Source organism: Xiphophorus maculatus, chromosome 10 (assembly GCF_002775205.1).
Source record: "Xiphophorus maculatus strain JP 163 A chromosome 10, X_maculatus-5.0-male, whole genome shotgun sequence".
Classification (NCBI taxonomy): domain Eukaryota; kingdom Metazoa; phylum Chordata; class Actinopteri; order Cyprinodontiformes; family Poeciliidae; genus Xiphophorus; species Xiphophorus maculatus.
The window spans coordinates 20560405-20848762 of record NC_036452.1 but is presented as its reverse complement, the minus strand read 5'-3'; the positions used below and the strand labels follow the sequence as shown (position 1 = coordinate 20848762).

The window sequence follows — 288358 nt, the reverse complement described above, 5'->3', positions numbered from 1 at the left end:
TTCATGTATTCGAAAGAAAACAACAAAAAAAGAGAAGTTATGTGGTCGAGCTCAGCTCTGCAGTCCTCACAAATAAAGCCGCTGCAATGACTCTGCTGACAAGCACCAGTGAACTTCGGAGCATTTCTGGCAGCTGCGAGAAACGCATGCAAGGAAATGTAGTTTCACGACGTCAGTGTCTGAAACCGCGTTGGGCAGTTCCGCTCTTTATCATCTACTGGGGAGAAAATGTGACTTTTATCTCTGGTCTTAATTTGTATTTTTTCAGTTTTCTTTTATGAACCTTGAATGAATGAACGAACAAACGAACTCAAAATTTATAATTCACAAGAATTATAAGCCAATTATAAGACATTGAGTGGGCTTGGTCAGCACAGTGTATTTTTCTCTCCCCAAAACATTACTAGTGAGCACTGATCATAACATTTCTCTCTTAAGCCGTTGACCTTTTACTTTTTTTTTCAAAGCCCCGTGTTTCTTTACCATCTGCATTTTTACAACTTACACTGTTTTGCTTACATTTCACACTTCATTTTCATTAAATTTCCACATAAGTGAGTTTTTAGTGAAGGAGCACTTAATTGAACTCTTTTTTTAATCCAAAAACAGTCTAATTTACCAACAACTTCTTAAACGACACTTTTAAAGTGATTGGATTATGTCATAATCGTCAACTTTCATTACAATTTAATTGCAATTTTAATTGCAATTTCATTCACATTTACAATTTCTATTGAAATTCAGTCAAAAAGTAATATTCATCCAAAATATATCTGTTGTTAAATTTTCTATTCCCAAATCCTTTTTTTATTAAATTCCACAATTATGTTTGAAAAGGCAATTTTCCAACAAGAGGCCATTGCAGAACTGGGACGGTGGACTGCTTCTGTGGTAGCGCCAAGATGTTTTCTGTGCCTGTGTATGTGCTGTTTGAACTATTAAAATAGCTCATTGTAAACATTTTAGAGGAGGTCTTGAGTATTTGCGGATTTTAACTATTCATGGACGGCTGTGGTTCCTAACCTACAGGAACACAGACGGCCTTCTGTACTGTAAGTCTTCCTCGGTAGCCGACTATCAGTTGGATTTGGTTAATCCAGTAAGTAAACCAGGACAGAAGCTCAGGACAGAAAACTTCAGTCTTCACAGTTTGTGACTTTGTGGTTCAATATTATGGAACCAATTATTTATTTGTGTTTTTGTTCTGTTTCATATTGGTTGACAATGTTTTGTCCAATATTTTGTCTAATATGATTAGACAAAATATTAATAGAGACGCATCAAAATTGACAGGATAAAATCAAACAATCCCCAACTTAAGAAGTTAGTTGGGTTTGTTCCTCGTCGAGTAACATCGACTAGGAACAAACCATACCAGGTGTCCAATTGAGATTTTCTCAGGCTGCTTCACCGCTGCAGCTGGTCGGACCGAACGGAAACTGTGTAGCTGCAAATGATCAAAAGGTGTTAGTTTCCTCCTGAGATGCACTAATTTAGTTCCGCTTTGTGGGATCACAAGAAGATCTTAGCATGCTGAAAACAACAGGTGCAGTCGGGCTGATGATCACTTTAAAGAAGTTCAGAGGCTTTTTACTTGATGTGCAGAGACCCATTTTAAAACACAACAGAGCTGACATCAATTATATTTTTGTTCTTTTTAAAAATACCCAATGCAAATGAGTCTTTAAATGCCAACTACTACATACAAATGAACTTCAGGGTTTGCCAGTAAATTAGTCAGTTTTCTGACGGTTTCCCACTCATACTGACCTCCTAAACTGACTTTTTGGGGTTACACTTCAGTAATCTAAACTTGACGTCGCTGTGCAAAAGCAGACGGCGCTGATGTGCAGCTGCTGTCGTAAAACAGAAATTGTTTATGTCTAAGTGCGTTGAATTATTCTCAGAGGCTTCACTGCTGCAGCTGCACAGGTACACCACAGGGTCGTGTTCTTGGCCCGCTTCTTTTCAGTTTTTACATGACTGGCATTGCAAAAACTTTTATACCTTTTCACATCTAATCGCTTCACAATTACAACCTTACATTTATTACACTGGGATTTATGTGACAGCTGTACCATACGAGGTAGAATTAGGTGTGAAGTGAAGGAAAAGAGCACAAACTTTTCAAGAGATATTTTATGAATAAAAATGAGAAAAGTGTGTCATGTACTCTGATTAAAAAAAAAAAAAAAATCTAATTACTGCTATTTGTTTTCCAATGTTATTTTTTGTCCACTTGTGTGGGATTTCAATTCAGCCGAGTATAAACAAAAGGAAAGTTGGTATAAAACAATCCCCCCAAACTTTGAATGTCTCATGGAGAGTGGTGCAAAACCATATTTCAAAACTTAAAAAGAGTATGTAGCATGGCTACAAACCTGCAAAACATGGCCACAAACCAAAAACTGTCATCCTGTGCAGGGAGAACATTAATTAGAAAAACCACCTAAAGGCCCATAGTAATTCTGAAGGAGCTGCTGCAGAGCCCCACAGGGAAGCCGAATCTCCTGGCATGAAAAGTACCATTAATCCTCTCCGCAGAAACGTAAGCCGCACATTTTAAAGCATTTACTAAAACGTGTCCTGGTTTAGTAAATGTAACTACTTTATTATTCTTACTGTAAAGAGTATTAATTCTATTCTAAATGAGAATTACTGTATTAAAAAAAAAACAATTTTGAATAAGTTGTCTCTTTAAAGAGCTGATCAACAATACAAAATGGCTGTCCTGTTTGTGCTGTGAAACGTGCTGCAAGTCAAACGTCTTGGTGGTTGGTGTAGAACCTGAAGAATCGGAAGGTGTTTATTTCGATCACACCTTCAACCAACCAAGCATCCACAGAGACTTGTGCTAACCCAGATTAGACGCAGCAGATGGCTACTCCAACTCTGAGAAAGGAAGAGGAACCCGCACTCATGAAACCAGAGAACAACGTTTAGTTGCAATTTCAGCTGTTTGAATTTCTTGTCTTCATTTATTTCTTTTTGTCATTTCTTTAGAAATTTGGTTGCTACAAGTTGTATTTAAAAAAAAAAAAAGTATGTTTCATAAAGGCATTTTTATTGCAGTCCTGAATATGGCCACTAGATGGTGATGGAGTGCAGTGTAAAATTAAGTCAAATTAGGTAGCGGAGTCAACAACACCTTCAGTACTCTAGTCATAGATTGAATTGATTTACATTTTGCTCTTCATAAATCTCTTAATCTTACAGGAATATTCTGCAGACCCTGCAGTATAGATGAAGAACAGGTTTTCCTAATACCAGCTGTGACACCTGAGAATATTGAAGTTAAAGGTGTCAGTGTGAGGTGAATAAGAAGTGCTTTATTAAGAGTTCATGTTGACAACTATACGCCCATATCCAAAGGATGTGAGTGTGCGTAGAATGTATCAGTAACTGCTGGGCGAGATTTCCACCCACAAAGAGAACGTTGCCCTTCAGGACTGTGGACGTCTAAAGTCTGGTAGTTTATGTTCTTGTTCAGTAAGACTACTACCCAATGGTAAACCTTCCACATGTGAACACATGTGGGTAAATGTACCACATATGACATATTTTCCCACAGACGACTCCCTAATTGAACTTTTTCTGTCATTTTGTGAAACACTAATAGATAATATGCCTTAGGATAAAGTTCCCCAATTTCCCAACGTTTGTTGTTAATACAGACTACAGCCTGCGCACGTGGAACATGACAGAAAGTCAAACCTCAGATGTGGAGCATCTTTCCGTATTTGTGTTATGTGGTTTGAAACATAATAGCACAAATAGTTATGTTTTCCAAGAACTGTTGAAATACCATAAACAGGTTAACTCAGCTCAGTGACATATCAGTACAACAAAATGGTTACTGTTTGAAGAGTCAATTTTCCTATGAATGTTTATGTATACTAAAAAAAAGTATTAACATCACACTTAAAGTTCGTTAAAGGCTTATCCTAATTTTTTTTTCATAATTTTTTTTGGTTGGGGCGTTGCATGTTTGGATGTTTATTCCCTCTGCTTTTTAATGCTGTGCAGGTGAAAGGATTTTTTAATTTTTTTGTAAACTTTTGAACCGTTACTATGATGCTTAACTTTGGCAACAACATTATTTTTGCAACCGGGAAACTGCTGTTTGCACACGGTGGCATTTAGGACGAGGTTACCAACATATTAGCATATTACACATAACCAGAAAGTGATATGACACTTATCAGTTATAGCAGTATTCATTATGAGTGTACAAACTTAAACAGCAGAGTGGCCCACTGAATAAAGTAATCCAAATACCTCTTGGACTAATGCTAACGTTGTCCTTGCTAATTCAGGTGTTATATCTGACTAAAACTGACTCTGAAAAATGTCCTCTGAGAGTCTAATGAATAAATATGTGTATGAATCTTTTAAAACACCTTACTAATATTGAATATGAAACTTTTTCTACATGGCTAGCTGTTTGGTGAAGCAGTTGAAAAAAAAAAAGTAATCTGTTAACCTATGACCCCTCAAAAATGACTCAAACTTAGTTTGAGGAACGTTTAAATTAAGGAATGTGCCTTGGTGCGAATGTATTTATTTTTGAATTAATTTCAACACCTTCAGGTTTCAAATGCCTCATATTTTTCACATTACGTTGAGTAGCTGTCTGCACAGACGGGCACATCATACATCACAAGCCCATCTCAAAAGATTTTTTTTCGACGAGCTTTGATTGGTCATTTTTCCATTTGCTTTTTGAAAAGGTCACACTCGGAGGCTTAACCATATCTCTCTGAAGCTTCGGAACTGGCTCCAACCCGAAATAACGAAACTGTTGGACCATGGGCGGAGTCAGCTGACATTTTTACATTGACATTCAAAAAGAAGAGAACCGCATAAAAACTCTGTCTGGAACCTTCTATTTTAAAAAAAAAAAATTTTTCCTTTGTGCATTTTCATCCCGGTATCTGTCCTCTCCCCTGCCAACACGACAATAAAACTCTCCCCAGCACGACGTTCATTACAGAATACAATGTTTTCACAGTGGAAGTGAATCCTCCGATTGGCACGGCACTTAGAGTCGTGAGTCATACGGAGGCGACTGGGGCGGGAGAGCAAATGAGAAGTGATATGAGCGAATGCTGTCGCAAGTAGGCTCTCTCAAGTGTGGAAGGTTTTAAACGGAGCGTACAGAGTCAGATTAACCTTAAAAAAGAAATTCACAATGAACAAAACGGAAACATGCTTTGGATTTTTGTGGAGAGGGAAACTGTAATTACAGATGGGGAAATATTATTCATTTAAAGTACAGTCAGGACAAAACATATTCGCAGCCGAGGCAGATTTACATTTAGAAATTTCATTTAAACAAGAAATGCATCTTTCTCAAAAAAAGAAAAACAATCCAAAAATACAATGCATCAAATTTAAGCATCTGCCATTTGTCGTCACCCCAGTCTGACTTGCTGTCTAAGTCAACTAGTGGGATGAATAATTTTAGACTTAACTGTAATGAGAGGTCATAAATATCACAGACATGTGAGACAAAAGAATTGATGCATTTGTTTTTACTTATTTACTAAAATAAGGCCATTTCTGTCGTGTACTTGAAAGAATCCACGGCAAAATCCAAACATTAAATAAAATCCATTACATATGTATGTATGTATGTATGTATGTATGTATGAATGTATGAATGTATGAATGTATGTTGGATGTCATTTTTGAGATGCACAATATTCTCTTAGTCACTCTAAAGATAAGACATTTAAAGAGACTTTTGACATAATTAAGAAAAAAAAATGAATATTGAGCATTTTTAAGTAGTTATGTTTCTTTGCTGTATAAATTTGTTTAAGTTATCTTGAATGAAGTGAACTGAAAACGTGCTAAACACTGACTTTTAAAACCTGGATATTCATACATACTGAACCTTGAAGCTAACAACATACACCGAATATTTTTCAAGAGTACATTTTTGTCAAATTCACACTTAAAAATATTTCACAACTTTTCAAAATAATGGCATGCTTTATTACAAAACATCGTTTGCAGGTAAGCTATTTAGCGCCGCTTTTGAAAAGAAATAAAGCTATTCCTTTACCGTGCCAACCAACTATTTTAGGCATTTTAAGATACTAAAATAAAAAAACAAAAGCTTAGCTAAGACTGATTCAGTTTTCTCTCTCTTTAAAAAAAAGATCTCCCTTCCTGTTCTCATTATAACAGGGATATTCAAGGGAGCTAGAGAACATCGAGTCCTCAGAGTTAGCAACAGGGTGTTAGCGGGCAGAATATTAGGGGGAAAAAAACACCTGAGTGAAAGGATGTAAATGAGTTTGAAGTGAACTGTGATGACTAGAGGATTGGGTCAGAGGATGACCATAACTGCTGCTGCTGGGTGCAGGAGTGGTAAGTGGCCATAAAAAAAAAGGTTCCTGGAATTAGCAATAGTGAGAGGATACCGCATTGTGTGGTCCAGGTTAACAGAGGACCTACTGCAGCTGAAGTTGTGGAATTAATTACTTGGGTAACTTTGCACTTTTTTGTAGTCACTATCTGTAATATTACCCAGAACTCTGGCAGAAATATCCTACATCACCATCAGCTTGCTAAAAAGCTAGCGGCTCCTTTGTGTTAACCTGAAACTAAATCTGCTGCAGCATTTTGAATATGTGACGAGCCTCTGTGTACACAGTTCACTGACCTCTCTGCTGAAAGAACCCAGCTCTGTCCAGCTCTGAGTTTTTTCCCCTTTCAGTGTTTTCCCTCCATTCCATTTGTGGATTTTCTTTAGATCATGTCAATCTTTGGAGCCCCTTGAGGAATTCCCGGCCCTCACCCGGTCCCACATCGGGTGGGGGAGGTTATCTGCTTAATGTTTTTATTTGTTCAAGAGGAAACTTAAAATTCCACCAGGGACTTTATTCCCAGAGGGCCCCTCAAGCCACTGTTGCTGAAACATTCTAAGAAAAGCCAAAGTAATCACAAAAAACAACATTTATCCACACAGATGCACAAACACGCTAGCTAGACCATGGGCTGCGTTTTAATTGCAGAGACAAGAACATTGACCCGTCCGTTACAATCGTTGATCACATTATAATATACCATATGGGACAATAAAGAGTCACAAATAAACATCGGCTTTTTGACAAACATAAGTGTAAGCTGGGTATATAATATTAACAAAAGGAGATATCCGTTCTCTGTTACGGTTACATTGCCAACCTGTCTGTAGAGTACAAAGACCTTTGGTCGGTTAGATTTTTTTGAGGAAAAGTCCGCTCTGCAATGCCGTCATCACATGAGTTTTAGACAGTATGAAGTGTCAAGGCACATAGAAAAAAAAGTAACAGCACGATTAAAAAAGTACATATCCACAGCTGTACACCACTGGAAACAAACACTCTGGAGCCACTCGCCTGATGCTGAAGGTTGTTGTTTTAAAAGCTACAAGATTGTACCAGTTCTAAAATGCGAGGCAATGGCTCAAGTGACAGGTCAGGACGTTTGAGGTGGAGTTGTGTTTAAAAGGTAAAATCCATTAACATCTTTCCTGCAGTTAAAAAAAAACCAAACAAACAAAAAACTTGAGTCTTCATTTAGTACAAATCCAAATTCTGTGGTTCCAGAGGCTGAAGGTAAAAGAATATAATTCTACCTTCTCCGATCTCGAAAACAACAACAAATATCGTTCCTGTGAACACTATGTTTCGTGAATTGTGATGTTCGCCATGGAAAGTTGTTGGGTTTCCCTTCCATTCCAACTTTGTCAGCAGCAACTGACAAAGTTTATTTTCTTGGAAAATGGAGCTTGGAGGATGTCCACCTCCGAAGCCCTTCCAGTGTGAAACACTTAAAACATGTAAATCATTCAGTCCAGTCTGATACAAAAATAAAGCCAAAAAAAAAAGTATTACTGTTAATATAATAATGTAATTAAAAGCTGTTTGTTTTGACCTGAAACACTTGGAATGGTCCGCTCACGCTTTCAGTACTTGTTTCAGACAGGCGGATTATTGGTGGCGCACAGCAGCCAACCTCCATTTCCTGTGGTAAAAATCAGCTTCTATGTAAATAGAATTTGCCCCTACCGCTATGGCCTTGTTTTACACTGGACTAGCCGTTAGCTTTAGCCTCTGCAATCAACTAATCTGGGCTTACATGAAGGAGCCAAGAAATTCTGTTCTATTACAGGAAAGATTTTAAGAGTTCAAATGTCCTGAACTTTTACAGAACTCCACACTTTCTGAGAGAGAATCCCTGTTGAAAGGTAATGTGTGTAACTCCGCTCTCAATTGGAGAGTTGAAACGGACGGTAGCGGTAACCAGCCTTCCTCCATGCAAGGTCAAGCAGATGATAGGACAAATACACAGTTTATACTGAACGATGCATCCTCTGGAGTGCATGGAATAGCCCTTCACAAATTAACTTATGTTCACCTGGGAAAAACCTCCTCTCATCTGTACAATATACATTTGCAGGACATAAACCTGGACAAATCTTTTTTTTTAGTCTTTTTTTTTTTTTACATTTGGTGATTGTGTATCCATCTCACTCAAAACGTTTGGTGAATCCTAACCTACCTGATCCTAATAGTGTTTCTACAGAACATAATGTTGAGGGTGGAAAACAAAAGTTTTGGTTTCACAACATGATAAAGAAAGCAGCTAGTAAAGACTTCCCCATTGCAGCCATTGGTGCTTTTAGCGCTACATTTGCGCTGGCTTTGGCACAAACTCTCTTTTATCAACATCTGTTAAACAGCTAAAGGCTCCATTTTTATACATCATCTACATGGCGGGTGGAGATGTATGAATCGCATCCTTTGTTTTCTCACCTGTATGATTAATATTTCACACAGTGAATAGTGTATAAGGTCACCTTATCAGTTGTACTTACAAATGAAAGAAGAAGCCAAGTACATGATGGAGAATTCTGCACTGTAACACTGAGGAAGCTAAAATACTGACTATAAGAGAAACTGAAAGAAACCCAGAGTTCATCAGTGCAGAAAAATCAAAAAAAAAAAGAAAAAGATATGTTTAATTACTGATTGTGGGTTTTTATAAACTTTCTATCACGTTCACTGGGATACACAGAAAAACACAAAACCTTCACACGGAAAAATGTTATGACTTAAAACCTGAATTGTGATGTGAATTTCTATTCAGCCCCCTTCACTCTGTTACCGCCGAAGAAAAGCCAGGGTAAATTTATAAACTGTGGGATGTTCAAACATCCCACATCCCACTCTTTGCACCCTACAGTTCAAACAGTCGGATGTTCAAAACTGAACATCCCACAGATTTATGTTCAAAAATGGAAAGAGCCAACCTTCAACAATGTGGCTTTTTTCCACATGGAGTGGAAGAAAAGCCACAAATTCATTCAGGAATTAATTCATTAAGGAATTTCCATTCCTCCATAAATGCCATGCTTGCCTGAATTTACTTACAGTTATATAAAAAATACATTACCACTGTTTTTGCTGCCAACCAGATGCTGCATTTAGTGGAAATTGTTTGAATATACCATGTATAACTGAAAGAAATATAGGTATTTGGTATGTAATTTAGGGAAATTAGGCATAATTAGATGGCAGGAGAGGAATTGTGTAAAATTTGCGTCATTAGGCATTAGTGCACCACACTAGACAAAAGAAAACCTGAAGCGGTTTGAAACAAATTTGGGGTTACAGTTTGCCCCAAGCCTCGTATGGAACATTACAAAAATGTGTATTCTGGTCAGATGAGGTCAAAATGTAACTTCCTGAGTGACATGCCAGCATCATGATGTGGTGAGATTCTTTTTAGTTGATAGAAAGATTGATGGTAAAAGACTTGAGACAGGTACAAAGGTACAAACCAACATTCAGAGATACTTTGGACTGGTTTAGGTCATTCATATTAATGTATTAGAACAGTCAAGTCAAAGCCCATAGCTGAATTTAAGTCAAAATCCTAAATTTTGACTTAAAATTTAAGTCTTAAATTTTAAGCAAATGTTCAGCCTTTGCAAATGTTCAGCCTTTGCTTTACATTTGATTTGACTGAGCTAGAGCTGTTCCTCAAATAATGGTTGGGAAACTTTGAGATTGGAGCTGCAAATCCAGAAAAGGTGGTTCTGCTCAGTACCTCTACAAAGGAGGGTTGAATAAAAATGCACACCACACTTTTCAGATGTTTATTTGTGAAAACAAAAAAAGAAAATCAACATTTTCCTTCCATTTTACATCTATGTGCTATTTCTGTTGGCTTATCACAGAAATCCCCATTCAGCTTATTAGGTTTGTTGGTGTAATGTAAAAGAAATAGAGAGAATTAATGAATATAAATGCAGAAAGAAACGTATCTGTGCTTCTTATCTGTTCTGATCACACAGGTCGATGGTTTCTGAGAGGATTTATTTGCGAAGCATATGGTTAACGACTTTGTTGCTGCTGGCGTCTGAGACATCTGACAAATCTCTCAGCCACCCAGCTGTGACACCATCATTGAGGTGCTTTTGGGAAGCGTCTCCACCCCAACGATTGGAAAAAGAAAGAAAAAAAATCACCCTGTATGTGTATGCTTGGTTCGTGGACTCATTCTGTCAACATGAATGAAGCGTTAAACAACAAAGAATTTCAATTATTTTTTTAATCTTTTGATGAATCTTCCCCTGCTGAGCAGATATAATTTTCCAGCTACAATTGTGGCTCAATTAAAACTTGATTATTTTAGGGAAAGGTCTAACAACTGCTACGGATGTAGACCAAATTAACTATTAAGAGGATTGCTCGCGGTAAAAAGCAACTAAAAAAAAATCCGGAAAAAGGTTCCGCTCCCTGTTATGTAATCTCAGCCCAGTTCTGTATAATGTATGCTGTGCACAGAATACCAAAAAAAAAAAACCTGTGTACCTTTATACACATCTTTTTCTGTAAGGTTGTAATCACGTAGTAATCCAGAATTATTTTTAACTCAAATTAAAAATGTGCCGAATTTAAGCAGCCGTGAGTCAAGATTTATGGATGAAACATCTCGACTTCAAAATGAAAATGGGAATAAATATGAGGCGTAGGAGATAGTGGTATAGTGTAAAATTTTAGCTTAGCTGTAAACCTAACCAGGCTAAGAAGTTGTCTAATTTTTGTTCTGAGCTCACTGCTAACACTCATAAATGCACTAGCATTCTTTAGCATATATGTTAAGTCTAATACATAAACCCTAGGATGTCTCAAACATTCTAATAATTGCCTCTAACTTATTATACTCTGCAGAATGAGATGCATAGGAAATAAAACTAAGGCAAATGTCAAAAGGGCAAACTGAATTTTGTTTTCTCGGCTTACATGTAGGCCAGCTGAATGCCGGTATGTCATAGGACTCCTTCAGCCTTTTTAATCAAAAGTCAATTTAAATTAAACTATCAGTAGGGGTTCAACTATATGGACCACATAGGACTCATATAGCAGTGAGTTTGTAAAAATGCTGATAAATCCCCAGAGAGAAGGAAGGCTAATGGTTAGTCAAATGGGTTTCCCAATTTAAAAACAAGTCTAGACACTGAAAATGTCTACATTTATGGAATACAAATCTGTAGAGCAGATTAATAATCTAGACTTTCACAATTATGCAGTTAAGTTTGTCGCTGTTTTGTCAGCTAAGTGAGTTTTGTGGAACTATAGTTAGCGTAGTAGCACAAACGTTTCATAACTCTGCCTCATTAGCTGCGATTCGTCAGTCCTCCAAGAGTAAAGTGACTTTTATTCCAAGTTTTGTAGCAGGCTTATATCTTCAATTCCAGTTGTTTGAAGTAGCTACAATCTGCTAAGACAGGTGGTCCGTTTGGCTAGCTGTTAACATTATTAGCTGGTGGTCTGACGATTTTTATAGAACCGTAATGTTTTGTGTTGCTCAAGTAGCATTTTTGTCAAGTCAACCTGACACATGACCTCAGTTGTTCTTCGTTTCTTTTCTCTCTTTTTTTTAAGGGAGATTATCGCCCAACCCCAGATAGACAAATAGAGCAAATGGATCAAGTTCACTGCTGAATTTAGTATGTAAAAGTGAAGAAATAATTGATATGCTAACAATAAACTAGTTGTAATTATACAAGAATATATTAGCTTTTTAAACTGTTTGGCAGTGGCAGCAGATGTTGGTGTGGATTAGGCCATGTTAGCTTTTTGTAGTGGCCAAAGTACCAACATCTGACTGACAGAATCTGTGGACAGAGCTAAAGATCAGGGTGATTTCAAGGAGGCCTTCCAGCCTCAAGGACTTGGTGCTCAACACTAAATAAATAAACCAAGAAAAAAAATACCACTGAGGACATAAAAAGAAAAACAGTTACAAGAAGGGTTTGACTGCACTAATGCAATTAAAATGTTTTATATTTGTTCAGAAGTAATAATTATTTTATCGTTTGAGAAAGGCCTGTGTCATTTCTTGTCAAACAAACTTGGTTGAATTAATAAATAAAAAGCAGTATAAACAATTTTGGAATAAACTGTAACTCTACACAACCATTGGTTCCCTCTGGAACCAATGACCCAATTCCAGCTAAGACTGGCGGATTATTCAATTCTAACAACAAGTATGTACAAAACAAACCTTGGCTTGGGGGCACTTGTGTAATGATAGCTAATCTCATGTTCTAATGAGAATGCATACTGTAGAATCAACCGGAACCACCATGACTAAAATCAGCTGATGTAGAGAGAACTACCTTCTGTTTTAAAGGCGTCTTTGATAGTTGATACCGTGACAAACTTCTACAATAGAAACCATTTATGTCTTGATTTTTAGTACAAGACACTGATATTGAATTTGTTGGCGAAGAGTGAAGATATAACTGACATCCTATGGAAACAGCTGAAACTTTTGCATCTGCTTTTCTTGCTTCGGATCAAGTGGCATATCATTTTTATGTGTACATATTGTTTTCCACTATATTAACTCTATTCACATTTCTTTCTGCTCATTTCCAGTTGGGCATCCAACCACGCTCAGGATTGCACACTCATGTTTGAGTGCGACACGGATTTTGTAGGATCAATCCTTCTCATCGTCACCTTGAACCTTCCAGGATTACAGTTCGGTTCTGCTCACCTCCGGCCATCTTGGATGACTCATTCCAATTGTGTAGAAATCCTCTCATTCGCACTCTTTCTTTTGTTGAGGGTCACGTTTACCCCAAGGGTAATGTATGCAAATATTTTCTGGGTTTTGTGACAAATGAAAAACAGAATACCGAGACTAATGAGGTGCAATAGAGGAAACGGCGTATGGAGGCAATGCTAATCACCAGACAGGCAGCACCCAGAATGTACAGGGACAATTGAATGATTCCGAATACTAAAATGTTAATGCCAATTTAAGAAAGTCAAATACATTACATTAAACTCAGAGTGCTAAAAAAACCTCAAGTCAAGTTTGATTCTGTTAATTTTGTTGATTATGGTTTACACCTGATGAAAACTCGATATGAAAATATCAAGTTATGAAAGCAAGAAAATGATCTTTAGCAAAATAATGTGGCGCAAACGCCTTCACTATCGTGCGAGAGACTGCTGACTTGACTGATGTGAAGCTGAAAGTCATCGATGCCCTTTACAGGGAGCCTCAAAAGGTAAACAACCTGGCAGAGTATTCTAAACAAGCATGTCAACGGCGTTTTGAGTGGAGAGGAAATCTGTGAAAGACAGATGTACACACTGCCTTTAGGGGACTGTAAAGCAAAGCTTAAAGACATTTGTGGATGGATTCAGAGCTTCAGGAGCTGACACATAAGGATGTACCTAGGATATGGAGTACAAGTCATATCTCTCATGTCAAATCATTCCTGAACCACACAAATCAGATGGCTCTAGGAGAACTACTGCAAATAGAGCCTACCTTCCATCAGGTGTGAAAACACCCGTAAGGCGGCCTTGCCTTTCTTAAGATCTAAAAGGAGCCATTACTTCCATACCATGCCATACTGATAGATTCATTCATTCAGGGGAGCCCCTTTCCCTAAAGTACTTATGGTTTTATATAATATGTCTCATATTTATTTTTTGAACAACAAAATCTGGGGTTTTCTTTAGCTGTAAGCCATAAATTATCAAAATTGATCAATTTATATATGGATTTGTCTTTTGACTTTGGAATAAATTAACTTTCCAATAATATTCTAACGTATTGAAATGAATGTATGTATGTATGTATGTGTGTATGTATGTATGTATGTATGTATGTATGTATGTGTTACATAATGCTTGTTCTTCACGCTTATTCAAGAGCTAGCAGCTCTGTTTTTTATCCAGCCTTACTCACTCACCCACATATTCAAGGACCTTACTTTCTGCTATTCTCTTTGATTCATACATCCCACCACAGCCTTTTTAAACTTTATCTTCATCACGCACGTATTCCTCCCTTTGTCCTACTCTGCGTGTGTTTCATTGTTTCTCTCCCCCTTGTTCAAACGCGTGACGCATTTTTCTGCCTTCTGGGATATTTGGCCACCCTCTCATACATAGGCTGACCAAACCAAACGGGAGTCAGAGGGTCACGTTTTACCACAAAGCAGCGAGCTTGTCAAAACACAACACTGTACAAATAGATGTAGGACCCTTTGCAGCGGTGCAAGTGATGACTCCGGTAAAAGTCAGGATCAAGTAGACCTGTACTGTACATATCACCGACTTCGGTTGGCAAGAATATGTAGAAGTTTGCCTTGCCATCAAAATCCATTAAATTCTTGACACACATGAAGCAATCCCTTTGTTGCAAAGTTTCCTCGAAATCTGTTTGCTATGTACAAAGTCAAGTTGTTTTGGAGAAGCAAGGTTAGACTGTGATTTCCCATCCTTGATCATTAATCCGAGATGTTGAATTGGTGCTTATGGGTCGCCGCTACTCCTTCCGTGAAGATAAAAGCCAGACAAACGAGAACAGAATCCATCAGTAGATAAAAGGATACCTCTTTGTTCCCCCTTTCGGTTATAAGCAACCAAACTAATAAGCTGACGTGAATAAAATATACAGTTACACTTGTTGTCTGTGGCGGCGGTTTCAGTCTCTTGCAACTAAAAGGCTACAGAAAATATGAGTATTCCTTTGTTGTTTCTGTCTTTGCGAAGGTGATTCAATAGAGGTTGTCGATCTAATTCGGACTACTCTCCAGCCGATACAGGGCAATGTTGCTCTTGTATTTCTTCACTCCATGTCCGCAGCGGTCTATCTCATCTTACCGCTTGCTTGGATCTTTGAAGAGTGAAACTGACAGGCACCACAAGCACTCATTTCAACCAAAATAAATCTCTCATACTCTCGGTCAATTTGAAGGTAAACAGGTTCCCTCATTTACCCCATCGTCAGGAGTCTATAAATGGAGCCAGTGCACTTTCTGTGAACTCTACGAACCCCTCAAGAAACTGTTTATTTTTCTCTCAGACTTTGCTCATGGGTCCATGAGCTGCCGTTGCATCATTGTCATGGCCTTGCGATCTGAACGGGCAGCAGCCCCATTGCTTTCTTCGCCTCCTTGGACGTCGTCACCGCTCCCTCGCCAATCAGATGCTCGTCTGCAGCTCGCCGTTGAGCAGGGCGGAGTTATGGGTCTCCAGGTTGGCGTTGACGAGCATGGCTTCGTTAACCATCCGGCTCCGGTCCGCCCGGCTGTCGCTGCGCTCTATCTCGTCCAGGCCTGCCACCTTCTTCAGGCACAGAACATTCTGAAAGCTCTTCTTGAAGTTGTCGGACAGGAAGGCGTACAGGATGGGGTTGGCGCAGCTGTTGGCGTAGCCCAGCGCCACCACGAAGTCGAACGAAGTCTTCACTGCTGAGGTGGGCGTTATGGAGCTGGTGACGGAGGTGACGTTGAAAATGTAGAAAGGCAGCCAGCAGAGGACGAACACCACGACCACAATGGACACCATCCGCGTCACCTTGCGCTCGGAACGCTTCCGCTTGGAGGAACACACTCGTATTCCGGACGATTTCACCTGGTGAAGAGACCGGAAAGTGGTTTAAGGCATCCAAAATACAAAGCGAATCCACCGACGGAAACATTAATTCAATTCAAAAATACTTAATCGATCCCAAAGAGAAATTAAGTGTTGCTGTTGCTCATATTAATTCCACATTCTTCTTTAAAGAGTTATTGTAGCTGGTAAAGTTAGGATATTGTGTAAAATGGCAACAAATACGGTGTCTTACAAAAAAAGTTCTATGTATTTTTGTGGGATGGTAATGTTTATTTGGGTTTTTATAAAACATATTTCTCCTACTTTGCAATTATCAGCTGCATTTGCATTGGTCTAAATCCCTATGAAAAACTTTATGGTCAGGTGTGTGACAATATCAAAAAAATTTTCAATGGGTTTGAATACTTTGAGAAACTTCTGTATAAAAAGGAATTAAATTATTCATTTAAGACCTAAAGCAAATTAAAACTGCTACAAAGACAGCACAGTAATGCACTTTCTAATACAGCGCCTAATTCTGAAATACAAAGGTTAGGATTTCTAGTCATTCATTCATCAGAGTTAGATTTACTTTTATGGCACCAATTTATAGATAAAGTTATCTTAGGGGCACTCACAATCCAAAAAACCCAAACACTGCCAGTTTAAATCCTCCTCAAACATCCAGTCCAATACAGTCCCTCTGAGTTCTACTCAATCAGTCCTATTGTCTGGCTCAACTAAAGTAGTCCGAAAAAAACATTTTGTGGGAATATAATTTTAAAATGCTGAAAAGAAAACTCCACTAGTAAAGATAGTTTTTTTTCTCTTTTTCTAAAGCACTGGACACAGCTTTTTCACAATCTCAATCTTCGTTCAAGGATATGTTCTACAATTACAAAATGTACTGAAAGAACCAATGAGCAATATGAAAACAAAGATTTCCCTTCTTAAATTGTTTCCTATCCTGCTTGATCAGAAAGGAACTGCAAACATCTAATATGTTAGCTAGCTAATATCCAATGAAGTTGTGAAATTGATTGGTTTTGAGTAAACCAATCAAGCACAAGTAAACATTTACTGTTCAGACAAACAAGATCCGATTCCCAATCATATAGGGCTCTGGACTGTTTCCAGTTGATTGATTCTCAGAAAACCACTGATAACAGCTAGTTGTTTAATAACCAGTGGTCATGATCATTTTGATTTCACTCCCTTTATGTTATGTCATTTTCATTATTGAAATATTTTTGCACAGTTACCTGTCCTGAAAAGAAATTAAGACAACTGAAAATTGAGTTAGCAGCTAAATATAGTCTTAAAAAACTACATGAACTGGATGGTTGAAACATCACAATGTTCTAGTTCGAAGTTTTCCATTGTAGAAAACTTTTGGTATAGTTCTTTGTCCAGTTTGAGTAGAACTTCGCTAATTTACCAAGCTAATTCCATATGAACTGGTTTCAAAAAGAAATGTTGATAAAAACATTTTTGCGCCGTTTTTGTCCAGCTTGTTTCGTCCAGAACAAAAACAAATTAAATCTTGCACTTGCACTGTCAGTGCCTCACCTTGATTATTATGAGCAGGTAGCACAGACATATCACTGCTAGTGGCATGAAAAATCCAATGGAGAAGGTATAGAAAATGAAGATCTTGTAGTAGAGGTCCTGGGGCTCGGGCCACACTATCCCGCACACCGGCAATTGGTTCAGGCCGCTGAAGATCATAGTTGGTAGGTTGACTATCAGTGAGATGCCCCACACTGTGACGTTGATTAGTTTGGCAATACGGGGCTTCCGCCATTTGGTGGACCGAATGGGGTGAACCACGGCCAGGTAGCGATCAATGCTCATCACCATGAGACAGAAGATGCTGGTGAACTGATTGAGAGAATCTGGTGGAGGAACGAGAAGAGGCTCATCAGAGGAAAATTAGATGTCCCAAAGAAGGTAATAAAAAAGATCTGTAAAATTAAAATTGATATCTATCTCAACCATAGGACTATCCTATATTATGAATTTAGGATAGTTATTACAATTATCCTAAAGCCATTTTATAGCTCATTTTTAGATCTATTATCTCTTATCTTAGCTATTTATCCTCCAGTTTTCCATTGTTATGAAATAGTTTTTCCTTGACCTTGAAAACTGAGGTATTTGATAGTAAACTGAACTTGTAAAGACAAGATACTAATGCCTTGAAAGGACTGTAAGAATAGAGAAATTAACTTATTCTTAGTGGGTAATGATGCTAAAGTTAGCGTCTGCTTGGTAGATTCTGGTTGGTGGTAAATTAGGGTTCACTTTTAAAGTCCTCTTTCAAAGTTTTGTAAGAGTCTGGACAGCGTTTAATCCTGTCCTAAAAATGTGACGGTCTAATTCTACATTAAACAGGAGAAATGAAAGGATTTCTCAAATATGCATGAAAGAATCAAGGTAACACTGAGGCTATATTTTTGATGAGGGAATAACATAACATAATGAAAAGCTAAAACAAATGCATTTTAAATAATACTGCCCCTTTAAATAATTCATTCAAGATATTGGAAACTTGTATTTAACATTTTCTAGAAGAGTCAGTATGAAAAGCTGCTATAGACAAGGGCCTATGATTAAATTGTCAACACCTGCGTTGCTCAAACAATAGAACTTTTTCATAACTCGTAGAACAACACTCTCCAACAGATTCTGCAATACAGAGACATAATTGTTAGCTCTGGCTAAATGGATTGACAGTTTGTTTTATAGTGACTATGCCAGATAACGACTCGGGGATAATTTCTCAGTTGGGAAACCTAAAAGTCCTCCTTCATCTATTAAAAGCTGCTGCCGCTGTCCACAATGACTCATCAGCCTTCTGCTTTCCACCCACCTACGGTCATGATCACCCGGCACAGAGCCTCTCCAAAGGGCCAGCGGACCAGCGCCAGCTGCAGGGCGATGAACGGCAGGCTCATCATGCACAGGACGTCCGCCACCGCCAGGTTCAGGATGTAGATGTTGGTCACCGTCTTCATCTTGGCGTAGCGCAGGATCACGTAGATCACCAAGGTGTTGCCGCATAACCCCACGGCGCACACCATAAAGTGGATGAAGGTGAGGACGACCGAGCTGGTCTTGTCCTGATGGAGCACTCTGGTGTCTGAGAAGTTGCCGCTCGGGTCCGAGTCATTCTCTTGGTTGTAGGCGTCGTACAGGAGGGGCTCGGGGATGGTGATGTTGGGGGACGGTGGGATGTAGGGCCACACATCCAAGGCCATGACTCAAAGACTTGAATCAGAAGGGTCTTATGGGTTTAAGATGAAGTTGGTATGAAAGACTGGAGTCATAAAAGGAGAATGGTAATGGGTTTTACTTCACTGCCTCAAAGCACTGATTTCACTGAATAATAATAAGGTTAAAAGGATTCATTAAGGTTTTAAACTGGGGTAAAGAAACAGCAGCCAAGGCTAGAGGCAAGTGGAAACTTTGTAGTCTAAGAGTTTGGGGATCTGGGGACTGGGGTGACCAGGGTCTTTTATGTTCAAGGAGCCACAATGATCACATTCCAGCGGTACAGTGGAAGTAAAGCAGATCAAAGTCAATCTATGGAGAGAGAAAAGCAATAAAAAAAACATTAAGAGTATACATCCTTTGACCAGTAATAATGACACTTCAGCAATAACCATGGCAACAGTTACAGCGTGACTTTACGAAACCGGCTGTGCATGTTCACCCTCGGTAACGTTTAATATGCCCTTTCTCGATATTGTGCCTCTATATGTTCAGTTTGTTTTCTTCCATCATCTGTAATCGCAGCGTTGTTGCGACTCCCAGCAAGCTTTTGGCAGACAGTCGCATCAACAAGGCGACGGACCATTCCGGTTTTCATAAGACATGCAGTAAAAATAACTTTTGGCCATTTTCTTCTGCATTTGAGAGATAGTGGGGGAGTGCAAACATGAGGGGTGGTGGTAAGCACTTCGGGGTTTGTAACAGAACAGCCACAAGGACACAGACTGAACAACATCCTGAATAAGCACACAGGATTGTTTTGTTTTTTTTCTTTTAGTGGCACGTACACATTTTTTGCTCAGTCCCCAATGGGCTTTCTATTTTCCTCTCACTTTCTAGCACAGAACTCATATCGAGTATTCCGCCAAGTTTGTGTGTATATGTTTTCGATCGTGTGGGGTGTGTGTGTGTTCTGCCTCCTGCGCAGATGCATACATTCATACATTCGCCTGAGCAAAAGAGAACGATGAGGGCACCGCGCTGCCAGAGTCGAATGTTTATTCAATTGATCTCTGGGACAAACAGCTCTGACACTGTGGCAGGATCACTCACTACCCGCCCCCCCTGCGGTGACTGCGACTGTCTCGACGGGGACAGACTCCATGAGCTCAGCTCTCAGAGTTGATTTTTGGAGTAATGGTTTTTGTGTCTGAAACGATCTGAGTGAAGATTAAAAACAAACTGAGGATTTAACCAAAAAAAAACCCAAACTTTTTCTTTAAAGGCTCTTATTCATCCGTTAAAAGTCTGAAAACTGCCAGAAAACTGCCCCTTCTTTTTCCATTTTGGACATATTAGGACAGATAAATGTAATCACGAAGCAAGAAATTCAGTCGTTTTTATTCCAATTCCCACTTTACTAAACCCGTATGGTTGTCAGATGGCAACGTGACGTCATTGCTTTGATTTTAAACAGAAACACGACAATTGATCCTGCTGCTACCGAAATAATCAAATTATTATAATGTAAGAATTGTCATATTACAATTATGATAATCCTAACACTATTAAGAATAACAGTAAACATCATAAATGTGGCAGTTTTTTCATACTTATTGCGAAAAATCCTTTTTACCATTTTGCTTTTACAGTGTAACGCTGTGAATGTAACAAGCTAATATTGGCTTAGCAACTAGCCTGCAGTCAACTGCGTTACAGAGAAACCACCGATAGGTAGACCAGAATAATTTTAAAATAGCATTTTAATAAGAGTTAGGGGTGCACCGATGAATCGGCCCCGATTTCCTTAATTTTGGAGGCTCTGTGATTGGCCCATACTTTCATGTGAAGCTGATCTTATCTACCTTGTCAATGCTCTAAAAATCAAACACTGTCCTCTTTTGCTCTGCGGTGACAGAGGTTTGACCACGTCTGCACGTTCACGGTTAACAATAGTCACCCCGCTGTTACCGGGTCAGCAACTTTCTTGCGACATTTCAGGCAAAAACATCAGTATCAGACAAAATCTCCGTCAGCAGGTCAGGGTGTTTAGAAATCGGTAACCAATGATCGGCCAGAAAACTGCAATCGCTGCACCCCTAGCTCCAAAGCATAGTTTAATATTGAACAAGGGACAACCATCTGTCATATAAAGGCTTTAAAACATAAGTCGTTGTTTGGTTAATCTATATGAAGTGTTTTATGTATATTTCCACTCAGCCAGGTTTGAACTGAACAGTGTGCAGCAACAGGTGGGGAAGGGGGGTTGCGTTACTCTGTTTTCCATACAGCCAGAGAAACCTGCTGTCAGCGCAGCACTCGGTCCGTCGTCTCATTCAAAGGATTTTGAGCAGCTTTAAAAACACACTTACTGAAACCTCGCCGGGCCGCAACCAAACCGCTGCTTCACAACCAAGTTTAACAACATCAGCTGTAGATTTAACTGCTCAAAGCAAAGATTCAGAGCAGAATTTAAACGGCACCAGCAGCATTAGAATGCAAAGGTCCACGCTATTTTCTCAATTAAAAACTCAAAAGAAGGGTGAAGCTAAGATGAATTATTTTTTTTCCTCTGAAAATCTCCCTGCCAATTGACTGTGACATCTGTGAATGCTGCGGGGGGAAAAAGCAGCGGGGGGCCAGAAATGATTCAGTCAGTGAGAACACCAAGAAAAGAAGTTGGGAGGGGGGAATAGTTTCTGAATTCAAATGTAATATTTTACTATTATATCTTACTCTTTTTGAAAGCCGCTGTGGTTAAGTTTCATGTAAGGAATTGCATTCGTTTCCCTACAGATACCGGAGAGCTCGGCATGACGGATGTCTGGGAGGATGAAGGAGTGAGTCAGAGGCAGGACAGGTTTAGGATTTCTGGAAAGGTGTGATGATTACTTTCCTAGGGGTTAAAGTCAATTTGGCGTAATATGTTTCCTGTCATTACAAAGGACAAGTTATTATTTTGTTCTGGCTGCAAATAGAAGGTCTAATAATGAGCTTGCTCTGCACTCTGTGCGTGAAACGATGAGGATGAGGAGGAAGCAGCAGCATTCGCAGCTCGGCTTGTTACAGCCTCACAGTTAACCTGCAGGCTGCAGGAAGCAAAAGAACGTCCAGCTCAACGGGACATTTGGTCATCCTTCACTTTCAGCTGTCGAGATAGCAGCAATACAATCTTTAATTTCAAAGTAGTCCTTTAAATAGCATGAAACTTGTATTTGGAGTAAACAAAAAATCCTGCATCTGTTAGTTTTTCTTCATTTTTTTTTGAAGGTTACACTTGTTGCCATTGTTTTCTTACCAAAAAAAAAAAAAAAATGAAGAAGCAAAACTTCACATGTAAATCTTTAACATTGAAATTCCAGTATTCACGTGAGTTCAAGAAACTGAATGAGTGATCACGATTGTTGTTTAATGAGTTGACTAGAGCCTAAATGGATCAAGAGCGCAGCGTCCAAAATATCAGTCCCCCCCACCCCACCCCCACCTTTTTTTTGACTTACGTTTAAACCAGAAAGCTTCATCGTCACTGTATCGCGTCCGGGTTGTCCCGCGGTAGAGCTCGCCGAGTCCCGCCGCTCCCAAACGGGGCTCCGACCCGCCGGAAAGCCGCATCCCGCCAGCCTCTCCATCCACCTGCTTCCCCGCACTGTTACGCACGGCGCGTTCAGCAGCTTCTCCCAGAGCCGCCGTTTACGTTACATCTCTCAAGTCATTTTTGTTTTATTTATTTGCTTTTGTTTTATTTATACATTGATCTTCCCCCCCCCCACCCCACCCCCCCAACAACAACAACAAAAAAAAAGAAAAAGTCCCAATCTTGGAGATTGAAATTGTGAAGCAACGCCGGTTGTGTGGTGAGGGGGAAAAAAATAGAAGGGAACCGTGCGCTCGGTGTCCTGGCACCGGAACCTCCGCGAAGAGTGAGGAGTAGCGGCGGGACGCAGAGAGATAGGAGGAGAGGAGAGGAGAGGAGGGCGGTTGATGATGGTCGGAGACAGATTACTAGGAACACCGAACGCGTCACCGTTTTTGCGTTGGTGTGTGCGGTACTTTGCTGATTTGAGTCATGAATTGCCCCCCTCCCCACTCACCCCCCAGCCGCCTATGGCTTCTTTGAAGCTACTGGCTCTGCACGTTTAAAGTGGTTTCCTGCACCAATATCCTAAACACAGATTTTTAAAATTATTATTATTATTATTTTAAAAAAAGAAAAAAAAGACAGAGATAGCAGAATTTCAATGAATCAAAAAATGTTTTGTTTTTTTTACCCAAACAATTTTTTCAATTAAAAAAAAAGTTCTTCCGACTAGGTGAAACATTTTTGATTATGGTTACTTACAGCTGATGAAAATGTACAAATAAGCCACACACACACACACACACACACACACACACACACACGCACGCACGCACACACACACACACACACACACACACACACACACACACGCACACACACACACACACACACACGCACACACACACACACACACACACACACACACACACACGATCAACTGGAATTTATATGGACCAATAGAAATACTTCTTTTTTTTTGCCACAGAAATGTTATTCTATGACATTTCATACTTTCATGGTGAAGACTGCTGCAGAGTGCATATTATTATAAATTGGAAAGTTAAGTGGAGGGAGAAACGTTACTGCAATATAAATCACAATACGCACACCTATTCTTATATGTATTGTTCAATATTTTGATTAGTAGATGGTGTCAGTGAGTTATTTTACTGTAACTGTATCATATTAGGAAAACTTAAAACGACAACAAAGTTGTAGAGTAATGCGGTAACATTGATTAAACCATAACTCCACAATCACTGTTCTAATCGGCAATTAATTTATAAACTGGTCAAATATTGAATCCAAGCAAAATTGCGATATGACATATTGACATATTGTGCAGATATGTTGTATACCTGTTTAAGCTGCAGTTTGGAGCCCCACTGTGCATCTGATCAATCAACAAATGATGTCTTTAACACACATTGAATGTGTCTAAAAGGTAAAAAGACAATAAAGATAAAGTTCCGAAAGGACTGATTGTTGAATAAAAATAGTAGAGTTTTTAACATTTTCTGGCAGAAGGTAAGGTCATTTTATTTATATAGTGCGTTTTCAGCAACAAGGCAATTCAAAGTGCTGACAGAACTGGATCCTGGACGGCTCTGCCAAAGGTACCAATACCTGCTGACTGACTGAGCAGCGAGAGCTAAACTTTACAGAGAACATATATTTTAACGTCAAGCTACAGATCTGAGACGTTCAAACCAACAATGCAGGTGAAATGTTGTCAAAGCCAACATGGCTTCTGGAACTGCTCACCCCCAAACCGGCTGATCACCTCTGTGCCACACCGCATCTGTGAATTAATTCTTTCTAAAGGAATTCTGACTAAATATTGAGAATACATACTGCATAATACATTGACATACTTTACAATAGGCCTGGATTTCTATCGTAAAACCCCCCTTTTTAATCTTCTGTACTATTTTCATTTCCTGAGCAAGTACATTTTGGGTTTTCATTAGCTGTGAGCCGTAATGGTCAAATTGAACAGAAACAAACCCTTGGAATATACATATAAACATCATTTCTTGTCTTGAATTATTGGAACGTTTTAGCAATGTTCTAATTTGCTGAGATATACCTGAAAAAGTCAATTTAGTGCATACTGTACCTGGACTCTAGGGGCCCAAATGCTTCTCTTTTAGATTCTTGAGATATTTCCGTTAGCTGATTCTTGCCGAGTCGACCGCAAGATGCAGCATCGAACCGATGCAAACAGAGCGTATCTTCACATTCATCCTGCTTCCCCTGAAATTATCCTAAAGTGCCATTCAGGCCTTGCACGTGCTGAACACGACGGCGCGGACCGCTGTCGGCCAACAGCACTGGCACTCGGATGGAGGGCTTTAGAAAAAAGCCTCTTCTCCCCTGTCTTTATACGAAGGAGGCCTTTTCGAGCGGAGAGCGGTTGACGGGTATATCTCACCGTGACCTCTCTCAGAGGAGAACTTCATGGGAAAATGTCCTGCACTCATCTCAACTTAGCAACACAAAAGTGCAGCTATTATTACCAGCAGCTGTTGTCTTATCAAAGATTTATAGTCCTATTTGTGCCCAAAATGATAGGGAGTATCGGCGATACTCAGAGAGGGGAAAAGGGACGCGAGAAGTTAATAGAACGGGATACTGAAGGTCTTCTGTCTTCCGTCAGGGCGAGGATCGCCGTCATGAACGAGCAGAGGTCTCAAGCGCCGGATGGTTCAGAAAATTCTCATTGACACCTTAGTCAGGGATCTGTTATAAGAGGCATATCATTACTTTGAAAAGATTAGTAATATAGGTCTCTTTCTTCTTTATTTCACCCCTTTCTCTACGGTGTTCATTGACTAAAGAATGGTGTGTAAAAATACAAGTGTCACTCACTCTCTTTGGCCATCGTCGGTCACCTGAATTAGGTCAAGGTTTCCTCATGTTAAGATTGTCTTCCCCTCATGTCCTTGTGCTACAGAATATCTACAGTACCTAGAGCAACTCAGGTCACTAGCTTCCCATAGTAATACCCTTGAAGTGATTCATTTGGAGGAACCTTTGACAAGGCTTCAGCCTTACCCCACTGTTCAAGATTCACCTTATCTAGTGCCTCAGTGTGTTTCTAGAGTATCCATACTCATTGTGCTCTTTGACATGGCCTTTCTAAAATGAGTAATGTTTTTGTTTTCATCCCCCTTCACTCCCCTCACCTAGCAACCACAGCAAAGTCCAGCCCGTCACCTAGCAACCCAGCGTGTTTGGTCATCTGGTTTTACCGCGTTTGCGTTGTACAATGGCTGCTGGAAAAAGACAAGGGTTTCGTTGTTGACTTGCCATCCAGAAACCGTTGGCTGCATTCTTGTTGGTTGTGCAGCGGGTTCGACTTCTGCTTTTCAAACTTGTGCAGTTGTATAATTGCGCTTTTGTTTTGCAGCCATTTTCATGAGCGAGTGTAAATGTTGAAATGGGGGGGGCGTGGCCAGCAGCAGCTTATTTGGATTTAAAGTGACAAGAGGCCCTAGAAGAGCCCATTCTGAAAGGAGCTCAAAATAGGCAGAACTCAGGAGACTATAATCTCTGTTTTTATCTATATGTTTGCAAAAAATGCAATGAACAGGTTTTGTATAGCCCATAGACTATCATAACCTGATCAAAGAAGCAAAATGGCTCACCTTTAAATATACAGTCAGACTTAGAATGGCATTGGCCTTGCATCAAAAGTTTCAATCTCTGGAAGTCCAAAGCTGAAGAGACGTGCAGCTTTACTTCCAGAAACATGAAAGCCACACGTTTCAGGATTTTCATTTGTAAACAGATTTGAAAACCAAGCATCATTTTTCTTACATTTCACAATCATGCAGTACTTTATAGTCAGTGGCAGTGTGTGGTTATAATGACACGAGGGTTCTAAATATCACACTATTGTAAATAACAGTCATTAGGTAATTTGTATTTCAATTCAGAAGTTTATCTCCACTTTCCAAGCCTCTTCCTCCCGAGTCAATTAATTTCCCCGTTCGTATGAACTTTTCTAATATGCAGAATTGTTTGCAGACATTACAGGGGGAAGTCCGCTCCGACGTGTCCGACGAGTTTATATTAAATTGGGAGAGGAAATGAGACGTGGCCTCAGGGTTTGTGGTCTCAGGGACAGGCCGTGTCAGGCTTGCTCAGGATGCAGCAGCGCATCGCTCCAGCAGACCGAGTATAAATGTGGATAAATCTCAAGCAGCGCTCCGAATGAATTACTTCTGACTGCCAGCGCATAACTGAGGTGAAGTGGTATAGCGTTGGCTGCTAAGGTCAACATCTCACCTTCACTTCAGTCTCTTAAAAAACCCAGAAGAATCTAATATGTAAGAAGTTGGTGGTTTAGCCATGAGAAGAAGGAAAAAATGATTTAAAAAAATGTCCCAAAAGCTTTCAAAAGACGGCACAGCCTGAGAATTAGAACTTTGTCTAAGCTGAGAGTTAAAGTGAAATCAAAGATGTTTGCTGCAGGAAGATCTACAGAGAGAATTAACAATGAATTTCTGACCACCAGGTCAGCTGCAAGCCTTATTCTTGTGACGCATTTCTGAAAGAAACTTAAACTATAGATATGAATTAAGTGTAGTGCTATATTCTGAGTGTCAGAGGGAAAGGAAATGGCTGCTAGTGTTGAAACACTAGCAGCTAAAAACAAATCGAACGTGCTGGCTGTCTGAGTTACTAAACTAGATCAGATTTAGATTAAATGTTTAAGCAGCAAGCAAAATGTTTAATTCCCTGTCATATAAGTCTGATCTAAATATTTCGTTTTGAAAACGAAATATTTAGCTACAAATGAAATATTTATTTCGCTAACTAAATATTTAGTTGCAAACTAAATATTTATATTCCAAGCTAAATATTTAGCCTGCTAACAAAAAATTAGCGACCAAAATATTTAGTTAACCAGGTAAATACTTTAAGTAGCAATCCAAATATTAGGTTTTGCTAAATACTTTATTTGAAAAATATGTAGTTTGAAAATTAAATATGTAGTTGGCAAATTAAATATTTAATTTCAATCAGACTTAAATGTTTAAGTTTGACCTAAATATTTAATTTTCAAAATAAATATTTAGCTCCATATTAAATATTTAGTTTTGCCAACTTAATGTTTAGCTTCCTAACTAAATATTTGGTTTGGAAGTCTTTATTTATAAATGTAGCAAAAATATGACTTAGAAAAATCAACACTCACATTTTTCTCTTATTTTTTTTGCAAATGGCATCCCATACCAAACATCCTTCATAGATAATGTGATTGTTTTTTCTCCGTTTCCTCCAATGGTTGACAATTAAACCCAATCAAAGTCTGATGGACGATAGCGTGACATCCTGTCATGCATTCATGCTACGATAATAAGAATATAAACGCTTTTCCCCTCAGAAGTCCTGAAGATCTTCGCAGTTGCAGACGGTGCTTAGCATCTGCTCTGCTTAATTCACCAATTAAAATGCTGAAAGCAGTTTGATCACAAACCTGATCTTATTTGAAATGTATTTATTGATGCAAAAAAAAAAAAAAAAATTTATTTGACGCTGATACTTTTGCACTTCGGAAGCAAATTAGCATTCTGTGCCTGTGATCGACAAAGAAGAACAACTTTAAAAAAAAAAAAAAACGGAACGATTTTGCTGCTCATTACCTCGGCCGACGTAGCGCTTTGCAATTAGAGGCGGTTCAAAGGGAATCACTGGAATAAAAGAAATGATTTAATCTTTTTTTATTTTTTTAAGTTCTCCTTGTTCTGTATGTGCTTTGGTGCTTAAAACACGTCTGACTTTTCTGTGCTTCCCACACAAACACATCCACACGACCTCTGGACTTTGATTAAGTCAACAGTTTCCCGACTTGGCCTTAAACTCTTACACACAGGCGAGTCAACATGATGCCTGGTTTGAAGTCCGCTTGCGATAAGGCAAAAAGATCAAACGCTCGAGGTCAGACGCTCTCCCGCTCACCGCTCTCCCCTCTGACTCGTCACTATGCAGATGGGAGAATCCACCCGTCTCCTCCACACCGCCACAAACAATATGAAAGGTCAAACGTCTTATTCCTTCCACAGAGCCTTGATTGAGGAAGCACACAAACGTGGAGATTTTTTTATTTTCCCCCTTTGAACACAAACTCCTTGAACTGTGATAGCTACAAATACTGCCGGTGGTACTTGGGTTGCCTTCGAGGAAATGTTGGTTTTTAACCGTTTAGGGAGTTCAATTCAAAATGGGATTCAGCCACTTTCTTACTGATTGATTTATTTTTTTTTAACAATCATGCACTGCAACTAGTTTAACTTTTTTCAATGGAAAAACTGATAAAGTCCTAGTGTCAGGATGGATGTATCAGTATTTTCTGAGTTGGTATTAGGTATGGGTCGGTTTTATGATGAACCTTGAGTAAAAATATGATGGGTCACCAAGGCAAGGTAACAATTATTCCTACTGCTGCTAAAAAAAAAATACAACATACAGATCATTAAAGTGATAGTATAGCTGTCGGTGTTATTATTTTGACTTCGTATCTTGTCGATTTGAATTTTTTTGCACACTTTTCGTTTCTAGTATAGAACCAAATCTTTTTAGCCACTCTTTAACACCAATAATGGGAAACAAGTTGCAGTTCATCACCAAGTGAGACACAGAACCGGCTTAAGGGGAAGGACGCAACAGAGTACAACGCTGTTCTTATTTGACATGCAAATATCACTTTTATGCTATCTGAGCTGTTCAAACTAATTTCACCTGCGTGCCTAGTTGGTATTGGTCTAAGAGGAATTTGGGACAATCTTAGTTTCCTAGATAAAATGAGCTAACCCTGTCTGGCTTATTAAAACTAAAATATTGTTTACATATAAATGAATTTGTCTGTTCAAACGTTTTAAATTCCATATGTAGTTTCAACACCATGACTGTCAGAAATATTTCCTGTAAGCTAAATTTATTTTTCATGAAAATGATAGAAAAGTGTGACTTTAGCGTTAGCCCCTGTTCAGCTAGCTGTGATATTTAGCTATTAGTCAGCTATGAAACGATAGACTGTTAATATCTTTTAGAATAGCCATGTATCCGAGCGATATGAACATCTTTGGTTTGGTTTCTTTTAAGCCTCTGAAGTGAACAAAAACGGAAGGTCTATGTCGAACTAGCTGTTAAGCTTTGCACCTGTCTGATGTTTTATTTCAATTTTTATTAAGCTAATGGTATTTTGGCATCTTTCTGAGACAGATAGGGAGCTGTTACGAATAAAACCTTCACAGAACGCCATTTCCAGAAACCCAAACTAACCCTTCAGAACTCCTCATAGCTAGACTAAAAACTCTGGTGACTCTAATTAGTCGCGTTTCCATTACAAATGCAGTCAAATCTTTCTCTATGTTCTGCTAATGTGGGAAAAAAAAGCACAATTTTGCAACTGCATTGTTTCCATTAAATAAGAAACAAAATTAAAATCGCGGTACTTAGCTTGTTCGCACAATAAGTCATTCAAATTATGGATGTAAACAGTTACATGAGATATGTTCATAATTCAGCCAAGGCGCTGGTGCTAATCATCCATGAGGGGAGACGTCGGCGTCTTATACAGGCACTGGAGTGACAAGCCGCTTATACTTGGGAGCGGCTACGTATGCGGCGATTTGGTGGAAAATGTAGTTGACAATTTTCCGGAAGAGCTGTGGATTCAACGTGTTCCCATGACACACAATGTTTTATGAACTGTGCGAAGCCGTGAGAGTTCTGGTGGAGCCAGATGCACATCGTTTGAAAAAACTAAAAACAAACCTTCATTCTCCAACACTTTCCTGTCATCTTCTTCGTAGTTTTCGCCAGTAGTAATATCCGATTGTTGATCACGTGACTAGCGTGATGTGAAAAACCACCTCATCCTATCGCAAAAACTTTACACTGAAAAACATGATTTTTTGTCCTGAAATTGCACCGTTTCCATTAAGCAAATTTATTTGAGTAATTTCAATTCGTGCAATTTCACGGTTAATGGCAAAGCAGCTACTTTCTCTGATATTTTACTAAACAGCTTTGAACTGCAGGACCAGTGGTTCAAAACTTTTAATGTTTATGCACTCGTACGTTTTAAAAACTTTAATTTAGCTGCTACAAGACTCGGTGGTTGTTGAGTTAAAAGTTTTAGAACTACTGCTTTAAACATTTTAAGGACAGACACTGATAGAAGACTTCGGCTTTTCCTGTTGTTCTAACCACATTGTTTTTATTTGGACAAGGTGCTACTGGAAAAAGCAACTAAATAAGTACAAAAATAGAGGTGTCAAAACCCATTTTCAGCTCTGTCTCTCTGCACCCCAGCTGCTTTTGCCCGTTGTCCAGTTCACAAACTATCATTGCGCCTTCTCCTGGGCCAGCTCCACGTACGTTTCATGACTTCCGGCACGCGAAGCACACAAATACATTTTCGGAGTGACTGATTAAGTCGCCGAGGACCCAAAAGGTGGAACATTGACACCACATTGGCAGGCAGAAGTCGACAGCGGGGGGAGAGAGAAGTAGGCATTCCTCCTGACATGATTTATCTGCTTTTAACAGCCTTGACTCTTGGTGACAGCGCGCCGCTGTGGCACATAATATCGCGCTCCTCGTGTGATTCAGCCATCGCCGAGGGCGAGTGCCAAGGTGCTGCTCGTCAACCGGATCGTCCGACTTGGACAAGCAGAAGCGCGCTGGACCCTCAAAGTCAAATACATTAGGGGGCGGTTTTGAAGGTTCTTCTGCTGGTTTTCCTTCGGTCCGCCGCGACAGCAACGTTTAAACCCCCCCCCCAAAAAACGGACATTGTGAAACAACAGGGTAGCTCAATGATTCATGCTAGGTGTGTTTCGTGGACAGTTTTTTTTGGCCCTTGCATAAATGTTTTCAGTGTTTTCATGTTTTGACTAGATGGAGTCTTACTTGGACAGAGCAGACGGATGGACAGACATCCTGACGTAGTCATTTTTGTGACTGTCGTTTTTGGGGCGGATTTTCTTCTCTCATTCGACATTTTTGCATGTCCTTGTAGTCATTTTGCGACTGAGGTCACTTTGCATCTCTGTACGTGGGATGTGTCCTCTTTGTTAGTCACCTAGTTTCTCTTTCATTTTTTTTATTGCATCTGGTTAATTTGTGACAGATTTAGCATTTGCATATTGTCAGTTTTTGTGTCGGTTTGAACTCAGAAATGACCTTTTTCAACATTTAGGGCCTGGAGGCCTTCAAAAGGTGCAATATTTATGAAGTATTGCGATGAAAACGGTTTACTCGAAAGCCTGTGATAGCACATCAAAGTGTTTCCGGAAGTGAATGAAGTTTATCTGCCTGTTTAGAATTCAGTAAACTGGTTAATTCAAGATCAGTTTTAATCTTTAAACCGGAGAGCACAGGGGTTTTCTTTCTTTGTCTTGTTAGAGAATGTGGGTAGCCATGAGAATTCAGCTGCTTCCTGCCAGAAAAATATTTTAGTCTATAGTGATTTTCAAGTTCCAGCAAATTTTGTTTTCCTCCACATGCCTTTGGTGGAGACAAAATCTGTCGTTTTTACTAAGTTTACTGCTTGAACTGTTACAAGTTTGGTTAACTAGCGTTGGTTTGGTTAGTCATAAAGGTGTGAATACTAACAGGTTAATCTTTAATTCTGCTGGTGATTTTCAGTTGACGTTTCAATACTATAATTTTCTAATTTTTTTTATGATGTACAAAACTCTTTTCATATTAACTGGGAACAGAGACAATTTACCCTTCCAACAGATTTATAACAAGATAGTTGACATTTATACATTTTCATACAAAAACATACAGAAATGTAACAAAGCTTTTACTATCTTCTACCGTTTCTTGTTGCCGTTTTATTTCCGTCACTGCATTTGACCTCGCTGATTTTTGTCCCTCTTTGTCAGTAATTTTACGTAGTCAAACTGGTGAGTTTTGAAAACCTTTCTTACAAAGCTGCAGCAGAGCTGTGCTGTTCCGAAACTAAAGTTGAATTCCCTCGTGTAGTCGATAGTAGAGGAGAAACAGAGGCTGACTTTTCTCCAAAATATTCTGCCACGGCTGATCCATTGTACGAGAAAAGAAGTGTAGGACCCGAAGGAGGACCCTCACTCAGAGGTAGCTTGGTTTGTTACAGACTTGCGGTAAATTATTCAAGAGGCTGGCTAGAGGTGGGAGCTAGGAGGTTGAGGAGTTGTAGAAACGGGAAGTACAGCAAACCGAGGTTTGCCAAAAGCCTCCCCGAGGTGGAGCTGGTACCGAAGTCAAAAGTCAGACAAAAGAGGTTGAAGGTGAACTCCATGGTGGGCTTGCCCTTAAACACAGACAGGAGGCAATAAAAAAAATCTCTAAGTGGGTGGATGATAGAACAATCTAGCAAACAGATTTATTAAACACAGTCTGATTCCTGGGAATGCATCAAATAGTTGGTGAAACAGGCAACAAGAAACATATCAAAAGGTCAAAATTTCTCTGCAAGCTTAAATTGTTCCTTGCTAATTATAAGTGTACCTGGATGAGGGTAAACCAAGTTTTTGTAGAGGTTATGGCTTCAAAACGACACATTTTCCCGTCATTGCTATGGTTTAAAGTTCTATATGTTGCCAGGCTTCCTCACACAGTCCAAAAACATGACTGTCAGGTCAATTGGTTTCTCTAAATTCTCCCTAGGTGTGAGTGTGTGTGTGCATGGTTGTTTGTCCTGTATGTCTCTGTGTTGCCCTGCGACAGACTGGCGACCTGTCCAGGGTGTACCCCGCCTCTCGCCCGGAACGTAGCTGGAGATGGGCACCAGCAACCCTCCCGACCCCATTAGGGACAAGGGTGAACAGAAAAAAATGGATGGAAATGGATATGTTGCCAGAGAAAGTATCGGAAGGACCGGAGTTTTCTCAGCTGTATGGAGCAACACACATTTACCACTGGCTAAAAGAAGACTGCTCCAATATTTCAATTCAACATATTTCCATTAGGAAAAAATCCAACCTAACACTCGCATAAAAGTGAGATTGTTTTAAATATTTAGTTGGAAAGCCATGAGCTACATTTGTTAAGATGTTGACTCCATGCTAGCTGCCAAAGAAGCTAGCATGACGTAACTAGCTAACGTAGTTTGTTTTGCGTTTTCGGGTTGAGGTGTTGCATGTTTTTGTACAATTATTTCCTCCAGTTTTGGATGCTGTGCAGATGGAAGGGTTTTTGCTGTTAGCTTTTAAAAAATTTTGGACTATGATGCATAGCTATGTCAACAAGGGATTAATTTTACAACTGGAAGCAGCTCATTAGCAGAAAAGCTCACATAATACCTAAACTATGACCCCAAAACCCAGAGGAGTTGAAAAGGAGGGTTGGGATAAACAGTGTTTCTGAGTTGAATTAAATTGAACCAAAATTCGACAAATCAACAAACAAAAACGTACATTAAATTCATTTCCTTAAGCACTTTGTATTGCCTTGTTGCTGAAAATGAGCTACATATATAATATTACCTTTACCTTCCTGTCTTTTGTAGAAGCCCAATACTCAGTGGTGGCTAAAGAATATACTAGCTTAAATTATATTAGCAGAGATGCTAAAAAATTGTTAGCCGCAGCACTGTTACCAAAGAAGACAGAAATATGTACAATTCAGATGAAGCTTAATTTTTTTCATTTGATGTCTTTGGTTTTGTAGAAGCTAGTGTTAGCTGCTACACACAGCTAGCTACATAGAGCTAGCTGCGACGGGACATCAGTAGAGAAGCACTTCTGAAATTGTGGGGATTTTTAGCATTAGCGTATTGCTTTTAGTGTGTTGAGTATTTTTCACTATAACAGTTGGCACTGCTAAGAACCATGGTAGACAGCACAATAAAGTTCCTACTTCATGCTATCTTGTCCATAGCTTAACTAGCTCATAAAAGTTTAAAGCAAAAGTACACGGCTAGAATCAAACATAGCATCAAACAAGTGACGTCTACAGTCCAGACTTGCTAACATTGCCCTCAAAAAAAGTGTTTTCAAGGTTTTATGTTGCAAAGCCTTTTAAAATCTTTGAACAAAACATAAATATAGCAGCTTTAGAGGTGTCGCACACACACACAAACACACCTACGTGTTTGTGTGTGTGAGAAATGACGAAGCCTTTGACGCTCACTTCCTTGTACCTGCCGGGAGTCAGGTCAGCTGTATTATGAGTACCTCTCAGTGTTGAGGTGTGAGACTCCTTTCTTTTATAAGGGCACTTCTGACACCGAGGCCCTTTGCCTTTCATCTGGCAGAGACGGGCAGGTGTCAGAGTTGAAATGGAAATTTAGAGGTGACTGTCATACGCGTGTCTCACTATCTTGTGTTGCTTTTGTTCCGTTTGTCCTCCTCCCCGCACCCCTCCTTGTAGAAAACAGGGACGGCTGAAACTAGCATCTGTTAATGCACAAGGCATATTCAGATGCTGGTAGAATGCTAATTAGACGTTAGCTTGTGTGGGCATGAGTGTGGTCCTTTTTTAATGTGCTTGTGTGCTGAGAAAACATATTCTGCTCTGAAAATGTGAGGTTTGTGCCTCTTGTAGGTCAGTATCAGGGAGTCTGCATGCTTCCTTTAAGTTTGGATGTTGTCCTGTTTCCACATGGCCGAGATGGAGGTTAGCCTTCATCAGTGACTGAAGGGTCCTTTGAGTTAGAGGGAGGTTAGTCATCAAGAACCTGAGTATTGCCTCAAAGTGTAGGGTTTGGGCATGGTGGTTGGAGCAGCTCTCATCTCTATGTTATAGTAATAATGCAAGTAAACAGACTTTGTTTCCCCACCCCAAGTCCTTAGACTCAAATTAATCAAGAACATCTCGAATCAGAGAGTAGAGAACAAACGTCATTTGCTACGTCTTTCCCAAACCAAAATATTTGGTTTTGCCATTTCACCACTGATTACAGGTTTGAATCAGCGCGAGTCCCTTTCAAGCTGAGCCTCAGCAAAATTTCACAGGAACAAACTTTTAAATTTCACTCTTAATACTGGATCTCAAAAGTCCCTAACATGTTTTTAATGTAAAAATTTTAAAAATCCACTTTCAACATGACATCTTCTTGAAACAGATATTTACACACATTGCCCACCTTTCCTTTAATAGATTTAATTAGGTTTATTTTCAAAAGATACTTTTAATCGGACACACAACACTCATCGGGACATTGAAAATGATTGGGTTTTCAATGAAAAAAAGGGGCCCTTTTTTCTACTTGAGCACCTGCCCCACAAAATACCTGTGCACGCCACTGCTCTGAAAGCCAAACTGGACTAATCACACTCACAAATAATCCTAAAACTGCGACTATATCCAACAAGACAATCCCAGTCTGTTTAGTTGCTTTATTTTCTAAAGCTTTCAGTTGTCCTTAGTTGACGAGTTAACGGATATTCAATAAACATTAAAGTTGAAACATTCAACTTTAATGAAACATCATGAAACATTTGATAGCTCACAATTATGGATTTACTTTCTTGTTTGCGTATAACCCAAACAATTTATTAGATTCTTGTGAAATTGGAAATAGTTGTGAAAATCCAACTTTCACCAGGACGTTGTGTTCTCACCATCAGGTCGCTCATAACGCGGATTGAACCAAACTCCAGATCTGATGTGCTGCGCTTGAGTTCTCGATTTCTTCAGACGACAAAGAGTTATGTAAACACAATCACACTGTTCTATTTTATATTTAGTGTGTTTATTTCCACTCTCCTGGGAGCAGCGTTCCAGCAGCGTACCGTAAGTCAAGGCAGCAAATCTAAATTTAATCGGAGTCGCCGAGGCAACGCGTGAAAAAGAACGTGAGGTGACTTAAAGTAAATGGGAAAAGAAACAAACGACGACAAGCAGTGTATTCTGAGTGTGAAATGGATGATAATTTCTCTAGTAGAGTTAACCAAAGACATGTTCAATGAATGAACATGTAGGACAATGAAACAGTAAAATGTGGCAACATTTTACGCCCATACTAAAGGATCTGAAAGTGGAAAGAACCGCCATGATCTGCTGTAAATACAGGAAAACCAAAGGTGGATGTAAAAATTCCCAGTTGATAACTGCTCAACTTATTTAAACTTAAATACAGTCACTACAGTCTCATTTTGCCTTCCGGTTTTTCAAAATCTCCTTTTTATTGTCCATTTTCTGCTGAGTTGTACATCAGGTTGGCTTTTTTAACTGAGGCAGAAACCCAAAAGTCATTCTCTCTTTTTGCCTCCAGGACATAGAATGAGAAGTGAACAGTTTATATATATATATATATATATATATATATATATATATCAGTCTCTTTCCTATTTCTCCCTAGAGTCTCTGAAGATAGGAGGCACATTTATGCTGCTTCATGCTGCAGCAAACAGGAAGGTGATGGCTTCACCTAAAATCTGGATTTCAGGTGTGCTGTGGGTAAAATGCTCATAGTTCAGTTCCCACATCATAAAGCCTGGCTATGAAGAAAATCTCGTCAAAATCATCTCTTTAACATGTAAAATAAGTTTGTTTGTTTTTTTACCATGATTTAAATCCAGTTTTAGATCTACAAAATACATCACAGAGTGAATTTGATACTGGACCATATATATTGTGCCAAACGCATAACAAGGAAACAAAATGAGTTAAAATAAAAATAACAATCTTTCAACCAAATTACTTCACTGCTTTTTACGGAATAGGATTAGGGCCACCGAAAAAAAACAAAAAAAAATCTCAGGATCCTGAGATTAAAGTCAGAATTTTATTTTTATTTTTTTCAGTGGCCCTGATCCTCTTCTGTAGCTTTCGGAGTTGACGTGAAAGTCACATTTCCGACAAAAATCTAACGACAGGAGGGAATTAAACAACTTTTCCTTTGACTTGCTTGCAGCAGCGCCCGTTTCCCACCAAAGAAAAACAAACTAACAAAAAATCTTGGTTTTCGTTAACAATTCAAAATCTTTGAGCTGAATTTGCCTTAAGTCTAGAAATTCGTGGATTATGCAAGATTCTCAAACATGTAAGCCTAATTTCCCCTCCAGTGTCGCTGCTGTTGACCTTTTTTTTTTTTTATGAAGAGGTGCTTGCTGCAGTATGGGTCACTCCCAGCATGGTTCCTGGAACATGACGGGGACTTTGATTCATCTCTTAACCCTTTCACTTCCAGGAGGAAAGCGAATGTCTGCTTGAGCTTAGTGGTGAGAGACCTTGCTTCGAAGGATTAGAAGAAGTTTATTAAGCGACTATATGATGCCTACTCACTATTGATCATGTAACACAATTGCACACTGTAGCACCTTTAAATCACAGCTGGGCTCCGTGAAACTACTTAGAGTCCGTCTATTCAGACAGACCGGTTTGGTTCTTCTTATCCTGTATGCAGTGCTTTCCCCTCCTCCCTTCTCCCTGATCATTCTCACATTTTGCACATCGACTTGCTCTCAAAAAGCAGCGTGTGACGGAGAGCCTGGACGGACGTTTCACACCTGGAGGGGCTGGAGAAGATGTCCTGCGCCTCATATGGGTGCACAGCGTGTCTGACACCGCGAGACGGCAAATAAAAGCCCTGAGAAATAAAGGATGAAACAGAGGAAACTAAAAAAAAACAGAGAAAATGTGTTAAGCAGACAAAAAAAAATAAATAAAAAAAATGCGCCTCTTGCCAAAAATCTTGCTGCTCCTCTGAAAAAAGATGCATTTTTCATTCTTTTTAGGGGCATTTATGTACATTTAAAAATAAAGCTATTTTATTCAAAAGGTTTTGCTTATAAATTCAGGATTTGCTAGCAAATATGCACTATTTGCTTGTCCACTGTTACATATATAAATTTAAGTTTTGGTATCGTTCCGATACCAAGAAAATACAGGGCTGATATCACCGATACCGATACCAATACTTTAAATAAAAATTGGGATTTAATAGTTTTGCGATTCGACTTGAGTTAGTTGATTATAATTATGACATGTGCTTTTTATTATCCAACTACAGTAGAAAACAATGTAGGTGTAGCTGTATAGAAATACAAAATAATTCCTGAGTCTGCAACTTAAGTAGGAATACTATTATTCCATTCAATAGTTAACATTCAGCTACATTCATATATAGGGTTAGAGGTTTAAATCTTAAAGTAAATATCTATATATGGAGTAAGATTTATTTATCTATTCAATTGCCTGAATAGATAAATAAAGCTACAGTTATGGGGGATTTAAACAGGTTATATTTGAAAGAAAGGAGACATTCTGAACATAAACATTGAAGTCATGCTCTCAAATTGAAAATGTAAGCTCTTGATATTTGATATTTCAGTATTTGCTCTGGATTGAACTCTGGACATTTTCATAATTGACTGGACATGTGGAAGAGAAATTGCAAAAGTATTGAAAGTATCACGCTCTTATCGATTCGATGCCATTACAGATTTTTTTATTGATAGTATTGATATTTAGCTCGATTATGCCCTGCCCTAACATCCCACTCTTAATCCTGGAATATGTCGTTGGTTTAGCCATCATTGCTATAAAGCTTTAGCTGTTCTGGGAAGGTTTATGGGGAAATCTTCCAGAAGCATATTTGCGAGGTCAGACATTGATGCTGGACAGTAAGGCCTGATATAACTCATCTTAAATGTGTTCAATAAGGACTCTTGTTTAGGCTAGTTAAATTCTACCACTCTGAACTTGGTGAACCATTTCTTTATGGTTTCTGCTTTTCCCAGCTTGTGAAAATCAGCCTCGCACTATAACACCATCCACACCAAAAACCTTTACTCTTTTTACAGTGCAGACAGGCCATGATAAATCTGCTATCTCTCTACATTCCAGAGATAACTTCACAGCTCCAGGCCTGATCCCTCAAGGCCAGATGAAGTTTGGAGGTCTGCGGGTATTAGCACTTCCGAAACTTGCACAAACTCTATAGTTTTATTTGTATATTCCGCTCCAAATCCCCAATAACTTATTCTTGTCACAATGCCACTGACAGTCGACTGTTGAATATTTAGTAGTGAGAAAATGTCACGAGTGTAATTCATTGAGCTACGGAAAGAGATTCCCATTCTTTCACAAATGAATGTAGCTGCAGCATGCATGCCTGTGAGCTGGATTTCATATAGCTGTGCCTGAGCGGACACTTCTGGGAATATGTTTGAAAGTGGACTGCAGTGGCTGTTCATTTCAAACCATGAGTTTAAAAACCTAACAGTGATCTTTGGTGACAAATCCTGCTTACATATTTTGATTAGAATTGAACTGGATCCTCCAGCAGAAAGTGGTTAAGTTAAGAACTGCTGTCAGACCTGTGGCGTTGTGAATGTTTCTGAAGAAGGTTTCTTTGTCAATACTCTGCTGATGTAAAAACAGTTTCACAATTGCGGTTTCTCCGTTAAATAAAAAACACAATTAAAATCAAATGTTTGTTCACACTGTAAGTCATTCAAAAACATGCTGCATCACGATCATCCAACTGCTTCCTGTGGTCGTCTTCTTCGTGGTTTCCGGCAGTAGCAACATGCGGTTGTTGATCATGTGACACGCGTGATGCAGAAAAGTCTTTCCGCTGCAGTTTTGCAAAAATAAATTAACTTCGATACAGCTAAAAAAGAAAAGAAAACCACCTGTTCATCAAACTTTTTTTTGATCAAAAACGAGTTTTTTTCCAAAATTGGATCATTTCCGTTATTTTCAAAATGTCAAATTGAGCAACTGTATGGTCGATTGAAACTTAGCTCATGACGTCATTTATGTGAAGAATCCACCTGATATTTCTAACCGCAAAAGTCGAGGAAATCATCAGATCAATCAGAGAAAGAGAGAGAGCGAGACTGTGCTTTGTTTACTTTCTAAAACACGCCACAATAAAGAAATGATGAGACAGTTTGATCAATTTTCCCTGACAAATCAATTCTCCTTGATGTTAAAAAGTTCTTTGAGGGGACATCACCTACAAAAGTTTTGGAATTCTGTCACAGAGACAAATATCTCCTAATGCCTCCTCTCTGTATTTTCTTTTTTTTTTTTTTATTTGACTTAGCTTTTTTGTGTGTGATCATGTAGGTGTGTCTTTGACGTCAAACCACAGAAGTCCCCCGTTTGGACTGACTGGTTCATGTCAAACCTGCCCTAAACTTGACATGACCTTGTTGCTTTGATAAGGGCAAACAGAGGCAGATACTGGAAATGCTGATACAGTTTAATCGATACTTTAAGATGTAAAGTGCCCAGTAAACATTTAGATGTTACTATGACTACTGCAACCGTCTGAACACGTGCCAGCTGTGTCATCTTGTGTTTTTTTCTATGTTGTTTCCACGTTAAATTTTTTTGAAAAGCCAAAGAATGTTTTTTTCTTTTTGCTTCCAAAGTTAACATCTTTGTATTTCCTCACTGTTATGCTATTGATGAGACTAAAACCTAAAGCAGAAAGAAAATCAGAGGAAGCTGATTTGACTAATGTCGATAGAAATATGGGGCCCTTTAGTTTCTTTTGTTGGTTAGAAGTGGCTTTGTTTCCATTAGAAATGTGCACAAACATTTGTTGCTATTTTGATAATGTCGAAAAAACACAATTTCACCATTGTGGAAATTGCATTTCCTATTTTCACACATGAATAAGTTTGTTCACACAACAAGTCATTAAAAACATGGTGCGCCATGATCTGCCTACCACTTCCTGTCATCTTCTTCGTCATTTCCGGCAGTAGTAACATCCGATTTGCAAAATACGCAAACTCCGATACAGCCAAAAAATATTGTATTAAATTTTATTTTATTTTTTCAGTACTCAATACCTTTATCAATCCAATATGAAGGTCTGGATGTCTATTTTTAAGTTTCACAGTTTTTGTGAACTCTGAGAAAAATAAAATCAAACTCTGGGACACAAGTTGTCTGTAAAGATCAGCTTCCACTGACAACAGAACATTTTGTACTCCTCACCTACCCGTGTGTGTAATATTGTTGAAAAATTGATCCATGCACGGAGTGTTGACAGAAGTAATGCCATTTTAATCATTTATCACTCTTCTTTTTTCATTCAGGAGCCAGCAGGCTACATGCCATGACAGACAGGACTGGCGAGGTGAACGGGAATCGTAAAGCCCAAGAGGCCTGGAAGAGCTGCAAAAAAAACGCCCACAATTTAAATCAGAATCCTACGGTAAGGCAAAAATGAATCATGAAATAAAGAATTGCGACCTTTTGTGGAAGAGTTGCAAGAGAAAAGCCATTACTGAAAGCAGAGGAAGAGGAGGATTTGACCGATGTTGAACTTTTAGGTCACGGTTGCGCCGACAGTTGAGAATCTTTGCCAAAAGTTAAAGATTTCAATTCCTTGTACTAGAATTTGAGTTGCTATTAAATAAAATCCAAATGTTATAAAATGGGTTTTGCTGTAACACAATAAAATGGCAAAAAAAAGCAAAGGGAATCAACGTTTTTTCCAGTCATGGTACCTATATGTCACATCGTTTTGCAGTATCATAAAGAATAATAATTATTACAAAAACTATACCAACATTTGTGCTGGAAGTCATTTATCTCTGTTATTTCCTTTTTTTTGTCTCTCCTTTTTTTCATTTGTGGTCTTTAACTTGACTTTGACTACACCAAAACGATCTTGGTGTGAAATTTGCTAGCATAAAGTAATAAAATTTGAGACAAAGTACACTTTATTTGATCAGGATGGAACTAGAGGTTAGGTCTGAAATTCACAACAAGTCCTACTTTCTTTTATATGTTCTGTTTGTTTTCAGGCATACACAAAACTGCCTTCCACTTACCTCTTATGTTTTAGGTATTTGAATAGGCTTTTAGCGAGACATGCACATTATGTCTCTTTCAGTGGAGCTGCCCCTGATTGAACTCATAATACCGTCCTCGCGACCCTTAAATCTCCAGTCAGCTGCTCAAGATGCATCTGCTTCTGCTTCTGATAAATAACCTCACAAGTGACTTAATTGTAACACGAGGCAATCCAAGACCGTTGATTAGAATAAAACAACTAAAGATCCTCAGAGAATATGAATCACTGAGGCCCTGTGGTGCTTTCAATGTCTACATCAGCTTCATTTGATTGTAACGCTAAAAAAAAACAAAAATTAAGCTATTGTTGCACTTATGAATGAAAAGCGAAATCTGCGTCTCAAGCATCTAATCACTACTGAAAAGATAGAATAATATGTCCTTAAAAAGTAATAATAATAGTACTGTTAAAAAAAAATAAAGTTTAATAAATAAAAATAAATGTAAAGTTTAATAAATAAATTCCAGTGAGGAATAATTAGCTCGTTAATGTCAAGGTGACACAAGTTGAACAAATTTTCAACTTGTGTCGTCGTCGCTATGGTTTCACCTTTCACTGTCGTTGCCGCTCCCTGTGTGTTATACAGATATTATACTGTGTTATACATACAGTATATTATACTGTCAGGCCATAATGTTAATTTTAACAAAAGTATCCAACTTTTTTTTATCATTGTATACTTTAAGTGTGGAGGATGCTGTAAATTCACCAAACAAAACTTTCAGTCTGACGGAACTTATTGCCGTTTAACAACCAATATGTTTTAAAAACAACACAGGTATTGTGGACATCCGTAAGGGACAGACATATTGTCCCTATTTATTGGTCAACAGTTTACATATCTTATGTTTAATTTTCCAAAGATGGACAACAGAATTGTCAATTTGGTTTCATCAAGAAATGAAGAAACTTTGTGGAACAGGGCGATGGGATGGGCGAGTAAAACCAGCGTAATCTCTGTTTTTGTTGTCAGGGGGCCGTTCCCCTTGACGACCTGGATGTTGCTCCTGGAAACACTGTCAGATTAGGTTATTTATGTCTTGGCAAAAACAAACCGGCCTCTAACCCTGCATGCTTCGCAGTGGGGTACAACTCATTCCCTTCTGTTTGATCACCTTTAATTGGTCACGCAGCCACATTTCCAATACCTGCCCCTGTTTGCCGTTTCAAGCCAATTAAATTAGGCTGCTGCTTATGCCGTAATTAGTGGCAACTTCCTGTTGGAGTACATCTTTGTTTTTATCTCTATCTCTGCATGTGTACAAGTTGATCTCGATTCAAAAAGCAAAATGTGGTTTAATTGCTTCATTATACACACAGTGATGTATCTGACGCACTAATCTCAGATATTGTTGAGCATTTATCACAGCTAATGGAACTTATGGTGACACTTGACTTTCTCTGTCATATCCACTGTCATGCTGCTTCAAGCGGTGTATATCAATTATGCAAAATTGCCACACCGGGTCTGTGTCCATATAATCAAGCCTCTTGTGCATAGCGACCAACATGCATTGGAATTCTCTAAGATTTGGGAGAAAGCGCACACCTCCAAATTGCGCATACCTGCTGGTTTCTGAGAGACTTGTGGACATTTTGAGGGTTTCAGGCGGAAGTTGAAACTCAGTGTTTCTTTGTTATCCCATCGAAGAGAAAATGTTGAAACACTCCATATTTTAGCTTCCCAAGCTGTTTTTTTCCTCATTTATTTGTTTATTTTTATCTGAATAATCAGATATGCTCTATGAAAAAAACAAAAACAATCTATGATTAATAACAAGTTGGACTTGCATTCGAGAAAAAAAATGATGAGATGCAGAAACCCTGCATCTGAAAAGACGAGGCTGTGTTTTGCATAGAAGCGATTTCTGAGAACGGGATCCTATGGAGGATCTCAGAAGCAGTTAGTTTGCTGCATTATCTTCCGCTTCCATGCGTCTCCCACCTTATCACTGTGGGAGTCGGACTCTCATCACATCCCCAGTAACCTAAAAACAGCCCATCGATAAACCTCTTCTGGGCTTCTCCACTGACCTTTTCGTGTTCCCAGGATCATTTACAGTGGGAATCTAGATGATGTTAGTTCCCTCCTGACCAGAACGCGAGCACAATTGAGACGGATGTGTTCTGTCGCAGAGACAAGGAGGGAAAGTATGTCTTTAGATGATGGAAACGGAAAATAAAATAAAATAAAATAAAGATAGACCATCCAGGCAAGAACGAGGTGGCTTTTGAAACAGACGCAACAAAAGATTAAAGAGGAATCAATACTCGATGGAACAAGTTATAAAAACTTTGCGAACAATGTTTTGTTTTTCTTGTTTTTTTTTTGTTCAGTGTGAAGTTTGTTTGTCTGGGTATCTTCTATCTTCAACACATTGTACATCAATGGGAATTCATTATCCTTGCGGACGAGTCTGAGAACATATGTTTTTCTACGAAAACACAGCAGGTCAGATTCATGTCTCACACCCGCAGAAAGGGGTTGAGAGAGGAAGATTGTTTCTAACCGTCTTGAAATGCGTCTGCCGGAGTAGCAGAGGAAAAAAACACTAAATGTCTTTGATTAGCAAGGAAAGGTCACTGGAAACTTCAACTGAAGGCAAAATGAAGACCGGCATGTTCCCGTTTTGAAGAGCTGCTAAAAGAAGTTCTCTGTTCAGTTTCATACAAAAGCCCCAGGGAAACAGGACGGCATGGATTACTAAATATAAATTTAGTAATCTGATTATCTTACAAAATAAAGCATAGATTTACTTTTTATGTAGGACTTTATAAGGGTGCCAATAACTGTTTGAAAACAATTTCTACAATACGGGGATATTTCCCCTATGGAATAAATGCACTCAAAATAAAGGTTGTCCATGTCAGATTATGGTGCAAATAATATGCAAATAAAAAATGTGAACCACTTACCAATAAAATGATGCATTGATGTCACTGTATAGTAACATCACAGCCCACTATGGATATATAAACATTTTAACTGAATGTTAATCTACCAGCCACTGCATTGATGAATCTAATTTTAGCTCTGGAATCCCAAGATGGCGGGTTTAGATCATCTTAACCTCTCCCAAGATGGCGGCTAAATGGACACACAAAAGTGTTTTGGCACTATTTTAGTAAATTCTTCAGTAGTTACCGTAGCCTAGCTAGCATTTAGCTTTTACCCATAAGCATAAGGATAATACCATGTTTAAGGACTATTTATGTAGATTGTGAGATGGAAGGAAATTAAAGTAGACAAGTTCATGTTACTGGACTATCAGTGATCAAACCACTCATTGGAATAAAGTCTGTCGTATCTAAAACTGTTTCAAACAGAGTTAGCCTTAGACCAGCCCAGAGAGAAGGCCAAGTAGAGAATCAGAGAAGATTCCAGAACATTGGTGGATCTTCAGAGAGCCTAGAAAACAATAGACTAGTTAAAAGTTTGCATGAAAGAGTGACTGAAAGGTGCTGCATGTTCATTTTCCCTTCAACAAATAACCTGACTTTTATGACAGTATGGAGACAGCAAAAAAAACAAACAAAAAAAGAAAACCCAAAACAAAAAATACAACAAAAAATTGGAAATAAAAAGAAACACACAGACTGTTTCAAATTCTTTCATAGATGCCGTATCTTTGTTTTTTGTTCATTAATTTCCACAAGAGTGAAACATAAAACCGATTGGTTTTCAGTCTGGAGTCACGTAAATTTTCATGAGAATGTGTTGTGCCCAAGCATGAAAAGTAGGAATCAAGTAATCCAGGTTAGAAGGGAGAGGGGGGGGAAACACACATATGTTTCCTCAAAGATATTTTAAACGTGCATTCTGGGTTTTTGTGAAGATGGGGTTTTTGGGTTTTAATATTTGGAAAATTACTTGTAGCAGATTTAAGTTTTCTAATAAGTGATTTTGCCGAAATTGAGAAATTCTCATTCCGGATGAAAGACAACAGTTGGTTAGCCAGAATACATAATAGGAGGGCAGGGAGCGTCTGAGGCGATTCTGGCGTGGTGACTCGGAAAATTAACTTGGTGGGAGAAGTATCTGACTGGAAGCTACATTTCAGTCCGTGTCGTTCTCAGGACCCGCCACCGTCCGGCCATTTCCGCTTCAGACGTTCAACAAATGATTCATTCTCAGGCTCCAACTCGAACCTCCAACCCAAACCTTTCGCATACGTTAATTTTACAAGGCAATTAAATAATACATCCCTTGATATCTAAAACATAGTCCTAAGCCAGAAAAGAACTTAGACTTCTATGTTTGTTTTTCTGATCATTCACTCCAGTGGATGAACTTGTAGAAACCCTTTGAGTAACAATACAAATACTGAACCAAACGTTTGAAGCTCTTTTGTAGTCATCTACTCGGGCAAAAGCTAAAGAGATTTTCTGACGAAGACGGCCATCTTAGACGAATTGTACCTTCTTTTTTTTTTTTTTTGATTTCAGCGGGGAATCAGGATACAGTCTGTGCACGGTCAGTTTAAGCCTCTAACTCGTGTCGTGTGGAAACTTGTGTTTATTAGAAGACTTTTGCTGGGCGTGGGGGGAAGCCAGGACAAGACACAGGAAGACCGTAGACGTTTACTAATGAAACTACAGGACAGGCTGGAGATCAGCGGTTCTAGAGCACGAAGAAAGTATGAGCAACTTGAGATCAATGGAAGCATATCAAAAGAAAACCATTTCAGGTTGAAGTTGGACAATCTGGCGATGGGTATGGGGCCCTGCTGGTTCCTTTAAACTCTGACCCTAGGGGCTGACGGCTCACAGGAGACGAGCAGCGCCATCAGGTTAGCATCGCCTCACAGGAGAGGCTGGAGAAAGATGATTTATGACAGATAAGGGAGTTGCTGCTGATGATAACAATAACAAAACAAAACAAAAAAATCATAACCTACTGTGACAATGTTTCCAAGTGGGAAAAATAGCACACCAGTTCTCTTAAAGAGCAAAATTCTCCTTTTTTTTCTTTTTTTTTTTTTGCTCTTGCTCAGTTACAGCAAAGTTAATCAGCTGAGTTGCTTCCTGTCTCTGATGTGCATTCCTTATGTGTAGTCAATAGCTCCAGGGTCAGAGTTAACCAACGGGGGACACTGCTATGACTCAGACACATTTTACTGCCTCAAGTTTCCACAAGAGAGAAATAAATCAAAATTAAAATCAATAGTCTTTACGGAACTTACTACAGAAAAAACAAACAAAAACAAAAAACCAATTATGAATGAAATGGTCACTTGCACTTTGGGGATTTTAGGTTAATCTTTTAAGTTTATTAAACTTTCCCACCAGCAGTTTTAATGCAGTCGACGACGTTGCATGTGCACGTTGAGGCTCTCTGGCTATGTCCGCTGCAGTAGAGGAATGGAAAAAAAAAAAAAAAAAGCTGAAATCAAAGATCCAATGTTAGGCGGAAGGGATGGGACTGACATAAAAAGGAGCGGGAAAATAATAAAGAACAAACCCACAGGAAAGAAAACATAGACAAACACATTAAACGTGTTAAGGAAATGCCCAGACAGCGTGTCGGGTACGCAAACTGCCAAACTGACCTTTATTGATCCGAAACTCTAATCATGTCATGAACAAACACACACGCACGCCTACACACACACATCTACTCTCTCGGAGGTCCCATCAATATCCTTTATTGAGAAACCTCTCTGGCAGTTTGCATCTGGTCTTAATTACACATAAGAGTTGAAGGCTGGATCAGTCAGAGCAGGATGGGAGACCTGGTGAAAATACAGGCAGCCTGCTTGTGCTTTAATTAGGACCAACACACAATTCACGCCCACGCGATCCCTTCGAGCCCGCCAATCAATTAACATGACCTTTAGGAAGACAAAAACGAAGGTCAGTGTAAATTATAATTCACTTTATGGAAACGACGGCAGATCGCACGAGTCTCCACACGCTTGGCTTCCTTTTTAAAAAAAAAAAGATCTATTGTGGGCATTCCCACACTTGGAAACAGTCGCAGAGTTGATAATAGAAGAGAAACATTCTTCTGATCGCGACGATTGCTCGAAGCGATGCGAGACAATATGATGATTCCATTCAAAGCACAAACCTATACAACCCAGCAGACGCAAGACGGAAACCACGGGAGCGCACAGCTTGCACATAAAAAAGATTTCAAGCTGTGATGTTCCACAGGCAGGCTTCCATGTCTGCTTTGTTGTTTCCAAACTGAGATATTTGATCCACTAAAATCTGTTAAATTCCTTTGAGCTCAGTACTCCTGAAGGCTTTAGGGGAGAACCTGTTTGCATCAGATCTACATTATTCATGACAAACTGCCCCTGACGGAGAGTGACAGCATTCCACCATGTTCTTACTGAGACAATCAGTGAGAACTGAGACAATCAGTCTCAGTCAGTCTTGATTGACAAGATGTTTCACATTTTTTTCACGCTGCATTTTTAAGTTTCAGTTTAAGGGTCTTGTCTCAGTTTGAGGTTTTGTGCCAGCTCAGATTGGAATTGTGAGGAAGATGCTGATCCAAAGTAACAATCATAATAAGGATGCAAAGATAAATTCGTCGGACGGTAACTTGGCAACGATTTTCTGAATTTTGGGTGGTGGGCTGATACTTGCACGAGAAATTGATCTACTGCGCTGATCCGCAAAGGTCTGGAAATGAGCCACTGTCCACTTATTCTTTGACATGAGCCGGCCAAAAAGGTCGCGTCTGAACGTACGCGGGTAATAGTCACCCCACTGTAGCTGACTCAGCAACTTTGTCGCTGCCTTTTCGCAACTTTTCAGGCAAATATTTTGGTATCTGCCAAAATCTGAATCAACAGATCAGGCTTTTTTAAAGACTGGTTAACAGCCAGAAATCTGGAATCGGTGAACTCCTTAATCTTTAGCGACGTAACTGTTGTCTCACTATAGAAAAGTATGTGATGACTCGGGCACATTGAAAACTGATTTCATTAAAACCCACTTTTAAACTCAGTTGGAGTCAGTGTTTATAAATTAGAAAAAGACTGGTCAAAATGAGACACTAGGGGACATTTTCAAAGCCAAGACCAAAAAGAACTCAAATCTCCCATCGCACATTTGCAACAAACATCTTAAGGATGTAAGAAACCTTTGGGTAAGTATGGACTGGTGAGACAAATGTGGAACTTTTTTTGATGGTTTGTTACATCTGGACATCTGCATGGACCTGGATAACTTCTTGTTGTTGCAGTTTTTGGAATGGCCTACTCAAGGTCCAGACATAAAACTGATTGACCCTAAGTAGTCTGTGCTAGAAAACCCTCTGCTGTGGCAAATTCAAAACAACTCTGCAAGGACTGGGCCAAGACTCCTCCCATTGTGATGTAATCAATCAATCAAATGTTATTTGTATAGCACATTTCAGCAGGAAGGCATTTCAAAGTGCTTTACATCATTACAAACACAGAAACACAATGCAACATAGAATCAACAATCAAAACAGGACATTAAGTCAAGTTCCATCAATAAATTTGTAATTGATTACGTTTAAAATACAATTCTAAACAGGTGGGTTTTCAGTTGAGATTTAAAAGAAGTCAGTGTTTCAGCTGTTTTACAGTTTTCTGGAAGTTTGTTCCAAATTTGTGGTGCATAGATGCTGAAAGCTGCTTCTCCTCGTTTGGTTCTGGGGATGCAGAGCAGAACCAGATCCAGAAGACCTGAGAGGTTCTGGAAGGTTGATACATTAAAAGCAGATCTTTAATGTATTGTGGTGCTAAGTCGTTCAGTGATTTATAAACTAACAACAGTATTTTAAAGTCTATTCTTTGAGCTACAGGGAGCCAGTGTAGGGACTTTAAAACTGGTGTTATGTGCTCTATCTTCCTGGTTTTAGTCAGAACGCGAGCAGCAGCATTCTGGATCAGCTGCAGCTGTTTGATTGATTTGTTGGACAGACCTGTGAAGACGCTGTTGCAATAATCAATACGACTGAAGATGAACGCATGGATGAGTTTATCTAGATCTGGCTGAGACATTAGTCCTTTAATCCTGGAAATGTTCTTCAGGTGATAGAAGGCCGACTTTGTAACTGTCTTTATGTGGCTCTGGAGGTTCAGGTCAGAGTCCATCTCTACTCCCAGGTTTCGGGCTGATCGCTGAATTTTAGTTGTAATAACTGAAGCTGTGCATTGACTCTAGATCTATAACTCTAGATCTATAACTCTAGATCGTTCCTCTTTAGGTCCAAAAATAATAACTTCAGTTTTGTTTCTGTTCAGCTGGAGAAAGTTTTGGCACATCCACACATTTATCTGTTCTAAGCATCTGTTCAGTGATTGGATGGGCTCTGAGTCACCTGGTGACATCGTGATGTAGAGCTGTGTGTCACCAGTAATCACCAGTTATTACAAATATTTGACTGCTGCCAGGTGTAGCACCACTAGTTTGTAGCATTCACTGTTTTTTCTACATTTATTTGGCAAAATCTTTCCTCAATAACTGAAATCACAACTTGAAACTCGCATCATCTTTGTCCTGATAGCGACACGTGTTTGAACAGAAACAGATCAAATTTAAAGATAGCGAAAAATAGTTAATAGGGGGGGTTTTGTCAACGGGGGTCACAAGTTGTCCAAAAACCCCGACTTAGTAAAATGCGAGTTATGGTGAAAATATTAACTTAAAGCAAGTGTGAAATGTTTTCATGCTCAGTAGTAAAAGTGCAGAAACTCCCAGTTCAGCTCCAGAGTCTCACAGATGATTCGGCGCTTTCCTTATCCTCTCATCGCTGCCTGCTGTAACCTCCAACACATCAGCCTCCCACTCACAGACAGATGACATGCAGCGACAGTCGATGACCTCCTGCCTCCCCCTCAGGCACCAACTGCAGCTTAAAATCAATAACACCAGCTGAAAACAATAATTGGGATTTCTTATGCGCTACGCTTCCTTTTATTAGCATTCTGACTTTAAATTAATTTCTCTGAAGACAAAAATCTACATTTTGACGCACATTTGCAGTGAATTATACATCAAAACCGCCTCGGTTCACGTTCAGCGTGTGGTTCTGATGGGCGGCTACCTCCTGTACGTCACGAGTCGCCGGTTCTCCATTTGTATTCTGCTCGTCTTTACATTTTTTGGCAGAGGTCTATAAGCTATCTTTACACTGAGCCTCAAACAGCCAGTGGATCCCAGCCAGGCTTGACATTTAGAGTCTTTCCAGTTCACAGGATGCCCTCTGGGGGGAAATATCAGAGCAGACAGCCATGACGAGACACTTAGTTTGCTTCATCTCACCGAGGGTACGCACAGTGTCTCAGAGATTTATGATTTTGAGTGTAAATTACTGTTCAAATCAAAAAAGAAAAAAAAACAAAACAGGGGGAACGAATAGCAAACCTCCACCAAAGAAAGCAGAATTGTCCTATTTCATGTGTGGAAATCCCACTAAGGCAACTGTAAACACATTTACCTCAGCAATGTGATGCGTGTGCAGCACGAGGTTACCGTAGCAATCCGGAAAGGATAAGAAAAATAAACGGTGCTTTCTGGACGCACAACTTGAAAGTTTAAATATGGAGCTTTTGCAAAAACTATTCACACCAGGAGAAGTTCCACATGTCTCAGGTTGTTTTATTGGGGGTTTTCATGTGAAAGCGTTTTACATTTTTGAAAAAGATCGCTAAAAGTCTGGCCTACTTTCATCTTCACTCGAGTGTTCGCTCATTAATGTTATGTTACAAAACCTGTGGAAGATTAATTACAACACACAGTATTGCACGATTTAGGCAACTACTAAAAATAGGATTTTATTCAAGGATATGCAAACAGATTCACGTCACACTTTTCTGATTTATATTTGTTAAGTTATTTGTTCTTCTTACAGTTGCTGATTGGTCACATGAAATGGTAATAAAAAAACACATTGAAGTTTATTATAATAATATTGATGGGGATATTCATATTTTTACAGGGTGTTGTTCTGATAAACATGCTCCACACGAGCAACATTTTTTATGCAAAAATATTTCTATCACTTTCAATTTAAATCGCCTTTTGGCATGTGGATACTGTAATGTTGCGTTTTAATATTACATGACCTTGCATATGAGTCTACTGTATGCCTACCCTGCAGCTATAATTTCCATGAATCATGAATTAAGTAAATAAATCAGTTGATAAGAGTTATATGGGATATGATTGTTGTAATCGATGCTACGTGCTGCACTGAGCTGGGTAAACATCAATATGTTTTATTTACTGTATACTGTGGGATAGATTATTCTGTGTGTTAATCTATACATTGCAAACACACTCATTAAGAAGTAGTGCTTCAGTAAAATCTTCAGCAAAGATATTTCAGTTTTTTGGTTTCCGGAGCTGTGATCTAGTTATGCAATATGTATATATACAGTATATATACAGTACAGACCAAAAGTTTGGACACACCTTCTAATTCAATGGGTTTTCTTTATTTTCATGACTATATATAAGGCAAGAAATCCCACTTATTAACCTGACAGGACACACCTATGAAGTGAAAACCATTTCAGGTGACAACCTCTTGAAGCTCATCAAGAAAATGCAGAGTGTGTGCAAAGCAGTAATCACAGCAAAAGGTTGCTACTTTGAAGAAACTAGAATATAAGGGCTATTTTCAGTTGTTTTACACTTTTTTGCTTAGTGCATATTTCCACATGTGTTATTCATAGTTTTGATGCCTTCAGTGTGAATCTACAATGTCAATAATCATGAAAATAAAGGAAACTCATTGAATTAAAAGGTGTGTCCAAACTTTTGGACACACCTATATACTGTATGTATATATATACATATACAGTACAGACCAAAAGTTTGGACACACTTTCTCATTGAATTCAATGAGAAGGTGTGTCCAAACTTTTGGTCTGTACTGTATATACATATATATGTATATACAGTACATATATATATATACAGGGGTTGGACAATGAAACTGAAACACCTGTATATATATATACAGTATATATATATATATATATCTATATATATATCTATATAGATATATATATCTATCTATATATATATCTATATAGATATATATATAGATAGATATATATATACTGTATATATATATACAGTATATATATATATATATATATATATATATATATATATATAGATATATATATATATATCTATATATATATATCTATATATATCTATATATATATCTATATAGATAGATATATATATATATCTATATAGATATATATAGATATATATATAGATATATATATATCTATATATATAGATATATATATAGATAGATATATATATACTGTATATATATATATATATACAGGTGTTTCAGTTTCATTGTCCAACCCCTATATATATATCTATATAGATATATATATATAGATATAGATATCTAGCTATATATATATAGATAGATATATATATACTGTATATGGGTGACATACCAGAGTTCATCTATATATATATATCTATATAGAGATATATATATACAGTACAGACCAAACGTTTGGACAGAATACCCTGTCAACTTTGGGAGTTTTCAGTGTGAAACTGTTTGTACTTGAAGCACACACACCGCCAGAAAAGAGCAAACACACTCCTCTGCTGCCCTCCCTCTGTACACTTGACCACTGAGACACAAGCCAGCTGAGGGAGACGTGCCGACGCGATTGGCTCAGTTGGGACTTGTTTATGTGTGGCCACGCTGGCGTTAACCCAAAGGTGGATGACCCCTTTTTATTCTGTTTACACTCAAGCTGTTTTCAGTTTTATTTTACTTTTTTTTGTGCCACATTTTGTCAGACCTGCTGGAAAGGCTCATAACGCCAAACATATTGGAGCACATGTTGAGTTGTAAAATAATAATAATAATAATTCCATAGACAAAGGAAGTGGTACATTTTTACTTTACAAAGACATGGTATTCATACACAAAGACTGCTGAGGAAAATGATCAAAGCATAATTCAATTGGATTATTAGGTAAAACTTTTTTTTTTTTTACATTTTTATGTGGGGAAAAAAATCTTTGGAAGAGATTTTCTCATTTTAACCACACATGAATAATCTTCAGCTGTACAGCAACATTCACAAACAGTACAGAGGAGAGATTAACAGATTCTTGACCAAACACTTTCTCTTCAAATGTAGATGAACAGAATTCATTGCTTGTGAAAATACAGTCCAATGCAAAACCCCAGGCAGACAATAAAATCAAGCAACAACAAACTCATAAAATATATACAGACTCACTCTAAAACAATAATTATGTGCCTTTCATGCTTTAAACAGGATGTAAACAAAATCTCAGTTCGTCAAGACTCTCAACTCGTAACAAGAGCAATCATATTGCTGGATTTATGTACAGAAGTTCAAAAGTATTGTTCAGTGCTTGAGAAATGAAGCATCAGCACTTGGTTCTCAGGCCAGAAGAGTGACATCCCGTACGCTGGTGTCATTTTGGTCGTACTGTTCAACGCTGCACTGCACACCAGGGCAGGATTTTATTCCAGGGCAGAGCAAGGTACGGAAGTGCCTCCTGAAGGTGTCGGACAGACAGGCGTAGAGGATGGGGTTGGCACAGCTCCATGAATACGACAGTAAGACTGCAAATTCAAAAGCCCTGACGAAGGACGGGAAGAAGCTGTTATAATGCAATGAAAGGAAGTTGAAGATGTAAAATGGGAGCCAACACATGCCAAACACTACCACCACCGCCACGACCATTTTGGTTAGCTGTTGCTCAAGCCTGCGTCCCTCGTGGTTTGGCGCAGAGAAGAGCTTCTGCCGGCATCGCAGAGAGATCAACATAGCCGCGTAGGAGACCATCATCACCATAAAGGGTATGGCAAAACCAATGATGAAGGTGTAAGAGAGGACTCCAAGCCACAAGGTGTCCGTAGCGAAGTCCGGACTGCAAAAGCCGTGATCTGCGGTGAAATGGAAGGCCATCGGGAGAATGGTGAGGAGAGAGAAGAACCACAGGGACGCTGAGATGACCTTGGCGCAGCGTGGAGTTCTCCAGCAGGCAAACCGAAGTGGCTCAGCAAGGGCCATGTAGCGGTCGATGCTCATCGCCGTGAGGCAGAAGACGCTGGTGAACTGGTTGATGCCGTCCAGGACCATGACAACTTTGCACGCCGTGTTCCCAAACACCCACCGGTTCTTAAAGTTCTGGCTTGCGATAAACGGCAGGCCGACCATGAACAGTCCGTCGGCCAAAGCCAGGTTGAATATGTACACCGTGGTGGAGGATGACATTTTGTCCAGTTTCAAAATGGCAATGATGACGAGGCAGTTCCCAGCCAGTCCCACAATGCAGACCATGAGGTAGAGGAAAGCCATAGTGATGCCAAAGCCGTCGATGTTGTCCTCAAAGTATAAATGCTCCTCCACATACGACTGATTGTTGTCCACATAAAAAACATAAGATGCTTCCATTGTGTCTCAACTCCTTGTCTAGAGAGGTAAAGGAAACAATATAAATAGCAATGAAAACTCAGTGACAGTTGCGCTTTCAGCAGGGAGGGAACTACAAAACTTTTCTTCAAGTGGATTTTCCTCTTGGAGGGAAAAAGTTCTCAGTGGGAGATAAGTAAACACCTCAAGTGGAAAATCTGAAAATCAAGCGGGTTTCTTGGTTCAGATTCTTCAACTCATCTATTCGAATCCAGCCTGTCACACTTCCTTTGATCCACTGACAAGAAAAAGTGTTTCATCTGATAGCGGCGTGAGTTTCTTCACAAACACTCTCAGAAGCAGGGTGGGGAAGACTCGGACGCTTGCCTGAACACTCGTTTTCCTTGAGAGCCCCTTTATATCTCTTTCCCCCCTCTCGGTGTGTGAGGAGCGTGTCTGCTGCTCCATGTGTGGGAGACACTCCCATGTACCTCCCTCCTCTTGTTCATCAGCCTCCAATGACTGTGATGAACTCCGTGGCTCTCTGTCGTGGCATTTCCAAGATAAACCCTTCAAAACATCTTCCGTAGAGCTTTTTTCATAACTTTTCTCTACTATCTTTTCCCATCAACATTCGTTTCTGTTTACCCTCTCTTTCCTCCATCAGTTGTGCCTTCCCACCCTCCACCTCTGGCTCCTGCTTCTTTTCTGCCTCACAGTTCAGCGGTGGGTTATGCAATGGAACCCAAACAGATAATAACACTGTATCGTTGCTCTGACCACCCACCTCTATGGCCTACGAGTTGAGCAAATCTGCAGATGGGAAGGAGAAGTCTTCTTTGCGGTTTTGTTTTTTTGACATTTGACATAGGAAGCTGCTGTATTCTCCTCCGACTCCGTCCATCATTCTCGTACCCTCCTACCTTATTTGTCTTGTAAGCTGGAGAAAGAATGTAAAGTTTTAGTGAGAGATGAAGTGGAGGTAAGGGAGGCAGGGCATATTAAATGCTGGATGAGGGATGGCCACACATCCTGTTATTGCGTCGACATGCATAGCCGGAATACCCAATTTTTGCCAAACAATCCTCCAGCACACTCTTACATCATCTCTGCTTACAGCGATTCTGCATTATATCAATTCAGCACTAACATTTCTCACCATGTGGTGCCTCTCAAAGGTATTCACATCCCTTATTCACATTTTGGCAAGGCTGTTTTCCATATGTAGAGAATCAGCTTTCATTTAGTCAGATTGGATGGAGAGCATCATCCAGTGGAAATGCATTTTTCTCAAGTCTTAGACTTTGACTCGTCAAACACACAATCATGTTTTCATGTGCAATATTTCAATGTAGGTCCTATGCCATTATGCTAATTAGAATGGTTACACTCGATTGTATTTAGTGGGTATCAGAATTAATATTTGTACTGAAATCTGAAAACCCATGTGGGATATCCATTTCATTTTACAATTATGTGACAGGCCTACTTTAAGTTCTGTGATAGAAACATTCCATCTAATGTTTGTTGCTATTACATGACCATGTGGAAAAGTCCAGCTTGAGAAGCTCATGTGAATTTCCTCACACATTTCTCAAGACTTGTCATCCGCGTCTTGTTAAACTGGTTCCAATTAAGTGGAGAAAAACACCTTTGTAGTCTGCATTTGTAATTGGCTTGTTGCTTAACCTACTGACAGGAACTGACATCTCCGATTCCCAACAATGCCCTTCCCCCTGTGTAAAAGCACAACTAGAAAGATTTTGTTTTGCGGAGCTAAATTTGAAGGTTTTTCCATAGCGTCATATTTCACGGCCACTATTTCACTGTGGTGTTTCAGCAGACACACTGGCAGTCATGTCCACAGCACGGGGCCATTCAAAGTCCTCTGATAAGCTCCCAACTTCATAATTCTGCAAACGTAACGTTGAGCTGGACAAGGTACGGGATGACTGTTACTGTTAGACATGTAAAAAATCTGATTTCCTTTGTAAAGAGAAAGGCAAAACTGATTGTGGTGTATTTATTCCCATACCAAAACGATTACACATTTTACCCCCTGCCTGGGCTGGCGGCTGTTTACTGCCCCTCTGAAAGTCCAAGCGGCTATAAACACTTCTACTCCAAAAACAACCATGGTGGCAATGATGTAAACCTTAACGAGACATGAAAAATTCAAAGGAAGGACATCATGAGAATTTAAAAACCAGCGTAGGGCTAATGAGTCTGTCTAATACAGTTGTAGTGTGTTGTTTTCTTGCTTGGAGAAATATTAAGTTTAACAGAAACAGAATAAGGACAAAGCAAATCAGAAGAAGAAAAATCCCATAAAACGGTACCAAAGTTGTGGGAGGGCGGAGGGTTTTCTGCAGAACACATGTATGTAGTATGCATGGAATTAGTCGCATCATGTAAAAATTTGTTTGCCAACTCTAAACAAATTCACTAAGAGTTTTGAAAAGAATCTCGCCTTTCGAGTTCCATACGAAAAACAATGCAATAAACAATCACTCGTTGTCTTCCACTAATCTGAAACCGGGTTGCTAGGGTAACAGGTCCAGGAAGGAAAACAAACAATTCTCTAACTCATTCTACAAGATCCTAAGGTGTTATCAGGCAAGTTTTCTTGGTCTAATTTGGGGTCTCGTACTAGTGGGACCTCTGAAACGGAGGTTCACAATCAGAGCACCGGAACTAATGTCTATCAATGTGGAAGAGCAAAACTCTCTTTCCTCTGGATAGGAGACCGCCTTAAGGCTCCCACGGTCTTAAGAGACAAGGTCGCTATGATTGTAGCTAACATTAACTACTGATATGACTGACTGATCTGATCTGCTTAAAAGCAGTTTTCACGTGTACAAACTAAACAGGATTATATGCAAAAATATTTTCCTAACATTGATTTATTCAGCATAAGTTTGACCTCATAATTTGATTCGAAACTGTTTTATTAATTCCAAAATATGACATGGCCTGCTACATCATATGAAAGTCAGTCACTTAAAAATAACACTTGCTTCTTTTCATCCAGACCTTGTGCTCAAAATACACATGACTCAGCAGCAGTTTGTCAAAGTGACTCTAATTTTAAAATGTCAACAACTAAAAGTGCTAGAGCAAATCAGGGGGTCAACCGAAGATTTCTCCCCTGGGAAACTTTAATATCACTTTTACAAGTCTGGTGGATGTCAAACTAAATTTGTGACTAAGAATTTTGTCCCTTTTTTTAAGCCTTTGGGGACAAATCCAACGCTCCAAAGTCATTCAAAATATTCGTCAGCTGACCTAATTATCTGAGGTGACCAAACCAACACCTCAAGATCTTGGTTTTAAAGTCATGGTGGACCCTTCAATTGTTTTTTTTGTTTTTGTTGTTTTTATTAGGGGTTTAGGGTCAGTAACCACAGGGCTAAACCAACCTTTAGCAGAGTCATGTAAGTTTCTAAAAAAAGAGCTCCAATGAAAGACAGAGGCCATCTGCAACTCACATGTAGTGATGTAATTATTGAAGCAAAGCCTGAGTCACCTCTGACATAACTGTTTCATCAGATCGCTTCATGGTCAACACACATTTAAGGAATTGCAAACTGCATTTTTCAACACTTAGCAGTCTAGAAATTCCACTTTCTAATTGCATTGTTTGCCTTTATGGGAATCAGGTTTATTTTCAGCCCGCTTATTGCTTCTCAGAAACAATCAGCGGGGACCCGGGGAGACTAATTGGTGACAGAAGCACACAGTTCCAGTTGGGATTTGGAAATCATGGGCATTTAAAGGGGAAACTGTTTCAATTTGAAGCTTGCACGTGGTACTTCATAGTTTCAGATTTCGACATAACTTTCATGTAGGTGGATGATAAGAACAAAAACTCAAACACGGTTGAGTATCCACCTTTGACTGTAAGACTTGCGGTCTACACTCAGCGGATGCTCTTGAACTTTGTTCCATTGATTTTATTATGGCGTTCAGCGTTGAATTTACCTGCCAATCTCTTCTGCTGTTTCAGGCTCATCACTGGACTGCTTGTGTTATGGAGCAGTGGTAGACCATATGGTCTCCATTGCTCTCTGAGGCTGAGGGCCTCCTCTGTTGCTGTGATCATTAGTCTCTTTGGGGTGTCGACGGATCCAGCTTCCGTTAGCCATTCGTCGGTTCTTCTTTAGATCCGTCACTTCTCTAGATCTGTCACTTCTCCAGTCTACAGGTAGATCATATCATGCGGAGACTTATCTTTCTGCAATTGTTTTTTGTAGTTCCACTCTTTGGCACTGGGCTCAGCTATTACTTTAGCTTTCTAAATTTCAAGAAAGCAGCAAAAGTGTGGACGTGTGTATCTAAAGTCTATGAAAAATCCATTTACTTAAAACTGACAGAGAGCCAGTTGCTGTTAGTAGCTGCCCTTAGTTTATGCCAACTGGACAACAACTTAATCTTTTATCAGTCTGCAAAAGAACAATATCCAGTGAATCCATTTGGTAAATGCCAACATCAGTAGATGAGTTTCCATTAACCACAGAATTGCGCAAATCAAAATTAAGAAAATAAATTTGTTTAATGGAAACACAGCAATTTTGAAAAAACTCATGTTGAATAAATAGTTTTTGTGCTAGGATGCAGTGGTTTGCTAGTAGATGTATTTGGCAGAACTGTAATGAAAACATGTCCTTTGCACCAGTCATGTGATCAAGAGATGGATGTTACTACTGGCGAAAACCACAAAGAAGACAGGAAGTAGTCGTCTTCGTGGTTTGTAGTTTGTTTTTGTGTTTTTTCGGACAATGTGCAGCTCCACCAGAGCTCTCACAACATCACACAATTAATAAAAAGTTGTGTGTCATTGAATCGTGTTGAACCATGTATAGGTTCTTCAGTGAAATCACCAACTACAATTTCCCCAAATCGCCAACTTCTCCTCCGATTGGCTGATAGATGAGCGCTAGTGCCATGGCTGAATTATATGTCATATATCTGTTAACATCTGTCACAGCCATTATTTTTAATTATTTATTGTGTGAACAACTTATTCACACGTGATTTTAATTTTATTTAATACAAATGAGGCTTTGGTGGAAATGCTGTATTTGCAAAATTGCGTTTTGACAATTAGCAGAATACAGACAAAAATGTTCTCACATTTGTAACAGAAACCCAATGATAGTACAGTATTGAGCATTTCTGAATATAAGACACACCCACTAAAAAAAGTCCATATATAGGCCAGATTTTACACAAAAAAATCTATATAACTTTTTTTTTGTCCTTTTGTGGGCTCTCCTGTCCCTTATATGAAAGTAGGCTGACAGGAAAGGGGGAAGACATGTGGCAAATGTCACCGGGTCCGGGAATTGAACCCGCGACGGCCACGTAGAGGACTCACGGCCTCCAAACGTGGGTCGCGCTATTCCCTATGCCACCACAGCACACCCCTAGATCTATTTAACTTTTAATGAACACAAATATCACATGCTTTTTCCCCAACGTTGCCTGTAACACAGCTGCTTTAAAGAAATAAAAAATACAGTAGACTGCCAGGAAAGGTCATTGATTGCAATTAGCAAATTAATCTAATTAGGGAAATTAGCTTTTGCGCTTGTGCTGTTCTCTTCTCCACACAGCAGTCCAGCCTTTCTATACTTATTGGTAAAAACATACATACTAGCCGCATCGTTTGGTACTGATTTGGTACAATCATGACTATTTCATGATAAGAGTTCTTTCAAATAAGAGTTCAGAAATTAATTTATGAAATGTTTTTTTCCTTTCCCTCCATTTGAATCGCACTGTGATGTCAGGAGTCACTGTGACGGAACAGGAACTCAACAGATTTTTGGAGGAGAAATGGAATTTTCCACTACCATTTCTGTTCAATCCTTTCTGGCGAACAAACTATGGTTTTTCGACTAACTGAGAAAAAATTTGCTCGTCTTTGACGAGAAACCTCTCTTATGCCATTTCCCTTGGAACATCTATCAATGTCACATGACTTTGACAACCGTACGGTGAGTTCCCCTTTATCAAGGCTGAAATCAGAAATCAAAGTTTATGAGTTTATTTGCTGATTTGTTTGTTGTGTTTCTCTTGATGGATTTTAATGACATTACATGGATTTATGGGACGGATGGATGCTATTATTCAAGAGTAATTGATTTCAGCTTATTAAATATTTATTTGATTAATACTATATGTTAAAGCTATCTGTAAATAAATAGCTAGCTTTATTTTGGTTCAGCTTACATTTACTATATTTACTGATGAACTTCTCTGTAAGCCTATATCTGATAAACAGGATTTATTGTTCATCATATTCCTTCTGTTCTGCTTTTCTCTCACAAATCCTCCAATTTCAGCTGACACCTTTAAAGCCTTTGAGCTTTTCAGACATTTGAAGATGGGGATTGGTATTTCATCTCCATCCTCGGACTACGAGATGGAGCATTACCTGGGCAGTGGCGCCTACGGAGCTGTCGTCCAGAGCAAGAAACTGACCACCAATGAGACGGTGGCTTTAAAAGTCATCAAGAACGAGAGATACATGGAAGTAGCAAAGAAAGAGGTGAAAGAAAAAGCTTCAGACTGAGTCTAACCCTAACCCTTTTGAATTTGACCAATATAATTGGTTTTGCAATTTGCTTTTAGGTTACTTGGCTAGATTTCAATCTATATTTATGAGCTAGTAATTAGGGGAATTTTACTCAAATTTACAATGTATTCATTCTAAATTAGTTACATTCTAGATTACTTTTTATGAGTACGGTGGCGTTCTTGCAGTATAAAGTCGGGCCATCTCATTATAGGATCATTTTGTTTGTCTGGTTCGTCTCCTAATGTATGCAAATGATTGCTTTGTGATTAATTAATTAACTAATTAGATCCGGTCAAATTGACCTTGAGCTTTATGTTTTCTTTTAAATTAACTCAACAAAATCGTAACGTTCCGTATCCCTGACAACCGTAGCTATGCGAGTCACAGTCACTCTCAGTTAGGAAGCTGAAGCCTTGTCCGAATCCCGGTGCTGCGTCCTTCGAGGTGCAGATTTGTGAGCCGGTTACATCATAGCGCCGCGACAAGGACTGTCCGAATTCGAACAATTCTCCAAATGTGTCCTACTTTCCACCAGACTTGAAGGATGGGTCAGGCGTATCCTTCGTGGCCCACGCTGTCCCATGATAGTCATTGCAGGTCCAAACCAGATGTTCAGGCAAATGGGGGTGAAGAGCAGCAAAGTATTTTGCTATGTTATACTGTAAGTGACACGACATGAACTGTTACAATATTTTTAAGTGAGAATATAGCTGTGTAAATCTCAAATATCTGATTAGTTTATCAATACATCACTTACCTGCAGCATTGCTCTGACTACCGCTGCATTAACAGCCAGCTGCCATCACCAGCCCCTGAATTTGGACATATTGACTGTCTGCAAGTCAGTTTGACGATAGCGTTTGTGCTGCTGCTAAGCTAGCTAAAGCTGGCTACAAGCTTCTTCTTTTTTTAAGTAATCGCCGATCACGATCATTCAGGATTTTTTTTGCGACCACATTTCTTCCTGGAAGACGATGGTTCCCCACCATCCTTCCAGTTTTTAATGATGCGTTGGACAGTTCTTAACCCAATTCTAGTAGTTTCTGCAATCTCCTTAGATGTTTTCTCTGCTTGATGCATGCCAATGATTTGACCCTTCTTAAACAGACTAACGTCTTTTCCACGACCACAGGGTGTGTCTTTTGCCATGGTTGTTTAAGAAATGAGGAGTTACTCATTGCATCAGCTGGGGTTAAATAACTTGCTGCCAGCTGAAAGATAATCGCCTATGCAGTACTTATCCAATAGGAGGCTTGTACCTATTTGCTTAGTTAAATCCAGGTGGCGACTCTTTTTTGGGCCAGGCAGTGTATGTCCTGTGTCATATTAGTTCCATCATATTAGGACCAAAGCCTGGTCCTAATATGATGGACTCATTGCTATGAGTCAGGGGTAACGTTTAGAGGTAAGATGTGAATTAAGTTTTAGATAGGGTTAGGATTAGGGAAAATGTCTGTGTTAAGCAAAATCACAGCAACTAAAATGAAGGGAAATGAATGCAAAGTTTTAATATGGGTCGAAATGGTTTTGATAAATCTGTATAGCATTTTGTTTTCTAAATCATTCTATAAATAATGATGATATACTGTTAGGTTGTATTTCTGCCAATTGCATAGCTGCAGTACATTAGTAGTCTAATGTGTTGAATGTGCTGAGACACATTCAACGCATTAGAAACCAATCAGAACCAAAAGTTTGTTGTTTTGGTTCTGATTGGTTGTTTCTGGACAGCAGCAGAGTCAGAGGAATTTTCAGATTCTCAGTTTCATATTTTACTGTCAGACACTTTTAACAAATATTCATCCATCATCATCTAACACATTTATCCTTGCACACACACATTCACACCTTATGACAGTGTTTCTCAATTCCAGTCCTCACGCCCTCCCTGCCTGCATGTTTTAGGTGTTTCCCTTCTGCCACACGCATGGATTGAATAATGGGTGATTAACAGGCTTCTGCAGTACTTGATGGTCATGCAATCATTTGAATCAGCTGTTCTGGTATAGAGGCACATCTAAAACATGCAGAGCAGGGAGGCCTGAGGACTGGAATTGAGAAGCGCTGCCTTAGGACAATTTAGAGAGACCAATTAATTTTTTTGAAATTCTACCAGCTGCAGTTTTTATATATAGGAAAGTTTTAATAATGTTATTTTGGTGTTTTTTACTCTGAAATTGATCTTGTGTTTCATCCATTGACTTTGGAGTTAGCAATATTATTTGCCTGTGTCTGTTTTGATTTCCTAAATTTGTGTAAAGCATATAATTTTCATAATACCCAGTGTTGGCAAAACCTGGGATTGGATAGTTATCCAGGTTAGTACCACTTGGGTGTTGGTCGGCGTAAAGGTCGAGCTGGGCTTAGACTGGCCTTCAGGCCAACGCCAACATGAAGCCCCTCCATGCAACCAGTAGAGGTTGGTCGCATGGACCTCGATGTTTGATTGGAGGTCCATCTTTCCTCGGATGTCCCTGTTGGATTGGAGGTCCATCTTTCCTCGGACCTCCCCAGTTGATTGGAGGTCTGCTTCTCCTCGGACCTCCCTGGTTGATTGGAGGTCCGTCTTTCCTCGGACCTCACTGTTGGATTGGAGGTCCATCTTTCCTCAGACCTCCCTGTTGGATTGGAGGTCCATCTTTCCTCAGACCTCCCTGTTGGATTGGAGGTCCATCTTTCCTTGGACCTCCCCTGTTGATTGGAGGTCCATCTTTCCTCGGACCTTCCCGGTTGATTGGAGGTCCATCTTTCCTCGGACCTCCCTGTTTGATTGGAGGTCCATCTTTCCTCGGACCTCCCGGTTTGATTGGAGGTCCATCTTTCCTCGGACCTCCCGGTTTGATTGGAGGTCCATCTTTCCTCAGACCTCCCCGGTTGATTGGAGGTCCATCTTTCCTCGGACCTTCCCGGTTGATTGGAGGTCCATCTTTCCTCGGACCTCCCTGTTTGATTGGAGGTCCATCTTTCCTCGGACCTCCCCGGTTGATTGGAGGTCTGCTTCTCCTCGGACCTCCCCGGTTGATAGGAGGTCTGCTTCTCCTCGGACCTCCCCGTTTGATTGGAGGTCCATCTTTCCTCTGACCTCCCTGTTTGATTGGAGGTCCATCTTTCCTCGGACCTCCCTGATGGATTAGAGGTCCGTCTTTCCTCGGACCTCCCCGGTTGATTGGAGGTCTGCTTCTCCTCGGACCTCCCTGGTAGATTGGAGGTCCATCTTTCCTCGGACCTCCCTGATGGATTGGAGGTCCATCTTTCCTCGGACCTCCCTGATTGATTGGAGGTCCATCTTTCCTCGGACCTCCCTGATGGATTGGAGGTCTGTCTTTCCTTGGTCTCTTCTGTTTTCAGGGAGTCTTCTTTTTGCAGGGGGACCTCTGGTTGGGTGGAGACTCTCGGATGGTTGTTTTCCAGAGCAAGTTTCAACTTTATCTTCAGGTCTGCAACCTGACCCTGCAATGATTTCACTTTTTCCTCCTGTTCTTTGATTTTGGAAGCTTGCTCAGTGTGAGTTTTGATCTGTTCCTCAAATTTAAGTCTCTCTTTGTATCCTTCAATCATTACTTCAATCAGACCTTTATTGCGGGATTCATATTTTTCTGCCTCCCTCTTGAAGTGATCCAGCTGTTGAAGAATGCTCTTGTCAGTTGTAGTTTTGGAAGAGCAAGAAACCTTTGATTCACCTTCACGTTTCACTTGCAGATGACGTTCTCTTTCCAACATTTTTTGGAGCTTTTGAATCTCCTCCTGCTGTGATTTCACTTCAGCCTGACATGCAATCCTTTTGTCTCTTTCCTCACGGAGTTCAAAAATCTTACTCTGCAGTTCTTCTTTAAGATCGTCTACCTGCTTTGTGAGATTGATGACGTGTTGGCTAGTCTCTTCCTCATCTTCCACTAAGGGGGTGATCTGGAAGCCAGCAGAAGGAGTTGTTTTCTGCTCGACTTCCAATGATCTTGGGCTCTCAAAGTCGCCGGACGGACTTGGTTCACCCTGGATCTCCGATGATTCATCTTCCGGCTCGCTGTCGTCGTCAAAAACAAGGATTTCGTCGTAGTCGACTTGGATGTTTTGCTCCATCATTTCGATCCATGAAAGCTCAGCTGGAAAAGCTTCATGTTCACAAGTATTCTGTTGTTGCTTCATATCTATATTCTGGTAAATTATTTCTTCTCTGAAAGGATTAATTTCGAAAGTGCTCTGAAGAGTGATCTGTCGCGATAGAACTGTGGAACAGGTCTGAGAAAACACTGTCTGTGAGCTACAGTCAAGAGAGAGATTCCTTTGTGATATCATAGAGTTATGACATCACTGCGGATGTCATTGTTACCAATGGAACTGAATATTCTAATGATGCATTAATATCAAACTCCTATAGAGGGTCAGGTGAGTCCAGTTTACATTCAAAGTCTATGTGGAGTGTGGGACGCCATGGACTCGTTTGATGTCAAACGCTCCCAACGGCCGCTAGGTGCTCCAAACGCGCCTCCACATAGATGTTGAATGTAAATCTGATGCGCCTGACTCTCAAAACGTGTTTGGTGTGAACGCACCATTATATGTCCAGTGTCATATTAGTTCTATCATATTAGGACCAAAGCCTGGTCCTAATATGATGGACTCATTGCTTTGAGTCAGGGGTAACATTTAGAGGTAAAATGTGAATTAAGTTTTAGATAGGGTTAGGATTAGGGAAAATGTCTGTGTTAAGCAAAATCACAGCAACTAAAATGAAGGGAAATGAATGCAAAGTTCTAATATGGGTCGAAATAGTTTTGATAAATCTGTATAGCATTTTGTTTTCTAAATCATTCTATAAATAATGATGATATAATGTTAGGTTGTATTTCTGCCAATTGCATAGCTGCAGTACATTAGTAGTCTAATGTGTTGAATGTGCTGAGACACATTCAACGCATTAGAAACCAATCAGAACCAAAAGTTTGTCTTTTGGTTCTGATTGGTTGTTTCTGGACAGCAGCAGAGTCAGAGGAATTTTCAGATTCTCAGTTTCATATTTTACTGTCAGACACTTAACAAATATTCATCTAACACACTTATCCTTGCGCACACACATTCACACTTAGGACAATTTAGAGAGACCAATAGTTTTTTTAGAAATTGTACCTGCTGCAGTTTTTATATATATAGGAAAGTTTTAATAATGTTTATTTTGGTGTTTTTAACTCTGAAATTGATCTTGTGTTTTTTCCATTGACTTTGGAGTTATGAATATTATTTGCCTGTGTCTGTTTTGATTTCCTAAATTTGTGTAAAGGATATAAATACACTGCTGTTTAAACAAAACAGCGGTGTATTCATTTGGCACTTGTACATATCAGCCCAACAAGGCCATACTGGATATTTTGGAGACCAATACTTGTGCTGTTACGCCATTTTTGGTCGGAAGGTTGCTGGGAACTCTTCGAAACACATTTTTAAATCAAGATCTTTTGAACTATGCAACAAAAGAATGATAGTGATCCAAAATAAAGTCAACATTCCTCCTATTGAACACCTGAGCTGAAGAGAGGACAGAATGAGAGACGACACAAGAGTCTAGACAATCTATAAAGAATAGGCAAGGTCTCAATCTGAATGTGATCGAGAAAGATTTTCACCAATCCACTACAGAGCAACAAATGACAAACAAGAGGAACCTTTATAAACGTCCACTTAGAGTTTAAAGTAGTTTACAACCTCTAGTTAACTAAACATCGCTCCACCAATGCATAGAAATTATGCAAGGTCCAGACTGAAAAGCTCCAACCAGGAATTGATCACAGTACCTTGTTGCTCCAGAACCATCCATTTGACATTAAGCTGGCTACAAACTTCAACACATAATCTTTCTGCGGAGCTTATCATATGAGCTACTTCTCAATCCCAATAACAGTTGTGAATAGCATAATGAAAAGGTGTTGTGATCAGGTGATTTTGCTGTCTTTGCTGTTTTAAGCGCTGCAAACAGCAGAGACCGCATCGACCGAGAAAACTGAATGGAGCTGAACCAGCATCTTTAGTCAAATTATAATGTGAGATTTGATTTTTGTTAGTTTAGAAGTTATTGGATGTTACATTTACAAATCAATATGATAAACATTTAAATAACTTTATTTGACAATATTTTTTTATGTCCACCAAAATTACTTAATAGTTGAACACCAACATTTTTTACTCAGCCGAAATTAAACCTGACCAAATTCACTCATCAGGTGGAGATACTTCAGTACTTGAAGGGACTTGGCTCAGACAAGTTCAACATCGTCATGTTGAACGACTCCTTCACCCATGTGGGATGTTACTATATGGAGTTTGAGAAACTGGATATAAATCTAACGGACTTCTTGCGGAAGAAGCCACGTCGCTCCCTGGAACAAAAGGAAATTTGTGCCATCGTGCATCAGGTTGGTCGTTTATGCAGGGTTGTGGGCTGGTTGGTGGAGAGGGGAGAGGATAAGGTGCCTATTTGCACCGGTAACTGGGTGAGAGGCAGGGTACACCCTGGACAGGTTGATTGTCCACAACAAGGCAACACAGAAACGCACACGCTCTCACCAAAAGGTAAATTAGAAATTTTCCAAGCATTTAGTGATTGTTGATCAGGTTGCAAAAACAGGCCGGTTTTTTCACGCCTTCATCATTTTGTAGTTAATGCCTGAAACACTTTTGGGTACGAAAGGCAGCCGTCTGCTTCAGGAGATTTTGTACAGGTTACGTTTTAAATTTTAGATAAGAGGATGATTCACCCAATTTGAAGCCTGCAGTTCTCTAGTAATTGCTTACATTCTACTCATAGACGACTGCCTGCAAGAAAATGTGTTTGTGTGACTACAATGAGTAATACTTAGGGTTATTTTGGTTTGATGCAAACCAAAATACATGGAAATTGTGTAATAAAAATCCTCGAAAAATTATACAAAATTTCTGAAAAAAAAAAAAAAGTAGATATCCAATGGTAGAGTTTTACACCATTTTCTGGTAAATAATGTTGCCACTGTTTAAAAGTCAGATATATAGACATTTTCTTTCAAAGGAAAACTGTGGCTTTTATTAAAAAGGACAATCACTGTATCACAACTGTTTTACCTTTTGTGACATCCATTAGTAGGCTATTTGAATATATTAATGAAGTTCAGTTCTTTTTCTAAACTAATCAAATTAATTCATGTTTGTACTTGCCCGCAGCTGGCCACAACTCTGGACTTTCTTCAAAGTGTGGGGATTGTTCATGCAGACCTAAAGCCAGAAAATATTATGATTGTGGATGAAGGACAAAAACCTGTGAGGGTCAAAATCATTGACTTTGGTTTGGCCCTAAAAAATCCAGAGGAACACAGAGGAGCAGTTCTTCAGACCCTTTGGTACAGGTACCAAACTTCTAACTCCTCTGTAACTTTGGACAGCCGAGAATATTAGGAGGAAACTACGAGGAGTCGTACTTACTAGCTAGCTTACATTGATTTCTCTGACTTGCTACAAATCACAGCAGTTAGTGATCACAGATTACCTTAAGTGAAGTTCTGCTAAAAGGTAGCATAAATGAATATGTTAACATTAGATAAGTGTCCTGAATGGTGTTTTCATTTTGTACAAATCAAAATTAGGTGGTTTTTTTAGGCTAACGCCAAGTCTAATGCTAATGCTAACTAAGCTAATGGATAGTCTGTCGGGAACCAAGACCAAATCAGATTTAAAAGTAGATAATGATTGTTGTTCATGGTACATGTTCCATTCCAGTGTGGAACATGTACTGATGACACAACACATAATTAGTTAACAGTAACTACCCAATAGAAAAATAAGGCTGTGCAAAAATTGACAAAACTGTATCGTGCTAGCAGCTGTAAAATCGTATTTTTATTTTTGCTTTCTTTGTAAATAAAGGCCCAATTAAATATAAAGATATTTTAAAAGTTGATAAATTGGCACTAGCATAAACCACAAATGTTATTGAGACCAGATTTGTTTCACGATTGTATTTTAGCCCATCTGTTAACTGAATCCTCTGGAATAAACTAATGTGGATTTCTTTGGTTAGCTGTTGGGTTTTTTTGTTGTTGTTTTTTGTTTTTACATTTTTGCAGAACCTTTCTTCAAAAATTAGTAAGATCTCTCCCATCAGTCTCAGAAGGAAACAACCAGGTGTTTAATATTCATTACATTAGAATTTATATATTTGTCTTCTCATAGATGTCCAGAGGTCCTGCTGGGAGCTGCCTTTAGTGGAGCGATAGATGTTTGGTCTTTGGGTTGCATTGTTGTGGAAATGTTTACCGGTTCTGCTCTGTTCCCTGGAGAGAATGAAAACGAAATGGTTAGTATTACATTCTAAGGGGATCCACACAAAAGACTTGACATCATTGTTTTGGCTCAAATACGCAACGAATCTTATATTTCAAAGCTCCACTTCCAATTGCGGATTGAAAGAAAAATTAAATAAATAATAAAAAAGAAGAGGTTTGACTTAATCCCTTTTGATTCATCTGGTGTGAATCAAATCTGTATTGTACCCTCAGATGAAACACATTGTTCTCGCCTTTGGAAATCCACCAGAATATCTGCTAAATTCAGGGCTGAATACCATGCAATTCTTCAACAAAAATGATGGAGAAGAGGAACCATGTGGCCCGTGGACATTGAGGGTAATCTTTGGGTGGCCGTTCCTGACTATCATTGCTTCATTTCGCCACCTTGCATTTCGAACATATCTCACTAAGCCATCAATTTTACAGAGAGACACTCAAATAGAAAATGTAAGCTTCATTCCACAGAGGACTCTGGATTTCCTCAACATGGTGGGACATTTAAGGAAATCAAGCTCGATTTGATGATGTTTCCATTTCCTCACAATTTCTGTTTCATCCCACATCAGTTGCGTGAAAACGTGTCCGATGAAAATGGAGGTGAAAGCAAGCGAGATAGTTTTGTCGAGCTGGTAGCAGACATGCTGAAGGTGGATTCAGCTAAAAGGATCTCGCCGAGCGAAATTCTTCTGCATCCGTTTGTCGCCAAGAGCCATCTAGCGGACAATAGCATCCAGTAAGTGTTTCTGTCTTTAGAGACCATTTGGAACATAGTCTGCAGTGGACAGATAAGGACTAACATTGTCTGTTTGCAGTGAGAAGTCCTCCAGCAATGCTGGAAGTAAAACAAAAATAGACCAAAATGATAACGCAGAATCTGGAAACAGGTCAGTTGATTTATTTCTTTTGTTACGGAGAAACTAGGAGAAACGCTCAAATTGTGAAAGTAGTAGAACTAAAAGGATCTGAACAGTCGTTTGGTTAACTTGCCGTAGAAGCCCAGACGCCATCCCAGCTAAAAGGAGAAAGGACTGTGAAGATGTGGAGATGACATGTGCACAGACGAGCCCATCAATGCCACCTTCACAGAAATGACAAAGAGATGATGTTGTGATATAGATATGATCGGATGAAACCGCAAACCTCAGCAAAGAAGAGGAGAATAAACCGTAACAGTAAGATTCATGTGTAACACAAATGGTTAAACTTTTAACATTTAATGTTATCGGTCCATGTGGTTCATTAAACCTCCCGTGGTCTTAAGAGATGGGGGCCCTTGGATCCCACAAGTTTTTTACCCTGTGCGCAGTACGGCGAGGTCGCACTGACCTCGCGTGCGCTTTTACAAAAAAAAATTTTGTTTAATGAACCAAAGTAAGAAATAATTATAATGGGTCTGAAAACGAGTTGTAGATATTTGCGTAAAGGAAGGCGACCATTTCCTAGCATTTTGGATTGAATGTGTGTGATGTGGTTGGTCTAGAAAGTGTTTTTAGTTTTTAGAAAAGGAGACCCTTGATGTAGTTGAAGTCAAATAAATGTCTGTTTTGAGTAAAAAGTTGGTTGATGTTTAGGCCCTACTTAGTATGATATTAAAATGGAAGCAAAAACATGACTAATCAGAGAAAATTACTTTCTGTTCTGAACTTTTTCCATTTAAGAATATATGATTTTGCTGGAAAACATCCCATTCTCAATTTTTTAAAAAGGGACCATCTGCATCATTTGTGAAATGTGATCAGGATCACAAAGTTACTGTGATCTGCAAATGGCAACAGTTTGGAAACCCTTGCTTTAAAAATATGAAGATAAAATTAATTACGGCAGGGCTCAGCTGTTCTGTTATAGAGCTTTCAGCCTCTGTGTGTTATGGAACATGATGGATTTGAGTTTGTTAGTGGAAACCATTGTTTACAGTTAGTGATGCTAACTGTGCTAATGGCTAATATGCTAATAGAACACGTTTTGGCTTTGCTTTACAGCAGTGACCAAAGAGAGCAAAACTTGGTCTGCCTCATCATTTACAGTAGGATGTCGATGTCAGGAAGAGGAGGATGGACGATGAAGAGGCTTCAGAATCAGACAAAGCCTCCCCTTATAAGAAAAGTAAGAGAAGATGTCTCTATAACTTTGGGGGAAAAAACTATTTTTGTCGTCAGTAGTTGCCTTACCGCTTTCAGATGGCCAAGTAAGAAACATAAACCCTTTTCCAGCTAGCTCCTATCCTTACTCAGACGTTTGACAAGTCTCTCGAACTGTGTGTGTGGCTTCTTCCTGTTTCAAATGATCCAGTCATCCTGATGCCCAAGAAACCCGCCATCAGGCCCATTGCCCTTATCAGGAAATAACTTGAATGACCGATCTGAAGTACTTTCTAGGCCCCTTGTTGAACCTTTTGTTGAAGAAGCAGTCAACATGGAACGGTACTTTGTCCTGCATTTCCTACGGCAACATAAGAAGTCCAGCCTGCCTCAGGGGCCGAGGGTCATCGAACAATCCGATATGGATTGAAGATTGGTGTCACTGGCCCTTCCTTCCTGCCAGCAGGACTTGTACCGGGCAGCTAACACCTCTCCTGTCTACCCACATCCCTGACATGATGTGTCCGGCAAGACGGTACAAACCTCTACATGCAAAAAGCCATGCACCACAGATGACTGTTACTGTGAACTAGAACGAATAAAATTAACTGGAATAACCTTTGCAGGTGCATCTTTTTTCCCCCCTCTATCTTAAACGCCCACTTTTCTTACAACACAAAACGATCCACTCGCTGAAATGCCAACACCTAATACAGACCTGACAGAAATACAACAGAAGTGACAAAATGCTAATATTTGTATAAACAACTAAAATGTTCAGGTTATTTAAGGTATTTCCTTTAACATTTATGAAGAGCGAACTGGAAAATGGGCAGCGTCATTTCAATTGAACTGCAGAATCTTTGAGAGCTTAACATGTTGCATAACTTTTTAATCTGTCAGTGAAGCTAATAATGTTAGTCTGCACTCCTTAGCTGATGTTAAGTATAAGAAAGACGAGACGATATGGCTACATCCACATATTGTATTATATATCAGATGCACTTGGAGCAGAAATGCTCCTTTAATAGGCTGAACATCTTATATGATTGCACACAGCTTTGTGGAGTTTGTTTTCCCTTTAACCCCCAGCAGCTTCGTTAACTATGAAATGAGGACTATGAAGCATTTTAGGAATGTTTGTAAAAAAAATGTTTTCCCAGAAAACCATAAGACATCTTTTTTCAGAAGCTTTTCCCAGAAATGTTTAAAATTCCTTTTAAGTAACTGTGTCTTTTATTAAAAAAAAACCAAAACAAATTGTTCTGGAGACTGTCCTTGTTAATTGGCTGGTATGTTGCATAAAACCCATCCAGACCAATGAGTCAGCCATAAAAGTAACTGAAATCAGATGTGGTGTAAGATCTGAACTTTGGCGCTTGGAGGAGATTCCGCGCTTTAGAAACAGGAAATTCTGAACGACAACACAAAAAAGCTCAAAATGTGTTCAATCGGCCTGCAGGTCAAAGTTCAAGATAGCCCAGATTTCCCTGTGAGATAAATGGCAAAAGCATTTCAAGAAGCTTCCAGCTTTAAGGGGGGAGGAGGGAAAGGAATCTGTTTTGGATCACTGCTGTGCAAAATATCTAAAAATAAACAAACATGCCCAAAGTAGAAGTAAAGATCTCAGGTCCTTTTTATATTTTAAAGTCATAAAATTCTTTAGGAGAAACAGGAAATGTAAATAAGTGATCACTGAAGATCATTTAATGCTCTGTGACATTTTATTATTGTAAAAACTGATTTGATCTACAATAGTCTTGTTTTCTTACAACACCATCAGTATGTGAGGTGTTAGAGACCATACTTCTAATGACTCGATTTCATTAGCAGCATTCAGATGATAACAGACTGATAATTTGGTATAAACAGGGTGAATGCTTTTAATGAGTCAGGCCTTTACTGACTCGCCTGATCAAAATGTCATTTATCTTGAATCTACTTATTTTGAAATATGTTTGTGCCATACGTGTACACAATTTTTCTCTCTCTGTTGGTGAACCAAGAAAAACCTATTTTAAAAAATGGATAAAAAATACGTTTTGAAACCCCCCCCCCCCCCAAAAAAAAACTGACAAAGCGCATTAAAGGACGGACCAGTTCTGGCAGCAAACACTACTGCAAATGGTTTCTTGAACATGAAAATGAGTTTCTGTTCTCCAACAACTGCGTACTTTTACATTAATGTCAACCCAAACGTCTGAGAAATGTTTCTGATACCTTATTTAATCCAAGCCACAAAGCGCTAAGGTTCCTTTGAAATGGAAAATAAAATCCAGTTCTAGTAAGATCTACCTAATAAAGTGACCGATGAGTGTGTATTTCCTTTTTAAAAGTAATTGCTCCCATGTTCATGTTCCTTGTTTTTGTTTATTTTAATTGCGTATTTTCTCCAGTGTTTATTGCTCAAGTAACATGCAAAAAGACCTCAAAGCTGTTAAAACGGGATTTAATTTAATTTAATTTAATTGCCCGGTATATTTTCAAATTGAACAGTATAGTTTATTTAAATTCATTTATTTATTAAGTTTCGCTTAATTATATCAGCGTTTAATATATTTTATTATTAATGTAATTCTAAATTCGCCTTATGGGATTAAAAATGTTTTTGTTACAATTTTATTCATCGAGTTTCGATCAAGAGTTAAAAACTCCCGCCGTCAAAGAACTGGCCAATCGGCTGCGAGTGGGGGCGGAGCGTCAGCTGTCATAAACACGTGCTCTAGGAAGTAGGAAGTAAATACAGAGGAGTCCACAGAGCCACAGGTAGAAAGTGAGTACTCTCGACTTTATTGTTGAAAAACTTCCAATTACGTTTATAGTTTCGGAAAATAAATTCAGACGAATTAAGACACATTACTCCCTGTTATTAAAAATAGTGGTTGTGTACGAAATGCCACCAGTATTGTCTTGCAAGAGTAAGAATTGTAAGGTTGTTCGGTTGCTCCTCATTTATCCTGCTTTGGTAATAAAAAAAGAATCCATTGGCCTCTACTTTCTCCTTTAGGACTCGAAACACACGAAGGCAAACTTGACGTGTTTTAAAGGAGTATGTTGAATTTATTTCGCCACAGCAAAGCTGTCCTAAGAGCGCCTTTAGACAATGAATGAATGAATAAAAATGCCTTTGAACTTTTAAATTGAAAATAACAGCCTGCACTTTATTCCACTAAACCGAAGCCTCATTATGTTAGCAACGACACACAGCTGTTAGCATCTGTCATTATAAAATTAGCCGTTACAACAACTGCAAGGTAAATACATTTATTGTTCTTATTGTTGGGTTAAAATCTGGATTGAAGAATGTGGCTTCTGATATTTAAAGGTAATTAATTTACTTTTATTCTACATATTTAGTGGTTAAAAAAACACACCAAGAAATTTACCTTTAATTTCAGACACCATTAAGTCCGATATAAACACGTTTGCAAGTCCAAGGTTTCAAATATATGCAGTTGAAACTAGGCTACCAAATACTGAGGAAATTATGTTTAGCAAATAGAAATAATTTGGTTAATAGTAACTGACTTAAAACATGAGAATTTTGCTATGATTTAACTTCAGACAGTGGAAAAATAAAGGTGTTTGTCTTTTTAATTGGAGTATATAAACTTTTGGTTTCAAATGTATCATCTTAATATAGTGGGATTAATAGCATCACAACAAAAAATTAAATATAGTAATTATTACTAAATGTGGGATGAGCTTTATCAACCGAATGAAGCATTTAGATTTCTGCAGATTGACATTTGAAATTCTAATTGGTGCTTCGTCATTCTGTTAAACTTTCTTTTTTCTTCAGAATTTTTGAGAAAAATGCAAAAATAATTAAAGGGGACAACAATTATTCAAAGGTTTTTGATGTAAAAGTTGGAACTTCTTGACCAAACTGCAAGTGTTTTTGCTGTGGATGTTTTCTTACTTCATATTTGATTCAATTAAGGCAGGATGATGCATCGGTTTTTATAAATTATTAAAAATTTTCTGTTTATGAAGATTAAATTTTTGGAAAATCTGGATTGTTTTCCCCCCTTGCCAATTAACTCCTTGGTTGATATCACCCACAACCACAAAACCACATTTAAAACAACTAAAAAAAATAAAAAAGTATCCTATTAAGATAAGGGAGTGAAACAGTCTAGTCAGTCTGGCAAATGATTTGGCCATGATTCAACCTGCAATGTGACGTGTCAGTGGATTTCTACAAAGCTGGAAGTCAGTCCACTGTGGGTGTGGTCACAGAGAAGCAAATAAAGGAGGGCAGGATATTGTAATCCACAGCAAACAGGATTTTCATGCTTGTTTACATCTTAATTTGGTGAGACAGTCTTAGAGGACGATTCCTGGATCAGTAAACGGATAAGTTTGAGGACACACATGTTGATGTTGGAGTTGTCAGTCAAATTTTCTGTTCGAAGTCTCCTTTTGCTGTTTGCCATGAACCACGACTAGAGGTGCAAATCTTTCAGTGTCTTTTGATTCAAATCAGATTTTTAGGGTCACAATTAACGATTCAGGAACAATTTTTGATTCATAAACCAATTTTTCTATTCAAATGGTCTGGATATTATATTGAAATTATGGAAGAGACAACGTGAACAAATTTATTTAAAATGATATGGTTCCACACTGTATCAAATTCCATCAGTTTATATTTAAACAAAAATGTCTTTGTGCATAAAATTCTGTAACTTAAATTACCAGTATTAGGTTGGCTTAGTTTTTTTGTTTCTGCACCTCTACGGTGGACCCAGCAAACAAATGGAAGAAGGTGGTCAGAATAGATGAAACCAAAACTGAGCTTACTGACCTCAAGCCATACCATGACTCTAAACCAAGGGTCTCAAACTCCAGTCCTCAAGGGCCGCAGTCCTGCAACTTTTAGATGTGCCTCTGCTGCACCACACCTGACTAGAATAATTAGGTCATTAAGGTTCTGGAGAACTGATCTACACAAGGAGGAGGTCATTAAGCCATTTCATTCCAGTGTTTTGTACCTGTGGCACATCTAAAAACTGCAGGACTGTGGCCTTTGAGGACTGGAGTTTGAGACCCCTGCTAAACATTCAAACAGATCTGTAATGGAATCATTTAGATTAAAGCATGTTCATTTATTAGAATGGCCCAGTCAAAGTTCAAATCTAAATCCAGTTAGATTTAAGAATCGCTGTTCAAAGATTTGAACATAACTAATCTCTGCTTGAGCTATTTTTGATTTTGTGAAACCAGTAGTCATTGTTCATTAGTGGCACTACAGTCGACCATCTGCCTATTTGCGGTTCAATATTCACTACTTTTTTTTTTTTGCACTGGTTTGGAAAATCTGTTCCCTGTTGGTGGATTATTTTGCAGAACATATCTAATAATAATTTTTTTAAAAACAGCTTGGGAAGCTGGGATGCCTCAATGCTTAACACGCTACTGACTTTCCTTTGCAAAACAGCCAATCCAGGCGTTGCTATTTATTTGCCTGGCATTGATTGGATAGATTGGAAAGACTGTAGATGTTGTCCACTGTGGATATCAATTAATATCAAGACATATTTGGTGTTTGAACAATTAAAGTAGCCAGTTCTAAGTGGTTTTAGGTATTCGCAGATGTTAGTATTTCATAGACAATGGTGGATCCTTACCCTTACAAATACTAGGAGTCCACTCTATAGCTTCTGTATGTGCTGCACCTGCTTTACTATTGAGCTAAACAACTACCCTGTTGAGTTGTTTTTCAAAGAACAGACAAAAAAGCCAGTCTGTAAATTTATAAGGACTTGCACCTGTAACTGTAGCAAAAAAAGTTCTAGAAAGCATTCGATTGGGTGAACACAAATGCATAAAGAATTTGAGCATCACATATAATTTTCCTTCCACAATTGTGCACCACTTTGTGTTTGATCACTAAAATACCTTGACATTTGAAGCCTTATTGTGACAAAATGGCAAAGGTTTCAGTAGGTTAGCAAGATAATGTCTTTTAGCCTTAGAGGAGAACTTATCGGCACTGTAATCTTCTCAGTTGGTAAAGCAACTACAGAATAATGGTGGTTTGGTTAGAGACTGACTTTGTGTCCTGCTTTGCCAGGTGTGGCACCATGCTGGAAGGCTACAGCCCTGTGATCCAGGCCCTGCTGGGCACTCTGTTTACCTGGGGTCTGACCGCCGCGGGGGCCGCCCTCGTCTTCATCTTCTCCAGCCGACAGGTACACACTGACAGCTTCGCACGTTCTATTTTTGGTTGATAGAGTTTGAAAATGTTTAGGTTATTAGTCATGCATATATGCAAAGCTGGAGGTTGGAACAAGCTAGCTTATGGCTTAATGTAAAGACAGAATGCAAAGCAAATGCAGTCTGTGACTCTACCCACAAAATCCTCCAGCTAGCAGCTTCAAAGCTCCCTGATTAGCATGTTAGACCTCAGCTATGCAAGCCAAATAATAGCTGAATCGTTTCTATGTGATCAGAGATCTCAACAACTCTTCAAACTTTTCTCCTGAATCTGCACGGCTTGCATGTTCCAGCCCAACTTTACATACACAGCCAGTTCATACAGCCAAATGGAGGTTTCTTATCCTTTCAGCTGTTCTTTTTTAGTTTTCCTAAATTGGATTGCTTTAATAACTTTACTGTGCATGCCAAGCTCAATAACAAAGCAAAAGCAGGTTTTTTGAGGGGTCTTTTGATTAGAAAGCTTGAAATACATCATGTAGACACTTACCTGAACTTGAGTGCATGCTTCTTTCTCATGTCCTTCTGTAAATTGACTGGATGATAAAATACCTCAGTTGGGCTGGCAGGTAATAACCCAGTGATCAAAAACCAGAGTTCCTTTAGGGAGTTGCCTCTGGAGAACCTCAAATACATTGATGGAGCCCGCCATCAATCAATCCTCTATGACAGAATGGTCAAACAGAATCTGAACTCATGACAATGAAAATTTGATCAAACCAGCAAGTCTTCAATTTAAACCCTCTGATCTGATCAGTCAAGGGTCCTTCCTGTTTTCACCGTTTCTGCCACCATTTAAGGGTTATTTGCTTTTCATGTGAACGCTTGTTGATTCTTCAAATTACTTGTGTATAACAAACGCATGTCTCAGTTGTGCAGGAAGAAAAAAAGCATATGCAGTGCCTTGACAAAGTATTATCCCTTGAACTTTTTTCAATGGGATTTTATGTGATAATCAAACGCAAGATAGCATGAAACAAAAAAAATAAGTGTAACAGCCATGTGTTCAGCTCCGTTTACTCATATCCCCCAGAGCATATTCATAAGTTAGAATGGCCTATCCAAAGTTCAGACTTAAATCCAATCTGGCAAACTCTGGCAAGACTTGAACATTAATCTTTACAGAAGCTCTACGTCCATTGTGAATGAGTTTAAGCTACTTCAAAAAAGTAATATCAAATCTAAAAAAAAAGAACATCTTTGAATTCTCAATTGAAATATGTTTTGAAGTGGAGAGGGCTGGTAATAGATACCAGCTCTGAAGCATTATAAAAAAAGAAGCAAAAAGCAATCCCATATGGTCAAGAGGTTAAACCACGCAAATAAATACCAGCACAACTGAAGGTTGCAGTTTAAAAAAGAAATAAAAAAATCCCGATGAGCCAATTTTATATGGTTAATTAGTTAGCTAGCCTGCACTCTGCTGCTTAACACACACGCTGAAAAAAAATATTTTCTAATAATGTTATAAACCCAATTTTTTCTACTCAATAAGCCTGAACAAAGCTATATGCAAAAGATATCTAACTTGAAATACTACTGAAAAAAAAAAATGTTATGACATTTTAAATTCAGTTGTCTGGACTCTCAAAAGTCAAACTCTGAGAAAGGAGCCATTTTCCAAAACAAATAGCTGGAAAGCGATTCTTCGAAAAGCTCCATGACCTTCACTCATCCTGCTCTTACCTGTGAAAGGAAAAGACATGTATATACTTGGTCAATGTTTTCTGCTTTTAGGCTCTTCGGATCTCAAATTACACACTTTTTAAGCTACTGTCGCTAGCTCCTCTTTTGATTTGTTGACATTGTGTTGCTGCATCACGTGAGAAATCCATCTGCTGACTGAGTGGTTTTGCTTCTAAAGTTGTTGCCTTTTCACAGTCTAACATTTGACTCGGTAGACATCGAAGCAATTTTTGACAGGTTGTTTCCATTAAAAGGTTAACCGAACTGTTGCTTTTACGTTGTCAAGGTTTCAACACATCGATTTATCTGACTTGCACTCATTATTTTTTCTTATCTGCCCTGTTCAGAAGCAGATCTTGGATGGAAGTTTGGGTTTTGCAGCCGGGGTGAGTTTATTGTCCTCTGAACTCTACAGTTCACACACCGACACATACACACACTGCAGAGCCTAGTATGTTTCACCATAGCATGCAGAGTTCCCCCCAAGACCTCATATAAACTCTGACACTTTCTGATGCCACATCTAATTTAATTAAATGTGAGGTAAGTATTCCCCCGAAGCAGGACTTAGTCTTATCATATGGAAGGTTTTATGCTGCAAATGGAAAAGATCATCAAATCCCTATCAGTCTTTTTCTTTCAATTACATTTTTTTTCGATTTCTTGCAGGAAAAATCGGTTCATTGGCAAATGTAATTATCTTGCCGGTTAGAAAGCTAAGCTGGCACTGAATCCTGATGTTCTACACGGCTGTCTAAATCACATTGAAGTCATACAAAAAATAATGTGAAAGCTTGTTCAGGCCTATGAATCTATGAAAGACTTCCTAGAGATTTTACCACCTATGATAAACCAGTCAATATATCAACATTTTTAAACTCAATTAATGCAAATGAAACAAATGAAAAGCATTGGACACTGTATACAGATTAGCTTGTTTTTACAACATCAATAAATCATGTTGGCAACAAATTACACGTTTCCAGAACATTGTTAGGTTTCAGACTTTTAAGTTCTGTGGTCTGCAATGTGCTTAGATAGAGGTGCTCTAGCACCTCCTAGGCCCTTTTACCTTTAGACTAAAAAGTGTCTTTCTGAAATCTTTTTTTTTTTACGCTATATAGCTATTAATTTCTAAACAGTACTTATGCATAATGTTCAAGCTGTGCCTCTTTAAAAAAAAAAGATTTCAGAAGGACACTTGTTTGTGCTGAGGGAAAAAGGCAGGTTCTCACACTGGTAGCAGATGGTTACGTGTGCCGCACAAGGTGCCCTTTTTTCCACTTGAGCACCCGTTCCCCAAAATGTCTGTTTATGGTGAAATCTTAACAGGCGAAAATACATACTAGCACAATTTGATTGTTATCAAAAGGTAGTTTTAGTTGATTTATCCTCGAGAACCTGTGTGCTCGCTTCAAGTTTAACGACCCCTCAAAGTAAATGACAATGTAATAAACCTTTTAACAAATGTAATTGATGACACTTATTTTTTTCTTCTAGTAAAACTGAAAGTCTTTTCCTCTGTAAAATAAGTCATGTTTTAATTAAAGACTACGATAGGGAGGGGTGGAAATTAGCACCCGCCACTGGCCAAATGTGGGTAAAAGTATGAAGTGGCGTGTAAATTAAAGCAACGCACCTGCCACTGTGGCGGGTTGACAATTTGAACAGGAAAAAAAAGCTCTATTCAGTTTGTACTCTGTCCAGGGGAGGACTGACCGTCTGGGATACAGATATACATACTGTATATGGGGAGGACCTAGGCTGTCATAATCTAACAAAAAAGAACATGAAATATAATTTTTTATATATATATATATATACAGTACATATATATAAATATTTTAAACCCCTCCAGGGGTCTTTTGTGGGCTCTAGTGTCCATTATATAAAAGTAGGCTGACAGGAAAAGGGGAAGGAGAGAGGGGAAGACATGCGGCAAATATCGTCGGGTCTGGGAGTCGAACCCACAATGGCCGCGTCGAGGACTCAAGGGTCGCGCTATCCCCTACGCCACCACGGTACGCCCCGAAATATAATTTTTATCGACCGCGACAGCCCATTGGTTGATTTTACTGACTGATTTTGGGCTTATCCAATGAAATCCCTCAGTCCTCCTTTTCCCGCCCCTCCCTTCTAAGTTTATAAATAGCGTCATTTCAGCTAACTGGAGTCCGAGCAAAGTGAGCGGATAAGAGACTGGGCGGGTCACAAAAACTACGATAACGAATGCTAAAAAGTGCATAAACCCATTCAGAAAGAATTGTCAAACTAACCGATAAGTTTACCACCATTTTTTCACCATTTGATATTATTCTGGGTGTGTTCTGTCAGTATGATCACAAAAGTCTGCCCTGTTCTACTAGCACCTAGCAGTGAACCACAACTTGACTTTGCATAATTTGGATGGTCTTCCATGACAGTTGAGTAACAGCTCTACTGGGTGAGGTTGTCGTCAATGTAATCTGTTCGGTACACAAACACAACATTATGTGCTCTGTGGTCTTGTAATTAAAAACTCCAAATCTACTCCCTGTAGAGATTTTTTACAAACAACGAGTTGGATTATTATAAGGGAGTCTTGTGGCATTGTAGATTGTCCTGCAATCGATGGGTCGCTGGTTTGAGCTTCCGCCTCATCCGTGTCTGTCATTGTGTCCTTGAGGAAGACATTTCACCCAACTTGCCTGCTGGTGATTGTCAGAACAGCCGATAGCACAATATACAATCCAGTAGCTTGCCATCATCATCGGGTGAAAGTGTGCATGAGGATTTTATGTAAATAGTCTTTAAGTGTCCTGAAAAGTGCAATACAAGTCTGATATTTCATTCCATAACCATGTTGAGCTGCATTACAGGCAATAAATCGATGGCTAACAAAAATATGTTTTTAATATGGGATAATTAATAGTGGTAACGCATGTGGGAAGAATTTACGCTAACACTCCTTTGTGCACCTAAAATATGGAATTTGTTACTGAAAGAGCTTTCTCTAATTCTGCAACAGCTTCATTCATCGGGTGGTAGATGCTGAACTAGAGGCTTCTGGCCTTAGCTCTAGACACACAACAAAATGATTCATAAATTCATTTAAAGTTTTACTCCACCATAGGTCACGTTCTTAGGTCACCACATCCCCTCATTTGACCTTGTACCAAAACAAAAGTTGAGTTTGTTTTTTTAATCTGTTATAGCAAATGTTTTTACATTCAGTTAGCAATTATTATGAACACATCTAGCCTGAAGCAAATGGATAAGGCAAAGTAATAAAAACAGGAAAAAGGACAAACACTCGGGAGGTCAGGAATGTGTTTACGAATGAAAACGTCTTGGTGAAGAGTGAAAGATTTACATTGAACATAAACTCAGTGCTCTCTGTTCAGTTCTGGAAACTCCTACCACATGCATATGTCCATGTTCATGCTGCCGTACTTGCATTGCCTTACTAAAGTATTCATACCCCAGATTATTTTCACATTCCATCACATGACATCCACAAATTTTGAGCTATTTTTTTGGGTGTTATAAGTTAGAAAAATACAGAATAGTGCCAGAGTGAGCAGGAGAAAATTAATGCATGGTTTAAAACAGAGCTTTAAAAATGGAGATCTGAAAAGTGTGGTGTGCATTAGCATTCAGCCTCACTGAGTCAAATCTTTGTTGAGTTATGTTTCTTTGCACTTTGAGATGAAAGTCTTTTTGAATGTCTTTAGAAATTGCATTTTCCCCTCATTTCTCATTATTTTTGAAAAAAGCTTGAACGTTTTTCACTCATTTTCAATTAGATTTACATTTGGACTTTGACTATTCCCTGTGATTTTTTTGTTTTTTCCCTGTGGAATGTAACTTGATTTGTTTTTTTTTTCACAACTATTCTATTATTTGATTAATAATTGATTGATCATTAAGTGATTAACTGGGTTAAAATATTGGCTGATTTTGCTGTTATTTAACGACTTGAATCGTTTTATTCAATAATAGAAATACATTAAAATAAAGAAATAAAATGCAAAAGAAATGATTCAATTTCAATTTTAGAATAAAAAATTTGTTGTGCCTAAAACACAATAAAACAACTTTTTGTTTTTGGCTTAATTACTGCTCTGAGTGTTGGGTTCTTTTAAGAAATTGCCATTTTTTGAGTTTCTAGATGCCAGTTAAGGATTAATTGATTACTAAATTAGTTGACAATTATTTAATTAATCATGATTAATAGCGTTCTGAGTCCTTGAGCAGAAATGAGGAACACTATGAATATTAGCTACTGCGGTAGTGCCAACACTGCTGCAATAGCAATAGTCTTAGCAATACTTATGTAGCAATACGTTGTGCATATTGATATGTTTGGAGCTAGATTTGGTGTTTGAACAATTAAAACAAGCAGTTTCAAGTGTTTTTAGAGGGAGTCTAATGTGTTTCTTGACAGTTGTGGTCCCTAACCCACGTGAATATCAGGGATCCTCTGTGTGGGACATGTCAGTGAATGCATGGTGATCTGCAAGTATTATCTGCATGATTCAGATCCTCCTCCAACTTGCATTCCCAGAGTCCATGCCATGCGCGCACACACACGCACTCATGCCGTCACTAACAGATTTGGATACAGATGGGCACTCATGCTCACAGAACTAAGGAAAAAAAACAAAACAGCCTTTGTCACTACATAATATGGCGTCATGAAGTGTCAGTGCGCAGCGTCCCTCAGCTGTGATTGTTGAGGAAGAAGCCTAATGACCTATCATTAATTTGTGCATACATAATTTCCTCTCCTCCTTTACTCAAATCTCCAGCTTTTCTTTTCCCCCCTTTATATGGATGTTAAACTCCTGACGACCTCTTGTTAGACAGAGGTGATGAAGCCGGCGTCTCCAAGTGATGTTAATCACTTTTTCTTTCGTTTTTTCTCCATACCAAGAACACGGAGTGCTGCCAAAATATTGTTTGGCATGCTGCAAATTGATGAGAAGCAGCAATCTGAGACCCTGAAGCTTGGATCCACTCACCACAGTTTTCTCTCTGGGGGGGCAAGTTTTTGAGAGTGGCCCGTTACTACTACTTCGAAAGGGGAGTTATGAGATTTGGCTCTAAATGAATGGCTTTCTGCTGCGTGCCATGCTCTAAATTTGCATTTTATTGATGGTTTCGTCTTTTTCCGCCATCACAAGCAAGTTTTTAGATCTAACTTTTTTCTTGCGTCTCTCACACTGGAGATGTGAGACACCCAGACAGGCAGGAGACAGCGAAGGACACCATTCAGCTGAATTGCTATGTAATCAAACTGCACTTTCTAGCAGCCTGCCTTACAGTTACCATCCATCCATCCATCTTCTTCCGCTTATCCGAGGTCGGGTCGCGGGGGTAGCAGCTTCAGAAGGGAGGCCCAGACTTCCCTCTCCCCAGCCACTTCTTCTAGCTCCTCCGGGGGAATCCCGAGGCGTTCCCAGGCCAGCCGAGAGACATAGTCCCTCCAGCGTGTCCTGGGTCTTCCCCGAGGCCTCCTCCCGGTGGGACGTGCCCGGAACACCTCACCAGGGAGGCGTCCAGGAGGCATCCTGACCAGATGCCCGAGCCACCTCAACTGGCTCCTCTCGATGTGAAGGAGCAGCGGCTCTACTCTGAGTCCCTCCCGGATGACTGAGCTTCTCACCCTATCTCTAAGGGAGAGCCCAGCCACCCTACGGAGAAAACCCATTTCGGCCGCTTGTATCCGCGATCTCGTTCTTTCGGTCATGACCCAAAGCTCATGACCATAGATGAGGGTGGGAACGTAGATCGACCGGTAAATCGAGAGCTTCGCTTTTTGGCTCAGCTCTCTCTTCACCACGACGGACCGGTACAGCGCCCGCTTGACAGCAGACGCTGCGCCAATCCGCCTGTCGATCTCCCGCTCCCTTCTTCCCCCATTCGTGAACAAGATCCCGAGATACTTAAACTCCTCCACTTGGGGCAGGACACCCCCCCTGACCCGGAGAAGGCACTCTACCCTTTTCCGGCTCAAGACCATGGCCTCGGATTTGGAGGCACTGATCCCCATCCCGGCCGCTTCACACTCGGCTGCGAACCGCTCCAGTGAGAGCTGCAGATCACGATCTGATGAAGCCAAAAGGACCACATCGTCTGCGAAAAGCAGAGATGAGATCCTAAGGCCACCAAATCGGATCCCCTCAACACCTTGGCTGCGCCTAGAAATTCTGTCCATGAAAGTGATGAACAGAATCGGTGACAAAGGGCAGCCCTGGCGGAGTCCAACTCTCACCGGAAACGAGCCCGACTTACTGCCGGCAATGCGGACCAGACTCTGACACCGGTCATACAGGGACCTGACAGCCCGTATCAAAGGGCCCGGTACCCCATACTCCCGGAGAACCCCCCACAGGGCTCCCCGAGGGACACGGTCGAACGCCTTCTCCAAGTCCACAAAACACATGTAGACTGGTTGGGCGAACTCCCATGCACCCTCCAGGACCCTGCTGAGGGTGTAGAGCTGGTCCAGTGTTCCACGACCAGGACGAAAACCACACTGCTCTTCCTGAATCCGAGGTTCGACTATCCGACGGACCCTCCTCTCCAGGACCCCTGAATAGACCTTGCCAGGGAGGCTTAAGAGTGTGACCCCTCTATAATTGGAGCACACCCTCCGGTCCCCCTTTTTGAACAGGGGGACCACCACCCCAGTCTGCCAATCCAGGGGAACTGCCCCCGATGTCCATGCGACATTGCAGAGTCGCGTCAACCAACACAACCCCACAACATCCAGAGCCTTAAGGAACTCCGGGCGGATCTCATCCACCCCCGGGGCCCTGCCACCGAGGAGCTTTTTAACCACCTCGGTGACCTCGTCCCCAGAGATTGGAGAGCCCAACCCAGAGTCCCCAGGCTCCGCTTCCTCAGTGGAAGGCATGTTGGTGGGATTGAGGAGGTCTTCGAAGTACTCTGCCCACCGGCCCACAACGTCCCGAGTAGAAGTCAGCAGCACACCATCCCCACTATAGACAGTGTTGGTGCTGCACCGCTTCCCCCCCCTGAGACGCCGGATGGTGGACCAGAATCGCCTCGAAGCCGTACGGAAGTCTTTCTCCATGGCCTCTCCAAACTCCTCCCACGCCCGAGTTTTTGCCTCAGCAACCGCCCGAGCCGCATGCCGCTTCGCCCGCCGGTACCCATCAGCTGCTTCCGGAGTCCCACAGGCCAAAAAGGCCCGATAGGACTCCTTCTTCAGCCTGACGGCATCCCTCACCGAAGGTGTCCACCAGCGGGTTCGAGGGTTGCCGCCGCGACAGGCACCGACAACCTTGCGGCCACAGCTCCGATCGGCCGCCTCGACAATGGAGGCACGGAACACGGTCCACTCAGACTCCATGTCCCCCACCTCCCCCGGGACGTGTTCGAAGTTTTGCCGGAGATGGGAGTTAAAGCTCCGTCTCACAGGGGATTCCGCCAGACGTTCCCAGCAGACCCTCACAACACGTTTGGGCCTGACAGGTCTGACCGGCTTTCGCCCCCACCACCGGAGCCAACTCACCACCAGGTAGTGGTCAGTGGACAGCTCCGCACCTCTCTTCACCCGAGTGTCCAAGACATACGGCCGCAGATCCGATGAAACGATGACAAAGTCGATCATCGAACTGCGGCCTAGGGTGTCCTGGTGCCAAGTGCACATATGGACACCCTTATGCTTGAACATGGTGTTCGTTATGGACAATCCATGGCGAGCACAGAAGTCCAGCAACAGAACACCGCTCGAGTTCAGGTCGGGCGGGCCGTTCCTCCCAACCACGCCCCTCCAGGTCTCATTGTCATTGCCCACGTGAGCGTTGAAGTCCCCCAGCAGAACAAGGGAGTCCCCAGGAGGAGCACTCTCCAGTACCCCCTCTAAGGACTCCAAAAAGGGTGGGTAATCTGAACTGTCGTTCGGCCCGTAAGCACAAACGACAGTCAGAACCCGTCCCCCCACCCGTAGGCGGAGGGATGCTACCCTCTCGTTCACCGGGGTAAACCCCAACGTACAGGCGCCGAGATGGGGAGCAACAAGTATGCCCACTCCTGCCCGACGCCTCTCACCTTGGGCAACTCCAGAGTGGAAGTATGTCCAGCCCCTCTCAAGGAGACTGGTTCCAGAACCAGAGCCATGCGTCGAGGTGAGACCGACTATTTCTAGCCGGAACCTCTCAACCTCACGCACTAGCTCCGGCTCCTTCCCCACCAGAGAGGTGACATTCCACGTCCCAAGAGCCAGTTTCTGCAACCGAGGATCGGACCGCCAGGGTCCCCTCCCTCTGCTGCCACCCATCCCACACTGCACCCGACCCCTTTGGCCCCTCCCACGGGTGGTGGGCCCATGGGAGGGGGGGCCCATGTTTCCTCTTCGGGCTAAGCCCGGCCGGGCTCCATGGGTAAAAGCCCGGCCACCAGACGCTCGCCATCGTGCCCCCCCTCCAGGCCTGGCTCCAGAGTGGGGCCCCGGTGACCCGCGTCCGGGCGAGGGAACACCAAGTCCAAAGTTCTTGTCCATCATAAGGGGTCTTCGGGCTGCTCTTTGTCTGGTCCCTCACCTAGGACCTGTCTGCCTTGGGTGACCCTACCAGGGGCATGAAGCCCCAGACAGCATAGCTCCTAGGATCATTGGGACACTCAAACCCCTCCACCACGATAAGGTGGCAGCCCATGGAGGAGAGTTACAGTTTTATTTATTTATTTTCTCTAAAACATTAAAACTTGTTTTTATTGATTCCCCAAATGATTAAAAATAGCTTTAAACTTTATTTGAAAACCCGTATTTGTGTACAGTAAGCTAGTTCTGATTTGAGAAGTCTAAAAGTAAAAAATTAAACGATCTGTGTTGAAATAATTTTCATTTGTACATCAAATTTCAAACAGAACCCAAAGCACATTAAACACTTGTTTATGAGAAATGCATGTGGGTTAGGGGGGGAAAGGCAGGGCAATAGTCATGCATTAAATAACCATTTACGACTGTGCCGAATAAGAAGGTAAATTCAGCATTGTCTTTTTTTCATGATTTATTGCATAATATATATCCCTACTAATTAAATTCATTTCGGTTTAAATAACAGTACCAGGTCTGTACTCAGATTTGCGGAACATTATGAGAAGTACTTGAAAATATGGAAGAATCCTGTATTTAATAGTTTTAAAAACAGTTTATTGGAGAGTGGAGGTAGAAGTCTGCCTTGTCTTTGGAATCTACAGTCTATTAAATTTGAAGACTAACTCCAGATATATTTGTTCCAGGCGTACGCGCCACATCAGAATCACAAAAGCTGAAGCCGTAGGCAGCTGGAAGTGACAGTGAAATCTGCTGTGTGTTTTATTTGAACGGACCTCTGCTGTGTTGCTGCATGTCAAATTGCAGTGAACACAGCGTAGTTCAAACACTGACATTAATCTGACAAAACAGTGGTGTTCAAGATATATCCGCACATGTCAAGTGCCGTGATATTATAAAATCGATGGATTACATGAAGTGACCAGCAATAGGCGGCCAGTTCTGTATTTCTTTTTCCGAGACACTGAATAAGGGGAAAAACATATAAATGACTGTTCTTTTCAGAGACGAGGGTCGGAGAAAGTTGGTGTATCTTGGTTTTCATCTCGAAGAGTTTGTTGCCTAGTCATAAATCATGAATTCTGCACTTAAGATATAATCATTATGAGAGGCTTCTTCAGAACACCAGTGACATTTAAATGGCACTAAATTGCACTATATTTAATTATATTTTTGAATGATATTCATTTATACTCCTACGGGACCGTAGCAAACATTTAATTTCAGACAATACAGTTTCGAAGGTCTTTAAACATACCGATTGAATTTCTCTTTACAATGAATGAAAATTCTTAGAATTTTTTTCACCACAACAATAAATAATGATGAATTACTTACTTACTTACTTACAAACTATGTGTACTGTTTCAGCCATTTTTGCTTGCTTTAAATGCTTAAATTTAAACTCTGATGACCTTACAGTAGTCTGAATAGATTATATATAATTGTTTTAACTTGTGCGTCATCAATAAAAGTATGAAACATCCTTATGGACTGTTGGAATTGGGCTGTACAAAATGTTCTGAGGAATAATTTTGAAGTGAAAAAGTTCAGTCTGAAGGAGTGAAATGGCAACTTGTTCTTTTATTTTTCATTTGCAGATATGTCATCCATTTGCATTATGTCAGACTCATAATGCTTTTCTGCTAGATGGTTTAGCTAGCAATTCTTAAGGCAGTTTCCTTGAAGAATTGCATTTGAGGCACATCTATCAATCTGTCTGAAGAACTTGGCCAACAACCAGCAGTTTTGTACCTTCATTTAGAGGAAATTACATCTGTAAAACATGTTCTTTCAGTCTGATGCTGGATAAAGGAAACTCTGATTGCATATAGCTTTTGAAGGAGTTGATGGAACAAATTCTGTTTAGGCTTTACTGTGGATGATTACTTGGTATACGTTCATGGGGAATAGAAAGTTCCCCCTCTGTGATGTTTAATACTATGTTGATGGATCTGTAGTGGCAGTCATTTAAAGTTTCCCATTATTGAATGACTTTATCTACCTCTCCTGTATTTTGGGGGAGTTATTGCAGAAAGTTCTTTAGTTCATAGAGGTTTGTAGATAGTTTTTGTTTTATTGTAGCATTCCTGATGAGCTTGGAATCATTGTTCTGTTTCATATGAACTATAGCTATTGAACAAATGGCCTCGCGTTTACTCGAGTACTCTGGTATACAGAGGCGTTCTCGTTTGACTTGATGAATGCAAGACCTCGTCCAGTAGCTGCTAAACAATTCAAAATCAGTAATGTCCTGCCATCTTTTTTTTCTTTTTTTTTTTTTTGAAAGAAAAACTTTTGTGCTTTTGTAACCTTTCTAAACAATTTGTAGGTGTTCAGCAATGAACATTAAAATTGAATATGCTAATGAAACCCTGCTATGTCTCAGTATTGCCGTGTCTTACCTTGTGGTGAATTAGTTGGGATGATCACTTTTTAGACGATTGAATGCCATCTTAAATTATTTTGTATCATAATTCTAGTAGTGTGGTAGGTTATAGCTGGGTTACTGAACTTGGAGGATGACTTTGGGGATATTAAAAGACCATCAAATATTTTGAGAGTACATAACTAAGCTCAAACAACAACTGGGGTGTAAAATGTTGAGTGCCATTGTTATTATTATTAATAGTAACAATCTAACAAATTGGCATGATTGGCTCAGAAACTCAAAAGACAGATCTTTTCCTAGTCCCTCAATTCATCATACCTAAACACTATAAAAGCCTAATTTGTCCTAGTAACAACGACCATCTCCTGTGTGAAAATGAAAATGGAGGACTTGGAAAGGAAGCTGTATTTTCTATGACGTATCCAGGAATGTTTATGCTTCAAGACAAAGCCAATCTTTCAACAAATAACAGGAAGATTGAATATTACTACCAAGTTCATCTATTTTTTTTCCCCTTTGAGTCTGCCTTTTGTTTAAAAATGCTTAAACTGTTGAACCTTTTAGAAATATTTTCCGGGAAGTTTGAAATTCTAAAATCTGTTAAAAAAATGAACTTGTATGGTTTTTGTTTGATCTAATATAGAAAAGCTATTGGGAAAACTCTAAATATACTAAAGTCAGACATAAATGATTGCATCTACAATGTAAGCTGGTTTCCCTATCTGTTTAATATTTCAGTTAGACTGCGGTTGAATGTTTTATTTCCGCAATGCTACATAAGGACATTGTTATCCCGTAAAGATTTTTCTATTACTGTTTATTTTAATGCTAAATTTAAAAAAAACCATGCCAATAATGTCTTTTGTTTTCTAGTTTAAGGTTATGGAAAGATGTCATTGCTCAAAACGCATCCATTTGCCATGCTTCAGAAAGAAGTGTTTCAACTTAACACCAAGTGTTTGATCACAGAGAAGAGCATTGAAGTGCTGAATGTGAGATTGAGCTCTCAGAGCAAACTAGAACACTTGCAGCACCACTCCAGACCCTGATACACAAATCCTTCCTCAAGGTGTTGCTTTTGTTTTTCGGAGATTTGATTTGCCAGTCCCGTATTCACACAAGTGCATCTCTCTTTTTCAACGCATTCGTGCTGTTTACGCCACGATTTGACCTCCATCCTTCCTGCTTACATCATTTTCTGTTTCATTGCAAACAGACAGCTCTTTGGCTGCTTGCTTTTTACTCGCCGTCTTTCTGGGAGTTATTTCAGCCATCGGGGTGCTTGTTGGCTTTGCGGCCCACGTAGCTGCTGGACTGTTGGAATATTTCATTTATAAACCTTTTAAATTTGCAGATGGTCTCTTACAACGCCTGTGAGAAACATGGTGGTTTCCCCTGCAGCTATTGACCCCTGCCAGGCCCACTACCAAGAAGAAACACTACGGGGTAAACGACAAAAAACCCCAAAACATAGCCAGATACTTAAGCTACTTAAACACTGCTACTGTAGTCTAATTGGTATATGCTAGAAAAAAAAATTTAAGCTTTTCTGAACTTTTTCCATCTTCAGTTTGCTTTTAAAACAGTGTGAAACCACCAAAAAGACCCGTTCACCGTAAGACCCGTTCACCTGTTCCAGTTTGGTCCTTGGAACATCAAATTAAAGCTGGCTGGATGACTTTAAGGACCTGCTACACACACAAAGTTCAGATTAATAAAAAGCAAAGCCCTTAAGAGATATAAATACGCACAGGAAGCCAGTGTAAAGAATATAATACGGAGATGATGTTGGAAGCTGTTACTAGTGGAGTTGTTGTTTTAAAGCTAACAAATCTGTCTCTGTTCAGTTGGGGACCAAAATTGCAACTCGACATGCCTCGAATCAATATTAATATCTGAATCGGTTTCAATATTGAAAAAAATAAAAATAATAATCCAGATTGCTTATGGTGACAATGTACCAATTCATAAAGACAGATCTATTTAGTCCAATTCTGTCTTCTGCTCTGAGCAACTTCATGCTTTAACTATATATTTTACATTATTTTTTAGAATTCCTAATCATACTTTCTGAACCAGTGTAAGGTTTGTTTCTGAACAAACTTGCTTTCTGAAAGGAAAGCAGGTTTCGTTTTAGACTACATGTTTGACCCAGGTAGTCGACCTGTTGTTTTTTGTCAGTTTCAGTTTCTTTATTTATTTTACGTTGGCTATCATACTGATAATTACACTGACTGAACTAATTAAAATTCTGTGGTTTTCACGTGTTTGGCCAAGCTTGTGAAGCTACTGGTGTATTTCAGTGTGCTGTACTGGTGCAGAGTTATTGAGTAAATTTGTAACTCAGTACATCTTTGTCTGCGTTGGGGGGGAAAAGGACAAACCTTTTTAAGTCAGGTCAGCGCTGTTTTTCTGTATTGGATTGGTATCAGCCAGTGCTATACCTCAGATACCTGTATTTGTCTCGGAAGTGAGTAAAGTTTATTGGTGCATACTGGTTGTAATATTTGCTCCATTTTCAGCTGGTCCCGTCCCCTTTCACATTTTACTGTCAAACAAGCTGAACCATTAAAAAAACCCTTTTACCTCCTCGCCTCTGGGGGCACTGCAACAACAATCAGTGAAGAAATGACACAAAAACCTTTGAAGAAACTTGACTTCTATTTAAAAAAAAATGGAGTGGCATCAGATTTTAGCGGTGCCACTAAGCGGTTGTGGGTTTTCTCCTTTGACGTTAGCAGAAGCCCACGAGCCATACTTGGAACAATTTTGGTTGTTGTGTGGTTAGCTGTAAAAAGTTCTAGCTCTCTGAATACTTTTGCTAGCCCATCAATGATGTTACTGGATTTAACACAAAATTATAAAGTTTTCAATCAACTCTGTTCACTTTGGACTGCCAGTAGCTGCCAAGAATAACCTGAAATTAAAGCAGCAAGTGAGAAAGTGTTTCCTCAGCTTGTAGCAAAGCAATTCCTTTCACAGTTCTGCTCTGCCAACCGAAGCTGCCAGTAAAAATACAATAAATTAAGCCATAGCAGAAGCAGTGGGAAGAAGGAAAGCTGAACATGGCACTCTATGAAGGCTTATAATGTGTCATTTACTGGCCCCGTGTGGTCGAATGCTCTCCCATACAGATGACTTTCATATTCTGTTGGCCGTATTTCATCCGCTGAAACACTTTGAATGTGTTTTTAAGCTTGTAAGTGTTTTTTGCGTTTCCATCCCAGATTTTCTTATTTTTTAATAACTCTTGTTTAATGGTAACTGTGCAGAAAAATTGATAGTTGAAGCAATGAGAGAAATCTTAATGAAAGTTCTATTGCCTCCTAAGAGCCTGATGGATGTAGTGTTCGGTTAAAAATGTACTTTCTGGCTTGTAAACTGAACAAATTTGGCAATAATGTTGTGCTGTTTACTATCCAACATTTAACTGTGGATCAAATCATATCGACAGTACTAACCTGCCTGCAAATAAACGCATGAGCAAGTAGGAGCTGTGCTTCAAATGAGAACCAACAAAGACAAAAGACTTTGAAGCCTATCGATGCAAAGATCGTGTCAGATCCTGCAAACAAGGTTACTGAGAGCAAATGTGTTGCTTTCACCTAATTTTGTGGCAATTGATGTAGTTTATCACAAGTGACTAGGGAAAAAATGGGATAAAATATCTGAAGTGTACTGTACAAAATAGGTTCCACATACCCATTTCTTTGAGCGAACCTGGCTTGACGACCAACGAACAGAAATCATGCTAACTAATGTCTGGGAAATTTATGACCCATGTTCATTCTGATGATATTTTTGGAGGGCAATTTTATTTACAGAAACACCATAATCCATTTTTATTTATGGTTTTAGTTTTGTGGTTTTTATTTTAATCCTTTGATGTTTTTAGTTTAGATATTTAAAATGTCTTCCAGTTTCAGTGTGGTGTGTTTTGTACAAATTAAAGTTTTAGTCTTTGAAAGGTCAAACTCTCATTATGCCATAATCATCATATTGGTTGAAAAAGGAATGAAAATGAAGTATAATCTGGACTCGCTTCTGTATTGAAACAGCAATATTCTATTCTTAAGGACACACCCATGGTAGATGTGTCGCCTCATTGCAACTGGAGTGTTTGGATGTTACACATCAGCTTAGTACTCACAGATAGGAACTTCATGCTTTGCTTCCATTTCATTTTCAACCAAGAGCCGTGTCTGTGAAGAGCAGTATAATGTGGCTTCCAGAGACTGCTGGGGCTGTTTGATCTGTCCTCTACTCCCCATCACATTTGGTGGCTCATCTGTATTCATTTTTATCTTTTTTTTTTTTTTTTTTTTTACCAGTTTCCCTCCCTAATGCATCCCTGAAAGTGCTCCTTCAGGATTCCAGTTCTTTGTTGAACCAATACTGTTTTAATGCCAGGTGGGCTGTACAGTACAATCTTTAAAGGATATATGAAGCTATATTAAAATCAGGCTTTAGCCTCTTTTAAAGACTTCAAAATGGCAAAGGTTTTACATAAAGTATTTTGCAAATGCATTCATTCCCATTGTTTAAGTTTTGTGACCTTACATTTATTTGATCTATTTATAGAATTCTGCAGAACGTCTACATGTTAAGATTGTCAAAGTCAAGCTAGCATAAGTGACCTACTTCCCTCCCCCTCACTATTTTTTTTTTTTAAATTAAAACTTTTTCCTGACCTTATGTAGCAATTATAGTGTCGACTATTAGTAGCAAAGCACGGAGTCCTTTTATCTTCTATATATCCTTGTGGAAAACCTGCCCTACTCACTAATTTTCTCAAAAGCATTTCTAAAAATATTTGAAAGAAAATTCAACTAGAAATACCTAGACACAGCACTACAGGTTTATAACGGCGATAAATGATTAAAGATGTATGATTTTACATGAGTTTCATAATTACCATTTTGTGTTGGTCTGTTCCATATGCACATTCCAGTGAGATGTACTGATGTAGTTGTAGTGCGACACAATATGAGAATATATATAAAGACTTTTCTAGTAAGTGTGTATAATGTCACATAAATTCCACTGCTCTTTACCGCTGGTTGCAGACTTTCCAAAGTTGTAGTTTTTCCCAGTCATTTGTGCAAAAATATGTTTAAGCTTTCAGGGTCATCTGCATTGCAGCATAAAATATTGGAATACAAAGTCAGGTTTTCTCATTATTCATCGGTTCACACCCTGACTCTCAAACTGTTAGATCTTGCCTCAAAACCAGACGGGTGGTTGCTGCCTCCTCGCAGGTTTGAAAAAATCAAAATGTGTAAAACATTTGTATAGCGGTCCTGCATAACGGATTATAGGCTTTTTTCTATTTTGTTTGATTGCATTTAATTAAAACATGTTTGAAATTAACTGCAGTCAAAAGCACACTAACTATTCAAAGCTGCTTTTTCAAACTATTGAATCCTTCCATCTGTCTGTTGCCACATCCATCCAGCCATCCACTCATTTTTTTCCTTCCTGCTCAGTCGTGTACACGGTTTGTTTGTTGCTTTGCTTCAGTGTTAAATTGAGAAGAAGCAGAGCGTATCATGCGGAGGTTGCACAAAACTCTAATATGTTTTGTGGACCTGGAGAAGGTTTTCCCCTACCCCCCAAGGGATTTTGTTTGTGAATGGAGAGAGAGAGTCTTTTCTGGGTCTACATGTGAAGAAATGCATCACATTTTGTGGACCTTCAGTTCCTGTCGCATCTATGAAATATTTTGAATGTTTTCATAAATGCTTTTTACAAGTTTGAATGGATTTGGTCATATTGACCGTGACAACAGTCAATTTCGATGTCAAATTAAGATTTGAATGCCCTATACGTAGTTTAAACATTTAGCATGCTAATATGAGCAAAACTTCTTCAGCGCAAACAAAGAGTCTGCAGAGTGTATCATGATTAGATCATTGCTGCACCATTTGAGTAATGTTTCTGCCAATTTTACCTGTGGCATAGTTGCATAGTTCTCACTGTGAATGCTTGGATTCTCTCTGGGTACTCTGGCTTCCTCCCACAATCCAATTAACTTACTGGGTGTATTGGTCTATGTAAATTCTCCTTAGGCGCGAGTGTGTGCGGGCATGGTTGTTTGTCCTGTCTCTGCCATGGACTGGCGACCTGTCCAGGGTGTACACCGCCTCTCACCTGTTGACAGCTAGAAAGGGCACCAGCACCTCTCCTGATCCCAATGGGATAAGGGTGTAAGAAAATGGATGGAAATGCCTAAACCACTGTCTGATGTGTAGGAAGGCAAGTCATTGAGCATTGACACAAGGGAGAAGCACAATAGTGTTACAGGACTAACACTGCTTACCCGATTTACTTAAACTTGGTGAGTTTAAGTTTGTGTTGAACACTCACAGCCACAAATGCAACACGATGCTTCAGCAAATTTGCAGACCTTGATATAGAATATTACCAAATCCTCTCCTCTCTCTACAGACCCTTGTAGCTTTGAGACCAGAAATAATTGTATCTGCTTTTGATGTAGTTTGCTAAAAGCTTGTTGTTTTTTTACGTCTAATGAAATGCTGCAAGGTGACATTGGAAACGTTTTTTTTTTATTTTAGAAAAGAGAAATATTCTGGTGTATCGTATAGATTTAGCATGGCTTTATGCATTTACTTATTTTTGCTACGGCTTCAGTCCTTTCCTGGATTACATGGATTTAGGTGTACACTTACAAGAGACTGCAGAATGCTTTGCACTGGATGAATCACAGAAAGCATGTGGTATGCTGTGCTGTGTAATTATCTAAAATGCCGCTAAATATGCGGCATTTTAGACATTAGTTCGGCCCAGCAGGGGCTAATATCCAGAACACTATAATCCCGAGCTTTCAGGAGTAATTTAACTCGGTTAGAGTTCTAGCAAAGCATCAGGTCAGCCTACGGTTAACAAAGCTGAAATAGCTCCATATAATCTGAGCCACACAAAGCATCAGGGCAGCTGTATCAGCGGTTCAGGGTCAGAGATGGTGTTTCCTCACTCTGGCAGCAGGCTGGTGTTAAAATCTTTCTAACTTAAGCTTCTTCTGCCTGCGGGGGGTATTTTAGACACTCCAGCCTCATAAAACTGATACATTAATATCTTATTAATACATGTTTAGAATTGTCGTATGCTAAATCATCATTGTTCATTCAAAATCATCTTTTGGCCACCTGGCACTATACACAAAATACCAGGACCAGTACTGTTAATGTAATGATGGTTGACTTTAAAAAGGACTAAAATAGTCTGAGAGATGATGGCAAACGGGAACTAAAAAAACTTGAAGGTGACACATCAGGTGGGACAAAGTCAGAGTCCTTTAGAAATTAAAATACTCAGGGTGGATGAAATAGACAATGAAATGGTGAGAGAAACACTTTTTTTCCAATAAGAGAGAGCCTTGAAGTAGCATTTCATGTTATTAAAATAGATCACACTCAGTCTGCCCAAACTGGCCTTTTCTCACCTTCGCTGTAGTTTAATTTACATTTGCCCACTGTTGCAGAAAGCAAAACTTTCTGGATGGGGAGACAGAAACGTGTTTATATCATCTGTTTAATATGCAAGAGTCATATTGCCTCAAGTGCTTTTTGAAGCTCATTTTGTAAAGTAGGTCTTTGTGCACTAATCAACTTGATTCATGTGTGTCTCTGTTCTTGTTATCCAAATGTTACTGTTTTCACATAAAGGCTGGGATTAGATGAGCTACCATCCTCTGCTGGCAAAACAGCCCATCTATTGGAATGAAAAAGCTCTATAGCTCTACAGGCTTAGAGACATAACTTAGAGAAATTCAGAAGCTCCTTTCTGCTTGTACTATAGAGTTTTAAATGAGTTATTCAGTTTGCATTAAGTCTTTACATTCTGAGGAATAAATAAACCCAACACTAGCTTAGTTCAAAGGTAATCTGCTAATTCATCTTCTCATAGAAATATTTTACCACACACTTCAAACTAGAGATTTACACTCCTCTGCCACCTTATGAGGTAGTACTTTTTTTTTTTTTCATACAAACTGCTAAGTAGTCAATCACATGGCAGCAATGTGTTTCATTTCGACCATCTTTACTCGACACATTGGGAAACGTCCAGTATTATCGGATGTTGTTTGGGGAAAAGTTCCACGTTTAGATGAGATGGCAAAGACACCTTGAGTCAGTTGTAGTTGTCATGCCAAGCCACTATATGGCGCTGTGATCTAGGCATGTCATTGAAACGCACATGTGCTTTTGACCCTTAGCTTCCACCTCATTACCTTCCACCTCATTACCTTCCACCTCATTTAGAAAACAGTAACCTACCTCCAATGAACCAGGTGCTCATGTAACATGTTCCTTATCAGAAGTTGTTAAACTGAACAAGTTGAGTAGAACGACACGGGACAATGCTTCCCGCCATTGTTTTTGCTGTCTTCCTGAACACACTTCTGCTGGTCGGTGCTCCCTAAAAAGGTTCACTCTGAGACTAAGTATTAAAAACTGCTGATGTGAGACACCAATCATTGGAGAAGTGGAAAGCAGTGGCTGGTTACGGTTTCACCATTACGGTTTCTGTGTAAACGGAGCCTTGGACACGAAAACGACAAGGAGAGATGGATTTCTTAAGCAGGACACTTGTCTGGAATGATTTGTGAATTTCCTGAATATTGAAGGACCGCGTCACAAGATAAAAGTTATTATAAAGGTTTATTGTGCTGACATTTTGAATATGAAGTTTCAAAATGTCCAATTACTAAGGTCTGTAGAGACAGGAAAGGGTCGACATGAGTCGGAGTCTAGTTCAGTAAGTGATGTCTAGTATGTCAGGTCAACTGCATAAGATATAAACAATTGTCAATACTGGAAATAACTTGTATAAATCAGATATTTGCTAAAACATTTAAAACTGTTAAATATGTTTGTTACATCTATATTTCACTTTGTAAGGATTAGTCCTCAAAAGCATTTGGTCAACTTTCTTCATACATCTTGTACTAAATTCTTGTTTTGCTGCAGAAATCATCGACCAATCGATGCACTTGCACTTAACATTCTCTGTAAAGCTTGCTGTTATTTTCTGAAATTGACTCCCATTGCTCAGATGGAACCTCCCGCTCAGCTTGGTGTTCGCTGATTACAAAATTGATTATGCTGCACCCAGATGATTGCTCTCAAGTCTTGTAAGACCAGAGAACCCCGTTGTGCTTGGAAGAGCGGCGTTAATGGTGGTCGCATTGATTTAGTGGCTTTATGCTTTCTGTCTCCTAGTCCTTCTATTTTATTTTATTTTTTTAAATTCTGTATGTGTTCTAGCAAGGCACGCATTACAAAATATCATGCTGATGATTGTGTTGACATTTTCAAAACGCTGTGAGAATGCTTCAGAAATAAGTTTGGCATATTTATGAACTAGTGAGGATGTCTTTCAGTTGTATTTTATTTATTTACAAATGGAAATTGTTAGCTTTGGTTGGTCTTGATTTAAAATGCTGTGGACAGACTTAAAATTCATCCTATGCAGAAATCAAGACAAAGTACAATCTGCGGGTAGCCACTCACTGCCTTTTGGGGCTGAATACAAAATAACAAGATGAAAACCTTCTGTTGTGTGAAATGTTTGCTTACTGATTGGTATAGATCCACAGTGGTTCTGATAGCAGGACATGAATTCAGTCCACCCACTCTATTTCTTACTAAGGTTCCACTTCAAATGTGCAACTCTTATTGCAGTAGCGACTCCGCGATAACAAGGTGAGCCTGATTTATTGAAGCAGTCAAAGTGTGTGTGTGTGTGTTTCAATTTGAGCGAACCTCATTTTGTCTGATTCTCTCATGGGGTCCAGCCTATTCGCCTTCCAGCAGAGTCACGTACTTCTGTTTTATCAAAAACCCCGGGCGTCACAAATCAACACTGAGGGAGACCATTAGCATTATCACAGAGAAGAGAACATGGAATGAAAGGAAACCAAGGACACAGAAATGCCTTGAGTCTATTGCCTTGAGAGGTCTTCATGTTGTGGAAATTGTCCAACTGTTGCTGCTAAACACAGCAGGGAGTTCTTACGCTTATTTTCTTTTGGTATCAGATTTCACCAACATTTATTAGTAGGTAGTTTCTGATAGTTGTTTCTATTTTTATCTCTAAAACACCTTCTGAAAGGTTATAATTTTTCATTGTACTTTTCAGAGTTTGTCTGTTCTTAAACCCCTTTTATGAGTTTTGCAACCTACCACCAAATGCTAAAATAAACATTTAAATACTATTTTTGCATATTTCCATCAATAGAATGAAGGTTTCATTAATCTTTACAAAGTAGATTTGCTAGGGAATAATTCTGTTCAGTTCCAAGTCTCCAGTCTCAAATTTCAGTTCTTAAAGTGAAGGTGTATATAGGGATTAGGAGGTCAGGATAATCATTAACACAAGAGTCAGAGCAAATATATGAGAGCAGTAACTTGGGCCCTTAAGAGCCCTAACAGAAGGAAGGAAGGAAGGTCAGAAAACTGGCATAAAGTTGAGCTGGAGGTGGCTGAATCAAAACAATGTACTGCCATTTGAAGTCTAAAACTCTTCTAGCATGGCAAAGACTCCTGGAGTAGTAAAGGGAGCTATTGCTACCTTTTGTAGCTTAGAAGGTAAAAGTTAAAACATTGTTTTCAAGTATTTGGCTATAAGACAGACCAAAAGAGAAAGGCAAGCTAGCATCCTGAAGCTAGCTGTGCTAGCGCTAAGATAATTTACAGAACAAAGGAGCGAAAATATAAGAGAGCATAAGCTAACATTGGCTGTATACATGCTAGCTAATTACAGATGCTCATCATAGCTGGCAAAGTTTCCACACCGCTCAACTACCCAGTTCTTCTGTGGCTGCAACTTGAATCAGAAAAATGCTCTTCAGTCAACATCTCCATCAGATTTCTATTTGTCTAATGTGGCTAATAGTAAAAGTAGTAAATGTTAGCCAAAGAAGCTGAGCATTAGCACAGAAACAAGTTAGAACCTGTGGCAATCTACCCTGCTGAATGTTTAACACCTAAGAAAAGGTGTAAAATTGGCTGAAACTGGATATCGCTGATGTAACAGAATCTATTTGAGAATAAAATATTCCTTTGTCGCTCACACTGAAAATATGAGTTTATCAGTAGGAAATTAAAAGGCATATAGGAATACAAGACAATAACGATAAGCTATAGTTAAAAAAAAAAAAATAATCGCAAAACTTAATCAGCGTTATATACACATATCCATAAACGACATTAACTCTTCTATGAGGCATAGCAAAACAGCTGTCTACTGTTTTGCTATAGTAAGTTTTAAATTAGATTTTTTTTTTCTTTCTAAATGCTGTTTGTAAGTGCGACAAGCTCTCATGAGTTTAGCCCCTTAAAGCTCTTTCATACGCGACACGTTTCTTCTAAAAAAAAAAAAAGAGGTCTTGAATCCGACGGTCATCTTTAAGTCTTTACTGAACTTAAAAGAAAATAAAAATAACAAACAGATTCAAAACAAATAGAAAGTGACGGTCAAAAGACTGTGTTACTCTCAAGGTGCCAGACTTCTACAAAGAGCAAGTACTTTCGTCTTTCATAAACTAATTAGTCACTAACCAATCAAAAGGCACCATGTCATAAGCTCAAACACAATACAATTACAGATGCTTATCTTTTTCAAATAACAGAGTAAATACTTTAACTCGCATAAACACAAAATAACATTTTGTATTAAGCTCCAAAAATGTATTCAGGCTCCTACACCGTTGAATTACCTTCTGTTCATTTGGCAATGAACAAGTTGACATTTTGTTACGTGTAATCTGTATTTTCCTAAAGAGGAAAATGGATTCTGTGCTGCTCTTTGTATACTTGGTCAGCATTCTGAAGTATTTGCATCAACACTGTGTGACCTGCTTATTGTCATTCCTGAGCAACATCTGCCCTGGTGGGAACCTTATCCCAAATTTGGATCCTATTTAGGAGTCAAGCATGGCACCTGCTTCACTGTGACTGAAACTCTTCCCTTGAATGTCTTGATGATTCAGTAAATGACTCATTTTGTGTCTGTGATTCTTGAGAAGAGGGACAAAACGGGTCCTATGGATAAAGCACAAAATTTGAATAAAATATACACAAAATATGATTTTTTTGGAATATCTGACTAAACTAACCTGGGCCATGTGAGCACAACAATGTATGTTTTCATGGTGTTTGCTGAATATTTTTTATTTTAAACATTGCAGTAGGTAGATGGTGTCTTTAAAATCCCTTGTCCTGGAGCAGAACTTGCTACATTATAATAGTTTAAAACAAATCAAGGAATACTAAGATAATATATCATGACAATTAAGTAAAAGTATTCAAATACGTAATTATAAAAGTATCAATAAATGTAATTAAAAATCATTTTTATATATTTTTCAACTCAATTGAAATTTGTCCCAAGTTTTTGTCAACACAGTCAGACATAAAAAGAATGTAAAAAAAAAAAAAAAAAATCAGGCATTATTGGGGGGCATCAGAACTTCAGAGGACCCCATGACCTCTTCCTTTGCTAACAGGGCTAAGCAGCTCTGGTTCGCTTATGTTGTTCTTTAGTTTTTTCTTTTTTATTCCTAAGTTGTTCGTCACAACCATGATGTGTCCACACCATTACTGACAATCTACAAAATCTTGATAAAATTTTGTTAAATAAATGCTTCATTTTAGTATACTGTAAATATTTCATGGACCTGATGAGCTACAATGAGGCACTAGCACCTTTAATATGAGATCTGTTCTTGTAATTGAATCAGGAGTATATCATGTCATTTTTTAAAATCAATTTTCCAGTAGCTATTGCTAAAATCATTTAAATTAATTGCATTTTGTCCAATCACTTAACATAAGAGCCTGTTCTCAATAGAAATTCTCAAAGTTAAAGCAAACGTAATCGTTCTGTGTCTCTCAAAGCTTATAGCCGCAACAATAGATGATTTTTGATGCCAGTAAACAAGGCGTCATATATAATCTTTTATTTATTCTCTCAGAGCTAAATGGCTTTACACTCCTCTGATTCAGAATGGGTTTGTCATAGATGTGCTGTTGAATACTAAACACAGGAAGTAAGAGAGTTTATTACAAACCTTACCTGGAAAATGTCAGCGTACCTAAATATAATAGAAGCAGCTACAGTCTCATTTAATTTCAAGAGCAAGGATTAAACTCAATACTCTTAGTAATACATTTATATATGAAAAGCTTTACCCATAGACATCAATATATGCATGAGCAGAATACTTTTATCATTTGAGAGCAGAAACTCCCAATGTTTGGCCAGTGGTAAGAACTTAAAAATAAAAGTTGAAAATAGATGTTGGAACAGGTACTCGGGTTGCCTGGAGAGACTGTCCCATTCAAGTTTAATGAGTGAAAGTGGATCCTGTAAAATGGGCCTGTGGTGTGGCAGCTGCAAAGGAGATGGAACAAAGGTTCGTGGGTAGAAACGTAATGGAAAAAAAACAGAAATAGAAATGTTGGTTGCAGAGAAACGCATTGTAGATATTTATTATTTTTATTTGTCCAATGCAGTTTAATCTTGAAATGTTCATATCTGTATAAAAAGATACTAAACCATTGGTTCTCATTGAACTTAGCTAGTTGAATAAAGATTAAAAAAGCATTTAAATTACTTTTACTGTAGGTTTTGTCAAATTTGATATCTTTTCTCTTTTTGCCTTCTCATATCTTAAGACAGCCAAGTCGGTTTGGTGTTCTCCGTGGGGTTAAGTGATGTCGCGTGATTGGCATTTAAATAATACATTTTCTGCTGGCTGTCATTTGGAAAGTGCGGAAGCATCGCAGTGATCTTTCAACTCTATTTCTCGCAGTGTCTCACATGTGAGAAATTTAATTCCTAGTCTTTCTCGACGCCACATCTTTCATCTACATCTTTTGCTTGTCCCAAATTTTTAGTTTTCTCTTTTAAAAGGTTGTGTAGGAAACTGTTTGGCTATTAGTATGGTGTGGATTCTTAGGTTGAACATTTGTTCTCTTCCATTGCAACTACAAAAGCTGCAATAAAAAAGCCTTTAAATTTGCCATCATTGAGCAGCGTAAAATAGATATATTTGTAAGATATTTTAAGATACTTTATGAAAAAAAATAAAAAATGTTTGGCATCCGTACCCATACACAGAAGCCCATTAGCGTTGAGTATATGCTTCTTGAATTACATTATATACTTTTACAGCATGAAGACAAAAGAAGAAAATCTTAGTTAATGAAAAGTATAAGTCAGGGGATGGATACAAATGAAATCTCTTAGGCACTGAACATTCCCTGAAGTTTAGTTAAATCTATTATTGAGTAATACTGTATAAGAAATATGGCCCATGTGTAAATGCATTTAAAAAATAAACCATTACTGTAACACATGTTGATGGTTATCATGACTGGGGTTTATGATTGTAAAAAGTAAAAAAAAAAAATCTGGTGGTTTCACTACTTAAATTCTGAACAGTGACAGTGAATCACTCAAATATGTTTTCAAAGCAGAAGTTGTGATTTATTTATTTATTAGAAAACATAAATTTTTAATAAAACCAGCATACAAAAACCAAATTTTTAACATGGACACAAACTTACAGTTATGTGTTTAAAAATAATATTTTGTTTAAGGTTTTTACTGCATCTTATATTATTACAATAAAAACTGTCATGGCTTTTCCAACTTGTAAGATGGAAGCCCAGACAGGTTCATGAGAAAGCGTCTGGAAGTGGAAGCACCTTATTTTATCGGCGATTGTTGCAAGAATTTGACTGGTGCCCACTTTTGACAGTTGGACAAAAATCAGAAAAGAACTAAGTGAGTTTGCGGCTCACAGAATTGCACTAAAGCACATACAGTCAAGACATTGTTATACAAAACCTAGTGCCAGAGGCTGTGAAGTCACATAATGTTTTAGCGCTTGATTGGTTGAACAATAACCTTAAATTGCTTTTGATGGGCAGCTTCCGTCTTGTATTTCCCCTGCTGTTGGATTGTGTAAGAAAGCTGGTGTCAAAGGACCAGTATGAGATTTTGTTCATATAAAAATCCATGTTTAACAGAAAGTAGGCCCTTTACCATTACTGGGGTTTTTACACTTGTATAAATTTTGCCTACTTCTTGTCTAACTAAGCGTACAAAAACCAAACACCATAGATTCAAGCATCCCATTAAATTTTAATAAACCATCTTTATTAAAAAGTCTATCTGAAGTTTGACAAAATGAAAATACTGCAAAACCTTGAGTTTAGCTGCTTTGAATATACTATAATTGTCAATTTGTCCAGTGAGGAGGACACAGTAACAGTTGCTTGGATACTACTCAAACCAGGACTCTACTAAGAGATTTAAAAGTCTCAGGAAAAGTACTCTCTGGATTTTAAGTCTGCTTTATCTATTTGTGACAATTTTTTTTAATTAACAAAGGCAAAAAAAAAAAAGCAGATTGGGCTACATCCAGGTACATGTTGTAGTTTTCCTGAAAGGAATACTTTACATTTGTAAGTCATTTTAAAACATGATAGCAATTAACAGAAGTACCTGAATGTTTCACTTTCTTGTCCTACTTGTGAGGGATTAACTGTGAAATATGAAATATATAGCTGTAAAAACATTATGCAGGTGACGCCCACTGTTTTGTCCAAATCCTCCTCATGATATTGCTTTTGTCCGTAGAAGAAAAAAAAAAGTCAATGGAAATGCCACACATGACAAATGGCAGAATTTACAAAACACTGTTGCACCATGAAACACCAGCTTAAATCAACAGTGTAGACATAACTCCTTTTGCTCAGACACTGAGAAAAGAAACTGGGCCGTAGGTAATCGTTTGAGTAAAGCCGTTTATGATCTCTGATCATAAAAGACAGCAAAAAGATGAAATAAAATTCTACGCTTGTTATTGCTAGTTTAAAATCTGCATTGTCCAGAAACTCCAGTGCAGTTAATAAACAATCATTTTCTTCTTTCTTTTCTTGCATACCTTAGGTAATGTTGGCTGCATCCTATTGGTCATTGCTGGCACCCGCAATCGACATGGCAGAGGATTCTGGGAAGTACGGCTCATTCGCCTTCCTGCCGGTGGCTGTGGGATTCACACTTGGAGCAGCTTTTGTTTACTTTGCTGACCTGCTGTTGCCCATGCTGGTAAGAATCTCGTATTTGTCTGAAAGGATAATGAGGACTATTGTGGTTGACATGTACTGAAAACACATTTTCCATCAAACTGACTGAAAGGACCGTCCATGGATAAAATACCTTATGCTTGGCCACGTTCTCTAGCAATACACATACTGTGAGAAGTTTCTAGAAATAGTTAAAGGTTTTCTGAGGTGAGTCAAAGTTTTTTTTTTTTTTGTTTTTTAAAGTTCCAAAGTACCTGGAACACTCTTGTGTGCCTCAGCTAATTACATAATTGGTTCCGAGAGCTGCTGCTCTTCAGTGACTGGAAGCTATGCGAGAAACACTTATGGCCCAAGTGATAGCTATATATTTTTTTAGGGTTCGAATCAACAAGGACTTTTTTGCTGCTTATTTCAGGAAAATTTAGCATTCAGTGCTGGGTTCGAGGTAATGATTTCCAGAGAAATAATGCAGGAGAGAGGTGTGAGAAGCAAGAAGTTTCCTCTTGGACTGCCCTGTTCTTGAAAGATAACAGGAATGTTGACTTTTATGTAATGAGAAAACTCAGCCATACACCGGAGATCTCAAACTCCAGCCCTTCAAGGATGGTGCCCTTCAGCGTTTGGGCGAGCCTCTCCATAACACTTTCGTCAAAATAATTAGGTCATTAACAAAACTGTCGGTCAGGATTGTGTTTTATTCAGGTCCTGGACCAGAGGTGGGTGTAAAAGTAGCAGAATGCAGACTCTAACACCCTGCCTTACACTAACACAACAAATGAGTAAATACTGCGATTAAAAATGGCAGTATTTATGGGACTAGGGCTCACATTTTGAAATATAATCGATACTTTAATGAATAAATGAATCTTATAAACTGAGGCATTTCCTCCCTGAGCTGGCACACAAAACTCTTTTCCTTTCTGCTTCATTTCAGCTGCTTACGTGATTCTCAGAATTAAAGCTGGGATCCATTACTTCAAGTTAAAAAGACAAAAACAAAGACATTTCCTGGTGTAATTTGACTGTGGGGGGGAGAGAAAAGGACATTTGGAAGGATGTTAATGAGGCCTTATGTAAGCTGTTGCCACCTGCGGTAGCCAGAAAGCCAATTACCTCTACAAACTTTGCAAAGCATCTTAAAAACTGACTCATTGTTTATGAGGAATGAAGAAAATCTCAGTAAAGCTTCCCTAGCTACACAGCAAGGTAATAAATGTGCCAGATGGAAGAAGTTAGCATTATCTGTTTAAATATTAGCAACTTGCTGCTAGCCACATTATGGCCTCAACTTCCTGCAGGTACGGACTGACGCATGGCTGGAAGAGAACGGCTTCATAGTGTATGAGAGAACCCAAAATACAGAATAATAAAGTGGTAAGATGACAGGAATTCCTCATGCCCGCAGCTAATATGTTCAGCAGTTAAGGAGTTTGTGGCTGTGACTGAGAAAAAACACAAGTAACATCAGAAAAAACTTTATAGACGCTACACAGTTCAGTGTCAACAAATGATGGTAATTCAAGGCACCAAGATGTGACTGTCTTTAAAATATTGGTTCATGTTGAAAATACAGGCTGAAGCTAACAAAAGTCAACCAGAAACTTGGTGTAGCAATTAGCCTGCTAGCTTTTAGGAACCAGAACATGTGATGAAAAACTATAAATACAAACACTGGACAGAATTTGCAAAATATATTAGCATGAAACAAATCCCTATTTATATTAAAACTGTTTTCCAGTTTCTGATGTATGTACTTATCAAATGGTGTTAATTCAAAACGTGAAGAATTTAGTAACTAAACATTTTGCTTCAAGTTGAAAACCCAGCGTGAAACTAACAAAAGTTGACCATAAACTAGCCCTACTTGGCCTGAACATGTGATTCAAAACTACAAACACAGACACTGGGCAGGATTATTGCTAACTATATTAGCATAAAACAGATACTTATTTATATTATCATGAAACTTGTTTCAGGTTTGTACTTATCCTGCTCCTACTATCGTCATGCTCTTGCTAATTATTTGTTCATGTCTGTTTGTGGAACCATTTTTGATCCCAATCATAAGGCAAACAGTCTTATGATTTTGTCATAACAGTCACTTTTTACTGGACCCATTTTGTGGAAATGTGGAAAAATAAGAAATGATGATACCTTAAGGTTCTGTCTAAAAACATCCCTTTAAAGCAGGGGTGTCCAAAGTCGGTCCTGGAGGGCCGGCAGCCTGCATGTTTTAGTTCTCTCCCTGGTTTAACGCACCTGCCTCAAATGATGGCTCGTTAGAAGACCTAAAGGTTGTTGGTACCACCAGGGAGAGAACTAAAACGTGCAGGATGCCGGCCCTCCAGGACCGACTTTGGACACCACTGCTTTAAAGGGAACCTGAATTATTTGGTTTGGTTTAAGCAAGGCAGAAAGGTTTCTGTGCTGCTAGTGTTTGCGCAGGAGAGAGCAGCTGTTGCCTTAAGCTCCTGCAGTCGCACCGAGACAGCAGCAGTGACACAGATTACATATGAGGGAGCGGACCATGCCTGCTTGGACAACGCGACACACCCTCGAACAAACATGACGTCCACATGGAGTCCAGTAAGAACAATGGAGACTCGGAGCAGAATGTGACGGCCTTTTTCTGTCACGTTCAGATCCTTTTTGGTTTCTCTCTGGTCTGGACTTCTGTATACTTTAATTTCATATTTTGTTCATAACACTAATACTGAACTGTGGGGCCTTATGAAGACCCCAATCTTTACCACATGTTGACTCCTGTTAAGCCATAGAAACATCTGAAGGATGATGAGGTTGGAAATACGTTATCTCTCAAACTTAATTTTGAACAGATCTTGTTGAGTGACTTGAAATCAAATCAAACTTTTTTTTTTTCCAAGGAGCTAGAATTTGCATTTTTTTTTTTGTTTTAGCTGGGTTTTACTTGTACAGCTTAACCTGGGACTGTTTTAGAAGAAAATATATCGTATTATACAATAAGCATTTTGTTTTGAGGAGAATATTCAACCACAAAATAAAGAAAATATTGAACAGTTTTAATAAGGAAAGTCTGAAGTTAGCTAAAATCTAACAATTTGCCGATATTCCTTTTGGGAAATTGTAAATTCGCCAAAAGTCAGTAATTGGTTAATCTATTAATGCATATTTCATGCTTCATCGCACACTTGTTCTTGTCACAGTCTCACTGGTGACATGATTTGCCACCCATTAGATACAGATTTAAGAAAGTTTTTTTTCCCTTTAGGCTTTGAAACACAAATAGGACCTTATGACAAGTGCAGCTTGTAGCTATTAAGATCTCATTTATGTCATGTAGGTTTTTTTCTCTCATCTCAGCCAGCAGCTAAATAAAAAGCAGACATTTCTGTACCACCTTTGCTCAGTACTCAGTTTTCTGAGATAGAAAGTGGAAGAAGTCTCCGATTTACACCCGATCCAATGTTTATTCCATCCAATCAGGTGAAAGATTAAGTAAGCGTAACTCTGAGGGGCGTGAACGTTCACTGGCCACGGGATGTTGATGACTCAAGACATCTGCTCATTTTAGCTGTAGCTTATAGAATAGAGTTACTTTATTCATCCCAGCAGGGAAACTATTTCGCAGTTACAGCAGCATAGAGACAGACACACAACAACCACCACTGAGTAGCAATTGTAGACAAAATAAAAATAAAAATTCATATATGATATACATGGAAAAACAACAGACATGAAGATGTCGCCTGGAGTCCTCAGGTGCACGTCAGAGTTGTCGCCATCTTGTGTCGAGGGAGTTGGCTCCTCCCAACGGTTCGGACTGGAGTAGATGAAGACGCCACAAGCTAAAGATGGCTGACACTTGAGCTGCTTCCAGATGTAATAAGGAAAGAAAGAAAACACACAATGCTGAACATCCCTCAGGTGAAAAGCTGATTCTGGAATATTTTAGAACTTAATTGCCAACAACCCTCAAGCTAGAATAAAACTAAGCTTATTTACACAACCCTGCTCTAACTGTACCATGCAGTATTATTTGTCACTATTTTTCAGGTATGTGTCACAATAATTTCTCGTTAAATAGGGATGGCTCATGATAAGCCAAATGGTCACAGAAGGGAGAGAGTCATCATACATTAGTTCCCTTATACATATATATTTTTTTTATTTTAAATAATCGGTGTACAAGTACATAACCTGGGCTCAATTTCCCCTCTGCTCAAAACATAAAATGACTGGAGTCAGAGGAGCTTTAAAAAAAGTGACTACTTTTTGTAAAAACTCGACTGGAACAGAATTGCTATATAGAACATTTATGAAAGTCTACCTATGGTAAATTCAGAGTATGTTATTGGATTCATACTTGCATAGCTATGAAATCTTGTATTTTATCATCTCAGCTAGAATATAAGTGCTACTTATTCCATGTATTTGGGGATAATCTTAAGTTATAATTTGTCACTATTTCAATGCATCTCTTACTATTTTACTGAAAGGGAACATATGATCTAAAATCCACTTTTTTAGCCCATGAATACATTTTGTTGTGTATTTGTAGTCTTTAGGAGTTCATAAAAGTTGAATAAGTCTTTCCCAGTACCGCATATTATCTGTTTGGCTCATATTTTTCAGTCCGTCAGTTTTCTCTACTCCATATTACGTTCTTTGAACTATTACATCACAGTATTTACTGTGAAACTGAAAAACAAGGTCATGGACATCTGGCTAACAATTTTCTTGAATCTGCCATTTTTATTTCTCGCAGTGATCTCATAGTCAAAGTTCAAGGAAGTTGAGGCGAACGCTGAAATGTCAACAAACTATTTGAGACATGATTTTGTTTGTTGTTTTGATATCTTTAACATCATTCCTTTTGCTCATGTTAGCTCTTTGTGCTAGCTTTTATTTCCTTGAGGACATAGCCCTATTGCATGTTTTGAATAGCACTAGTACATAAAAAGTTTGGAATTGTTTTTGCCATTTTTGTCTTGGGGTACAAATGGCCAAACAGGAAGTTCCTCAGACAGATTTAGAGAGATGGCACTGATACGAGTTGCTCTCAGAAGCGCCTCCAAACCGGGGTAAAAAAAAAAGGGGGCCTACAATAACCAGGAATTCAGACCGAAGCATTGAAGCTCCACTTCATACAAACCACTACTGAATGATTTAAGTTAAAAAAAAAAAAAAAGGAAGGAAGGATTTAAAAGCCTTATCCACTTTAACACCTGAAAGAATGTGTAGACAATTAAAATTACATATACGCATTGACTTGTGTTTTCTTGCCATCATTTATGCCAATTTATCCTTCATGCCGTTTTGAGTTCTGCTTCATGCAGTTGTTTCTGCTTTTACCCGATCCCCCTGCAGAACCTAGTTTGTTTCTACTTCACCATATTTTCCACAGCTCCTCTGTTTTTCTTCCCGTTTGCCCTCTCTTGCAGTCTGGGCGGCATGTCATGGTGACAATAGTGAATACATTGAGCTGTTACAACAGCAGAAAATTAGCTGGGAAAATGGTGGCAAGCGGGGCACTGACGTCCCCCCTCCTGTATCCCCCACAAACACCGCAGGGGGTCATCAGTGTTTGGACAGCTGCTGGTTTCAGTTTTACGGGCTCTTCAACAAACACCGGGGCTGAATGAGGAGAATGATGAAGGAAATACAAGATGAACACAGAGTAGGCAGTCAGGGGGAGAGGGATGAGAGCGATAAGTTAACAGTGAGACTCGGGGCGAGGATGTTAGGAAGCAAGTGAGCTAGTCGACAACAAGAAGGGGCAAAAGGGGCTTTTAGCCTGGTGATGAAACCAGGTAACCAGAAGGCTGTGGAACTCTTCCAGTAATATGTGTTTATTGGTCCTACAGTATTTCCCACAACTTTCCTGCCCTTCCTGAAAAAGAGAATGTGGGAGAAATCTTTTTTTGTTTTTACAAAAACATAGACGTTAATTTTGTTCATGTGCCACACCTTGTTTCATCATTAAAGATCCTGTGAAAGAATGGAAAGTATGAACAGTAATACAGAAAGAAATGGATATCTGAGTTTCCATAATTCTGAAAGCTTTCATTACAGAAATTCTAATTTGTCTTTTTTGTCCTTGCTATTGGGATTTTTGTGCTTTATGCCTTCCTGTCAAAACCAGAAACCATGCTGTTCTATCCGTAGGTAAAGGAGAAAACACAGATTGTGTTTGATTAACAATGAGCAGTAAATTGTAAATCAGATGTTTTTATCAGTTATATTTTGTGTCAGTCATTGGCTACACACCACATGTCAGTTCAAATATACTGCAAAAGAAGAATGAAAAAAGAATCTGCAGATATCTTTAGACTTAATTTATTATTGTAAGTTTTCTGTTACCTAACATTAAGAAAAATCCAGGAAGTGGAATATCATACTTGAGCTGCTGTTTATTTAGCCATGTATGTTAGTGTAAAAACATACCGTATGTCAAAAGACATGCATTTTGTAGAACATTGAGCCCTATCAGTTATTTTTTTATGTACCATAGCAGAGTTAATGTGAAGTGAAAATATTCATATACTCATAAACTTGTAAAAACAAACATGCTTTCAGACTTTACCATGCGAGTCTTACTGTAAGCACCAACTACATCAGATGTAGACGGTTACAACCACAGGGATATACAGTACATGTTTGGGTTTCATGACAAAACACACCCCTTACCAGCAGTGGATGACAATGCCTTTCTCTTGCATGACTTGTCAGGCCAGAAGCTACCCACATACACTGGGTGTTGGTGTTACAGAGTGAAAAGCTGGTATCAGAAGTTTAGAGGCAATGGAAGTCTTGACAGGCAAGGAGCATTGCATCATGGTAAACCAGTGCTTCTCAATTCCAGTCCTCAGGCCCCCCCTGCTCTGCATGTTTTAGATGTGCCTCTATTCCAGAAAAGCTGATTCAAATGATTGCATGACCATCAAGTGCTGCAGAAGCCTGTTGATCACCCATAGATTCAATCCAGGTGTGTAGCAGAAGGGAAACACCTAAAACATGTAGGGCAGGGGGGCCTGAGGACCGGAATTGAGAAACACTGTGGTAAACCATAAATCTCCTGATTTATGCTTATGTCCTCTGGGTACATGGAGTATTTAATCATGACTATAGAAGACACAACGACCAAAGCAAACACATGACATCTTCACTGTTTGCTGTGTCTGGGCTAGAACTGAGGACACAGAGTTTCACCCTCTGAGATTGTGTGACAGAGAGCTGGTGTAACTGTGAAGCCCTGACAAGTAGGATTCATTGAAACGTTTTCAGTTTTTTTTTTTTCCTTTTCGCAGAATAAGAGAGATGGATGTAATCAAATCCATAGATACAAGTTAGTTCCCCAAACTGTACACTTGTGTGTTGAAATTACCAAGGTAAAAACTCCCTCCAGGATTTTGCAGTCAAAATCAATACCTGCGTTTCCTTTAGACATAATACTGAACAGCTTGAAATGATAAAAAAATTCATTTGCTTAATGGAAACCAAAATTAGAAAAATTGTATTTTTAAAAAAAGATTATGTGCTAGGATGAGGTGGTTTTTCAGCCGTACTGATGTATTTCGTAGAACTGCATTGAATCTGTCGCTGCCATGTTTTTTAATGACTTATTGTGTGAACAAGCTTATTCGCGATTTTAATTTCATTTAATGGAAACACCACAATTGTGAAATTTTAATTTTTTGACATTAGCAAAATATAGACAAAGATTTGCACATGTTTATAATGGAAATGCAGCTACTGATTCTGTGTGATGGTATCAAAATATTTGCAAGGATTTTTGTGATTTCTTTTTTTGTTCCCCTCATTTAAAACCGCTTCCAAAATCTATATCTAGAAGAAAAAAATAGGTGGAACAATAACAAGCAGACAGACTTGTTAACAGACTAAAATTTTTAGAACTTAAATAGCTCAATTTTTTTGTTACTTGCCGTATCAATCACAGACTAACTTGACATCAAGTAATGGTGAGTCAGCAGAGTAGTAGAAGTAAGTAATACTGTTACCTGCAGGTAGGAGATGAACCAAATATTCTTTTTTACAATTTTTTGCTGGAAATTTGCAACATACTCACAATTGTTAGTGCAAAAAAATGTGGGGATATCTTGATTTAAGAAAACAAAATTTGCATGAATTTCTGCGATTACTGAATCGTGCAAGAATGCAGAGACTCAATAGGACTTGCGCTGTGAAAGCAATGTGATCGAGTTAACTCTGCACTTAAATTAAATCAGTTAATTCAAGATTTACCAGAGGTATATGTACGGAGACCATTTTTCGTTAATAAACTACATCCCCAGACCAGGAAAAAATTATGTCACTTCTATTAAAAGTTGTAAAGTCAGAATCTAAGTAGCTCCAAATAAATCTGCTGACCCCATGACCTACAGGGAATAGTTTCAAATCACAGCACGGCTTTTTATATACCTCCCTTCTCCTGCAGCTTCAATTCATCTCGGCTGTACATATAACTCTTTTCAAGCAGGGATCCATTTCAGAGTTCTAAGCAGAATGAAAGCAGAACACATCAAAAGGAGGAAATGGAAGAAATATATAAAATGTTGTAAAAGCAATTTGCTTGTCACAGTAAAAATAATCATAAAATGACCAACCTGCAATTTACCCAATAAAAAAAAAACTCAGCTAAGAGCATCATAAAACAAATGCTGCGGATATTCTGACCGAGTTCTGCAGAAGCTGTTTCTGCTCCAGCAGACTCTCTTGTTTCCCATTACATCAAATGACTTAGACAGGAAGTCATCAGCCGTGACAAATAAGAATGAAAAGTGGCGTCGCATCTGCATGGCTGATGTGTCTATTAAATCTAACTGAGCTTTCCTAATGTGGCATATGCAGTTTAAGTTTTCTTTCTGAAAAGTATTAACAGTTATGTATATCGTACTAGGGTGGGTCCAATGAGAGTTGAAGTATTCCACTTTAGTGCCACACTGTGCGAAATATAGGTGTTTGAGCCGGTTTTAGCAGCTGTACATATGAGGATGTGTGTGTGTATGTATGTATATATATATATATATATATATATATATATATATATATATATATATATATAGTTCCAGAGCAGAACAGACGAAATGTGAATAATGACATCGTTGCGTAAAAGCATGGAATGAAAGAAGCAAACAGAGCTGTACTGTCATTAATCCATTCTGATAGCACTTCCCAACAGCAAATATGATGCATATGGTTTTTGACAGAGCCACTTGACAAAATGATTAATTCTGCCGGTTTCTTGTTTGTTTACCCGACTTGTTTTCGGCACAGGAGAAATCCAGAGATGGGCCTTCTTGGGATGTTTGATGATGTCTAGTCGAGTAAAAGCCCAGCTTGAGTCATTTGACCGAATGCGTCAGTGGCTCTCGGTCAGCAAGACATCTCAGTTTGAGAATGAAGATTTCTATCTTATTAACTTTCTGTTTATATTGAGAAAAACATGACATTAGTCATATTTGGCTCTGGATTGCAGAGGACCTTTGCTGAGAAACTTGTATCTGGTGCTCCTTTGCCGTCATGAGGACACGGCTTTGAAGGTGACTGTAAAACCAAAGATCTTTACTGGCATCTTTCACGGATTAAAGACACTCTTTAGCCCGTTTTTGCCATAATTATTGACCTGTAAAAAATAAACAATGTTTAGCCAGGTGGGGGAGTATGTAAAGCCTGGTGGCCCGTCAGACTGATGATACGAAATCCTGCATCCCCATACCATTCTGTCAGCTCTCTGGCCCAGGAGCGCTTCCGATGGCAGCACCACCAGGTGTTGCAGAGGTTGCTGCTGAAGGAATGCAGAGTTACAGCAATAACCCCTCAAAGACAGATCACCAGCTCATAGCTTTTGTTGGGCTAGGGGCAGCTTGCCATGAGGTAGCATCACAGACGAGATCTCATCCAGTGTCGTTCAAGTCATGAGGGAAGAGCTGATTTGGACAGACGTTTAATCTTCCCTCCAGAGATCACACAAACAACGCTCAGCCCAGAGTTCAAGTAATTAAAGTTATTGTCCCTAGGGAGGACAATGTAGCTGCTTCAAATTGTCCACTCAGTTTCTGAGTTGGGTTTAGAAAATTTGGCTGGACTGTGTCCACTCACCCTCTGTGACATCAGTGAGCGAGCTTGTAGGAAAGTCAGCTTTCCAACTGCTGAGAGCGCTCGCTGTGACCAGGACAAAGCTTCAGAGGGCAACTAAAGTGCGTGCAACGGCCCAGATGGGACGGCACAAGAAGCATAACATACAAATAGTGTTGGCACCGGGAAGATGTGAGCCAGAAGCAACCGCAACTCATATGTAGCATACTATATTTACATTTAAGATATGAATTATGATGTATCCCAAATCCACCTGATGTAAATTCTGGTGGAGTAGACACCAGAAGAGTTCACCTGCCTGTAAGGCTTTCTTTCTTTAAAAACTTTTTTCTTTCTTTCTTTGCTTCTGCTTTTCTTTTTGACTTTCTTTGTATCATTTTTGTTTCTGCTGTTTGCTCATGTTGTTTTATCTGATTAAATTATTTTAGAAATTTAAGCTTTTTTATGGTCATCTATTTCCATCATTTTTTTGTTATAAAATAAATAAAATGTCTGAATTTAAAAATTCAGACTGTGTGCTATTGGTTATTATATGGATAGAGAACGGTTGGTGTGTTTAGGGGAAAATGGAGGTTCAAACTGACCTTTTAATTACCTTTATGTGTAAAATGAAATTTACTTTAGGTCTTGCATTAATGTAATAGAAGACTTAAGCTTGGTTATGTAAAAATTGACCTCCAAGAAAATGTCAACATTTTAAACATGAAAATGTCATAAAAACACGACCTGTAATTATCACCTGTAACTAGTGAAACTAGAAATCATTATGGTGCAATTAATGAAATGAGGCCATTTATGCTGAAACTGATCCCGTCTATTTTTAAAGTGAGACCTTAATGTTAAACCAGTCAAATGAAAAGGAATAAACCTGTGACAAAACAGGAGCTATCACTAATTACCCCAGGTACGGTCAGTGATGAGCTAGTGGTTACTGGCTTGGGTCAGTCACCAGTCATTCAACTGGAAGCAGGGTGATTGGTGTTGCAAATTTTGGGATAAAGCTCCTGCTATTGATGAGGTTAAATTTGATATAGAATGTTCTTTGTTTTTTTTTTTTTTTTTGCATTATTTGTTCTTGGAATGTATTTTGTACAATAACACAACATAAATTCAGGTTGAATTGCAGGCAGAATGTGGTTTGTTGTGGTCGATTGAATGGACGTGGTCTGTGTAAATGGTACAGATTTAATGGTGCCTTCACAGAAGAGAAAAATACCTTTGCCATGTGCACTAATGCATCCATTAACCATCATGATTCAGTCTTTCAAATTGTGCCATAATGACTAGAGAGCTTGCAGTGATGTGAGGTCCATCATTTCCAAAAGATGTTTAAAACTTTTCATCATTACACAACAAAGCTTTTTACTTTGTTGCCAAGGTTTCTCTAACTAGTTACAGTTTTTACCTACGGTTGTTTAAGGTGTGCTTAAGAGTTATGGTAACTCTGCTTTTCTGGAACAGATCCATAGCATTTTTAGTAATATATTGTCAACTTTTTCTTAAAGTTTAATGTTCAGCAGGAATTTGGAAACCACTACCAGCAGCTTTAGAAAGTTTTGCCTGAAATTCTTTAGCTGTTTTTCCTGATGTTTTACAGCAATCAGAATAACTCACATTGATTTGGCTCAATATGTTCCTTGTCTCCAGACCACGGAGGCATCATGTAAACCCACCATAATCACAGTCTTTCCTAATGTTCCCTCTTGGCTTTGCTTATGTCCGTTCTCACTGAACAATCCTGTGAAGATTTCTCTGCACAAATGCAACTGACAGTTTAGACAAAACAACAATAGATGACAAAGCAAAAACAAATTTCTCAAAAAACGAGTTTCACAAAAATATCAACATGTTTATAAATGCATTTAATTTTTACTGAAAGAATAGGAACTTAATGTATTTGAACAGAATTTCATTGTTGTTGGGATTTCTACTTGTGTATTTTTCATTATGACTTCCTCAACAATGTGACATTTTGGCATAAATGTTTTTTGTTTTTTTTACAAGGCTTTAAAAAAATACCATGAAAGAATTATCACTTAACACTGTGTTCACATATTTTTGTGCATTTCTTCAAGAGTTAATCCTCAGTGAAAGGTTTATTTAAACTTTGAAGTCCCTTCTCATTGGCTAAGGATTTCCAGTATTGTTTATTACATTATCAATATTAAATAGGGAATAGAAATATTTGCACCATTACGCTGTATGTAAAGGGGGCTGAAAAGAGAGAATACTCACTCCTGCTTTTTTCAACTTCTACCTGCTTCCCTCTACCAAATGACATGCACTATATTGCCAGAAGCTCAGCCATCCAGATTATTGAATTCAGCTGTTCTGTCACTTCAATGCCCACAGGTTTATAAAATCTAGCGCCTTGGCATAGAGACTTCTTCCACAAACATTTGGGAAATAATGGGCTGCCCTCAGGAGATCCATCAATTCCAGCATGGTACCGCAATAGAATGCCACCTGCGCATTAAGTCTAGTCAAGAAACTTCCCCACTACTAAATATTTTACAGTATGATATAAGCAGTCTTCTACAAAAGTGAAAGGATTGGCATATTTTTACAGATATTGTGAAAATATCTGTAAAAATGGCTTAGCATGTGCCCATTTTATATACTTGGATGTAATTTAACTAATTTTGGCAATTGTCTTTGTCATTTGATCCCCTTGTGTTATGTGCCTTTGGAGTTGTAGCAGAATAATGTAGAAAAATGTGTCCCTTTTCTAGAAAACATGCAACTCGTCTTGTCCACCAAAATTTACAAGATGCATATTTCTATACATATTTTACAGTTCTGCTTAAATTAGCTTGTGCTTTTAAGTTGCGCAATAACTTTAGGGATTTTTCAGAAACTAAAGAGATCACCTTTTGAACACATTTCAAAATGTGTTGAAATGTGGTGACAAAGCAACACCAAGTTGCTTTGTCACCACAGCAACTTGGTGACAAAGTGTTCGGCCACGTACACTTAAACCGGAAGGTCAGTGGATGTCAGCATTTTGTCTGTCCTTGGGAAACACCCCAAACGCTGGGATATTAGGCCAAAACAGTCCAACATGTTGAATACTGCAGATTGGAATAAGAGTGGTCCTGACATTTTTCAGAGCGGACCAAATCACTCTTAAAACACAGGAATATTTCTTTACATTATTTGAGAGCCATCCTGATACTCGCCTCTTGAACTTGTCAGAAGGGGCAAATCAGGACAAAAATTAGCTTAAAAATCTTGCCGTGAGAATTGAGCATTATTCTGCCTAGAAATTAATTGGAAAAACAACAATGGAGCTCCTGTTTACAGTTTGCCACTTATTCTTAGGGAACATATCAAAGTGTGTCATGCTGTGGGGATTCTTCAGCAATATTAGGAAAGCTGGTGAGAGTTTATTGGAAGGTGAAAATAGCTAAATACAATCTTGGAGAAAAACCTGTTAGACGCTGCAGAAGAGTTGACAGAGCGAGAAGGAAGTTTTGCACAATCTGTGCGCACTTGAGGTATACTGCAAAGAACAATGAGGAGATGTTCAAATGTCCAAAACTGGTACAGACCAACCCCAGAAGGTTGTTCTTAATCCTCTTGTGGGCCTGAGAGGGAGTTATTTGGACCTCACAACCTTTTCACCTTGTGCACTTTTACAACTTTTTTTTCTGTGTGGTTTCGGGAATTGACGGTCTGATGGAACAACCACCCCCCACATTCCCTGTTTTGCCACTGTCTGTTTTACATCTGCCCAGCTCCTCTTGAGCATCGCGTTAAAATCACGGGAGGGTTAAAGGTGGTGAGTTTGGGGGAATATATGCATATTCATGCCATACTTAAAAGTTTATATAAAATATATATACATGTTCAAAATATGAATGCTTTTGTTTTTTTGTACTGCGACACAATGTGGGGTTTGTATACTTTTGTAATACAATGTCAGTCTATGTGGCTCTCTGGAAATATGCTTACAATCATTTACAAAACTGGTTTTATTTGTTTCTTAAAATGATTTATGCTAATTCAGGCATGTTCTCATTTGCACAACACCATTAGTCAAATTACTTTCCTTGGACAGCTTCTAAGCAAGAAAAATGGCAGCATCTGTAAAACCCCTGGGTGTACCTGTCACCAGCCTGCTACTGCTAATATTCCAATTAATCGCTTTGTGTTCAGGCTGTTTTGAAACTCAGTTTAGGCGGTGAGACACAGTCAGGCAGAAATACAGTCAAACAAGTGTTCCATGTCTTCTCTTTGCCCATTTATTTATTTCTGTATTCCTCTCCACTGTAGGCCACCTCCTTATTACATTTTCTGAAATTGGCCACGAAGGCTTTCATCTGTTGACACCGCTCCACTCTGCAGGGCCATGTCTGGCTCTTGCTCTTTGACTCCCTCCTACACCTGCCTTTTTGATGTCGGGCCCTTATAATTGCATTTCAGAACATCATTGCTCTCTGTTGTCCCTCAATATATCACGGGTGGTCTTGCTTTCGGCGTGCCGCAGCGACCATTTAATGAGCGTGCGTCGTCTCGCTGAGATCCATCCAATTTGTTTGTGATCTCCTCTCTGACGTGTTTATGATGGCCTGGGAATAAGCGATGAGTTCCTTATCTAAGGTGTCTGCTTGGTCTGTGGAGCATGTTTCGCTGAGCGCTTGTTTAGCAAATGACTCTGGTGAAACACTGATACCTTATCTAGTCTACGTTTGGGGGGGAAAATCGTTGTGCCTTTGTCTATCTGATGCATTTTATAGCATCAGAAATCACTTTAACTTTTTAACATTGTCCTGCACTGGCTGCGTGTCCTTCAGCAACATTGACTTCAGCTGATTGCTGTTTTTCTGTCTAAAGAGATGTGGTTGCTGCGTGCCACATGGGCCTGAGAGAGGAATGTGTGCAGGCTTCAAAGAAGAGCATTTAAAAATCAATCTGTCACCAATAGCAAGTGCTTTTTGGAGGTTATGACCCGACATGAGCCCGTGGTTAGGTTTAATGGATATAAAGATGTCTTGTGAAATTGTTCAATGCATTTTGTTGTGATTTTGAATGCGATAAAACAACAAAAAGCATTTGTTCAAGTAAAAGGATACATGTTCGCCCAATCTGTCGCAAATAAGTCTGTATATTGTGCCATGCTTTTGTTGTCAGCACCACTGAGAGAAAAGACCACCTTCTCCTACAGAATCACTGTCTTTTGGGGTTATGCTTCTACCTGCTATGCATGTCCATTATTGACATTTTTGCCTGTTTTTCTTTGTAAAATAGATGATCAACTTTCTACTAGAGCCAGTTTTTCCAAATATTATCCACATCCTATACAGGAAGAAACATCTAACAGCAGTTTTCTGGCTTATTGCTAATCCACAAACTTTAAAAAGCTTGACTTGCTGATTCTGATTTTGGCTGACATTGATTTTTTTTTTTGTCTCAAAAGTTGCTAATTATAGTAAAGTCGCTAAGTTGGCAAGAGTGGGATAGCTATAGTTAACCTTACTTGTTGACCTGGCGGGGTTTTGGCTGTCAACCCTTTCACATAGCAGACCAAACGGGTACAGTGGCTGATTTTTCAGACATTTGTGGAAGTAAATAAGATCGGTTCCTCATGTATCATCCAATCACTGACCTCCAAAAATTGAGGAAATCTGGGTCAATTTATGACTGCCTCCCTAGAACCGCCTAGGGGCTTTCTTTCCACAACAGTTTCTTTCCGCAACCGTTTAAGGGTCATACTTTGAGTGCCGTCCTCCGAACAGATTCACCCATCCGAGTTGTGAAATCTCGAGGCTCCTCCGAAATGACCACCTCTAGAATGACAATTTTCATTTCCAGGACTGTCAGTTTAGATATGTTGAACAGAAATGTTGGAAGCTTTGGTACAGTTTTTTTTATACCCCAACCCTGTTTCAAACTTCTAAGATTTCTTCCATACCTGTTGTGTTTATTTTTCAGGAGGATTTTTTTTTTTCCCGATTGTTCTCTAACAAACCTATGAGACCTTCACAGAACAGATAACATTATGCTGAGTTGTATCACAAACAAATGGACTCCATTCAGTAATTTGGTGACTTCTAAAGTCAAGTGGCTAGACAGGACTTTACTTAAGGCTGTCAAGAGTTCGGGGTGAAGATGGGAGTTGTATGGTGTTAAAAGAAAAGCCCTAGACATCAGTAAAGCTACCATGTTTTAAATTATTATATACTTACAGTATATGCTACATTTAATTCCCAATATTGGTACATAATCAATTTCTCAGGTAATTTAAAGAAATGCCTCATGTTGGAAGAGATATACAAGACTAGCATAAAACAAGACCTCTGGCATTTCCATCTGCTTTGCCGTTTTCTAGCTCATTGATTTGCTTTTCTCATTTGTTCTCGCCACATCATTTCCTGCAACAGCAGATAATTAAAATGTAGCAAAGGAAAGAAAGGCCATGGTTCTAAATCTACAAGGATCAAAGAAATCTAAGTTCTCTGGATGCTGCAGCTTAAGTGTTAAAAAAACAAAATGTTTTGCCACATTTTATTGCTGAAAAATGTAATTATATACATCCTTGATGTAATATATGGATGGTTGCTGAGCTTGGTTATTTTGAATCTAAATGGCAGTGGAAATTCAACTGAAATGCATCAATTCTACAAAACCACCGTACCTGTATTAGATTGTAAGTTCTTACAGTGTTAAGTCAAATTGTAATCGGACCTGGTCTCTCAAAACAAAGCTTTCCCTGTTTCTTAAAAAATTTTCAATCAACAAAGAAAATGTTGATGTCAGACTGTGTTAACCTGAGTAAATACAAAGATCAGCTTAAAAGTGATCATTTTGTTTAAGCGGTCCATTCCCATGTAAAAATGTATATGTATAAATGCTGCTCTTAAGTGTGATGAACCACATTCTTTGGTTCAATTGTACCCCAAAACCTTAATTCTTGCCAAGTCTGTGACAAGAAGTCGCTTTACTTGAACCTTTCTGACAACATAAAGTATTAATAAGATTTTATTTGTAATGCCTTTTATACCCCAAGATTTCAAAGCCACTTTTTTAGTCTTCAAAGGGTTAGGCAAAGCATTAAGGCTAAGTTTCAAGGCTTTCTGACTCCAACACTGAGAACTTCTGTCCATAAAAAAACATGAAACTATGGTAAACTTTTCCAGGGGCAGTCAACTTACCAAAATTACTCAGAGCCCATTGACTCATCCAAGAGGTCACACAATAATCCCAGACAACATCTCGGACACTATAGATTTTCTTCAGTTAAGTATTGGCTGCCATTGGTGAATTCGAAGCCAAACACATTGCTGGTTGGAGCACAGAGGCCTGTCTCACTTTCTCAATATATGTGGAAATATTTGTATTGATGATACAGCAGTTGTGCAGTTTGTTACATCTGGCTTAAAACTATCACAGCATTTTGGAAAAACAACCATCACACAAACGGCTAAACATGGCAGTGTCGTGGTGGTAGTGCTGCCTCTGGATCGTAATTGATGGAACCATGAATTCTGCGGCCTGGTCCCAAACAGAGCACTGAAGGGAGATGAGAATCGAGCAGAATTATGTAGGAAAGCAATGACTAGGATATGAATTCTGCTTTCTAGCAGAAAATCCTGAAGGAGAATTTCCAGCCATCAGTTTGTGACTTTGGAGTCACCAGCTCTTGCCTGCTTTGCTCTGACAGTGGTATGTCTTATACGAGTTATGTAGGTAACAAAAAAACCCGTCAAACTGGCCTTTGGAGAATTGCATAAAATGAACTTCATATAATTAAACAACAAACTCTTTCAGACCTCAGGGATTAATTGAAGCCTCAATCCCTAAGGTATGATTAAGACTTGAGTTTAAGAAATACCAAAATGAGCTCTTCAGGTCGTTTTCCTGCTCTTTCATGAACGCTTGAAGTTATTTTGGTTTGTCCACATTTTGTGAAATTATTTATTTTAGTCTTCCACATTGACCCACCACTTACCTTATTTTACTGATGCATTAACATAAGATTAAAAAGACATGGTTAGATGGAGACAAAGTGTTTGATGGAAGTCACTTTTTTGGTTCCTATAACCTGCATTTTATATTTTATTTTTATTTTTTATTTTATCTGCAACTACTACTCAGTGGTAGTTATTGTGTCTTGACTCTATGCTGTAACTGCGAAGTAATTTCTTACTGAAATTTAATGAATAAAGTACTTCTATTCTATATTCTATTCTATTCTGCTGACATGAGTTGCAGTTAATTTCTGTCTTACTTCATTAAACTCTAATAATGCCTTAGAGGGAGAGCTTTATTGGGAAGTTTAATTATGCAGCTTGTTTTCTTAAAACTAGGCTGAAACATTAATCTTATCATAATTGGGAGTTTTAGTTCTAACGTTACACAGATTTTGTTTTTGCAGCAGTTATGCAAAGCTCTCATTTCAGGCATTGACTTTTTCCTTGGCTGCCACATAGGGAAATAGAAGAAGCATGTACAATACAGCTTCATAAAAAATATATAGCTGGCTATGAAAGTTTAATAGGAGAACATTTTGCCTTTAACTTGCAGTTTGGTCTAAAAGAGTCCTTCTTGGAGGTTAACAAATGCAGAGATGTGGTCGTTTAAGAATTTTACTACAATTGTCATTTTTTGTTGTATTGACAAACATAAATGTTTCAGATTATCAAAAAGATTTTAATAATAACCATAATAATCAGAGAAAATACAGAATGCAGTTTGTTTGAATGCAGATGACTACACTTATTAAACGCCAATCCAGAACAGCCTGGCCATGTGTGAGGAAGATGTTTCCCCCTGAGCCTAATAACTAGTGACACCCTTGGCAGCGACATCTGCCAAAAAGCATTTCCAACAACTGGTATTCTTTTATATTGCTGTGGGGAAATCTTTTCCCACTTTTTTTTTTTCTTTTGACAGAATTTTGTTCATTCAGCCACATTGAAGAGTTTTTGAGGGGCAGAGGGAGCTGGAACTTCTGCTGCTGCTCTTTCTGTTGTATGTTTAAATCCATACAACAGCATCTTAGGGTGTTTTCACACCTGATAGTCCGGTACACTCGGTACGATTGGGGATCAAAATTGCAACATTTGTTACATTTTCAATTGGTGCGCTTTCACTGTACACTATCAAACGAACCAAACCCTTTGAAAAACGTCTTTCCTCACCCTAGGCTGTGGTGGCACTACACTGAGCAAAAACACACAAAAACCCCCAAAGATGATATGAGAGCAACTTCCTCCTTTGCAAGATGTAAACAAAAATGGAGTGGCATCAGATTTTAGCGGTTGTAGGAATTCCCTTTGGCAAAAGTCCATGAGCCGTTTCTCCCTCTAGCGCTAGGCACAAGCATTTGTTTTGGTTGTATTTACCCTTAATTCCCAATGCTACAGTCCATTTCCTGCTTCTGGAGTGGTTTCCGGTCTGCTTACGTCCAGATATACATTTGAACCTCACCAGATTTCACTTAAACCAAACTGAGATACTGGTTTTTACCAGAGTTTCCTTTTTTAGTCCTCTTTCACACCTCTCCAAACAAATCAGACTTTCTAGGCAAGGGTTCTACTAAAGTGGACGAAACAGGACTGGTGTTTATGCACCCTAAATGGTCTTGAAACCTACATATTCTGTTAGAAAACAAAACACTCATGGCCTCCAGGTCCTGAGTAAAGCCAGCCCAAAGCATCGCCCTACTACCACCATGGCTTACTGTGAGTATCATATTCCTTTGTTGAAATTTTGTGTGAACTTTATGCCATAAGTTAAGGTAAACGCAGCTTCAACAACCTTTTTAAAGCTGGTCAGCCAATGAAATATCTTCTCAAAAGTCATAGGGATCATCTACATGGTTAATGGGCTGTAGTGTTTGTTTTGGTAAGTGTTTTTTGCCTCAACTTTTGCGCCTATACAGTTTCTTACCAGTTTCTTTTTTTGAACTGAGTGAGTCAGGTGACGTTTGCAGTCCTTTGGCCCTCTGGTCTCTTTTCTGACTCCCTGAATGGGTCATCAATGTTATCCAAGAATAATTTTGGTTCACCATTGTTCTAATCTTTTTTTAATTTCTGAACAATGGCTCTGACTGTAGTCAAAAAGCCTTTGAAATGGCGTTGTAGCTTTGACCAGACTGAGATGTCAGTGTTTGTCACCTTCTTGAATTTCTTTGTTGATGTGTTACTTTTTGAGATGTTTTCGCACGATCACCTCAAAAGCGCAGGTGAATACTTGAGTTCACAAAATGTTTTAATGCTCCATATTGAAGTACAAGAATTGCCATCACCTTTCATTGAGTTTGAACTCCGTCTGCATGTAATTAGCATGTGATTTGCCACTGCAATTACGCAATCAGTGCCTGGAACTGTCTGTGCTGTCGACTGATTACTACGTCTAAAAACTGCAGTTTGGTCACAGTTATCAGCCTGCTTACAATTACTTCTCTTTTCGCAAGGCAACATTTTGCATAATGGATGCAAATACAACCTTGGAATGATGACATGAAATGCTCATTCCAAGCTAAAACTCTGGGTACTTATGTTTATCATTAATGTTCATGAATTAAAATGCTGCAGCTCTATAAATGTCAGGAAGTAGTTTCTTTAGTGAATTAGAATTTGCTCTTTTTAAATGGATGGAACTTTATTTGTATGTCCAGTTTTTCTGGAAGTGCAAATCTGTGTGCTTTTTTTATGCTATGTGTTTTTTTAAAGAACTAGAAACACCCCCAAGCATATGGGAACAGTCAAATAAGGTTACGGAAAGATTTACTGTACAACTCTATAACATTGGGATGTCTCAGAGAAACTGGTGTTTTTATGTGGCAGAACAGGAAATGATATGAGGTAGAAAAGAACGAGGTCAGAGAATCTCAGAGGAATTTTATGGTGAAGAGGAATGCAAAGATTTAACCTTATTGGTACAACAAGCAACAGAAACGGGTATGGTTTGTACAGAGGCGTTTAACTGCCAGAGCTCATAAATAAATTCAGGAGCAGTGTCTTGTTACAACAAGAAACTTTTGTTGTTACGACAAAACAATGCTCCTGAATTTATGTGTTACTCTGGTAGTTTTACTGATCTTTGGTGAAGGTTTTGTTATACGACCAGGCAGATCAGTTATATGTAGACAAATAAGTTGGATAGCAATGGACTGCTGTGGATTGAGGTTAGTGACGCAAGTGTTGCAGTTGTGGTCTGAACTTGGAAGAGATTTGAGGATCCAAGAAAAACGTCCGTCAAAGTAGAATCAAGGTTGGCAGTACTAAGATGCAAAGAGACACAAAGAGCATAGCAGCTTGAAGGGTTTTGATTACAGCAACAAGGTTGGACAGTCTGGCACTCTTGGGGAGTCTTGATGTTAAATTTTAAAATTTAGCCAGAAGATATGATTGGAAACGGATGAGAATTCTCCACAGCAGGAGCACAACGATGAACATAAGCACTTGAGGATCACAACAGATGTTGAATGTCAGACTTGGTTGCTTTTTTCAACCACATTTAGATGGGACATTTTCATGTTGGTTCCTGATATATAAACATCAGGAAGTAGTTGCTTTAGTGAGTTAAAATGTGCTCTTTTGAAATGGATGGAACTTTATTTTTATGTCCACATGAGGATCACAAGAGATGTTGAATGTCAGACTCTCCTCTTTTTGATTGAAACCGCTTTTTCCTGTTATAATCTGCATGACGTTTCAAAGTTGTTTGGTATCTTTAGGTATTTTTTTAGCAAAATGTTGCTTTGGGTTTAAATTTTTCTAACAGAAGACCTGAAGACCCTAGTAGTGTAACGGGAATTTAAAGAGTACCTGTAATTATTCAGTTTTGTATGGATGAGCTACAATTCTAAAGATTTATTCACAGTGCTCGGCTCATTGCAAACTATTTATGCTAGGAGACTAAATTAATTCTCAAACAAAAAATATCCGTACATTACAAAGTGTTCGACCAATGAGTCATTCTTGAGGTCACCAGTTTGAACATTTTCAAAATGTGTGCCCTTACAATGACAAACTTCAATGTATTTTAATGGAACTTTTTAGCATCTGCCAATGCATAGTAGGGATTTATTTAGTAGAAGAAAGAGCTTATTTTATTTTTTGTAGAAGGGATGTGTCTAACAGTTGCTGCATGATGGCTCTAGAGGCCAGGACTTGGGCCATTCCTGCCAGTTACCAAAACCAAAAGGCGAGACAATTGACCAAGAAGGCCATGCTAATTCAGGAGGAGCTTCAAAGATCCACTGCTCTAGTTGGAGAATGTGTTGACGGAACTGCCATCAGTGGTGCACTCCACTAGTCTGGCGTTTATTAAAGAATGGCAGCAGGAAAGTGACATAGTCTCTAATGTAGTTTGCCACAAGCCAACTGACAAAGGGACCTGATTTGAGATGATAGTTCAATAAAACAAACTACAAGATATTTCTAGGGGGAAAACAACCTTTAGTTGCTGTCAAAAAACTCGAAACTTCACCTTTCCAAATTATGAATGCATAGGCTTCTCTGCTGTCAGTTTTCATGAATCAGAATTTTTTTTAGGACTTTTTACAATAGCCAGAAGGAATACAGTTTGTAGCATTTTATCCTGTTTTAGCTCTGGTTTGCTTAATTCCTGTTTTATGACACAAAGATTGAATTTGGCCTCTTTAAATTTATAATACATTTGTTAAAATGACATTGATGCAAGTTAGATTTAGCCTGATCTTTCAAAGACACATTTAAAGAGGCATGTATTTAGTTGCTTGCTTTGCGTCACTGCATCAAGGTGAAGATGGAGTACTTTGGTCACGCTTGACTTGTTTGAATCCTTGGACTGATGAAATACGACTGTTTTCTTTTTGCAGATCGGAGATCAACAAGGACAGCTCTTGTTGGTTTCATTCACAGTCTGAACTCATCAGATTTATGAATCATGCATGACTCACGCCTGTGTCATGCCTGATACTTTGACTGCACGTTCCTGCTTTTCGGTGCAGCTCGGGGCTCGCTCATCATCTACCGAGTGCAGGATTTATGTGCCGAGAGCAGAAGGCAGAAGAAAGGTTTAAGTCCCACACTCTGCACCGCTCTCAGTGAGATTTGTTCTGTTTCAGTCAGGTTGACGGGGTGTTTTTGCAAAGGATGAGGCTCCGACTCGTGCATTATTAATGGCTCTTTGCCCCACATTGAGACCACCTCTTGGCTTATTCACGTCAGCAGACAGCATTTCCTCCTGCCGAATGGGCGTCTGAGTACGTTTTGGAGGCTATTTTATTCATTAATGAATAGTACCTATATATGGCCTTTGTAGTGTAATGAAAACCTGGAATTATATAATCTACTCAGACAGAATCATGCAACACCACTCATTAATTAAACAGTATAAACCATTGTTCTCTTTAATTGCAGTAATTTCAGCTCAATGTGAAGATTATTGGTGAAAAAACCCAACTTGAATTAAAGTATGACACTGCTTGTGTGAAGAAACGAGAACAAAACACACATCATTTCACCAAACAATTTGTCTGTGTGTATAATTTATTTATAGGGTCAGAATGTCACAGCTTGACCAATTAATGTGGTTTCTGAAGACGAACACTAATTATTGACGTTGGAGGGGAAATTACTTGTGGCTACCTGGGCTGCTGGGTGGGCGAATAAATGAGGCTGGAGGTGGAAGGGAAGGCATACTGAAACAAAAACGTCAGAGGTGTAATTCTTTACCTTTACCTGCCAAAACACAACAAGTTGGACATGAAGAAGAAAGTGTAGAAACTGGCAAATTGCAACCACAAACCTATGCATTCTAACTGGACTTTATGTGATATAATTCTTGAAGAAAGCTGAACAAAACTAAACGTGTTGTTTTTAGCTTTTATATCTGCACCGGGTCAGTCATTATTTATCTTGGAAGCAGAGGAAACGTGGGAATCAGAAGTTGATGTACAATGTACAGGATACAACTTTTTAAAGCAAAACTATTATAAAGATGACATTTGAAAAAGTAATCCTTTTGCGATTGGTTCAGTTTTTGCGTTTATCATCAGCACCTGTACCAATGAGTGATTGTGTGCCCTGTAGACCAAGTATCTTTGCTTAAAAATTTTTTTAAGCAACTGCCAACATTTCCAAAATCAGCAGATTGCATTGCAGACAGATGTTTGGAGTCCAAAGAGATAAAATTTCATCTGTCATAGAAGACGTTTCTTTTTAAATAGATTCTCACTCTTCCCTTACTTGTGCTAAAAGTAACTAACACGAAGTCACCTTCACTCTGTAACATCACCCGCACTAAAGAGTACACACACTCTTAGCCTGAATTAGTGGACTTTACTAGAAAATCGCTTGGGAACCTGTTGCCTTAAACCCTTCTGGTTTTTACATAATGATGAAACTAAACAGGCTTAGTTGTGTTAGAATCTCAGTACTCGACCTGGTAGCTCTTAATATTGCAATGTGTTATTTATCTTCTCAGACCCTGGGAATTAAAATCATTATTCTTGACATAATTTTCTGGGTTTTTTTTTTGTTTTTTTTTATTAAAAAAAAGAGTTTGACATCTGCCTTAGTTAGCAAAATGTTGTTTTTTTTTTTTTTAGATCAACCAAAACTAGATCCGGTACAACTCTTTCTGATTAGCAGTATTTTAATTTTTTTTTTTTTTTTTTTTTGCCATTGTCCTTGACTCCTATTTTTACCTCGTGTCTTTGTGGGAGTGTGGTCATGAAAACTGACCTTCGTCGATGTGCAGTTGCTTGGATTTTTCCTCAAATCTTCCTGGATGAGTCATGTTTATTATGAAACGTGATGTCACTTTCGGAAAGATTTTCCAAATCTGCCTTAGTTAGATAATATTTGGGGGGTGGGGGTTTACCGGCACAACTGCTGTTTTGGAAATAAAATGGACATCAGGGAGTCCTGAGAGGAATTAATGTATTCAGTCTGGTTTACTATGCAGCTGTTGGGAGTGCTTGCAAAAAGTACAAGGTTTAATTAAATTCTTTCCTAACTACAGTTTCAAGTGCTCTACATAGTGCAGATAATTTCCCGTTGCCAGTACTGTCTTTGATGTCATGTTCTTTCTTTAAGTCTTCTGTAGAATTTCTGCCACCGGCATTTTCGACTTCATTGACTCTCATCTTTGTCCTTTTATTTCACGGCAGCCATTTAAAGTAAATGACAGAGAAAATAGTGGCTGAGTTTTAGGGACAGTTTATTCTCACCTGTCTTATTTCGCACAACTTTAAAATCTCAAGATCTTATTGCGTTCATACTGCGCCTTTGCAATGTTTGTAATCTATTTATCTAATTTAAATGAGTTCAAGCTTGAATCTATGTCCACTGGTGCTTTGAAAATGAAGATCAAGAAAAGGCCTTTTCTGCAGATGTGGTGTAAAGTTTGTTTCCCTTTGCTGTTCTGAAAGTTTTGATACCACTGGCCTGTTGCAATACAAACTGTGCACTATATCATGTTTTTTTTTTTTTTGTATTCTCTCAAACGCTTAATTGAGTAAGACTAATGTTGAAAATTTATGAGAATCTTAATCTGAAGACTTCTGGACTGAACAAAAAAATATTATACAGGACTGTTTGGATCAGTTTCTAACTGGGTTTTTTTTTTTAAAGTAACTCAGTCTAAATTTGGCAAATCTCTAAGGATTGCTATTGGGTCAGCTCTTGCTTTCAAAAGCTGGGGTAGTCTTACTACTGAAGAAATCAATTTTCTACTAAGCGTTTCTCTACATGAGCCCGCAAACTGGCTCTGCTGAGTTCTACTCCTGTACATTTTCCACACTAACCTGCTTCCTTTGACCCACTTATGTCAGTGGCCTCTTTAAAGGGCCTTTCAAGACTGGATCAAACATTGTATACTGGCCACTTTATTAGGTCTACCTGGCGGTTACCTCCTTTTTACCTTCAGAGTACTGCCTTAAATCTTTGAGAAGTAAATTTAGCAATAGATTTGTCAGCTTCACATAAAATCACCCGTTCCACCACATCCCAAATCACCTGTATTGGATTGAGATCTGGTCGTGGTGGAACCCATTGCAGTGAAATGGACTCATCATTTTGTTTAAGAGGCCAGGATAAGATGATTTGAGTTTTGTGAGATGGATAATGCTGATATCCTGATGGATAATGCAGGCGCTGTTGAAACTATATTCAAATGGTAATATGTGGAATATTGGAAAATGTTGTATTACGTTATAAATTACAGGTTAATTATTTCAAGATTAATCCTCAAAAAGATTAAGAGGTTTGTCTTCCACACTGTTTCCTTTGCACCTGTTTGCTTGGTTGAATCGTGGGTTTAAATTTTGCATGCATTTACATCACAGAATCATCTGCATAGAGCTTAACATTAATATCTGCCTAAATGTATAATTCACAGTCTTGGTGGGATGCAACGATCAGTATTTCTGAACATTTGTGTGAAAAGGTCAGAGCATGTCGTATTCAAACTGGCCTCTTCTGAACACTAAACACGTGCAGTTCTTAATGGTTTGAACTTGTAATTGGTCACTTGACCATGAATAAAAGCATTTAACTGTTGAAGGGTAATTTCTGATTACCTCAGTGTTCTTCATGCAGACATGTTGAGTATTCACAGTCATGCTCAACCTTGTGTCCTCAGCAGCCTTTGCTGAATGCTGAGGTTTTAGATCGTTGGGTCCTAGTAGACGATGACGGCCATGCCCAGTAGCCCCAGTGAACATGTTTGTCTTCCCGCTGTGTGTGCGTGTGTGTACTGAAGCATGAGTTCTGTCCCTGGCGGTCACAGCCTGGGCCGCTCTGCAGGTAGCAAAAGTCTAACAGAGCCCCCATGATTCATGCAGCCAGCAGCGGTTCTCCACCTCATTTATTCACAAAAAACGCACACGGAGCCCATGCTCCATGCTGAATATCACATGATGAAATGTACGCAAGATGCTACGTGTGCAGGTGTGTGTATGTGTGTGGGGGTGTTTTTCCTACTGCTCCGGCTTACCTATGAATAATCATTCCCTATGAAATGTCACCTTCCAAACTCAGTGGCCCCTGGGCTGATCAGAGTGTAGGGTTTGGCTGAGGTTGGGGGGCATCTGAGGGGTATTAAGCCAATGGAAAGAGCATTGAAGAGGGAGAATGCCTGGCTCTGGCTCTGATACACTGGAGATATACAAATGAGTCCGGCCTCTTAAGAATATGTGTGGAAACAAGGTGATAGCGACTCTACAGCCCTTGTTAGAGCCTCTGTTCCCCCACTCATGCATTTGAGAGGGGCATTGTTGCCATGGAAACATCTTTTAAAAATCCAAAGTCCTTTCATGGTGTTGGACTATTGTTGCACAGTGAATGCCCTTTAATACCTGCTCCCATTAAAGAAACACATCCTACCGACCGAACAACCCATTAAAAGTTGAAACTTCTAGGGAGTCTAAAGAGCTGCAGTACTGGAAAAATGTATAAATAAATAAAAAAATGCATACTCATTCTAGTGACTTTATCCCTTTCATTTTAATGTCCAAGCTGAAAAGTCTCAGTGGTGATAAAAATCAGATCGATTTCATCACTAATCTATAGGATGACTTTTATCTGAAGTATGAATGACACCATTCCATGAAGCTGATGAAAAGAACAGCAAATCTCCCAATACATTTAGGTTTACTTTGAATTAAAAGAATAAATATGGAACAGATTATGGTAAATCATATTAAAAAAAAACAGATCAGAGTCCAAATAGAACCTGTGCCAGCACTCTACTAAATCACATTTGATCCGAGTTAGTTTCTGCTTGTGGCCAAAGAAAAACTTAAGTAAGCTGCTAAAAAAAGCATACAAAAACAAACAATAGACAAGAAGAACTGAAAGCTACCCACTTCTTGTTGATTGAGAGTTAGAATGGAACTGACCTCTTTTCAATTAGAAGTGAGCTCATTAAAACCCAAATATGTTAAACTCTCCAATATCAAAAGGAAGACAACTAAGAGTTTTATGACATAATGGTCATTTCAATGGATACATTTTTTGGAAGAAATATGCAATCCTTAACTTTGCCTTTACTGCCTTTTCAGTCTGAACAGTCTTGATTTCACAGGAACACAGAAACGTAACATTATGTGTTATAATCTGAGGTAGTGGGAAAATGTATATTAACTTGGTGACATTGTTTTAGATCTATGTATCATCTGCATAACCATGGTAACTCTTCTCGTGTGTTAAAGTCTGAGCTAATGGGAAAATGTAGATATTGAATAGAAGTGGCCCCAGTATAGAAACCTGGAGATCTCAGCATGTGAATTTTGTTAACTCTGATGAAAGGTTACCTGGTGAAACAAAGAAGTCTCTGTCCTTGAAGTAAAACTGTCATGTGCTGAACCAAAAAGTCTGACCCAGCTCTCTAGTCGCCCAAGTAATCTACCAAGGTCAACAGTGTCGTACGATGCCCTGAGATCCAATCCAGTTTGGTTCGGATGGCATTGAACACTTTGACGAGGGCAGTCTCCATACGGCGGCAAGCACAGAAACCAGACTGACAAACGTCAAAACCGGTTGAAGCTATTTCACTGATAAACCCAGCTGTTTCAATAATCTTACTGATGAATGGAAGATTTGGAGACATCTTGTCCAGACTGTTCTTCTTCAACAGTGGTTTGATTTCCTGCTGTTTGTAATGCCTGTGGCGAAATGCCTGATAAGAGGGATGAGTTTATTATTTAAATCAAATCAGAGGCTATGAAAGGCAAACCTTTCTTAAAGACAGCTGTGGGTAAAATTAAGCAACATTTTTTCATGGAGTTAAACCAATATTTCAACAGTCTATGCTAAAATCCAGATCATCCCCAGGCTGGATTCGCCCAGTTGGAGGTTTGATAACTTAAGCCTCCAATAGAGAGTTGAAGTCAGAAAAGAGATTTCAAAGTCAATCAAACAGAGTTTGTAGCCTCAGTCTAATAAACTCTTTCAATGGAGATTATGTAAAGATATTCACCAAGTCAGGCATTAGACACATCTTTTTTCTCTGGGTGACATTGTTCAATGCTAGCAGACTTAAGTCGTGTTGCTATTACAGGATTTCACCCAGCTTCATTTCTGGCATTTCTATGCTGGTTATGCAAAAAGTGTTTACTCTGGGTATTGACTCTTGGACAGGATTGTTTTTCCAAGTGGCTTCATTAGTGCGGGAATGATGGGGCCAGTTTATCAGGCAGTGTGCTTGTTCTGATAAGTGCTCTGTGAAGGTATGGATGCAGGCAACAATTTAAACATTCTTCATTTAGTTCCACTTTTTCCACAGGGACATCTGCTCTCTAATTTTCCCACTGAAATAAGCCAAGTGTAGGACTGCAAATTTACATCGTGTTCTATTTCACTTATTTAGTTTCCAGTTATTATATCCAGCACTGGAACATTCATCTGGCCCAAGCTCCAGGAGAGCTGATTTGAATAAGTTACCTGCCAAATGACTCTCATGACTGAGATGTTTAAAAAGTTGTTTTGGACTGCAGGTACAATTAATCCGTGACAGTAAATCTCATACACAAGATTTGTTCTTAATTGGGTGTGAAATAAAACTCACGCATTCATGTACAGCCGTTTTATTTATGTCCATACTTAAAATGAAAAGAGTTGCACTTGAATTTCTCATTAACAAATGTGTTTTTCAATGACAAAAACCTTAGGGCCCCCATAACAGCTACTGTTATGGCCTTTGGGCTTTATTACTGCCATTGTGTTTATTGTCAAAAGTGCTCACTGCTAGTCTGTAAAATTAATACTCTACAGATATATAAAAGTATGAAGAAAAGATGTGAGGAGGAGAGAAAAAAAAGGCATTCTCATCGTCTAAAACTTGAATTTGTCTATTTGTCCATCAATCAGATTCCATATTTAAAGCTTGAAATTTCTACCATAAATAGGTGGTAAACTTTTACATTTTAGTAAGTGCCTTAAAAACAACTGTAGAATCTTGGAATTTGAATCTGGATGTATTAACAGTAGAGCTGCTCATGGGCACTCTCTAGCACTACTGAATTGAACACCAACAATTGGAACATGAGCATATATTTGTCATGGAAAATGCAACTGGCACACTTTCAGGATTCACCAAATTTGTTCTTCCCTGCTATTTTCTACACTAATTAGGTGGGAGGCACTTAAAAGAATTGGAATATCTCAAACACACTACGGCTTTGTTTACATGAGGCCACTGTGTGGAAACTGATGATATTGTTGGATGTTGATTGGGGAGAAGTTCCACGTTTGGAGGGCACTGTGTAGGGTCCGCTGTAGTTGTCATGCCAGGGCACTATATGCCGTTGCAATTCTTCTTCGCCTCATGGGTCTGTTCAGTATCTGGATTAATCGCAAAGTTTGTCGTCATCTCTGATGAACCATTACAAGTTCTCATGTAATGATACATATCGCATACATACTCTGTATTAGAAGATGTGCTAAGCTCCAGGAAAGTTCCACACTGAAGAGATTTCAAAATTATGTGAAAGAGACCCTGTCAATGTTTTTCAGACTTTAATACACATGTACGGATGACATACCACATACTGAAAGGCCTTCACCAAGATACTAATAGTAGCTTTATAATACAAATGTCCAATAGTTATTTTGCACAAATCATATGTTATATTAGTTTTTATCCTTACATACGTTTAATAACGGCACGCTGTAGATCTTGCTGTGAGCCGTAATAATGAGTTTTGCTTCATCTGCTACGTTCCACTTTGTATGTTGGTCCTTTACACTAGGAAAACAAACACAGAAGCTATTAATGTAGATTGGAAAGGAAACTCATGAACTTCAAACCGATTCTCTGGCAGAACTGAGATCTCTGATGACTTCATCTCCCTTTTGATAAGCTTCTGCTTGGTTCATTCCAAATAGTAATATTTCACATGGGATCTATTTGGTTGCTTTAGTTCATCCATACAAATTGACTAAAAATGGAAGTTCTTCTCATCCTTAATGGATATTTAATAACTTCCTTCTCTTATGTGGAGCTTGTTTTGCATGTAGGACGTTCTCGCTGTTATTACCGCTCTGACTCTTTCATTTCTAAAGTGAAAGACTGCCAATTGTTGGCAGGATTTGTATGCATAACAAATAAAGGATGTCTAATATGTTAGATAGGATAAATTGGCATGACTAGGAGAGTGGAGGGAGTGTTGGAGAATTAAAAAGGGATTTGGGATCAGCAAAACTGTTATAAGCGCATTAAAGTGGGATTATTGTCGATATATTGAGCAACTGTCTTGCCTTTTTTTCCTCTCCCCCTGTCATGCGAACAATATGGGCTGTCTCTTATCAGGAGATGAGAGTGTGATGGATTTGGAGCACTCTCAAGCTGGCTGTTTCTCGTGTTGCTTCAAATCAAAGGAGCACACGCCAGACAGGCATCATGAGTCTTTATAGGAGTGCTGTGAAAATAGAGCAGGCAAAAACGGACAGAAAAGCCAATTTCTGGTCACAGAGGGGGAATACCTGGACCCAAATGTATAAGAAAGAGGTGGCATGTAAATAATTTGGAAACTTTTCCAACATATTCAGAAATACATTCTCATTTTCTGAGAAAATCTCATCACCTTCGGCGAGTATCACTTCAGATTTCCTTATTCCATCAGTCATGTCATTCACAAACGCTCATTTCAAACGGCAGACTTGATTCACTGAAATGCACTCAGTGAAAAACTCACCATTGTGCCAAATATATATATAAATAGTTTTTGCTCTGTAACAAATCAAACTGCAGTTGACATTCCTCATGTCCCCATTTATAATCCAAATAATTAGATTTGGTTTGGCAAATTTGATTTAGGATGTGGGTTTTTGGTTGTTTGCATTTTTTAAAGTTGTGCAGTATTGACTTTTAACTGTACAGTGATGTTAAACTAAGGTACCTTTACTATTGGGTTTTCTAAAAATATATTGCCTATATGTTATGCTTGTATTAATGTTCAGCCCAATAATGCAGTGGTGAACAGTGACTAAGACTGAGTCGTCTTCCTCCACAGCAACCTTGTACAAAATTGATAGATGGATCCGTCTTTTACGTCCTTTTATATTTGAAACAAGAAAGCAAGCAATCAGCAGGACGGAGAAAACATGTGAATACATAACCAAGAACAAAATGAAAAGGAGTAAGAAATGAAAACGTACATAGTTCGTACCCCTTACCTCAACTTAATGAAATGTATTACTTAAGAACTGAATAATTATCAAAAATTTGTAATTAAAACATGTGCCTGTTCAAGATACTGTGCTAAAGAGCCAACAAACAAATTATACTACATATACAAAATGATAACAAACTAACTCTCATAATAAGACAAGGAAATCTACGGATACAAAATATTAGTAATAATGACAAATGAAAATAACAACCTGACATACAGCATCAGAATAATTACCAACGTCTTACCAATGTCCACTTATAAATTCTTTTCAATCTGTGGTATTGAGACAAGTTTGTTTTCTTTCTCCACATAATCATGACAAGGACTGTGCAAGATGATCAAAATGCAACGATACCTAAAGCTTACAAGAGGACGAAATACGATTCTTACGAGAAATACAAGTTTATAAAAATTTAACAAGACAAGATTTAGCAATACTTTCAAGAAAACTTCAAAGATAACAATTATGTACCTAAAAGGCTTTTCTTCAGCTTTTTTAAATTGATTTTGCCACAAATCCAGCAAACTGATTTTGTTCTTTCCCCTAGACGTCCAGCCATTGGTCGTCATAGCGATGCTTTCTTCTTCAGCGTTTGAACAACTTTCAGATACTGCATATTGTCCATGTCATGTCAGTCACTCTGTATCTTTAAGAGTAGTCGGGGCATCTTCTACTACAACTTCATCAGATGAAACCATGCTGACCACAAACGGCTAGTCCTTGTCAAGTTTGCAATAACCCCGACGAGAAATGTTGTGATGTTTCAATATTGTGAGCTCCTGTACGACGAGATCTTGTTACACGTCTCCAAAATAATGAAATGACTACCTTGCATCGTATCAATCAATAGATATTGACATGGTTTACTTCAGTCAAGTCTGTTCAATGACTTAACTTCAAGATGTTTTGTGCTTGAACTTGATAAATCATGGAATTTGAAACCTAAGATTCTCCACAACACAGATGCAGAACTTCTAATTGTCAACCCAATCTCATCGCATCCCACTACCTGGATGTATCGTCACATTCCAACTTTTAGTCCTTTACATTTAGGTCTATTTCCCTGGTTAGAAAAGGAGTTTTGAACAAATTAGAGATCCAGAAAGATTTAGTGTTTAAAACAGGCTTTAAGGTAAGGCCAAATTAACTTCTATGCAAGCGTCTCGCATTCACCGATGACCTTCTATTGATTTTAATCCATATTCTAATTTATTCTTTTCTTTTGTACCAATTCATTTAATCTGTTCTAGTGTGCTAAATTGTGTATTTGCTGCTACTTGTGTTTTTTCTTCGTTACCTGCCTAGAGATGGCACACACTAAATAAGAAGCCAACTAATCCCACTGCAATTACATTTAATTTTCTCTCTGTCTCTGCCAAGATAAACAATGTAAGTGACTGACTGGCTTCCCTCTGTGCTTTCCATCAGAGGAAGAGGGAATTGCTTGTCTAATTCTAATTGTCCCACATTGGCTCTTTTGTTGGTTCAGATCTTGTACAGAAAACTCTCCGTTTAGGACGAGTCACTGCTAGGTTTCTCAAAATAAATGTGCTTCACCCTCATGAATTTAAAGCACTCTGTGTTCATGACTGGAGTGATGCATACAAAGCATGTTTGGAAGTTGCCCAAATCATGTGTCGCTATGCTTCACTGCGCACTTCCCCAATTATGTGAAGCTCTTTTGGGGGATTTTTTTTCCACTATTCATATTTAATGTTGTGTAATCTGAAACTTTCTTTGACTTGAACCTTACTTACTTTGTTGTTCCATATTTTGTGTAATTTATATATTTTCATCGGTTTATAGTAAAACATGATGCCCTTCATCTGAACTTTTGAGACTTAACTGAAGTTAGTTTTAGCGCTACTAGTGTTTATATAGAATATTGATTAATTTATTATTATTTATTGACTAATAAAGAATAATTATCTCAAGGTAAGCCGCAAGGTCACCTTACATTTGGGTAGGGCTAAACATTAAATCAATGGATAATACATCTGATAGAATATTTAATATATAGACTATTCAATGAACTCCGATTCAGAGCCACAAAGCATTCTGGGAAATGTAGGCAGAGGAAAGGCTTTAGCTGCTCATGACAACTAAGTAAGGTTGGTGGCATGAACTAACTTAGTTTTTGGTTACCTAGCAACAACCTGTTGAGTAACTTGCACAGCAGCAGTTTCATGTTTTGCCACTGTGCCTCATAACGGCTTAAAAATAATTTTAAAAAACCAACATGGAGTGAAAACAGTGCAAAGTGTAAAACAGTAAAGGTCACGGCATCAGTTTGGCAACATTTAAGATATTCAAAACAAAATACTCATCAATAATTATTGATATTGACATTCATATCGACTGATATGCTATGCTTATATCGTGATAAGTTTTAAACCATATCGTCCAACCCTACATTTGGGTAACAATTAAAGCAACATTGCACAAAAAATTAAAAAAATCTATGTAACCATGACTACAACATAAAGTACACACTAAAAATACATGAAGTTGTTGTGCAACGAGTGTGAATATACAGTAGAAGTCATGTAAAAAAAAAAAAGAAAAGTCCAAACATTTGGGCTTTAAGATATGTCTTCAAAGTTTTCTGAGATTATGTTGTACAAAAGTCTTGAAAGATGGCATTCTAGAGTAGAGGAAAAAAATCCTGTTCTCATGGTGGACAAGTGAGTTAAAGGAGTGGATTGAGAGGTGGACCTAATCCTCGGGGACGGTGCATAAAGTTCAATTTGAGTGAGATATCGGGTGGTGCGGTTGAATGTTAAAACTAGAATTTTAGAGCCAATATGGTAACTGTCTGGATACCAATGAAGTTTCTAAAGCAAAAAATGTGATATGATGCATGAATGGGAATTCTGGAGGTGAGGTGAGCAAATTTATTTGTTTTTTAACCTTAAAATTTTTATTTGAAGCCAAAAGTTGGAGCAGGAATATGTTGGGTATGCCATGAAAAGAAGTGTTGCAGTAATCAAGACCAAATTTGACAAACGCATTCAGAGCAGTGGTGCTGTGCGGGTGAGTGGAACCCAGAGGCTGTTTGTGTCCAGGGGGAGGAAGTAAGCAGACTGGGTAATGTTGTTTATCTAGGCAGTGAAAGAGAGTGTAATAAAAGAACAAACCCTCAACTGTAAAGCAGGTATAGACAGTAGAGTTGTTGATTTGTGAAGAAAAACTGCCAGATTTGGAGAGTGTAGATTGATGCCAAAGAAAGTTTGTTTGTTCCATTTATGTTGAATTTGCAAAATTACGTGCAAAACCAAACATGAATGTTCTGTAAACAATTATAGAGGGAAGACGTAAAAAGTTTGGTTTTGGGCTTAGAAGAAGAGTAGAGCTAGATGTTTTCTGAAAATCTCACCCAAAGAAAAATTGTAAATGATGAAAAGGATGGGCCCCAGGGCAGAGCCTAGTGGTACACCCCTGCTCACCAAGAAGATCATTTGGTGGTTTTTTTAACCAAATGTAGTAAAACCAGACTGAAACTTTTTATACAGATTATTAGACAGAGAACTGTGAACTTGTAAAGCTACTTAATGCAAAACTTTACACAGAAATGGAACGTTTGAAAATTGTTATTTAAGCAACTGGTATCTGAACTGGGTTGCAAAATATCAAGGCCATGTTACAGAGCTGTTTCTGTCTTCATTATTGGAAATTCACAAATAACCCTAACAAATGTAGGAGTAGCATCATATCTCTTTTACATTTAGTTTTGATACAAGTGGAAAGCTTTGAGTTCAACTGTTCAGTTTGTTTTCTGCTTTTTATGGAAATAATTACTTGGCCACATTGCAGTTGGATGTCAACATCATTAATCGGTCCATCACTTCAGTTTGTCATTCAGTAAGTTATTTACCCTTAGTTTTGTGCTTAAACGTAACAAGCGCAATACGAGAAAAGAAAAAGTACAGAAAAATAATTTATTATTATTAATAGCCCAAGACAATGGGCTCCTCAGATAGCCCATTGTCAGACCAAAGACTCTATGGATCTATAACTCTTATTATGCCACTTCAGTAAAAGATTTGCTGGCAGCCTTGAGTTGCCTTTCTACTTCTTTTTTTAAAAGATAAAGAAAATATTTTTGTCGGAAGTAAATGTTTCTCAATCCTTGAGATTAAAGCAGGTATAGACAGTATACCTTACCTTTTTTGTAGGTTCATTTATGTAATTGCTAAAGGGACTACCAAACAAAATTTGGATCATCTAAAATTCAATAGTTGACAATTACGATGTTTTGTTATGCAGGAAACAGAAAATTGTGTTTTAATCAGAAATAACTAGAGATTCACCAATCAGATTTGTAACTGATTTCTGCTTTTTTTTTCTTAAGTAGATTTTTGTGAATACAATTTACAAAAGCTTCCTGCGTTCTGCTGAAAGTCTTGTTCTCTCTCACTCTGTCAGAACCTGAATAACCAGTAGACATGTTTTGATATATACTAAATGAAATTTCATTTTAAATAGCTTCTTATGCCTTTTGTGCTTCCCCCGATATGTGATCTCCCACTGATTTCTCATCAAATCTTTAAAAATAACCCAAGACAATTATAGGAATTGAAATAATAGACTCTCTTTTGCCAAAATTGTTTGAAATACCTCAAAATGAAATTCAGTTTTTGTAAAATTTAGCAGAACATTGAAGAAGCAGAGCTGGTTCAAAACCATGCAGAATAAAACCTGAAATTAAACCTGCATTCCCACGCTGTAATTCTTCTATAATCGAAATCGACACATTTTGCTCTTTGACAACATTGAACGCAGCCCAGGATTAGCTGCAAACTGCTGCTGTGTTGCTGTCTCCATAAATAAGGCCTCGCCACACTGGCTCTGGGACATCAGAGAGCTGGAAATGTTTTATTCATGCCAAGGAAGTACGTGCTCTGTTTATGCGATCCGTGAGCTATAAAAATAGCTACAGTGGTTTAGAGACGGCTTCCGTTTAGCTTTGGTCTACACTGCTATAGAAATTAGCTGCATGCTAATTGTTTTAAGATTACCACAGCTGTCATTCACAGGTCACTTGAAATAACAGAGCTCCTCTAAATCTGATCATATGCTCCCTAATTTATGTTATAGTGCGACATAAAATATCTTGCATGTGTCTGTGCAAAATTGAAATCGTGGCGTTGTATTAGTAGAATCAACCAGCTGCATTTTACAGAGAAGTAATCGGTATTTTCAAATGGAATGAAGGAAAGTGTTTTTATCCGTTCGCTGGACTAACTTGCCTTCAATTGGGTGAGAAAAGTCAAGGACTCCCAACAGAATATTTACACAGCATATTTATGGATTACTGCATGATGAATTAAATGCATGACCCTGAGCCAAATAAAGAGTCGCATTCCAGAGTGTAAACAGCCTTAACGGTGAACAAGCTGTCTCCAGCGGGTCGGGGGACTCGCACAAGCGTCGGTTGGATGTGCAGACGATGTGACGATGACGGCGGGTGTTTATAGGGAAAAGACGGAAAGCCGTTTGGGTTGGATACTGGACCTCCAAGATTTGTTTTTGCAGACTGTCCAAACTAAACTCTCATCAAGCTGATGATATATTCCAGTTGACTTTCTGCTTATTGGTCTCGCTGGGCCAGTTCCCAGTGTGTTTCCACCAGATTACCCTTGTTTTAGAGAAACGGCGCCCCAGTCAAATTCGTCTCTAGGCGGTTTTAAAGTCTTATTTTTAAGGCGCTGGCCGTGTCTCTTCTTAAGATTAGATGCAAAGACTTTAAAGGCAATAGATGTACAACCAGTGCTTAACAAAATGGTATCCAACACTTCTGCTCAGTCTTTTGTTGTAGTGGACATTTCCCAAACATTTGCATTTACTGATTTAAACAAATCATAAAATACAACTAAATTGTTGAAATCCACCACAGACTTTATGGTGTTTTATTAGAATTTTATATGGAAGACCAGCACAGTGTAAAAGATGGGACAAAACACCTTTATATATATGTATATGCAATGCTTTTAAAGAGTAAAAGACTGGCAAGAATTGAAATTACTCTAATACTCCAAAATAAAATCCAGACCAGCTGGTTGCCATCTTACTGTAAACTGGATAAATTAACCCGCACAAATCCAGGGATAAGCTTGAGAGTTTTGAAACCAGGCAGGTTATAAAACGACTATGAAAACAGTAATTTTATAAAATCTTGCACTGATTACAAATTGCTTGGCTTTGTGAAACCAATTTTTAAAATAAAAACACTAAATGGAAGTTATTTTGTCTGTGAAAATATTGTTAAAATCTCCTTTTGTCGGGTTACATATTGGGGTCTCCTCGGGCAGCATCGATCATTATTATAATATACAATATTTTCGCTCCTTTCAAGACTTTAATTTTATATCACTCAATTACTCTGACTCAAAACATTTTTACAGTATGTTCGTAGTTCTTGTTTTACACAGGAATTTCACCTTCATTTCCAATCTAAATTTCCGTTTTCTGCTTTAAACATTCACTCTGTCAACTATTTTAATGTTCATAAGATGGCGTTCGCACACCTTGAGTTGACATTTGAAGTTGTTTCAAGATGAAAGAAATCTCCTTTGGTCTTTGCTTTTAGCTCCAGCCTCAGTAAATCTTTGGATCCAAGCGCACTAGCGTTCTGAACTCTCCCTTCATATACCCAGAATGGTTCACCGTCTAGCCAGCTAAATCAATAAAAACAAATGCCTCTTTATACTCATGCGCCAGTGCTTTATTTTAGCCAGAACAGCAGCTGTGGGGGCTGAATTTGAAGCTTTTGTTATCACACCAAATGCAAGCGGGGACTTGCCTGGTGGGCGCATGTTGCGAGTGGACAGAGCTTGTTAACTTTCTCTCTCAGGCTGTTGTTTTTAATTCTTCACCTACCTCCTTTTGTCTTGGTGTGTGTGTGTGTGCAGTTCTTCAACGCTATGGGAACCTCTAGGCAGAGACTGACCGTGTGCCCCAGGGTCATTATTTTGCAATTTCTGCAACTCGCCCATCTCAAGGCCCTTCACTAAGCAGCTGAACTTTGGAAGAGCATTTATGTTCTCTTCCTCTGTCCCTTAGAGCTTAAACAATGTGTGGAGCCGTATTACTTTCACTTTATTAAAGGTGAAAGTTTTTGCAAATTGCACCTTTTCCATTATAGTTTTTCTGAAATCCATTTTAACCACATTTATTAACCCAAAAAGTACGTATGTATGGTATGAATAGAAAAAAATTGAACAAGTCAATAGCTAGTGGTCAACATTTACTGTTATTCTGTACCACGAATGAAACATTTAACAAGATGTTAAAATGTGTTTTCCCCCTTTTTTTAAGAACTCAAAACTAAGAATCTAATTTTTAACATAAAAAAAGCATTTTTCTTTTTAAAAATGCTTTTGAGTTGAACTCGACACCAAAATACTTACCACATAAAAAATACAAATAAATAAAAACTTGTACAAGCTGTTGCAATAAGCATTAAATCAATTAATTGCATGACATATTAAAACGAGCTCAATAATTTCCGTTTGAATGATTAGTTTTTTCTTTTCCTCTTCCTACTAAAACCTGGATGACAGAAGTCTTCAGTCTGGTGCTTTGGTCTCAACAAGCTCCTTTTTTGGGGGGGGGGACAATTTTGCCCTACAGAGACTTTATAATTTGTTGTTTCTTTTGTTTAATTTGGATATTTAACATATTTTCCGCTTCCAGTATTAAATGTTCATCAGAACTTAAAAGGTTTTGGATCTTTGAGAATGTTTCCTTGCATTATTTTGCCATTTCCATTATGATACTTGAAAATGGTCTAAAAAAACCAACAATATTATAATCGCAATAACTTCTGGGACAATTTATTGTCCAGCAAATTTACCATGACAGATCTATTTGCCCACACTTCAATAATTTTCAGTACCTTTGTTTGATTTTTCTTTTTCTTCCAGCTTCCTGTTTCATGTAGGAAAGAAATGTTCTTACGATTCCAGGAACATTTCTTTTTTGTCCCTGCAATTGTAGGCTTTTGGTCAGCATACGTACATTTACATAGCTGCAAGTGGTCTAATTCAACACATGAACAATCTGAAGCCTACTCTCCAATGTGGTTTTCTCCTATTGATTTTCTATGTACAAAAATCGAGTTTCTTAAGGGAATACTGTTTATGGACTTGGTTCTGCAAACTTTGTCCTTTTTATCCAAATTGTGTCTGTTTTTACTAATAGGTGACATTAGTAGCCTGCTCAGCATGTAGAGCTAATGTGTATCTTTTTGTTTCACAGAATGTCAATTTGACATCATAATCATCCTTACTATAATTCACACTCGGATATCAACAGGAGCCATACCTTGTTACACACGCTAATGTGTGTGCGCTGGACTGTGTGTGTGCTCATTGATGTCAGAGCAGTACTTTTCTTTTTCTCCACTGGACTAATAGTTCATCAATTAGTAGCAGGATACCAGACTTGACAGGATGTCGGCCCATTTGCACATTTACACACACCTGCTAATGTTAAGCTACCATGAAACTGTGCGTGTGTGTGCGTGTCAGACTTGTTTTTCTAACAACTACTGTTTTGTGAGGACAGATTGCACCTCATGGGGCCCAAAGTCGGGTCCCGTTAGAAGAAGTGCTGTTTTTGGGTTAGAGGTTTAGGTTTCAGACCAATAGCTTAACGGCTACTACTGTTGCACTCTGGCATATTGGCCGCGCAGTAACAGTGTTGGATGATCCATGATGACCACTTGTGGTGTTTGATCCACCCAAAAAGCTTCTCTTAACCATTCAAGGCTGCAGAAGAGGATCATCAATCCTCGTCTGTCTTGTCTTTGGTCATAATGATATTCTAAGGCAGCTTAAAAGGACTGACATCGTTTCTTAGCTTTGACCAACCGCCTTTCGTGATGAATGAGTGTCCAAACATATGTGTCAAAATGACATTCTTTTTGCGTTCTAATGCAAAAGGGGAGGCGATGGGAAAAGCTGTTCTGTTTCGTTTTGTCCCACCGCTGATTATTTTAAATGTCAGTGTGGGTAGAAAAGGCCATTGAACGAGCATCAGCGGGTAAAGTGCTCGTCTGTGAGTAGGATGACAGAGTAAGCAGTAATTGCTGGAAACAAAGCTTCGGTTTACATTCATTTAGATGCAAATGAATGTATTAAAAGGGAAATGATAACAGTCGGTGCATTACGGTGTTCCGGTCTTAGCATATGTGATACGGGGAGCAGTTGTTTCAACAGCTGTGTGCATAAAGAGTGTTTTCATGATGACAGTGCCTGCGGCGCTCTTTAATAACAGTCATGCTGACCTGTCTGCTTGATGAAAGTGGGGACATTCGGACCACAGGAACCGACTTTTGCCAGACGCATTCGGCAGCGGAAGTTGCAAGGAGCAATCTGGGAGTGGACGACTGCTGGAAAAAAATGACTAAAATTACTGCTGAACTTTCTCGGGCTTGAATAGAACGCTACCCAGGTGGCACTTTCAAACTTGTAAATTATCAGACTCCACAGAAGTCAAGTTTTCACATGTCTGCAAATGATTCTCGGAAAAACTACTCGGAGGTCTGGATGGTTTGGTAACAGGAAGGTTTTGGCATTTATATTCATGTTACATTCCGAAATGTACAACATGGAAAACTACAGCACTGCAAAAAAGTATTTGTACCCTTATGTTAGAAACAACATAAATAATAACTTCATTTCTTTCTTTTAGCTATGCTTTTCTACAACTCTTTTGTTTTGGGTGATATTGATGCCTGCGGCTCTCTTTAATTGATGCAGTTTACAACTTTGACTATCAATCCACCTGAATTTATACAGTCACACATTCTAATATATACATATACTTCCCACTAAAAATTAAATAAGTCTTTTTAATTCAAATTGAAAATTAAAAAATACTTTATTGATCCCAAAGGGAAATTAAATATTAAATAGAGCAACTTTCAGAGACACTATATAGTCTTAGTAGCCATGTTTTGGGAGGTTTGGCCTCTTCTATTTGCAGACATTTTTAGTGCCTGCTTTCCTTTCAAGCTGCTCTGAATGCTACAGCCTTCTGATGTTATGGTGCCTGTCGAAGGGAAGAAAAAAAACAGCCGTTTGGAAAGCAGATTCTAGACGTCATGAATAATTTAAAACCGGGTCATAAACTTGCCACTTTTTAAGGTTTTGTGACTCTAGTGAATTGAGTAAAAGATTTTCTAAGCTACGCATTTGGTGTGTTTTTGCTTTTTTGTTTTTCTGGCTTACTTGCATATTTTAGATGATAAAAGAACTTCTAGTATCAGACTAAGAGATGTGTTTATGACCCCAAAGCAACCCACATTCGCAGAAGAACGTAGACGTCGCACAGCAGCGCACTGCTCATGGGAAGTAAGAATGGATCGGATTTTGAAGTTGTTGATTAGTAGAAGTTGACAGTATTATCACAAAATTACGACTTACGACGTCTTCTTCAGTCATTGCTTTCATCCGGATTTATCACATCTGTCTTCTCCTGGTGCAGAACTTTGATGCATGGGTCACGTCAATGACGAAAAGTCGGATAAAATGTAGGGATGCACTTTTTCCACTTCCAATACTGACATTTGATGTTTAGCATCGGCCAATACCGAAAAATAGCTAATAATTTCAGCTTATGTCTATCCACTGGTGTCAACCTTTATTGTAGATCTCGCTGACAAACTGCAGCTCTTCATGCTCATGTCTTCTGCTATATGCAGCCATCCATGTGGGAATAATGGAAACCTGGAGGGTTTTTCAACCTTTTTTTGTTTTGTTTTAATTGAAATCCCAGAGAGACGGTAATTCTGTTTTCTTTGCAGACGTGAGTTTTTTGCTGTTTTAGTCTGAGCATCAGTTAGATTGAACTAATTCAGACATTTTAATCAAATAGACCGAGCACAGCCAGTAATCTGAGGCAGCGATGGCACAAGAGCACCAGTAGCTATCAAGAGAGAGTGAGGGCGTGTTCATGCGGGTTTCCGTGTGGGTAAATACGTGACAGGATGTTGGTGTGTCTTTGATGAAAACAGGACAGTTTCTACACTTCTACACTTTCCCCATCCTTTATTTCTTTTTTTTTTTTTTACTCATCACTTTTTCAACTTCATCCAAGTGTGTGACAAGTCCTCGGGGACCGTTCTCTGGCTTTCACACAGAATAAATCACATAAACATCAGATAGTGGACTTTTTTATTGCAGAGCCCTGCTGCAGTGCATTCTTCACGCTACCTCGCAAAAGCTTTTCAAATCAGTCGTATTGTGAGAACACCTTTTGTCCTCTTCAGGTGAGCTCACTGTCAGATTTAGTTCTGAACTCTGGCCAGAACAACTAAAACTTTAATGCAATTCAAGGATTCCTCAAACTCTCCAGGTGTGTTTTTGAGGAGGTAATGAAATTGTAACATGATATAAAGCCTCAGATCCTATTTTCTACAATACCCTGCCCCTTCACCCACCTCTTTTTAATAAATTAATATTTATTAAAAATTACCTCTAATTCAAAATTATTTTTTCTGGTTGAACTTGATTCAAATAGCAGAAAAGCTAATAAAAAAGAGCATTTCAGGCCTGGACTGTAATATTCCAAACTATTTACAGATTCTTTAAAACCACTTTATGATTAATGAAACCTCTATGCAGAGGTTCTGTTTCAAATTGTATTTAAGTGGCGCTAGAGAAACTGAAACAATGTCAAGGCTCCAGCGTATATTCCAACATTATCAAATGTTGGAAAAAAAACTCTTTTTTGAATTATGGCTAATGTAAAAAAATATGTTGGCATTAATTTCAACTCACTCCATTGGTATTTTATCTGGATGGCCCTCCATTAAATAATCCCAGGCCCTTTGATCTCTCCAGATACTTTTCAATTTTAAAATTTACCTGTGGACTACTGCATTAGTCCCTGTGTGGCTTTTGGATTCGTATTTTGTTTTCTTGAAGCTAGCTAGCTAAAAACTGGCTTCCCACATTTTGTCCCACAGATAAAAATGTATCTTCCCACATTTTTGATTCGACCAGCTGGCAAAAATAGCTGAAAGAAAAGCTAGCTTGCTATTTTTTGCTAGCTAGCTGAGTCAAAAGAGTGGGAAGGTAGATTTTTATCTTCCCATATTTTTATCTTAACTAGCTAGCCAAGACGTGTATAGCTAGACAGCTATTTTTGCTAGCTAGCTGGCTAAGTCAAAAATGTAGGAAGATAAATAGATTGGGATAGATAGATGTAGCTACAAAGGGGCAATTCTTGCATCTGCTGAATTTTCTAGCTAAATAACCCACAGAACGTGCATCATGGCCTTTAACTCGATATCATTTCTGAGCCTTAAATTATGTATTTTAACTTTGTCCAAGCATGATGACACAACATTCTACTTTCGTGACTTTTTAACAAGGATTTGATTCATAAATTGTGGTTGGTACGGTCTACTGCCCACACTGTGCTTATCAGTTGGGAGAGTGTCTGTAAATAGATGAACAGATAAAACAAAGGTAGGGATTTTGAGTGATAAACAGAGTGGAATTGCTGCTGCTGGAGGCGTGTTAATGGAGATCCAGGACCTGCTGATGAGATTGTATCATGGGCTGTCACCAAAGGCCACTGTAGGTTAATGACATTCTTGGAGAGGGTATGCGAGCTAATCTATGATGTGACGCACATACAGAACACACACACACATTTTCAGATGAACACATTCTTACTCATACTTGCCTGCTCGCATGGCAGCACATTGCATGAAGTGACAATTAACACGTAAGCAAGAAGCATTTAGCAGGGCTTGCTCTCATTTAAAAGATAGCAACAACTTGCTTTAAAATGTTTAAAAATAATAAATGAGGGAACCAGTGAAATCACTCATTTAAACCATTTTGTTGGCTGGCGGTCATGCCACGCTCTCAGGCAATCAATGACACCAAATGTTCACTTGTGTCTTTCCTACCGTTTCTGGATCTTACCAGGTTTTTAAAATAAATAGTAATCATTTAGTGTCCAGTAAAAGTAGGAATAATTTTTCACAGTTTGTCGCACTAAAACCACAAACTTGACTCTATTTTATTGGAACAACAAATCAGAAAAAGTATTGCATGCCTTTGTATACAGTCCTGCACAATCAATGCTTTGTTAAACCACCCTTTGCTTTAACTGAGAGATGAACTCTCAATTATAATCTGGTGTGGAAATTATAACCAACTCACTGATACATAGTCTTTGAACCACCTTATAATAAATGGAGCTTTGAGACAAAACTATATACATACAATGAACCGCGTATTTGCAGGAGTTTAGGACCACAAACACTTGCGAATGCTTGAGACTCCCCCTAAAATTACATATAACTTTCTATTTTAATAGGTCACGCTCCACATATACCTTATTAAATATGAATATACGCAGTGGAAACCATCTTAGCACTACCGCAGAAGCTAACATCCATAGCCTTCCTTGTCTTCCTTCACTCTTGGGTTAGAGCCAATCAAAGAAAATGAACAGTGCACCAGTCAATTATATGTCAAGTAGCATTGAACCTAGGTATTTTAGCTTCTCAAGCTCCATTTTCTTTTAAAAAATATAGATTTTTTTTTTTAAATTAATGACATTCCTCAAACAATTTGCAGTTACGTTCCACAGAAAAATTGGTGAATAGGCGTTGTTGCACTATTTACTGTTGTTGTAGACGCTTCTTTAACTGCTGTGCTGAATATAATCAGACCCTTGTATAAATGAATAGCAGTAAAGCTACCTCAATTAGCTTCGAACCAGTCAAACAGACAAAACACACCATCCAGTAAAACGTATCCTTCACTATTTGAAACCACCCCTTCTCCTAGCCATTTATTAGCAGCAAGGCTACAGTTCTGCACGGTCACTTCTTCTCAGCTCTGCAGAGGAATTTCACAGCAATCTTCTTCATGACTTTGGGTGAAGTTTTCAGGGATTTGTTAGTAAAGATCCCAACATTTCGGTTTCATTTGGTTTAGATTTGTGTACGCAGTACAATCTGTGCACACAGAAACATTTTAATCACTCAACCTGCTTTTAGACCAGCTGTGATGCGATCATTGCCAATTGAAACGGGATGGAAAATAAATGCCTGTAAGTGTTGTTCCATCTTTTTTAACCCCCGCTTTTGGACTTTACTCTGCTAATGGCTTACTAATGAATATGCTGCCTCTGGGTTCATTAAATTCACCAGTTTTCAAAAACCACTTAATTAGGCCCACACCTGTCTGTGTGGTTAATTTGTTGTTTGGTCTAGTATTTATGTGTTGGCTTCAGATAGATTTTGAAATGTAATTTGTTAAAATGTTTTTTTTATTTGAACGTTGTTAGGGAAAGGTGGAATTTGGCATAGCTGATTCCTCATCAGGTGTTCTGTCTGCCATTTTCTGAGCACTTTAATGACTCAGAGCAGTAAATTGGCTAAACTCCTGCTCTTATAGATGTTCTCACGTATGCCGACGATCTCTTTGTTTTGCACATTTGAGTAGCAATCCCTTTTGGCAACTCTCCCTCTTGGCTCCTATGGAGACGGTGTAGTTTCTACACAGGTTTGGCCTAGCCCACACACAGCAGATATTTGGGGAAATGAATGCATTTTTATGTGTTTTGGCCTCTCATCCACATAAAAACTCAGTTTCATACCATTAAAAATGATTTATGAAATATCCATATTTGTGTTTGTGTGCGTACTCGGGGAAAATGGAGATTTCCGATCCCATGCATTATAATCTGCGACAAATAATGGGTCAATATATCCACATACTTGCTTTGACATGATTCCCAATCAACATTCTCTTGTGTTTTATTAACTTTGGATTTGAATGTTATTTAAAAGTAGTTCAATTTATTTTGATGATGCCATGTTTAATTCCTAAAAGGAAGTCGGGGTTGTTTTGAATCGATCTAATTGACTGACGTAGGTCTCAGCTGTGCGCTACACTGCCCCCTATGGATTTGACATGTTTAAAGCAATGCTAAGGGACAGATTTGTGCTGGTTCTTATGGATGAAAACTTTTCTGAAACAGAACTCGTGTGTATGCTTTTGCTTCTTTAAAATGATGTGGCGGAGATATCTGTTTTTGTAAAGATCTGGTTACGTGTGTACAACGCCTTAGAAACTTTAGTTTTCCCATAGTCATGGTTGTGCTCATAAGTTTACATACCCCAACAGAGAAGAGGAATAATGATTAAGAAAAAAAAAACATATGCTGGTATGTAAACATCAACGTAATGCTACCACAAACAAAACTGGGATAGTAAGTGGAGCAAAGTTATGAGGGCAAATATGACAGTTATGTCTAAACTAAAGCAATTTTAGAAAGAAAATGAAAAGTGGAAGTATTTTTAAAGGATAAGTGGTAAATAAATACAAACTTAACTACTTTGTCACAAAGACAATTGCACATTTTTCAAATTTGACTGTAAATATACATAGTTTTTCTCCCACTTCCACTGAAATTGGCTACTTTTTATTGACCTTTCAGATAAATTTCCAAATTCCAATGAACTGTGTGTTTGTAACATTTTGTAATGTGTAAAAGCGCAAGGCCCCAGATGGAAAGTTAAATAGCTAATTTCATGAGGAGGAGGAGGTTGGATTCATTTTCTGTTATTCAGACAAAAACTGTTGATTCATATCTGCAGTTCAAATTGAATTTGAATGCTGCGACACAAAGCTGAGGTGTGTGGGTTCATTTTGAAAGCGTGGAGTGTAGCCAGGTTCACTCCTGAGTTAAGTTGAGAGAATCTCTCCTGTTGCTGCCTGACGGATTACTGTTAGAAGTAACAAGTTGGCTGGCATGTGCTTCCTCAGCCTTACAAGAGATGTGGGAGTCAACCTGAACAAGGACAGCAGCTTGAGCAAAACAAAACAAAAAACAACCAAGCAAGGACAGAACTGAGGACAAACTTTTCAGCCGTTCCTTCGCAGTAAGCGGCAGACAGAGATGCGTTGGGTGGGCGTACTGCAGGAGGGGAGCTGATGAAGCCGAGGTGTGACTGCCTGATTGAAGTGGAGTCTGGAGGGATGCAAGTGGTGCCAGACCTACACACACTAACTCTTGCAATAGCGGAAATTTGCATGCACAAGCACCCAAGACCAAACGGGAAACCGGGAGAGTGGGGGGAATTGTTGGAAAGGAATGGAGTGCACAGCTGGATTCATGACGGGTAGTCTTTGGATATTTGAAAGCTATTAAGTCAAACATCACTTGCCCCAAAAGCGTTCTTTTGGGTATGTTTTATGGCAAACACTCTCAAACGTCTCTGGATATAAATAGCAAGGCATCATTCTTCCGGGAAATCCAAGCTAACAAGTCACAGAGCAGCGATGTACACTTTTACCAAGCCTTCATTGAGTTAAAAGTAGCTTTTAACTGCCCTAGGCATCACTACAGGTGACTAAATTATGTCATCCTTACCTTGTATAGAAATACTGTTGACGCTCTTAAGAGAGATGTATACTGTATCCAGAGAGTACCTATAACCCAAAATATGTTCAAAACTCCATGCGAACATTCCTCTGATTCTTGATTTGATTGGTCACAATTACCAACCTACCTCCTCCATTTGGACCTAAGACATGCATAACCTTAGTAGATCATTCTGGATTTACTTAGGTCTTTATGTTTTAGTTGAGTTTTTAAAATCTGGTTTGGTTTTCATCTATATGGTCAACATTTTTAACCCTAATTGTTTTTACATGTCTTTTGTGTATAACCTACATTACCAATAAAAATGGACAAAAAAGGGACAGGAGGCAAATATCTTTTATGTTAGACAGAGCAATTGTACACTAACAGTCATTGTCAGCAGGTTAGAATGTGTTCTAATGCACATTAAAAGTACTTTTGAAAGTTGTCAACACTTTCACAGGTATTAAACATACTTTTAATCAAATGTATATTTCTGTATTTATTTTTTTTATTGGTCTGATGTAATATTTTAATTTCAAACATCATGTTTTGATTAACTGTAAGCAGGAAATCATCATAATGAAGGCTCATATATCCAGATAGTTCTTTTTCCTGGGTGGCTAGTTCACATTGGGGTTCCATTGGTTCCTGTTCATATCGTGTATAATTATCACTTAAAAAAAAGACTAGAAATGAAACAGTTTTCCAACTTAAACTGACCAAACATGTAAGATGATAAATAATGCATGACTGCATTTCAGGTGCAGTCATGCAGATCACTTCCACAATGAATATGTTTTCAGATGAGCATAGTGCTGCAACCTCCATTTTTCAGGGTTGGGTTTGTTGTATTAAGTGTTAAGTTACACATATTAACTTTCCATGTTGGACAAAAACAACCTACATAAATCCATTTGCGAGGCGCTGTGCAATAAGTCGCTTACATGTTGCTACAACCCGCCTGAAACATACCATGTTTGAAAACTTGGTGAGGTCACTTACAGAGATTAATTATGTTGTTGTTGTTTTTTTTTTTGTTTTTTTTAAAAAAAGCTGTTATTTCTCAATCTGGTGATTGAGGTCAAACCCAATTTGACCTGACCTCTGCGTTTCTGTCTTCTGCCGTCATCAGGGCGTCTGTGCCGACCCCCACGCCGCCTTGGCTCTGCCCCGCGACTCCAAGCTGGGAAAGGAAAAAGCCGAGGATCCGTTGCTCCAGCTGCCAGACTCTGATGAGATGACCATCAGGATAGGTAGAGCTGGACCTGTCACAGGCAAGCCCCCCCCCACCCTCTTCATATACCCACATCAGCTGTTTTGTGCTCCATTTCAGAAGCCCAAATGGTACTGCATGGAAATTTAAGAATTTACACCTGCAGCTATTGGGGTCACACAATTTTTTTTTCTTTTGCCACTATAAGAAAAATAAATGATTTTGTTCTGATGGAAACCCAGAGAAGGCACAAAGAGTGGCTCCATTGGCTAAGAAACCTTACTTGACCTTCTCTGATGGCTACTTACAGATCTTTCTATGGTGCCTTTCTTGTCTCTTTGTTTTGCCTTTAATCTCCTAGAAACTAGATTGATTGGTTTCAAACTTTTAAAGGTTATTTAAACAATAACCTTTTCTGTGCTTGCCTAAAAAGATTAAAGAACAGTAAAAAGCTATTTTTTTTATATATTTTTGGAAGCAAATAATCAACCGTTGAGACTCTGAAACGCAAAGGAGTCTGATGTTATAGACCATAGAGTTAAACTGTAATAGAAAGCCATGCTCTACTGGAAGTTGTGGACCAGTTGTTGCAGTGACATATCATTGCAAACAAATAACTATATGTGACGATTGAAAACAGAAAAAAAAAATATTTGAACACTTTTTTGATTACTACTCTCAGTTGAGTCTGAACAGCATGTCTCTTCTATTCGGTGTTTTTCTCTAGAAGATCTCCTGGGAAATTATCCTGCTTTTCTAACAACAATAATCACACTGCAAGTAATCATTCCATGCATGCTTGTCATCTCACTGTCACTACAAACAATGATGGCTATATCAACACACTTCCTGTTGCGTCTCAGACAATCAGACTCAACAGATTGTTGCATCTGATTGTCGCAACAATCTGTTTTCCACTGAAGGGGAAAATGTACTAACCCTATCTTGCAAGAAAGATAAACTAGTCAATAAATACATACAAAATAATCAATGAATATAAATAGTTTAAACAGATTATCGGCTTGGTTAAAACTGTAAATGATCTCAAGTGGACGGCTGAAAGAAGTAAAGCTATTACAAAGGCTTTCTGGTGAACTATTGAAATGATCTAATCCAAACAGAGGACAAAAAAATTTTATTATATCTGTCATCCGTTATCACAAATTAACACTTTTGGACGGGGAAAGGGAAAAAAGGCCCTGTTGGCTTACTCCTCACAATGAAACTATTGGTTTATGAGTTGAAGCAGAGCAGCTCCACATGAGAAATGTTCTTAAAACCTCTTTGTCACCACCTAGATTGAGACAACCTAGATTTTTACTACAGTAAAAATATACTAAACACAAAAAAGATGGCATCAAGCAAACGTTTGGGTAATTGCAAAACATCGCCCTTCCACATTTTGTTGCGTTATACTTTTTAAATTCAAGATGTTTTATGTGATAAAACAACCCAAATAATCTGGTCTGATTAGTATTGATTTCAGCTGCAACATTTAGATGGCATGGTCAGAATTTGGCAGAAATAAACATGAAGACATGGATCCATCCTCCCTTTCACCAAACTTTCAGGCTGGTGGTGTATTAGGGTAGGCAGTATTGACTTTGGGGGCTTTAGTGGCAGCTAGCATCATTTAAACCACATGGATTTAATGGCATGGTACTTGACCCAAAATAAAGACTATTGTGCACCCGGCGGTAGCTACTTCCCTCTCGCAGAAGGCTACATCTATTGTGAAATCATAAATATTCATTTCACCAGTAACGGAGAAGGACTGGAGAAGCTAATGACGTTTCCAATCACTGGCAGAAAAACATGCAAGATTATGAAACAAGATTAATTAAGACTAACACAAAAACAGTAGACTTTTTTCCCAGTAACATATCACCCTCAGCCACAGAGGCTACTTTTTAGAAACCTGGTAACCACAGGATTGCCTTGTCTCTCTGCTGGCCATTAGCATGGCTTGGCTGGTGTTAGCTTTGGAAAGGCTAATAACTTGCAGGCCTAGGCTGGTCACTGACTGATGTAGATCTTGCTTTCTTCATTTTGATACTTGTGTGTCATTAATATTTAGACCTGTTGCCATGTTGGATTACAGTAAATTCTGTCAAAATAACACACACCAATCCAACCAGTGCGTGTCGCTTACACACGTTGTATGTCAACCTTTTCTGGATAAAGTTTTCTTTACAAATAAATGTACGTCTCTAATCAAGCGGGTTACCAGCTGAGGCATACTAAATGTTAACCTCTCCAAAGCTACCTCCAGTCTGTTCGTGCTAAGGGTCAGCAGTCAGTCCAGTGGAACCAGTCTTGGCATGTTAGGCCTCTTCATTGTTGGCGTATGTTAGCATTGGCCATTGCTGATCGCTCAATTACTGGTCCCAGCTTTTCATTAACCAGAACAGTATCTGGCTTTGTAATGGAAATACAACTTCCTATTACAAGGAAGTACCAACCATTGGTTGAGCAATACTCCTAATTTTGGCTCTAATATCACACCATATTCTTGACTATTTTTGCTGACTGTCCATCCCTTAATGACCACATTGTGCCTATATTCCTTCATGATATCGCTCATATCCTCCAAGTTTTTGTTGAATGTCACAATGAGTTCACTGAACTCCAGTAATTTTTCCTTGAGGAAATTCTGACCTCATAAATCCAACCCAATACTTGGAGGGTGTACCTATTAAAGTGGCTGGTGAGTTTATGAAAGTCATTAAGCTGTATTTAAAAAAAAAAAAAACACACACACACAATTAAAACAAGGCATGCATCTCTTAATCAGGAGATTCATGACTATAGCAAACCTACTTTTCATCATTTGGCCTCCTAACTAGAAGCTCTTTTAAAGGGAACTTTTGTCCTCAGGCACCTCCACACCTTTAAACTTTAGACCCTGTGAAGGGTCTCACTATAACATTCAACAATGTTATAGTGAGACAAGAAAAAAAAAAGGAACAAGATAATTTCCCCCGTTGGGACAGAGAACACAAACTTAACACCTCATCTGCCTTGCATGTCAGTAAAACTCACAATCTGTGTCAATTACTGTCTCCCCTGGAGTATCCCATCATTGCTTAATTAACAATGGAAGAAAAGAGAGGAGGAAGAAAGTCACTGCTAGCGGGCATTGATTTTTACAAGAGATATTCCAAAGCAAAACCACAGTCGCCTTCTTTATTGAGGTTAAACTCATAAACGAAAAGAAAGTAGAAGTTAATTGTAGCTTCTTTTTTTTTTAAACATTCTTATATTTTAATTGTGTACAAAGAAGCTGAGCTCTTTAGTAGCGAGTCCTTCGGCCTTTACGAGCGGGACAAGCTTTGCTGGAGCTCATTTGAAATAATTAATTCCCGGTTGGGTGTCCACGGTTCACTATGAAACCTTAATGCACCCTTAAAGCTTCCATCTAAACGGAAGACAGACGTTACTGGCATTTCTAATTATATCCGTTTATTTCCTGTTGACACACAGATTAGCCAAATAAGAAAAAAGGGTGTCTCATTCAATTAACTCACACAGACATGGAGTGCTTGCTGGCAACCTAAATATCTTTAATTAATCCAAATGGCTGCAAATATGGGTTATTTTTGTGACAGCCTGAGCACTTCAGAGGCATTTTTACGTGACTTACTTCCACCTCTTTTAGAGTCTGTACATTAAAGCGGAGGTTGCATAATGATGATGGGTTGTTTTTTTTTACTTGTTTTAAGACCCAAGGGAGGCTCAGATGTACATTTTTAGTGCCGATTGATGATAGAAGTATTTATTTGCTGTGATGTTATTTTAAATGACCTATCAAAACTAGTCTAACAATAAAATCTCTCAGCGCTGAAGACCATCTAATAAGCAGTTATTAAATGCGCTCCCATTGACCTTATAATCGTACATTTTGACATCTAGAACATAAATCTGATCAATGAAAACATGTCAATTTCAAATTCCTTTTTCAATAAAAGGTTTTGGCGCTCGGATGAGATGTTTTTTGGGGGGGTTTTTTTGGCCGTATCGAAATTAGTTTATTTCACAAAACTGTAATGGAAACACTTTTTTTATTTTTTTTATTCACGTAACAAGGTCAACACCTGAACATTACCACTGGCAGAAATCGCAAAGAAGACGACAACAGGAAGTAGTTGGAGGAAGATGATAAGACATGTTTTTAGTGACTTATTGCGTGAACAAAATTATTAATTTAGGATTTTAATTGTGTTTCTTATTTAATGGAAGCACCGCAGTTGCAAAATTGCCAGTGTTTTCCGACACTAGCATGATTTTGACAGTTTTGTGCACATTTTTAATGAAAGTGCAGCTAGTGTCTTATCTAGATTTAGAAAAATCAAAATCTCATTCTGTTTTTTAGTGAATATAAATACATTATTTCACTTTTATACAGAGGGGATTTTTGATTCATGTTCCAATCAGATTGGGTTGAAAGAAATGCCTTATTGCTGATATCTGGACCCCCATACTGCACTATTGCTTATTAAAACCATGTAACATCCTTTCCTGGAGTGGAGAAATAATACAAAAAACCCCTGATTGCTCTGACATGAATGAACTTGACAAAATATGCTCTGACAAATCCTGGCCTCGGAAATAATGGTAGATTGGATAATGTGGCAGGAAGTCACCTGGGTGGCTAGACATAATCACGATGGTAGGAAATGACTACACGGTCTGTTAGTAACACTTTCTAATTTGATTCAAAGCCCTTTTCAAATAGTCTCTTCATAAGACACGCATAAAAGAAAACATCCAAAGGCTCACATCACCCTGAAAGACCAATAACAATTAAGGTTTTAATTCCCCCTGTAAAAAGGGCTGACATTGAAAGATCAATTACCGGGCTTTGCTAATTTGATGCACAAATTAAAATCATCTTCACGCCAACAATCTGACAACCTTGATTCTGCTTTTGCTGGAAAAGCAAACTCTCTTCAAGAGGCTACATGCGGAACATCTGTTCTACTCCGGCAACATGCTGGGCTTGGAGGAAGCCAGAGCCTGACACGACAGCAAAGCTCACAAAGAAGTCACGACTGGGCGAACGGCATCGCCCAACTGTCAGTTAAACCTCACCGAGCGGCGATCCCCCCCGCGACTTCAAAATCTGTCATCCTAACATATGCAACAAAAATCTGACCCGAGCGTCAAAACAGTAAATGCGTTTCAGTCACGGCTCGTCAGCGTCAGATCTGTGGCGATTTGGTTTCAGTACAGCACCCGCAGAGGAAGGCCTAATTGTAGCCATGGAGGTTTCTGCTAAAGATATGGGTTTGAACATGAGGAGGGAGTTCGCACAGTCGCACGTTGCTGGGCGACAGGACTGATATAAGAAAGGGTGTGGGGAAAAAAAGACACCAAGCTGAGTGCTGCAGTAGTTCTGGACTATACTCATATGCAGATGTTCAGAATTTAAAGCGTTCGGTGGCCTAAAATTAAAACAATTACCAACCTTTACTTTTAACCTTAAAGTCTTACATAGCCCTTCTTTATCTCTCAGATTCTTTAAGTAATTTTGTTTCAACTTTTTGTCTTTTTCAATCATCCTGACTAATTCAGGATGATTGAAATCTCTTCTTGCTTTAAAGTCTGATTTAATTCTGTACCTTTTGTTTTTATCTGCTTTTGGGTTTCATCTCAGTTAAAATCTCTACATCACTTTTCAAGCGTTTCTCTTGGTTCCAAAGACTCTTCATGATTTAAAAAAAATTTTTTTTTTAGCCATCACAGAAGACAAACTGAAAGCTGGATCAAGAATTTTAGATGTGTGGTATATGAATGTGGACGGTATACGGTTGCCTTTTTGACATATTTTTCCTCTTCTCTAAGCTTGTTAATAATTACGGAATTGCTTATTCTTTGCTGTGACGAATGTGCTTAGATAATTTTGCTCCCAAAACACTCCCACGGCATTTAGAGGGGAAAAGAGAGCGGCATGGAAGAGAGAGGGCTCAGACAACTAACCTGCATAATAGTGGGACTTTCTATATGTGAAAAGACAAACATTGGTGAAAGAGTTTTAAAAACAGATGAATGGAGCCAATTTTGACTTGATAAAATCCTTTAAATGAAAGCACTTTCTCATAAAGCCAAAGTGGAATCCAAATGGATTGATTAATTTGATGTTTCCCCCATGATGGTTTCATCCAAATTAGTTCAATTCTCCTTCAAATTCACCAAAAACAGTTGCCTTGAGAAATCATCCATACTCAACAAGCACTTTCAGTTCCCTCTCAACTTTTATCCAGGTTTATTTGTTTCTTCAATTGATGTTCTTGTTTTGCTCACTTGTAATTTGTCAATTGCCTGAAAACAAATCTAATATCCTATAGGAAGCACCAAACGGAATGTCTTTGTACTTTTGCACTCTGTTGGCTCTGGAGAACATTTTCCCCTTCAACGCGTTGGAATTATAGTTGGATGAAAGTTTCAGATTCTGTGTTGTCGTATTAACATTGACGGGACATATTTTGGATCCAGGTCTCGGTTGTTTAAGGGAGCAGTTTTGTAAAGAACCCACAAAGCAGCTCAGTCCAATTTAACGTGGTAGCTTTTGGAAGAATCGAAATCTGTTTGCTGTGTGTGAAGCATACTGTTCAAGTCACTGTGAATTAAATTGCACCATTTCTGCTTGACTTCATTGCAGGAGAGCGAACAATAATAACAATAACAAATTCATGTGCAGAATAGAATAATATTGTACTGTGTTCAGTAGGTTTCCAGGCCATTTCTCCTGCTGTAGGAGGAGGTGAAGCATGTTTAATAGCTCATATAGCTGCTTCTTGTATCTGAAGTGGCAAGAAATCCCTTGTTAGCAAGTACCCACTCAAAAAAAAAATCTCTTGTACACTCATAAAACCATTCAAGTTTCTTCTCATATGTTATGCATGGTACCCTAAATATTTCAGACACCGTTGAGGGGGATCAAACTGTGCAAACTTTGTTTAGCTCTCCTGATTGGATCTTAGGATGTAATATAAAGTGGCAAATGGGAATAGATCTAAAATTCACAGTGCATGCCAAGCGGGCAAGTAGCGTGCACAAATTGACTCTCCACATGCTGCTTTTCATATTCTGCAGAGTTGTTCTGGTTTTCAGCTTTAATCTTACTGTGGCAAACACATTATATATGCAGACAGATTCTGAACACGGAATATTTCAAATATATTTACAATCTATGTAATGCATTTGCTACAAAAATTTTCTTGGACTCTACAGTGCTTGTCCTTTGGACTTTTGCCAAAAGTCACTACCCTGTTGGTAGTGAATCAGGGTTGATGCAAGAGGAAGGTGTTTTTACTGAAGCTGCACCATTTAAAAATTAGGCCTTTTAATTGCTATTCAAAAGAAAATAAATGCCTTGCATAAACCATATTAAAATAAATGAAATGTGTAGAAAAAAAAACATTTAAATTTAAACTGTTGACGGAGTAGAAGTTGCAATGAAATGCTAATTTAAATCAAACTACTAAGATTGAGGTTTATTTGAAACCAGTATTAAACAATTATTCTTTTAATTCTGATTTAAAGAAACTGACCTTCCTATTTTAGTTGGAAGTACATTTCTAAAGCGGACGTTGATGAGGGCATCAACTTTCTGGAAATCTGTGAAATGACAAAACTGCTGCAATGACAAGCAGCATAAAAACATAATGCTACCATTTGGATGAGTTTTCTGATTGATATCTGTACTTTAAGATCAATAAAAAAGGATGAATTACCTAATGAAAAAAAGCCAGGCAGCAGTAGTTTTTCTGTGACTTTTTCTAATATGTGTACGTAAATATTTTTTGTATTATAAGATCATTTCTAAATGGATAATATGTGGCTAGTTTGTCATTTCTCTTAGGTATTTCAGATTCTTATCAATTGTTCTCTAACATGTTTTGGAACCAGAATTGCAAACTTCTGTTTGTTTTCTTAATATGGATGAAATCCTTATCCATCCACTTTTTGATGTTATACAGCCACTCACTCAGTGACTATAAATGACTGTGAGCCTGTTAGAAAAGTGAAGTAGGAATTGTTGTAATACTTCACAATCCTAGAAGGGCGATTATTTAGAAATTGATTAATAGTGACCCAAGAACAGAGCTGTGAGGAACACCACATCAGATTCCTGTTCAGTAAGATTTAAGGTGACCAAATGTGAAAAGCAGTCCCAGTTTTCTTCAGCTAGTAAGAAAACTAGTTGAAGAAGCCACATGACTGCCTGGCACCAACAAGTGAAGTTCTTAAAACAGGTCTTTTTTCAGGCCGTCTACCCATAAACATAACTCAGACCAATATAGGAAACACCAAATGGCAAAAACTCCAACCACTTTTCAATAAAGTGAAAGTAATCATAAAACTAACTCAGAACTCCAAAACTAACCAGATCACGATAAGATGTGTTTGAAGTAATTACAAGAAGGTAAGTAAATCAGTACAAGGATTTACTTGCACCATGGCACCATGGTGCCAGCATTGCTAAGACTAGAAACAAGCCAACATTTCATAGGTGCAAGGACATACTGCCATTGATTCTGTTCTGTCTTGGTATGTACTGTCACATTAACACAAGTAACTAATACAGAGAGAAATTCAGAAATGGAGGAATCATCATCCAGTAGGAAGGCTGGGATGATGTACTTGATGGGCTACAAAAGTCTATTGGGACACACCTGTGGTACTCATAATGAGAATTCAAGGAGGTCAACCACAGCCAATTACCTCCAACAGAGTCAGACAGGTGCTGAGAAATCCAGCTAAGGAGACGGAAAAACATGCCCTACATAATACACATGTTTTCACACACCCCCAGGAGCAAAGATGCTGTCAACATGATCTATCTTTACAGGAGGGGATGTGGGGGGATGCCATATTTGTGATCTGAGGGATGCCTTAATGCTTACTACCGAGCACATCATGATTCTGTTCGTTAGATTTACTGAAAATGTTTTGACCAGACTTACACAAAATCTGCCTGTCGGATTCCTTCTCACACCCTGAGAATACCTAAAGCTGTGATTAAAGCTAAATATGTTGTTGTTGGGAATATCCTTCAGCAGCAGAACATCTGATTTGCACAGGCTGGGCAGTAGTATGTACGACTATCACCACAAATACCTGCTGAAGCTATAGTGTTGCTTGAGAAGCCATGTTGAAAACTGAAAAGTAAAATTATGTTGGTATAAATAATGAAAGACGATTGCCCTGGTGAGGCAGAAATGCAAAGAGCAAACACCTTGATGTCATGCAGCATTTAAAGTATCTCCATCAGTACAGGTAGCTACTTTGGGAAAGCTTCTACTGTTTGTCTTTTTTATCTATCTCAAAGTCTATCACAAAGTGGTGCTCTTATAGTCCATTAAGGTGAACACTCAACATTTGAGTACTAGGAAACAACTTTATTTGCATTGGTCTGCAAACAAAGTTTTATAGTACTTAAAGTGTTGCAGGAGTCTTCACTTCACCACATCTTTGACCGTCTTCATGGACCTTGGGAAGTTGTACCAGAAACATTTTGAATCTCATAGTTAAAACGTTACATAAAAGATGGTGGGTTTGTGGCAACCAGTCTGGCAGTTATTGAAAATTGTTGTGCTTACAAGCTACAATAGTCACTGTTAATTTTCTTAACATAGTTTACCATCCGAACATCATTTCAAAGCCGCTTGACTAGCTGAGGTGATCCTGAAAACTCTGAGAGTTTAATCCATCTTTATTTTGAACGGTTTGTTTGGGGTTGTTAGTTCGTTAGAGCAAAGTTGTGACATGTACAACGAGGTTCTGAAGTTAAATGTTGACAACATTGCATGGAATCGTAGCAACGCTTACCTTGCTACGTACTAATCTTTAAGTTCTGAATCACAATTAGATTATTTTTTGTTCAGAAAACTCTGATTCAGTCACTTGTGCTATGTTCTCTTCTGAGTTGTTTAAGTCTGAAGAATATTGATATACAAGTCAGCTTTCTTCATATGGGTCAAACAAACCAATTAATTGAATATTTGGATTTATGTTTATATACCAGTTGAAAAACCAAACCTCCTACACGCGTAAAGAATCTCCTCTCTGTGGAAAGTTACTAATGCCTTCCCACTCACTGATTGGTTGGAATAAGATACCAGTAAAATGATGCGTTGTCTTATTTTTGCATTGCCTGCTAATGATTATTTTTCTAGCCTGAAAACTATAATGGATGTTTTTGGAGGCAATTTACTCCAGATTAGTATTTCTCCTAAAAACACTGCAAAATGACAGAAGAAAAACTAAATCAGTGGTACTGCTTAAGTAGCTCATGTCTTTATGCCCAAATATGTTCATGTTAATAGCTTTAATACTTCAAACCCATTTAAGCCGCGTCAAAGCTGAAAAGATCCAGCTTTGTATTTATTGTAGTTGGAAGAGTTTGTCTAAAACTGCTCATTATCAGACTGAAAAAAAGCAGTTCTTGGTTTCTTTCAAATATTTTTTAGCTTGTATTTATTGGCTGGTTTCTCTTAAAGTGTATCATTTTGGATGTGACCATTTATTTTGAGTGATTGTCTGGGCCGGGAAAGTAGGTATTCATCCCATTAAATGCCAGAAAATAGAAGGTATCCCCATTAGCAGTACGGTTAAACTCTTGATAATGATCATAGATCATTTGGGATAGAAAGATTTGGGATTGCATTGGGACATCCCAACTTAATACCCGCTGACATGTAGCTCAAATTAGATTCCAGCGATAACATCTCTCCAAACAGTCGCTCAAGAGACGCATCTGAACACGCAGATTAACATCGACTCTGCCAGCCGTTCAGAAAATGAGGCTGATGATAAGCTTTCAGGCTTGAAATGTAAAAAAAATCAGCCTATGTCTGACATAAACACGTTTCTGGCATGTCGCCATTTCTGCTGGTGTGTTACACCCGAGCCCGCTGCTCTACGATGAGGGATACTAATGCTTTCTCAGCCTCTGAGGAAAGAAGCAGGAAGGTTTTATGAGGGCTCTACAGAGACCCGTTGTTCCCCGTAGAGTTAGACCAAAGGGGGGAAAAAACAGTCAACACTCCAGGCTTTCTGTAATACTCCAACACATGTGCCACTCGCTCTCTCTCTCTTGTTGTTCTGCTGTCATTCATTTCTTGCTTTTCTTCAGCTTTGATTGGTGCATGGTTTTTAAAGAGAGGAGAGGAGCTGTTTCTCATTTCCCGCTCTGTTTTAATAGGTTTGTGTCTGTTTGGAAGTGGATACTGTAGCATTTAATTAGTCAAAGGAATTTCTGCGAAGTCGTTTCGTGTTTTTATAGTTTCTGTGCTCAGAGAGAGAGTTGTTTGGCAGCCACTCAATTAATTTCTACAGATTATCTTTGGAAGATCAGAATTTTTCTTTTAAATCTAAATGGGACTTTTATGGTTAAAATAAAGTAATAATAATAAGCAGGCCAATCAGGATAAAACACAAAGCACATTACAGTACTCTGAAGGTAATTGATGAAATTATTTCTTTTTTTTTTGCACTTGTTTCATAGATGCAAATAAACTTCAGTTTTATTGATTCTCATAATTGGCCAAATGAATGTATCTAATATTGTTCAAGCTTTTATCATCACCAAAGATTAGAGTTTGTGTTGTGAATTACATTAAGGAGTGTGGCCATTTTCTATTAACTTTATTCAATAATGTGCTCTAGAATGATCTTCATTATAAATGTAGCCTGTTTGTGACTTGGATACATGAGCTGGATGTGTTACCAATGTTTTTTGGAAACATGCTCAGTTTAGACAACAGGGATTGTTATTGATCCAACTGTGGTGTTAATGAGTGGGTTTGGGTGTCATTATTAAAAATATTATCCTGCTGGTAACTTGTTAAATATGAAATTAGCTTTGATTTTTAACTGAGACATGTTTCTGAAAATATCTACCAATCCCATAGGTGTGGGGTGTTTGGGTCATTTTAAGTTCAAATTGTGGCCAGTGAACCATTTGTGGTCCACAGAATGATTTTCCTTCATCTCCATCCTGCTATTCAATAATAGTAGAAATTTGACTTATGGTCAAGCTTTTTACTGACGCAAGCAATTTCCAATTATGTGCAGACAAATTCAAATCTTATTTAAATGGAAAGTGTTAGGCACAACACAGTGTTAAACTTTCATTAAGCAAATTTTCAGCTTTCTTATAATTTTATTGTTAAGATCATAAACATCTAGTGACTTAATTTCTAAAGCAGACTTGGATGGATATGTTAGCCACGTCACATTCTTAGTTCTGATTATAAACTTAAAATACTTTTTATAGATGAAGTAGAAAACAACTGGACATAGTTTCTCTTAATTCTTAACTTTGTTTAAAAAAAAATATCTATTTGTTTCATGAAAACATTCAAATCAGTTTCATTTTGAGCAGATTAAAAACTTGCAAATAAATAACTTGAATTGGTTTCTGTATTGAAAAAAAAGCTATATATGTTGACCACAATTACTGTCTACTTGATGAGTTTGGTGGGCAGCACAGTGGTGCAGTTGGTAGCACTGCTGGCTTAAAGTAAAAGGTTTCCTGGGTTCAAATCCTGGTCTGTGGTCCTTCTACATTGAATTGGGGTATTTATCTCAAAATCCTGTTCTTTCAGCCTCAGTCCATTTCAAGAAACCACAGGTGCAGGTTAGATTGTGGCTGAGACGGGAAATAGAGACAAGCGTCTCTAGTCTCCACTCATTTTTCACCATGACTGAGTGAGGGACCACTTTCATTATTGGAAACAAATCACAGACATCTCTTGTTCAAGAGAAACTCGGGGTTTTCCCCTCACCCCTGTTTTGTAGGGAGCAGTCCATCTTCTTCTGGGTAAGTTCCAGGGCCTCAAACCATCACATAAAGCAATAACAATAAAAGTCAAATGCAGCTTTTTGATGTTTGAAATCTAACTCTTGGATAGATGTATTACTACATCAGTGTTTGAAGTTGAACACTAAAATATGACGTGTTCACAGCATGGGGTAAACTATATTTTGTAGCAATTTTGGCAAGATGTGGCCTGCTTTCTCTTGCACCATCTGTCACAATTACAACTTGAATACATATATTTATCCTCCAGTACCTGCAGAACCACAGTTGATGCCAGTACACACAACGTTAGATGCATACAAAATTGGGTCATTTTTAAGTTTTGGTGAGCCACTTTAAATTCACAATCTAACTGTTTAATCCACATGCCAAATTATTATTATTATTATATTTGCAGTTTGGATCAACAGTGCATTGGCAATGTACTCAAGCTACTACAATGTTTACACATTTGTAAACATTACATACATGTAAGTTTCAATAAATTTTAAGGGATTTTTGTAAAGTGCCAGTACAAGTCAAGTTTATTTCTAAAGCCTATTTCAACAACAAGGCAGTTTATAGGTCTTTACCTGATTAAACATATAACACAATAAAGAAAAAAAATAAATTAAAAAATTATAATTCAGTGGCAAAGCAAAGAGAAGTAATGGAAAGTGTCAAACCGGACTAGAATAAATCTGTGTTTGCTTATTATTATTGAAAGCCAGCTCTAGACAAATGGGTTTTTTACTCTTGAATTAAAGGAACAAAGTGTTTCAACAGTTTTGTGGTTTTCTGGAAGTGTATTCTTGATTAGTAGAGCATAAAAGCTGCATAAAAGTCCTGCTTAATTGTGAGGATGGAGGAATTCCATACATGGTTTCCCATACAGAATGTGTTGAAAAGACAAGTACAAGTTCTGCACTCCACAAATGGGGTGTGATTCAGACATACCCCAAAACACTTGCATCTGTAATTGCCAAAAAAAAGAAAAAGTCAATTTGATCAAACTGAAGTTGAAACTGCGTGAATACCGTTTCATGTCATTATAATTCCTAAACTTGATCGGTTTTTTTTTTTTCTATGACATTTGCGAAGGAAGCTAAGTGCTTGCAAAACATTACCTGACGGCAAACAGACAGCAAAAACACAGCTTCACTTCTAATTGGAGTCTTGTTTTCTCTTGGCTACGTCTTAGATGTGTCTGGAAACAGAGTTATGGTGTTAGACTGTGAGAAAAACAGAGGCAGATGGACAGGCAGGTAGGAAAATGTGCACTTGTGCATCGCTGCTGGAAGATAACTCTCCTCTAATGACCCATTGAAATGTGCTGGGAGAATCTGACGTTGGTGTTTACTACAGGCTTTAGGCGCGGTGGCCATCAGTCCCACATGATGTTTGGCAGTTTGCTGTCTTTGTGTCAAAGCACACAGACAATTTCATTTTCCTGCTGTATAGAAATGTGGAGTCCGCAGGAAGGAAATAGGTGTGAGAGAATTGAAACAAACTGGAAACGCTCTTTAGATCGTGACCATGCGTCAAACGCTCCAGTCACTCTGCTGTCTCCACAGCACAGTTGAGATCTAATCAAATATAAAAGCTCCCCCAGACTTCATGAACAATGTGTGATTCTGGTTGAGTTAGAGAGTCACAGTCCAGCCTGGTGTCGGAGCATTTTGTCATGCCTTGTAGGCTTTCACATCTTTGCTCTGTGAGTAGTTTGCGACCAAACTGACTCGACCTTACTGACTATTTCTATGAAATTCCCCTGGCCATTTTGTTATCACAGACCAGCAAAAGAACAACTCTCACTCACCTTTAGGAACGTGGCTCCACTCCCACCCAAAAAGCTGTTGCTCAGTTCTGCCTGAGTTTATACAAGTTAAAGCTAAAGACAGATTTTCTCTTTAGCAGAGTAAGTATGAGAATTCTATCAGGTTTCTACAAACGACAGAATTCAAGGACCGGATGCAAAAACATTGTACGGACAGCTAAGTCCTGAACGTGTTTTCTTGCACAAAGCATCAAAATGTAACTTTCTGTTTGTTTTTCATACAATTTTATTGTGCTTTAGACTATTTCTTTATAATGACTATTAGTTTCTTTACATATTGACTTAGTACAAGCAAGCTCTATAGCAAGTCATCTCTAGAGGCTATAAAGGAAGTTCAGGTAGATTCAGATTAAACTCTCATTCCATACATTACATTTCATGCAAACTAATTAGAAAACACTCTCACACACCAGAATCTCCACAAAAACAATTCTATTAAAAGTCAAATGTAACATTTTTGCATGCTGAATAATAAACTAAATATACAACTGTTTGATAAAACAATCTCATTTGTTCACAGAAAATATTTTTCAATTATTTTAGCTCTAAAATATAAGACCATAACCCTAAAATCAGGATACAACATCCCAGTTATTTTCTGTTAGCTTTAGCCAAATCTTATTTTTCATGTAATGTCGATAATTAGGTATGAAACAAGTGACAATGAATTGGGTGCACCCACATATGTATTTGACCAAAGGTTGCTGGATCTCTTTGCTCCTAATTGCTATCAAATCAAAATGAAAGCAAATAATGGGGTTAATCCATTTTTTAAATTCTAGAGCAGTAAAATAATTCTGGAGGTTCTTCATGACGTTTCCCATTTTAAGGTTATTTTACTTTGTATGGATCTTTAACTTGTTTTTATCAGTAAAAATGTCCCCTTATGTTTTCGCTTTGTGGTGAAAGACCAGGGAAAAAATCCTCCTGAGTGCTGTAAATGGCTCTCGGTCTGCATATTGGACACCCCTTTCTCGAAGTTACCATATTACTGGATCAGGGGAAAAAAAACAAACAAGACAACTTTTTCTTTCCCAAGTAAACATAGACTGTAAGACAGAGGATTATTGATTCCTGAGAAGTCTGAGTAGAGAATGCCATTTGGCTCCTAATTGGATCAATAGTCTCTGCTGAGAAATGGTTTTCTGTCACACCTCGTCTCCGTCTTCTCACCTCTCACTCGCTACACCATCACTTCTAATGAGACCACACACACACGAGGCCTAGATGGCCTTACCAATGCGCTGTGGATAATTTTACTGCTTCATGGACGTGCGATCGCCGTTTGCTCTTATATAATATCCACATCAGGGTCAAACAGTTGCCAGGCAACGATGGCCAGCGAACATATGAGAATGTAGCTGCACCTGTTTTCTTTCTCTGTCGATCGCCGTTGCTCTCTGTTCTCGCTCATCTCCTTCTGCCTGTCATCGCTCTCCTGCGTCTTGACACATTCTTGCCGCCTGTCACCCGAATCGCATCAGAGGATGTGGCCGGTTTTAATTGCAAACTGCATATTTTATTGTTTTATATGAACCGTCTTCTGGCAAAAACTGTCTGTATTGTGACAATAGCACTCAATCAAAATCATCAAGGCTGTATTTCCTTACATTTTTGGTCTGATTAGGTTGACATTTTCTCTTTTTGCATCAGAAATCAGCTGTGTTTATGTAAAGTACTGATAAGGGATGATGACTGGCGTCGAGGCTGGCAAAATCTTTTAATGATGTAAAAAAACGTCAAATATTGCAGCCGTGTGTTATGATAATTTCATGCCTATCGTGGCTCTTGAATTGTATTATTTTTTTAAAACTGCCAACATCAGCGTGATGCAACCTGTTCTTTCAAAGTGCCAGAGTTCCTGCTAATAAGGAGCATTTGAGAAACTCAAAAGACATAAGAAGTTTAACATCTTAATGCCTGAGGTTTGGAGTCTTGATCTTGACCTTAATTTTATCACAACTTCATCCGTCTCAGCGTTTTAGTCTCTCTTTTTTCCACCTCTCCTCGTGCTCAGCGCTGAGTAGCAGTCGAGAGCGAGAAAAAAAAAAGAACCTCCAGAATTATTTTACTGTTGTAGACCAACAAAACACAGCAAAGCATAATTATACCTATAGTTATTCACTATTGAAGCAACACCGGACTTGGAAAAACATAGAAACAAATTGTCTCTTCACTAGGAGTCACACTTATAGAACATATTTAATTTTATTCATTGTCCTCTACTATATATTGATCACTTGCACACCTGATATGGTTCTGCAATGACCGCTTCATTTCTGAAGGTTTGATGGATGTCTTATGGACGGCCAGAAGCCACTCGATAAATGAATGAGGCTGATTCCTTTGAAGGTTTTTCAGCTCAGTGAAAAGGTTCCGAGCGGTGTCTGACTGAATAAAGGAACGAGAAACACATTGTCCGTTCCCAGTACCGATAACAGCCTGATCACCGAGCCATACAATTGGCAAATTCTCCCTTTTCCGACTGGCAACCAGAAAATAGTTCACTTGGATGGAATTTCATTCTGATGGTTCCAACTTTTAAGTCGGAAGAGACGCAGCAGAATTCCAGCAGAAGCCCACTCCGACAAACAACTGCAGGTGTAGATAGTAATAATTAGTAACATCCTACCTATGCTGTGGGTGTACCTGTGGGTATTGCCAGTGCGCCAGCGTCCATGACCCCGAAGGCCACTCTGTCATTTGCAACACCTGCGTCTGCCGAGCAAACATGTATATTATCTAATTAGCCGCTGTGGAGAAGCAGTCTACCATTACCTCCCCTCTAACCAAGATTTCCCTACTTTTTGCTCTATTTTTTTCCTAAACTAGGCATGTCCTCTTTTTTTTTTTTTTTTTTTTTTGTCATGCATGAAAAATACTTTAATTACATTACTCACAGCTTGTTCTGCCTCAACATGAATTTACATAATTAGCTGAAATAATTACAAATTTAAATGAAGGAGAAACTTTTCCCAAATGGATGGATTAGCTTAAACTTTTATGTAAGCGTGCTCAGCAGAAGGGATTGCTACCAAGATAATGACTCAATGCAGTCAGCTTGACTCTTTTAGGGGACAACTTTTTACCAGCTTGCTTTAGAAGATATGATTGAGTCTTTTTCCAAAAAGTAGTTTTTGGCCTAAAAGATACGTTGTATGAAGTAAGTTCCACTGTGTATCATCAGTCCACAGACTGTTTGCCCAAAATCTGTATTTTTTTAGACTGACTGCTTTGTTTTAGAATTGTCCCTTGAAGACCTTTTTTGTCTAAGTGTCTTTTTTTATTCTATCATAAACACTGGCTTTAACCGAGGCATGTATGGCCTTCAACAGTTGAGAAATTGGTCTGAGTTTTTTGTAACCTACTAGATGAGCCATCGGTGAACTCTTGGAGAGATTCTTGTGGGAAGCTTCACTACTGCTTCTTGTTTTCTCAATTTGTAGATCATGACTGTCACTGGCTTTCCAGGCCGGGCCGATGGATGTCGGCAATTTTGATCTGACATTTCTGTAATTGGGGCTTGATGTGTTGCTTTTTGAAGTCTTTTCATCTACTTCATTGTTCACATGCAGATTTAGTTTAAATGGTTTCCACAGGTTTAGCAGGTTTATCTTGTTGAATTGTATTTAGCTTTCTAAAAAAAAAAAATTAAACAAAAGTATTACAATTAACTCCTGATGGAAGGCTAGATTGGTTTTGGTTTTTCCCTTAATAAATAAAACCACCATTTCAACATGCTTCTAGTATTTTTTCGTTATTTTTGAATTTGACCTGTTAGTCTTGTATGATCCCTTGATGTTGACAATTTCTATTTAAATAAGCCTGAGCTGAATTGCAAAATGCAGCATTACAGAAGGTATTACTCAACAACACAACGGTTGCCGAGTACAAACGCTAACATTTACCAATAGTGAATTAAGCCAGTAGTTAAGAAAACCCGAGGTTCTCATGCCTTTGTTGAATCAAAAATGTTTACTTTGGACTCGAAATGGAGGAAATGGGACAATAAAAGGCTGGGGAAAAAAAAGTTTTTTTCTTTCTCTGAACAAAACATGACCCCAAATGGGACAAATGGCCCTTCAGAACCAGCAGTGGGCCAGTCTTTGTCCAGCTGCTGCTCCCTTCAAAAGATAAATGTACCGCTTTGTCCTCACGGTCGGTAATTACTGGATATTCATGCCTGGCTGAAATAATTTGTGGCGCTGGTATATTGGCTGTTTTGTCAGACTGTTAATCAGCACAGTGAGTGACGTTTCTCATTCCCACCTCTCTCTGTGCGGCTCCATCTTTAGCATTTCCGTATTCAAATTCTTGTGATAATATTCAAGTGGCTTGTTGAGCGCTGCAAATAGTCCTCATCAAATCATGACTGGGACCTTGTCGTCCAGATTTTGTAAACACCTGATGCAGAACCATTTTCCGTTATCTTCACTTCACATTAATTTCGTCCTGTAACTCCCAGTACACCCAATTCCACAGCCTCTTCGTTTAACCTATTTGCCTTCTTTTGCAATCCCTCCCTCTGTCTATCTTTTTTACCTCACCTTCTTTTACTCTTTTCTAATTTTTTCTTTCGTCCATGTATGTTTTAAAAACTACCTGACCTGTCTATAAGGATGTCCAGAGCTCATAAAGTTTGTACTGGCATCATTTATATATCGTAAAGGACCATTAGCTTCTCTACCGCGCATAATTCCAGCAATCAGTGCCTCTGCCAGTTGAATAATTGTAATAGATGGAAGCTGTCAAAATGAAAAACCCTGGAGGGGTTTATTTTAGGCATAGCTGCATGCTTCCTTTAAGTTTATTTTCCTTACAAAACAGATTCTTTACATAGAATCACTTTATTTTGGTTTAGGTTTTAAGAATAAAACCTTAAGCTATATGAACCCGAGATTGATTGAGAACCTGCTGATGGTTTTGACATTTCAGGTGAGAAGGCTAGATGAGAAATGACATTAAAGACTTCTGCTGCACCCTGACCTGTTCTGCACTTTAATTTTAAGGCTCTGATCATCAGAGAGTTGCTGCTCAAAAGTAAGAACGGGGTCAAGACTGCAGGTGAACAGGATGGAGAGCTTTGCTTAGGTGACATGCATACATGGTTTTTAAAAACTGTGCGCAAATACAAATTTGTAAGGTATGCTGTGCATTTGCATTGTGTGAAGGTTTAAAAAATTAGTTTAAAAAGTTTTATTAGTTTAAAAAAAATCCCCAAATGTAATTTTTCTTCTATTTCACAATTATGTGCTACTTTGTGTTGGTATAGCTCATAAAATCCAAATAACCACAATAAAGTTGGTGATTGTAACATAAAACGTGTAACAACAAACCCTTTCCAAGAGCCAATGCACATGATCGCATTTAGTTTCTTTATGAAGTGGTATTTGGTTGTTGATTAACTTGAATGATTGTTTCTAATATTTCTGATTGCGCACTTAATACAATTAAAACAAATTAGTGGCTGTTTGGAAGTGTTTAATTGGAAAAGGATTATAACAAGTGGACAATTAAAGAAGCTTTTCTTAGTTTTGTGATTGAACTTGAGAATATTTTATGCTTATCGTGTTTTTTTCCCTTTCTCATCAAAAATAAGCTCCTGTTTCAGAACTGAAGAGCTCGTTTTTGTCTTGTTTTGTTGCTCCCACAGAACCAAAAACCTGATAATCCCCAGTCTCCTGCAAGCATGAAAAAAAAGAAAAAAATTGGTTTAGAATATTTCTACATTTTACTTTCCAGTTACAGTACCACTTGTCCACAAAGTAAAAGATAAATGCTCTTTCCTGTGGTATTATTCTCCCATTACCATTACAAAAAGTGTACAATTGGTCTAAAAATGACAAGAACATTGTTCGTCACAATTACTCTTGAGCGACTTCCAGCGAAATTGTCTTCTGATGGCTAAGCTCTCATTACAGGAATGAGAAATGTGTCAATTATGCAACATGTATGACAGCTTGCTAAAAATATGACAAGACTTGATGATTGGCTTGAGGTAAAAACTGCTGTGGCTACGAGATGTTTCTGCTAAAGTGAAATCTTTGAAATGAAAAAATAATGTTTCATTTATATATGAAATTTTAACACCTGATGTAACGTGCATTTGTTTTATAGCTTCATAATGTTGAAGGTTCTAGTTTTTGTTGTTTTTAGGAAAGTCGGCTAAAAATAGTTGTTTCTGTTATTGCGGAAGAGTGAGAGTATAGAAATCTGTAACAGCTGATGTATGGAAAATGTAACAAACAAAAACCCAAGCAGCAAAGAAATATAATCATTCACAAATGTTGCTTTAATTGGCCTTGAAACAAAGGATGGCACCATTAAGAACTTATATTTTTGTTAAACTTTTTAAAACCGTTGACAGATGAGTGATTTCTCCCTAGCCAATCAGGGTGTGTGCTCTAGAAACATCTTCGCTTAAAAAATGGCCACTTCAAGTTTGCAAATAACTTTTCTTCATTAGCGCTCTAATAATTGCGTTTTGAAAGAGTGAAGGACAACAATATATTCTCAGCATAAGACAAAAAATCCGAAATGAAGCCACTAATGTTTTTTATTACTCTTCCCACATCTGGTCACCAAGTCGTGGCACCCACCTGCTTTAGGTTGCGATTCATTGATGACAATAAAGCAACAAACTTTATCATTAGTGTTCTTTGGTCACAGCATTTCCCTTCCCTTTAAAACCAGCAGATTAACTGGCTCCCAAGCAACAGCTCTGTTTTCATCACATCACTCTTTCCCAAACATTTTCTTTATTATTTACAGTGAAACTGACAAGCCTAAAAAGCACCTAGCCTTCAGTAGCAAGGGTGACAAGACTTTGCTCCATTAGGGAGGTAAAGCATAACGGCAGTGTGTGGCAAGACTCAGAAATGACTGTTTACAGACACTCTGCATTCAGTCGGAGCCGTTTTGGAAGAGGAAAATGGGAACCATTTCGGTCTCTAGATGTGGTGGAGTCATACTGCGGAAATTAATTCTGCAAGTCATTAAGTCAGACGGGACTGAATACAAATGAACACCACGTTTCAATTTTGAAATCCAAGCGTCCTTTTTCTTTTTTATTCCCCCTTCCACGTCAGAATTCTGCACTACTTTCAAATACATTCTCAACCTTCTTCAGGGAACAACAACAAAAGAAATCATGAACATTTTTCTTTGAAAACCTCAAAGAAAGTCTGGAGTTAGACAAACTTTAAATATCCTGGGTTACATAACGGAGCAGAGAGGCAGGCAAAAACCGAAGAAGCCAAATTGGATTAAGAAATACAGCGAGGCATGCTTGAGAATTAATTCTCCCTCTATCATAATTCATTTTGATTGGATCTGAAGAGAGAAGAGACACAGACAGACAAATAAAAAAAAAACATGAAGTAAGATAGTTTGGGGAGTTGGTTAGCGGTGGAAATGATGAAACTATTTCCGTTGTTGGCGTTGAGGTAACGGCAGTCTCCCTGTGAGCGCCCGGCACCTTGGCGTTGGGCAGATCTGGAGCTGAGGGACAGTGGCAATAAATCACTGGGTGTCACACTGTTTGTTGTTAATTAGCAGAATGACGTTACGAAGGCTGCTCTGGGAGGCTGTTGCTAACGACAACACGGCTGATGACAGATGACAGGCGGGAACGGGGTTGGTGTAGCGCATTTATGTAGCAGAGCACGTACACACTCGTAGGGAGGCAGATGACCTGGAAACTAACAGCTGGATCATTGCATTTATTTATCGAGACCCCCCCCCCCCAAAAAAAAATGCATCCAAAAAATGAATTCATGGATAGAATCTAATTATAATGGTGCTGCTTGTGTGGCTTAGAAAGCTTTACATGTTTTAGTTTTCAAATCCGCGTTTCACAACCAGAACGGATGCAATCACTCATCCCCGTCAGCTCTGTCACTGCAAAGAGATTTTTAATCTTGTCGTCTAGATAAAACATTGTGCGCTTTTCAGATCAATACTCTCGACACGTCATTTGCATATCAATAAAAACCCAGTCGACAATCCCCAAGTTAAACATCGTCCTTCTCCTGAAAGTTTTCCACAGAGAAACTGTGAAAGTCTTGAATGTGTTGATCAATGCACCGCAACGAGTTTTCTTATCTGTGCTTTAAATGTGATTCATCTACATTCTGGGTTCGTTTATGTCTGATTATTTAGTTGATTAAAATTAGTCACTCGGAGGGAAAAAGAGATTATGCCCTCTGACTCTAATAGAAGTCATTCTTAAGAGGAAGCATTAGTCACAATTATTTCTAAATGCTACATGTAACAGTTCTCCAACAGGTCACACTGCATTTTATTTAAGTCAGAGGCTCAAATTTGACTCTTGTATTGCAACATTCCTTTGTTTTTAACCCTTGTGTTGTGGTTTATCGGATATTTTTGGGATCATGGGCTGCTTTGCCCTGTTTGATACAAGTCATAGCTACCAACTGATTGCCTCCACCATGACTTTGGAAAAAATGTTGGCATAAAGAAGAGTTTGTTGTTCCCCAACTTTTGTGGTTCTGTGAAATGGAACTTGGTTAACTCCAAGTTGATGCATTATATGTGATTTAGTGGAAGAAGCTTTGATGTTTTGCAGAGTTTAAGTTCACCAAAATCTACAAACTCTAGAGGCCACCTCTGAAAACACTTATAACTACCTATTTTATTAGTTCAAGCAATGCATCTAGTTTAATATGCATTAACACTCACAGTGGAAACTGTTTTTCCACTACTGCAGAAGCTAGTCTTCCTTAATAAAAACGCTCTTGGGCGTACCACCAATCAGTGCTGAGGAAAATAAATGGTCCTCCTGCATTTGTTCCTTTGCAAACGCCATGGTATTTGAGCTTCCAAAACTGCATTTTCTTTCAAATGTTTCAGATGATATGATAAAAATTTACAAATAGCCGTATTTTCCGCGAATAATCCACAATTAATAAAATGAAAATAGGCAAAAATCCGTAGTTGCTTCCATTAACCTTTTCAAGAAGCTTTACTTTGTGATTCTTTTTTCTTAATTCTCTCTCCTGAATGTTTAATATGCTGAGGCTTGTAGACTGTCAGTTGGAGCTGATTTTATCCAGCAATTTCTCTGAGCAAGACAGTTTTGACCTTGGGGGTAACATTTGCCATGACATCCACTCCAGGGAAGATTGGTGTTCTGAATGTTTTCCACTTGTGGATAATCTAAGTGCAGAAATACATACTTTAAATTGTTCATAAGTGGATTTATAACCCCTTTTAAAACCCATCAGGCGCAATTGTTTTTCTAAGGTCAACATTGATGAATTTCCTCCTTGGAATGTGTTGACACTCAGCTATTTGCTCCAAAGCATCAACTGCTCTGAAGCAAATAGCTTTACCGAGCCTCTACTTTTAGAATCTTGCACAACCAGATCAATTTTATGTTCTGATGTGTAAATACAAACCTGACTGTATGTATCAAGTCTCTTATCTGAAGCAAGAAAGTATTTCTTTATCTTCTTACTCATGGAACAACAATTTTAAAGTGACATGGTCCATTAGGAGACAAACTGTAAACAACAGGATTGTGCTACTTGGCGTTTGTGTTACTACCACAACAGTTGACCTGAAGAGAGAGGTAGAGCTGTGCTGGTGAAGCGTGACTCGGTGAAGTATGAGGACTCGTCGGAGGATGAGGATAAGGGTGATTACTGCTGCGCGCTGGAGTGGGGAAAGCGAATGATTTAAGGTCAGCAGTGCCAGAGAGAGGAATGAGTTAGTCTTGCAAGATTTAAAAGGAGAAAACACAATCATCGCGGGCGGTGGGTGGACGGGGCTGATCTGTGTCTCCTGAGCCTCACTGCAGGGTGGAGATGAGAGATGGAGGTGAGGAGGTTCAGTCCTGTGTGTGTGGAGGACATGAGGACAGCTGTTTTAATTACAAAAATACTGCAGGAAAAATTCTTACACGAGGCGCGACGCGAAGATGCGAACACACACTGCAAGTCATGTTTTAGTTTTCGAGAACAAGCCCAGCTCAGTGGGGCTCATTACCACACGCTGGTGTAGATTAGTGTACGAGTTTCATAAAATTTGCAAAATGGATGAATGAAAAATATGCCTCTGTCAAATTTTAAAGTGACCTACAAGACCTGAAATATAGTTTTGCTGAAAAATAAAGAGCTTGCATAATTTCTTACTTCGTCTATGTACTTGGCAACTGTGACTAACAGATATTAGAAGAGTCTTAATAGATGTCTTCAAATTGAGCTCACTCAATCCATCCATTATCTTTTATTTCCTTTGGAGGTAGCATCCTGAGCAAATATCCCCAGACGTCCCTCTCCCCCAGCCACTTGGGCCAGCTCCTCTGGGGAAATCCTGAGGTGTTCCCAGGCCACCTGGGAAATATTGGTCCCACCAGCATGTCTTGGGTCTGCTTCTTCCTCTTCCTCCTGTTGGAATGTGTGTGGAACACCTGACCAGGAGACATTCTTACCAAATGCCCAAGCCACCTCCACTGGCTCCTCTCAACGTGGAGAAACAGCAGCTGTACTCGGAGTCCTTCCCAGATGACCGAGCTTCTCACCGTATCTGTAAGAGAGAGCCCAGACATCCCACGAAGCAATGTCACTTCTAGTGCTTGTATCTGTGATCTCAGTCTTTTGGTCACTACTCAAAACTTTTGACCATAGATGAGGGTAGGAATGTAGATTGACCGGCAAGTCAAGAGTCTCGGCTTTTGACTTCACCACGACAGAGCAGTAGAGAATCTGTTTCATTGCAAATCCAACAATAATTCCCCTATTGATCACCCTCTCAATTTTTCCCTAATTCATAAAACAGACCCAAAAATACTTGAACTCCTTCGCTTGGGGCAGAACCTCTTCCCTCACCCGGAGAAGGCACTCTACTCAAGAACACGATTTCAGACCCTCATCCTGGCTCTACACACTCTGCTCCGAACCGCTCTGGGGAAGGCCAGAGATCCTGATCTGATTAAGCTATAGGACAGCATCATCTGCAAAGAACAGAGACGCAATCCCCTCAATCACTTCGCTCAGATTGTGTCTATAAAAGATATGAACAGAACTGGTGAAAAGGGGCAACATTGGTGGAGTCCAAACTCAGCAGAAACGAGCCTGACTTACTACCAGCAATGCTCTGTTCAGCTGTTAGTGCTGAATCTCACGCATCATCATGTTGAACACCTTTTGAACCTGGTTGTGGATTTCATTAAAGACTTACAGTTTGGGGTTTTCCTTTCCTTTTTTTTTTAGCATAAAATTTACAATTTGTATTGCTAGGCATATTGTTGCACTACTCAGGCCTTATAGCTTTCAGGCCCAGGCCCATTACCTCTGCTGCACTTCAAGTTGAGTGCAGAATTCAAAACCTGGTGTGGGATTTTGCATATTAATCACATCAAAACAGATAAATCAAAGAGAAGGAAAATGATGGCACACCCATTTCTTGGTCATACACACATTGAATAAATAATAATGTGTCTGAGATTTATTATCAAGGTCAGAGAGACCACTGGGAGAAGACTAATCATCTCAATGAAAGGCTTCAACCAAGCTGTCAATCTGACTAAAAGGCTCCTATGTCAGTCGTTTGGCAGAGAAATAACGACATGTGCGTGCGATGCGTGGCTTTCCTCCCCGTGCGTTTGTCATCTAAAGCATAGCTGCTGTCACAGGAAATCACATTCACCTCAAACGGAGATCAACAAATCAAAAACAGAGTATGGATGTGTTGCAGTTTCGTTTTCACTCCTTCGTCCCCAGTGAAATTACAGATCACAGTGATAACCGCAGCAAACACTGTCCAGTTCAATGAATGTCTGATTGCTGTATTTACCCGGTATTACCCCTAAAAAGCATTTTTGAAGAAGGTGGTCATTATTTTTCAATTGAGGAAAGCCAATTAAATTTTTTTTTCCTTTCCTTTCTTAAGCCATTGGACAGCAGTGACGCATCATGAAATCTCTTTTCAGACATGCACACCATTCATTCCAGTGCAGAGTGCTTGGTTAATTTGACTCTGACAGCTCAATGAAATGCCCAGTGAACATTTCCGAAAAAGGAATCTGTCCTAATTTTGTGTTTGATCCCACTTATCAAGTAAATAAAAGAAATAAGTCAAAGTTGTGTTAAAACCTTGTAAGGTAACACTTTATTTGAAGGGGCGTGCATAAGACTGACATGACACTGTCATAAATATAACACCTGTTATGAACATGAAGAAGTTCATGAATATTTATGACTGCTGTCATAAAGAGTCCTTTGGTAAATAATGACACTTTTTTAAAAGTTGCATTAGAAGTCAATTAAGTGTCCTATTTGCATTATAGTGTCATTGTTTACCAAATAATACAAAGATGGTGCTTTTAATGGACCTTTAATGCAACTTTTAATGCATATTTGCATTAACACTTGTGTCCATTTTGACTGTTTTTCAAATGGACACAGACGATGCTTAACCTTTCACCTTTCAAAAACGTTTATGAGGGTGAGGGGTTTTCAGAACAACTTTGCTGCAACTATGACTCAAAAATAACCTGTTTTGACTATCAGCTGTTATTTTCTGATAATATTCCTGCTAGCATATAATCATTTTTCTAGTTTGTGTTATTTGTCATATTCCCCATGTCTATTTTGAACCCATATTTTTATTGTCTGTGTAAAGCGGACAAAACCTCCGCTACTCCAAATTAAACTTTGATTGGAAGTTCAGCAGTTCGTAAGAAAGGACTGATCATTCTTTCAGATTGTTTTTTTTTTTATGGCTTTATTTCCATCATTCACTAAAACTACATGTTTATTTTTGTGTAAAATTTAGCAAAATTACAGCTTTTACCATCCCTTTGGTATTATCTTTAGCACTTTTCCCTTTGTATCCAACTCGACAGTTCAACAACCTTGGCCAGAACTGACAGTCTGCCTGTCTGAGTCAAAAGAAAAGAAAAGAACCAAGCAAAAAAGCTTTTTGTGCTGCAATTTCTCTGTCAGCCTTGTAGAGAGACAGCCAATCAGAAACACACACCTACAGAAGACTAGTTGCTTCCTTTAGTAAGATAAAAGCCCAATTTTGGTGCCAAAACTTGCTTTTGGTTGTTATGTCTTTCCCTTGTTATGTTAAAATAACAGAACTACTACAATTAAGTAGAAAGTTTCTTTAGACCCAATCCAAGATGTCTAGTTAGTCCTATAAGCCTTCATTTAATGTAAAATTCTTAAGTGTTTTTTTAATAAAAGTTTAGTGATTGGTCGTTAACCAATCACTAAACTTTCATTTTCAGACACACAATATGTCTATGGAAGTGCTTGAGATTAAAAATGTAATACTTTCTCTATATATGCATATTCATTTTTAAAAATAAAATAAAGGGCACTTCTTGTCTTTTTATCTTTTTTTGCAAATGCCCATAAAGTCCTGATGACAACTATGAATTATCAAGCTTGTCCCCAATTTCAAATAATTTCCAGATGAAAAAGCTGTACTTAAAAGAAAAGGAAAAACTCCAGCGGTTTGAATAGACGCGCCCCAGCTGACAAATTGTCCTCATGGTTGCCTGAAAATGAAAAACGACGTCAGAAACAGCCGAAGCCGAAGACTTGCCCCTACTAAGCTCTCACTGGCAAAGAAATACAAAGACCGGGGGTTAATGTATATACATATTTAGGGTGACTCAACAAATTTAACTCGTAGTAACCAGTAAAAACGTTCCAGATGCGAGCTAAAAGAAAAAAAAACTCAATTTTTTAAGTAGCGTTCCAGTAAAAAGCCACTCAGTCATCAGCGGGAGGCCTGTTTAATATTTACTAACATTCTCAAGCAATCTGACCTTGAATAGTTACTTCCTCTTGATGGACCAACACCACAAACGATTGCTCTCCTTTTTCCGCCGCTTACTGTAAGAACTGTGTTCCTTGAACTGATCTCCGCTGGTAGAAGCCATTAGCTTTTAGTGACACAAGCCTTCGCCTTGCTTACTTTCACACCTGACCTGTGTTCATATAAGCAGTGTGTGATTACAACCTTGAAGAGTCACAGTTCTTACCTAGATCCTGCTGAGTGGGGGGGATTGGTTCTTTGAACCATAGCAATGTCCGACAAGTTATGAGAAAGTTTGATGTTATGGAGGATACTAGACATCCATGTTACACTAAGTCTAAAGGATTGTCCTTTATCGCAGTCGTCATACAACTTATACATCTTTGTTTTAGCATTTTATACATGAATATTTGGAAACATGTTGTTTCAGAGCTGATCAGTCCTTTAACACTTCAAAAAATTAATGTTTGTTTTTTTTCGCAGTGGTTGAATATACAATGCCTTGAGAAAGTATTCATACTGTCTGGACTTGAAATGATATTAGTTTGACTGAGTTTATTTGTGAAAGACCAAGCATTTCAGTCCACATGTGCGTGGTGTGTTGACACATACCTCAAAGGTTTTATCTGTAATGGCAGAAATAGATTTTCAGAAGTATCGACTGGAAGAACGTTTAAATTTTGAGATCCAGATTATTCTTGTGGACACTTATTTTCTTGCAACTGTCCTTTATTCTGGACATTGTTTGTGAGCGACTCCACTGTGGAGGAGGTCCATTACATCAGCAGATGCTGAGCGTTAACAACTCAAATTAATTAATCCAAGAAAACGTGTAACTGTTGAGAATTTGAAAATTTTTTCACCTAGGCGGAGGTACACATATCTCTTAGAGCTGCAAAAACACAGCGCTTACACTCTGACACTGAATTATAATCATCTAAAGAGATGCCTCAGGTTGAGAAGGATTGCCTCCTTTGTGACGGTGAGAAAATGGTACAGAGTAGTTTGTAACGGACCTAAAAGCTTCAGAGTGTCCTGATCCTGAGGATGCAAACAGAGTTTAAATTACAATCAGCATCACGTTTACACTGGCTGTGCTTCCATTACAAATGTGCTGAAAACTTTAGAGTTCCAGTAATGTAAAAAAAAACACAATTTCACAATTGCTGTGTTTGTATTAGATAAAGTCTATTAAAATCTCGTTCAGGTGAGATGCCGCTCCATGATCCTCCAATCACTTCCTTTTGTCTTCTTCGTGGTTTGCACCTGTTGTAAAATCCGGTTGTTGATCATGCAATAATTAAAAAAAATGTGTCCATTGTAGTTTTGGGAAATAAACCAATTTCGATACAGCCAAAAAAAGAAGAAGAAAAAAACAGACACCTTATCGTAGCACAAAAATCTTGTCAAAAAGCAAAAGTTTTTTTGAAATCTGCGAGTTTCCATTTTCGATATGTCAAATTGAACAATTATACGGTCAATGCAAACGCAGCTACTGTGAAGCTGCAATTAGCAGTTTAAATTAAAATGTTAAAAAAATCTTATGACTCCTTTAAAGATGAGCAGTGATAGTATTTTCTCCCCACCCGTATAAAGCCTTTAAAAAGTGATACAAACAAATTCTGAGAAGCAAGAAACAAACCTGGTGTGTATTTCTGGCGTTGTCGTCACTGCCAAGCCAAGAGGAACAGAAACACAACCAGAAAGTAATATTTCTATTTTTTTTTACTGTTTTGTAAAAGCCATACATATCCTATTTCACAGTGCTGACATTGTCCACAAGCCATTAAAATCCAGTAAATAAAGCAAGTCCAAAATACAGATAGAAGTAGGCTGATATTATCCTGCTCTTTCCCCAACACTGCTATTATATACAATTACAATTATATACAATTATTTACAACTCCACTTGAATTCAGTTTGCAACACTAATATAGATGCTGATTGTTTTAAATTTTTATGTGGCTTAACTCCACACCAAATACCAGTGGGGGGGAAAAAAAAAGAAAACTTGATTCCAATTATCTCTTATTTTGTAGTAAACAAGCAAACATGTCTGAAAGGTTTGTAGTTTACAGCAAAATTTGGCTTCTGCTTTCAACTAACTATTGAAATATTTCACACTGACAAGTAATTGTACGTCTGACAGACGCTTTTGTCACATCACCTTTGACAACCGAAATCCCTGGCGGGTAGTTTGAAAGATTTCTTCTTTTTGTCGTGTTGCTCACCTACATACGAGGTCGCCACGGTTATGTTTTTCTTGAACATTTAACTGCACACATCAAATAAATCTGTTTTTAGTCATGTTCACTCTGCAGTCCTTCTCAATCCTTAATGTGATGGAGAGGAACTGAAAGAGTAAATATACCACGTGGTAAATTTACTTTATCTATAAAAAGACATGAATATATGCTGTTTGTGTTTGCCGGTTGAGAGGCTGATTAACTTGACTGTGTTATAACCTGACACATTTTGGTGACATTAGTTTGACTGGCTGTCAAGCAGCATTTGATTTAACCACATTCCTTTTGTTGGTTCTGCCTCCAAATGTCTGCTTCTTTTTGTTTTTTCAACAGTAAAACCAATCCTAATAGTTATGGCCTCCTTATATAGTTGCTTTAATAAATAATTTCCAGATTTTTCCACTTTTCAATGCAACACGTCATGTAAACAAACACATCTGTTAGGAAGGAATAAAAAAAAAATCAAGCAATAATCTGGTCGAATAAGTGTTTGCAACCTTTTCAAGCAACTTTTGACTTAATTATAGTCTTCAGCTCAGATATCGGGCATGAAAAGAGTACAAAGCAAATCCACTGCATCACATTTATGCTATTGTACAGTGAAGTAGTCATCAATAAATGGGAGAACTGTTTTAAATTTTCTCATTATGCCTTCGTTTAAATAGGAACACCACTTAAGATTACAAATACGCTCTTTTACCAGAGACTCCTGGCCAAGAAAGCAGCAACAAAAAAAGTTTGACATACAGAATAACTCCAGTATTCATGGGGGTTAAAGTTCTCAACCTCCCACAAAAAGACAACATTTGTAAATACTTGAGATGTTTGCATATTTTAAAGGTTCACATACCAGGTTAATCTTAATATACATTAATAAAAACTGTGGAAAAAGTCTTCACACTACTTAAGAAGTTAATATCTTACAGTCTTCTTTGTCTCCAGTCTGACAGCCAATCAGTGACAAATAAAATGATTCGCTCTCCTGGATTGGCTACTTTGGAAAAATAAACATCCAATAGCGTGTCACGTAGCATTGCGCCTGGGTTTTTCAGCTTCTCAAGCTGCATTTTTTGGCAAATAGTCAAATTTTGGGGTTACGTTTCAAACTGCGTATGCTAAACCATGAACAGGTAGGGGTCACCTGTACTGTGAAAAATGAACATAACTCCAAAAAGTACATTTTGTTTTCTGTGCGACATTCATCTGCTAGACGTCTAAACAAAGACACGCACCTTTACAAAATAGACAAGCAGGCCTGGCTTATGTCACCTAAAGCCTTGTGGGGAAAAAGCAGAATTCCAAAAACAATTTATTTTTATTTTTTTATTTTTTGCTTTACTACAGCTGTACTTTATCTGTAGTTTACCATTTGTGTTTGTTCATTTATAAATTTGGCTTGTATGACTGTAAAACGTAAGTTGAATTCTGATGTCCATATATAAATCAAGAAGTTGAAAGGATTTGGCAGTGGTTTTAATCTCAATAGCTCTCTGTCTACCTTGGCTGGGAAAATGAACTGCGTTGTAACGTTTTGTCCCTCAGATGATGAAATGCACAGACATTCTGAAAAGATTAATGCTGTGGTATATCTCTTATTTTGCCAAACTGATTAGGTGACAGTATTTATACTGTATGTGTGTAATTACAGTGTTGAAATTTGGACTTTAAAAAGCAATAATAAAGTGCATTAGGGATTTTTTAAAATTAGCTATTAAGAAATGCCAATAGCAGCGACATAAGAGCATCAAACGTTCAATTTTCTGGTCATCCTCAGTTGTAGCTTTATTCTTAATCGTTTTAAATACTTTTGAGTGTTTCTCACATTGTGGTATAATCATGTCTTTATCTATATCGTCAAAGCAGTTTTACAGTTTACAGTAGGTTCATTGAATCCATGTTGACGTTGAATTTGTTGAAGTTCTGATGTTTTCTTAAAGTTGCCCAACACATCCAGTCCTTATAGAGCGAAAGGGAGGAAAACCTCCTGATTCCTTTACCTCAACATTTTTTTTCTTTTTGTTTGTTTCTTCTAGACTCTCTACAGGTTGGCTGTAGGATGCTTCTTTGGCACGAGGTTAATGATTGGAACATCAGTTTTCAATAAACTTGTCTCCTTCAGCGGACATTGTTTTAATGCGCCTTGGTTTGCTAACTTCTAGGTTGACGTTAGCATGTTAGCCTTCTGTGTCGACATAACCCATTGTTCCAGTCAATCGAGTATGGACAAATCTTGCTAAAGAACTCCTGCTCATGAATTTATTGCAAAATTTAAGAATGTTGAATTGCAGTAAAGCAGAACATATGACATATGAGTTGCAACAGTCAATACATTCTCTCTTTGAACATGAACATCATTGCAAAGCTTGAAAAGCATATAGATTATTAGTGAACCCAGTCTCTAAAATGCATAGATAAGCTGTGGTTTTTCAAATTTTGGTCGCAAACATGGCTGCAACGCTCTCTGGAGGCGTCACTGTGCACCAACATCATGTAGTGTAAAATTGTTGTTCCTCTTAGACACTCAGTGTTTCAAAAATATCAAAGACTTTAGTCCAAATTGGGATGGTACATAGCTAGTGCATAAAGATATTCATGTGGAACAGTATTTTAACAAGTTGTAATATTCTTTTAAAAAGTTTTATTTCATGACAAATCTTCTGTTCCCTTTACAAAATCTCACTTTTGTTTTCCAAATTGTAACAGTGTTTCCAGAAATTTAATTACCAGTGGACAAATAAAAAATAATCTTGTATGAAAGTCTGACCTCCTAGTACAGCTGCATACTGTACCATATCCTTATTTATCTATCTATCTATTTATTTATTGAATGCCAGTCCTTACTATTACAGTCTCAGTTGGTTTTTACTGTATTTTCTTTTCTTATTATCTTAAATGTACTCGACATGAGGATGTTTGCACATAGCTGCTTTATAACATTAGTTAAATTTGTATTGGTAGTAATTGAAGATTGGCTAATCGCACACAATAAAGTGAACACGAGTCAGAAAAACAGCTTCCCCACAGCCATCATTAGCAGTGAGCAATACAGCAATGTGTCCACAGGGTGTGTGCACACACAGCCATTTGTTACGGCCTAATGGTTTGGGAAGTTCAATTGGAGAGAAATGGACTGAGGGTTTTTGTCCTTTGAAAGCATCCTCTGATTGAGGGTGTAACCAGAGGGCCCTCCAGCAAGAGTCCAGATCAGTTGACCTTTCCAGGCCAGATAATTCCTATTTACTGCCGCCTACATGGCCCAGCTTACACAGTTGGAACGCTCTCACCGAGGTCAATTGCTCGTGTTCGAGAATGTGTGTGATAGAGACAAGTGGAGGGATGGGCAGAGGAGGGAGCGAGAGAAAACAGAGGAGGGTTAACAGTTTGGACGTCAACAATGAATCCGTGTCTTACATTGTTACGGCCAGCGAAGTAAAACAACTAATTAAAACGTTTATATCAGCTGCGATTTCCAAAACGGTTACGACAGGCTTCCATTTTAACAAAATTATAAGCATTCTTCTAGGCAAAGAAGATAAAGAATATCAGCAGTTCTGCAACTCACTGCCACGATTGTCTTTTTCTCAGCAGTAATATATTGATATACATGCTAGTTTATCAACTTGAAACACTTGAACATGTTAATCTTTAATAGCAGAAACGGGGCCTGGAGTTTGAGATTTGGACTCAAGATTCACTTAAATTGCAATTACCTTATAAAATTAATTAAAATGTCTAGTTGAATCATTACAGATTTCACGTTTTGACCTCGGGGACACAAGATACTGGAATGAATCTTCAAGGGTAACACAAAAAAGTCAGCAGAACAGGAAAAGAAACAAAGGAGCAGAACATAGGTTGGGAAAGGGACAATAAAAGTATTGAGAGAGGCACAAAACACAAGTTTGACAGAATTGGCATAAAAAAATTCTTCTTTTTAGGAGTTAATGTAGTAGTAGATAAAAGTGGAACAATCCTTGCTTTTTAGAAGTCAGTGGGTGATGTGTAATGATGAACTGCTTATTGGCAGTACATTTCATGAAGGCAGCAGAGAAATCACTGAGTAAATTACTCTCTCTGTTGCTTCTGCATTCACATAATGGAGTCATCTCATTTGGAATGACACATGCAAATATTCCATCATTGAACTATTATTAGCCATTAATCATGACGCTCAGAATGGATGTAGCAATTTGTTTGAAAGATGTTTTTTCCCCCAATCTTAGAATTTGTTTTCCTTTGTGTAATTCTCCAAAAAGGCTTAGCGCAAATTAGGTTGTGTTCAAGACGCTAAAAGTTATTGAAATGCAGATTACGGATCAGTATCTGTATTTGTATTCATTTGTATTCTATTTGCAAGAGTGTGAGAAATGTAGCTGGCTGTGCATTTATATTTGATGGCATTGATGCAAGTTGGGTCGGGCAGAGAGCATCTTTAAAACCCTGTTTATCATTTAAATGGTTTTCTCAAAGTCTTGCTGTTTGTTTTGAGTCCAGTGTCTGACACTAACTCTTCAGTGCCCAATAGAAACTGAAGTGATTAAAAGACAAATGCATTTTTCATATCATTGAAAAATGTAAAGGTTCTTGAAGGGCATATCAATGGGGGTTTTTCTGTAATGTGACTTTTTACTCTGAGGTTGGTAGAACACATTACTGTAGCTACATACATTGTCAGAGAGCATTTTCGTACTGGATTAACTTTATGCTTACAAACAACACCAATTAGCTTAGTGATCTGGCTGTTTTATCCATGCATGAGATGTGTCAGTGTCTTGTCCTAATTTCTCAGCTCTGGGTTTTTCCCTTCAATAGTTTTATAATCCAATTGGAGTCCCAATCAAAGCAAAAAGTCAACAAAGTTAATTGGACTTCCCTACATCCGTCTACATGCACTGAAATCCTTAATGTTTCTCACATAGATGAATGACCCTCGCAGCAAACATGCTGTGTCTTAAAATACTAATACATTTTCAAAAATCTGCACAGAATTCATGTTGTAACACCTGGCTACACGTTTTCCTTCAGGATTGCTTTTCTTTTTTTCAAAAATTGTGTAGCTGAGTGTGTCTTTAGGCTGAATACTAATGCCTCTCAAAACAAATCAATTTTTCAAACAATTGACACCCTAGAGATAGCCATAGAAAGTCGACTTACATCACTCACACTGAGCTTCTAAGCCAAATTAATGTCCATAATATAGCAGAGCAAAGCTCAGTTTTGCCTTTTAAAGAAGAAAACTGTTAATTCCACTGCTAAATGGCTTTTCTCAAGGGTTGGGTCAAACAAGCTTTTCAGCCACAGGAGGTTCGTCATTCTGAGTCATGCTGTTCTTGCTGCAAGGTGAAGACATAGAACGATGAAAGAAATCAGAACATAAAGGGTATAAGTTGAATATTAATGGAAAGGATTTGAAACCCTCTCTGATTTAACACCTGCAGCTACCTGGCAAACTGCAGCATGAAATTGCACATTCGGAGCAGTTTGTCAATGGAGCTTTCAGCAGATAAAGCAAATGAAATGCAGAGTGGAGGAAACATATTGGACTTCTACACAACCTGAATGGTGATGTTTCTTTGAATATAGCGTTCCTCACAATAACAGCGACGGCTGGTAAAGATGTGCAAAAAGGCATAAAATTCATCTTTATCACAGCTGTATTAGCTCACAGTAAAAATTAAAAAGGAATCACGTCTACAAAAATGTCTCGGATATTGGCATCCCTAATAGTAAAATAAATCAATGCAACCGTTCTTGTAATTAATCATTTAGTTATTTCCTGAAATATAGCTATGACCCTCAGTACAATGTCCCTCATCCACTTTTCAAAATGAGAAAAACAAGAAAATACAACCTTCAAGTAAAGCAAATGCTCTTCATAAGTCAATAAATAACTTATGAAAGATATTTGCCTAAACTTGCCCAACAGTCAGAAAAGCTGAAACGTTTTAAACATCGGGAACTGTAGCAAGGATTGGTGTTATGAGAGTCACCAAGATTCTGTAAAGATCATTAAACACTTTAAAAATACCAACCAAGAGTAAATTTGGGAGAAACAGCCACAACAACCAAGGTTTTCTGAGTATTCTGGTATAATAAATAAAGGCGCATAATAATGAATTAATTTATAATCAAATTAATTTGATTGTTTCTATGAATAAATTGGCAACTATAAGGGCGCATAGCCAATGCAGTGTACTATAAGCCTGGCGGGCCACCATGCTTTACTTGCCCCCCACCAGGCTAAACATTGTTTGCTTATTGTAAATAAAGTTTTTTATGCACCAGTAACAGTGACTGTAAAGAGGAATTAAGCTAGGTTAATAGTTTGTAGTTGATGCGTTGTACTGGGCAAGACGGGGTGCGCACCAATTGCTCCGTCCTTAAACCTGCCTGTTGGCTTCAAACACCATTTCCAAATTATGATGCCTGCTTGTTCACCTCCGAATTTTTTTTACATCTAAATTTTTTTTAATACAAAAACAAGGTGTGTCGCTGGTAGACTTCTCTAGCAAATAGATTCTTTTGATGCATCAAAGAGGGATGTCATCACTGCTGATGTCATTGTTACCAATGGAACTGAACATTCTAATGACGCATTCACACCAAACACGTTTTGAGCGTCAGGTGAGTCTGGTTTACATTCAAAGTCTATGTGGAAAGTTGAACGCCATGGACTCTCTTGACGCGTCAAACGGCCACATCGGCCCTCAACGCGCCTCCACATAGACGTTGAATGTAAATCAGATGCGCCTGACTCTCAAATCGTGTTTGGTGTGAACGCACCATTATATTCCAGTGTCATATTAGTTCCATCATATTAGGACCAAAGCCTGGTCCTAATATGATGGACTCATTGCTTTGAGTCAGGGGTAACATTTAGAGGTAAAATGTGAATTAAGTTTTAGATAGGGTTAGGATTAGGGAAAATGTCTGTGTTAAGCAAAATCACAGCAACTAAAATGAAGGGAAATGAATGCAAAGCTCTAATATGGGTCGAAATAGTTTTGACAAATCTGTATAGCATTTTGTTTTCTAAATCATTCTATAAATAATGATGATATAATGTTAGGTTGTATTTCTGCCAATTGCATAGCTGCAGTACATTAGTAGTCTAATGTGTTGAATGTGCTGAGACACATTCAACACATTAGAAACCAATCAGAACCAAAAGTTTATCTTTTGGTTCTGGTTGTTTCTGGACAGCAGCAGAGTCAGAGGAATTTTCAGATTCTCAGTTTCATATTTTACTGTCAGACACTTTTAACAAATATTCATCCATCATCATCCAACACATGTATCCTTGCACACACACATTCACACCTTATGACAGTGTTTCTCAATTCCAGTCCTCACGCCCTCCCTGCCTGCATGTTTTAGGTGTTTCCCTTCTGCCACACGCATGGATTGAATAATGGGTGATTAACAGGCTTCTACAGCACTTGATGGTCACGCAATCATTTGAATCAGCTGTTCTGGTATAGAGGCACATCTAAAACATGCAGAGCAGGGGGGCCTGAGGACTGGAATTGAGAAGCGCTGCCTTAGGACAATTTAGAGAGACCAATTAATTTTTTAGAAATTCTACCAGCTGCAGTTTTTATAGATAGGAAAGTTTTAATAATGTTTATTTTGGTGTTTTTAACTCTGAAATTGATCTTGTGTTTTCTCCATTGACTTTGGAGTTAGGAATATTATTTGCCTGTGTCTGTTTTGATTTCCTAAATTTAAGTAAAACATTGAATTTTCATAATGCCCAGTGTTGGCAAAACCTGGGTTTGGATTGTTATCGAGGTTAGTACCACTTGGGTGTGGGTCGGCGTAAAGGCCGAGCTGGGCTTAGACTGGCCTTCAGGCCAACGCCAACACGAAGCCCCTCCATGCAACCAGTAGAGGTTGGTCGCATGGACCTCGATGTTTGATTGGAGGACCATCTTTCCTCGGATGTCCCTGTTGGATTGGAGGTCCATCTTTCCTCAGACCTCCCTGGTTGATTGGAGGTCCGTCTTTCCTCGGGCCTCCCTGGTTGATTGGAGGTCCATCTTTCCTCGGACCTCCCCGTTTGATTGGAGGTCCATCTTTCCTCGGACCTCCCCGTTTGATTGTAGGTCCACCTTTCCTCGGACCTCCCCGGTTGATTGGAGGTCTGCTTCTCCTCGGACCTCCCCGTTTGATTGGAGGTCCATCTTTCCTCAGACCTCCCTGTTGGATTGGAGGTCCACCTTTCCACGGACCTCCCCGGTTGATTGGAGATCTGCTTCTCCTCGGACCTCCCTGGTTGATTGGAGGTCCATCTTTCCTCGGACCTCCCTGATGGATTGGAGGTCCGTCTTTCCTCGGACCTCCCCGTTTGATTGGAGGTCCATCTTTCCTCGGACCTCCCCATTTGATTGGAGGTCCACCTTTCCCCGGACCTCCCCGGTTGATTGGAGATCTGCTTCTCCTCGGACCTCCCTGGTTGATTGGAGGTCCATCTTTCCTCGGACCTCCCTGATGGATTGGAGGTCCGTCTTTCCTCAGACCTCCCTGGTAGATTGGAGGTCTGCTTCTCCTCGGACCTCCCCGATGGATTGGAGGTCCGTCTTTCCTCGGACCTCCCCAGTTGATTGGAGGTCTGCTTCTCCTCGGACCTCCCTGGTTGATTGGAGGTCCATCTTTCCTCGGACCTCCCCGGTTGATTGGAGGTCCATCTTTCCTCGGACCTCCCCGGTTGATTGGAGGTCCATCTTTCCTCGGACCTCCCCGTTTGATTGGAGGTCCATCTTTCCTCGGACCTCCCCGGTTGATTGGAGGTCTGCTTCTCCTCGGACCTCCCCGGTTGATTGGAGGTCTGCTTCTCCTCGGACCTCCCCGGTTGATTGGAGGTCTGCTTCTCCTCGGACCTCCCCGGTTGATTGGAGGTCCGTCTTTCCTTGGACCTCCCTGATGGATTGGAGGTCCGTCTTTCCTCAGACCTCCCTGGTAGATTGGAGGTCTGCTTCTCCTCGGACCTCCCCGATGGATTGGAGGTCCATCTTTCCTCGGACCTCCCTGATGGATTGGAGGTCTGTCTTTCCTTGGTCTCCTTTGTTTGCAGGGAGTCTTCTTTTTGCAGGGGGACCTCTGGTTGGGTGGAGACTCTCGGATGGTTGTTTTCCAGAGCAAGTTTCAACTTTATTTTCAGGTCTGCAACCTGACCCTGCAATGATTTCACTTTTTCCTCCTGTTCTTTGATTTTGGAAGCTTGCTCAGTGTGAGTTTTGATCTGTTCCTCAAATTTAAGTCTCTCTTTGTATCCTTCAATCATTACTTCAATCAGACCTTTATTGCGGGATTCATATTTTTCTGCCTCCCTCTTGAAGTGATCCAGCTGTTGAAGAATGCTCTTTGATTCACCTTCACGTTTCACTTGCAGATGACGTTCTCTTTCCAACATTTTTTGGAGTTTTTGAATCTCCTCCTGCTGTGATTTCACTTCAGCCTGACATGCAATCCTTTTGTCTCTTTCCTCACGGAGTTCAAAAATCTTACTCTGCAGTTCTTCTTTAAGATCGTCTACCTGCTTTGTGAGATTGATGACGTGTTGGCTAGTCTCTTCCTCGTCTTCCACTAAGGGGGTGATCTGGAAGCCAGCAGAAGGAGTTGTTTTCTGCTCGACTTCCAATGATCTTGGGCTCTCAAAGTCGCCGGACGGACTTGGTTCACCCTGGAACTCCGATGATTCATCTTCCGGCTCGCTGTCGTCGTCAAAAACAAGGATTTCGTCGTAGTCGACTTGGATGTTTTGCTCCATCATTTCGATCCATGAAAGCTCAGCTGGAAAAGCTTCATGTTCACAAGTATTCTGTTGTTGCTTCATATCTATATTCTGGTAAATTATTTCTTCTCTGAAAGGATTAATTTCGAAAGTGCTCTGAAGAGTGATCTGTCGCGATAGAACTGTGGAACAGGTCTGAGAAAACACTGTCTGTGAGCTACAGTCAAGAGAGAGATTCCTTTGTGATATCATAGAGTTATGACATCACTGCTGATGTCATTGTTACCAATGGAACTGAATATTCTAATGATGCATTAATATCAAACTCCTATAGAGGGTCAGGTGAGTCTGGTTTACATTCAAAGTCTATGTGGAGTGTTGGACGCCATGGACTCGTTTGATGTCAAATGCTCCCAACGGCTGCTAGGCGCTCCAAACGCGCCTCCACATAGATGTTGAATGTAAATCAGATGCGCCTGACTCTCAAAACGTGTTTGGTGTGAACGCACCATTATATGTCCAGTGTCATATTAGTTCCATTATATTAGGACCAAAGCCTGGTCCTAATATGATGGACTCATTGCTTTGAGTCAGAGGTAACATTTAGAGGTAAGATGTGAATTAAGTTTTAGATAGGGTTAGGATTAGGGAAAATGTCTGTGTTAAGCAAAATCACAGCAACTAAAATGAAGGGAAATGAATGCAAAGTTCTAATATGGGTCGAAATAGTTTTGATAAATCTGTATAGCATTTTGTTTTCTAGATCATTCTATAAATGATGATATAATGTTAGGTTGTATTTCTGCCAATTGCATAGCTGCAGTACATTAGTAGTCTAATGTGTTGAATGTGCTGAGACACATTAAACACATTAGAAACCAATCAGAACCAAAAGTTTGTCTTTTGGTTCTGATTGGTTGTTTCTGGACAGCAGCAGAGTCAGAGGAATTTTCAGATTCTCAGTTTCATATTTTACTGTCAGACACTTTTAACAAATATTCATCCAACCATCATCTAACACACTTATCCTTGCGCACACACATTCACACTTAGGACAATTTAGAGAGACCAATTAATGTTTAAGAAATTCTATCTGCTGCAGTTTTTATATATATAGGAAAGTTTTAATATTTATTTTGATGTTTTTAACTCTGAAATTGATCTTGTGTTTTATCCATTGACTTTGGAGTTATGAATATTATTTGCCTGTGTCTGTTTTGATTTCCTAAATTTGTGTAAAGGATATAAATACACTGCTGTTTAAACAAAACAGCGGTGTATTCATTTGGCACTTGTACATATCAGCCCAACAAGGCCATACTGGATATTTTGGAGACGAATACTTGTGCTGTTACGCCATTTTTGGTCGGAAGGTTGCTGGGAACTCTTCGAAACACACAATTTTAAATCAAGATCTTTTGAACTATGCAAGAAAAGAATGATAGTGATCCAAAATAAAGTCAACATTCCTCCTATTGAACACCTGAGCTGAAGAGAGGACAGAATGAGAGACGACACAAGAGTCTAGACAATCTATAAAGAATAGGCAAGGTCTCAATCTGAATGTGATCGAGAAAGATTTTCACCAATCCACTACAGAGCAACAAATGACAAACAAGAGGAACCTTTATAAACGTCCACTTAGAGTTTAAAGTAGTTTACAACCTCTAGTTAACTAAACATCGCTCCACCAATGCATAGAAATTATGCAAGGTCCAGACTGAAAAGCTCCAACCAGGATTTGATCACAGTACCTTGTTGCTGCAGAACCATCCATTTGACATTAAATGTACTCAATTCAACATTGTGCAACTGTGCTACAGTCATGAGAGGTTAATTTATTTTAAACCTACCAGGGCTTAAAATATTGTCAATATAAGCCATTGTCAAATCTGCTCTTTCAGTAATTGCAGAGGCCAATGCGTATTTCCTAAATGTATGTAAAGCCCATTTTCATGTTCACTGATTTGAAATGCAGATTTCTCCATGTAATTGTAACTCCTTTGGGACTTTCACTGTCATACAGCGGCTTTCTGGATCTGCCAGGCAATCCAATTAGAGCCGAAAGGCGGCTTTTACTCAGAAAGCGCTAATATTTACGTGTGATCCGACAGTATTAAGAAACAATCCTCAATAGCTTCGTGAGGGCCTCATGGCGATCTTTTGAAGCCGGGGTCGGATATGTAAATATCGTCGTCGTCTTCCCAATTGTCAATCATAATCTTTTTGTGTGTGAAGAAAGGAGAAAAATGGCCCTGCAAGAGGAGTTGACTCTCCACACAGCTGCCCATTCACTGCATGAAGTGGGCCTGCTCATTTGATTTTCCACTCTGGAGCCTAATAGACATTGTCGGTGGCAGCTGGCAGTGTGCAGCTTTCAGGCATTGTTCCACCAGCTGACAAGCACTCCTGTTGGGAGTAAACTGAAGGCGTTAATTTGAGGCATGCTGAAGCCCTTCAGGGTTTTTCTAACCTTTATTCGGGGCCGCTTCACTCAGAGGAGAGCTTTTGGTTTTGGAAAAGTCTTGTCACACTTGTCCATTTTCACACCAGGAAGCTGCCCGATTCAGCTACAGTCTCATCTACTCCATAACAGAGTTACTTGTTTGTTAGTGTTACTTGTTTTTGGGAGATGGAGCATTGAGAAAGTTAGGTTTTAGATGCATGCTTCAGGTAATCCATTTGTGAAAACGTTGCTTAATGTTTGTGTTACTTTATCTTTCTGTGCTTTTTTTTCACAGATAAATCTGAATATGGAGAGGCCTACCAAAGAAGAAGAGGACCCAATTCAGGCCAATTTGATGGACAAGAAGCAGGAAGTAAAACACCAGAAGGAGTTGGCCAAACAAGCAACAGCTGGCGGCGAATTCTCCTACTTATCCTTGCCATCACCATTCATAATATACCAGGTAAGAGGGAGCGACAAGAAATAAAGGTTTGGAACGTAAGAACAGCTGAAATACCAGAATAAATTGCAGTACTGTGTTGCATAACAATTTGTGTCAAACCAACTCGATTTGGAAACAAGGTTTTCCCAAATCGCATCAGTTTCTAATGACACAATTATTGGAAATTAATTGCCATTGTAAAAAAAATTTCTTCTGTAATTTCTAAATCTTAAATCTTTAGTAATGTGCAAATATGTAATGAGTTCTACAGTGGACCCCCCACCTATTTGCAGTTCAATATTCACAGATATTTTCTAACGCGCATCTAAACTTTTTCAACAGAAACGCAGCTTGAGAAGCTGAAATACCAAATTCAGTGCTACTGGATACACTATTGGCTGGTATGTGCAAAGCAGCCAATCCAGAAGTGCCAATTATTTTTCCTGGGTGCTGATTGGCTATGCCCCCAAATTTGGAGATAAAGACGTCTGTAGATATTAGCTTCTGCGCTACGGCTAAGACAATTTGTACTGTGCGTGTTGATGTATATTACAGTGTATTTGATGTTTGAATTATTAAAACAGGCAATGATAACTAACTTTTACTGTTATTATAGAGACATTTAAAAGCCAAAAACTTATTCTGTTCTTGGCTAGTGGTTGGCTAATGACTCTGCAGTCAAGCCTCCATTTTCAAGCACGCCGTATGTCATGCTTCCTCACTTGGTCAGCTCAGTCAGTTGACATCTTCCTCAGTAGTTGGTCATGCAAGTTGGTCTTCACAACAGAAGTTGTCTGTTATCTTCCATGCATCATTCAACGTTATCTTTATCTTATGAAAAACCTGGATTGTAGCACATGAAGTCAAAAATAAGCACTATTTTTATAGAGGAAGAAAAGGCTTTGGGAACAGATGTGCAGCCATTGTCAAATCTGCTCTTTTTTTTTCCAATTCAACTGTAAAATGCAGTAGGCCTTTTAACGATAATAGATTGTGGTTTGCTGATTGGTGTAGTCTCAGAAGTTGCAGTTCCAGTATTCTATAAAGTGCTATCGCAGTGTAACAAAGGCATGGGTTATTATCTGCCAACTGCTGTACATTTTAGTACTAAACAGAAATACAAAAGACTCAAAACTGAAATATGCTTTGAGATTTATAAGAAAAGAAAAACTTTGGCAGTATTAGTAGTAGAAAAACGGTTCCAATTGCTTTGGCTGATGAAAGTCTGCTCTCTTGTTTCTGTACGAGGCACAAGCAAGCTGGACTGGAAGCGCTATTGGGAACATACAGGGTTAAACGTAACTAAATGGAACAGGAGCTCGACAGAGCAACCGAGGGTTTTCTGAGACGGACTGACAAGGAGGTTGATGGGAGGGCTCAGGGTGCTCTTGAGAAATTAAAGGAGAGACAACAGAAGTTACAGGTCTGTAAGTTTACTGTTTTCACCAAAGGGAAGTTTTAAGCTGTAGCCACAAGTTCTTTAATTTTTTGACGCCGTCTATACTGATGCATTATACCAGAAGTTTCATTAGCGTTACAAAACGTGTGTAGTTTGTTGTTAGCTTTCTATGGAACAAATACCAAAATATTAGTGCTTTTATATCCCTTTTAATTAAGCCTCTTTGTTTTGTAAGAAGGTTTTCCTGCAAAGTGGTGTCCCATTATTGTTGTGATGTATTATATAATTTATAATATTCAAGAAGTTATTATTGACCCTGCAGATGAATGTGAGTGATTCAGTCTCAATACCTTGTATTTAGCTTTCAGACTCTTATTTTGAATTTGAAATGAAGTAGTTCCTTAGTAATTTTCCACTTGTCTTGAAGTAGTTGGTGAGTAAAAGGACTTGGGGTGACGATATTTTTTGTTTTTTTTGTCACTTATCTAGCAGCATTTATGTTATTTACAAGAAAAAATAACGTGGACAGAGCTAGATAATTGTGGTAGGCTAACTGTTAGCTACCTACAGTGCTAAAGCTGGTTAATGCTTTGGATCAAGCTAATAGACTATTTCACTTTACTTTTAGTCTGACCTGCAGTTTATTAGAATTTATTAAAATCTAAAATACTTTAAATTATCAAACTTAATTTGAGATCCATGCAACCTTTTTTCTATTTGTTAAAACACAAATTGAGCCATTTCCAAGGCATTTTTAGCATTAAAGTCACTCCTCCACTAGGTGAACATAAACTACTTGATACATATGAATTAGTTAAACCTGGACTAAGATATCCTACACTTAGGGATTTTTTCTAGGCAGTAAAAACGTCTCTCTGTCTTGGCAAACAAAAAAATGGCGTTCTTATATTTCCCCAAATATTTTCTCAAGAATTATCTCGTTAGCTTAGTTAGCATGCTATATTAAAACTCTTAAATTTCACTACTTTCTTACTTCTGTGAATTTATGTTTTTTATGATATCTTAATATTATTTGCAATAAAACCTGAATTGACATTGTTTTGTTATCCAGCCCTAAGGAGTCACCAGAACCATGTGTGTCTGGCGTTCTCTACTATCCCCAGTTGCTCTGAGAGCCTTTTCAACAAAAGGCCTCAAAGTACACAAACTTTAACAAAAACAAGTATTGGAAATGGCTACAAAGAAATTTACAGTCATCTGTTTATTTGCACAGTCATAGTTTAATGAATTCACAGTAAGAGTAAGAGGGTTAATGTTGGAGTTCATTCGTTTTTGTCTCTGTGCTCCACCCGGTCCGTTAGCCAGTTTCAGAACCCGACCAGAACCCCTCAGTGTAAATTACCTTGAGAAGTAATGAGATTTGGTTATATATAAAAACAGGCTTTAATGCCGAAAAATTATCAAAGGTTCCAAGCCATACATGTCATACAAGTGGAACAGATACAGAGTTACATTTCTCCGTCCAGCGCTGGCGCCACACTTAGCTACCTTAGTGATAGAACCAAGTGAGGCCAAGACTGTAACACAAGTTTAGCTTTTTATTCTTCTCTGCAAGCTGTACCCTCCCTAAAGGGTAGTTTAATCCGTTTCAGTCTCTTTATCTATGACTGCCGGCAGTCACACATATACATAGTTATGTAAACTGCAGTGTGTGTGTGTAAGCAATTAAAAGAGGCTAAAAGAGATGCAGGAAAAGATAGAACCTACAACATTAATTTAACAACAAAAACTCCCCACCACATTAGTTTATTCTATTTTGAGTCTAAACAGAAGTGAAAAAACCAGAACTGACCTTTTCTAACAATAAATGCAAGATAGACTTCACTCCGTCAGTTCTAACAAGCTAGAGCACCTTTCCATTTCGATCATTTTTCTTTGTTCTTTTTACTTTGACGCAACCAATGCACCTGCCTCTGTTTGGCAGTAAAAGATGCCAAAGAGAAGCAATTAACTCCAGGGTCACCGACCCAATAAACACCCATCAGTAGAGTTTTTGCTGTGGTTATGTGAGCCTTTTAAAGCCCAGTTTGTCATTGTAACAAACACTAAAAGCAAATAACTGGAACTGAATTTTCCACATTTCTTAACTCTCTTCACACTGGCATCATCATTCAGTAGAATGAACGACCATGCAAAAAAGAAAATAGTTTTTAGCAACAAAAGAAAATCAGTATTGAGCATCAAGACCCCCCCACAATGCCAATAATTAAATGTAACCCTTTGTAACTGTGCCAGTCATTATAGTCTCAACTAAACACAGGAAATTGAGTAAAACAAATTTCTGCCAGTGAAAAAGCTGGATGCGTTTGGTCGCATAGTGCTGATGGAAAATCGTTTTCTCATCCCCACATCACAGCTGCTCATCCAACTTTTTCTTCTTTTCTTTCTGGCAACTTATTTCCAGGCTGTTGTTGAAATCAGAATCAGAAGTGTTTTGTGGTATTTTGTCAGCTTTGAGTTCTTGGCTGACAACAGTTCAGACAAAAGCACTGCCGGATATTAGAGTAGTCTGCGACCTGAAAAGGGCTTTTCAAGAAGAACCAAACGCTGGAATGTAAATAAACATATATGCAAATCTAACCGCGTTCGAAATCCTTTGGTTTTAATTAGACTTCTTGTTACCTAAACATCTCTAGAGCCAACACTACCCTACAGTTGTGCATTTATTTCAAGCCCTCATTTTGTAAGTGAGTCTTTATTTTTTTCTAGCAACGCAGACCGAGTTCCTCTTAACTATTCAAGCGTCAGCTGTCATAAAGTGTCACAAGTTCTTTTGATCACAAATGAAAAAGTCACAGATTTTGCTGTAAGTGTCAAAATGTTTCTGTGCCTGGTGGTGATGATGGAAGTATTGACTGACTCTGAAGTCTTTCCTGCTGCTGGGTCAGCAGGAAACGTAATGCACCAAGACTTTATGATGCTTCTTTGTATTAATGTCCTGCTTAAAAGAAAAAAAGATGGAGGACTGTAATCTTTCAAGGGCAGATATAATTTGAATTGAAGTTACCGCTTTAGCATTAGCTTCCGCTAAATACCATGTTTGTAATTATTGCTTCTCTTTACATTTACTTATGCCAGTGCATCTAACGTTTTAGCTAGCAGTTCCCACCACTGATCATTTACTGTGCCACATATTTAAGGTGTTCAGGAAAGTGTTAAACAATTGTTTCCCCTTATAGGATTAATTATGCACTGCTTGAACGGGCTGAAATGGGCACAGACACTTCAGTTGGCCTGTTTTATTTTGTTCCTTTTTGCTTTCTTTGATTAGTGGGAAAATTACATTATTTGCACTGATTACTTGATTCAAATTTAAATTCTAGAGCACATGAAGGAGGCATGAGTCTGTGGGCAATTAGCCATTTACTCGAATCAAATCACAAAATGATTGTGGAAGCCTAGTTTCTCTCTCTCTTTTTTTTACTTGTTGCATCAATTCAATTGATTTCCATTTGTTCCATAAATACCAGGTATATTCTATCTGTACCTTAGGAATGCACTGCCCACTAACCTTAGATTAAAAATCCTATTAGAGAGTCATGCTGCTTGTGGAACCCTCATTGCATATCATTACGGCACCTGATACCAAAAAGCACACTCATTAAAGGATGAAAACGCCGGTCACTCCGTTCATTATGCAAGACATGTTGCTGTACAAAGAGACTTTTTATGCAGCCATAATGAGGCCTGTTTGCATGAGACCCAAAGGGGGTGCCTGTGTGAGTGCCTGCTGAAAAGATTTTACTTTGCAGGTTGAAGATGACCTGTTTGTCAGTCGGCCCTTTGAAGAGACTTCCTAATTACTGTCAGTTTCATTGTAGTGAAGGGTTTATGGATTATATTTCACTAAAGCTTAAACACGATGCATAGAGTAGCATCAATATGAAGGAAAGCGGTAACCTTCAAACAGGCCATCATTAACTGTATTAATTAATAACTACTTACGTTTCTGTAAGAACATGAGTCAAATGGCCAGAGGTTCTCTTAGGTAATCTCAAAATATACTCTGCATCTCATGTGGATTAAACCACTGCAGTTGTTGAAATTGACAGGCAGCGGTGGGTTGTGTTTAATATTTGATCGCTTGACAGGCTTGTCTAAATTTATCCCTAATAATGTTGCCAAATTTTGAGGAGGTGCAAAATTGTTTTCATTTATTCCTCGGTAGCATCTGAATTAAACTGCTCCGCCAAAGCGATTATGATGACTTTAACAGTCCCTGCGCTCAATTTGTGGGTATAAACAAACTGCAATTATAAACCTGAATACAACTGGTCCGCTGAGAGTGTTTTTATCAAAAAGTACTTACAGTTTCTTCAGGACTTGGTGATTTTTTTTGTGTGTGTCAAATAACTTACCATTATCCTGCACCAAGGATTTGAAAGTTAATTTCCAAATCTTTTAAATGTTCAATCGTCCAGTTTTAAAGTTCTGTTTTCATTTCGACATTTCATCACAATAGATGTCAGATAAAAATGCTCTGGAAAAAGGCTCACAAAGAGCAGAACACAATGTATTAGCATTATAATCTTGAAAGTAGCAGATACTGAATTGTAGTAAGCATGGGAAGACTACAACATTTAGTGAATGTTTCTTATATTTTTGCTTAAATCTATGTAGCAAAATCCAAGTAAAGTAAATGTTACCGTAACCAGGGTTTCTCCCAGTGTATTATAAGCCTGGTGGGCCACCAGGCCTTACTTGTGCCCCCGCCAGGCTAAGCATTGCTTATTTTTTAAAGTCTTTTTGAAATGTTCGCATTTCTAAGACTTTATAGTTGGTGTTCAGGTATTACTTTTCCAACCTTTTAATAACACATAATTATCAAGTGATATTTTCAAAATTATTGTCACCAAGTAAAGTACTGGATGAATGACTGCCCGAGCACACAAGCACCAGGCTGAGCAAGAAACCTTGAGTAACAGTACTGTAATATAATAGCCAATGTTGTATTTTATATAAGGATGAGAGGGAATAATTATTGCTTCTCTTTTTTGTTTTTTTATTGTAAGCACTGTAAAATCATAGTATTTAGTGCTTATAAAAAATAACTTAATGTGTTGCCTTAAAATGTGTTTGAGCTGCAGCTGAAGCTTATGTTTGTTTTTTTTAATGAAATGTCAGGGTTTTTCTTGTACTTCCATCTACCAAGGTGACAATCAGTGATGCAGACAGAAAAATATTCTCATATGACGTAAAAGATGACATTTCAGCCCAAACCTTTGGTGGTGTGGGTAAACCATCAAGTATGACATTGATTTTTTTAATAAATCATAATACATATGGATTTATTTTCTCTGTTTATAGCTATATTCTACCCATGAACCCTGTTTGAATGCAGCATTGCCAATTCTGTTGTTTATTCAGGCGCCACAACCTGAAAAATAAGTTAAAACTCTGTTTAACCATTGGTTCAGTCATGAACCCTGGAAGGTGACCGACCCCTACAGGTCTAAACCTAGAATTGGCCTTAAGATTCAAGACAGCTGGGCGTGCCGTGGTGGCGTAGGGGTTAGCGCGACCCATATTTGGAGGCCTTCAGTCCTCGACGCGGCCGTCGCGGGTTCGACTCCCGGACCTGACGATATTTGCCGCATGTCTTCCCCCCTCTCCTTCCCCGTTTCCTGTCAGCCTACTGTCATATAAGGGACACTAGAGCCCACAAAAGACCCCCTGGAGGGGTAAAAAAAAAAAAAAAAAAAGATTCAAGACGGCTTCTTAACACAAGATGACAGGTTCTGAGAAAACAGACATTACCAGCAACATTGATATTGATTGACTCGAATCATTTAATATTCAGCCTAGACTGCGGTGATCTGTCATTTTCAGTGTGCAGTTTGAAATGAAGGCCAGAGGCAAGATTATCACAGTTGTAGCCAGTATCTAAATAACCCAACAACATCGATTGAACTGACTGATGAATCCAGTAATGGTGTATATCTGTCTGTGAAAGACTTCTTTCCACTGAGCAAGACACACTGAGTCAGGAATTTCAACTGCTGCATACTGTGCACTAGCCATCAGTGTCAAAGACTTAATTATCATAGAAGACTTTCCTTTCCAGCTTTTCTGTAGCTTCATGTTGCAAAACAAACACCATGTTGAAAGGAAAATAGTAAAAAGTCATTGCTTTCTGTGACTTGAGGCAGTTGAGGCTACCAGAAATAACCTGCTAATATACCCTTGCTTGCTAGCTGGATTTTTAGCATCTAATTAATTTTGCTAATTTATTGTCAATTGGCTAGATGACGTTTGTTTTCACCACTGGCTAACTTCTGTTGCCAACCCGTACAATGCTACCTGTGTTCTGTTCAAAAAAGCTTGGCACTATGGGGGTTAAGAGGCTGTAGAGAGCCACATGCACTGTGAGGCTGTGCTTATATATGATATGGGATTTTCTTCTGTACATTGCTGTCGTGATACAGGTTTTATATGTCATTCATAATGTTCTGAAAAAGTCCTAAATTTGGTTGATTTGGTGAAACATGCAGAAACCCTGTTTTACGCCTCTCCTGTCCATTTTGGCATGGAAGTTCAATGTTCCATGTGTTTCCTATACTGAAATTTGAAATAAAAAAAAAAGAAAAATAGGTCGCATTGCTTCAACGGATATAGCCATCTGTTGAAGTCACATAAAGCCTTCAGCCTGCCGAGGTGAGTAAATCTTTATCCATACTGCCTGCATAGATAACATGAGATTAAGGTTATTAGGTTATTGCTAAGACATTTGGGTCACACTTGTATCAACGTCATAGTAATAATGTAAATCTGCAGCCTATGTGTTCATCTCAGAACTGCCAATCTTATGCAAAAGATGTAATAATTTCTGAAACATGTTTCAGCCTGGTTTAACTTGATGCTGAGCACCTTTGTAGGCCATTGAAATGCAGGACAGATACTTAATGTGATAGAGCTATTATTTAGCCATGTAACCATTAGCATATCTTGTAAATGTTAGTGCCATTACCGTTAAAATTGATTTTGTGTTTAGTTAGTGACATTAAGTGTCTTTTAGAAGCAGATGTGTTCTTTTATGCTAACAGTGTGTAATTTTGCTTCCCAAATTTCCAGTGTTGGGTAGCTCTCTGGCTTCTTTGAAGCGCTCCTTCCCCTAAGTAATCATAATTTTACATCATCCACAAGCAGAGGTCCGTACCCTGTAATAAACCCATTTGCTGTTTCAAGGCGATGAAAGCTTACATCTACTTTACGGCGAAAGCTACAGTCAGTATTAAAACTGATGTGGAGGAGTAATTTGTTGAGTTATTTTGTGCTGAAATAAAAACTGACCATTTAGCGAGTGCATCTTACCAGGGCATGATGAGTTCTCTTATTAGGTTAACACCCATCTGTCTGTGGTGCAATAGAAGTCGTCGCCCTGAAGGCATAAGCCTGCCATTGAACACCACAAAAAGCAGCTGTATAATAGCAGGATCTGATCTTCAAAGTGGATGTGAACACTGTTGGTGCACTACAGAGACAGTACCCAACATTCATGGCCAGCCTTAGGCTTGTTCCCAGTTAGGGTGATGGCCAAATCAAGGTCATGGCAACCAGCTGGATTGACCAAAATAAGGCAAATGGAACATATTTTCACTGAATGGCCTTATTAGCTAAAAGATCACTTTTGGAGTCAAATAATTGTTTCAGTTTTCAAATGTTTTGAGTTTGATCAAAGCTTTTTTGGGGCCGACAGGGTCCTTTCTAAGCTTATACCATGTTTGAGCACTTGATACATTAATTATTTTAGATTTTTTTTAGCTTCTCTGTGCCATCACCATAAAGGATTTGTTATAAGAAATTAAAGACCAATGAAATTTGGTAAAGATCTTTGAAGGACAACTGTAAGACAACTGGTAAAGACTTTTGGGTGCATATCTAAATAGCTGAGTGTCTCTTTAAAGAGTTGTACATGAGGACAACTGATCTGATCTACCACCCTTATGCCAAGCTCTGAAAAAAGACCCAAATCATCTATGATTACTTTACGATGTTCTGGTAAAGTGCAGGGCTACTCCAGCTGGAAAGTACTGGAACATTTTGGTCACTGTCCACATTGAAGCCAGTTTTGAATTGGACTACAATGGTGCCAGCAGAAGAAGAGCTAGTGGGTGTACAACAGAACTTCAAGCAATGCGGGGATTTATAGTTGCACACAGATGAGCCAAATGCCTAGAAAAATGTTAAGGTCAGGCATGGCAATGATCACACAATTTGGTGTGATTGGAGAAGTCAAGATGAAGGCTTTCAAATTAAAGACACAATATTTGTTGCCAAGCATGGTAGTGGTACCATGATGGTTGTAACATGGTGATACAAAAACAAGCCCTGGTAATGGTCAGCCTATGGCAAGGGTCTTGAGCTCCAGTCCTTGAGGGCCAGTGTCCTGCAACTTTTAGGATTTTCTCTGCTTCAGTACACTCGAGTCAAATAATCAGGTCTTTATCAGGAGTCTGGAGAACTTGGCTTCCTATTGAGGAGGTGATTCAGCCATTTGATTCAAGTCTGTTGGACATCAAAGTTTAACACAGGACTTCGATTCAGCCATCTAAACGTGAAAGTCAACATTGACGATTAGATGACTGACCTTGGCCTTTGGCATGGCTTAAAATGGCACAAACGGGATAATAATGTGGAAAAAGTTTAGATACTCTTTAGCCAACGAGGCAAACACAAACGTTTGGGAATAATTTGCAATCAGACAGATGAAAAGGGAAGTGATTTTGGGCGCTATGCTAGCACTACAACAATTTAAAAAGGTTAGCAACACTCCTGTATCTGCATCAGTAAAGTAGTAAACACGACGGAAGAAATGAAAATTATCTGTTTATATATTAGCTCTTTATGGCTATTTGCTGTTCGTAACATGTAACTGCTCGGTTGTACTGTGTGTTGTAGCAGCTAATGTGGCTAGTCGTCGAAAGGCTGAAGCTGCTGTCCTAAATCACTTCAACTATGTATAGTGGCACCCTGGAAAATAATGAACAAACAAAATTGTTGATATTCATTTCCACGATTAATATATGTAAACTTCTGACCACAACTGTACATTATCCATAGAAAATCTTACTTTTAGTCAGTTCCAGGCAATGGAGATAAGAACTATAAGAAAAGATGAAAGTCGCAGAGCTGAACAGAAGACAAGAGCAGAGAGTGGAGGTAGAGATGCTTGGCTCGGCGGAGGAAGGAGTGTGTCAGCGGGTGAGGAGTGGAGATTAAAAGAATGTGGAATGGAATTGAGTGGCTGCTGTGACAATGGTCTGTCAGTGGCAGTACCAGAAGACTCTTAAAAGAGCATAGAACATGGAGAAGGAAATGGGTGGGATTGACTGCTGCTCACATCTAGAAACACAAATTTACTCATAAAAACTTTCTTCCCAGTAAAGTGAATGCATGTCCAAAATTATCCATTTTATAACTTTACCCTGATAATTTCTTGGTTAGAGCAAGGTAGATGAAGGATATGAAACTGATTTTCTATGATTAAATTGGGTTGAATCATGTCATAGTAACACATGATTATGCTTGGAGCTAAGCCATTCTGTTGTAGCTCTTTTAATTAGGCCACAAGTTTCAAGTTTTTCTTGATAAAGAAATTCTGAAAACTTGTACTATCCTCTGTGTTTGAAGTAAAATGTTGAGCTTGGCCATTACAAATGTGTCCAGAAATCTGACTCTTGAGCTAAATAAGGAAATTGTTCAACCATTCTTCTTGGGTGTTCATAACCCCCAGACATTTCATTAGAGTTATGATAATGGAATGAATCTTAGTTTCTTTTTGGGGTTTTTTAACGGGGGTATAATGTATTTTTCAGCCAGACAGTGCCATTTTATAGCACAGTCAAGTTGTTATAAAAATGAAGTCAAACATGACTTCAAAAGAACTGTTACTTTGAGCGCGGCAGTTGCACAGGGGTAAAGCTCAACCCCTGCGTCACTGCAGGGATAGTCCTCAACGAGCGGTCGCGGGTTCTAGTCCCGGCCCGACGACCTTTGCCACATGCCTTCCCCTTCTTTCATAACCCACCTTCCTGTCTAACAACTGTAAAATAAAGGTCACTAGAGCTAACAAAACCTTTATTTAAAAAAAAATGTTACTTTTCAGTTTGATGCCTTGAAATTGACTTCTGTCTCTTTAAGAAGCTCCTGCTGTTTCTCACACTCCACCTTCACCACATCATCACAATACTGGTTCTCAAGACGTCATTTACAACCATTCTGAGTAGCATTGGACTAAGCAGTAGTTCGTATGATAAACCCAGCAGACTTGCATTTCCACCAGGTGTTTGCCAATTGCTGCTGCCACTAGTCTGAGTGGGGAAGCCACAGGGAACAGGCAGTCAGTGAAGTGGAAGCTCAGCTGGGGGGTGAATCTTCATGGTGGACCTTTGGATACGTAGGCGGTTCTTTGTGAGACCAAGCATTTAGACACCTCCATATGGTTGCCATGGGAGATTTAAGGATTTCACAAACATGCTTGAAAGAATCAAAGCGACATTCTAGATCTGGTTTTGATGAGAGAATAATATAACATGACAAAAAAAAAAGCTCAAAAGTTTTCAAGTTAGGGAAAAATCAAAGAACTAATTAATCTGTTAAGGTATTTGCTAACGTACCCAACAGGATGTTGAAGCCAATCCACAGTCCTAACTGTTGCAGCTTGTGTTGCGTTCAGGCTCAGTAGAACACTGTGTACGCAATAGTTTCTATTGACTCAGTAGTATTACAGCAATCTAAGATTGAAAATGGATAGTTAAGGGAATCCAAAGACACCAAAGGTTGTTTATTCAGATAATTTAGACTCCGGATGTCTGCCTTCAGTGAACCGGATGGAAGTTGATTGGAAGCAGAAAGCACTGTTGGCGGTAATCACAGATGTTACATTATGATGAAGTGTCTCCTCGGCCCTCCAGACCTACAGCTGTTTAATCTCACTTTCTTTCCTTCCATCCTTCCTGTTACCTCTTCCTTTATTTTCATTTTTCCTTATAGTCTCTTATTTTTGCATCAATGAAACCAGACTATTCATAAAAAAAGGATTAATTGAAAGTAGAAGAACATACAATACTCTTAATCAGACAGGTCATTCTGATAAGAAAACAACTACCAGACATTGAGAAAAACGTATTTAATTTGTCACTTCTAAGCTTGTAAATGTTAAGACAAAATAAAAATGATCTCATCTTTAGGCTCTAAAAAACCAAGTACACCAATGATGCACGTGGGTGATAAAGTATCTGGGGTGACTGGATCAGTGGGTAGAGTAGTCGTCTTGAAATGGAAGGTCGTTGATTCGATTTCATCTTTCTCCTGTCACATGTCAATGGGCTGCTGGGAAAGGCACTTAACACCAAGTTCCTACCAATCTGTATATTGTCATACACATGTGCGTGTTTTAGAGTTGGGGTGAATGTGACTGTAGCTTAAAGCACTTTCAGTGATCACAGTGACAGAAAATGCGCTGTGTAAGTTCAGCCCGTTTACCATCACCATTTTACCCACTAGTGCTTGATTAACTTATCATCAGCAAGCGTCAGGTAGCTTAGAAAAGGGAAAAAAATCAGGAGTTTAGGCAAGACAAGTGTGCTTACAAAAAGAGCAGGAGGGAGAGGCATCAGAAATGAAGTTTGAAAAATAGATGCTGCCACTCAAGCTGGAGAAGACGATGGTCTGCTTAGAGAGGATATTCTCTCTCCTTAGAAATGCTTTAAATAAGCTTTAATTGGTCAGTCTTTTTCTGTTAAAATACAGCTTTGACCACACACAGAATGTCTAACAACACCCGCAGTATGTTGGTGAGTGATATCAGCTCCTGAATGCATACGCCAAGCAGAGCGGAGAGCGCTCCAAAAGCAGGGAGCGGACTGTAGCGCAGGGCATTCTGGGTAAATACAACCAAAACAATCGTGTGAGTATAACACTAGTGGGAGAAATAGCTTGTGGTTCTTTGCCAAAGACAAAAGAGATATCTTCAAACTGCTAAAATCTGATGCCACTCCATTTTTGTTTACATATTGTGAAGAAGAAAGTTGCGGTCATGTCGTCTTCTGAGATTTTTGTGTCCTTTGGTGGTTCCTGTTGCCATGCCGCCACAGGCGAGGAGGTGAACAGGTTTTTCAATTAGTTGGATCGTTTGACAGTACAATGTGAAAGTGAAACTCAACAGCTGAAAATGTAACAAGGGTTGCAATTTTGATCAATTGAACAGAGTCTATCAGACTGAGGTGTGAAAACACAAGATTTAGGAATTCAGTGTTTATATAAATATTAATGAATGGACCTGATTGCTCTGTAGCATCCCTGGTAGAAGCAACCAGAGTTTAACTGGGTAACTGGTTCCACTGGTATTGTGTTGTGATAGACAGTTCGTCCAACCACCTGACAAGAACCTCTGAAAAGTGTCAGTCCTTTCCCAATGAAAGACTTTACCCCTTCCATAGCAACATCAGGAGAGTTCATAGGCTCTGTTTCAGACTTTAGACCACTGAGAGACCCTGTGATGTTTATAATGAAAATCTGCATTGCCCACTGACTTAATCATCCACTGTATTCTCTGAATACAGGGTAGCCATCTGTTTTTGCATTTTAAATATTACTTCAGTGCCGTTGTACCTAATAATTATGCCATAAATATACCTGTGTATATGGCATAAATAGATACCAGCAAGATGGACAGAAAGGCATGTCTTAATCCGTTGTGATGGACAGCATTATTTAGCAGATTAGGAAGTCTTCAGGGCATCTCAGTGTTTGTGTCCACTGGGAGGAGTGTCCAGCACAGACTCAGAACTTGCTAGAGGGACAATATGTTCCTTGGGGATCTCCCAGGTAGAGCTGGAGAGATTCACAGGGGAGAGGGATTTCCATAGTTTTCACATGCTAAACAGATTCATTTTGTGTAAATAAAAAGTTTTGTTCACTATTCAATCTAATCTAAGGCAATGCATTAGGATAAAATTTCAATTTTCATGTGTGACCCTTCTACAGTTTGTGCCCATGCCTACCTCCCTTAAGAAAAATAATCTAGGCTCACCCCTGAGTATGGTTGGTCTCACAAGTACTCACAACTTCTCACGATCCCACTCTTGTGCACTGTGGTGCATCTACTCCTACTGTAACTGCAGAGAGGAGTTTGCTACTCCGGGCACAGCTTACAGGACTAATTAAACACCATCGAGGGTGCAGCTGCAGCTCTCAGCACCACATGTGGTTGAATAGTCCATGTTTTTCATTTTCTATTCATTTGATGCAAGAGCTGAAAAACAAAACACATTGGAGGTGCTGCAAATGAAGACACAAACTGCTGGAAAGTTTCTTAAGCCGCATGATGTGTAAGAAGTAGATGTTTTATTAAAGCGAAATAAAATCCGCCCAATCGATCGAGATTTCATTCAGCCTCCATACCCGCTCAATCCTTGCAGGAAAGATGCTGGGTTGTATAAGGGTGACTGTGGACCTACAATCCCCCCACTTTCGCTTCAGCGTCGTGACCCTCGTGTTACAGAAGGCTCTCAGCGGCTGACCAGCCCACACCTGTCCTCAAGCCCCGACAGCCTGTAATCAGTGTGGAGAGGTGCCGTGACAGCGGGAAATGCAAAACAGCCAGTAGATCTGTCTTCACGGGTCACGCAAACACATTCCCGAGCTTCTCGAGCACACTAACGCGCTCACGGATACATCGCTCGCCGTGACCTTTTCGCTTTCGGTTTGAATGAAGAGTGCTTAAAGCCTGTGTGACAAGCATAACCAATGAGATAACCAGGGCGACAGTGGGGGGACACTGCACAGGGTGGTCAGAACATAGAAGAGAAGCAGCGGCCGTGTTACAGCAGTCACAACTGTAGAAATCCTTCATAAGGATCCTTAAAATATTAACCAAAAACTATCAGAAGCCCTATTTCTGGATCTCAAATAGTTTTATCCACCTTATTCCTAGCCCCCATGAGGCTTTGCCTGATTTATGGGGGCGACTTCCGCCTCTAACCGGAACCCCCATTTGTTCACATGTTAGCAACTAGCTAACCAGCTTTCGTCAGAGCTTTTAGGCTATAAAATATGTGGGAACACCAGCTATCAAACCTTAAATGTGACTATATTGGTTTACCGCAACCTACAGCTATTGCGGGGAGGGATGGCAACTTGAAGATCTTCAAGTTGCACTAGCGTATTACGGTCTGGAGCGCAGCAGCTGTGGCTATTTCTCCACTGATTTGCAACAACACTCAGCAACGGAGAACCTCGAGGTTCTGGTTGTGATGGACTAAATAATCCCAGATATTTTATTTTGTCTTATAAATAAATTTTGCTGGCCCAATCATAATAATAAATACTCATATCATGAACTTTTTTTTTTTTTTAATTCAAACGAAAAATCAAATTCACATCACACCAAGTTAATGTTGTGTATTTCTGGTGTTTTATACTGTCGGCATAAACCTGCAGCTCAGATCTCTGAGCAGCTTCTCTGCTTTTCTCTTTATTACTGTCAGTTCTTCAGAGAAACGAGCTGCTAGCATCGCTGCTAATTCACAGTCATTCCATTACAAAACGTAATGATCGTGTTCCTGTTGCTCCCCGTGATTAAACTCACAATTATGATCCTCTGTGCTGAGCAGCTCTCTGATAGCAGGCTGTGTGTCCGTGAACAGGTTTAACTAAATATTGCATTATAACCGAAAAGAGAGATGTAACGTCTATCATGAATATAGATTAGCAAAAAACCCTACAAATTACAGTGAAATACAGCTCCTTCCGGTGGGCGCCGGAAGTAAGACCCATAATCGTTTCCCCAGTAAACCTCCCAGGAATAAGGTGGATACACAAGCTTACCAAGAATAACCTGAATGTCAAGCAAGTCATCGCTGAATTTGGTAATGCCATATTTAGTTTTCATCAAGATTTGGGTGGTAAAAGGCAAACGGCTCCACTCCAGCTATACACCCTGCATTATAACAGTGCCCCCCAGTGGCTGGAGGAATGAATGGATTACAGGCCTGGTGACGTTGGCTAAATATCTGCAGTTACTTGGTCTAATTTGTTTTTTAGGTAGTGGTTTAGACGGTTAGCAGTACAGGTAGCATAGAAGTGGAGGCAGAAGTTGTCTGGACTAAAAGTAATTTAGATGGTTCCAAGTTATTGAAGCTTTGGGTACATACAGTATAATATGTTATGAGCTCTGTAAGTCAGAGCAGTCTGGAGTGATTGTAGCACTTAATACTTAATACATAAGTAGTTCAACAAACATGTTTCGGAGCTGCCTTTGCAGATTTATCAGGGCTGGAAACCTGACTGTAGGCAGCAAAGAAAAGAACAGAAGAAAAAGATACACAGTGGGAAATCCTCACTGTGTTCAGTGAGATGACAATCCTGTCATATCTTTTTATTTTTCTTTCATTCTTCTGTTCCGTATGTTGTACTACCTGTGATATTGAGTCATTTGATGCTTTAGTTATCCGTTTCTAAGGCTGACCTTTTTTCCTCCTCCTCTTTCCTATAGTGTGGGACACAAACTGATGAAAATCAATTGTCTGCCATTTCTTTTCCGCCTCTGCAGAGGGCCTGGCTGTAGGGGTCGGTTTCGGAGCCATAGGAAAAACACCTTCTGCTACCTTTGAGAGTGCCAGGTAAGATGACTATCAAGGTTTTTAATCGGTGAAAAACGCAGTCCTAATTAATGAATCCCTTAATTTGGGTATTTGGTTCAAACATATCATGTTAGAAGATTTTTTTTGTTACAGCAAAAACATAATGACCATTTACATATAAATATGTTTTAATGTTAACCTTTTAAAATTTGTTAGTATAAATAAACTTCAAATAAACGTGTTTTATGCATTTCTTCAAGATGAAAGGGCTTGCCTGCTGTTGCCATCTAGTGGTTACATCGTGGAATTACCTGCTTAATCTGCTCCTCAGCAGAGCTACGTGGTTCTGCAGATACGCTTACAGTATAAATAGAAAATTTGTTCATCTTGGGGCAGCAACCAGCTGGTGCTTCGCCTTCCACTATTCAGAAAATCTGATTACATAATTCTGCTGTTTTACACAACCCTGTACTAGAAAAAAAAATCTAACCTGCTTCATTAAATATTGTATGATTTCACTGTTGAGCATTTAGACAAAATCAGATTAGAATTTTTTATTATATTCTTTCCACTTGACCATTTTTGCCAATAAGTTTAGCAACCATTTGGTCTCAGAAGACATCGAATTGGTTCATATATTAGAGTTGTGTGTCATTTATTGTCAGTATAAATGCAGCTGTTCTACAAAGACTGGAGAGGTTTGTGAGAGAAGCATCAATCAAAATCCATCAGTTGGTTATGGATGCAATAACAGATCTATAAGTCCGTCTCCAGGAGTGGTAGATGTGGTTGGTTTCTGCATCTGTAAATCTTATCACAGTAAGTTCTTTTCCAATCTGGAGATACCGCACCAGAGAAGCAGACTAGCTGCTTTTGACTTGTTCAGTTGATAAGAAAAATGAGCCTCAGGAAAGAGAAGCAGAAGGACAAAGAGGTGAGAGGTCCACAGTCTCACCACAGTCCTTTGAGATTAAGATTATGTTAAGCCCTTTGGGCAGTTATTTCGGGCCAATGAGGCCATGTAATGTGACTCAGCGCAAGCAGTGGAGAGAATTAGAGTAATTTCAGTGGGCATAGCTACCCACAGTATGCTAACATTCTGTGGGTACTGCAGATCTCTTTTTGCTTTGAATTTGTGTTATTATTCAGTGTTTTCCTCTGAAGCTCTTAAAAGCTGAGTTATAGTCGTTCTTTTGAAAGTTGACATTGAGCGCGCGTGATCCGCGTACGTTGGTGCCACATTTTAACATAAGCCTTCATAGAGGGATTATATAAATGCCAATGTAAGAGGACCGACCCGCTCTGCAAGAACATCTTCCAGATAATCCAATTTGGGTGAAAAGTGGCACATGCGATCCGTGCCGAGTTCCAAAAATTCAAAAGTGCACAACCAAGCAGCACTCGTCTTGCCAACCTGCATGGTGGGAACGGTGCGCTTGGTGTGCGTCTCCTTGCGCCCAGCTCAGTGTGTCAACTATTAACTTAGCCCAGCTTAAAGCCACATCTAGAGCGTGTATGAAAAGTCCCGGACCATTTGGTCTCTGCAGGTGTTGGAGAAAAAATAAAAAATGATCTCAAATTTAGTCACTCTCACTTTTCTTCTTTTTTTTTTTTTTTCTATTTACGACCAAGAATTCTCTGACAGATGCCCAGTTTCTAGATTGGATGTGTTCTAGGCAGTAAAGGACCTGCTCTAAGTTTTCAGAATAGGGGCTATATAAAGACAATGTTTTTAATCTTCATACAACCGGCTTTATGTTTATTTGTATACTGAGTAATGTTGGGCAATAGGGCTGCATGATATAAGGAGGAAAATTCTGTTTGGAAACATGAAGTCAGAATCAGATTTTTATTGTCATTGTTACCTTTGAGAAAGAAACGACTCAATTAAAAATGTGCAGCCGACTCACTGTTAGCCATGCAACACTTTGATAAGTGTGACTATGTGACATGTAAATGATTTATAGTTTGCCATGTTTTGTGCAGCTCTATGAGAAAAGGCTGATATTTCCCCTTGCATGCAGCCTCCCCATCCAATCAGAAAATTGAAAATTGTTGTTAGAACGTTAAAAATTAAAGTTCCTAGATGTTCTAAGTTTCTTGGAACACTGACCTTCACATCCCACTGTTCATACTTTCAGTTTTCCTGTTTATAATTTGCTGAGTGGCTCAATAAGCAACTGCAGGCACTTTGTTAGAATCCTCCCAGTTTGAATATTCAGCTAAATACTTGATCGCTAAATTTAATCATGTTGTTGTTCCTGGAGAGTAAAATCCATATCATCATTACTAATATGAGGATACACATAAGAACAGCTTTATTCAGTGCAAAATCCTGTTTAACTGGAAACTGTTTTTCCTCAAACTGTATAGCTAGTGGTGGTCCTTGGGCTGACTTTAGTTGGACTAAGAATAAATCTTGATATCAATTATTTATAAGGTCAGTACAGATGAATTAACTGCGACACGGAGCTAGAAACAACCAGAAACGGTGAGTTGTTCAAGTAAGCTGACCTTTGCCCCTTTAGAAACATCTCAACTAGGAGAGCAGGGGAGAACATTTCAAGAACTCTGAGTAGAGAGGAAGAGGAAAACAGTGGACCCAGTCCTGGTCAAGTTGTGAACTGATGCAACTCAACCTGCTGGTGTAAAACATTTACAGCGTCTTGCAAAAGAATTCACATCTCCTGAACTTCTCCACAGTTTGTCCCATTTTAACAACAAACTTCATTCATTCTTCTAGAAGCAGTTTACTTCAGAGAGCAAATAGTTGCATTACTTCAATTAGAGGTGTCACCGTAAAGGAGCTAGTTATGAATGCAATGATTTGAAAATTAGATTTGAAAGTCACGCATCATTTACCTTCTGCTTTATAATTTTGCACCACTGTGTTGGTTCATCACATAAAATTGTAATATAATATTTGGTTCAACAAAGTTCATGAGGTATGAATACTTTTTCAGGAATCTGTAACAAGGCGATATTTCTAACTCCAGCTATGTCCAAGTTTTTTACCTGCAAAGTAGCCATAATGGATGTTGAGGTTGTTTCATGAGAAACTCCAAATTCTCCTACTTGGAAATCAAATTATTATTTTTTTTCACATTTTTTTCTCTCTTTTTTTCCCAAAGTAAATTAAGACATTTGACAGGATGTCACTTGATTATGTATTTTTTTTAATCAACATTTATTTGATTATTGGTGGTTTGCTCTCCTTCAGAAATCTAGCTATCGGGATCGGGATCCAGAACTTCCCAGAAGGCTTGGCGGTGAGCCTGCCTCTTAGGGGCTCCGGGGTCTCAACCTGGACAGCCTTCTGGTAGGTAAACCTTCTTATCCGCTCTGTAAATGTTCTGGCCTACAGCAGATGCTCCATCACGACGTCACTTTCTCCACCAGGTACGGTCAGCTCAGTGGAATGGTAGAACCCATCGCCGGCCTGCTGGGCGCCGTCGCAGTCGTACTCGCAGAACCGCTGCTGCCGTACGCGTTGGCGTTTGCTGCCGGAGCGATGGTCTACGTCGTCGTGGATGACATCATTCCTGAGGCTCAAGTCAGGTTAGTGGAAAAATATGGCTAACGTTTAGAGAGAAGGCTGGAGTGCTAATGTACAATAGCGTATCAGGGCCGTTGTAGATAAAAAAAACGACAGGAGTACATTTCCGCCAAAGAACTCGGTGTGCAAGAAAAAAACTCCGAAGTTATGAGATTGATCTCAGAAATCTTTCAAAGAAAACAAGGAAATTTCTGAGCATCAAAAGTCAGAAATTTGCTAGAAAACAAACTGAAAAATGTTCAGGGAAAATCAAGGAAATTTCTGTTCTCCAAAATTCTGAAATTTGCAAGGAAGAGAAAACTGAAATGTTGGAATTAATCTCATAAATTTCCCAGGAAAACATGGAAATTTCTCAAACAATTTCCAGAAGTCGAAATTTTTGACTTTTGGAATTCAGAAATTTCCTTGTTTTTTCTTGAAAATGTTTTAGATTAATCTCCAGATTTCTGAAATGTACTACTTTTTTATGAGTCATTTACCCATCTGTCCTCTGCTGTTATCTCTTGTCTCTTGGTGCTGCCAGCGGTAACGGCAGACTGGCTTCGTGGACCTCCATTCTGGGATTTGTCGTGATGATGTCACTAGATGTGGGGCTGGGCTGAGGACGCCACGGCGACCGAAAAGAAATAAACCAAGGCTCAGAGAAGCACAGCTGACCTCAGTTTTAAAGAAGGGAACCAGTTGTTGAGTCTAATTACCACTACTTGAAGTTGAACTGTGAGCAAACTTTAACATGCAATGATTGCTGTACTTGAACTGATATGTTTTCTATGAGATTCTTACAGTTGAATAAGACTGGAAGGTTTTGTGATTCAAGTGCTGGTGAAGGTTTTGTTTGCTGATGTTTTTTCAGAAAAGAAAATATATTTAATATGACAGCTTAAAAACTATTGTTTTGTCTTTTTTTTCAGTTGAACATGGCATTATGGGGTTTAATAAGGGTACATCATACTAGTAACGTAAATGTACAGAATCTGGTGTTTCTTGTATTCTTCAATTTATTAAACAATTTATAATTTGCCTCTCTCCTCTGTTGTAACACAATGGAGTAAAATGTCTCAGGTGGTTTTGCTGGGGCTTTTTGCAGGGCAGCGCAAGTCTCCTGCCATCTCCTGGTTGATCAGGGGAATCACACCTGCTTAACAGGATTCGTTTTAAACAAAGGTGGTAAAAAAAAAAAAAGAACAAAAAAAGAAATGTGTTTAAGAGTAGCGCTACTTTAGCATATTTTTACTCTTGTAGAAGTAAAACTAGTCAACAAATATAATTAAGAGTTAAGGAATATTTGGCAATAAGGGCTACTCAAAGTAACCATAAGATTGTAACATTTGATTTCATTTTTTGGAAAATGGTGTAATCAGACAAAATAGATAATAGAAGAGCTAATTCTAGTTTTTTTAAACAAAAAACAAATTGTGTCATGAGCCAACGTGGGAAGGGAAGCGTTACTTCAAAATACAATAGGCAATAAAATTTACATTTTGGGTGAAGTTTAAAGATATCTAGACTACTCTAAGGTTTCCTTCGATGAAGATGCTGCCATCTAGTGGCAGGATCTTCATCCTGTAAGTACATTTAAAAGCCTTCATTCAACTCGTTAAATATAAAAATCTGCTAACAAAGCAGTTTTGTAGTTTATTTTATTGGGGATTAATATATAGCAGCGTGCGATATTCACTGAAAATCTATCAAAACAAACAGCTTCCAAGTGGCAATAATAACAATATAAAGGAGAAACGATTAAGTTTTACTTTCCCGATACCAGAGGGCGCTGTATTTTGTTTGTTTGACTCTATAATTACTGGTGCTTTTACTTTTAATGAAAGCTCACCTTTAAGAACATTTTGAACAAATTGAACATTTTCTGTATTTCTTTGACTGACCTATAGATGTACTAATAGAGAGGGTCAGTATTGCATTTGAATATGAAACGCATCATTTTTGGCAACATGACTCGGTAAATGCTTTCTAAACGTTCTAAATGCGTTTTGATTTAGAAACTTATGCAGTTAAATCATTTAACAACATTAAATCTGTGAAGGCATGCTACTAAGATGATAAGTTAATTTTACACTTACTACATATATTTTTATACAGCAGAGATCATCTTTGATTTTTCTTCTTTCAAATGCAGCAACATCTATTGCCATCTATTGGCCAACTTCAGAAGTTGCAAATGTATAAAGCGACCAAGCGATTTTCTTTCAGTCATTTTTAGAGTTTGTTTACAGAAGATTAGAGGCACTAAAAGAAAAAAGCCAGTAGTTTGAAGTTTATTCTAGGAACGCTGATGTAATGCATATGGGCACCTGGGAGCTACCAGCTTCAATGACTTTTTGTTGTTGTTGACATGGTTGAAGGATGCCATTTTCTGAGATTAAAGTTATAATTCAGAGATTAAAGTCTGTGGAAACATCACACTGGACTCCAGGGAACATGGATTGCGTGCTTCTCCACTCTTCCTCCAAACCCTGGAACAATGGTTTCCAGGTGAAATGCAGAATTTACTCACATCTAAAAAGAAGACTTTGAGCCACAGAGCAACAGTCCAGTTCGTTTTCTCCATAGCCAGGTAAGAAGCTTCTGTTGTCTCTGGCTCGGGAGTGACGCGACACGAGTGACGCGACGTTTGTAGTCCGTGTGCGAAGCGTCTATTGATGTGTTGACTCAAGACTCAGTCCACTCCCTGTGAAGCTCCATGAAATTCTTGAATGAATTTTCTAATTCTACATGAGCTCCTGTGTGGAATAAATTTCTGACGTAAATAACCTTTCTAATCATATTCTCATTCAGCGAGATACACCTGTACAAAACCGAGTCAGCAAATTCTAAGTAAACGCATCTTTAAGAAGTAGAAAAGATTTAATCTTCTAACTGAACATTCTGAACAGAGCAGCCCATGAAGAGACGGAAGCCGTTTTAAGACACGTTATGCAAAGACCCGCTGTTAAACTGAAATTAAGACATGATAAAATAACGCACACTTTCTTCTTTACTGAACATGGACAGGGACTGTTTTATGCTGCAGGAAGTGTTTCAGACTGGTTGGCATGTCCAGCTCGTTGATGCAGTGGATCTTGTTGATGCTTTTCAGGTGTCTTCGCACAGCAAGTCGGCACTGTGAGGTCAAGGCTTTGGGAGTTCCTGAAGATGGAAAAATGAGGAAAAAAAGTGTTTTATTAAAGGAATCTGCCATTAGAGGATACATCTCACTATCTGACGATGCGTTGAAGAGTTATGGAGGCAAACCGAGTCCTGCTGGGATCAGGTATCCCTCGTTCAGAGAGTGTCGTCGATTTCTGATCACTTTAATTGGAGAAATGTTCCTTGATTTCAAAACTTTGGTGGAAACGATGCTTGAAATTCCACTAAAGCCAATTTGTCTGTGTGGCGGTAGAGAGATTCGCAAACGTTTGATTACGCAATTCAGAGCGGACCAGCTGAGAGACTGGTGCGTTCGGGCCACAGCAGGTCAATCATTCATAATATAAGTGCAATCGTTTAGCTATTTTTAATAACTGATGCATTACTAAAAATGTTATGCATAACTGATATACTTTTAAATATTATAATGTACATTTATATTTTATAAATATATAAACATTTGTCTCTTGTACATTTCTACAAGAGATAATCTTTTTTTACGTTTGTTTCTTATTCCTATTTCCATACATTTTTTGACTTTGTGTGAAGCTACGTCCTCCAGCATATCTTTGACTTGTTGCTGCTACACCTGAATTTCCCTACTATAGTACAATGAAAAATGATTCTATTCTACATACAATTTATGGGAAATTTCCTTCTACTTCAGGATGATGCACAATTCTGTGTTGATCTATCGGGTAAAATACCAATGAAGTGCATTCAAGATTTCTGGCTGTGATAAAATGAAAAGGGGATATGACTACTTTGACAAAGCACTGTAACTTGGTTATATTGAGTGGATACCTCTCTCACTCAGGAGCAGCTCCACTGCTTCGTTCTGCTTCGTGGACTTCTCGATGATCAGCGTAGGGAGGTAGACATTTGCACCGAAGTCGATCAGCAGCTGGATGTACTCCACGCCGCAGCCGTACCTGAGGCACATCTCCAGCACCGTTCTGGGCGGCTTGGCTAGACTGTGGAAGGTCGCGTCCGTGCAGTTGTAATCGGGGTCAGCGCCGTGGAGGAGCAGCAGCCTAAAGCACTCCATGTGTCCATAAACTGCAGACAGGTAGAGCGGTCCGCTGGTCACCCTGACGTAGGAGGGCCACACCAGGACCTTAGAACGAGAGTTCGCATCGGCGCCGTGAACCAGCAGCTGCCTGAGGATCTCCACGTCGCCCTCCCTGGCAGCGGTGAGGACCGGGGAGCTGTTGTTGGCCTTGCTTCCGTTGGGGTTGGCGCCAGCTCCGAGGAGGGCGAGGACACAGTCCAGGTATCTTCCGCGAACTGCGTTGAAAAGAGGCGTTTGGGCTTTGACGTCTACGGTGTCTACAAAAGCGCCGTGGGCCAGCAGAACCTGCAGGCAGCTGAGGTGGCCTTTAGACACGGCGGCATGGAGGGGAGTGCCTGCGATGCCCCATCCCCCTCTGCAGTTAATGACTTTCTTGTAAATCTCCTGGCAGAGCATGTTGTCAAGGAGTATGTCATTGTTTTGTAACACCGCTTGCCTGAGTTTGGAGATTTCGTTGCTGTATTCTTCTTCCTCAGAGGTCCTCAGCTGGTACATAGAACCTGGTGAAAAACGTTGAAGTCAGAAAACAACAAAATTCCCAACTTGGAAGGACAAGGGTTGACTTGAAGGCACAGCGGATGGTAAGGCTGTCAAGAAATCTCCCCTGCGACAAAGAGTGGTGTCTTTTAGCTGTCACCAAGTTTCCATAGCAACCATTTTGAGAGAAAACGCATCTTAAATTAGCCTGGCAGCTTGTTCTATGCTTGGCTTCATACAGATAATCTGAATCCTCGGCTACAGAGAAACGATTGCTTGCCGGAGGCATGTACTCTGTTGAAGTTTGAATGACCGGATCCGATTTTACCCAATCGCCCATGTTTGACCTTGACATATGTAATGCACCAGCTACACTGTGAAGCTAAGCGAAAAGTGAATACGTTGTAAACAATCATCCCCTACTGCGAAGAGAAAAGTGTTGATCCGAACAACATCTTTATTAGCAGTAAAATGTCTTAAGCATTCTTCTAGCTCCGGCTTAAACTGCTCAGTATTTGGAAGCGTGGCCATGTATGGCTTCGTTCACTTCCTCCACCACCATTGCCAAACTACAACCCTATATAGACAAACTACAATTGTAAAACAGCAAAGTAAATCGTTCACAACTCCTCCTTCTGTTTGCTGATTGAGCCTTTTCCCTGCAAAGCAGCCAATCCAGGAGCACCATTAACTTTACTTTGTGCTGATTGGCTGAACATCTAAAAACAGAGATAAGGAAGATTGTTGTAAAACCAACATAGTTTCCACTGTGTAATGGATATTAAGGTATACTAGCTGTTTGAACAATGAAAAATACAGCTGTCAGGGTACTTAGAGGAGGTTTCATTATGGATTTTACCTATTTGAATGTCGGGGCCATTGCCATGGTAATCAATTTAAATGCTTGATTTTTCCACTTTTTCTTTTTCCAATAAAATACGAATTTATTTTAGAAGCACGTCACATAACTAGCGGTGTGGATGGGCTTGTACAAACTTCACAATTACTTATTTTTAACACAAAGGCAGTTTGCAAATGTTTAACAAAGTCCATCTTACAGGCAGTTAAATTTGGCTTGAGCGTCTTTTTGAGTGTAGTTTGTATGAGATAATTGGGTTTAATACCCCTAAATGTCGTCAAAGTCATTGCATAATTTAATCTCAGTATAAATCTAGTTGTTCTGTGAAGATGTCGACTGTTTGATAGAGAACATTAAAAACAAACGGCATCATGGCCGACGAAGGAACACAGCAGACAGGTCGGGGAGAAAGAATTTGAGAGGTTTAAAGCAGGGTTAGGAGAAAAGACATCCCAGCTTGAATCAAGCATATAATCCTGAACACGCCATTCCTCCGACACAAGGTAGCAGCAAAAATAATGCTGTGGGAATTTGTTTCTAACAACTGGGGAGAGAAGCTGGATGGAACTAGTTCAAGGACCATCCTGGAAGAAAATCTAAAAGATGCAAATGACTTAAGAGTGAGCCAGATGCTGGCTCAGGGGGGCTCAAAAGAAAAGCACGCCACACTTATCAGACTTTTTTATACACAAAAATGTGCTTTCATTTTACTTAATAATTATGCACTTCTTGGTACTCACACAAAAGCTCAATGAAATACAAGACAGCTGAAGGTTTCAACGTGACAAAAAGCGAAAACCTTACAGTCCATTCTGAGCAAAATTTCAGCGAAAATCTTAATCATTTTATGTGTAGCAGCAGAAACGCTTGTGGACGTTAAAGGTAAACGTCAGCCAATGTTTCCGTATTAATCTTGAAGATCTTCCAAATAATTCGGCATGAGAAATGCAGCACACAGTTGAATGCAAGTATTTATTTCTGGATTGCTGCTTTCATAGTTGATGAGTCCTGCCGACGGAAATATCGTAAATTACGAAATATTCGGTAAAGTTCTGGTGAGCTATATGCAAGCCGAACCATATCCCATTATTTCAAGTCTTCATTAATCAAATCGAAACCTCTGAAACGTCACTGACAGTCATGTGTCGCTCTGTACCGTCAAATATATGTGGTTTGTCTCAAACACACTGTCTGCAAAAACAGCGCAATAATACCTCAACTTAAATGTAGAAAGACACAAAAACCTTAAACTGCTCTCGTCTAAAATGACGTGTTTACATCGTGAGTCTATGTATTTATATTTATACTACCTTTGATGTGTCGCAATGTTTCCCCCTTCTTCTTCTTCTTCTTCATCATTCCGCTTCCTTGTTATGCTCCTGCTAAGTATCTTTGCTGCCCTCTGGTGTTCAATACTAGCTAAATCAAATTCTTGGTTGCTCAGAGCTCCTCTATTTTCACAGTCAAGTTCTAAAAAGGAAAGTTAGATTCAAAGCAATAATCGATTAATGAAAGAATAAAATATACAAATAAATACACACATATTTACTTTATTTACTATCTTATTATCCTCACCTCTCCTAATTTCTTTGTAGAAATAAAGCCCACTCATAGTAATAATTACCAACTAGATGGCTTGTTAGAAGTTGAGACGAATTCAAGTAAGACTTCAGGCCCTTATGGAGTCAGTCAAGCTTTTTTATATATACGTTTTTGAACTGCCTTTCTGTTAAATCAATTTTTTTTAAAAACAACAAAACATCCTGTTTTGTCTCCATTCCAACAAAACTAGCATATCTAGCAGGATTCCAAACTTGAGACTTTTAGCAATGACTTTCCATGCAATAAAATGTTTTAGGAAGACTAGGGAAGTGATAACTGCTCAGGATCATCTACATGTTTTCCTACTGGACGGGTGTTGATGATGTACCATTTCTTAAGCTACACAATATTTCTACTCACCGTGAAAGCATGGCTAGCTCTGTTGGGTTCATGTTTTCCTACTGATTGCCAAAATTAAAACCAGATGTTTTGGTCAAAGAATTAATTTTAATCTGCACAATAGTACGGTTTCTTTGATCTTAGGCTTTCCTTCATTATGACCTCAGGATGTTGGAAACAATCAACAAACTGACACCATTTTAACATGTACAGGGGCACCTAAGAATAGTTTCCTTCCCTTTTATACTTGAACTTTATTCAAATGTCGACAGACATAGCCAGCAATCTTGTTTCATACTAAAGTATTCAGAGCTTCTTAAATCTGAATGTAGGGAAGACTAAGTTTCAGTTTTTGAGTACCTATTGCCCTCCTCCATCCTACAATCACTCATGAGCAAGACAGAATGGGAACCCCATTCTCCGATCTACCATTTTCTAATTGAGAGTCATTGCTTCAGACTAAGAAATACTGCAATAACAGTAGAATGTTAAGCTGTCTTGTAGATGGTTCATTTACAGTGTGGCTAGATATTAAGCAGGTGACAAGTCCAAGCTGGTCCAACCCTAATGAGAACACCTTCCGATCTCTTAAAGCTGTACATCTTCCTCTGCCACCACCTGCACGTCTGCTTGACACGAATATCACAAAATAACAAACCAAAGAAGTTACCAAAGTACTTCAAATTCATTTGTAAACATACTTAATCTCAACCTCTACACCTTAACCTCTCAATGGAGGTGTTTTATACCTTAATTTCTTTGGCTAATGTTAGCCTGTCTTGCTGCACATAAAAAATAGCAATTTGTCCACAGGGACTGTCTGCAATAGAAGGAACACAATATGTGTCTTTAGTGTTTAGACCTCATGCACCATAAATAAAGAACACATCTGGGATTTATAGACTTTGAATTTTGTCATCCAGGTCATGATTAATACAAAGATAAGCTTAAACAACTTTTGTTCAATTGAGAACATCATTAGGTACCAAGAGTTCTAAAGTATTAATACACATTAATAGCAGTGCAGACACCACTTTGTCTGTAAAAAAGAAAATCAAGAAACTGTCAGGCTTACAGTTTAACACCATATCCTTTTACAGACAATTAACCCTACAGTACCCTCAGGTACTCTGCAGCCCTTCCCTCAGATTATACTTTCTTCTCAGGTGCTCAGCAGGTGTTACTAATCCCGTCTTTACATGTCAGGTCGCAGCTTCTTAATCCGTTCAGCTGCTGTTCAAATTCGCCACAGTGCAACACTTCAATCCACCGCCAAGACACCCAACTCTCTCTTGTCTTCACCAGCTGGTGCCAGATAATCCTAGACTCTGAACTAAAGATTGGTAGAAATTATAAACTACAAAACCTTAGCATAAATCGCCACGACACTTGATGTTAGAAACACTTTTAGAGCAGTAAATAAGTTGCATTAAATGTATTTCGAAATGGTTGTTCTGCAACAGATTGCTCTACCAGAGCAGTTCATCACTTCTGCCTACCTGACCCTTAGTAGTTTTAGGTAGATTTAAACGGAGTCAAAATATCAATTTATTGTGATGATATCGAAATACGTTAATACTGAACAAGGTCAAAGAAAAGTAATTATTTTTCTGTTTCTCATATGTTGATAAACTATCGGGCATCGAGTCAAAATAAGAACCATTAATTTCCTGACTCCCAAATATTTTGTGCATAATTAAGAAAAATTAAAGATTTTTATCTTTGTAAATTTTCTTTGTAACTTATAAAGATAATTTACACGACAAAACATCTACTTGACATGTTTCAAGTAGACTTAGAAACCTGGAACTTTTCCCTTTTTTATCAATGTCTTTATTCTTACATGACATTAAACTGCATTTCAGCATGAGGACATGTTCATGAAATAACGTGCAAATGCTCATAAAGACCCATCTCTGCTTTAAAGTTAGGAAATGCTGCACCCAGTTGTTAACCTTTGTGTAAATCTGTACGTTTTTGCTTCAATTATGAATTTTAAAAGCATTTCTCCTGCATTATGCATCTTCAGGAGGTACTCCGGTGAGTCTGGGACGTGTTCCCAGCAGGACTGAAGACTAAATGCATCCCAGGATTCCCCGGTGAGAGAGTGGACCCCGTCCACAGAGCATCGTTCCGTCCCCGCTCTGAGTAATCGGACTTCTCTCTGTAGCTTATTGTCCTGATTGCTCATTTTGCTAAAGAAATATGTGCTTTTTTTTGAAAATTTCTCCTAAAAAAAAAAAACTAAACAAAAAAACAGATTGGAAGGGCAGAAATGTCTGTCTCTATCAAGCTGACGTCTTACCTGAACAACAGCGGGCCAGTTTGTGCGTCACTGCTCTGTGTCAGTGTCAGACGATGGAGCAGTGAATGTTTTCAGTCACTAGAGGGCAGTACGCTGCATGCAGCACCTCACCATGTCGGAGGCCTGCAGCACAATTTAGTGTATTAACGTGAAGTAGAAGGAAAATGACAAATGGTCTTTCTTGTAGGTTAGGAATAAAAATCTGGAAAATTTTGGGGGATATTTGCTTATATTTGGTTTGACCAGAACCTTTGGCCTATATGTAAAATACATGTGGTGAAAAACTGTCACTGTACATCACTGTAAAAATGGTTTCTACTGTTCTGCTACTTTCTGCATGGGTACAAAAAGGAAATCTGCCCAGACTGAGCAGGGATTGGTCGGCTGCCCGTGATAGCATGATGGGGGACGTAGCTTTGGTTGTGGCTCAACCGGTCTGTCACACACAAACATGCCATTAGAATGTCTGTAGCCGGTCGCCTGATAATCAAGGAATTTTTTAACCGTCCAACTTGTAGGGCTGTAATTCCAAGTAGTTCATAAACTCGGCTTATGAGTTTAAAAAATGCCTCAGAGACACTAAAGCTGGATCCAGATAAAATATGATGTAACCAGGAGCTGAACTGCTATAGTGTTTAAGTTGAAAGCTGAAAGACTTGTTTTGTGTGTGTTTGGGCAGGTTAGGTAGTAATGATTGTATGAGGAAGTTACACAAGAAATCAGAGAACCTCAACACCAAACAGGAGAAACAACTGCTTCTCTCCTCCCACAGTGGTTCAGAGAACAGTAACAATTCAGCCACTGGTGCATAGTAAGTCACAGGTGCACAGCCAGACCTGACAGAATACAGGAGGAGGAGAGGTATACCTCAACAGGGTGAGTACTACCTGGACCGTTTATGTTTATGAGCTGGAACAGGCGAGGTTTACTCTTGGATTTTTCTGTCTTCAGGAGATTAGGAGTCAGATTTGGGTCGTTTGATACTAAAAGAGGGAAAACCATGAGCTACGCTGATTGGATGTCGCAACTGCCAGCTGAGCTTCACACCATTCCTCTGTTTAAACTGGCCATACCAGGTGGGAAACTCCGGTTCTGTCATGGTGGCAAGAACATAGTCATGATGAAAGAATGTAGGCTTGTTTATCAGAATCTAAGCTGATTCTAATCTAACTCCACGTCGACAGGTGTAGCCCTACCCGAGAAGTTTAGAGTGCCTTAAAAATGGAAATCAACTGAATTAATCTTGTAAACAGTCTCTATCACTTTGCAAAAATACTCACAAGCCTTGAACTTTTTCGCGTTTTGTTACTTTTCAGCAGCAGGGACAAATGAAGCGGGTCAAAGGTAATGGAGAAATGGTCTCTGTTGGAGTAGGCGTGTCCAAAGTGCAACCAGAGGTTTATTTGTTACCCCTTGGGATTTTGCACGACCTCCAAGTGCAACTATTCAATGAGTGTAATTACACTCACTAGTCCTCTATCGCTGTTGTTGCGTGCATTTTTAGGGATGGAATCAGGTTTAACACACTACACCACACCAATCAGTTCATCATCTCGAGAAAGTTATTGGGAAATTAACTTATCTTGTAAAAAAAACCAAAAAAACATTGGGATTTTGGTTTTTTTTTTTTATATGTACATCAAATAGAGCTTGAAATATCCAGTGAGTTTTTCTCCAAAGCAGACTTGGTCAAAACCATTCATCAAACCTGGCTAAGCCTGAAGACTGACTGACCGATATTTGATGCTTGTTGCCGGGCATTGACTTAAGTTTTTTCAAACTCGACTGCTTAAAACCTTGTCTACTTTTGTAAGATGAATGTGCAAAACTGTGATTTTTATCCTTTGGGTCAACATTAATTTTCAAATCCCTTTTTAGGAACAATCAGACTAATTTCATAAAAACAAGGCAACCTTCAGCATGATGAATATGTTGAACATATGTTCAGTATTGAATAGGCGTTAGTCAATATTGAATATTCAATAGTAAATATTCCATTGAATACAGAATATTCAAACCCTCAATATTGTTTTAAATACAACAAAACCAAAAAAATACAAAACTCATTGCATGTTTTACTCTGGTGGCGGTGTACCTGAAGAACCGGCTGCTCTGATTGCAACAATAGATGGTTCTACAAACTAATGAGTCAGAGGAGGTGAATACAAAAGCTAGCACAATTTTCATATTTGTGTTTGAAGAAATTTCTAAACCCCCTGTATGATCTTCATTCAAGAAGTCTGAACTGAACTTCATAAAATCTCAATCAATCCTTTGGAGTGAGCGGAATGGGTGTTTCTGATGGAAAAGTAAGAAGATCCTCAAAAAACAGCGACACTGACTAATTAACACTGGCAGCCCAAGCTATATTACAGTAGATTCAACATTTTAGAAAACCAAATTTGAATACGAGTGGTTATCTTGTAGATACCGATAACCCAGAGCAGTGGCGTTCCTACATGATCTTTCTTGTGTCATCTCTAGGAAGCCATGACTCGATGAGTTATGACCTGGACGTTGACTCTAGAATCATCGAGCCCGAGAGACTGAGGAGGTTTAGCAGAATCTACTTCCTGCGTAAAATCATCCACACTTGGGCAGCCACTCAGGTAAGGAACGTTTTAACAGCAAATGTATTTCTAAGAGGGATGGAAAAGGGCTTTGAACTGCCAGGTCTTTTGATCACAGGAGGTGTGCATAACCGAGCAGCTGAATGCCGGTGCTCGCTACTTTGACCTTAGGATTGCCCGCAAGCCAACCGACACAAATCCCACCAGGCTTTTCTTTCACCACGGCCTGTACACCCGAACTGATGTTGAGGTAAACATTCTCTGAAGGGTAAGCGTGGACCAAAGTGTAAATCCTCCATAAGTCATTCATGTTTCTTGGGGGTTTGTTAGCTCATTGTGCTAAATGAGCTAACACAATGAAGATTTATAATAAAGAAGATTTAATTGAGTGTGGCTGTGTATTCCCTCCCCCAACACCCTAATTTCAGACTGTACTCAGGGAAATAAACACGTGGGCAGAGAGTCATCCTAAAGAAATCGTCATCTTGTCTTTATCCCACTTTGAGGGGTTTGACAAAAACATCTCCAAACAGCTTCACGACCACCTCATCACCTTCATGAAAAATCTGTTTGGAAACAAACTCCTCCCGAAGACGGTAATGTTTTTTGCTGACCATCTTTTGGTCATGAATCTCTCAAAAGTATTGCTTTTTAAGGGGCAACAATAATGTGTCACCACAGAACTCTCCCACCCTGAAGAGCTGCTGGAATCAAGGCAAAAACATAATAGTCTCATACGACAACACACAATTTCAACAGCCTGTGTTATGGAGAAAAATAACTTATTACTATGGCAACAGCATGGACCGTGCGGTAATTACAGCCAAACTCTGTCAGGCTTTGGAAAAGGAAAAATCCTTCGAGTGTGAGTATCCCTTGTTTCTACAACTATTTGTTGGCTTAGTTCCCTTTTGGTGACTACGACTCGTGTCTTCACTCCACGTTCCGTGCCTCTGAATACATCTGTGTCCCTTTCTGTCCAGATTTCTTTGTCTGTGGCTTGAATCCGACCCTACCCCACGACACCGGAATCCTCAGGTACATCCTTCGCATTTGTGACAACTTCACCAACGTTGTGCGACGGGGTCTGCCAAAGTTGCTACGGTGGGTGAACCAGCAATACGACAAGACGCCAATGAACATCGTCGCCTCAGACGTGGTGACTCGAGATGACTTCGTCGCAACGATTGTGAAGCTCAACTTGAAACGGGCGAAAGGACGATGAAAACGTGTTTACCTCTTTTATTAATTTATTTTTTGTTAAAGATACATTTTTATATTTATCAAGAAGACTTGATAAATATTAGTCTTTAATTTTAAAGACTTATATTTAAATATAAATACACAATATTTTTATTTAAATATAAATATAAAGTTAGCACTGGATGCTTTACTTGTCTCCGTGCATTGTTTTTTATTCTTGAACGACATAAATACAGCAATCTTTTGCATAAATTGGCATCAGATAGCAAAATTTAAATGTTAGATTTAATGCACAATTGTCATGTAATTTCCATAATTATCTTGATTTTATTTCTTTTTTTAAAAAGAGTTAACAGTTCTGAGAAAATTAAAAACATTTATTTTCAGTATAAACAGTTTACAACACGGGATTTGTTGATATTTCTACAGCTTGAATGTGACAAAAGGAAGGAGAGAAGCAGAGGAAGAGAAGCGAAGATAGAAGGAACACAGTGAGGTGTGACTCAGAAGAAAGGAGAGAGAAGAAAGTGAGGCAGTAAGCAAAAAAGGAAAGGCATAAAGAAAAGATACACGGAAAGAAGAAAGAAAAACTTAAATGATACCAGGAAGGAACAGAAGTAGGACATGAGGAAGAAAAGAAGCAATGGGCAGAAAAGGGAGTTTAAAAACAGGACGGTCAGAAGGAAGGGAAGAAATGGCACAAGGTGGGGAAATTGGTACGTAAGAAAAGCATGGATGGAGAGAAAGCAGGAAGGACAAGGGAGGAAGAAGAAAGGACAGACGCAAAGGAAGAATGGAGGGCGGAAGGAAAAGGACAACGGGAGGAAAAAAACAGAAGCTAGTTAGTGTAATAGAAATTGAAATATTTTTCAAAACTTATAATTTTTTGAATATTTTGCCAGACTTTGAAAACTCTGAAACAAAGTTCAATGCTTCATGTGAACTTGATTTATTTATTTATTTATTTTGCCTCGAGCGCCATCTTGTGTCAAATGAGGAGAATGCAGCCTACACTTCAAGTGTATGTCATTGTCAATAAAGCAGCTAACGCTAGTACGCTAAAGTAATGCACTTAGTGGATTAGGATGTTGAGACAAGCATGGCGTTGGTCGGCGTTTAGAGACACTCGTGCGGGGACCGCACGCGTCGTGGCTGCGTCCTCCCTGGCAGCCGACAGTCCGCGGCGGAGCTCAGCTGGTCTCACGAGGGGTTTCCAAAACATTCCCCATCCACTGAGAGGCAGGTCACAGCTGCTCCTCCAACCACAGTCGGTGTCGGCCAGCTACCTCAGGTAATAAGGCTAGCTCAGAATAATTAAAACAACCTTCCTGTCAACTGACAATGAGAGGAAGGAGCGCTCGATATTTTACAGCGCGTCATTGTCATTTTGTTCCTTGTGGAATTATAACAGTGGAGAGTTAGCGCCACTCGAAATTCCATGTCGAAAACTGGTATTTAACATGACAAAACGTTAACTTTTGTCAAGAGGAGAGCACTGCTGAACAAAGACGATTAATTCAAGTTAAAAGACCCTTTCCTTAAATTCGGCACAGATAAAAATGTTACAGCACTTCTCTTCGTAGCGCACGTTAGCTTTTGTTACTGGTTACCATGAGAACGACCAGACGTGTCCTAGCTAACGCTGAGAATTAGCCATACCGGTGCGGCTCGCATGTCAAAAATTCATATATTCATTGCTTTTGTAATGTAAATATTTCCCCCGACAGTAGGGAAAAGACTTAACCTGTCTTAAGGTGTACGCTCATAAGTACACGAGGACGAATCTACACCTGGAAGTCTAGTTATATTAAATTGTAAAACAATTAAATGGAGTTTGACAGATAGTTCGCTTACCTCGCATTGCGCAAATGTGAAATAATTTTTGTCTTGCAACCATTTGGCTCATTTCGACACCTATAGCTGTTAGCATACTGTGAATATAATTGCTTTATTATATTATGCATTCTGGAGAAACATGGTGGTAGTAGTGGAGTGGTGTGGAGCTTCCGTTTCAGGTACTGGACGAATTGCTTTAATTGGGGAAACCATAAATTTAACATGCTAGCAGAAAATAATAAAGGACGATGTCCAGTCATGAGATGTTTTACCTTAAGCTCAGGCGCTCCAGGAAACCCTCTTTTGGAAGGCTAACAAGAATATTTAAGTTTGGAGTTCTCAAATGTGCCTGCTTACAAACCGTTCTGCAATAAAAATGTATCCAAAATTTGTCAATGCAAATTAAAAGTATCATTGCCAATTATCGCAAACACTTGAAGGCATCTGTTGCAGCCAACATATAAATAAATAAATGTATAAGTATAATTACCCCTCATGATAATTGCATTTTCATATACAGTAGCTCTTGTACTGCAACCTACTTTCCTTTGCAACCAAAGTTTATGATCCTGGCACTTTCCTCAAATAGAAATTTGACTTAGCTCTTCCTGAGTGGTGTACCTGCCTAAAGTTAGCAATTTCTTAACCGTGTAACCTATACTGTGTGAACTTATTACAGTTTAGCGCCAGACAGCTGCATTTTTATTTTTTTATAGAAAATAAATTCAGAAATTTAATTCAGTAAAAAAAAAAAAAAATCAGTTATTTATCCTGAAGGGAAATTGAATGCTGACATAACTCATATCATCCAAGTGTCTTCAAAGAGGCGTTGCTTCTTGTGATGCTGTGGGTCGGAGAGGTCTGGCAGTCAGTCTGGCAACGAAACTGAAAAGGCCTCTGACCGAAGACTGTGGCTCTATGACTGTCTCATTGAGCGGCACAATTCTAGAAAGAGTATATAGCTTAGTGCTGAATCGATTAATCAAATTAATCTTGACTAATTGATTATTGAAATAATTGTCAACTAATTTAGCAATTGAGTAAACATTAATAGGAGGATACAGCCTCTAAAAATGGCCATTTGCTGATACAACACAGTGAGAGCAGTGATTAAGCCAAAACTCTTGAAATAACTTATTTATCTTGAATTTAGGATGAGCTCCTCTAGTGGCAGTTTTAGCCTCATCTGGTTCAAATTCTGTAAACCATGTCTCCCATTAAGCACCGTTTGCAATTCACCTATAAACCCAAAATTAAGCAACAGATTAGTAGACCGTATTTATTTATTTTTGCTGTAGATGCAGGTTTGCTACAAATGATCAAGCATTCATTCAAGGAATTCTATGTTATTGCATTTTAAGCAAAAGTTTTGTTTTCTTACTGAAAAATGTAATTGAATTATTTGCTTACTTGCATATTTTAATGTATTTCAAATACTGTGTAAAAAAAAAAGGGCTTAAGTGAAAATCTGGAAAATATGCCATTTTTTAATGCTATGAATTGATTAATCATCAAAAATAATCAAAAGAATAGTCAATTGATAAAATAATGGTTAGCTGCAGCCCTGGTATAGTTATAACGCCAGTTAACAGTGTGCCCGTTTTACATTTTCCGCTTATGCATGTCAAAGTAATACACAGTAGTACCAAGTTTGTATATTGAAATAAAGATAAAAGTACTGGTTGTTGTAGTGGCTGTATTTTTGCTGTGTGTACAGTCCGTCTGTGTTCCTGAGCATGGCATCAGGGAGTAGCCATCCACCGTCCACTCATCCCAAACACACAAACAGGTTGGCCAATGAGCGGTCGCCATACCTGTTACAACATGCACACAACCCCGTCGACTGGTGAGGCCTTTTAAACCTGACATTTATTCATCTTAATGAATTGGTATGTTGAAATGTGATTTTGTTTGTTTGTTTTTGCAGGTATCCATGGGGACATGAGGCGTTTGAAAAGGCAAAAAGGGAAGACAAACCCATCTTCTTATCAGGTAAGACGTTCAATTCAACATTATTATTATTATTATTAAGACCAGATGATTGGATTTTGTTGCGTTTCAGTCAGTTCAAAACAGAGAATCTCAAAAGAAAAAAATATATCAATTGGGATCCTTCATGAAATATCATAAAGAAAGGCTTTAATTCAATGCAATTTCATCTATATAGTGCCAATTCACAACAAATTTCGACTGATTTCAACTTAATCATACATACAATTGTTCCCAGTTATCAAACTGAACAGTAAGCTCAATTAATTATTCAAAGTAGCTGCCAGGCTCTGATTTTGTAAGATTAAGACAATATAACCTTCACACCACTTATCAAAAGATTTACATTGAAATCTTTTCTCAGCACTCTGCATTTGCTATAGTTATGCCTACTGATTCTCTACGATCGTCTCCAACCACCAGTGGGCTATTCAACGTGCCATTGGTGTCACGTTATGGAGAGAGAGTCTTTCAAAGATGAGGAGATTGGAAAAATCCTCAGTGACAACTTTGTCTGCATCAAACTGGACAGAGAAGAGAGACCAGATGTGGACAAGGTCTACATGACCTTTGTGCAGGTTTGTGTGTTTCTTGTTAGACTTTTTTTCTCAACAAAGGTTGTTTTTCACATTTGGTTGTTTTATTTGTTTATTTTCGTGTCAGGCAACAAGTGGTGGTGGAGGCTGGCCCATGAGTGTGTGGTTAACTCCTGACCTTCGACCTTTTATCGGAGGTACTTACTTCCCCCCGAGGGACCAAGGAAGAAGACCAGGCTTCAAGACAGTTCTGATAAGAATCATTGAACAGGTGGCAGCACTTTGTAGAAACACTCGATAATTAAACTGAAAATATTAAGAAGTAAATATTAAATATTAGGCGTGCACCAATAGGTCGGAATTTTGGGAGAACAGCCCACACTTGTATGACAAACAGGTCTTATCTGCCTCTGCAAATGTCTGAAAATCTGCCGCTGTCCGCTTTCCCTCTGCTGTGAGCAGGCAGACCAGTCCACCAACTCACGTCTGCATGCGTGCGGTTAACAATAGTCACTCCATTGTTGTTAACTTGGCAACTCTGTCTCTATATCCAGGGACTTTTCAGAAAAAAAAAATCAATATCAGCCAAAGTCAGAATCAACAGGTCAGGCTCTTCAAAGATTGGTGATGGGCCAGAAGACATTCGGTGCACCGCTATTTGTAGACATGTTGCACGTCATTGTTTGCATCTAGATATTTTGTGCATGTGCACAACGCTGGAGGGCAAAAAGACTACTCTTTTACATGCCATCTATAGCTGCGCAGCTGTGGTAGAACAGTTCCATTAACAAAATGAAACCTGGAGATGAAGGTGCTATTAATTCAGTGAGGTGCGCTGCAACAAAAGGAAAATAACGCAGAAAAACCGTTGAAGAATAACTCAACCACTCTTCTATCTATATGTTAAGGTTGTCAAAGTCAAGCTAGTGTAACTGGCCTACTTCCCTCACCATTGCTATTTTTTTGTTTTTAAATTAGAACTTTTTTCTGACCTGTGAATTGTGATTCTCTTGAACCTCATCTAGATGTCATAGTGTTGGCAATTAGTAGCTAAGCACTACATCCCTTTTTCTTTGATGCATCATGCTTACATTTAAGATTTAGTACGTTACGTTGACAATTTGACAGCTAAAACCAATTGCAGTCATTGTTATTGAGCAGTTATTGCCCTCCAGTAGGGAGCTGGGGCAAGATCTTGCATGCGTGACGTCACGTTGCAATGTGTTCATTTAGAGACTCTGAAAAGTGCTTCGTCTCTGCAGTGGCAGAACAACCGAGCAACTTTAGAGTCCAATGGTGAGAGGATAATCGACGCTCTAAAGAAAGGCACAACCATCACTGCGAACCCAGGAGAAAGCCCTCCCTTGGCCCCAGACGTTGCTAATCGCTGCTTCCAGCAGCTGGCCCACTCCTATGAGGAAGAGTACGGAGGCTTTAAAGATGCTCCAAAGTTCCCCTCACCAGGTAGACTCACCTGGAGCCAGAGTGCTCATCTGCAACGTTCTAGTTTCCGTTTGTCCTGATTGTTGATGGTTTAGCTTAAATGACTAAAGAAAATGGTAGCTCTTCCCATCCTCTGTTCTGTTTGCACCATAGTTCAGATCTGCTTCACAGATGTATACCAGCTGGATGAGAACTCATGTGAGCTGGTCTTTCTGTCCCTCTACAGTGAATCTGATGTTCCTCATGTCTTATTGGTCCGTGAATTGCACCACGTCAGAGGGGGTCGAGGCACTCCAGATGGCCTTGCACACACTCCGAATGATGGCACTGGGAGGCATCCACGACCACATTGCACAGGTTCATATCCAAGCTGGGAACGTAGGAAATTATTCATGCATAAATGTTCGCAAATTTATCATGCAAATATTGTGTCTTCTGTATAACATCAGTCTGCAAATCAGTTGCTGTAAAACCTAACTTCTAAAAGGGTCAATGACCCTAAGATGCCACTCTGTGCTGCGGTTCTCCAACCAAGAGTTTACTGTAGATGTATTTTTTAAAAAACTTTCCTTCCCCTTCTCCTCAGTGTGTGTTGTGGTGAGATAAATATTAGTTCATCTCACCACAGTTTAAAAGCCCAATGAGACAGTTAGAGCTTCATTTTCTTAGTCATACAGCATTGGTGTTGGCTGTATGTCTTTTCTAACAGTTTTACTGGAAACGACCTCATTCTTGCGGCTGTTTTTCAGGGTTTTCATCGTTACTCCACGGACTCTTCGTGGCACGTTCCTCACTTTGAGAAGATGCTGTATGACCAGGCTCAGCTGGCTGTGGCTTACATAACCGCTTTTCAGGTTTGGATTTCTCTTCAGAATCAGCTTTATTGGCCGAGTTTGTGCTTACAAACAAGGATTTTGACTTCAGCTTCACATGCTCACACTTTATAGACATTAAATGTAAACTTCATTAGAGGAGATAAAAACAAAGTGTATATGTACTTACACTCATATTTTGTGCAACATATATTATAGAATGGTGCCAGTATGTGTATTTCTGTTTCCCAGTAAAGTAGCTGACTAGTCTTTCTGCAGGGTGTCAATTGTGTTTATCAGAGAAGCAACATGGGAGATGAAACTTTCTTGATTTTGCAAATGATGCTCTGTAGCATTGGCTTGAATGTAAAAACCCAAACAGTTTGTGTCCAGGATGGCGGCGTCGTAGACTGTACCTTAAATTACACTGTACCAAGGTACTTTTTCGTTGTAGTAGGAAGTACAGTCTCTGCTATGCCTTCTTCCCAACAGTGTCTTTGTGTGACAAACATCACAGATCTAGAGAAAAGGTCAGTGAATTACAGCAGATAGAATATTGAGGACAGTAAAGAAGTTATTCACTGGCACTTTACTGAGCCAGACGAAAACCCTGAGTGTGAGACTTGGGTGAGCCTTTACCATTTCACAATTCACGGGGTTTTGTTGTGTTTTGTTTAGGATTAGGTAAAAACTAGTTGAATCCGAGTCTCAGAGTTTGTGGTATCTTTCTCAGAGTCTGCTGCACTGACCTGTTTATTTTTTGGTGTGTAGACTCAAACTAAATAACAAAGACCAACAGACACGAGCTGAAATACAGCCACATACACTTGCTGTGTTTAATGATGATATACAAGTAGCCTGAGTGCTCTTGTAAGGTTCTGCTGGGAACATCCTGTTGATAAATCACAAGACGATACCGTTAGGGGTCGAGCTCTGGTTGAATCATAGTCCTCATGCAGGTGTTTTCCATTCTTTTCCAGGTATCAGGTGAGCAGTTCTACGCCGACGTGGCTAAGGACATACTGTTGTACGTCTCCAGGGACCTGAGTGACAAGGTGAATCATCGACAGCTCGGCTGCTGCTGTCTTCTGTGTGAAAACTGTCTTAGTTGCTCTTGAGTACTGCTAGTATGTTCGTACGTCCCTTGGGGCCCTGGGTGGAACATTGCTGACAAATCCTGTTAAAGCCTCGCTCTCCTGTACAGGTCAGCCTTTCTCCTCTTTGATTAATGAGGGGACAGTAGTGAACAGAGCATACAATTAAAACCATACTTTTATTGTTGAATTTTTTTAGATTTATGAAGTAATTATAATCTAATGAAGTACCATGCCCAGGATAATTTTCTGTAGACTCTCTCCACTTTTTTGTGTGACTTACTGTGTCGCTTCCTTTAGGGAGGCAGAATCCCTGAGTTCTGATAACTGTTACATTACATTACAACCAGAGAGCTTACATGGCTTTGTAGGTCTTTATAAAGTACCGTCAAATAAGGCGGTAATGTTAATGCTTTCGTAGGCTTAGATTAAGAGCATTGTTTAATCGGCGGTCAGACATAAAATATTGGAAAAGTATTCTCACCCCTTGGACATTTCCAAATGCCACTGCAAATCATTTTGTATTCTTCTGGGATTTTATGTCAGAGACCATCAGGAAGTGGTTCTTAGTTTGAAAAGGTTTTACTAATAAAATTACATTCAGAAGTCGCCTAATTAGCAAATTAGCAAAGTGCATGACATGAGAATACTTTTGCAAAATGTTGTATTTGACCTAAAACGAAGAAAGTTAAACAGCAGTGGGCTAAGAACGGACCTTGAGGGAACTCCTGAAAGTATTGGTCTATGCATTGACAAAAAAAATAACAGAAATATAAACAATTATTGAGAAATTGTTTTTGGAAATATTTTATAGGAGGGAAGGAGGTACAGCTGCAGAAATAACTTACATCTGCATATTTATTTCTTAAAAATCCTGTATTTGTCTTTATAGTGTTGTTATTTATTTATGTTGCTGGCAACACGTATTGTCCCCTTTGGTAAAAATTTGCAAGAATTGTTAAATCTTAAAATGTAGGGTTTCCCCCCCCAATATCTGACTGAATTTTTTTAAAATATCTCGTCTTTAATTTTATAACACTTATTCAGTGGGGAAAAACATCTGCTAGGAAATAATTATTTTGATCAAAATCCCTGGTTGCAGTATTAGTGGCATTCCTGCAGTCAGTACTTTGAAGTATTTAATTGTCATGAGTTGATTTGGTTTAATATTTTGCATCACTATTTTGATGAAAGACCCAACTCTCACTTTAATAACACTTGCCACTGTTTATTGTGCCAACGGTCGCTAAGTAGAAGTTTCTAGAAACGTTTTTCCAGGTATTTTGTCGTAACTGTTTTTCATGTGAAAATTTATGTCCCCAGAAAATTTCTGTCATGGTTGATTCCTCATAAATTTTTAATGGATTTATTTATTTTAGATCCTTTTACCACACCTTTACCAATCGTGTTAATAAATTAGCACTGTTTGCGCTGTTTTCCAGTCTGGAGGCTTTTACAGTGCAGAAGATGCTGACTCCGTCCCAGCATCAGGGGGGCTGGAGAAGCGAGAGGGAGCCTTCTGTGTGTGGACAGCCTCAGAAGTGCGGGAGCTCCTGCCTGATGTGGTAGAGGGCGCGGTTGGAGCCGCCACGCTCGCAGACATCTTTATGCACCACTACGGAGTCAAGGAGCAAGGCAACGTTGCAGCCGAGCAGGTCTGATTGTATTATTTTAACATTACGGCCATATCTGCTTTTGACGGTTTCCGCTCGTCGACATGGCGACTGTCACAGACGTTAAGGGTCAGTGTTGGTGAAGACGTTATGCTCTCTATTGCCAGGATCCACACGGGGAGCTGCAGGGGAAAAATGTGCTGATCGTCCGTTATTCAGCGGAGCTAACAGCTGCTCACTTTGGCATCACGTTTGAGAAATTCAACAAACTCATGACCTCAGCCAGAGGCAGAATGGCAGAGGTGAGGCAGATTCGCCCGAGACCCCACCTGGACACCAAGATACTGGCTTCCTGGAATGGTAAAGCCCAAGTCTGACAAGGCAGCGAAAAGTAAAAGCAGCAGATCTCAGATTTCAATACCTTCTTTCTTTTTTTTTTTACTGATTGTCATATAACAACCAAAACCTTTAATGTATTTTATTAGGATTTCATGTTATCAGCACAAAGCGGTGCCTAAGTGTGAAGTGGAAGCAATTTTTTCAACTTTTTTTTCCAGTTATTCTTAAATAAAATCTGAAATTTGTGGAAACTTAAGTTTCCTCTTCCACTGACTCAACATTTTGTTGGAGCTCCTTTTGCTGCAGTTGCAACTGTTAGCCTTTTGGGATATGAACTTTGGGGTACGTTTTTGCCTAATCTATTTGTAAAAATACCCAACACAAAGACTGGATGGAAAACATCCATTGACATCAACTTGCAAAGACTGCAGTCAAACCATCATGCTCAACAGTGGGGATTGTCCATTCAGTGAAGGATCAATAGTGGAAAGCCGTGTCTTGTACGGTTTCCATTTTGGATTGTAACCCACATCAGATGACAAGCTAGTGACATGCACTGAGGTTTGCAGTTGTGACGAGACAAACTATGATAAAGTTTTTCAAGGTGGGAAAAAAGTGTATCAATTAATAAAACTTTTGTTTTTCCACATTAACGTGGCGCTAATTTTAACGATCCTTTCCATTGTTTTGCCCATCATCTATAAAAATGCAGTTAATTACTAAGCACACGCATAAACAAACAGTCATGCTCACCCACAAGTTGGGTTCCTTCACTGGATGTCTCCTGATGGTATGTTAGCGAGGTAATGAGGCCCTGCCATCCCGAGAACTTTCCAATTAGTCCCGAGCCTCTTCTTCTCCTCTCTAATGAACAAACTCCTCCATTAATCACCTGTCCGCCACCGCCGCACTTTGAAGACCGGGCTGTGCGCCATTGGCTTTGATACTCTACATGAAAGAGGTGTGGAGGGACGGAAGGAGGGAGGAAGGGAAGGATGTAGTGAAGGATGAGAGAACGTGGGGAAACTTCAAAGAGAGAAATAGAGGTTTGGGGGGCAGAAATAACTGCGCTGGGAATTTTGGCGCGGGCTACACGTTGGCACCTTGGCAAGGGAACGTGATGTTTTAACATGAGGTGGAGTTATTTTGGAGCTAATCACCACCACGAGCATCATTATTACCGCTTCCTCCATTGCAGGCCTGATACTGTCTGCCTTCGCTCGGGTTGGAGCCGTGCTGGGGAACGAGGTGCTGCTGGAGAGAGCGGTGCAAGCGGGAAACTTCCTGAAGGTGCACCTGTGGGACCCCGATCAGCAGAACATGTTCCGATCTTGTTACCGCGGAGACCAGATGGAGCTGGAACAGATGTAAGATACGGTACTTTGTGAAGCACTCATACCGCTTAAACTTTATCACATATTTGATCAGGCAATCCCTTCAATTTTTATGATTTCTTTTTTTGTAATTAAAATCACTAATTTTGTGGTGCTCCTTGAGAAATATCTTTCCAACAAATTTTGTAGTTTTTTCCTCAATAAACCCCGTCCAAAGTCTACATATAGAAAAAAAGAGATTTGGAAAAAATTACAAGCAGACAGATTGGATTTAGACATCATTTTTCTTTTAAAAAAAATCCCTAAATTGCTTGAGTTTTGTGACCACAGAATTGGATTTTATGTGATGGACCACCACAAAAGATCAAATGATTGCGAAATTTTAGGGGGAATAAAAAGCCATGATTTTTAAACTCTTTCACAAATAAAAATACAAATAGCGAGGCATGCATAGGTAAAGTTTTAATAAAAATACCAAATTAGTAAATAGAGCCCACCCTACATTGAGGATGCATATCAGCAATTACACACAAGTAAATCCTACCTCTGTCTACCAGTGTTAAACTTGTTTTACACTATTTAGTCAAAACACAACATCCCTGTATCTGTGTAAATATATTTGTACTGTCACTAAAATTTTCTTGTTGTTTGAGCTAAAATATGCTCACTTAATTTTGCCTTTTGAGGCCATTTTATGCAGACTTTTACTTGTGTGTTTGGTCTTAAATATAATAGAATAATAAATAATAAAAAGCACGTTTCACCTTTTCATAAAAATATTTAAGTATTCCATCAAACGATGGTTTTTGTATTAAAACTGTAGAAACCTATAAAATGTTCATGGTTGTTTACATGAAAACAGGCAACCATAATAGCTGGGTAAATAAGTTTTCAGCCCTCATGGTCCCATGCAACCTGGTTATTGTAACGCTGTTTTTATCCAACAGCTTGGTTATTGCATTTTTCTTCTAGCGTCTCTCAGGCTGCATATTTTATCATGATTGGCCTTGTTTTAATTTCATTTTCAAGGCCTATTGAATAACTGATGTTGCAGACTAAATTTCTCATGGCTGAGACGAGAGTTTTTCTTTTTACTCTTAATATTAACTAGCTAAATTAATATCATTCAGCAAGTGTATTAAGATTTTAATATTTTTAAAGTCTCAGAACACACCCTTAGTCAAATACTGACCCTCTTGTTGATCCAGCACAACAACTTCAGTTGGCCTTGTTCCGTTGGCCAGCCACTGTGTCCCAGTTACTGTGAATGAGTGAGTGTGAAATGCTATTGAATCAGCAGAAAAATGTGCCAGGAGTCCCACAACCTGCTCGATGGAACATAATCAATTTGAAACACATACATGAACAAATGCACACTTTGTGCCTAACCGCCCTGGCCTTGTTCCATGGCACCCGTCTCATTCATTACCGTCCCGTTCAGAATGTTGTCGTCTTCGAAAGTGCTTACAGAGGCTCATTTCTCAGACCTGGTTCAGCTTCCATACGTACCGGGGCAGGTACGGGCCGCGAGCCCATTTACCAGGAGGAATGGTAGGGGCTGAGACTAACTGGGTTAATAGGATGTGGAGTTGGTGCTGTGGATTTTCTGGGGCTTCTTCCTGCCAACCGAAAATTGAATGAATTTACGTCTTTAAGGAGCAGAAGGAAGGTGGAGAGTAGTTTTACTTTGGGAATGAGCTGTTTTGTTACCAGTAATGTCATATGGAGCTGGTTTGCTAAATATAAATTAGTTCCCAATTAGCCCGGAAATTGCCTTCCTACGCAATTCGATTTCTCCCGTCGAGGTAGATTTCTTCCTCAAGGTAGAATTTCAACCAGGCAAATCGGCAAACAGAAGGAAAAGTTGTGAACGATGACGTTCTGTGCTAGTTTAAGGATTCCTGCCTGTAAGTTTAGAAGCAACAGCGGAAAAAGTCAACAAAGTCGTTCAGCTCATGTTGGCCGCACTTCTTAATATTGAGCAATTAAAATTGAACCAAGAGGAATGTTTAACCCTCCCGCTATCTTAGTGCGACGCTCAGGAAGAGTGTGGCAGATGTCATGGTCAAACAGTGGGGAAGAGAGGAGGCGGTCTTTGTCTAGTCAAACTGTCAGCTCTATAAACCACACTAAAAAACTTTTGTAAAAGCCCATGTATTGTCAGTGCAACCCCGCCGTCCAAAGGACCCTGGCTCTTAAGACCGTGGGAAGGTTAAGACATTTTATTGCTAGCAAAGACGTTGTTAAGCTCCACATTTCTCTCTTCACATTGGGGTATAGTTGTTTACAACACACCCAAATTCTGGTAAGCTTCATAGCGCAGCTTCATTTACGGTCAAGCTGACGCATTACTTACATAATGACTAAACGTAAGCCATTGAGTAAAATCAGATCCAATCGTTTAAACTTTTACAGCATCTCACTTGATGCACAGAGCTGCCACCTTGCGGTTGTTGCATTGCAACATGTACTGAGGGCCATCTTCTTCTTGTTAACAACTTCTAGTGTTGCTTCCACCTTTTGCTAGTAGCTGCATGCTTTTTACGAAAGCACTGATGCCAATTCAAACAAATTTGTTTCAAGTATTTTAATTTATATATTGCAACAGCTGCTTGTAATTGTAAATATCAGTTCCCCCTCCCGAACATTTGCGACCTTGTCATACCCATCCTGATTCTTGCTGACTCCTTTTAACTCGAATGATGCTGTAACCGATTTCTTGTCTCACTGCAGCGTGACTTCATGGCTCTTTATGACCTCTCACAAGAATGCACTTCATCTCCTCCAAATCACTTTTAGGTTTTCACCCTCTCCACCATCAGCCTCGCCTGACACAGCAATATCTGGCCTCCTGTCATAGTCCGTCCTCTTGCACTCACTCATCACGGGGGCGTTGTGAGAACTGGAGGGACGGGGAACAATGGAATAACAACAGTTTATAAAAAGTGGTGAAGCAGTACTGTCCGTGAGGAAGAAAGTACTTCAGAATCGGTATCAGCCATACAAGGTTGTTTTAGACATGGAGAAGAAGGGATTGACGACTCTAAAGAATTTGAAACAGAGATGTACCCTTTGCTTTTAGACGTCTTTCTTGACTGAAGGGAATTTCTGATTTTGTAAAGCTCAGATTTACTATTCATCAAAGCTTGAAGATTAATGGGAAAGTTCTATTAACTTGATAGATTTGTACAAGGAACTACCAAGACTTAAACCTGCCACAAATGATAGAAAAAACACCATCACTGTTCACTGTGAAGCCCAGCTTCCCATTGGCCATGAAATCAACTCCCACTCCATAAACAGTAAGCACACCACTGTTAACATCTTAGCGACTATGTCACAGTGCCAGTCATAAATAAAGTCTGTGCTATTTGATTAAAATTTTTTCTGCGCTCATTTATAGGTTATTTATTGATTAATATATTGCATGTGATTGCTTGTTATTTATTTCTTATATCTAGTCATTTTCAAATGATCAGTCTTAGGTATATATACAGTATATATATTTTACAAACTTTGTATTGATTAGCTAAGATGGAGTAGATTTCAACAAATAAGCAATTTCCCTTTGGGGATCAATAAAATATATTCTATTCTAAAATAATCGTTATTGGCCAAAATCGCCAAGTCGGGCTTTTCAAAGATTGCCAATTGGCCAGAAAACTGTAAACTGTGCATCCCTAAAACCAACACTTAGCTCCTGGATAGGTCTTTCCAAAACCTTGACGTTGTTTAAAATTTGTGGACTTGACTTAAAAGTTGGGTCTTTGTATAAATAAAACTACCAATATCGCCAAGCACAATACAATGGTATTGTACTGCTTGGCGGTATTGGTACAGACATTGTACCAATACCGCCAAGCAGTACAATCAAATATTCAGCCGTAAAACAACCATGAGGATGAAGTGCAACTTCTTAAGAAGTTTAACCAAATAGTTACTGGGGGGAAATGTATGGAAAATAAATGTAATCATGTGCATATAATTCTTATCCAAAAAGGAGCATAATCACTACATTCTTGACAAAAAATGGTCTATAAATAATAGATATATCATATAATAATTATATATTATTATATAATAATAATAAATATAAATAATTAAAGATCTTAAATTTTAATGGTATTCATGCCCTTGATGAGTATGTATAACTTCTGATTTAGAGGTGTACTTACTATTTGCAGATCTGTCTGTTTATATATTGTAAATCATACCTGTGGCAGACATATAAAAGTATATCTTTTTCTCCGCCCTACCTGAGAATGTGTTTTTTTTTTTTCTGGATTTCTATTCTGGTTTGCACAGACAGTTGCTGTATAAAATATGAAGTGTAAAAAAAAAACAAGATCCTGAACTAGTTCACCAGTGGAGCTCATCACAGTGCTTTTCCACGTTGCTCCAACAATAAATACTTAATGATTAATGTTCTCATTTCTTCTTTTCACTCTGTGCGTCGCCCAGATCCCCGCCTATCTGCGGCTTCCTGGACGACTACGCCTTTGTCGTTTGTGGCCTGCTGGACCTGTACGAGGCCACGTTCCAGACGGAGTGGCTGCGGTGGGCCGAGGAGCTGCAGGCCCGGCAGGACGCGGTGTTCTGGGACAACCAGGGCGGAGGTTACTTCTGCAGCGAGCCCAGTGACGCCGCGGTTCTGCTGCGACTGAAGGAGGGTGCGTGTTAGCCTCGCTCATTATTTGCGTTAACGAGCAATTGAACAAGTCTGCCTTAATAAAAGCGGCTGATGTTCAGAGAGAACCAAAACGTCAAACTTACTCTTTTACTGAAGAGCAATCCTATTTAAACCCAGGATTTCCAAATGTATCTTCATAAGAGCTGCTAATTTTTTATTTTATTTATTTTTACAAAGAGCTGAGATGTTTGATTTACACTCTCTGACGAGTGGAAGAGGTGAGAGATATGGACAGAATTTTACCACAATATTTTGTGGTATAAAAGTTATGATAAATAAAACTATTATTTTTTTAGGTAACCGTATGGCTCTAACTGCATATCACAGCATTCATAGCACCACAAACACAAATATTGCTCTAGAAAAACATTCTGATTTTAAAAAGGCTTCTTCAGCATGCCAGTTACTTTAAGAAAAACTATGATCAATGTCACTAAACTGCACACAGTAACTGCATTTAACCATATTTTAAAATTTTCGGACTTTTATTAATTCTCTCATAGAACAAACAGTGGAGAAAATCTAGCTAACTTTTTCTTGTCTATCAAGGGTAAGTGTAAATTTATCAGCAGTTATCTGGATGACGCTCGTGTTAGCCACTGGTTCACGTCTGTTGCCAACCTTTTGTACACTTCTGTCATCCGATAGGTCTTGAATTTTATTCATTATGGTCTTAAAAATGCTTAAAGTTGAGTTGGTGAAACTCGCATGAATTCTGTAGCAATGCTTGGTGCAGATCTGTGTTAAAGATAAGCCAGCATCGTTGATGGTGTCGGGGCTTGTCTTTTACCTCGATGTGTTTTTAACGTTTCATGAGGAGTGCTTTAAACTCTGCCTACATCAGTTTTCTGTATTGGTTCGTAGCTTCAGGGGTGAAATAAAGAAAGGATTGATGGACAGGTGGATGATTAGAACTCCTGCTGCAGTGGACCTTTGTGCTTTTGGCCAGTCTGAGGGATGGAGAGCTCCGAACACTGAATAAATTCGAGGTTTGAACCGCACAGGCACTGCAGATGGCTGCGCATCACAACGGTTTGGCTAAAACAACCCTGATGAAAAGCAGAGGTATGAACAGATGTCTGTATTATTGGAACAACAGACAATTTGACGGATTGTTTTTGTCAGAAACTCACTAATTTATTCGTCCATCACGAATCTGTTGCTTCCCCGCTGTTACCCTACGCCATATTGATCGTTTCAAGCTCAGAGGATCTGGAAGGCTTTACTGTAATATCCCTGCCACTTTCACTCATTTGCTACACTTCAAGAAAAGAGGCTGCCAGCAGGAGATGGATGGACTGATAGGTGACTTGATAAAGGATAAAAGATGGGAGGATTATTGAACTCCTCCAACTGCCGTTAGAACACTAGCAACCGTCAGTCACTCACGGCGAACCTCTCTGCCATAAAAAGCCCCTACTACACTGATGCCCTGCCTCTCAAGTTGCTTTGATCACCAGAGCTGTCAAACTCGTCTCCAGTCCATCTGCTTCTGACAGATTGGAACAGCGCCGCAAAGTACAGCGGGAGTCTGAAATCGACTTCCCGACTCTGCTCCTGTCATCTCTCACTAACCTCCTTATTTTTTCCCTCTTAATTTGTGACTCTCCCCGCTTTCTTCACATGATTTTGCAGCCTTTCAAATAAGAACGTATCTTTTGAATGTTGCATGCCAGTAGGTGAAAGCTCAGATATGAAGATAAATGGCCGTAACCTTGATGTGCACTCTAGCCTGTCTTCAGCTGCTAGCAAGCTATTGTTTACCTTTGATCAGTCGGGTCCAAGCTTCTGGTTTGGATCTAGTCATCATCTGCATTCAAAATGTCTCAAATTGATGAATTAATTTTGTTTTCTCTGTTGTTTTTTTTGAAGATACACTTGATTTGGTGCTTCTATATTTGTTGTGTCTTTTTCCAGGATCATGTTATTAACAAAGATAATCCGTCTGTCATCTTCGAGTGTTCCTTTTGAATTTGTGTTTTCCATCAGACGTACTCCAGGCTTAGTTCCTCTGTGTTTAGCCATCTTTCACTTATGAAGTCACTGATGAAATTCCAGTGTGGTTTGTCTTGTTTTGTTGTTGATCCTACTTTTTCTTTTTTTCATCACACTTTAGATGTGTGGTCAAGTGGTTGCGGGATGTTTGAATTCAGCCCTGCGGACTGTGAATCTGTTGAGCTCACTTAGTGCAACGCTGGTAAAAACGTGGTTAAAGGGTTACAGCCATGTTGTGATGACTTCCTGAAGGCGGAGTTTCAGAAAGAGCAGGAGTTTTTAAAGAGACAGAGACCCAATTTTAAATCATTAAATTATGAAGTCTAATTTCTTTTAAGTGATATTTGATACAGCATTTTTATATGAACTGAAGGTAACATGATTGTGCTATGAAGTGGCATTCTGCCCCTGGAAAACACATAATACTGCTCCTTTAACTTCTCATCTGTTCTTGCATTTTTTTAGATTGGGGCACGATGTGTTGCTTTTTGAGATCTTTCTTGCTTACATTATGTTAGACAGATTTTATTTAAATGTTGTCTTTACAGCTTTCCAGATAATCCAATCTGGGCGTAACAGCCTCAGACTTTGTGTACCGTGCTTTTTTTTTTCTGTCACATAGTGAAAGCAAATACTCCTGGGCCAATATATTTTGTTTTGCTTTGCTGTCTTTCTTTTTTCATTTAGTTATCCTTTTGAAAAATAAAGGAAGAAAAAAGCTGATTTTATTGAAATTATAGTTTCAATACAAGTGTACAACCAACATTTATACTTTTTCCACTGTCTTATGGAAAATGACCAAAAGAAGCAGCACACACACTCTGTACAGACGTTGGATAATTAAAACAACTCTCTCTCGTTCCTATACAAAGCCATTGATAAACACTTTGCTGCCTTTAACTTTGCGTGCTCCCCTTCCAGTCTGTTTGTACCCAGCTGTGTCTCTCGGCGTCGGACGGCTTTCCCAGCAGCGTAGCCTGTCAGCTGTAGACAGATTACCTCCAAGGCGATGCCTCTGTACGTGTCCCAGCCTTTGCCAGACTGACGTGTGTGTGTATGTCTGTGTGTTTGTGTCGGAAGAGGAAGGTTAAAGTCATCCACATTGTCTGTCCTGCTTTTCTTTGAATTTATTTTCAGTTAGCTGAGTTTCCTGAGACTGCAAACTGTTTCTGTCTCCTGAGGCAGCGCTGCACTTTTCAGACGTACTCCCAGGTGAAAGAAATATATTACAGACGCATCAAGTTAGAGTACACCAGGTTAAAAAAAAAAATCTGTTTTAGGACTTTAAAACTTGATGAAAGTGTAGGCGGTGTTTTATTCAGCGACTGTATTCTTTGTCGATGGCAGCAGCAATTCCCTCCACAACTCTCTCTCTCTCTCGGTGTGCGTTTGCGACCTCGTTTCGACGGAGCTCCTTAAGAGAAGGAAAACGTGACATGTGGAAATCGACACACTCGCCTACCAAACCCTGGTGTGTGTACTTGAAGGTTTGTTAAAGTCTTCCCCAGCAGGGGGCTCTCAAAGAGCATACAGCTGGGCGAAATCACGCTCGTTCTGTAAGTCTCTCATGCGTCAGTGTGCACGTGTCTCTTTGGGATTTTTAATTCATGCTTGTCACAAAAACGATGGAATATGCGTTATATAGTTGCGTTCATGTGGCTTCAGCTGAATAATTCTGTCGGGTTACTGTTGCTATTTTTAGGTTGCGTCCAAGGTACGCAGTCAGACGTAAAAATGGCTTTGGATTCTGAAGCACTCAGAAACGCAGGCATTATTTTGATATACATATGTGCTGAGAGGTTAAAGGTCATTTGTAAATCGTCCCCAAGCTCTAACCAGACCTTGGCATAAGATAAGAATCACTTCACAGAGCACATCAAAACCCCTTATAGCTCTGGGGTGAATGTGTGTTTTTAGGGGGAGGATCGAACACAAAACACACATTTTTAAGGTCTTAATGATTATCTGAAAACCTTGTTCAGAGGGCAAAAGAAAATGTCAGCAAAAATAATTTGTTTCTTTTCAGCAGTCATCCTTGTAGCTGTAATCAAGGATTCTGTTAACACAAAATTTGGTGTAAGCTCACATTATCCAGGACATTCAAAATGTCCTGGATAATGTGTCCAACGGACACGTTAGATTACATGTCCAACTGCCACGTAATCCATACGTGGCAGTTGGACTTCATTCTTTTTTTATGCAGCAAATAGCTGAAATGGTTTCTAGTGTTTCATCAAATATACAACTCTAATAAAAAACGCATCAGAATATGAATTCCCAATACAAGATTAGTTGCAGTATGGTAGTTTCAAACTACATTTACACAAGACCGTATTTTCCAGTGTTGGTGGAGAAAAGGTTCCACGTTTAGACGGCACCGCCAAGATCCGCTGCAGTTGTCATGCCAGGGGACTTGATAGCACTGTTGTTTTAACATGTAGTTGAAGTATGCATGCACCTTTTGACCACCATCTTCCACCTCATTGGTTTTTATTAATTGATGGTTAGTCGATCGATAGGATTGATCAGTAGGATCGATCAACTTTAGATTAATCAATAACTTGTATCACTTTCATTGGGACTTTCAGTAGGTCAGTGATCCAAACAATATGCCAGATCAATACAGAAAGGGTTCAATAGACATAAAAATCAATCTTCTTCCATGACCTAAATTCTATGGCAAACCTGTAGGGGGAGCAAACGAGACAATGGCCTAAGAGAGGAACCAGGATTCTACAGTTTATATATCTACAATTTGTTCAGTGTGGAATGGTCAGAGGTCGATACCTATTAAAGGCTTATGAAGTTATTGAACCTTCCTGTGTGTCACAGATCAGGATGGAGCAGAGCCCAGCGCCAACTCCGTCTCAGCTTCCAATCTGCTGCGACTATACCACTACACTGGAAGACAAGAGTGGCTCCAGAAGTCCCAGCAGCTGCTGGCAGCATTCTCCGACCGGCTGACCAGTATTCCCATAGCTCTGCCTGAGATGGTCCGGGCTCTCATGGCCCAGCACTACACACTTAAACAGGTACGCTGCTTCATTAGATCGAGATTTTTATTGGGTCACTTTAACTATTCCCGCTATACAGATTGTTAATATTGACAGAGTAGTTATCATAGACCACTGTGCAGTACCCAACCCATCTGTTTCTCATCTGTCGGTCGTGAGGCCTGAAAGACAGCTTAGCTGGGGGGGGGAGAGGGTTTGTTTACCTGAATGTTCCCTGGAACTCATTTTCATGTCCGCCTACTGAAAGTAGTCAGTGTTTCTGCTCGCATGACAAATGGAGCAAGCATAATAGACACGGCTTTTACCGAGTAACAAAAACTGAACAAAACATTATGCAGCACGAGAGGAAGAAGCTGTTTAAACAATGAGCGTCTGCGTATTGATTGCACTGGAACATTTCTGTTCGGGAACGCTGCAAAGAAGAAATGCATCACTGAAAAAAAATAAAAAAGAGAAAGTTCTATTAGGAATGGAGTGTGAATAAGCAGGAAGGTATTATTTTAGTTAATGATTGTGATTTGTATCCTGTTGTATGCATTTTTTTTTTTATTCTATGAAATGAACTTCCTCACCAAAGCGCGTTTGCTCTACTATTTCTTTAGAATTTACCCGGTTTTGGTTTCAAATCTGCATCTTTTTGACATTTTGTTCTCAAGATTGATCTTTCCATCTTAGGTTTTAGAGACGGTAATTACAGCACAGGTGCAATCATGACAGATATGGGATTTTACCAGTGTTTTAAACAGCTTCTGCTTCATTTAGAGTGGCCATGACTGGAAGATTCAAACCAGGCCTCAGAGCTTTCCCCTCTTCCACCAGACATAACTCCTGGACGGTTCCTCGAAGGAAAACACAACTGAAAGAGCAATTGCTTTTCTTGCAAATACCACACTCAACAGATGTTTAGGAATTTCCCGTTCGCGTGACTTACAAAGCCGGAAAAGCGAACCGCATTTTTTCCACCTCATTTCAACTTCACCAGGTTGTCTGAGGACAATCCCCCGCACCAGGACGCCCGTTCCATCCCTGGACGCAAGGATTTTTTTTCCTTCTCATGTTATAACTGCCCCTCTTGTGCGTTTACTGGGTTATTTGAGCTGTTCAAGTCGGGTTATATAATCGAGTGTTGAAATATTAACATCCTCAGTTTAGCCTGAAACCACTGAAACCGGGACGCTAGCAGGACGGCGTTGCTCAGTCACGCGGCGGGACAAGGTTTTGGAGTGAAAAGAACGGGAGAACACAGATGGAGATAACGAGGTCTGACTCCGGATTGGGGCGCTTCTTGTCCGTCATGCATGACCTGCAGGGGATGTCTCAGGTTGATTGGGTGAAAGGTAACGAGCAAAGGATTCAGGCAGTTTCAGAGAAACCACCTGCCTCCCTTGTTAGTGGTACAAATAAAATTCTGACCTGCACCACCACTTTTCCCTCTTCCTTCCTGTTATAAGCCACCTTTCAAGCGTCTTCTTTCTCTCTAGTCATGCCCTCTCCCATCTTATTATTTTATTGTTTTTTCTTTGTGTCACATTTTTATTGTCTTCTTTTGTGTTTTCTTCCTCTCCCTCAGATTGTGATCTGCGGTCAGAGGGAGGCTTCGGACACCTCGGGGCTTCTTGCAGCAGTCAATTCCCTCTTTTTACCGTTTAAGGTAAATACTCAGCTTTTGTCCAGAACATGCAGTGGTTTACAACCTAGATACATTTCATTTGTGTGTGTCTTCCCTTTCCTGGTTAGCTTAGGCACACAGTATGGTGGGTCTGTTTAAACACCAAGAACTCTACTGCATCCACCGCTGTACCAGTAATTCAAAATGTCTTAGCTTAGCCATAGAACTTGTTTGTGAACGTAATTACATGATTGTCAGTATATGTTTTCATTTGGCAAGGGCCCTAGTGTTGTGCAGACAGTAAAGCTAAATGTACCGCCAGACATTCATATCTGCTTATTTTAATGGTTCAAACACCAATTGTGCCTTATTATGCACAGTGGAAACTGTCTTAGCACCTCCACTGAAGGTAATAGCTACAGTCTAACGTTTATCCAAGGATACAGCCAATCAGCGTGAAGGAAAATAAGTGTGAAATTGTGTTTTTTTAACATTCGTAAAATATTGACAAAGATTTGCCACTAGCTGTAATGGAAACGCATCTAGTGTCTTCAATCAGACTGTTTCCTACTGTAGCTCGCTCCTCATCACATCACCATCATCTCTTTGAAGACACTTCGATGATGAGTTATAGTACTTAGTTTTACTTCTGGATAAATAAAGTAATATTGAATTGAATATTGAATTGGGTCCACTATTTTCCAACTCGGAGCCAATGCTAAAGAAAATACTTGCTATTCAGTCCCCTTGTCAGTACTGCGGGTTCTCATCTCCCCGTATTGGCAGCAACCCCTACATAGCTCGGGGTGATTTAGTTTATTCAGCCGATAGTGGATTTGCAGTAGATACTTATCATTTTTCAGACACATAACACGTAGATGGAGGCTGAAACTGGCCTAGATCAGTGCCTGGGGTGCTGGCTGTTGTAAGTAGCGCCCTTTAAAGGTCAGCCTGAGTCTCTCTCCATCCCTCTGCTCCCTGTAATGACTTCAGAAGTATCTCTTTTCAGGCATTAGTTGACCTAAAAGCCTTTTTGTTGACTTGCAGTGGAAGGTCTAAATTGTAACTGCAGCTTCAAGGTTTTGAAATTTGTTTGTTTTTTCTTTGAGTGCTAGTTCTTCTGCCAGTCCTGACACCCAACTATTTGTGAAGAGCTCAATAACTCTCAACCATCCAACCGTTTATGTGATCCTGGACCATATTTCTCAGTGCTTTCACCTCTAACCATAAAAAAAAAAAAAGTCTCACCACTTCATGATAAACTTTGATTTATTGGTTGGCAGATTTGATGATGCTTCTAACGTCCTTGGAACCTGATGAAAATGTCTGGAACAAGTATAAGAAAATCCATTGGGGGTGAAAATAGTTTGTTGTGGGAAGTAGAAAAGCACATACTCGCACACAGCTTCATGCCTCACTGAATTGTTCTAACTCCATCAGCCAGCACCCAAAAAAACTAGAACAATGAATTAAAGCAGGAGCTGTCCAGTAACACACTCCATCTCTCTCCCTCCTTCCTCCTTACACACAAACCGTCAGGCAACAGAGGCCCATCTGAAATATAAATGAGCTGTGCAGTATCAGCCAGTGGCAGCAGCAACATCAGGCTATTCCAGATAACTGCAGAGAGACAAGAGACCTACACTGAAATGGATAACAAGATGGATCTATAATTGAGCAGGATGCATGTTGCGTGTCATCTCATTCAGTCAGGGCTAGATGCATGATGCAGTATAGTTTATTATATTTTAGGTGACAATCCTCAGATGGCGCTCTAACCTAAGAACATCAAATCAGTAGCAAGCACAGAGGTGGAGGAAATGCTTTGGATAGCTAAAGCATCTCAAAGTCAATTGATAGAAATTCGATTCAGCTGACTGCCACAAGAATAAATGTCGGCATTGTGATGCATTCCTTGACATAAAATGAGACTTAACCATAGAGGCCTGGTCAAACCACAAGCCACAGTAGAGGATATGCAATTTGTATATGGAACAGCATCCGATTACATCAGCTGACGATCCTGCAGCTACACTATCCTACTAACGTCTGCAATTTATGCGAGTAGTAAGGTGGACTAAATAGCAATCCTATTTAGTTGCTAAATAGGGTTTAGCAACTAAAAACCCCTGTTCAGTCTGCTTTAATCAAACTCTCTTAGAAAGTTGTAGAATATCGTAGAATCAATATCAACACAGCCCTAGTCCCTGCATCCTCCGTTTTGTTTTTACAAAATGGTCACGCAGAGATTGCCACGTCTTTCATCCAAGTTTTTTAGCCTTTAAATGTCTTTATGATTCTTCACTGAATAACCACAAAAATTTACTTAATTCCTCAACACGTCGCACCACGACGTTTAAACACGTTGGATAAACGTTCCGTATTCATGTCGCCTGTGGATACAAATAAGCTTTGGTCACAAACATTCTGCACTGAACTCTGTACAGGGTATTGTGTACCTTGACTCCTTTGAATTAAGACACTCAATGCAAACAGGTTCATATTAAATCTTTTGAAATAATACAATAAAATTATATAAAATGTCAGCATTTTCTCTAAATATTTATCTCCACTTTTAATTGAAAACATGAAATGCAGTGGGAATGTAGAAACATAATGTAGAAATGGTCAGTGAGCATTCTGGACATAGCAGTTCCAGCTATTGAACAATTCATTAATTGTGTAAAAAAATTTAAATCAAAATCTTGTTTCCCTTATGCACTGGTGCACATTGCCCAAGCTTATCATTTCTATTTGGTATTCATATTCTCGTCTGCTGACAACACAGATCCCATCAACAGATTAAATTACCTGTAGCCAATTTACCCATGAAACCGTTGGCAACATGGGGAAGCTGTTGCCTGCGGCTCATTTGCTTTAGAAGTAGAGTTTGTCATTTTAAACAAAAACACTCTTTACATAATTGGTAATTATCGAATTATCAATAACACACTATTGCATACATATTAAAAATAAGCCGAGTCACATTTATTTGCACACTTCACTCAGACGGTGCAGAGTAAAGACAATAGCTCAGGTTTATTGTATTTTATTGGGATTTAAAATTTGTATTAAGCCAACACAAACTAGTGATTGTGAGGGGGATTTGTTGTCATCCCTCATGAGTCAATGTGTTTTGTAGAAATGCCTTTCACTGCGAGATACTCCGATCTGTCCACCCCAGTCTCAACTCTTTTGGCAGGTTGTCTTACTGGATTGTTCTGCTTTTACCCCCATTCTACTCATTAACTCTGACTCACATTTCTTTTCTTTGCTGAAGAAACACATTCCCACAGCAACATGTCACCACTACCGTGTGTACAAGGGTTATGCACTGGTAACAGTTACATGGTGCAAGACATTTTTTTCAGAGCTTGCTTCACTAGGGTTTCAAGTGTGCAGTGAGGCCTGAAAAGCAACGTCAGTGGACTGTCGATCAGTGATTTGCTTGGTGCTGGAGTCTCTGGTTTCGTCACGAGAGCAACTGCCTTACAATAATGCCAACCTATCATTCGTAAAAAGTCACAAAAACGACTGAATAAGTATTTAAGGGCAATAGAAGACTGAACAAAATGTTCAACATAGCTTTCATGTCCTTCATGGTTCCATTGTGTGTATGTCACATACAGATCAAGCTGCAATACTTTGCTGACTTTTGGAAGGGCCCAACTATATGCTGACTTCATCCATTACAGCTGTTAATCAATTGCAATGGAAAACCAACCAAACTGTTTAGTGCTAGGGCAGTCCGCCAGCAGCCCACTGTATTTTCATGTAAAAAAAAAAAAGTTAAATGTTTAAAAAATTCAGCGGCGCACTAGCTGTAATACACTGCAGGGAAAACCCTATATAGGCAATTCTTAAAAAGGCCTCAGTCTTATTTTGAAAGCTAAAAGGCTTTAACAAGATTTCCCCCACAAAACCTGCTAAGCCCAGTGGGAGGGGGTGCTAGGGCCGTCCATTAGCGGCCCACCGTGTTTTTGTGTTAAAAGTTACAATTCTAACATGCACTAGCAGGCCTCATAGTGTGGAAACTCAAGCCCAGTTCAATACGTCAACTATCAACCTAGCTTATTTAAAATAGGCAAACTATACTTACCCTGGTTGGAGGTGAGGGGAAGTAATTCCTGGCGGGGGTAAAGGCTGGTGGCCCGCCAGGCTTAGATAATATTACTCTGGGGGAAACCCTGGGCTGAAATTGCATGTCAACAACCTGACATGCAACTTCATGTAGTTTATTCATTTGAAGTTCTTATGTTATCCTTTGTAACTTCTATAGTTACAAAGGATAACCAACATGCCCTTCTCTGTTAGTGGGCATCACAAGACAATGGCTGTATTGTTTTTTTCACTTAAGTTTCTTGCAAACGATCAATGCGATTTTTATAGAAATGACAATGGGACATGTTAGCAATTGTAGTTTATACTCAAGCAAACACACATGTTGGTAAATGTTTTCCTCAACACACTCCTTTTATTTTTGGCATGTAGACTTATTAAATACATATTGTAATTAATTCCTTTGTTTGGCAAAAAAAAAACCCAAAAAACTATGTGAGCACATACACTAAGACCAGCAGAACAAAATGTGTGTCCTGTTATGTAATTCGTAAAATTAACTGCTGTAATAGGGGGATGAATGGGAGGCGGATAAAACAAAGTGTATGCTGGGGTCTAGGGAGGGAATTGCTAAAGCGCCAAAGAATGGGATGAGAGATTTAGGGATGTTTAAATGAGATAAATGGAAGTTGCAGAAGAAAGAAGGCGCAAGGGGATTGTGCTCCACGTAACATTAGGTAGCTATGAACAGAAAACATGTCTACTTTATGTGTAATTACCTCTCGTCTGTTTCCCCTTATTTTAAGCAGGCACAAACTAATTGTGGTGAATAGGGAGCTAAGAAATGAACTCATGCTGGTCTAAGCACACACACTGCAATCTTTACTTTATTTGATTAATCTACTATTTAATTTCACAAGCACTCTGAGTATCTGCTGCATTTTTTTTTGCTTGTTTGAATCAATTACAGCACTCAGCCATGCTGAAACATTGAGCCTGATTGTAATTGCTGCATTAAATTGTGGTTAATTTTTCTATCAAGCAGAAATATATCATGATTAGAGACGGGGCGAGGTTTGCTGAAAGTGCTGGTGGTGAAACTACACCAGGGTGGGAGTTGGAAAACAAATAGAGATGCTTTCTTTCCAGCAATTAGCCAGATCCGAGCACTTACCAATTTCTGCTATTTTGGTGGGGGTGGTGGTGGTGGTGTGTGTGCGTGCACTTCCCCTATCTTTTCTGCAAGGTAATGCATAACATTTAACAAATTGCAAAAATATCAATGTCTCTTCAACCTTTCCACATTTTGTCACATTAGAAGCAACAACTGCTCTCAGATTTTTGCTATTTTAATATGACAGACCAACAACAACAAAAAAACAGTGCGCAATATTGAAGTGGAAGGAAAATTATATGTTTTTCCAAAATGTTTTTAAAAACAAAAGTTACCATGGTGACGTATTTTGTATTCAGCTTTGAATTAATGCTTTGTAGAAAGAACAATCCCAGCTGCCTGTCTTTTTGGTGTATGACTGTACCAGTGTCACACCACTAAATGCCCTTACTTTGCAAAATACAGCAATAGTAGCTCAGAGAGGAAGTGGAGGAGATCAATACTTTCGCAGATTATCAGTCTCGTAACAAATTATCACAACATGGTGACAGTTTTAGCATATATGTAAAAAAACATATTTTCCATAAAAGATACATATTGCACCTCTCTGAAAACAATAGTCTTAGCTAAAGGATGAAAATTAAAAGAAGTCATACCAGGCAGTCTCATTTTTAAAGTATTAAAGAGAATTCATGCTTATGCAGGAAAGTTTATAGCTTTTTGTTGTCTTTCAGTTAAATTCTACAGGACCGTGCTGGTAGAAATACCACCGAAGTGATGCATCATGGTCTAATTTTATTGCAAAAACCTGGCTTTTCGACAGGGGTGTGCACACTTTTGACAGACATTGTGTCTTCTGATGACGAGGCAGGGACGGATTGCTTAGTTGCGACTGGTGACAGTGGTTTAAATAAATCAGTTTTGGATTTTCCGGTGCCCTCCCTCGTGTGTTGAATATTGTATAACAAGAACAACAACAACTCCCACCAGAGACCCGATGGCTGCCGGCCTGAATGCCGCTGTTAGAACTGCTTATTAATCATCCTTTGCTCGTACTCCCTTAACGCCTGCCACACAGCTCCGAGTCGGTGTTGCACTTCTACGCTTCCACGGTGCGGTCAGGTGGTTAGGCGACCCCCTCTGGAGGTTATTTAGAGAGGGAAACTAAGTGACATATGTGTAATCCCGACGATGTTAAGAAATCACAGGTAACGCGAGTGAAAGAGCGAAAAGTATTCCAGGGATTATAAAGGATTTAAAAGATGAGGTGTGAGAATTTCTTGGGGGGGAAATAATTATGGGCGGACATGTTTCCCATCTCCCTTGTCCTTCAAGAAGAAGCGCATTAGAGGGTGGAATGGCAGCTAAATATGACGGGGGAATTGAGGAACATGGCCTTTTTAAGCGCAGAGAGACTCATTTTTGAACCCATCTGTAAAGGGGGGAAACATCGCGGAATCCATAACAAGACCTCAGAGACCTGTGGAAGAGTTGGCGGGGTGACATGGAGTGCAGGGATGAATGAGCTGGGTGGAGATACAGAGAGCCCAGACAACCACAGTGGAGAGGAGGATTAGAGCCAGGCGCTCTCACAGGCCTCCGTGGTGATCTCTGAGCTTCCTCGCCTCAATCTTCTGCCTTCGCTGGCCTTCCCACTCTTTAAAGCGCCAAGTAAAGAGAAGCATGCGCGTGCTTGTCTCTTGATTTTTGTTGCAGAATCGATCTGTCTGTACTCTCGTAATGACCCGCTGTGCTCAATAACCAGCTGGAGAGCAAAGCACAGGTTGACTGGCAGCTGTGGGAAAGTTCTGACCACACGCTAGTCACGCATCCTCTTCTCTTTCCCGTGCTGCTTGCAGATCATCAGTCTGTACGCTACACTTTCACGTATTTATTTTATGTTAATCCAGTCGTTTCAACCTCAAGGGTCGCACATAACTTCTTAGCAAGTCATTTCCACCATTTGCAAATGCATCCACAAAAGCTTGTATGTGAGGAGGAGGAGCTTGCACCTTCACAATCCTAGCAGCTTTCCTGCTGTTGTTTGAGGTGCTGTATAATCCGTTGAGCTCTTTGCTAATCCCATGTGTCGGTTCACTAAAAAACACCCTCGCAGAACACAGAAGAAGCCAGTTTGAGAATACATCACGCCAACAGCCTGCCTACGTTTGGCCCTCTCTGTTAATATTATATGCCATTGTAATAATGCGAAGGTTTTCATCTCATGTAATTAGTGATCTAATGTGGGTTAACCAATTTGCACAAATTTTATTCAGTTGTTGCAGGATCCTGTTGGGCCATAGGGTGGGGAAGTGGGATAATAGATGTCTATTTGACATATTAAATGTGTACCGTAAATGCATAATTCAGTTCCCCTTTTCAATACTTTTAATGGGGTTTAATTTTCTTCTAAAGTGCTTTGACTGAGTATTTCTAACCCTTGAGCATTTTTTTCCATTTTTTAGATTTTAAGTGTTAGACCAACATATAGTACTAAATATTTCACTATTACAGTCAATTTCATAAAGAGTCCATCTGTGGGTAACATTAAGACCAATTGTTTTTTAAAGGCCTCAGAGAATGCCACGAGTCAAATGCTAACTATGGAGGAGCTCCAGAGGTCAACAACCCAGGGGATAATCTGTTTATTTTGTATTTATTGGTTTCATAAATTACATAAATCTGGTCTTTATGGAAGAGTGGGAAGTAGAAAGCCATATAAGGTCCTATTTGTAGTTTGCCTCTAGTCATTTAGGAGACATAAAAGGTACTCTGAACTGATCAGATCAGTTCATAATTGAACTTTGGAAGAAACTGATAAGAAATCCCTAATGCAGTTTGCCACAGAAAACATAGTAAACAAACTGGAAGATCATCAGGTGATGGGAAGTTAAATAGGCTAAATGTTGGGCAGTACTAAAAGAAAATTTGTTAGAGGCTTGAAAACTGTGTGAGATTCATCTTCTTGCAGGTCAACAGCCTTGAACATATATACATATGACAAAAAGTTTTACAGCAAAGCATTACTCATGTGTTAGACTGGCTGAAAGTACAGACCAACATCTAACAGAGAATCAATGGCAGGGTTTGAAATATGCTGTTCAAGGACCCTCCATCCAATCTTACCAAGTTAGTTATTTTGTAAAGAAGGATGTTCAAAAATGTCAGCCTCTAGATGTGCGAAGCTGGAAGAGCATAACGCCAAAAGACCTGCAGCAACTCAGCAGCGAGGAATACAAACACACACTTCATTTTTCAGGTCTTTATTTGGCAAAAATGGTGAGAATTTTCCCTCAAAATGTTGTGCTAGTTTGTGATGATCTATTACATAAAATAGATCAATGTTTGTTTCTGTAACGTGAGAAAACGGGGGAAGGTTCAAAGTTTGCAAGTGCTTTCCCACAGTTTACAGCACTGTTTAAATACAGAAAAACATTGCTTTGCTCATAAAAGCCTGTAAAATCTATCACATAAACTTAAAAAAGGAACAGTGGAAAACTACTACAGCTAAACTGTTTGTTTGGACCGCACATATTTGGAAAGCTCATATTTGGAAACCAGGATTGCGTTGGCAGTCGGAGGAAGGAAAGCAGTTCAAAGTATTTCGTTCATTAACAGTGCCAGAACGCTCGGCTTCAACATTTCTCTGATGAACAGATACGACACAAGCCGCTCGGTCAGTCGCAGTTCAACTATCAGAAAAACAAAGAAAAGAGTGGATGGTACCCACTGGTACTGGTACCATCCACTATGGCCAATCTAACGCTTCCAGTTTGTTTACCGTTCTTAACTTCTATTATTTCTTAAAAATTGTATGAATAAAGCCCAACTTTACTTAAAGCACCTCAAAAATTTAGGAGTAGAAATCCAGATTTAATGTCATAGAGATTTGATGTTTTTGAAACTTCAATAATCAAAGCAGTGACACAAGTGTTGGGTTCTACAAACTTTGGGAACTTCGGTGTCTCTGGTTACAAAGTACATTAGTGTTGCTAGATTGTTGTGCAAAGTGATCAGGTACACATAAATTTGCCACAGAGAGTTATTGGCTTAAAAGGTACACCAGTAATCAAAGAAATGTCTTTTATTGTCAAGAGAACAATTTTATTGACCTTTAAGAACTTCATGTACTCCAAAAGTGTCCAACAACCGCCCGGATGGTCTGTTGTTGCTGCCAACGAAGTGCTTGATTAATTGGTAGCAGGTGAGAGTAGGTTTGCTTTGGGACAGATCTCTGACAGGAACAGCAGTAAAGAAGTCACGTCTGTCCAAAGAGCGCTGGTCAGCAGAAGACGGAGTTATTTTATTGGAGTGAATTTGTTCCATGTAGAAGACGAGGCCAGCACCTCGATGAAGCTTGAGTCTTTGTCTGAGGTTGAATCAGAAAGGAATCAAACTTTACCACGGTTCTGCACAATATCGCCACTATGAATAAGGCTCCATCGGGGCAGCTTCGTGCAACAATTTGGGGACAATCTGTTTTAGCTAGCACAATGTAGAAAAGTGCTAATAAAGACTTGGCAAAAAACAAATAAGAAATCTAATGTGGAGGCCAAGTTAATGTACAAAATATTCAGTTACTGTTAAAACTTATTTGTTTAATTAGTAATTTAATAAGTGCATTTGTTGAGGTTTAGGTATCATTATTATATTGCATGTAGCTAATTTCATGTTTTATTGTGAATAAGTGTTTAATTTAAGTTTGTATGCTTTATAACTTAATTGGCCATTTTGCAATTTTTGTAAATGAGGTGTGCCGCGCTGGAGCCTTAACGATGGTTAGAGGAGAGCAGAGAGAAGGAAAAGGGGCTGCAAGTAAAATCAACAGAGCCACACGGTTTTTCAACCGTAGTTTTTTTATTTTCCTCTTCAAATACACGAGTAAAATCAGCGAAATTAACCTTGTGGCATCACATCTAAGATTCTGGACCAAAAATACTCACTCCCAGAAAAAGTTTGATTGATAAACTTCATTATTTGCCTTATTTATAACACTTATGGAATATATTTATTCACTATTATAAACCTTGACCAGTTTTTGTTTCATAAAAAACAGCATACATTGGTGTAATGCTATGTGAACACATGGTAGGAAACATGACTGGGGTTAGTGACAAGACGGAAGAAAACAAAATTTTTGTTAATCCTGATTCTGGCTCACTGTGTGACATGAGGTCTAATGAAACACATCATATGGAGCCCAGATGTTACTTTTTCTGCTTATGAACAGTTGGGGAAAAAAAAGAACCATTACATCAATGTAATGTCAAAGGGGAAAAATAGCTTGTGCACTTTGGTAAAGTGCCGTGAAAAGTTTTATTGACTCTAATAATAAGAATACATATTCCCCAGTTTGATATTTTTCTTACTTTAAAAATAAAAACGGAGGTAGTTGTGTTACTTTTTAGTGGTTTTGTGGACTAATTGTGTTTAGTAAAACGGGTTGCATGCAGCCTGTGTTGTTATGGACCAATTTATCAGTCTCTGCTGTGGATCTCAAAAGGATGAACACGTCCGTTGAAGTAATAAAAAGAAACACATTTTTGAATTTGGGATGTTTATCCATGACAAAAAAAACCTACATTTTTACGGGAACATGATGCAAATAATAAAATGAGTTTATTTAGTTGAATCGCCCCTCCTTTCTTCTTCTCCTGTTTGTATATTTAACATCAACCTTATCGCCCCCTGTAGGGCAGTGGTGAAAACTGTATATTTGAGTGGAACAACGCGGCCCTGCTGAGATAAAAATTGTACTATTACGCGTGTGTTCCTTGTCCGTGCGACCTCGTAGGTCAGACCTGATCGCCAAAGCATTGTACGTTGACATGATCTGTTTGACATCAACAAACGAGAGGTTCCTTTCATCTTAAACTCAGCATGAGCTGATGAAGTGTGGTGTAGGTGTCGGGGCCTGGCTGAAGAGAGAGGCTATTAATTCTACCCAGACACCAAGGCATCTTCAGCCCTTGGTCCACGCAGCACTGATTTAGTAAAGAGGGTTGTGTTGAGGCTGTCAGCAGCTCAGAGTGAAGCCCAGTAAGAAAAAGCAACAGATGTCCAGTTAAGAAGAAGCTCCAGTACTCTATCATATGTGAATTGGGCATCAAGTAAACAAGAATGTTTTTTTTTATATATTACAGTTTATTTTCATTTTTTTGGTTATATTGTGATAATAATAAAGGTGACTATAACCATTTATTACCTTTTTGTTTAGGTTACTGTATGGCTGTGATTGTGTGTCTCAGCAATTAGTCCCACAAACACAAATACTGCTCTTGAAAAACATTCCCATTTGTTGTTCGCTCCTTTAGGACACGAGTCACATCAAGTGTGATTTGCGTCACGGCAATACACACAGAAAATGCATTTAATCAAATTTTAAAATCTATTGATATTTATTATACACCTTTAACTGAACAAACAGTTGAAGAAAATAGTAAAAATAACAATCCCAACAATACGGGCAGTTTTGGGGGGTTTTAAAATTTTTTAACTGGAATTTATTGTGGCGGCAACGATAAATCAAAATGACAATACGATAAACGGCCAAACCTCTCTTGTATCATTCCTCCTTAGGCCCCACCGTAGATGTTCATGTACTCGGCACTCAAAACTCTTTCAGTTCGACCAAAAACAGGAAGCATCAAAACCAGAAGTTTGAAAATCGTAGCCAAAGATTTCTGACATGCGCAAATAAGTTTGTTTTGTGGGAAAAAGTGATTTAAACAGAAAAAAAGGTCATGTAGGCAAAACATTACTTTCAAAATAAAGTGGTTGATTACACTTCTAAAAGCTTTCATCACATTTTTTTCTGATTACTTTTCGTTTGACAAATAAGAGAAATTTCCATTCCCATAAATCAGAGGAACCAAAATACAACAGGTCGTTGAATAATAGTGTGTTGAATACAGATGTATGATTTGTATTCAAATCATTTCAGATTTTTATTTTTGAAGAATGTTGAAATCCATGTATTTTTTTCCCTTTTCCTTTATAGTTTTGGACTACTTTGTGTTGGTCTAACATATGCAATCCTAAAAAAAAAAACACACTGTGAAAAGGTTTTTTTTTTTAAATGTCAGAAAACACCTTTTTTTTTTTTCTTAACCACAGTTTTACACTCAGGCAGTACTGACATTGCAGTAAATACCAAGTGATAATCTTTTCCAGGAGAAATTTTTTCCCCCATCATTTAAGATGGGGGAAATGAACGCTATGGGCAATTTCTAACAGAAAAACAAAGCGTTACATTTTCCTCCCGGTTTCCCTGGATTGTATGTCCAGGTGTAACTACATGTGTCTGGTTTTGTCTCAGGGCTTCACTGCCAAATCAGCCTCCCTGTGAACACAGAACAAATATTGTTTTGTTTGTTTGGGTTTTTTTTCTCATTTGTGAGTGTTTAATCAGAAGGAGTAAACGTCCTCAGGTTCTGGCTGCCGCCGTGTTTCTAACACTCTCTGTCATGAGTCTTTCTCAGGTAATGACAGCAGCTTAACGTGTCACTCGGTGTGTCACTCTGTTTGTCTGCCTCCCTGACTAAGCTTGGCCCTGTAGTTGCCTTCAGGCTAAATGAGGTCATAACTTAAAATGATTCTTAAAGTTGTGTGTTCGTAAGTGACTGTCGGCGCAGGTACACACTGTTCTGAGCTGAGCGGCTTTGGCAGGAGCGAGAGAGGCAGAGTAGGAGGGAGTTGTCAGTGTAGGGACGTCTAACGGGTGGGCGTGAGTTTGTGCGTGTGTATACGTGTGAAGGCGTGGATGTGTGTGTGGGTTTTTTTTTTCGAGGGGTGCCCAGTATGGGGGGATTAACCCTGTGGGAGTTTGACTGTGCTCTCATGTGCAGCCAACTGTGCTGTCTGCTACAGCCTGCGCTACACGGATTGAGAGACGACACGCTTTGCTTTCAGTTCATCACATTTGCACTTTACATGTCTTCCTGTCTGTCTGCGTCGCCCTCGGCCTCCATCACTCACACGCACACATCCGCGCCGTAGACTGCAGGGTGACCTTTCCGTCGAGGGGCACGCGGTCCGGGCCCAGTTTGGATCCGCACGAACCCGACAGCAGAGAGAAGTCGTCGAGACGGGACAGAAGGGCTCGGTTCGGCAGGGAAATCCTCTCCTGTCTCCATAGCAACGGTCACTCGATTAGAACCACATCCCAGCACAATCGTCACCGAGCCTTAACCGGTTTGTCAGTGCGTGATTGTCTGCAGGTGCTTCTAGCCAGTAAGAAGGAGCAACACAGATTGAAATTTCTTTAAATATATTGTGGTGTGATGAGGTATACTATTTAGCCAACTGAATTTGCCCCCCATTCAGGCAGAAAATCTATCTTGACTGCCCTTATAATTGATTGCATGTTATATTTTTCCTAGCTTATTATCATTTTCTTAGTATTTAAATGTTTTGTTTTTTGTCACTGTAGCAAAACAGTTGATGCAAAATTTGCTCAGAATAATAAGTGTGTTCCTCTTGCCTTGTTTCCATGTTTCATACATTATAACAGTAATATTTTCTATTCTTGAATATGGTGCTACATAGCACACAATGTCTCTGCACACAGCACAACATGTCACAAAAACACTGCTTGGATTGTGGCTAATTAGTTAGCTTATACAAATGAGGCCTCTTTGTCACTAATATATTTAGTGACACTTTTTGATGCAAAATCTAAATGTTTTAGAAATTAGAGTGGTGGAAAGGTAGGAGGGTGTTTGGTTGTCAAGACAGCAGAGGTAGGCTAGAAGCAACTTTTCCAATAATACCCTTGTGTTGGCATGGAAATAAGGAATTTCATTTTTTTTTTTTCTGAAAAAAACTCTGTTAATGAGAAAAATTTGCAGAAGCACAATTTTTCACAGTGGCTGGAAAGATTACTCATTATATGGGGTCTATGTTTGCAAGGAACACAAAGCAGAAAGACGATGTTTAATTAAGTATTTGTTTATTTGGCGCGAGTCAAATCATTAGCAACACATATATTGTACAGCCTCCCTTCATCTCCAAACAGAAAAGAGTGCAAGGGAATAAAATGCCTATAACAGAAGTGATGTAATCTGTCATTAACATGGACATTTTTAAAGAACAGAGTATCAAATAAAGGTTTTTATTTAAAGGTGCTACAGCTTTATTTCATAGAGCATTCTGTACTGGACCCTGATATCACCCTGTACTAAATTGATGGGACTTTATTTTAAAATGTGAAGCACCAATCCAGCTGTTAACATTGTTGTAAAGGTTCATGTAGGGATACTTTTGTATAGTCGAGGTTATTTTATGCCATTTGCTGACCTGTTAACGGGAAAATCACCAGGCAGGAGAATGTCCTCATAAAATTCTCCCACATAGCGCCGTAACCTGGACATGCTCTGCACACAAAGTGGATTTTAGAGTGACCCCACAGGCCAAACAAGTTTCTTTACTACCTTTAGATTCACACTACAACTCACGAGGCGAACTCTGGTCCACCTACAAATCTAGGTCTCGGTTCGGTTGGCGTGAACTCTGGCGTGGTCTGAATGCATATGTGGCTTCAAGCAGACCGGAGAGCAATCCAAAAGCAGGGAGCGAACTGTAGCGCAGGGCATTCTGGGTAAATATGACCAAAATAAATGTGTGAGTCTAGCGCTAGCGGGAGAAATGGCTCGTGGTTCTTACAAGAGAAATCCTACAACCACTAAAATCTGACGCTACTCCATTTTTGTTTACATTCTGTGAAGTAGGAAGTTCTGAGATTTTCACGTTGCTTTCTTCAGTGGTTCTTGGTCCAGCGCCACCACAGGCGAGGAGGGGAACAAGTTTTTCAATTAGTTTGGATCGTTTTATGCAGTGTAGTGTGAAACTGAATCGCATCAGCTGAAAATGTAACGCATGTTGCAACTTTGGTCTCCAATCGATGCAAATCTGCCTGGCTGTTAGGTGTGAAAACACGCTAAAATAAGTTAATTCTTACCTCAAGTCTTCAAAACACAAAACAGATTTCACCCTGTTATCGTTTACCCCATAGTAAAACTGAGGGGTAAAAGCTAAGTTTGCCCCTCCGTGTTTCAGGGTGTTGGGGACCACACCCGCCAGCAAATGGCATTAAATCTGTGAAGACCCCATCTAAATATTGCAAGAAATTTCTTTGAATCTTTTTAAAGTAACCTTAAACAACAGATCTCCATTATCCTACAAGTCAGCCAAACTCTGCTTAGCGCTCCAGGTTTTGTTCGATGTGTTGTTACTCAAAATTTTCCGCTTTTCCTTATTTATGAGGTAAATTCCGATGTAAAATATGTTCTGCCCATCACACGACAGTCACCTTTACGATGCTGTCTTCCACTCCATCCTCGCCTGTCTGTCCTTTCTGGCCCAGCTTGCTGTTTATGTGCTCATCTCACTCGGTTCTGAATCTGGTGAAATGACACACGTTTGACAGGAAGCAGCCTTGGGCACAGACAGGGCAACCCTCTTTAACTTCACTCTGCTACCTGACTAGCAGCACACTGAAATACAAACATGCCATCATGAGCAGAAACAAAGTTAAGGCAGCTCTTCTATCTGCTCTTCAGTCGTCATGAGACATAATCCATCAACGACCAATAGTTTTGGATCTTTAAATACATTTTATTGATAAGCTAGCATGGATGTTAGTGGACAGGTGAACATTGGATTGGTTCACAGAAGCTGTTCTTCTTACTGGCTAGTGTTCAAAGGACCACGACAGTCAATCAGCCACAACTGAACACGGCAGCTTGAGAACGTTATTCTGGGTTGGTTGCAGGGGTGTGTGTGTGTGTGTGGGTGTGTGTGTGCGTGTGTGTGTGTGTTTTGCAGCATTTTATGGCTACACAAAAAAGACATGCTAGATAATGATCCAACCTGGAGGGTTCTCTTGACACTAAATGATTGAAACATTAAGGCTTAAGTGATTGCATTACTTTTTCTTTTTTTTCTTACAGACTTGGACTTAAACGCATAAGTAGCAAAAACAGTCTTGACTTGATTTAGACTCGTGATCAATCTTTATGTCATTGTCGTGGAATTTTCTCCATTTTTCTTTCTTAGAAATAAATCCTAATTGGATTGAGTTTATTTTTTATACCTCCCTAGCCACACTCAAAGCACATTCACCCACAAATGTTCTCACAATCACACACAGATATGCAAATCTGCAGGCGACTTGGGTTAAAGTGCTTTGCCTCAGAAATGCATTGACATGTGGCAAGAGGAAGGTGGGATAGAACCAACAACCATTGGATTTCAAGATATCTATTTGCTTAGACAGACTTGCCACGAATACAATAACAAATTCCACAACACTCAGGTAAACATCAAGGAAACTGAAACAGCTGGTATACAAGCCACAGACAGCAAATTCTTCTGTGAATTGATGACTTTGATTATTGGACCAGAACTTGAGACCTGACTGACTTATATCTTAGGCATTTGAGCCTGGACTCATCCCACAAGCATTTGAGGCGTTTCTTGGAATTGCTTCACAAGGACTTCAGACTTTAGTTAAGAAAACAAAAAAGTCCAAAGCCTTTTATTGTCATTGAGCCTACAGAACGAGATTCAGAGTGCATCGCTATGGATGCACATGTAAAATCACCCCAACGCTGGTAAAAACATTGTTAAAGGGTTAATAGAGGAACCATGTTGACTTCCTGAAGGCAGAGTTTCAGAAAGAGCAGGAGCTTCTTCCAGAGACGGATGTCCAATCTCAAGGCATGAAATGACAAAGTCAGATGTCTTTGAGTCTGTACTCGCTTGATTTTTATGACTTTATAAGTGCTGGTAACATATTTACTTTATTGTGCTATAAAATGGGATTATGTGTCTGAGAAATACATAATACTACCACTTTAATGGGTGTGGAAGCATCAAACTCCAAAAATCAGAGGTCTGACACCAGCTCCCTGATTGTCAGCTGGCATTCTTTGACTAAACAGTCTTAACAGGACAATTCTTCCTCCTTTCTTGATTTCTTTTTTTTATGTCCCTTGATTGAAATGGTGCCCAGCATGTGCGGAGCAGTGTTTTAGGGCCAAGCCACTGACTTCTCTCTCCCGCCTGCTTTTTGTTTTGTTGCCCCCGACAGGTTGTGATGCACACCGATGGGAATCCAGAGAGCTTCCTGTGCCAACGTCTGCCAGCGCTGTCCTCCATGACCCAGCTGGACGGCGCCGCCACGGCCTACGTCTGCCAGGATCTCACCTGCTCTCTGCCTGTCACCGAGCCCCAGGAACTGCGGCAGCTGCTCCTGGACGGAGCCATGGCGCAGGAGGGCCACTGACTATGGGAAGGACAAGACTGCATCCTGCAAAATCTGCTGCTTCCTGACTTTCCCCTCAGTGAATGCCAAAGCTTTAGAAAGTTCTGGTGCAGTGCCTCGCAGACGTAACGAAATAAATTCCTCTTCCTGGTTTTCTTCCAGAATTCAGCTTCTTGCCATCGACTCCTGAGCAGCTTCCCTGAGCTGAAAGAAAAGCAGCCCCACAGGATCATGCTGCTATTGCCAGGTTTTACAATGAGGTGCAGTGAGTTCAGTGGCGGCTTTGACATGTAGGTCCAAACGTTCAATTTTAAACAAAACCACCCTCTTCACACTTGAAGTTTTTGCCTCTGCGGCCAGAACGTCAAAATTTAAACTAATCTTTCGGCCACAAAATTTGTTAAATAAAAAAAAAAAAAAAGCAAAAATAATTTCGGGATTTTTTTTGTTTTTGTTTTACCTGCTCGAATATTAAGCATGATTTTTAAGAAATTTGTAAATCCCTAAAGATCGAACACATAAAGATGATTTCCACATTTTTGAGGATCAGTTGTTTTTTTAATTTGTTGGCCAGATTTTTACCTTTCTTGAATTGTGATCAGGGAGGCCAGTCGAAATCATTTCAAGGGCCAAAAGTGGCCCCTGGGCCACACATTAGACACCCTGTTCTGTAATTTAAGAGGGAAAATGGTCGTACTGGAATTTATTTAGAGACATCTGAGTTAAAGGGGGTTAATATAAAAGGCACATATATTTATTTTTTTATTTGTGAACCATAATTTTCCTTACATTGGTATAGAACATAAAATCCCAATAAAAAGCATTCGACTTTATGGTGAGATGGCGAAACTTGAACATTTCAGTGAACACTTTTGCAAGTCACCGTATTATGCAAACATCGTCTTTGACAGTCTAATATTTTCTATTAGTGGTAAAGCGTTACCTCTGCAGCGTCCTATTAAAAAATATGCAACACTTGTACAAAATACTGAGGCTTGACTGTAAATGCCAGACTGCTAATGGAAAACAACTTCAAACCACCGATGTGAGCCGTATGGAAATTAATTTGAGCCGCACTGTTGTCGTCCGGTTGCCCAAATCTAAAGGTAGAAGCAAGCCTTTTTTTTTTTTTTTAAGTTAAAAGTGCTTCATGTACCAATTTCTGTAAATTAATAGCAGCAAACAAGCAGCGCTTTGCCACATTATTAATGCAACTGTTGTGGATTTTATCCTGAGGCTATGACATGAAAAAAAGAACAAAACACAATGCATATAAAGCATGCATTTTTTTCCTCCTGTTTATTTAATAAAATTATTTTCTCGCATCTGAACAGTAAAAGTGAGGCTTTTGTTGCTAAATGTCTTCTGCTCATTTAATCAGTTTAATCCTGAGAAAATTTTGAGGGGGAGAAAATGTTTATTTTATTTATTTATTTATTTATTATTTTTTTTTTGCAATTCTAAAAGTTCTCAAGCTTTATACACTTTTCTTTGGCAGCTGAAAGTTTCTCTTTGGCAACATAAAAAATATTTGCCTGACAGGAGCTACTGGGATGACCTGAAAGGAGAATTCAAGATATTCAGTCGTTGAGATTTGTACATTTTCTTGAAGCCTCAACTCTGATTCTTAGCCCCACAAATGCATTTCAATGAGAAATTTGACACCAGTTACTGTTTTATAATGTCACCAGATGCGTTACCAAAGATCAAAACAAACTGACCATTGATTAAGCAAGCTAAAAAGAAGCATTAGTAACATTCTTACATTCCATCCTTACAAATCTGGATTATAGCAGGAAACCAACCGCAGCCGACCTTTTGCCATTCACAGTTCAGTATTCACATTTAGGTGTATTTGGTGGTTAGGTATATTTAGAGGGGATCAGAAGCATTGGTGGATTTTAGCTAGCCACAGACGGCTGTAATCAATAACTTGTCTGCTGTCATTTAAATGGAAAAGTATCAATCCAGGTGTTTGGGGGTGTATTTATATACTTAAGCATGTAAGGATTTTAGAAAATCTCAAAAACATCAAATTTTTTACCCAGTTAAACCAGCCTGTATGTTGTATGAATTGTTTCATGATGGAACAACAGAGGTTTAAAGAGGTAGTATGATATAAATCAGCTCTTTTGAGCTTTACATCATGTTATAATGTTGTTCACTCATCAAAAACATACACTGGAGTGTTGCCTTGATTCTTTTATACATGCTTGAGAAATCCTTTAATCTCCCGTAGCAACCATTCAGCTGTGCAAAACGCCTGGGTGGACCTAGCCCCGCCTTCGAGGAAGACGAAGTTGCAGTTTCCAAGTTTCCACCTCACAGAGCAGCCCTCCCCCGCAATTTCCCCACTCAACTCCTTCAGACTGGCCAGCAACAATTAGCAAACACCTGGCTTATCTGCACGTCTGCGGTGAAACGCTGGTAAAAACGTCGTTAAAGAATTAATAGAGGAGCCATGGTGTGATGACTTTCTGAAGGTAGAGTTCCAGAAAAAATTGCTTTTAAAGAGACAGAGGCCCAATTTCAAGGTGTTAAGTAATGAAGTCAAATTTACTTGCATCATATTTAATATACATAGCAATTTTATACCAACTGAAATTAACATTCGTTACTTGATTATGCTATAAAATGGCACTGTTAACCTGAAAAATACATGGTACTGCCCCTTTAAATAAGTCTCTGAGAGCCCAAAGTTGACATAGACGTTCATGACGTATTAATGTATACTTGGTAACTGAAGTTTCTTTTCAAAGATGTTGTCCTTGAAAGAACGTGAGAAGCAAGAGCAAGATGGCGAGCAGGTTTGCCTCCTAGAGTCTCCCTGGAGGCTGTGAGTGCAAGCAGGAGACGAGAAGTGAGGAGGTGTCAGTCGCCTGTGAGGTGAAAGGAATCGCCCTGCAAGAACACCTGCACCATCTGTTACTTGTTTCCTTTCGGCTTCCCTTCCTCAGGTCTGGCTTCACACGGGCCTTGTCGCCTCAAGAACCGAGGGAGTCGTTTTAGGCAGGGCAGAACAAAAAGAAGTGCCAAGAAGAGGAGGAATATTAGACACAGAGACAGACAGCTGAGAGAATCGAGAAAAACAATAGAACAATTGTTTTTTGTTCTATTATAGAATGTCCCGCTTTCACTTTCCCGAATGTGTCAGATTGGGAGCAGTCGGGGTTTTTGCCACTTTGTGGTTTCCTGCTCCTGCGATCTCATCCTCGCTCTGTGTCTCAGCCTATCATCTTCCACCAGGTTGGGACCTCGCTTGTCTCTCTCCCTCGAGCGCGTTAGCTCCTCTCTGTCTTAGTTTGTTCTCTCCTTTCTTCTTTCTTCACTCACACTCACCACTCATCGCGCTCCCTTCCTGAGTTCCATCAGTCCCCTCATTATTGTTCTCCACTAATTGTTTTGATGAGCTGCACAAGCTAGATTTTAATTAGCGCTACGATTAGCGGTTGGCCTCGGCAAACCCGTTAGCCCCGCTCATAATGAAGTCATAACCTACATGCCAGAGATATGCAACGATAGCAGAAAAGGCTTCATTTTATCCCTCTGTTTTCTTTGTACTGAACACACTTCTGCGGTGCTCGACATTAGAAGGTGATAACATTTTACACTCATAGTAAAAGTTCACAATTAATAAAAAAAGACATCATATTGGCCGTGGGTTGTGAAATCTTCCGTGAGCTGAATCGTCTGGTTTTAAAGATGTCTTAAATCTACTGAGGCAGCTGTAATTTCTTTTTCTTGCCGTCTGAAAGTGCTCAGCCGGCCTGTTGTAGTAAAAACCCATTTCAACCATTTTAGCTTCATGAACTTTGTTACACAACACTGTGGAAAACAGCTTTTCCCTCCTTAAAGATGCCTTTGTCCCACTTAAATATTTCAGATCATCCAGTTTTAATACAAGGCAAAGAGAATCTGAGTAAATACAAGATGCCAAGTCAAACGGACCTTGTGGAGAAATGCTAATCGCCCGTCTCCTTTCTTGTATCATGAATCAACTGAGTGCACCTTTTAGAAAGTACAAAATCAATTTTCTTAGCTGCTCATAAATCAGATAAATTTTAGATTTGGATGAACAAAGAGTCATTTAAATAGAACCTGTCTGACAACATGAAGTAGGTTGCTGTATAACTTAGGAAACAGATGACCAGTTTTGGTTCTTACTTGCTGGGTCGACCTCTTACTAGAAGCAACAGAATTAGAAACTTGTTTGTCCCAAAGGCAATCTGTCCTTCTAATGCAAGAACACATAGAAGGTAATTGAGTCGAGTGTTTGATATTAGTGTATTTGAATGTTGTTGTTTATTTATGTATTTGTTTTTAGTGTTTAGGGACACAATTGCTCTATGACCAACTGCTCTTCAGAGACATGGAAATAGTTTTCAGTTAAGTTGAGAAAAAATATCATTGACAAGTTTCAGTCTTGAACAGGTTGCAAAGCTATTTCTAGGACTTTACAACTCCAGTAAGCTGCAAAAAGAGACTTAACCACAAATTTAGAAAACAGACAGTGGTGCCCAGTGATAACTCTTCTGGAGGTCATGAAAGCACTCAGAAAACATCCTGGCTGTTTTAGGAGTTTGTAATTTAAGTGGGGCATCGTCCGGGATTATCTTGAAAGTGGCACAGATAAGTGTGGTAGAGTTTGGAAATAATCCTCCCTTACAGTTTGATGACTGTAGAAAAGATGATTTCTGTTAAGTTGCTACTCTTTATGGTGTCTCTGTGTCTAAATCTGTAGCAACGAGTGAAATAAAATCTCCTGTCTTTATTTGCTTAGTTAAAATAGAGGTATTCTTATTCAAAATGAATAAGGATGAAGCTGGTTCAATTTCTGAACCTACTGATCAGCCTGAGGTTTGTGTTGAGGATAGAGCAATGAAATCTGCAGATGGGGGGAAACCACTGGTCCTTCTTCCACAGTGTGACACACAGCTCTACATCACGATGTCACCAGGTGACTCAGACCCCATCCAATCACTGAACAGATGCTTAGAACAGATAAATGTGTGGATGTGCCAAAACTTTCTCCAGCTGAACAGAAACAAAACTGAAGTTATTATTTTTGGACCTAAAGAGGAACGATCTAGAGTTATAGATCTAGAGTTATAGATCTAGAGTCAATGCACAGCTTCAGTTATTACAACTGAAAACCAGCGATCAGGCCAGAAACCTGGGAGTAGTGATGGACTCTGACCTGAACCTCCAGAGCCACATAAAGACAGTTACAAAGTCGGCCTTCTATCACCTGAAGAACATTTCCAGGATTAAAGGACTAATGTCTCAGCCAGATCTAGAGAAACTCATCCATGCGTTCATCTTCAGTCGTATTGATTATTGCAACAGCGTCTTCACAGGTCTGTCCCACAAATCAATCAAACAGCTGCAGCTGATCCAGAATGCTGCTGCTCGCGTTCTGACTAAAACCAGGAAGATAGAGCACATAACACCAGTTTTAAAGTCCCTCCACTGGCTCCCTGTAGCTCAGAGAATAGACTTTAAAATACTGTTGTTAGTTTATAAATCACTGAACGGCTCAGCACCACAACACATTAAAGATCTGCTTTTAATGTATCAACCTTCCAGAACCTCTCAGGTCTTCTGGTTCTGGTTCTGGTTCTGCTCTGCATCCCCAGAACCAGAACCAAATGAGGAGAAGCAGCTTTCAGCATCTATGCACCACAAATTTGGAACAAACTTCCAGAAAACTGTAAAACAGCTGAAACACTGACTTCTTTTAAATCTAGACTAAAAACCCACCTGTTTAAAATTGTATTTTAAACGTAATCAATTACAAATTAATTGATGGAACTTGACTTAATGTCGTGTTTTGATTGTTGATTCTATGTTGCATTGTGTTTCTGTGTTTGATATGATGTAAAGCCCTTTGAAATGCCTTGCTGCTGAAATGTGCTATACAAATAACATTTGATTGATTGATTGATAATAGTTCATAACTTTAAAATTATACTGACCATCATTTGCATTGACCATTTAAGAAAATCTGAGAAAATATCACTTGCATAATAATTTGGATCACGGTGTAGAGTGCTTCAGCTGGAGTTAGAAACTCATAAACTTACCACTGAACCTTCTCAGTGGTAAGAGAAGGCTAAGTCCATTATCTCCATCCTTTTGACAAAGATGGAGATAATGTCATTAACCTGTTAGATAAACCTTCCCCTGCTCCAACACATGTAACTTTTGACATTAGGGAAAAAATATGTCCTTAGTTCCACCATTCTTGGAGCCTGAGGTGGAAGCGTATGCTAATGCTTTTGAGAACATTGTAATTTCCCTCCACTGGCCCCAGGAGGTTTGGTCCCTTTTGCTGCACTTCTTATGACTGATGCATGTCAGTGTCAATAGGCTCAAGGATTACAAGTACTTTTGCAAGAAACTGTAAAATCACCAAACATGAAGCCAGTGGAAGTAGACCCAGGATTCCTCCATCCAGCCAAAGACAGAAGAGATGTCTTGTAATGATCCGTTCCCTTACCCGGTTTTAAAATGAAGAATCTAGCATCATACTGACCACCTGGACAGCATATGAACTTCAGCTAAACGTTACCTTGGGCATATACAGTCAAAACTGAAGTAAAAGTGATTGTTGACAGGTTGTGTTGAATCACCTGTCTGTCTCATGATCTGCACTCTGGGGAAATTGCTAAACAAGATTTCAAGTAACACACATAATTCGTGTCTTTCCTGTTTTGAATCTGCCTGCATGTTGTGTAATTTGCAAGCCCTGAATGTTTGGAACGAACTGACCGCATATTTGTGTGGGCTTGTTTTGATGTGAGTTGGAAAGGGAGATGAAAACTTCAGTTTCTCTATTTACAGGTTTGTGGATTTGTGTGATTCCTCCAGTTAGTTTGCATCAGGAATGTGTTCTGGTCTTTGGACGGGTATAACTCAGTTCTGTGTGTGTATATTTGTCTGTGTTTTCGGATTCACGCAAGCCTGTGCAAAAAGAAAAACGAAAACCAGGCCAACCTAAGTTGCGTGTGCTGTTGTCTGTTTTGTCAGATATGGCTGCTGTGTCTCAGACTGTGATAATGAGGCCACAGGGGGCTGTGAACAGAGGCACACCAGCTTGGAAAGGGGAAGAATGTTCAGAAGCAGCGGAGTGAGGTTTGTGTGCGTGTTGGAGATGAGAGTCCTTTTATTCTGCTGTTCTGTCGCCGAATTCAAAAGCCAGATTTCGCTCAGGTCTGATGTTATCTTGTGATGCGCTTGAAACTATTTTAGTGGTTTCATTTGGAAACGACTGGAATAAAGTTTCACTTTAAATGAAAAAACGTATGTTTATCTGTAGAAGCTTAAATTGCGAAGGCACACTGAGATTAAGATTGAGCTTTACATTTTCTTTTTTCATATTTTTTTATTTGCCTAGGTGTGGGTCAAAAATAGCTACATCACTCCTGAGGATGTGGTATATTTACACCTTTAATCAAAAGCATATACAGTGGGATGCCCCGGGGTTATGAACCACAACTGTCTGCAAATAGCTGAATACTGCCTTCTTTCAAACACCAAATATACTTTAGCATTTTAAATCATTTTTTAATGGTAAATAGTGATAAGATCATTATAGTGGGGGACTTTTATATTCATGTTGACACCCAGGATGATAGCCTAAATGTAGGCTTTAATGCTATCTTAGACTCAATTGGCTTTACTCAGATAATTCGTAGTCCTACCCATTATTATGGTCATATTAGACTTTGTGCTGATAAAAGGCATTGAGTGTGAAGAAGTAACAGAAACTCCCCATAACCCTGTGCTGTCTGGTCATATTTGATAACCTTTGAGTTTATTTTAGCCGACTATTCCAAAACAAAATTTTTTGTTATGAAAGATATTTATCAGACAATACTGTAAAAACCGTTAGAGTCTGTTCCATGTTTAACTTCCTCTTAATCTCAGGGAAACAGACGGAAGGAGAAATTTAATCTCTAGCCATTCTTAAATTGATGTTCTTGTTCATAGTGACTTCATCATTGCATGTGGCTTTAGTGAAAAAAAATCTGCAAATAGGCAAATTTTCCACTAATAGTTTGGAGTCATGTTCCATGGAAAAATTAGCAAATTGGCTAAGTGGTTTAAAAAAAGGAAATTGAGTCAACTGGTACCGGTCCACAGAATCCAAGCAACACGTCGATTCTGTTTTCCTGACCAGAGACTGGATTGACAAAAAAGAACAAAAAAACATTGTGCGGCTCTGACTTGTACTCTTTTCCCATGCTTTGTATGGGCCGGGACAATTTCAAATAATTACTTTAACCCGTTCAAAATTTTAGCGCAATTAATTGCATTTTTTAAAAACCTACATAGGTTCTGGTTGGAACGTTTCTATTCACGTGCTTCTAGTACCGCCATAAATCTGTCGCACAGCGGCATCCATAAAGAATCGTGACGGAGGACAAAGCCGCATCTATTGGCTTACTGGGGGTTTTTTTTCTGCTACGGTCCGAAAAAGACTATTCACAAGCATTCTTTTAGGAAAGTCGTGGTTGGTTATTAACCTAATCCAGAAACGTTTTAACAAGAGTTGCAGTACAGTAATTTAAATCCGTATTTTGAAGGCCCTTGTCAAGAAACACCTAAAACAGGCATGAAATTTTTTGGACCTGACTAGCAGGTCATGCAAGAGGAGGTGACATATTATCTAAAGAGTGAGCTGTATGTGGGGAAGACATGGTTGTGCACATGCTTATGAAAGCAGCCTGCGGACAGTAGCTTCGTCATGTTTATGGCTGCCACCTTCTTGCCCCTTAATGCTCTGCACTTGTGACATTTCAACCAGTGCTATGCAGATGACAGATCTGAGTAGACAGGAGTGTTGGATCACGGCTCAAACTGTACTGGATGCAGCAGTCAGGAGCAGCAGAGTGCATCGAGCCGTGCTCTGTCTCGCCAGCTGACAGCCAGGTGGAGACGGACTGATAACAGAGTCCCTGTTACAGTCCGGACTGGAATTCAACTCTCGGTTGACAGAGGTGGCACGGGCAATGTGTTATTTACAGCGTCGTGAAAAAGGGTATTTGCCCACTTCCAGATTTTTTTCCTGTTTTTGGTTCTTTTTCCATCAGGATTAAATGTTTTAGATTAAGCTAAATCTGTGATTAGACCAACACGCACAAGTGGAAAATGTGGTTTTTGAAATGATGATTTCGTTCAATAACCGGGGGAAAAGAACTACATAACCAACCAGGTCTCTGTGCGATAAAATAACTGCAATCAACCAAAACTTATTTGCTTAGGTTTCACCAGTCATGCGCAGACAAAAAAACCTGAGAAATTAAATAAGAAATGGAGATGACATGTACTAGGTGTACCTTCTGAGGAGTGGCCTGACCCAGCAGCCACAAAAGAACCCAGAGTATCAATCAATGCACTGCGGAAGTGATTTGTCTCACTTAAAAGTCAACAATGCCGAAAGGACTGGGCCAGATGAACATCCATGGGAGAATCCCAAAACACCAAACCGCTCTTTCTCTTTAAGCCAAAAGCAACACAAATGCCAGTCTCACATTTCCCAAAAACATCTTTATGATCCCCAAGAGTTTTGGGCAAACGTTTGTGGACTGATGAGACAAAAGTAGAATTTTCTGAACAGAGGCCGACCCGTTACATCTGATGTAAAACTTTGATGAAGACTTAACAGAGTAGCAAGAGTAATGCGATTTGCATTGTGCTAATTTAACCGTCTTCCACTTTTGTAAAAAATACTGTATTCATATTTATAAGAGAGAAAAGCTAAAAGTTGTGGAAATTGTTTGTTTAGCCTTGTATGTGTATGTGTATATATATATATAGAGAGAGAGAGAGAGAGAGAGAGATCTATATCTCTCTCTATATATAGAGAGATATAGATAGATAGATATATCTGTTAAGGTCTTCATTGAGAGAGAAGTATAATCAAAATCACATTTTCTGTGGTCTTTGGCTGTTTTTTAACTCTCCCATGAATGAAGCCGACTCCGACTCTACAGACGTAAAATGGGAAGGTCCTTCTGGAGCAAATCGTCCACAAACCATGACATCAAAGTCTGCATTTGGTTTATGTCAAGCATATCCATGTTTGCAGTTGAATCTGTAATTCAACTGCAAAGGTTTGATGTTTAAAACTTAGTTGGGTTCAGACATTGTTTTTATAACAGACGACATTAAGTCTTATTTCAAAGTGTCAAACTTTGGCCTATTGTCGCTTATTTGCTACACTGCTAAGTGCTGGATGTTTCCCTGCTTCAGTCCATCTGATTTAGACCGGTATGTCAAGAAAAGAGCTGGAATAAAACCTCACTGGAGAGGTAGCTAGCTGCACCTTTTCAATTCGAGCTTCCTGGAACAGGGCGACAAATGAGAAGAGTGTTTTAGCACAACAGTCTTCCACCCCCTTCTTCTATGGCTTGTGATTATCTTGAGTTCCAAGAATACATCTTTCCTTTTTCTGAAGAACAAAATATAAACTACATGCTGACAGCTGCTGGATGTGTTCTCGCCTTACCGTGACTTGGCTAACAAGAGTTGGGGGAGGGGGGCGAGGATTACTTTGTCACATTCTTTTCTTTCATCTCGAAGAGAACAACATCTTATCAGTGGGTTATTTCTACAATTTCCCTCGCTTAACAAGGAGCCCCTGAATCAAACCTGTCCCCCAACACCTCCGGGCTCTCGCTCTCTCTCTCTCTCTCATTTCTAAGCCAAAGGGAGACTTAAGCCTCTGTGTAAACTCCTTGTCCGACAAAGAGCTTCAGGAGGAAGAAGACGGGGATGTTCACGTGAGCCGTTTAATTGCAGCTCTGGAAACAACGTTCCACAGGAAGAGGATGTTCTGTTGCTTTTGCCTGCCTGACCCACCTGCCACCAGTAGGAGCTGAACTCAACGCCTTCAACATTCAAAGCAGCAATGGTCGGCCAAAAATTGAGCTAGCTATTATTTTTGTGTGTGTGTGTCCGGTAGAGTCCGATAGAGACCTCAGATGGTGTTACTATGTTTCAACAACTTCCTCATCTGTTCCGTTTCCTTGCACTTTATTTGGACTCGTAGAACTCGCAGAACAGTTAGAACCTGATCTGTTGTTTTTGTAGACTTTTGTTTGTAATTTTATTCTGTGCAGCTGGAAGGATTTATTTGCTCTTACTTTTTTTTCTTTTACTTTCGGAGAGTTATGATGCGTTACCGTGGCAACAAGGTATTTTTTTTTTTTAATATCTAGAAGCAGCTAGTTATAAAACAACCCCAAATCCCGGAGAAGTTGAGAACGGTGCAGAGCAGACCAAAGGGAGAGAGAGAGAAGGAAGAAGTTCAAATCATCTCTTCCATCCACCGTAAGGGACAAGGATCATTTTCCCAGCTCCAAAGTTCCTCTGCCCGGCTTTCATACCTTGAATATGGCATGTTAACAGGAGCGGCAAAAGCAGATGAGGTGGATCAGCGGAGCTCGCCAAAACCTGATGGCGCCATCAAGTACATGTGACCTCTGCTGCCTGGAAACTGAACTGTTAGCATGTCTACTAACCTAGCATGTTTTCACCTTGTAAACATGCTGGGTTAGTAGCTTAGATTTGAAACTAGTTCTGTTCTGCCTATGATAACAGCTAAAACTGCTCCACATTTAAATCTCTAATGAAAGCTAAAAAAGTCAGAAAGATATTCCCCCATAGAGTATATAAACTTTAGCCCCGTCATTGATGGAGATGTCATTGGCATTTTAACAAAAAAAAAAAAAAGCTGACTTGGAACAGTTAATTCAGTAAACTGGTAGCATACCGTGACATGGGGTCAATGCTTGCTAATCCCATCTAGCTCGCCTTTCTCTTTTACACTCTGACGGAGGAGAGTTCAGAGATGGGAAAGAAGATACGTTTCATTTGCCTTGTAAGTTTGATACTTGTGGCATCTTGTGACTAAACTAGCTCATTTTTGCCAATCAGGCTGATGGCCAGTGTTACGCATCAAAGGATTGCAGAAGCACTTTTATTATTAACAGGTTGTTTTAACCAGACACAGAGCTTGCTGTGTTTTCCATGTCACGATTCAAAACCATCACATCTAGCAGCTTGTTGCAACCAAAAACAAACATTTTAAGCTAACCGAAGTTAAATCCTCTAAATTAATTCAAGTTTAGAGCAAAAATAATCACTATAAAACAATCGTGATCTTTTTGGTTAGGAGAAACAGTTTGGTTTAAATGTTTAGTATTGTACTATAAGTTACTGCGTGGTCACAATGTCTGACGAGCGCCATCATTAGCTTGTGGCCATACGGCAAGGTTTCATGTAAAGCTGCAGCAGCGCCTCCTACAGTCACAATATGGTGGTCACAGAACAAGGTGAGACACCTGGACTTTTTTCATTACGAAATGAAATGTTGGACCTTGGACTGGAAGTTGTTTCAGTTCCCTTTTTTTTTAGGCCAATGAATGTTAATATATTCATTCAAAGGCCAGTTATACTATATATGAAATATATATGAAATGCTTTGTATGAAGTTTGTCAGTGCAGTGCTGCGTTTCCAAGTGAAGTGGTTTCTCCAGCTGGCGTTGATGCAGTCTCTCCTTTCAGACAGATTTGTTTTGAACTCGGATCAATGCAGCCGTAACTTTGCTTCGACTTCGAGGCAGCAGCTAACATTTCGGCTGTGGAGTATCAAAGCCAGCAGATGTCAAACGGGAAAAAATCAATCTCACGTTTCTTTCATTCGCCATGAACGAGAGCTGCATCAATCCCCGTGTTTTTATTTTGACTGGACGAGAAACGATAGGGCCTTGGCTCGTGCTGCAGCTGCGGGTCGACCAAGTTTTGATTCAGTTTTCCAGTAAAAACAAATGTCACATGTATCCAATCACGGCTACCGGCGGGCCGAAAAGCAGAGGCGTTCTGGAACAAGAGGAAAACACACCAGAACTAATCAGAACTTCAGTAGCAAAGACACGGCGAACACGCCTTGCCCCCGGTCTCACCTGCTTTCCCCGTAGATCCATCATGAGCGGCCAGGGCCGGGCGGTTCGGTGTGCGGGGAACCAGAGCTGCGGAGGCCGAGCAACTAGTTTATCATGTTAGCCTAGTTTAATGAAGGCAGAAGGAAAGAAATGACCAAAAACAATCCTTTCATCCCTTCTTCAAAACTACTCTCTCCCCTTTTCCTAGTTGTTTTCTCCCCTCGTCTGTCACATTTTTGCGTCATGCTCGGTGAGAGGAACAGAAGCTGTTGTGCAAGGCGGTCGGATAATTACATGCTGTCTGCTCCTCATTTCGTCCGCTAAATTGCAATCCCTGTCAGTGATGGTGAAAGGTAGAGGCTACCGTCACTGGTGCTCTGTGTGCGTGCGTGTGTGTGTGTGTGCGTGCGTGCGTGTGTGTGTGTGTGTGTGTGTGTGTGTGTGTGTGTGTGTGTGTGTGTGTGTGTGTGTGTGTGTGTGTGTGTGCGTGCGTGCGTGCGTGCGTGCGTGCGTGTGTGTGTGTGTGTGTGTGTGTGTGTGTGTGTGTGTGTGTGCTGGCTTTGCTGTTTATTAAACCAAAACTGTTTTTGACAA

At 39.1% G+C, this 288358-nt stretch overlaps 6 protein-coding genes across 9 annotated transcripts; 3 read left to right on the top strand and 3 right to left on the bottom strand.

The window, feature by feature from the left end:
• Positions 1–6980: 6980 nt before the first annotated feature.
• Positions 6981–22878, bottom strand: LOC102217366 (somatostatin receptor type 2-like). Its single transcript, XM_005807343.2, has 4 exons — positions 22625–22878; positions 18784–19496; positions 17481–17806; positions 6981–15950 (listed from the first exon to the last, which is right to left on the bottom strand). Exons 2-4 carry the CDS (start codon positions 19169–19171, stop codon positions 15519–15521), a joined length of 1146 nt encoding a protein of 381 aa, XP_005807400.1. The 5' UTR covers positions 19172–19496; positions 22625–22878; the 3' UTR covers positions 6981–15518.
• Positions 22879–54348: 31470 nt separating this feature from the next.
• Positions 54349–56282, bottom strand: LOC102220545 (somatostatin receptor type 5-like). The gene has a single exon (XM_014471850.2). The coding sequence runs from the start codon at positions 55891–55893 to the stop codon at positions 54874–54876; it is 1020 nt and encodes a 339-aa protein (XP_014327336.1). The 5' UTR covers positions 55894–56282; the 3' UTR covers positions 54349–54873.
• Positions 56283–75559: 19277 nt separating this feature from the next.
• Positions 75560–222521, top strand: slc39a11 (solute carrier family 39 member 11). Of its 3 annotated transcripts, none has more exons than XM_005807342.2 (10): positions 75560–75591; positions 78898–79015; positions 81074–81112; positions 107669–107827; positions 157555–157675; positions 200795–200962; positions 217915–217984; positions 221166–221264; positions 221345–221503; positions 222025–222521. In XM_005807342.2, exons 2-10 carry the CDS (start codon positions 78908–78910, stop codon positions 222101–222103), a joined length of 1002 nt encoding a protein of 333 aa, XP_005807399.1. In that variant the 5' UTR covers positions 75560–75591; positions 78898–78907; the 3' UTR covers positions 222104–222521. The 3 variants fall into 3 exon arrangements, with proteins under 3 accessions (XP_005807399.1, XP_005807398.1, XP_023196247.1); XM_005807341.2 differs by having other exon boundaries at positions 157555–157696; XM_023340479.1 differs by lacking the exons at positions 75560–75591; positions 78898–79015 and adding an exon at positions 80929–80980 and having other exon boundaries at positions 157555–157696.
• Positions 222522–223758: 1237 nt separating this feature from the next.
• Positions 223759–228424, bottom strand: LOC102216517 (ankyrin repeat and SOCS box protein 12-like). The gene is made up of 3 exons (XM_005807339.3): positions 228364–228424; positions 225450–226217; positions 223759–224645 (listed from the first exon to the last, which is right to left on the bottom strand). The coding sequence occupies exons 1-3, from the start codon at positions 228410–228412 to the stop codon at positions 224494–224496; spliced, it is 969 nt and encodes a 322-aa protein (XP_005807396.2). The 5' UTR covers positions 228413–228424; the 3' UTR covers positions 223759–224493.
• A 3411-nt stretch (positions 228425–231835) lies between these two features.
• LOC102220278 (PI-PLC X domain-containing protein 1-like) lies at positions 231836–235431 on the top strand. Its single transcript, XM_014471853.2, has 7 exons — positions 231836–232175; positions 232251–232375; positions 233784–233908; positions 233988–234119; positions 234298–234465; positions 234551–234734; positions 234853–235431. The coding sequence occupies exons 2-7, from the start codon at positions 232300–232302 to the stop codon at positions 235092–235094; spliced, it is 927 nt and encodes a 308-aa protein (XP_014327339.1). The 5' UTR covers positions 231836–232175; positions 232251–232299; the 3' UTR covers positions 235095–235431.
• Positions 235432–235518: 87 nt separating this feature from the next.
• spata20 (spermatogenesis associated 20) lies at positions 235519–275271 on the top strand. 2 transcript variants are annotated; one of them, XM_005807352.3, is made up of 16 exons: positions 235519–236363; positions 238626–238754; positions 238836–238900; positions 239321–239475; positions 239561–239704; positions 240696–240897; positions 241103–241233; positions 241626–241730; positions 242669–242743; positions 244225–244437; positions 244563–244755; positions 245933–246101; positions 250530–250738; positions 255586–255785; positions 257338–257418; positions 274641–275271. In XM_005807352.3, the coding sequence occupies exons 1-16, from the start codon at positions 236158–236160 to the stop codon at positions 274833–274835; spliced, it is 2472 nt and encodes an 823-aa protein (XP_005807409.2). In that variant the 5' UTR covers positions 235519–236157; the 3' UTR covers positions 274836–275271. The 2 variants fall into 2 exon arrangements, with proteins under 2 accessions (XP_005807409.2, XP_023197336.1); XM_023341568.1 differs by lacking the exon at positions 235519–236363 and having other exon boundaries at positions 238727–238754; positions 239262–239475.
• Positions 275272–288358: the final 13087 nt, after the last annotated feature.

What these genes read in the sequence shown, in the direction of transcription:
- LOC102217366 (XM_005807343.2), bottom strand. Translation starts at nt 19,171, where the DNA reads ATGGCCTTGGATGTGTGGCCCTACATCCCACCGTCCCCCAACATCACC. An exon ending in CCGGGTGATCATGACCGTAG is followed by an intron (nt 17,807 to 18,783) that starts GTGGGTGGAAAG and finishes TTCCTCCACCAG; the next exon opens with ATTCTCTCAATCAGTTCACC. An exon ending in ACCTGCTCATAATAATCAAG is followed by an intron (nt 15,951 to 17,480) that starts GTGAGGCACTGA and finishes TCTCTTCACCAG; the next exon opens with GTGAAATCGTCCGGAATACG.
- LOC102220545 (XM_014471850.2), bottom strand. Translation starts at nt 55,893, where the DNA reads ATGGAAGCATCTTATGTTTTTTATGTGGACAACAATCAGTCGTATGTG.
- slc39a11 (XM_005807341.2), top strand. Translation starts at nt 78,908, where the DNA reads ATGCTGGAAGGCTACAGCCCTGTGATCCAGGCCCTGCTGGGCACTCTG. An exon ending in TCATCTTCTCCAGCCGACAG is followed by an intron (nt 79,016 to 81,073) that starts GTACACACTGAC and finishes TGCCCTGTTCAG; the next exon opens with AAGCAGATCTTGGATGGAAG. An exon ending in ATTCCTGAGGCTCAAGTCAG is followed by an intron (nt 221,504 to 222,024) that starts GTTAGTGGAAAA and finishes TGGTGCTGCCAG; the next exon opens with CGGTAACGGCAGACTGGCTT.
- LOC102216517 (XM_005807339.3), bottom strand. Translation starts at nt 228,412, where the DNA reads ATGATGAAGAAGAAGAAGAAGAAGGGGGAAACATTGCGACACATCAAA. An exon ending in AACATTGCGACACATCAAAG is followed by an intron (nt 226,218 to 228,363) that starts GTAGTATAAATA and finishes GTTTTTCACCAG; the next exon opens with GTTCTATGTACCAGCTGAGG. An exon ending in GCTGCTCCTGAGTGAGAGAG is followed by an intron (nt 224,646 to 225,449) that starts GTATCCACTCAA and finishes TTCCATCTTCAG; the next exon opens with GAACTCCCAAAGCCTTGACC.
- LOC102220278 (XM_014471853.2), top strand. Translation starts at nt 232,300, where the DNA reads ATGAGCTACGCTGATTGGATGTCGCAACTGCCAGCTGAGCTTCACACC. An exon ending in ACACTTGGGCAGCCACTCAG is followed by an intron (nt 233,909 to 233,987) that starts GTAAGGAACGTT and finishes TTTTGATCACAG; the next exon opens with GAGGTGTGCATAACCGAGCA. An exon ending in ACACCCGAACTGATGTTGAG is followed by an intron (nt 234,120 to 234,297) that starts GTAAACATTCTC and finishes CCCTAATTTCAG; the next exon opens with ACTGTACTCAGGGAAATAAA.
- spata20 (XM_005807352.3), top strand. Translation starts at nt 236,158, where the DNA reads ATGTTGAGACAAGCATGGCGTTGGTCGGCGTTTAGAGACACTCGTGCG. An exon ending in GCACACAACCCCGTCGACTG is followed by an intron (nt 238,755 to 238,835) that starts GTGAGGCCTTTT and finishes TTGTTTTTGCAG; the next exon opens with GTATCCATGGGGACATGAGG. An exon ending in CTTACATAACCGCTTTTCAG is followed by an intron (nt 241,731 to 242,668) that starts GTTTGGATTTCT and finishes ATTCTTTTCCAG; the next exon opens with GTATCAGGTGAGCAGTTCTA.